Consider the following 288,358-nt stretch of genomic DNA (forward strand, 5'->3'; position numbering starts at 1 on the left):
GATTCAGCATATCGAAATAAGGGACAGGAAGGCAAATCACAAGATTTTTGTCACAAAGCAAAGTGGTTACATTTTTTTTACACTTTTTCCTTTCCTGCCCCTAATTTGCATATGCAAATAAGGATTTGTTCGGGATTTGGCCGAACAATTTACGAAGGATTCAGGAATACCCAAATAGTGGAAATGGGGCCTTCGACGGGTCTCCCTGATTGATATCAGGCCAAAAATTGGCCATATATCGATTGGGGAGGTTTGATTTTTCTGGCAATCGAGGCATGGATTCACAGTGAAATTCTACATTTTGTCATCTGCATATTTTTTTCACGAAACTTTGACAAAATAGTCGCCAAGACAAAAAAGTCAATGAGACAAAAAAGTCACCACAAGAAAAACGCCCATTGACTTTAATGCATTTGGAGTGAGAAAACATGTATCATGCATGTATTTCACAAATGTTTCTGAAAAAAACATAACGTTGAAAAATTTTCAAAGCGCGTTGAAGTCTATGGGCAAATTTTTACGTGCTCAAAAAAAGTAAAGTCAATGGGCATTTTTCTTGTGGGGCGATTTTTTTTCGTTTCCACAACTTTTTTTGTCTCTGCAACTTTTTTGTCCAAATATATTTGGGCGTTTTTTCTCATAGCAAATTTTTTGTTTCGGGCCAATTTTTTCTTGGCGACTTTTTAGTTGTGGCTAAATTTTTCATTTCAGATTTTTGACGCAGTTTCGTGAAAAGATTCACAGATGCTGAAATTCAGAATTCGCTTTCACAACCTGTGTAGACTTTTGAGAAAACTGACCCAGAATAAAACAAGTTCATACAGACATAAATAGAGGTATAAAAAATGCAGTTTATTGTCCTTGGCTGTTCCATTTCGAAGTGCAGCTCAACATTGTCATGGTCCATGTCTTTTGCTGCTTCCTTTTGTTCATCCTATCAGAATGGATTGTTCTATATCCTTGGAGCTTTTTTGGAACAAAGAATTGATTATAGCACTGGCTCCCAATCTAGACAAATACAATACACACAGCAGTTGAAGTAGTAAATACTCATAAGGACCTTGTATACAAATTGTGCTCCTTAGTGCTCATTAAGTAAGTACTTTGTTCAGGGCCTTTGCACCTCACGATGGATTAAAAATCCACGGTGAGACAGAAAGTGCAAAACAAATGGGAACATATCAGCTACAGGCACAAACTAGAGGAAGGGAAGTGGCTTGGGTGGGGGTTTCTTCTGTGTATGTGGCCTTTGTGCTCCATTCCGGCACAGACATTATGTAAAAAGGCAAAACAAAAATTGGTTAATGTCCGTATTTGTTCTATGCGCCCTACCCTAAACCTTGTAAATGATATCCACAGTATTTACAGGGCTGGGATCCATTATCTGGAAACCCATTATCCAGAAAGTTATGAATTATGGAATGGCCGTCTCTCATAGGCTCCATTTTAATCAAATAATTCTCATTTTTAAAATGGATTTCCTTCTTTTCTCTGTTATAATAAAACAGTAGCTTGTACATGATCCCAACTATGATATAATTGATCCATATTGGAAACAAAACCAGCCTCAATGTTTACATGACTTTCTAGTAGACTTAATGTGTGAAGATCCCAATTACGGAAAGATCCCTTATCCAGAAAACCCCAAGTCCAGAGTATTCTGGATAACAGGTCCCATATCTGTAGTAGTTAAATTTCCCAAGATACTCACTTGATTATAAAAGTGGTTATAAATGGGCGCAATAGAAGCTGCCAACTTGGTCCTTATTAGTCCATGTGTGGGTCTGAAAATCAAAAGTCTTCCTATTGGGCAGGTTTTATGTTCCTTTTGGGGAAGGGACTGCATCTGCATGTTAATGTGGTCCTGTCACTGATGGCCTGCATTGATGGCAATTATCATCCAATCATATACATGGTGAACTCATCAAATAAGTAGATCTTGACATGTATGGCCACCTGTACCCTAGAACTCTATCACATTTGTTTTTGTTTATACTGTACATACTTCATTCAATTGACAAACTACCCTGGACTTCTAGATACAATAAAGAAGTAAAAGGAACCTGACCATTTTTATCTTTTAAACTACTGGTTTATTGTAATGTAGTGTAAATTGTGGCAGTCAAGTCATTGTGTAAATCATGTGGCATTTCTACTTATTGACCGACGGAAAAGTGACAGTAATTTTCTGCCTATACAGTTCCCTTTCACTCAAGTTTCTTGTTTTCCATTAGCCGAACACTGAGAAAGCCGGTTCCTTTTATTATAAGCTTTCTTTCAAGTTTGCTTTGAGAGGTGCTTTGTTATTGTTGGTGAACAGACTTGGCCTAACACCTTTTAATACAAGACATTCTTTAAGAGAAAGCTTAAAAATAAAGATCTGTGAACAACAGAATAATGTTCCAAGTTCTTTGAAGAACGTTCCATTTCGTCTTTGATGGTTTCCCCTTTTGTTTAGTATTGACTGAGACTGAGCTGTCAAGTTTTTGATAAGATCATGATCTACAATCTATGCACTGTGTACTTCTATTTACTAGCTAACTTTTCATGGTACTAAGACTATTCCATCCATAAGAAATTCCCTAAAATAACCTTTTTACTTGGTACCAAATGTACAGTAGACAATCTTGAGATTAAGGAACATTATCTATCAGTTTATGAGATTTGAGATTAAACTGGACCTACTGAAAGTTTCGAGAGCTTGTCAGATACCAATACATTTTATACTTTCCTTAAAGGAGCCTTTTTCTATATAATAAATAACCAGTGTGATTGATCATGTGAAAAGCTCCCCCTTTCTGTTGTTCTAGAAAACAGCGATTAATGAGCTTGCCATGTACCCCAGGTTGGTGCCCAGCCCATGACTAGTGAGCTTGCCATGTAAGGGCTTATGTATCAGCAAGGCAATGGGGTCCAATAGGATTAAATCACTTAAACCAAATAAACCATTTTTGGTAAACCAGCTTGGTGCACAGCCCATGGGTACAGCTTCAATAAGAGTAGGGGGTGCCTAGGACAAATGACCTACATAGCAAAATGGTACTAATAGGGCTAATATCCCAGGAATCACATTATTGTGCTAACAATTGGGAACCAGGGTTTCGGGCTTTTCTTCTCCTTTATGTTCTTTGTCCAAAACAGTGAGATTGGAAGAACCCATGGCAGCAGAGAACATTCATAGGGAAGACACAAAAAAATACCCCCATAAAGATATATTAAGAAGTTTTAAATATCAGGTTCTGGGGTGACAGGGATATGCTTAGTCAATGTCCCTTTAAAGATCTAGTAAAACAGAAAACAAGAATGCCTTACTTTTCTATTTGCTGTTTATTAAAGGAAAACTAAACCCTAACTAAAGAAATAGGCAGCACAGAAACCAGTGCAATTAGCATAATAATTTAATAATCAGCAAACCTGTAGCATCAGCTTATATTACAGGGGAAGCTCATTTTCTGCTGGATAATTAGTGACGAGCCCTAAGCTTAGCTTCTCAACAGCCAATCAGAGCCCACTGAGCATGTGAGTGTCATAGACACTTTCCAAGATGGTGACCCCCTGTGACAAGTTTGAAGTCCTGGATCATTGCTGCTATTGACAAGCTCAAACTTTAGCCTCGTGCAATAAGTTCACTATATAAAATATGGCATTTTAACTATATTCATTTTTAGGGTTTAGTTCTCCTTAAAGCTGAATTCTGAATCCTCTCTAAAAAAAATTATATATATATTTTTATTTGAAATAACTTTGCTTCTTTTTCAAGGTCTTTCCAACCCAGACAACATGTTTTCTTAATATAATAGAGCAGATGGGCCTTTATTTAGGCTTGCATCGGTCATCTTTAAATACATACTAGACCAATCACAGGCACTTTCTTTTTGTGTACAGTTGGTAGCCTACTATTTCCTTTAGCTGACATTCAGCTTAGGTAAAAGCAAGTCTTTTTTTTTCCAGAGGACTATACAGTAGTAATTACCTAAAGATTCTTTGGAAAATGACATTGACAATGAGGAACACTTTGACCAGCCAATAATGATTGCTCTTTACCAACTGGTTCTGAATTGCTAAATTTTCTCTCACTCTATTTCTAATTTTAGATCACTATACCCCCATGTTTGCTGTGTCCAAAATGTATCTTGTTTGCTTATGCCAGCGATTTGCTGTGTGTGAAGGTTTTACTATTTACTGAACTTGAAAAATGTCTACTGAAGGCTAAAACTTTGTAATTTTGAGTTTGGGGAACATAATGTAACAAGGAATACAATGTTCTACCTTGTTTGCTCTATGTACTGGCCTATCCATACTAGTTTATTTATTATTTATATATGACTATATAAAGATTGTTCATTATTTACATATATCCATGACTCAGTGTATCTTACAATCTAGGGTGTCTGTAACATTCATAAACATACTAGAGTCAGTAGAAACCAGTAAACCAACCTGTATGTTTTTGAAATATACAGAGGAAACCTAGGCAGGTATTGCAGAAGAAAAAACTCAATCACTCCAGTGTTGCAAATAGTGATGTTGCAAACTCAACCTGCACACTCACCTCCAAAACCTTAACCTGCACCCTAACCTCCAAAACCTTAACCTGCACCCAACCCTTACCTTCAAAAAGTTGCTATTGTAGAACTCATACCAGTGTCTTCACGCACGGTATGCTACTTCTTTATGTGCCTTTTGGCTCCAAGACAGGGAATCTTCAGGAGCAGATGCAGAGTGGGCTTCCTCCCAATCTGACCTGTACCCAACCCTAACTCACAGTCTTTGCCCAAATTTCAACCCAAACCTGCCCAACAAGGTCACCATGGGTTTTCACATCAACCTGTGTATCACTAGTTGCAAGGCAGATGCCCAACTTATATTAAACATGCAGCAATGCTCAATCAAATGAAAAGCAGCGCTAAACAACACAAAACCCTCTAAAATCATGAAGAGACATCTACCAATGACTTTGACATTACTTTGACAGGGTTTAGCTGGAACATTTTCAGAATCTGATTTTTAGCGGCTGTGGAGAATAATAAATCTTGGAAAAATTTGAGGGTTTTTTCAACAAGAAAATTTTGAAGCATAATAAATAAATAGTGGGCATTGAGGGGCAGATTTATCAAGGGTTGAATTAGTAAAAACTCCCATAAATTCCCATGAACTCAAAATTCAAATAAAAAACGATCAATTGAATGTTAAAAAAATTCAAATTTTTCAAACTTGGTGAATGGGATCAACCAACATACTCAAATTGAATTTGATTCGAGTTTTTTCTTAGAAAAAAACAACTTCAAATTTAAATGATAAATTTCAAAAACTGAAACTGAAGGATTCATTATATCTCAGTTGGAATCAAGTACAAGGTAAAGTTTTATTATTTCAAAGAAAAGGGAAATCATTTTTAAAAAATTGGATAATTTGAATAAAATGGAGTCTATGGACTACGGAGCTTTCTGGATAACGGGTTTCCAGATAATGCATCCCATGCTTATAATTAATGGACAGAATGGCATTGTGTAGAAATACGAAGATTTGGGTGTCAAAAGCAGAGAAGTTTGCTGGTCTGGAACATATTTTTTCTCTTCACACTCTGTGGCCAAATAAATAGGCAACTGCAATTTGTTCTTTAATTCACTGTTTGATTTAATGCTCTAGTACAGTGATCCCCAACCAGTAGCTCATGAGTAACATGTTACTCTCCAACCCTTTGGATGTTGCTCTCGGTGGCCTCAAAGCAGATGATTATTTTTGAATTCCAAGCTTGGAGGCTATATTTGGTTTCATAAAAACCAGACTTACTGCCAAACAGAGCCTCAATGTAGGTTCACAATCGACATAGGGGCTACCAAATGGCCAATCACAGCCCTTATTTGGCACCCCGAGAACATTTTTCTTGCTTGTGTTGCTCCCCAACTCCTTTTACTTCTGAATGTTGCTCACGGGTTCAAAAGGTTGGGGATCCCTGTTCTAGTAGGTGTCTGGGACTTTATGTGCAGCAACTCTTCCTTACTCTTCTATGCAAGTGTAGTGAATAGCTAGATTGGAAAAGACCATGCAAGACATTTTAACTTGAGACACTGGTAAACAAGCCCATTCTACACCCTTAAATAAACAGAAAGTGAAATGGACATGTCAACTTTGAATCTGAATTCATTTCACTCCTTTCCTGGTTATATTTCAAATGCAGATTCGCTGGATGCTACAACTGACAGATGCTCTGATTCAAGCTCAGGACTGATATTATTTTTCTACCAGTAAATCTAGTGATTGTTTTAGAGCACAAAAGAATGCTTTGATGGAAATCCTCTACTGAAGATGATCTATTCACCCCTTTGAATATATTTTAACATAATATGCTGATATGAGTGCATTAAATAAAGCGTATCAAATGCTGGAACTGTAGTATTCCGAAGTACTTTGGAATAAACTGTAGCCACAATAAAGCCTGATGTGGCAGAGAAGTGTGATTGACCTTTCCAAGGGGAATTGAAAATATATTTCTCTTTGATTTAAAATGTCAATCAGTGTAAAGAGGCTCTTGTAAATAAATGAAGCTGGCTGTGTGCTGTATCCATCCTCTCACTTTAAGACAATCTGGATGAAATGCAATGTAATCTGTTTTAAAATTTGGTTAAATGCATTTCTGAAAGTCAGTTTCTTCAGTCAGTCTGTCTTTGAGTCTTTCCATATTTGATCATTCCATTGAAAATAAAGAGAGCAAGTAGAAACATCACTGCATGCAAATGTAACATACTTAGTAATTAGTATATTGTTGGGAATTGTGAGATAATTATAAATCTCTCTATAGGCAAATACCAATAACCTTGGTTTTGAGCTCAATCACTTTTTTTTGTTTTTTTAGATCCAGAGACCTTTACAATTTGCCCATGTGTTATTTTGTGTAGGGTAAGTCTTTTCTATAAAGGTGGACATACACAGACCCAGTGTAGATATCAGGACACCCAGTTGCCAGCTTATTGGCCCATGCATGGGGCCCTTTGACAGGCCTGTCTAACTGATATCTGGCCAAAAATCACCCAGAGGTACTGTCGGTTGGTTAAGTTTAAAAATCCCATTTTGGTGAGGACTGCATTGTCCCGTTGATGTTCTCCTCACTGTGATGGTCTTCATTTACCATTGTTGTGGTCTGACAGTTTGTGCCGAGGGTCAAGTAATCATATTAAACCAATATTGCCCAACATTCTGCTTATTTGGCATCACCAAACAAGCAGGCCATGAAGTATATGGCCATCTTTAGGCTTTCAGAACAAACCAGCACAGGTAAGAGTTCTGATGAACTCCGATCAAGAGTTCTTCCAAAGAGGCTGACAAAGAAATAATCAAGCATTATAATCTTGTTGTTTTAGTCAATAAAGTACTTTTTAGAAGAAAAAAACATATTTATTTCACTAGAATACAGTATAGGTAGAAACTAGATACAATTGGTTTGTAAAATCTCAGAAACTATATATATATACATCTATCATTGACAAATACTCTTGTTTTGTGTTTCTCCATAAGGGCACATGTTTTTGTATAAACGTTGTACAAATGGTGTAAACCTATATTCCCTTTTGATGACAAAAGAGCATCCAACTCTTGAAACATAACTACAAAAACTTATTGTACTTGGTCTTTTTCCTGCTTGAAATTCTCACTATTTATATATGAGCATGGGTCTATTATCAGAATGCTTGAAACCCTGGGGTTTCTGGATTGAGGGTTTTTCTGTAATTTGAAGGACCATGCCTCAAATCAGTGATCCCCAACCAGTAGCTCATGAGTAACATGTTGCTCACCAATCCCTTGGATGTTGCTCCCAGTGGCCTCAAAGCAGGAGCTTATTTTTGAATTCCAGGCTTGGAGGCAAGCTTTGGTTGCATAAAAACCAGCTGTACTGCCAAACAGAGTCTGACAGTCTGCATAGGGGCTACCAAATAGCCAATCACAGCACTTATTTGGCTATCCGAGAATGTTTTGGCATGCCTGTGTTGCTCCCCAACTCTTTTTATTTTTGAATGTGGCTCACAGGTAAAAAATGTTAGGAAACCCTGCTCTAAAGGATCCTGAATGATCTGGGTTGCCACTTACTCTACTAATGCATGTTGGGGGGTATTACCAATGGAATATAATATTTGTAAGCTCTTTCACTAGAGACTGCACATATGGATGTTTTTTTAGCTATGTCCCAAATTGCTGACCAGGTCTTTTCAGAAATGGTTAGATCTAGATCTTCCTCCCACTTTGTCATGTAAGGCTGGTGTATGTCTGTATTGTCTGATGTAAGGTGCATATATAATAGTGAGATCAAATATGTTGGGTATGAGTGGTTATGGCACATTGTTTCAAAATAGGAAAGGGCCTGGTTTGTTTGAGTTTTAAACAAGGTTTGTACATAATGTCTTATTTGTAAGTACCGGAAGAATTGTGTGTGTGGATTATTATGTTCTTCCCTGTATTGCTGGAAAGGGTTAAGAGTCTGATCAGATGCAAAGTAGAGTAAGGTTAACAGATTTGCTGCTATGCATGGTCTAAACTCTGTGGGCGTGTGTCCTGGTGGAAAACATTCTTGCAAAAGATGGTTCTGTATCTTAGGCCCCCCACTTCTAATTTTGTAAGCACAAAGTATTTCTTTAGAGTATTATATTTATGCTAATCTGCCTTATAGTAGAACTGCCACAAATTTATTGAGAGAGTTTAGGGGGTCCAGCCTTGCTATTAACATGACAAAATGTAATTACTTTTACTTTAAAAAAGAAGGATATTACTGCAGGAGGGTAATGTAGAAACATACAAATAAAGCTTATCTAAAAGCAATAACAACATTTTATTAGCAAACGTAGGAATTGTTTTCAGATGAAATCAATACAGAAATTGAGATTGCTTTTCAGAAACGCTAACATTTATCTAATTTTGTACAAATGGGAATGTTTTAGATTTTCTTAAAATTACTGAGAGAGATTACATTTTTTCCACCTCAGTTTCAGATATTTTTGCTGTGCCTTCACATGGAGCAATATTATAATGTTTCTTTCCATGCAGCTTACTACAAGCAGAGTCCTATAATGCAACCTGATTAAGTGTGTTGACATTGTTACTCTTAAGCCTGGCATTTCAGCAAAGAGAAATATCTTTGTGAATTGGCAGTGATTGGAACTACTGGAAAAAAAACAGTTATTGGAGACAAGAAAGAATAGAAAAAAAGGCTTTAAAACACTTGTGGCCTAAGTTCCATTGAATCTTGTCATAAAAGCTTTAGGAAAATCTATATCCTAAAGGAGTGTTGGATAAATTCCCCTTTCATTTTTAAAACTGAAAATAAGGTCAGTTTTCCTGAACGGCTCTTGGGGTTTGTGACCTGAGAGACAACTGTAACAAAAACATACCCTTGTGGTCTAGTGGGGGGAGGGCAGGGACGCCTGCCGCGAGCCGCTTCCTCTGCTGCTCCTATCTGGTAACTAAGGGTGCTCACGGCGCGCATTTCCTGTTTATATAGGCGCATGCACGCTAGTGTGATGACGCCGGCGTGCAATGGCGCGAAATTCAAATGTATTTAAAGAGGTATATTGTATTTTCACACTGGGAGACAGTGGGTTCTGGCACATTATACAGTGGGCGACAGTGGGTCCTGGCACATTATACACAGTGGGAGATAGTGGGTCCTGACACATTATACTCAGTGGGAGACAGTGGGTTCTGGCACATTATACAGTGGGAGACAGTGGGTCCTGGCACATTATACAGTGGGAGACAGTGGGTCCTGGCACATTATACAGTGGGAGACAGTGGGTCCTGGCACATTATACTCAGTGGGAGACAATGGGTCCTGGCACATTTTACACAGTGGGAGACAGTGGGTCCTGGCACATTATACTCAGTGGGAGACAGTGGGTCCTGGCACATTATACTCAGTGGGAGACAGTGGGTTCTGGCACATTATACAGTGGGAGACAGTGGGTCCGGGCACATTATACAGTGGGAGACAGTGGGTCCTGGCACATTATACAGTGGGAGACAGTGGGTCCTGGCACATTTTACACAGTGGGAGACAGTGGGTCCTGGCACATTATACACAGTGGGAGACAGTGGGTCCTGGCACATTATACACAGTGGGAGACAATTGGTCCTGCCACACTGCCACAATAGTGAATGTACTCTATCTGTGCACCACATGGATCAATACAGTTTATATATCTTTAAAAAATATATGGTAGTAGGAAAGTTTGCCAAGAAATGACAAATGGAAACAGCACTGGGAAGTGATGATGAGAAGCAATGTGAAGAAACATTAAACTATCTGTTCCAAATTGTAGAAAAATGAAATTGCTAACACAGAACAACAACTAATAGGAAATAGGAAACAATCCACAGAGATTCATGGCACAGTTCTGAGCACAGAACAGCTCAGGCAGCAGAATTACTGAGAAGTCAAGCAGAGTTTGCATCAAATAAGGATAGAATGGGTTGAAATTTCAAAAGGGTAAGTTACAGGGATTTCACCACTTAACAAACAATCAGAAGGTACATAAAGTAATAAAAATGACTGTCAGAAGCCACATTAATTATGAAGAAAGAGCACATCCAGATAAAGGCACCATGATAAGTTCATCTTGCTTAAGTGGCACACCGTGCATTTTAATTGGTGAAAAAGACATGGCTGTGTGTACCCGATGTGCTGTTTGAGTTCCATCTGTATAAGCAAGATACATCATAAGAAAACCCAGCAACGTGAACTGAAAACCAAGGGCTTAGGACAAATTGGTATCAGATAGCTGGGACAGGCAAATTTAACCAAAAGGTACTGAAGGAATAATAATTAAGAGGAATACTGGGGTTCAGCACTTCTACTGAGCTCTAATACATGGAAAATGGATTCTGTTATGGGAAAACATATGTTTTTTACAAAATGCATCAATTAGTAGTGCTCCTGATCCTGCAGTGAAATCCATTTTTTAATTTGAAATCTTTTTTTTTTTTGCTAGACATGTTGTCAGTTTCCCAGGTGCCCTCAGTCATATCAGTGATATCATTCCCCTCCCTTCCACCCCCTCACCCCAGGAGACCATAATCAGAACAATAGGAAGGTAACCAGATCAACTACCTGACACCTGCGTTGCTATTAGTGATGCACCGAATCCAGGATTTTTAAGCAGGATTCGGATTTGGCCGAAACCTTCTGCCCAGCCGAACCGAATCTGAATCCTAATTTGCATATGCAAATTAGGGAGGGAAATTGCATGAATGTTTGTTGCAAAACAAGGAAGTAAAAAATGTTTTCCCCTTCCCACCCCTAATTTGTCTATGCAAATTAGGATTCAGATTCGGTTCGGCATTCGGCCGAATCTTTCACAAAGGATTCAGGAGTTTGGCTGAATCCAAAATAGTGGATAGTTGCTATAAATGCTCCTATGTTCCACCTAGTGGTAGAGACGAGAACAGCACTCAATAGTAAAAATCCAAGTCCAGCTAATCCAAGTCATGACTCCTTCAGTTATATTGAACAGCGGAAGCAATAGCTTATCTCAAAGCAGTTCTACTGTGAAGAGTTGGCTCTTTTTGGAGGCAAATGTCCAGGCACAATGACCTGAGATGACTGTATATATATATATATATATATATATATATATATATATATATATATATATATATATATATATATATATATATATATATATATATATATATATATATATATATTTACACCTATAAAAATGTACATTTATTGGTTCAGGAATAACATTTTAAATAGTAGAATGAATTACTTGCAATGACACAGTGCAATTTAGTAATAAAATCTATACCATAAAAATCCTGACAGAATACTGTTACCTAAAGATAGGAATCCAAAGGTAAAGCAGAAATCATGGATTTCACTGTTCATAATAATTTGCTGTAAATGTTAAAGGAAGCTTTGCATTTATACTTGAATGGACCCTTTCAATTCGTGATGGGAGGTTTGTCATTTGTACAGATGCTACAGACAAAACATTTTGTTTTCAATTATATATTCAGAGCATGTTTCCAACTGCTCTTGCCTTCCTAACATATTTTTTTTTTCCTGTTTTAAATTCAGTGTGGATATATTATGAACTGCATGTGACATTTATCCCTGTATTGGAGAGATTCTAAAACTTGACACTTCTTAAGCCAAGGGTTTATCCATGCCCCAGTGCCTAACTGTTGTATTCTCATTGTTTGCCTAATACATTAGTGTTTCCTTGGATTCAGAAAACCCTCAGAAAAATGTGCAGTATTTTAAAGCATCTTATTATTTACATAAGGGGGAAACATAATACGGATAACCGTGTAACTGTGAAATTAGGATAAAGAATGTAGTAAGAGAATTTAATATTCTTGTATTCTTCTTTTAGACAATTTCTATTACAATAAGTGATATAGTGTAACTTCTGTAGGTCAGTTTAGTTTAGTCAGTTACAAAATGAAGGCCAATAGCTACTCTATGGGGCATATTTATCAAGGGTCGAATTTAGAGTTTATGGGAGATTTTCAAAAGTCCACCAAACGACTCCAATTTGATTGGTGCAGCAACTTGAAAAAGGTGCACAATTTCGTTGCAACTTTTTCTCGCACTGATTTTATTGAGAATAATTATTGGTAAAGTAAGGGCATTTGGGCTTGGGAGTTTTTTTTTTTTTTAAAAGGTCTGGTTTTAGTATATATGCCCCTGATATTCAAACCACTGCTCAGTTGCTAGTGTCACAGATCACAATTGCAACTCCAAACTGGACAGCGGCAGAACAAAAAGTCAAATACTTAAAAGTGCAAAGAAAAAAGACATAACATCCCATTTAAACTTATCCTAGACTATTATCTATAACAAACTATAAGATAATTTCATCATGAACATTAGTGATGGGCGAATTTATTCGCCAGGCGCGAATTTGCAGCGAATTTCTGCGTTTTGCTGCCGACAAATAAATTCATGAAATTGCTCCAAAAATTCAAAATATATTTCATGCCGAAGACAATTCCGACGCCGGCGACAATTCTAGGTGCCCATTGATTTTAATGGGCATCAGAATTGTCGCCACCGTCAAATATATCCCAGTGGGAAAGTCGCGAGTTTTTCGAATCGAAACAGGAGAAATTCGCCCATCACTAATGAACATCTCTATCCTACATAGTGATTGACATTATTACAAAAAACAAAGGCAGTGTAAAAAATTGTCTTTCAGAGGTCAATATTCTTTCCAAAGCCTATGGATGCATCTATACTGGTTGTTATAGCAAGGGAAGAATAGTTCTGCTATTGAGTTTACATTTGCAGCTAAATAATGCTACATGACTGAATAGTCTATGTCAATAATGATTATTTATGGAAGAATAATATTTTTTCCTTTGAGTGAGTAGAAGGATTACACTATACTATGGTGTGTCTTATGTCTGGAAATATGTGAAGTTGGCCATAGATGTTGAGATTTTTAAAAGATCAGATCCTCATCGTGAGACCATGATTTTCTCGGAACGATCGTACGAATTTACCATCAACTAAAAAGACCAATTTGCCAGGAAAACAAAGGGGAGCTGCCTGCTTGACCCTGGAAACATAGATACATTGCACTGGGACCGACAAAGATTTTTTGATCTGGCCAATCAATTTCCTGACAGATGTCAAAAATCGTAAGATGTTCGATCGTTCAAATCCCACTAACCGCACGATAATTTCGAAGGAATGGTCGGACTTCCCTAAAATCGGTCGTTCGGCAAGAAGAATCGTCACGTCTATGGGGAGCTTTAGGCAGGCTAATATATTTGTCTATAAGATTTTTGAGATCTATTGGATTTTTATCTTACCCAAAGGTAGACAGAAATATTCCGTAGCTAATATGTAGTAAAATATCTGTCTGTGATTGATAAGGTGATTTGGGTTAAAAATGTAAAGTACAAGTTAGGTAGCGTAGCTTTAGTGCTGGTTTATTGAGTAGAACATGAAAAAGCCTAATGACTTGAGACAAATGCAGCAGGGAGACTCTTACTTGAGAAAGAGGAGCAGTGATGTTCTTGAAGGGGAGTTTTCAGTTCAGTCCAACACTTTGTTATGGCTATCCTGAAGCTTTATAGTTTAAGGTTAATCAGAGTGAAATGTTCACTGTGGCACCCAAAAGGAAAAAAAAACTCCTGTAATGTTAAAGGTGCCGACATAAAACTGGTAATGAAAATAAATATATTTAATGGAGTTTACCTGATGCAGATGAACATGTTACTTTAGATTGTGTTTTTTAGAAGATGAACACAGATGAATCTGTCCCATTTCTCTTTACCGAAAAATTTGCGAAACTAGGTAAAGAGTTTGCGAAACGGCAAAAAATTGGCGTCAATAGGCGTCAAGATTTTTTTTACACGTGACAAATTTTTACCACACATGACAATTTTCTTTGGCCATTTTTCTCGTAGCAACTTTTTTGTTTCACTGACTTTTTTGTCAAAATGCACTAAAGTCAATGGGCTCTTTTTCATATGTTGACTTTTTTGTCTCGGCGTCAATTTTGCCTTGGTGACTTCTTGTCAAGGCTGATTTTTTCACAGTTTCTTGAAAACATTTGCATATGGCGAAATGCAGAATTTCACCGCAAATCCATGCCTGGCGAAAAAAATGTCACTAATGAACACCCACTAGATCAATTGGATGTTAGAGCTCAGTGATCTCCTAAGGGGCACCACAGTTCACCACAGGGTATTTCACAGTTCTCTCAGCACAATTATTGAAGGGTGAAAATACAGCCAACTAGTTAATAATCACCCATTGATAAATATGCCACTACAAGCCTTTTCAGATGGACTCTCTTGTCTTTTTTTAAAATCTTAAAATCTTTGAAAAATGTTGATGAATTTTCCCCATTGTGATCCAATGGTGTATATATATGTATATATATATATATATATATATATATACACACACCATTGGATCACAATGGGGAAAATGTATCAACATTTTCAAGATTTATTCAAGATTTATTTATTAAAAATAAAAATGTGGCATCTAAAAGCTGGTAAGTTCATTTAGTGGGAGTTGAATATTTGAGATTTCCCAATTGAATCCAAAATTCAATTAGAGTTTTAATGAATTGACCTCCCCACTTAAGAATGTTTTTGAATGTATAGTAAGGAATTCTATCACGGCAAATATTTTTTTTTTACAAATTACATAACTTATTAGCACTTACCTATTTGACACCTGCATTGAAATCCATTTTTTAAAAGAGAAACCATTTTTTATATATATAATCTTGTTGTGGGGCTACACATATTCTTAGTTTCCCAGGTGCCCTCAGCCATGTGACTTGTGCTCTGATAAATGTCAGTCACTCTTTACTGCTGCACTTCAAGTTGGAGTAATATTTCCAACTTTCCCCTTTCCCCTCTAGCAGCCTATCAACAAAACAATGGGCATGTACCAAGATAACAGCTTCCTGACAACTGCATTGTTAAAAATGCTCCCATTCCCCACCTAGTGGTAGAAATGAGAATAGCATTCAATAGTAAAAATCTAAGTCCAGCTCACCCAAGTCAAGACTTTTCCAGTTACATTGAGTAGGGGAAACAATAGCTTATCTGAAAGTTCCATTGTGAAGTGCTGCCTCTTTCTGAAAGCACAGGATTAGGTACATGGACCATGATGCAGTTAATAGATTTATTGGTTCAGGAATAAAAAAATTTGTAGAATTAATGATTTCCAATGTACACAGTGCAATTTAATGTATATCATAAAAATTATGCCAGCATCCCACTAACAATTTATTATCATAAACACGCCTATATATGTAGAATGTTTTCTCTGTGCAATGTTCCTTTAAAATGTTTTCTAAAAAATAACTTTTTCAATGTTGTTTTAGCCTTTTTATTTTCCTTCAGCTACTGAGAACTGTTTACAGAACAAATGTGCCTCCTTGCCCATCTATAAAACTGTATCCCATTGGTTATCTATATAAAAAAGATGAAACCATTCACTATGTCAAAGTATATTTCAAAACTTGGCGTCTTTATGGTCACACAGGACTTTGAATGGATTGAAAGTAACATGTTCCAGGTGCATGCAATAAAGAACGGAGAAACTAATTCAATATCTGTAAATACTGTATATTCTATCTACTGAGAGAAGACAGAGAGGGAGATGAATCGTGTACACCTGCAATTATTGCGTATGCGTATCTTGCAGATGTTAATCTGGATCTGAGCCTAAATCTGAGCTGAACATAGTTATTATAAATTATAAATATTTATAAAGGACAATTTGGTAATTCAACATTGAATTTTGACTTAAAACTGGTGTTCTCGTCTCCTGTTTTTTTTTATTTATGAAACAGTAACAGCAATATCATTTTTGTATTTTTCACTTAGTTTTCACTTAGTTCAAAATAAAATACTTTATAAGCCAAACAGTAATGCAAGTAAATTTGAATATGGGTTTGATCCTACCCTTTTAAATAAATCGTTGTAATGATGCAGAATTCTCTATATTGGTTCTCAATATGCCCTTTGAAAAATCTAATGTACATTATTATTTTTATTTACAAACAATGTGCTGGTCTAGATTTTCCCTACGGGTGACAGGCCCCCAAGTACTATTCCACTAGACATACTGGGGCTCATTTATCAACACTGGGCAAATTTGCCCATGGGCTGTTAACTAGTGCAACCTACAAGTGATTAGCTTTTTAAAGCCAGCTGCAAGAAGAACAATGAATGCAGCAATCTGATTGGTTGCTATAGGTAACATGGGCAAATTTGCCCAGTGTTGATAAATGAGCCCCACTGTATCATATGGGGAGTCCTTCAATGAAAAGAAGTGACTGAAAATTTGTATAACTCCCACCAGACTAAAAGAGATTGGCAGGAGATACACTGAAGCATGTCCAGGCCCGGATTTGTGGAAATGCGACAAAGACCAGGGCCTAGGGTTGCAGAATTTCTGTCACCCAGATCTCAATTGGTCAGGTTAAAAAAATCCAGTTAGATCACAGCCAAATCTGTGCGTTTATGCGGTCCAGCTATCCAACCGCCCATTACGGATGCATTATGATCCGATCGTTGGACAATAGGGCCCACAATTGGATCAGCCTGATATCGCCCACTTCAATGTGGGCATATCGGGGAGAGATTACCTTTGGTAAACACTTTCAAAGGTACTTGCATTGATACACTCTTCTAACCGTATGCCTTGTTTTAAAATTCTGCTCTCTAGTAGCGTTAAGTCTTAGTTTTCTTGAAAACGTTTCACCACTGGTCCAAGTGCCTTTTTTAGTTCTACTTAGTGGTTCCCTGGCATTTAAATCCTCAAGAGTAGTAAAGTCACAGACATCCATCCACAATGATTCCATTGAATGTATTCACTTGGTGCTGGCTGAAACTCCGACGAGGCCAACTTGAAGCAGAGAAAGGTCAAAAAGGAACCAAGGCAAAGTAAAAATGAAGGATTTCCCTGATATAGAGCAGTGGAACTGTTAGGATTTGCCATAGCTATCAAAAAATAAAAAAATAAAAAAATGGAAAACAATGATTTGATATATTCATAAACCTATAAACCTAGCCAACATTAGCATGCAGAAAGGTGGCTATAAGAGATTAAATTGGAAAAAAAGAATATTGGCCTCTCAAGACTCACCCCCTGCATGATCAGTTCAGTCCATTATAATACACCGGGTGCTCAGCCATCAGCGTTCCCACTGTATTCAACTGTGCAAAAGGATGGAAAGGCGGCACTCCGGCTAAAGGAAAAAGGGTGGTTTATCGAAACAGGTCACAAACCAACATCATCTGACGCGTTTCGGGAGCAACTCCCTTAATCATAGGCTTACAGATAGATTTGTGTCACTTCCTTAAACAGGCTATACAACAGGGACCTCTAGAGGAATTACAATAAATTACAGTGTATATAACAATACCAAGAAACACCTGTTTTTTTGTTTTTTTTTGATGTGTCTTGATGTTCAATTAACCATATGAATTCCTGTTTAAAAAGGATTTTTATTAATCTCTTAAAAACTTAAATACTGTTTAAAATAACCACAATGCATCCCAAATGGAGCAATTGTGGCATGGGATTGAGTCATGTGCCTGGTCTAAGGGGTGGTAAATTCTAGAGCTTTGTTATTAATTTATAAAACTTTTTTGTTTTTTTATTATTTATTTATTGTTTTTATTTTATCGTTCTATCTATGGTCTGACTTCAAAGCTATAAGTAAAAGTTGGGGATTGCGTAATTGAAAATGCTATTAATATTTGTAAATTCCCATAACCATGGTTATATTTGCCTTCTTATTAATTAATTTATCAAATAAATTAAATTAAATTAAATTAACCTTGCTTTTGTTGGTCAAAGTTAAAAATTATTGTTATGTATTAAGTTGGATTAAGTTAAATTAAGTCAAATTCCATGTTTACTATGGCTAGTTCCTACCTCTGGGGTCAAATTAACTACTTACAGTTTCATCAGTCAGAATAGATACATAAGATCATGTCTGGTATTCAGGCCTGTTGGTATTCTGGTATCTATTTCCAGAATCAAATATGCTTCCCTTAAATTTAAAGGGATACTGTCATGGGAAAAAAAAATTTTTTCAAAATGAATCAGTTAATAGTGCTGCTCCAGCAGAATTCTGCACTGAAATCCATTTCTCAAAAGAGCAAACAGATTTTTTTATATTCAATTTTGAAATCTGAAATGGGGTTAGACATATTGTCAATTTCCCAGCTGCCCCAAGTCGTGTAAAAACCCATGTCCCACTGAGACACATTCAGTTACATTGAGAAGGAAAAACAGCAGCCTGCCAGAAAGCATTTCTCTCCTAAAGTGCAGGCACAAGTCACATGACCAGGGGCAGCTGGGAAATTGACAAAATGTCTAGCCCCATATGAGATTTCAAAATTGAATATAAAAAAATCTGTTTGCTCTTTTGAGAAATGGATTTCAGTGCAGAATTCTGCTGGTGTAGCACTATTAACTGATGTGTTTTGAAAAAAACATGTTTTCCGATGACAGGATCCCTTTAAGGGGCGTAAGGTGTCCCCTCCTCTAAGGGGGATCTTCACCTGTTCTATGACCTTTACCCCTAGATCCTGTATCCCTCTGGAAGAGCATTTCGAAAAATTATTTACCAATGGGTGACCTGTTGTCTTTCTTTTCGATTGCCCTAATGTGCTCCCTTATTCTGTCTTTCAGACATTGGATGGAGTTACCCACATACTGTTTTGTACAACATTTGCATTCCAGTAAATAAACTATTATAAAAACAATTATAAAAACCTTTGCTTTGATACGTCCGACCTGGAACATTTGAAGTGAAGCCGCTACTCCTATCAACCACCTTACAGGTTTTACATGTTGTGTACCCACACCTAGAAGTGCCCTTCGAGGAAAGCCAATCACCCCTTTGTTTGGGTGTGGAAGAGGAGACTACACTAGGGGGCCAATTCACCAAGCTCGAGTGAAGGATTCGAAGTAAAAAAACTTTGAATTTCGAAGTGTTTTTTGGGCTACTTCGACCATCGAATGGGCTACTTCGACCTTCGACTACGACTTCGAATCAAAGGATTCTAAATAAAAATTGTTCGACTATCGACCATTCGATAGTCGAAGTACTGTCTCTTTAAGAAAAAACTTCGACCCCCTAGTTCGCCATTTAAAACCTACCGAACCCAATGTTAGCCTATGGGGAAGGTCCCCATAGGCTTGCCTAAGTTTTTTTGGTCGAAAGATAATCCTTCGATCGCTGGTTTAAAATCCTTCGAATCGTTCGTTTAGAAGGATTTAATTGTTCGATCGAAGGATTATTCCTTCAATCGTTCGATCAAACTATTTGCGCTAAAATCCTTCGACTTCGATATTCGAAGTCGAAGGATTTTAATTCCCAGATTCGACCCTTGGTGAATTTGCCCCTAGGTGCCAATATATTACCGCTTAGATCAGGCACATGACTCAATCGCATGCTACAATTGCACCTTTTGGAATGCATTGTGGTTATTTTAAAAAGTATTTAAGTTTTTGAGAGATTAATAAAAATCCTTTTTAATTGAACATCAAGACACATCAAAAAGAAAAAAACGTGTTTCTTGGTATTGTTATATACACTGTAATTTTTTGTAATTCCTCTAGAGGTCACTAGTGGTAGCCTATTTAAGGAAATGACACAAATGTATCTGTAAGCCTATGATTAAGGGAGCTGCTCCCGAAATGCGTCAGGTCATGTTGCTTTATGACCTGTTTCAATAAACCACCCTTTTTCCCTTACCGGAGTGCCGCCTTTCCATCCTTTTGCACAGTATAAGAGATTAAATGCTTGATTGGTACAAGGGATGTCTATAGGGCATTGTCATATCTACAAAATATCTATTTTGCAAGTTTTTTTTAACTGCTTTGGAAAAGCTAGAGCAGTTCATAGCATTACTGGAGATACAGGGTTTGAAATGTGCTGCAAGGTCATCTAGTGGACCATTGATGGTTGGCAGAGGTTTTTTTTTTATGTTGTAACCCATAGATATGCCACAGCTGGACCCTTCAAGGTATTGTTCCGTCACCAAATTTACATCTCTATTGCATTAAAGTTTAATGATTAAACTTCTGAGATTGGTCTGCCATGTTCCATGTCTGCACCAGACATTTCTCTACAGTAGGTGAGTGCAGTTGAGAGCACTCAGAAGTGTGCTTGAAGAACATCACCACAAAGAATTAATGGTTGTGGTAATGAATGATCCATCTGTATATTCTGTATTACGAAGAACGGAGCATTACAATGTTAGTCTTTTAAATCACTAAGACCAGGTAAAGACCAACAACTTTACAAGAGAGTGGAGCATTTTTCCAGCATTTATTATAAAAAAATAAACAGGATTGTGCTCATATTCTAGTGGCTTGTTTTTTTATGCAGATAGAAGGTTTTTTTTGCACTCTTGCTCTCAACAGGAGATCTGAAGGCTTTTCAGAAAATTAGTATGCAAAGAAAAATTGCATCACCCCCAGCTGTTTAGGAACATCACATGTAATTTCAGGTACAGTAGCTTGAATCCTGTCAAGGTTAATTTATTGTTCAATGACAGAATCTGTTACAAATTGCTTCTGAAGTAGAAATACGGTGCGTGCTTCAGTTACAGTTTTGCTTCTTGTCAATCAACGTCACAATAATCTTGTCTCATCCTCCAGGGTAATGGCGTGTTTATCCGAGCACAGCAACTGATCTACTGAACACCGCCACTGTTACTGGTGTGACTTAAAGTTCAGCATTGGTGGACAGTTGCTGATGTTTTGGTAAGGTTTGAGAAAAAGGAGGAGGAAAAGTTAACCCTTGAGGTTGCACCACCCCATCCAGGAGCCCAGACACCCACGGAACAAGGTTAAAACTTAACTTTTACTGCTAATTGATTAAAAAATATTGGTCCAGAAAAGCATTTAAGACCAAGTTAGACACAGGGAGGCAATGAACCCTGATCAGATAAAGCGAAATTCACCACCCCTGGGTCAAATGCAACGCTAATGTATAGAGTCTGCAGTGAGCCACTCCAGTTTGTGATGAGTAGCTACAATGGCGTGGTGTAATACACAATTACGGTGCTTGCATAAAGCAAAACCAAAACAAGGGTCTCACAAACTGTGAGCAATATGAGTGACCTCTCAGTTATCCCCTTGTTACATCCACCACCCAATAATTCATGGTCTTGAACAGGTCCGTCACCTATTCACCATCAAACATACCCCCCCCGTTGCTAGCGAGGAATTGCTGCGTATTGCACGTTTCGCCCGCAATACGCAGGCTTTGTCAAAGGCAAGCCCATGCCTTTGACAAAGCCTGCGTATTGCCGGCGAAACGCTCGTCAGGCGCATTTTAGTTTGGTTAGGCAGGGTGACTGAATCACCAATAATCTTTCAGGTCACCACTTTGCTCCACGAATGGGAGAGAATCTCTGTGGGTGAAGGGGTGGGCGATCTACAGAACCGCTGCCTGGGTAGCTTAAACTGACGCCGACAAAGCACAGCCATAGACTCTGTATTATTAATCAGTGGGTCAACTTTTGATGCCACCTAGACATAGCAATTCCTCGCTAGCAACGGGGGGGTATGTTTGATGGTGAATAGGTGACGGACCTGTTCAAGACCATGAATTATTGGGTGGTGGATGTAACAAGGGGATAACTGAGAGGTCACTCATATTGCTCACAGTTTGTGAGACCCTTGTTTTGGTTTTGCTTTATGCAAGCCCCGTAATTGTGTATTTTACTTTGACTACAAAAAACGTAGAAAAATGCATTAGAAGGTGGCCATAGGCTAACATAGCACTTCGGCAGGTTTAACTATTGAAGTTTTTTTTAAAGAGACAGTACTTTGATTATCGAATATTCTAATATTTGAACTATTTTACTTCAAATCGAATTCGAAGTATATTCAAAGTCGTAGTATCCTATTTGATGGTCGAAGTATCCAAAAAATGACTTCGAATTTTGAATTTTTTTACTTCGAAAATTCCCTCGAATTCACTTTGACCCTTGATAAATCTGCCCCTTATTTGTGATTGAATCAACCAATATTCTGCATGAACTGTGCAATTGACATCAGGCTACAATTAGAATCACTCTCAATGCAATCTTCTTCAGCCCAGTTCTATTAAGCTGTGGTTTTAGTGGAAAAACCTATTTCCATTCACAATTAGCTAAATGTCTAGTTGTATACTGCAAATAAAATGTCTCAAAACCAACATGTAGAAAACAGAGATTTATAATAAGCAAAAAAAGAAAAAAACAATCTATTACAACATGTTCAATACATCCACTCTTACAAAGCAGTTGTTCAAACATCCAATGCCATCTGGTTATTGCTAAAACATATTTACAAATCTATTATAATTTCAACTTTTCCAGGACTAGTTTACAAACATTCATAAATTAGTGGAAAATGACATGCTTTAGAAATGTAGTGCATCTTCATGCTTTCTGAATTCCGAGGAAGTTGAAGACGACTGTAAATTAGAAACTTTTGGAAATTTTATTTTACAGAGTTTTTTCACTGGTAATGTTCATATTTCCCTCACTAATATTGTGCTCTTCTCTTGACGTTTCTTCTGGATGAAGCCAAGGTGGTCCGTGCAATTGCTGGTGATAAAGTTGAAAAATATATTTTTCAGTCAATATGTAGAATGACTTGTCATTTTATGCACACACAATTCATTCCACAGTTGATTTCCGAAACAAAATTTTCAAAAAAAAATTATATGTAGCTTCTAGATTCTCACTCTAAGGAGTAAGGCCCTTTTTACTTCCTATAATTCCCAGTATTTAATTTATATATTTAATATGTGAATTCTGCTCTTGAACAGCACGGCAGACTATGTTGGCAGACTATATTTCCCTTCCCCCCTCATTTCCCTCATTATGTAAATTAGGGTAAATTAGGGTTTGGATTTGGCTCAGAATTAGGCAAAATCTTTCACAAAGAATTCAGGATTCAACCGAATCCTAAAATAGTGGATAAGGTACATCCATTTTAACCACAGATTCCATAAATCTTACTAATATAAGTGGAAAAAAAACTTGTAAGTGTTAACTTACAGCCAAACTTTCCTAATATTTGGAATATTTACCATTTGTCCTAATCAGTACTTGCCATTCCTTGGCTTGATTGCTTGCCATGGACCTTAAATGAATTTGGCATAGCATTGATGCATATTAATCATTGTCTGTTGGAAAATGAATCTACTTCCACACAAAGCTAGAGATAGATGGAGCCTTGAAAGAGCAGTTCCTTTCTTTGGTTAATGTGTTGATCCTGCTCAAGTCACTAAATCCAGAACAGACAAAACATTCCTACGATTAAACATATACACCACATTGTTTAACTGTTTGTTTATGCATTTAAGGGGGTTATTTATCAAAATCTGAATTTATCTGAATTTATCTGTTTTTTTAAAATAAAAAAGTCTGACGAAACTAGAATACATGATTTGACCTTATTTATTATTTTAAATCATGATATAATCGGATCTGGGGAAAAATCGATACAATCGAGCAAAAACTGAAATTGAATGATTTTTTTCCGAATTGCTCGATTTTTTAAGGGTTTTTTCCAAAAAGCTCGAATTTTTCAGATTTTTGCCGAAATAGTTGGATTTTCAAGTAAATTCCAGCACAGACCACAGAAACTTCCAAATAGGATAGGAACCTCTCCCATTCACTTATATACAACCTCAGCAGGTCTGAGATACAGTAGCAGATTTTCAGATTCAAATTTTTTGCAGATTCGGGTACAATAAATATCAAAAAAATTCTTGTTTTTTTCACAAAAAAATAGGATTTTCTAGTAAAAAAACAATTTTTTTTTAGAGTTTTTAGCATTATGACTTTAATAAATAATCCCCTTAATATCATCCAGTCAATAGCATTAACTTTTTTAATCTGTAACCAGACCTGCTTTTTCTGGGGGTTTTTTTGCATTTAAATTGCAATATTTACAAATTTCAAGGTTGAGATATAATCTGTAATAGAGTTTCCACCTGTGTGGTTGAACAACGAGATGGGGGGGGTCTGGGGCAGACCTGGTGTCAGGAATTGGTTATGATGGGACAGTCATCTAGACCTGTCTAGGTTTCAGATTTCTAAGAGATTTTCTGCAACGTTAAATACTGATTTATCTGTTGACTTAAAGATCATGGACACTCATTGTACCTGAATTCCTGGTTCTAATTCCACACTCTTGTTTGTTAGCGTTGAGTTATGATGTAATCTGCATATCTGTCCAGCCTACAAAGAAGGAATATCTTGTAAATTGTCATAAAACACATGAAGTTTAAAATGACAAAAAAATAATATTACAAATAATAGTATTAGTTTGACCTTATTATTGTAAAACAGAGTACCCCTAATAACACCCATAGGGGCCCATTTACTAAGGGTCAAAGTGAATTTTCAAATTCAAAAACTTTGAATTTCTAAGTAATTTTTGGGTACTTCGACCAGCGAATAGGCCAAAATTCGATTTGAATTGAATGAACTTCACAAATTCAACCATTCGAAAATCGAAGTACTGTCTCTTTAAAAAACTTTGACTTCGACACTTCGCCACCTTAAACCTGCCAAATTGTTGTTTAGCCTATGGGGGACCTCCTACAACCTCTCTGAGTCTTTGGCTAAGTTTTTAGAAGTTGAAGGGGTTTTTTGTACTATCCTTTGAATCGCTCGTTTTGAAGGATTAAATTGTTCGATCAAACGATTTTTGCTTTGCTCGAAAACGGCCGTTTCCAATCGAAAAAAAACAGACTATCTAGGTATCAAATTCGATGGTCGAATTTCAAAGTTTTTTAACGTGCCCCCTATTGTCCTTCAGGTAAAGTCCCCCATCCACTGACGGGTAATCATTAACATAGTCTGGAAACCATTGTTATCAATTCAAAGGTTGAAAAAATGACTACACTTATTTCTTTGTTTGAATGAACTTTATTACTTGAGTTCTCCTATCTTCCTTCTGCAAAAGGCAATATTTTAATATTCTAATGGCAAGTAAAAGACAATACAGGAAGAAACTGCAGGTTACCATAATATATTAGGTAAATATGGGCTCTATTTGCTGTTGTTTATTGTATAACATTTAATACTTCTTGCTACATTGTAAAAGAGCAATTATAAATCAGATATGAATGCTCCAAGCTCCTCTGTGTGTATTTGCATAAAAACTATCACTAAAATATAGATATGTGGATGAAGAATCTTAAGTTGCTTTTATTGTATGTAGAAACATGTAGCAACTGAATTTTATAGTAGGTATGCACCAAATCCGAACCCCGAATCCTTCATGAAAGATGAGTTCTCTTTCCACATGCACTCCTTAAATCTTTCTAGCATAAGTTATAAACTGTACAATATATATTTTGTATATAGTATAAAAAAAAGAAAAATATACTCCCCTAGAAAAGGACAACGTGGACTATGTTGCAATATTCCTTCATTACAATTATTATCTAGGAATTAAAACCAACACAAGGAACTTGGAATACAAGGTTGTTTATAGGTAAGGTATTATTTTGACCTTTCTGCTGTGCAAATAGATTGTCAAAATATGACAAAGGATAGAAAGGAGTTCCAATAGGTGATGGGCAAATTTATTCGCCAGACGCGAATTTGCGGCGAATTCCCCTAATTCACGAAACCGCCATGAAAATTCGCCAACGTCCATTTTTTTGGACACTGGCACAATTTCGCCAAAATTTGAATTTCTTGGGAAATTAGCAAATTTTTCTGCGAAGCAAAACGCCCCAAATTCGCCCATCACTAGTTCCAATGTATGGTATCCCAAAACCTAGAGTAAACCCCAAGATCCCGGTCATGGCTTACACTTCTGCCTATAGCAGCCACCTTTGGCTTTGGAAGGAGTCCTCTGCTACTCGGACTTAACACGAACATCAAATAAAGACATTAGAGTTGCTTTGCCTACAATAATGATTGTTATATTATTACAGAGAATAAACAAATAATTATTCAAAATATGGATTATTTGAACAAAATTGATGTGAAATGGCCTTCTTGTAATTTGGAGCTTTCTGGAATACAGGTTTTCAAATAAGGAATCCAATGCCTGCCTATAGTGTCAGCAAGTTAAGCAATAATTATTAACTGAGTCTTACAATAATTTAAAGAAGAACTAAAGCTTAACAAAGAAATAGAAATTCTAAACATTATTTTTAGGGGTTCTGTACCAGCCCATGGCAACCACAGTTCTTCAGATATAAAAATATGTGCCTTCACATCTGCTCCTAGTAGCTCCCATATTCATTTCTGTTGATCCTCTGGGCTGTGATCACTCCTTCAAAAAAAAGATGATGAGCTCTTGTGATCACTTTAAAGGCCTGGATAATAAGGGGCAGATTTAACAAGGGTCGAATTTCAAATTTGAAAAACTTTGAAATTGTAATTAAAAAAGACCAACCCAAATTTATTAAACAAAAATCGAAGTTTTTTTTGCAGATGAATAGTCTGTATTCGTTTAAATTCATCCAAATGTGAATAGTACGAATCAAAGCAATAGCGCATTCGAATCATACGAATCAAAGTTTCCCCCCCCCAAAAAACCTTAGATTTGCCTAAGTCCACCAACTGACTCCAAATGAGTCAAGAGGTCCCCCATAGGCTAAAACACCAATACGGCAGATTTCAGATGGCAAATGGTCAAAGACAAATTTTTAAAGAGACAGTACATGATACATTTCAATATTTGAATTTTTGAATTTTTTTCAAATCCAAATCGAATTTGGACTATTCCCCAGGCAAAGTACACAAAAATTAGCTTGAAATTTGAATATTTTAAATTCAAATTTTCTGTTCGACCTTTGATAAATCTGCCCCTTAACTGTTATATAGATTCTGAACCTTTAGGCTGGTGCATTTAGTTCAGTATATAACATCTCTAGCACTATTTATGTTTAGGGTTTAGTTGTCCCTTTACAAACAAGGGTCGCAGAGTCAAAGGGCCTTGCTAACTGCTGCCTTGCTTGACACATAAAGGCCCTGTGTAAACAGATCCACAGTCTATTTCCACACACATAGAATGGGCAGATTTACTAAGCTCGAGTGAATTTTCGAAGTTAAAAAAGTTCGAATTTCGAAGTAAATTTTTGGGTACTTCGACCATCGAATAGGCTATATTCGACCATTCAACTTCGATTTGAATGATTCAATGTAAAAATCGTTAATCGTTCGATCGAATGATTTCTATTCGATCGTTCAATTGAACGATTTCTATTAGATCGTTCTAATGCTAAATTCGTCAAAAAATCCTTCGACTTTGATATTCGAAGTCGAAGGATTTCAATTCGAGGGTCGAATTTCGAAGTTTTTTTAACTTCGAAATTCGACCCTTAGTAAATCTGCCCCTTAATTTAATTAAAATAAAATTAATGAATTAATTAATGAAATTAATGAATATCTGCAAGACCCGTTTCCATTTCCCAATCTTATGTATAGTATATTTCCTTTTTAAATAATCAAATTCAAATGCCTGTGGATACGCTATTAATTTGTATTTATAACTAGCTATTGATATTGATAACTGACTTTTCTAGCTTTTCAGCTTCCAGCTAATTAACTCAAGAAACCTTAGCCACTTTATGAACTCAAGGACAGCCACTGGTATATTTTATATTTATTTATTTTAGCTCAGGGCATATAGGGTACTAAAACGAATAAAAAAAAGTCAATAAATTGCTGGATTTTATGACCATAGAAGTCAATGCAAAAACAAAACACTGAAGGAGAGAGATCATCAACATAAAACTGTCAAGTCTCTTGTTTATCAATGTTGCATATCCTGCCTTTGTGGTTTATAAAAAATTGTCTTTCATTATTGTTATCATCATTATATTATTGTCATTGTGAATTTTATTTAAAAAGGATGCCCACCTCCTGAACAAATTCTGCAAATGACTATAAGAGGTTATTTATTAAAGTCAGAATGCTAAAAACTCAAAAAATTTGAGTTTTTTTATTATAAAATCCTAATTTTTAGTGGGGGGAAAAACTAGAAATTTTCAAGATTTATTATATCATGAAGATGGAAAAAGTCAGAATCCCCAAATCCACAATCTCAGACTTGCCGAGGTTGTATATACTGTAAGTCAGTGGGAGAGGTCCCTATCCTATTTGGAATTTTCTGTGGTCTGAGCTGGAATCTGGCTATTTTGGTCTTTTGGGGTATAAATTTGAAAAATTTGCACTTTTCAGGAAAAAGCCCCAAAAAATTGAGTGATTTGGGGAAAAAAATCAAAATTATTGTAAAATCAGATTTTTGACCAATTTTATTTCGTTTTCCCCTGATCTGATTTAAATTGTGCTTTAAAAATGATAAATAAGGTCAAATAGTGGATTATAGCTTGGTAAGACTTTTTTATTATAAACAAACAGATAAATCCAGATTTTGATAAATAACCCCTCAGTTGTGCCTATTATTTTACATGTTTTTCCAAGGAGTCAATTTCTTTATGTTAAGACCCTCTTGCTCCCTCTCCCCGGAGCTGTTTTTCAGATGTTGACAGATTCCTCTAAACATTGTCAGCACTGTAACAACAATATAATCAAATTAATTAGTATTTCAGAGAAATATAACTATGTGATCAGTTTGTATTTTGTATTTTTCTTTTGTTACTATGACAGGTACTGTAGAGTAATTGTGGAATGAGATGCATATGTGGCTAAGAAAGGTTTATATGGTGTATTCTGCTGCTCAAGCATTTATGCTTGATGAAATTCTAAAAATGTAAAACAGGTTGAAAATGAAAATAACTTGACTTGGAGGAATTGTTCCCTAATGCACAGAAGAGATGCAGATGTAGATGTAGAAAATCTACATTGGTGCATTCCATGCTGTAGAAACCAGAATTCTACAAAGCTTTATATAATTTTCATTTTAATTTTTAATCATTTAAAATTATAGATAAAATTATCTAAAATTTGAATTTTAGATATGTGTAGTATATATACCACACCTATAGCCAGAATTAAGGTAAATGGTATACTTTCTAGTGATGGGCGAATTTATTCGGCAGGTGCGAATTTCCGGCGAACTTGCACTTTTCGCCGCGGGTGAATAAATTTGTGGATTTGCAGTGAGAATTCGTTGACGAAAATTCGCCTGTTTAGAAAAAAATTTGACACCAGCTTCGGTTGCGACGCCAGCGTCAAAGTTTTTTCGCCGCTGGCGATGGTTCCGGAGTTGGCACAAATTTTGACTCTGGCGCTGATTAATGGACACCCATTGACTCTAATGGGTGCTGGCGTCACCTTTGCGGCCTCGACCATTTTGACGCAGATGAATTGTCGCCGGAGTAAAAATCACTGTTTCGCAAATTTTTCACTAGTTTCGCTAATTTGCAGGAAATTCACAAAATTTGTGGCGAAGCGAAACGGGACAAATTCGCCCATCACTAATACTTTCACTTAAACTTTCCATTGGGACAGATCAGGGGTATCCCCTCTCCTCATTGCTGTATATTCTTACAATGGAATATCTTCTCACAGTAAGACCTCTTAGGGGTATAAGTATCAAAGAGTGAAGAGATCACCACAGTCCTCTAGAGTGAAATTTCACCACTTTCCATTCATCTCTATGGGATTTTTAAACGCATATTTATCAATTGGTGAAAGTGAAAGTTCATCCTTAAAATAAGCCTTTCAAAATCCCATAGAAATAAATGGAGAGTGGCCGAATTTCTCTATTCTCCATCTCCAAGCCTACAGTCATCCATCTCCATTTCCAAGTCTACAGTAAACCTAGTTTCAACCCAGCTCTTTAAAAGCTTTTCATATATTGCCTCCTTTAGTTTTTCACTTACTGTACGTATTTTTTTGGACAAAACATTTTTTCTTTTACAGAAATATCTTCAAGTCAACAGTGAATCCAATTTTTTTTTTTACATTTCTGTATACAACTTTCCAGTATTTTTTTTCTTAGTTTTGTTTTATTCCATGCCTAAACAATTTTACATTGTAACTTGCTTACTGTAGAGTTACAGTCTATTCCATGTATGTTAAATGAATGATTTGCAATTGCTGATCAAAAGGCCAGGACTAGATATAGATTTGTGCTGTTGGACCAGTTCAATTTGAAGAACCTCTCTTACCAGCTCAAAAACAGGAAAAGCATTGGGTTCACAGCGAGATAATTTTTGCTATTTTAAAGAACAATAATTTTATGTACAATGTCAAGAGCTGAACAAGCAGCTGGAAAAAGTACAAGATGTTGGGAGAATGTTTTACAGAAGCAATAAAGTAACTCTGGACTTCTCAGAGCTTTGAAATTCTGGATATCTCCGCCATCGCTGACAGTCCAAATGAAGCTGCTATATAAAGTTACTGTTTTACTTTGCTTCATCTTTCTATTTCCCCTTCTACTATTCCATATATCTTCTACCTTGAAATATGCCTGAAAGCACCAACAAAATTTAGAGATCTGTCACTTTGTTACTTGAAGCATATTTTTACATTTTGTACAAACACAAATTCATTTCACAATATTAAGTAACGAAAATGGGCACTTTCAACCCTCATTCCACTATTCCAGGATTCGGCCGTTTTCAGCCGGATTTGGATTCGGCCAAATCCTTCTGCAAGGCCGAACGAATCCAAATCCTAATTTGCATATGCAAATTAGGGATGGGGTGGGAAATTGTGTGACTATTTGTGACAAAACAAGGAGTTTAAAAAACTCCCATGAATTCAAATTTCAACCCTTGATAAATCTGCCCCATAAAGTAACTAGTAGTAAAGCTATGAGTAAATGAGAGGCAAAATAATCCTTGACAGCATTTTCTAACAAACTAGCATAAGTTGATAATATTTATTAATAATTAATATCTCACCATGTTTTTATCTATGTGACTGAAGCACAATTGATACAGCTACAGGGATTAGCTAGTGTTGATGATGGGAAAGCCTAGGAAATTATGTAATTAACCAAGTACAAAAGTACATATTTCTTGACTAGTATAATATAGTACAGGTATGGGAACTATTATTCAAAATACTCGGGACCTGGGTCTTTCCAGATAATGGGTTTTTCCGTAATTTGGATCTTCATAGCTTAAGTCTACTAGAAAGTCATATAAACATTAAATATACCCAATAGGCTCTGTTTCATATAAGGATTAATTATATCTTAGTTGGGATCAAGTACAAGTTACTGTTTTACAATTCAAAATCCAAAAATTTGGATTATTTGGTTGAAATGGAGTCAGCCTTTCCGTAATTCTGAACTTTCTGGATAACGGATTTCCAGATCCTATACCTGTAACAAAAGTATATGAGCTTTAAACTGGTGCATTCGGTTAGTGATGTGGGGCCATCCTGAAATCCGCACAACCCATGGGTTTATTCACTGTTCACTAGGGTTTGGGCCAGCTTCCACAAAAGATTGCTGGGTCGCGGGCAACCTTTCACTGCCGCCTTTCGCCTCAGGCAACCTCTATCTATAGGTGTGTGCCTGTCTTTACCCTGCCCCCTTTTGTGATGTCTCAGATAGGTGGGTCGGACAGGATCTCTAAATAGAGATTCCAGGCCAGGTCCATTGGGGTTTAGATTGGGAAGGTTGGGGTTAGGGTCAAGTGAAGTTTTGTCAATATGCCCATCACTATATTAGGTTGCATTACTATTGTACCATTGCAGTGGCAAAATAACTTGACACTGGGCCACCCTGCAAAAAAGTATTCCTATGGGCCCTCTAGAGATCCTTCGCAGCAGGGGAAGGATCTCTACCATTATAGAGTAAGTAGACCCTGCTCTCCTGCCATGGGCTTCCTCACAACCATGGGCTCTGCTTCCTATCATTGCTGTATAATTTCTATCATTTTTTTTACAATACATATAAATACACTTTGGGTGTCACCAACCTGACAAGAGTAGAAAAAAAAACAGAAGAACTGTTATTAACACCTTGTAAAAGTGAAATTATTTGCAGCTATGTCATGAGATAAGAAAATCTCGTTTGAGATTTAGAATCACATGTGGATAATGAAACGAGCGCCATTCCATAGCTGTAATTTCATTTGCAGTGGCAGCTCGGCATTTACATTAATGCAATCTTGAGAGAAGTGGTCAATATTAAATCTCTTTATGTCGGCTGCCAGTATATACATCATGCATCTTTGCCACTGTACATTTAAATAGAAAGCCATCAGAGCACAATCGGAGCAGGCAGCCCTAATCACAGTTAAACTTAAGTAAAAGAAAATATATCCTAAAGCAGATAAAAGGAATTATATTTCTAGATTTGCAGCATGAAGTGCGTCGTTCACATTAACCTTTTTTTATATATAAATTAATTTTGTTCAAAATCACATGCTCCAAATTCACCACATCTGAAAAAAGTTAGATGGTGCAAATTTATAAACAATCTTTATGGATTAGTCGATTCTCGTTTTTCTGATATAGCTCCAAATATAACTATAATTCCCTTAAAGGGGCTGTTCACCTTCCAAAGACTTTTTTTTTCAGTTCCGTTGTTTACAGAAATAAAGAATCTTTTCAATTACATTCCATGTTTTATTTTGGACCATTTTTCCAAAATTTTATTTTAAAATTGAATGTTTTGGGTGTTGAGTCTGGAAGCTCAGTTATCCAGGTGCAGATTCTGGACTGCTCTGAATATTCAAATTAGAACTTTTTCAAGGGTCGAGGTGTGATAAATCTCACATTCAAATTCAAATTTGAGTTGGTGCTTTTAAATTCGAAATTGTGAGTTTTGACAAAAAAAATTCTAAAATTCGAATTTGAATTCAAATTTGAATTTACCATTCAAACTGTAGTAAATCTGCCCCTAGGTGTACAGTTTGTGACAAAATTTGCCCAAGAACTCTGGGTAACTCCAGCTGTTATTTCTGGCTTTGTGGGGAATTTACTGTATGTTCAGGTGTGGAATGAATTAGTCCATCACCTTTGCTTTGTTAATCCCCAACCAGTAGCCCACGAGCAATATGTCATTGCCAACCCCTTGGGTGTTGTTCCCAGTCAATGTTCCCTCTTGAGGCCAGCACAAAAAAATTGTGTTGTGTACAAAATTTTTTGTGTGAAAACACAAAACTTTGTATTAATTTTGACCTGAGAACAAAATTTAAAAAAAATGCACACACAAGTTTAAAATGTGAGCACAGAAGAATTTTTTGAGCACATAGCTCAGAAAGAATTAGAGGGAACATTGCTCCAAGTGACCTCAAAGCAGGTGCTTATTATTCAATTCCAGGCTTGGAGGAATGTTTTGGTTGCACAAAAACTAGGTCTACTGCCGAGCAGAGTCTGTAGGTTGCCAGTCCACATATGGGCAATCAAATGGCCAATCACAGCACTTATTTGGCACCACTCCGGGTTCTGAGTGCAACACGAGAATCACACTCTGCTCCACAATATTAAGGCAAATCTCATATTGAATTTTATTGGTGGATATGAATTTGATAATGCTAAAAACCCAGTATAAATCTGGCCATACACGAAGAGGTCTGCTCATCTGGCGACATTGCCAAATGAGTAGTGATGGGCGAATTTGAGCCGCTTCTCTTCGCCGTAAAATTCGCGAATTTCGAGCGAAATTCGCGAAACGGTGAAAAAATTATGAAACTGCGCCGGCATCAGTTTTTGACGCCGATGCCCATTTTTGCCGCCGGCGGCCGTTTTTTTTGGACGTGAGCAAATTTTTGCGGGCTAATTTATTCGATGGCGGCGAATCGAGCAAATTCGTCACGAATTTGCGCCTGGCGAATAACTTCGCTCATCAACTACAAATGAGTGGATCTTTCCCCGATATGTCCACCAATGGCAGGGCTATATCGGGGTAAGCAGAACATTTGGCCCTAGGGCCGAACGATCGGATTACAATGAGGAGCAATGGGCTCCGATGGGTTGGAAACCGGTAAAATGAAACCTTCCCAATCGATATCGTGGCCAGCTATCGATTGGTAAGACCCATCGGAAGCCAGATGCCAAATAAGATGGCAAATTAGTCTAAATTACTTTTTCAGCCCGTGTATGGCGCTCTTTAGACAATATGAAAGAGGCAATTATGACACAAGTGCTAGAGAACTAAGGGCTGCAAACACATAACCGCATCTTCTTGCAGCTAATAAAGTACCAAGGCAATATGTTGTTATCGACTTTGTTTTCGTATTTTTAATAATGTCAGTTTACGGAGCTGAACCTGGGATTACTTTACGGTCTACTGGAATTATAAAAAGAGATGAGGGGAGCCATCAATCATTTCAACACAATCTTCATATTTATCTCTGGCATTTTACAGTTCTGTACAAACCATAAAAGAGACAGAAAATTGAAGTATTGTGTAATCTTGCGCCTGTGAGAAGGTCACACAGATTTTCCTCTTATTTATGATGTTCCCCTGATGGATTTAAGAAAAGGTCAAGCAATCTGGACTTGCTTTGAAAACATGGGCTATTATTAAAGGCATCTAGTGTCATCACATCTTACATCCTTGTACCTGGGATTAATATTATTTAGGAGCTCTTTGACCATTCTGAACACAACTTATTTGACCTAAGTTCATTTGTCTTCCTCTTTTTCAATTCTAAAAGGATGAAGCACCAGATATGCTATTTAGCAAGGATGACAGTTTTGCAGATCTACAGCACTAATGCGGTATTGCCAGTACATGCCGATATCATTTATCTGGAAACCCATTATCCAGAAAGCTCTGAATTACAGAAAGGCAGTCTCCCATAGACTCCATTTGAATTAAATAATTATTAATTTATTATTAAAACTGTTTTTTTTTCTTTGTAACAAAGATACTGTACCTTTCATTTCATGAAACTAAGATGTAATTAATCCTTATTATAGACAAATCAGTCCTATTGGGTTTATTTAATTTTAAATTGGCCTAAGATATGGAGATCCAAATTACGGAAAGATTCCTGATATATTTACCATTAGTGATGGGCGAATTTGCGCCATTTCGCTTTGCCGAAAAATTCGCGAATTTTGCGAAACGGCAAAAAATTCACGAAACGGTGCCGGCGTCTCGTTTTTGACGCCGGCGCCCATTTTTGATGCGAATTTTCATGGGCGTTTCGCGTATTTATTCGCTGGCGGTGAATCGCGCAAATTCGCAGCGAATTCGCGCCTGGTGAATAAATTCGTCCATCACTATTTACCATATTTTCTGGCAAAAAAAATCAGAATTGCACAATGACGTCTTTGGAAACTACAACTTGGGAAAGCTTGGGGTACAATGGCAGTCTATTATCTCCTTTAATAAAAAATCCACCTGTACTTTGAAAAAGCACAATACATTCTAGCTAGTGATGAGCAACTTTTATTGGCAGGCATGGATTCACGGCAAATTTCTGCATTTCGGCATCTGAAACAGTACTTCGACTATCGAATGGTCGAATAGTCGAACGATTTTTAGTTCGAATCGTTCGATTTGAAGTTGAAGAGTCGAATTAGCCATATTCAAACATTCGAAATTCGAAGTATTTTTTCTTCTATTCCTTCACTCGAGCTAAGTAAATGGGCCCCAAAGAGTTGCCAATACGAAAAACAGCGCATTGATTTTAATGTATTTGGACTAAATTTTCTCTGCAACAAAGAAGTCGCCCAGACGAAACTGTTGCTGAGACAAAAAGTCACCATGACAAAATTGTTGCTAAGACAAAAAGTCGCCATAAGAAAAAATGCCCATTGAGTTCTAGACAAAACAAAACAGATATTTGAAGTCGAGGGATTTCAATTCGACCCTTAGTAAATCTGGCCCATCTCATGAATTCACAGTGATTCACAGTGAAATTCCACACTTCATCATCTGAAAGTTTTTATTGCAAAACTGTGACAAAAATAAAATTTCCCTGCAACAAAAAATTCGCCAGACAAAATTGTCGCCAAGACAAAAAAAGTCGTAAAAGGAAAAAAACGGCCATTACCTTTTTGCATTTCAACAAAAAGCAACCAAGACAAAAAAGTCGCAGAGACAAAAGAGTCGGCACAAGCAATTGGACTGATAAAAAAAAACACTAATTATACATGCAAAAATTGTTGCATGTATAAAAAAATTCACACCTATTGACTTCAATGAATTTCGGAACAGATTAGCTCATCACTAGTGCTCTATCATTGAAGTTTACCATATAAAAAAGGATGATTCTAAACATACATTCTAGAGAAGGAATAATCCAAGAGAAGATATAGTTGATGCGCCATTCAGCTCACTAAACATAAGTGAGTCAGATTTAGATTACATATCAATCAACATGCAGGACATTCCCTGTTGTTGTGGTACTGGGGTACTTACATTGTGTGAGTTGCAGTTCTTGTCGTGTTTGTAATCTTTCCTTGACAGTTCGCTGGAATTTGAGCTTGTATTAAATGAAACACTTCTTGGGATCTGTATGAGAGGTAAGCAGAAAAAAAATCCTCAGTGCTGCATATACTTCCATAAGCAAAGTCAGAGTAGGCAAAAATATTAAATACAAAGGAGTTTGCTTATGCATTTTCCTGTGATTCTATAGTTTTGCTACAAAACTCCATCCTCCAGCAGCCGGAACAAAGAGTCAGTAGAATAACAACAAGAGAGAAAATTATCCAAAAATTACATTTTTTGTCATATACCGTATATACTCAAGTGTAAGCCGTCCCGAGTATAAGCCGAGGTACCTAATTTTACCTACGAAAACTGGGAAAACTTATTGACTCTAGTATAAGCCTAGACACAACTACAGCCCTGTCTCCCAGCAGCGCACATTCTGCCAAAGCGACCCCCCCAGCGATCAACCGGACTTCTTTGCAAAGTTGATGGTGACAGAGAATTGCCAAACGGATTACTGTGTGCATTGTCCCACTGTCCCACTATTCTTTAATATAACCAACAGAGGGCGCTGTGTGATATTGCAGTCACTGTTAATCTTTCATATAACCAACAGAGGGCACTGTGTGACATTGCAGTCACTGTTATTCTTTCATATAACCAACAGATGGCACTGTGTGATATTGCAATCACTGTTATTCTTTCATATAACCAACAGAGGGTGCACTGTTATTCTTTCATATAACCAACAGAGGGTGCTGTGTGATATTGCAGTCACTGTTAATCTTTCATATAACCAACAGAGGGCACTGTGTGATATTGCAGTCACTGTTATTCTTTCATATAACCAACAGAGGGCGCACTGTTATTCTTTCATATAACCAACAGAGGGTGCTGTGTGATATTGCAGTCACTGTTATTCTTTCATATAACCAACAGATGGCGCACTGTTATTCTTTCATATAACCAACAGAGGGCGCTGTGTGATATTGCAGTCTCTCCCCAAGTGAACTGTTGGTATAGGAATGATTAAAAGTGACTGCAATCTCAGCTACTGCCCGCTGACCCGAGTATAAGCCGAAGTAGACTTTTTCAGCACATTTTGGATGCTGAAAAACTCGGCTTATACTCGAGTATATACGGTTTATGAAATTATGACAAAAGATTTGGGGGCATATTTATCAAGAGTCGAATTTCGAAGTAATAAATACTTCGAAATTCGACCACCTAATTAAAACACTTCTACGAACATACAAAGTAAAATCGTTCGATCGAATTATTAAATTCGAAGTAAAATTGTTCGATTGAATGATTAAATTGTTAGATTCGAACGATTTTAGCGTACGATCGACCGATTTTATTGTAAGATCGAATGATTTTACTTCGATGAGCAAAGACTTAGAAAAATGCTCTAGAAGGTCCCCATAGGCTAACATAGCACTTCAGCAGGTTTAAGTTGGCGAACTATTGAAGTCAATGTTTTTTTTAAAGAGATGGTACTTCGATTATCGAATATTCGAATATTCAAACTATTTCACTTTGAATCGAATTCGAAGTAAATTCGAAGTCGTAGTATCCTATTCGATGGTCGAAGTATCCAAAAAATTACTTCGAATTTCGATTTTTTTTTTACTTCGAAAATTCCCTCAAATTCACTTCTACCCTTGATAAATCTGCCACTTTGTGTCATTAGTGTTATTGTTCTTTTCATTGTTATAATTATCCCTTTTTATACCTTATTTATTTATCTCAAATGCATTACACAGAGCTTTTTCAGAGATTCATTACCATTCACTTCATTACCATTCATTCTAATTCAAAAAGACCAACCGAAATTAATTCAAAGGTTTTTTTTTTTGGTCAAATAGGTCACTTTTTCTATCAAATAGGTCCATATTCGGCCACATAATTCATCATTCGGAAGTAAGCTCAGTTATTCCTGGCTTGGGCAAAATACCCAGAAGACATCATTCCTTCTAAGATCCAATTTAATATATAAGCAATATCTGTGCTTAAAAATGATCTAACTGAGCTTAAAGGGATATTGTCATGGGAAAACATGTTTTTTCTCAAAATGCATCAGAAATAGTGCTACTCCAGCAGACTTATGCACTGAAATCTGTTTTTTTAAAAGAGCGGATGGATTTTTTTATATTTCGTTTTGAAATCTGACAAGTGGCTAGACATATTGTCAGTTTCCCAGGTGCCCCTAGTCATGTGACTTGTGCTTGGATAAACTTCAGTCATTTTTTACTACTGAACTGCAAATTGGAGTGATATCACCCTCCCCCCTCCATTTACCCCCCCAGCGGCCTAACAACAGAACAATGGGAAGGTAACCAAATATCAGCTCCCTAACACAAGATAACAGCTGCCTGGTAGATCTAAGAACAGCACTCAATAGTAAAATCCAGGTCCCACTGAGACACATTCAGTTACATTGAGTAGGAGAAACAACAGCTTGCCAGAAAGCAGTTCCATCCTAAAGTGCTGGCTCTTTCTGAAAGCACATGCCCAGGCAAAATGACCTGAGATGCACCTACACACCAATATTACAGGAATTAAATTTTATATGGTACAGTGTCATTTAGGAATAAAAACGACATCATAAAAAGGCTCACAACAAAATGTGTTACACCCATGTACAACCACAGCCTTTATCAAGGTGGGTTTAGTTTCCATTTAAAATTGTCTTATAGACAAGGAATTTATTGTTTTCATCGTCCATAATTGGAAAATCAGCAGTAAAAACAGCATAGTTACCTATTGTCTATATTAAGACCCTGCCAATAGATTTAAGGCTGAATCTAGGGAATAAAGTAGGTTTGGATAAATGGATTAACATGTCGTGTTTCCAGTAATGCCGATTTGTACTACCGCAGCAATTAAATGGTAAGATGTTTTGCCAAATCTAACACAAAACAGTGTCTGAGTGTTACTATGTCTACTCTACTGCTTGGGAAACACTGAGGCTCCCTGCTGTGCTAAGTGATTCATTAAATCACTGCAACACTGTTATGTCTCTATTAAGAAGTAATATAAAATCATGTTCATGGAAAACACACTGCCCATGGGAATGGAAAATATAGATAAACATACAATCAAGCTGCTAATTCCTAATAACACTACAGGGCCCATTTACTTAGCTCGAGTGAAGGATTAGAAGAAAAAATACTTCGAATTTCGAATGGTCGAATATGGCTACTTCGACCTTCAACTACGACTACGACTTTGAATCGAATGATTCAAACTAAAAATCGTTCGACTATTTGACCATTCGATAGTCGAAGTACTGTCTCTTTAAAAAATACTTCGACCCCCTAGTACCTACCGAGGCCAATGATAGCCTATGGGGAAGGTCCCCATAGGCTTCCTAACAATTTTCTGATCAAAGGAAAATCCTTCGATCGATGGATTAAATTCCTTCGAATTGTTCGATTCGAAGGATTTAATCGTTCGATCAAACGATTATTCCTTCGATCGTTCGATCAAAGGAATAGCGCTAAATCCTTTGACTTCGATATTCGAAGTCGAAGGATTTCAATTCGGCAGTCGAATATCGAGGGTTAATTAGGTCCATAAGAAAGGATCTCAGCTTGGATGTGTGCCTGAGCCTTGTGAGGTCTATTGGTTTTATTTACAGTGCTTTCCCACTGTCAGATTTATGGGCAGATTTACTGGGGTTCGATGGTAAATTCTAGTGATAGGCGAATTTCTCCCGCTTAGCTTCGCTATTGATGCAGGCGACAATTCTGACACCTTTTAAGTCAATGAGCGCCTTTAATTGTCAACGGCGTCAGAATTGTTGCCTGCGTCAAAAAAATTATCGCAAATGTATTCGCCGGTGGCGAAACGCCCATCAAATTCGCAATGCGTGTTTTGCTCCAGACACCGGCTATGTGTTACTTCCACCTATGATGTCACATCATATCACGGGATTTACTGAACGCACTCTCATTCTCATTCTGTGACTGCCAGTGAAATCCGTGAATGCCAGAGACCCACCTGCCGAGTTCACGTTTCACAAATTACGCAAGAGTTGTGGACTTAGTTTTTAAAGGCTTTAGATTACAGCTTCCTTATTATTATATTGGATCACCGCTACCAAAACTTGGTGCATCTTGGAAGTAATAAATAGCCGGCGTCTGTGCCTTGATTAAGCTGAAGTGAAACGCGTGTCGGCAAATAGGTTATTCTATCCACGCTATTGAGATTTATTAATGGTTTGATGGGTGAATAAATTTGCCTGGCGCAAATTCAGCAAATTTCTGCGTTTTTTGGCAGTGAATACCTTTGCGAGACTCCAGAGAAAATTCGCTGATGAATTTCAAATAATTTAGGACTCGTGTCCGAAAAGTCGTTTGCGTCAAAATCTGCACTCGTCAACACTATTCAGACGCCCTTTGACTTTAACGCCGGCATCAAAAGTGACGTCAAAATTTACACGGGTGTGAATTTTCAAGATTCACACATTTTTCTAAAATGTTTTCTAAAATTTTCGCGAATTTTTCAGCGAAGCAAAACTGGAGAAATTCATCCATTATTACATTTGAGCAGTAGGTATAATTAATTTCATCGGAACAATTAATTTATTAGCATGTTAATTTAATATCTTGAAGTTTTCTATACACTATAATTGAGAGAGGGAGAACAACAGTTAATTAATTATATCGATCATCTCCTTTTAACAGTACTAAGTTGCTTTAATTGTACTACCTTCTCCTATGAATTTATAATTCCAAGCACTGCACTTTATCAAAGGGATACATCACAATTTTCAATAATTAATTTAATTAATCTGTGTATAAGCACCAAGCACTTTTTTCATTTTCATCGAATTTATTATCGGGTGCCATTCAGTATAATGTTCTAAAAAATTCATTCTAAGTGCAATGGGTGACCATGGAGTGTGAAATATGAAGAAGTAGAGTACTAATTCATTTACGCAATTGAGTACGATGATCTTTTTTAAATCATTTATTAATTATTCCAATACAAACAAGTTTTATACATCAGTTCATTGGTTTTGGTTAAAAAGTTGGGATAGCACAGGGTTTCTACATTCTTCTGTTTCTTTACAAAAAGGTCCCATATCTGTACCCTAGATTGGATCAAGTACAAGGTAATATTTATTACAGGAAAAAACAGGAAAAAACAGGAAAAAACAGGAAAAAACAGGAAAAAACAGGAAAAAACAGGAAAAAATGATCCCATGCCCGTGCTGGTATCTGTGTGTATGTTCCCATGTGAGTATGTGCTTGTGTTGACTCTGGCATCAAAAGTTGGGTTTCAACCATCACTATTTATGCATTTTCACACCAGTTTTGAGAATTTATTTGCCGGCAGCAAAATGCAAAGATTTGCCGCGAAATCGCACTTGCCGAATTTATTCGCCCATCACTAATCCTAGCACATTTTACTTTTATCTAATTTATTCTAGCATCCAAAGCACTTTCTGGTGGTTATATCTTAATTTCATTTACAATGAGTAATTGTAACGGTGAATTTAATTAAAATGAAAGCACATTTGCTGCCTTGATTACTGGTATGCATAAAATACAATACATTAAGATAACTAGAAAATAATCATTTTTAATGCCAAGATATGTATGATTTTTGGAACCCTGAATTTTGCATGATCCCAGGATAGTCTTGCCTTAGCCCTTCGGATCATGCTAGAAAAAAACAAAAAACCATGATATAGCAGCATGTGGTATGCGAGAGTGTGTCACCAAGTGTCAGTTATCGTAGGAAAGCCAGTAATGTATTCATGCTCTGGGAAGGAAACAAGGCTGAAGTTCTACACATGCCATTCATTTAGACAGTCTCTTGGCTGTTGCAGAGAGCATGGCAACTGTTTCCTTTCAACCTTGTTACGTTGTTAGAACAAAGTGTAGAACGGATTTGGGGAAAGAACTGTTCATATAGTGCTGTCGCCTGCTTGTTAGAACTGACAGTAGCACCGATGGCAATCACAGTAAATGAAGTCCCATGTACGATGCTTGGCAGATGACTACGCAATGCTGATCCTTTGAATTCAAACACTAGAGGTAATATATACTTCATCAACTAGGAAAATAAGAGTAAAACATGTTTAACCCTTCCAGTGCCTGACTAAGTACCAGGCGACAGGTGCCACGTGTCCCACGTATGGGTCTGTATAGTGTGCATGTGGGATTTAAGGTCAGATCTCTGCCTGGGAGCTTCTGACGGGTACATTTTCTCCAGCAAATACAGAATTATCCATAAAAGATTACATAGAATACAAGTCGTTCGGTGCTTTAAAAGGTCTTTCAATCTCCAACCAGGCTTGGATCATTGATTTGGGAACATGACTGCAATCCCACCAGAGATTCCCATTCTTGCCAGTCGGAAAGCATTTTGGGGAGATTATTCTGCCGCAGCAGCGAAGATTTAAAGGAGACCTGTCGCCCTAAGAAATAATTTCAAATTCGTTTCTATCATGTTAGTTGAGCAAAATAATCTTTACTTACACTGTATTTATTATTTCAATTTTGTTTCCTTCTGTCTTGGAATTATACAATCACAGCAAGCAGGCAGCAGCCATTTTGTGGACACGGTTATTAAGGGAAATTGTGTATCACCCCAAAATCTTGTGTATGCACCAGAATGGGGGACCTAATGTCCATGTGCAGTGCCGTACAAAATTATAGAGGAAGGAAGGGGGAATGTGAGGAGAGCAGTGACATGTAGGAAGTGCTGAATGGAAAGTGAAAGTAATTGACTGCCCCTCCTCTATGCCACAGGCATAGAGGAGGGGCAGGTAATATTTGATTGACAGTTTCGATGTTTAAACACCTTTATAACAGGTATGGATGTTTTAATGAAAAAAAAATTTGGGGTTTCATATTTAATTTGCAAAGGACTTTCATTATGCAGCTTTTTATGCGTAGCTGACAGGTCCACTTTAACACTTGGCAACTAATCTAGTCTTTAAGACTTTTTTGTCTCTGCGACTTTTTTTATCATGGCAACTTTTTTTTCCATATACATTAGTTAATGGGTGTTTTTTCTTATGGTGACTTTTTTGTCGCATTGGCATTTTCTTGGTGACTTTTTTTGCCGCAGTGTTGCGGAAAAAATTAGCAGCTGGCTAAATGCAGACATTTGCCTCAAATCCATGCCTGGCGAAAAAAATCGCTCATCTCTCTTCTTGGTAATGATACAGCTGTGTTTTCTGCATCTGTAACATTGTTGAGCATAGGGGGACCCTGACCAAAGGCTGGACCTCCAAGCATGGCTTTAAGGATTGGGATCTGGTTTGGTCAAACATTTAAAAAGGTCTCAATAGTAGTTTCACCGTCCTAAAAATCCACTTTAGCCATAATTATCCTAATATGCCAGTGAGATTACAGCAGACAATTGATAATGAGCATATTAATCTAAGACATGACAGAAGGATCACTGCAGAAATGGATAATATGCACATAACCCCAGACATGCCAGTAAGATCACTGCAGAAAATAATCAAGCACATTGATAATACACATGCCAAGCATATGCCCAAGAAAAATATCACAAACTTATTTTCTCTTTTAGTATTCTAATGTTGCTTGCCTCTCTCTGCCTCCTCTGCTTGAAATTCCAGCTGAAAAATGAATGACAACAGTGCATTATACAATGGAGTGATGATCCATCTATCAAAAATGTCATCTTCTCCCAAAGGAGAGAAACAGTTATGGTTGGGCACATTAAGGCAGTCAGATGGCTATCGGGCAGCATTGGTAGGGGCTATTGAGATGTTGCTGGTCCCCCCACAATCCCATACTTGCATATGAACCTAGCCATTACATTTAAAATGATTTGGAACTTTCTGGATACCATTATGTGGGTCTTGTCTTTTTAGGTTATTTTATTGTATAGGTTTTGTAATTTTGACTCTCAAAGCACATAGTATGAGGAACGAATAGAAACCATTACCCAGTGATTTTTAATTTCAGATTTCCTGCCTGCCGAGATCTTGACAACACATCACAATTATCTTGCGAAAAGTTCTCTACATTTTGCTTTGTGGGATAATTTCACTGAAGAATTTATCAGCACAAAATCCATTGAACCTGTGAGTATTTTAGATATTTTGCAATTTTTGGGGCAGAAATGTGTCCCATATTTTTCACAAAGGCACTGCTATTTCCTCAACAGCTCTAAAACATCTTTGACACTATCGACTTTTCTGTCCTTTTTTTGCAATCTATTTTCTGTGGTCCCTTGCTTTATTGCCTGATTTAAGCTTTTAAACTTCCTCTATACTGCGTTGTGCCAATGATGCTGTAAGAGATTCTTAAGTCTATTTTAGTCTGGAATATGTAATAAAAGGTGCAACATTTGCAACAATTTGCTGAATACGGTAGTCTAGTATAGCAATCAGCAGTTAGCATTAATTGGTCAATTTATTGGTATCCATTATATTGCTGCTCCTCTCCCTAACTTGCATGTTTTCCATTTTTACGTGCAAACACAAAAACCTCATCCTAATAATTACATTAATTAATTAGACCAGATATATCAACTGGCTCTATTTTATTTATATTTGGGTACAGTTACTGCTGTAACATTTGTAGTCATGTTCTGATGGATTCAAGACATCAACTCACCAACACAGTGCAGGAAGTGTAAGTACAGAACATATTCACAGTGCTGGATTTTCAGTTCAACTAACAAAGTGAAGGAAAGTATCAGCACAGCTACTCAGTGCAGGAGGTATTAGTACACCTACTCAGTGCTGGAAAGTATAAGTACACCTGCACAGTGCTGGAAAGTATCGGTACACCTACACAGTGCTGGAAAGTATTTGTACACCTACTCAGTGCTAGAAAATATCGGTACACTACTACACAGTGCTGGAAAGTATCGGTACACCTACTCAGTGCTGGAAAGTATATGTACACCTACACAGTGCTGGAAAGTATCGGTACACCTACACAATACTGGAAAGTATCGGTACACCTACACAGTGCTGGAAAGTATATGTACACCTACATAGTGCTGGAAAGTATCGGTACACCTACTGAGTGCTGGAAAGTATCGGTACACCTACACAGTGCTGGAAAGTATTAGTATACCTACACAGTGCTGGAAAGTATTAGTACACCTACACAGTGCTGGAAAGTATTAGTACACCTACACAGTGCTGGAAAGTATTAGTACACCTACACAGTGCTGGAAAGTATTAGTACACCTACACAGTGCTGGAAAGTATTAGTACACCTACACAGTGCTAGAAAGTATTAGTACACCTACACAGTACTGGAAAGTATTAGTACACCTACACAGTGCTGGAAAGTATTGGTACACCTACACAGTACTGAAAAGTATTGGTACACCTACACAGTGCTTGAAAGTATCTGTACACCTAGACAGTGCTGGAAAGTATCGGTACACCTACTGAGTGCTGGAAAGTATCGGTACACCTACACAGTGCTGGAAAGTATTAGTATACCTACACAGTGCTGGAAAGTATTAGTACAGCTACACAGTGCTGGAAAGTATCGGTACTCCTACACAGTGCTGGAAAGTATTAGTACACCTACACAGTGATGGAAAGTATTAGTACACCTACACAGTGATGGAAAGTATTAGTACAGCTACACAGTGCTGGAAAGTATCGGTACTCCTACACAGTGCTGGAAAGTATTAGTACACCTACACAGTGATGGAAAGTATTAGTACACCTACACAGTGCTGGAAAGTATTAGTACACCTACACAGTGATGGAAAGTATTAGTACAGCTACACAGTGCTGGAAAGTATCGGTACTCCTACACAGTGCTGGAAAGTATTAGTACACTTAAACAGTGCAAGAAAGTATCAACACGCCTACGTCGTGCTGGAAAGTATTAGTACACCTACACAGTGCAGAAAAGTAACAGTACATCCACACAGTGCAGGGAAATATAAAGTAAGCAGGAAAGTATCAGTTCAACAAACATAGTGCAGAGAAGGAAACTTTCAGTTTACATCATCTTATTTCTCATCTTCCAAAGACGTGTTACTCTGCACAGTTTCACTGAAGGGAATCCAAGGTTTATTGATGGGATCTATATATAAAATATCAAGCAGTCTTCTGGAAATGTATTCAATAGAACTAAAAATAGGCACAAATGAAGAAATGTGGGGGTTTGGTAGGTGAGAAAACCATTCTACACACATGGGATAAAATTCACTGTCCAGCTTTATTCGAATGATTAAAACAACAAACAGGCATCTATTACAGATGTACTCCTACCCTATGACATGTTAAGTCACCTGACGCGTTTCATGCCTCCTTCTGGCACTTCATCAGAGTGCCAGAAGGAGGCATGAAATGCATCAGGTGACTTAACATGTCATAGGGTAGGAGTACATCTGTAATAGATGCCTGTTTGTTGTTTTAATCATTCGAATAAAGCTGGACAGTGAATTTTATCCCATGTGTGTAGAATGGTTTTCTCACCTACCAAACCCCCCACATGTGATGTCCACTGGACTGGAGACCAGTATGAGGGAACCAATACACCACTGGGACTGGACACAATGGAAAAGCGGCCACAGTATGGGCATGTGAGAAATGACTTTGAATCCAATTTTAGACATATGTCATTCTCATCACTGGGTAAGATGATAAGAACGAAGACAAAAAAAAACATGTGGTAAGAGCCAGGAAAAGAATTTTTGTTACAAATATTTATTTTGTGTTTCGTTCCGGCAGTAAAGTTGATTAGATACCGGCACACAGAGGCCATGTATTTGCCTGTTGATTTATCACATTACTGAGAATACAATGCTCTAACCCATTTTGTTTTCTAACACTGACAGTTTAAATGAGTTTAGTTTCACAGAATCTATTCCCTGTATATTTTATAACTTTTCCGCCAAGTAAAAGGAAATTAGGTAATTCTGGAAATGAAATAGAATTGCGAGAGGAATGTGAGAAAGCCGAAATTCTCTGAGACACATTTAAAATTGGTAAAAAAAAAAACAAAAAACTGGACGAGATCCCAGTGGTAAACAGGGAAAAGATTTACTGTATGAGAAAAAGACTCGTATTTCACACATGTAACAAGTGCTAAAATCTTTGTTACCAGGAATAACAGATCATTGCAAGGAATACTTTTCTGTTCTCCTGGACCGAGAATGATGTATAGACCAAAGTATTTTAAAGGGCCAGATTAAATTTATATAAGGGATGAGTGATGGGCCAATTTGTCCCGTTTCGCCTCTCTGCGAAACGGACGAAAGATTAATGAAACGTTACATTTGGCGTCCATGCCGTTGGGGTAGAAAAACGTTGAAGTTCACGGGCGAATTTTCATGACAATTTCTCAAATTTATTCACCAGTGTCGAAACGCGTAAATTTGCCGCAAATTCACGCTTCCAGTCTGACAAATAGATTTGCCCATCACTATTAGGGATGCACCGAATCCACCGAGAATGATGTATAGACCAAAGTATCTTAAAGGGCCAGATTCAATTTTTATTAGGGATGCACCAAATCCACTTTTTTGGCCTAATTCCCGAATCCTTCATGAAAGATTCGGCCGACAACTAAACTATGCAAATTAGGGCCAGGGAAGGAAAAAGTGGTCATTTTTTTTTTACTTGGGCGTGAGAATGACATGTGTGACTTTAGAATAAAGCACTGCACCTATTGATGCGGGTGCTGGGGGAACCCTGGACCTACCACCACCCCAGGACCAGGTTCTTCTGTGCCAATAAGCACAACTGCCCCATTTGGAATGGGAGGCAGGAAGGACTGAGCCATAGCAAGCGCAACATTATGGAAGTGAAAAGAGCAGCCTTTGACACGAGTAGTGATGGGCGAATAAATTCACCTGGCGCAAATTTTACCGCAAATTTCTAGAATTTTCGCGAAACTCACCAGCGAAAATTGGATGGCATCAAAAGTTTTTCGACACTCGTTGAAAAAGTCGATTGCGTCAAAACTGTCGCATGTCAACACTATTCGGGCACCCATTGACTTAAAAAGCCATAGTCAAAATTGACGCGAGGCTACGTGGGCTTAAAAATTTACGCGGGCGTTAATTTTCGAGTTTCTCTAATTTTTCGCCCATCACTAGATACGAGTACTATTGCTGGCTTTACTTGGGATTTTGCACAACTGTGGTAGCTCAGGTATTATTATTATATTATTATAAGAAGCCCGGGGATAGAATTCCCTGTCGGTCGAGGGGCTTGATTTGACATCATTGGTTGTGTAGTCAGCTACAAAAAGTGTAGCAGCACAATTAATAATTATATAGGTACAGAAAGTGACTTATCTGCCCAAATCATACAAGATTAGCACTATATTTCAGTCCTAATTGGTTATCAAGTCTAATAGTGTAGTCCCCCAGCTTAAAGGGGAAGTAAAGTCTAAAATAGAAAAAGGCTAGAAATGCTGTATTTTTTATACTAAACATAAACATAACCTTACAGCACTAGAAGCCTAAAAAACATGATTTATGCTTTCAAAGTTGGCCACAGAGGGTAACCATCTTGTAACTTTGTTATACATCTTTGCAAGACTAAGACTGTGCACATGCTCAGTGTGGTCTGGGCTGCTTAGGGATCGTCATAAACAAAGCTGCTTGTGTTCTGCATGGCTGGGAAGTAAGGCGGGGGCTCCCCCTGCTGTCCATAAGTATGATTGTTTCCCTGCAGAGCAGTTAGGGACCGTCTGACAATTCCTATCCACAGCAGTAAAAGTGAAGGGAGAATTTCACTGCATACAGTCAGGTTTCTTATAAAAACGGCACACATTTTTTAATTAAAGTATATTGGAGATAGGTTTCTTTTTCATTAAAGAAAATAAAAATGGGATTTTATTTTTTTGTCTTTACATGCCCTTTAATGGCATTACTGAACTGATCCTTTAGCCAGGGGTGATCCTGGCCCCTTTCCTGCCTGAGATGGTTGATGCTGTCTACACCCCTATCCCCCTCCAGTAACAAAAAAAAGTGCGCCCAGAAGGGGAGATGGGTGTGGGCAGCAGCACGTCCTCTCAGGGTGGCAAAGGGTCCAGGATGGCCAGGGAGGTCCGGTAGGTCCATTTTTGTCAAATCACCTCATTGGCCCAGTGTGAGTCCATAGAGACAAAAGACATAATACATGAATACATGTACATTTATACATACATTAATCAGCCCTGTGTTGTTAATTTTATCTGGAACCAAAACATAATACAAATTGACACAATTGCTATATATTTATATTGATTAATGTAAGTACAGGTACAGTACCTGTTATCCAGAATGCTCGGGATCTGGGGTTTTCCAGATAAAGGATTTTTCTGTAATCTGGCTCTCTATACACTGTCTACTAGAAAATCATATAAACATGAAATAAACCCAATAGGCTGGTTTTGCCTCCAATAAGGATTAATTATATCTTAGTTGGGATCAAGTACAAGATATTGTTTTATTATTACACAGAAAAAGGTAATAATTTTTGATCATTTGAATTATTTGATGAAAATGGAATCTATGGGAGATGGCGGTTTTCTGGATAACGAATTCCATACCTGTTATCACAAAAATGAAGACTGATCTTGTCTCATTTTAGGCTAATCAGGTAGACAACCCCCTTGTAACTAATCAGAACTGTATAGAAAAAGTTTTTCATCAATAATTAGTTAACTAAACAGCCTACATTGATTGCTTTTAGATTGAAAATAAGTCTTTTTAATTTGGTGATGCTAATTAACTAATTTTAGCACAACGTGGTGATCTATTTGATGACTTACCTCTCCAAAATCAATTTGCAAAAATTTATTTATAATAACATAGTGACTCATTTAGCATGAGTTATCTGATTAGACCAAGGAAATCACTGAACAATAGTCAGATTATAAAAACATACCCAGATCAAACTGACTCACTATCATTTAGGAATGAGACATTTATATAAATTGAAAAGACCAAGCAAAGTAAAGGGTACCAATAAGCAGGCTCTTTAAAAAAGGTGTTACATAAAAACCATGTCATGACTATTTGCTGTTGCAAGCTCAAAGTTAAAGGGATACTGTCATGGGAAAAAAAAAAATTTTCAAAATGAATCAGTTAATAGTGCTGCTCCAGCAGAATTCTGCACTGAAATCCATTTCTCAAAAGAGCAAACAGAATTTTTTATATTCAATTTTGAAATCTGACATGGGGCTAGACATTTTGTCAATTTCCCAGCTGCCCCAAGTCATGTGACTTGTGCTCTGATAAACTTCAATCACTCTTTACTGCTGTACTGCAAGTTGGAGTGATATCACCCCCCTCCCTTTCCCCCCCCCCAGCAGCCAAACAAAAGAACAATGGAAAGGTGACCAGATAACAGCTCCCTTACACAAGATAACAGCTGCCTGGTAGATCTAAGAACAACACTCAATAGTAAAAACCCATGTCCCACTGAGACACATTCAGTTACATTGAGAAGGAAGAACAGCAGCCTGCCAGAAAGCATTTCTCTCCTAAAGTGCAGGCACAAGTCACATGACCAGGGGCAGCTGGGTAATTGACAAAATGTCTAGCCCCATGTCAGATTTCAAAATTGAATATAAAAAAATCTGTTTGCTCTTTTGAGAAATGGATTTCAGTGCAGAATTCTGCTGGAGCAGCACTATTAACTGATTCATTTTGAAAAAAAATTTTTTCCCATGACAGTATCCCTTTAAAAGACAATTAATTCAAGTCTTAGGGGGTTATTTACTAAACTCCGAATGCAAAAATCACGAAAAACTTTTGATTTTTTTTATAAAATCAGACTTTTAAAAAATCATGAATTTTTCGAAATGTATTAAACCCAGAGGATGGAAAAGTACAAATCCGAAAATCCGGCATCTCAGACCTGTCAAAGTTGCATATAAGTCAATGGGAGAAGTCCCAATAATTTTTTAATGTGCGTTGGGTTTTGTGCAGTACCCCAGTTTTCGGGTGAAAATTCTGAAAAAATAATGAAAATCGGATGAAAAATCCAAAAAAATTGTGAAAAACATTTTTTTCCCGTAAAGCAAATTTTCGGGAAAATGTAATAATAAATAAGTGTAAAAAACCCTGAGAGGATTTGATCGGAGTTTTTAACAGAAAATATTGAGATAAATTCAGACTTTGATACATTACCCCCTTAGAGAAGTTCTTATATCTGAATTAGATCTAAATAACTAGTGTGATTTTCTAGGTTGTGGATCACCATAGAGTTTATTTTTATCTTCTGTGCATTACAATGATTTGTCTTTATTTATTCATACCTGCTCTGCTCTGATAAATGACTCAATTAAATGTGTTGTCTTGCTAAACTAATGAAAACACAATAGTTATAACGTTGCTAGAAATTAGCCATGGAGTGCAGTCAGGGTCTGCTGAATAAATCCAAAAACTGACTCTTACTGATTTTACACTTCATTTAATTTGCAGGAAAAGAAAACCTCCATGTTGCATACAGAAATTGCTCTGGAGCCTGTATTCAGATGATACCATATTAACAACAATGATAGCAGAGTTTCTGGAGTCTCAAAATGTGCTAGAAATCACTGATCTTGCCCCAATTATTAATTCCCTGCATAAAATCTGCTCTAGGGAAACTGATCCATCTGCAGTCAAGAAATAAACTGAACAAGTAGCATTTCAGGTAGTAAAAATAAAACAATTTTTAGAGGATTGGCTTATAATAATAAGCAAATGCTTTCTCCGGGCATGGATTCACAGCAAAATTCAGAATTTCACCATCTGTAAAATATTTCGCTAAAATGTGGCAAAAATTTGTTGCAACAAAAATGTTGCCAAGATAAGAAAGATTGAAGCCGAGACAAAAACGTAATTATAAGAAGATCCACCCATTGACTTTCATGCATTAGGGGGCATATTTATCAAGGTTCGAATTTCAAATTTCAAAAACTTTGAATTCAAAAAGACCAACCGAAATGAAGTTGAAGTTTTTTTTGGCGGAATAGGTCCATTCATTCTGAATTAAAAAAAAATACTAATAGTAATGTGTGACTGACCTTGTCTTGTAAACTTATTGAGAGTTGGAGGCACACTGCATATGCATTTTCAGGGCAAAAAAATTCACTCATCACTAGTAAACTTTGATGGATTTAGATGAGAAGAACATTATCACTTTAGTAAATATATCCACAAATGCCAATAAAAACAGAAGGTAGGATGTTCCTGACCTTTCTCGTTTACAACCTACAGGAGATTTTTTGGGGGCATCTAGTGTAACAAATAGTGCACAAGAACACCCGGGCTTCTAAAACTATGCTTCTGTCTGGTGCATGAATCCCTATGGAGATGGAACTTTCACCATACTATGTAAAAAAAATATGGGTACCCAACGGAAATGCAAACAGGGGATGTGACCCTTTTTTATTAGGTCACTGAAGGATCAACAACATTTCAAGGTGTTCCCCTTTTCATGACGCCCCTGAAACATTGTTGATCCTTCAGTGATCTAATAAATACAAGGGGCATCTCCCATGTTTACTTTGCCTAGGAGTGCCAATTAGTGATGGGCGAATTTGCGCGATTCGCTGCCAGCCAATAAATTCGCGAAAAAAACGGACGCCGGCGCCAAAAACGGGCCCGGCATCAAAAACGGGCGACAAAAATGAGACGTCGGCGCCGTTTCGTGAATTTTTTCGCCGTTTCGCGAATTTCGCACGAAATTTGCACATTTTTCGCCGAAACGGCGCAAATTCGCCCATCACTAGTGCCAATACCCACTTTGCATTGGTGGGTTTAGAACCATCATTTCTCCCTTAACTCATAATAAGGTTACAGATATATGAAACCATGGCCATCCCATGCACCCTTCTGTAGTTACACCCAAATCTGACTCTGATTTGCCTTCTGATTGAGCCCACCCAATGCATTGTGGATAACCCAGTTTGGGAACCCCTGATCTATGGTAAGTGAAGAATAATTTGAACCTTTTAATCACTTGAAGCAGGCACTCCAGCAGAAATACAAAACCAGATTCCTTTAATTCATTTTGACGTAACCAGCAAACATTTCTCCTTTTTAAGATGTAAAATATCTTGAGATGTAGCACATTCAGTTCTGAGAGTAACTAAGGGAAAACATTATTATTCAGCAAAGTCTCAATTGTGTTCCAAAAAATAATAAATTGAGACTCTGATATACAGCATCTTAGAGAGGTCTATGCACTCAATTACATGTGTCAGCACTGGCCTCACTTTAAAACAGCATATTTTTTGAGGGGAAAAAAATTGAACATGGAAATGTTACACATCGTGTAAATGTGTGTTTTTTTTTTTTTTAAGCTGCATCAGTAATACTTTGAAGCTGATGTATTTGTGGGTAAAACAAGATTTCTATCCCTGGCAGATTTGCTGCTGCATATCAAAAGGGAAAGATTTAATGAGCATTTTTCTGCAGAGAGTTTTATCATTATGTAAAAAAATACATGTACATAAATAAATAAATAGCCTTTAGAACAAAATGTGTTTTTCTGAACCCAAAGGAAAAAAAAAAACAAAAAAAAAAAAAACAATCATCGTATAAGATTCATGCAAGGTACTTAATAAAACACAAAGTCATTCACGCCATAAAAATAATATCAAAATATTTATGTAGTGTGATATTTCCTGTTTGCAGCTTATAATGGATTCAAAAGCCTCTTCCTTCTAATATGGAGATGTGGAGGTTATGAATGTGCCATGCTAGTTGGTTGTAAAACTATAAATTAAGGAAACATAAGGGAGATGTTTTTCCTAAACTTCACCCAAGGCCGGATCTACACAGCGGTTGCAGTGTCGGACTGGGACACCAGGGGCTCACCCAAAAACCTTTGACCAGGGGCTCACCAATTAATCTTAGACCAGGGGGCCACTCTTAGTAGTATTGTTCTTCCTCTCCTCCCTCAACCTCTATTCTCCTAGTCTCTTTTCTTTACATACTATAATCTATTATTCCATCTATTTAGCCTCTTTGTTCTCATAGAATTTGGGAATAGCCATGAAATATGCCAAATGTCTAGCAGCATGAGGGCCCACTGACACCTTGGCCCACTGGGACTTTTCCTGGTATCCCTGTGGGCCAGTCCGACACTGAGCGGTTGCCCCGAAGCCCACTGACATTCACTGCTTCTGTCCCCTCCACTTTTATTTCATCATCTAGACCGAAGCAATGGGATTAGTGCACAGGCCTTAGGCCCGGGCCTTGGTGGCCTTTCACAATTCTAGGCCTGCCTTCACCAGTTCTTAAAAGTTCATTGGATTACTAAGAAGAGTATAATGTATAAGGGTGTCAATGACATAGGCTAGAGTCCTGTGCGGAAACAAAGCCCTGGACCGGACCCGAACCTACAACCAGCAGCCCGCGGCTCAAACCTGCAAACCACATATTTACCCACTACCGATAGATCTAAGAACAGCACTCAATAGTAAAATCCAGGTCCCACTGAGACACATTCAGTTACATTGAGTAGGAGAAACAACAGCCTGCCAGAAAGCAGTTCCATCCTAAAGTGCTGGCTCTTTCTGAAATCACATGACCAGGCAAAATGACCTGAGATGCACCTACACACCAATATTACAACTAAATACACTTGCTGGTTCAGGAATTAAATTTCATATTGTAGAGTGATTTGCAGTGTAAACATAAAAAAATCATAAAAATCATGACAGAATCCCTTTAAGGTCCAGCATCTGCATCATGACTTTGGAATCTCAACTGTGTGCTGAGACATCATCATCTAGGTACTACTTGCTACTCCTGACACATTATTGACTCATTATATGTACTTTATGAAATGTTGCACCAACCCTGCCTATTGCTACAATGCTTCCCAGTAGATGGAGGAAATGAATTTACTCTGTGTCCATAAATTAATACATTTGATGAATAAGCACTTTGTATGCACACAAGAATGAAATAGGATGAAATGATAAGATGGAATGCAGAAAGAATGATGAAATGATTCGATATCATTCAACTGGAATGAATCCAAAGGAAAATGAAAATGTGTTTTTCCCTGGGTCCCTGTATATGTCAGTAAAAGTATGTATTACAGGGATTATAAATCATTGATGAGAATGCTTCTTACTAGTACCCAGGCATGGATTTGTAGGAAGACCACAAATGCCCGGGCCTAGGGCAGCACAGTTTTGGGGTCTGCATGCCGCTCGACAGAACCACAGTATTTGGAACACCCACCCGGGCCAGTCTACAGGCAGCTCAGTTCTCCCTTTGTTGTGCACAGAGCAGTTGGGAACAGGTTTATGGAGAAACAGATGGAGTGATGTCTGAGAGGCAAAAAATGTTGGGTATGCATGGCCACGAGCCAGAGCAGGGGGGGTGCCTTTCTTTATTGACCAATGGGTGCAACATTTTAAAATCCAGCCATTTTAAAATCTGATTATTGTCTAAATGTGGCTTCATGATATGACACTGTAATATAAACATCAGAAGGGTGGACCTTCTGTTGTTTTTGTCGTCATGATAGAAAAATTGTGTTCAAAGCTTTCAGGTCCAGGTGAAGAACAAAGAGCATAGAGCCAAATTTACCCAAATATTTGCATCTTAATTGGGAAGTTGCCTCTAGAAAAACTCTAGAAAACTATATTTTACAATAGTTTGTTTTAAATGGACCCCCTGCCAGCACTAGGATACTCCCACCGGGAGGGAGAAAGTGACCATGTCAGTCAGAGTGCATTTGAAAATGTGCTTCTGATGTTTGCTCATTATGCGCATGCATGTTCCCCAACATCGGCGCTCATTGTAGGTGACCTAGCACTGGCAATTTTTTAAGGAAAAAAATTACTGTTACCCCCCAACCGGAGGGCGGGCTCTATTAGCCTACATCTTTGGTTTTGTCCAACAAGTGCCCTTTTAATGTTGCTAGATTGGGGGAAGATATTGAAGGACAAGGAGATACCAATAGAATTAGTAGTGTCTGATTAATAGACACAATAGTAAAAATATTACATTGGCTACCATTTTTTTGCTGAAATTAGTTAAATGTAGAAGACTAAATCTAACCATGGCTTTTTCCATTAACATAGGTAAAAACATTTCCTAGCCATTTCTATGAGGCTTATTCACTGATCCACACTTTTAGCTTGAGGGCTATTTGTACCTTCAGCAATGGCACTGGGGTCACATTGGAAGCCTGCTCATCATTGATGAAGTATAACCATGCATCTTTAATTGGATATATGAAGAAGGAGAAGCAGAGAGCCCTTCCCAATATGGAAAATATTAATAAAAACTCATTAAGGTTGTTTTCAAAGGAAAAACAAAAAAACAATATCAATTTAGGCAATAGCACTGGAAGGAACATTTTTTAAAAATGTGTTATTGGGCTTCCTTGTCCTTTAAGAACCTTTCAGCAAACAAAATGTTCATACATTTGCACTATGTATTTTAAAGTACTATAGTTTAATAGCTATGCCTGCATTGAGTTTTTATTGCAAAAGACGTACAAGGGGTTATTTATTAAATTCCGATTTTCTCTGGTCAGAAAAAACTAATTTTTTTGTGTAGAAAAAAAACTAAAATTTTTCAAGATTAATTAAACTCAGATGTTGCTAAAAGTCTGAACCAAAAAGTACTCCAACTCAGACCTGTCAAGTTCATGTAGAAGTCAATGGCAGATGTCCAGTTGATATTCTGATCTGCACTGGGTTTTGTTCAATAATGCGAAGATTTTGTGCATTTGCTTGTCAAATCCAAAAAGGTATGAGATTTCAGACATCAAATCAGAAAAAGTAGCAGTTTTCGGTGACAAATCCAATTAATTTGTACAATTCAGATTTTTTTTTCACAGTTTTATCCCCTACAAAAAAAGAATTTCGGAAAATGTTATGGATAAATTGGGGGGGGGTGCGGATTTGGTCAGATTAGTTTTCAGAAAATAGTGAGAACTTTTTGGATTTTGATAAATAACCCGCACATTGTAAGGTAAGCAAATTTGAAAGGATTTTCATATCACCTTAAGTTTTGCAAAGACATGGGCACTTCTAAATACATAGTTATTAATGTTACAAAGTATTCTTGGAGAACCCAGCAACATGCTTTAGCTGTCATTTTTTTCTTTACAGCTCTCAGCAGCACTAAAAAAACAGAAACAATTTTATAGCAGCATTACATGCCTCAGTACTGACTCTGTGCAAAGTGAGGCAAAGACTAATCTGGCCACCAATGCTACAATGCATAAGGGATAAAATTACTCGAAACAATGCTATAAAGTAAAAAGGTAAATCCACATATTATTCAATTTGTATCACTTGTACGTCATATTTTTGCTTTTTTGGAGGTTTTTTTGCACAAAAAGAACAAAAAATTACTATATATATCTCTAATTAACAAAATAATAAGAAAAAAGCTCATTCATTGAAACTGTGTTGAACAAGGGAAAAGGTTACCGTATATACTCGAGTATAAGCCGAGTTTTTCAGCATCCAAAATGTGCTGAAAAAGTCTACCTCCGCTTATACTCGAGTCAGTGGGCAGTAGTTGAGATTGCAGTCACTTTTAATCATTCCTATACCAACAGTTTGCTTGGGGAGAGACTGCAATATCACACAGCGCCCTCTGTTGGTTATATGAAAGAATAACAGTGACTGCAATATCACACAGTGCATCTGTTGGTTATATGAAAGAATAACAGTGACTGCAATATCACACAGCGCCCTCTGTTGGTTATATGAAAGAATAACAGTGCACCCTCTGTTGGTTATATGAAGGACTAACAGTGACGGCAATATCACACAGCGCCCTCTGTTGGTTATATGAAAGAATAACAGTGACTGCAATATCACACAGCGCCCTCTGTTGGTTATATGAAAGATTAACAGTGATGGCAATATCACACAGCACCCTCTGCACATGGTAGTGGGACAATGCACACAGTAATCCGTTTGGCAATTCTCTGTCACCCTCAACTTTGCAAAGAAGTCCGGTTGATCGCTGGGGGGGGCACTTTGGCAGAATGTGCGCTGCTGGGAGACAGGGCTGTAGTTGTGTCTAGGCTTATACTCGAGTCAATACGTTTTCCCAGTTTTCGTAGGTAAAATTAGGTACCTCGGCTAATACTCGGGTCGGCTTATACTCGAGTATATATGGTACCTCTTTAAATACTCCCTCTTATGAGGCTGTATGCTCAAACACAAACCAACGACACACATACATGTTAGTTTACAATGAACAGAAATCGGCTTGTTCTATACTCTGACAATTCTTCCTGTTATATAAGAACCTACATTTTCCCCTGCCCGGTGATGGTTTAGGTCAATTGATAAGATTCTTTGATAGACCACTTATTAAGGCTACATTTCTACTGGTTCATTATCTTTCTGAAAATATAGTTCTCCTTTAAGGAAGCAGATATTCAAAAATTAAATTTTGCCATATACACAAATGTATCGCTCAAAGGGTAAACTTTGGATGTACCTCTGGTTTTGTTTCTAATGGCACTTTTGAAGTATTTGTTGCTGATGTTGCTGGCCTCTCCCTTAGCTTTGAAGGGAACATGCGTGTGGGAGGAGCTTGATTGCGCAGGACAGAAGACAGGCAGAGTGAAACTGTCTCTTTTAATGCCTTCAGCTGTGACTCCTTTGAAAACAAAAAGTAAGAGATAAGTCAGTAGGAACTCACTGAACGTACTGTGTATACTTATGAAAAACAATGAAGAATACTAATAATTTGCTATTTTTCACTACTAGATACTCTTCCTTTTACCTACTAGTGACACTATGGGGGTTATTTATCAAAATCCAATTTTTTCTGATGTTTTAAATTAAAAAAAGTCTGACCAAACTAGAATCCATGATTTACCCTTATCTATCATTAAAAAAAAACACAAAAAAATAGGATTGGGAAAAACTGTGACTGTCGCACTTTTTGGACTGTCGCGTGAAAAAATACTCATTTTCGGATTTTACGACCGAAAAGTCCAGTTTTTTTGTGAAGTTGCCAGAAAAGCCCAAAATGTTCAGATTATAGTACGAAATCAAGCAGAGACCATAATATCTTCAAATTGTAAATAGAACCTTTTGCCATTGACTGATGGAGTATTTTTTAATTCAGACTTTTGCAGCCTCGGGATATAGTAAATCTCAAAAAATGTACGTTTTTTTCCACTAAAAATATGGATATTCTAGAATTTTTTTTTTGAGTTTTAAGCATTTGGACTTCAATAAATAACCCCCTATGTTCCATATGACACTCACTAGTAACTAGTAAATACTGCACCTCCACGTGGGTGTTTGACTACTCAGTTTTCTCAAATCACCCTAAAATCACACTTGGGGGCAGATTTTTCAAGGGTCGAATTTCGAGTTTATGGGAGTTTCTAAAAACTCCCATCAACTCCCATAAACTCGAAATTCGGAAAAAAAACAACCAATCAAAATGTATTAAAAAAATCTAATTTCTAAGAAACGGGTGAATGGGATCGAGCTGCAAATTCGAATCAATTCAAATCTAATCCAAATCGAATTCGATCTAATTCTAATTTTTCACGACTCCAAATTGATTGTAAGAGGACGCCCATAGGCTACAAAACCAAGTCTCCAGGTTTTAGATGGTGAATAATTGATTTTGAATTCTTAAAGAGACAGAACATGATACATTTCAGAATTCAAATTTTTAATTTTTTTACTGCAAATCTGGACTATTCCCTAGTCGAATTATACTAAACTAAACTCGAAATTCGAATTTAAAAATTAAAATTTTCAATTCGACCCTTGATAAATCTGCCTCTGAGTTTTCTCAAATCATAAGATAAGAGCCTTTTCTCAATAACAAGGAAAACAGCATGACTTCTGTAAAAATGTTTTGCTCTTATTTAAATTTCCAAGTTCAGAGAATAAACTTTTGGCTGAATTTCACGCGTTGGTTTATATATTAGCCAGGAAAGCTGCTGATCAGTGAGTTTTATGATTGTAATGTAAGGTTTCATGACAAGCAGATTCAGAGTAAGGTAAGTGGTTCTTCATGTGTAATCTTAAATGATTTTACAATGGCATATTGCAGATTGAAGTTACTATATCTCTGCTTATTTATTTTGCAGGATCCGGTGCAGGGTAGTGATGGGACTGGTGTTATTTTTTTTTTTAAGAAGTAAGTTGTTCTACGTGAAAAGCACATTCTTCTCATTTGAATGCCAAACAATAAGAATCATTGGAAGGAAATCAAGCGTCACTCCAATATCTTGAGCTTCAGCCAATACGATATTCCACTAAAATTCAGAAATGAAACTTGGATTCCCTCCCAGGATTCCATATTTGTTCATATGCAACGACTACCTTGATTCTGAATATGATGATCAGAAACTTGGTTTCTGTCCCAGAATTCTTGCAATCGTATTAACACAGTAACCATTAATAAATCACTGAGACCTTAGGCAACATTCAGTCAGTTTGGTGTTAACTATTTATTGATCAGTGAGGGGAGTGTTGAATTTAAGAATGTGAGGTCACAATTTGTTATACTAAAGCTAAAAACGAAGGCTAGGGACAAACAGAAGTGCTGATGTAAGCACAAAGTCAGAGACCACCACTTTGTAACAGTATGAGACCTTTAGAACAGATTAGGCAATAATAATTAAAATAAACAAAGTTTGGCTGATTGTGTAAATGGAAGATGCAAAAATTACAGCTTTAGAATTATTTTCCTCTATGACGAAAACTGAGCAGAAATGTTTCTATTTCTAAATACAGCCTTTGGGGCTTTGTACAGAAAGAGTTTGCAATATTAATGAATCAAATATTCTGTACTTAAAAAAATCTCTGCACACAAGTTACTTCTGACTCTGCTGCTGACACTGTATTTACTTCACCCTACCATCAGCCCAATTAATTCCATCCAGGATGTGGCACTTGCAACAGGATCTTGACAAATTGGCAATCTGGGCAGCTAAGTGGCAAATGAGATTCAATGTTGATAAATGTAAAGTCCTGCACCTGGGATGTAACAATATCCACTTATACCCTTAATGGGACTGCACTAGGCAAATCCATAATGGAGACGGAGCTTGGAGTCCTTGTAGATAATAAACTTGTCTGTAGCAAGTAATGCCAGTCAGCAGCATCAAGGGCAAATAAGGTCTTGAGTTGTATTAAATGGGGCAGAGAGCCACGGGAGGAGGGGGTCCCACTGTATAGAGCACTGGTAAGGCCCCATCTAGAATATGCCATACAGTTTTGGTCTCACTCAAACAGGACATTATTGTATTAGAGAGGGTACAGAGAAGGGCAACTAAGCTGGTAAAGGGAAAATCTTAGCTATGAGGAAAGACTGGCCAAATTGGGGATGTTCACTCTGGAGAAGAGGCGCTTAAGGGGAGATATGATAACTATGTATAAATATATAAGGGAATCATATAATAATCTCTCTAATGCTTTATTTACCAGTAGGTCTCTCCAGCTGACACAAGGTCACCCATTCTGACTAGAAGAAAGGGGTGTTACAGGGAGAGCTGGGAAGTGAATCAGGGGTACAGGCTGATACATTAGATAGGTATAAGAAGGGGTTGGATGGTGTTTAGCAAGTGAGGGAATACAGGGATATGGGAGATAGCTCATAGTACAAGTTGATCCAGGGACTGGTCCCATTGCCATTTTGGAGTCAGGAAGGAATTTTTTTTTACCTCTGAGGCAAATTGGAGAGGCTTCAAATGTTTTTTTTTTTGCCTTCCTCTGGATCAACTGGCAGTTAGGCAGATTTAAAAAGTTAAAAGGTTGAACTTGATGGACGTGTGTCTTTTTTCAACCTAACTATGTTACTATGTTACCCTATTAATGAAAAACCTGGGTGCTAACATTTCTTTGCCACCGTACACCTTTTCCTTCTTTGTCTGGTGCAGTGGTTTGTTGAAAAATGTGCATAAGTGGGCAGCTTTTCCTTAATTTAATCTTTTTTAGTTATTCCCCATAATGGTCTAATCTGGGGACAGAAATTAAATAATATGTGAATACAATTTGGTTTGATAACCAGAGTGTAGTTTGCATCATAAACAGGCACATGGGGTTGTCTGAACCTTTCTTAACTACATTAAGGTAAATGAGATGCAAAGCTTGTCAATCCATATTGGTTTAGAATTAGACATTAGTGATTGGCGAATAAATTCGCCAGGAGTGAATTTGTGACGAATTTCTGACACAATTTTGGACACGTGTTGGAAAAGTCGCTTGGGTCAAAACCGTCGCTTGCCAGCATTATTCAGATGCCAATTGACTTTAACGCCAGCGTTAAAATCTACACGAGCGTCAGAACTGAGGCAGGCATCAAAACTGACGCAGGCGTCAAAATTTCCGTTTCACAAATTTCGCTAGAAATGTGAAAATGTTGCGGCCAAGCGGGACATCCCTATTAGACATGAATTTCACATCATTCAGATTCTCAATCCAGCATAAGGTGCAAAGTGCAGCATTTCCCAGGAAGCAAGTGCTTGTTAAATGAGTTCAGCTGTCAGGTAAGTTTGACTGTTTTGTAAGGAGCAATTGTTTGCAAAAAATAGAACTCATTCTTATTGCAAATATATATTTTTTGCTTACTTTAATTACATTCCCCCTATACTGTATTTTTTTTCCTTTTTTTTGACAGTATCATTTCATTCTTACCTTATCAAGGGAAGCTTTTTCCATATCTTCTTTTGCTACGGTTAATTTTTGCTCCAGATCAGTGAGTTGTTGCGCCTGTACAAGAAAATGATAAGAAAATCTTAGACATTCACTGTGGAATTAAATTTCAGAAATAATGACGTTCCAGTCACTGGCATTGTATGACAGACTGCTTTGCTGATTATATGTGGCACTTTATTACAGTAAGAAACCACTGTTAGGGGCAGATTTATCAAGGGGAGAATTAAAAATTGAAATTTTTAAATTAGAATTTTGAGTTTATTTTAGTGTAATTCGATTTGAGTTTAAAAAAAAATTGTACTGTCCCTTCAAGAATTCGAATTCAACTATTCGCCATCTAAAACCGGCTGAATTGGTGTTTTAGCCTATGGGGGACCTCCTACAATTAAAATGGTGTCATTTGAGGGACTTTTGAAAAAAAAATGTAATTTTTTTTGTTGTTGAAAAAAATTAAAATTTTGGGTCGATCCTATTCACCCGAATTTAAAAAATTCAAATTTTTAAATAAATTTAGATTGGTCGGATTTTTTGGGGGGGAATTTCGAGTTTATGGAAGTTTTTATAAATTCCCATAAACTCTAAATTCGACCCTTGATAAATATGCCCCTAAATGTCGATGTAATTTATACCTACTGTATTTAATTTAATTAATTTATACCTATTTAGTTTCATTAATTTAAACCTATACAAACGATTTGTACACTCATAATAGACAAAATAAATGTAGTTAAAAACTACAAATGGGTGTTTGGGGAATACACCTGCCTTGTGTATGATACAATATTTATGCCATAATCTTGCATTGTATGTATGGAAGCAGTATATGTGTGAGATCCCTTGCTAGTGGGTACCATAACAATATGTGCTACAGATTCTCACTGTTATAACTTACTTCACATATAATGGCAGCCACTATATATTCTACAGCTGTATATAATCACCATAAATTCTCCTTGTTATGTCTTTCCCTTCACATCTAAATTAAAATCATTTAATTTTTCATGAGTCCCTAGAATTCGAAGCTGCAGTGTTTGCATTTGAATTAAATTCTTTAAATCAGTTCAAAAATGCATGCCAAAAAATATCAGTATAAAAGCATACATTTTATTCTGCCTTTTTTCTTGAACAACATCCTTATCATGGTTTCACTTTTTCCCCTTGGGTTTCAACTCTTCCCTTTTGACATCTCTAGGTCTTTTTCCATCTCTCTCAGTCTATCAGTCCCTCTTCCCACTATTCCAGGGACAGACAGAGGCAACTTTCTCTCTCAAATACTTATTTGCAACCTTAACCCAAGACTATACTATAATATTAGAATCAGGAAGTTTCAAGAGTCCTGAATAAAACCAATACATGTGAAGAAGGAAATTTGAAGGACCAAAAACAACATGTATTTTCTTAGAGAACTAAAGCTTAACTTACTGATATTAGGGACAGACATACAATATTCTATATATATCTATCTATATATACAGTACTATAAGGGAGTTATTAAACTCCCAATTTATCTGGTCCAGCTATTTGGGGCAAAACTCAATTTTTTTTTGTTTCTGTGCTGGAATTAGCTCGAAAATTCGACTATGTCAGGCTTTTCGGCCAAAAATTCCAATACATTCTGGCTTTTTGGGAAAAAGGCAGAAAAAAATTTGCGATTCAGGAAAAAAACAAAAAAATTGCATGATTCGGGTTTTTGCTTGATTTTATCGAGTTCATCCCTTTGTTTGTTTCAAATTTTTCCATCTGATTTTCACTAATTTTTTGGAATTTTTACCCAAAAACTTCGGGTTATTGCACAAAACCCAGAGGGTGTGGCCACAAAATGGTAAATCTTTTTGTCCCTCTTTCTACTTCCAAAATGTTGGGAGGTATGTATACAGTATGGGTTGACACCACATGTTTGTGCAACAGATTATTTTTTCTAATTTCCTTGATGAAGATGAAAAACTAACCATGTGAATATTAACGTATGTATTTACTCTAGAGTTGAAATTAAAATGATATTTATTCCCCGTATATAGAATTTAATATTAACTTTGCATGACCTTGCTCAGGAACCATAATGGCACTATGCTGGAGGAGGCACTATGAATATTTCCTAGAAAGTTTATTTAATAACTTTCAATTTCTGCATATTTGGTTTTGTTTATTTCTTAAAACAAATTTCTACTCTTCTATTTTTTATTATGGAGCACAGTAGGCATTTTACTTCTGCAGAATATTAACAGCATTGCCTTATTTTTTCTTTTTTAAACCAGAACTCTCACTCATTAATAATTAATTTAATTACCCTCAGGGGGTTAGGTGTTCAACTCATTATGCTTAAACTATGCCAAGGGATTTGGAGCTCCATTTTTAGAACAGCACTGAAACATCTACATCTTATTACCTCCAAGATATAGGAAATCGTCAGAATGATTAATACCCTGCCATTATAGTTCACTTGAAAATTACATTTTTAAATCACTCTTTAAGAAACCTTTGCATGCCCCCAGACCATTTTTTCGATACCGAAAGAGTGCCCCTTATTTATTTAAAGCTAGTTCATAAATTTAAACGGTTATGCATCTATATACCCAAAGACTATCTATAGAAGTATAGAGACTATTACAGTTGGAAATTATTTCATTTTATAATGACAAATCGCCACATTAGTCAGATCAAGGAACCAATGAGCCTATAATATGCTATGGGAATGTTAATGTGGCAGTTAAAGTTTCTCATATTCATGACTTCTGAGTGTCATGGAATGACCAATCAAGATGTTACGAAAGAAGTGCTGCAAAAATAAAATGTCTACATTGAAAACAAAACTGTATTAAAGTGTTAAATAAGAGTTGGGTTGAATGTTGTACATTTCTTCAGGTTTTTTCCATTAAAATGGGAATATATTGTATCATGTAATTTATGTAATTTATAGGGATGGTTCACCTTTAAATTCATTTGAATATGTTATGGAACGTCCTATTCCTGGCAACTTCATTATTTCTGTTTCTGGATTATTTGCCTTCCTCTTCTACACGTTTCCAGATTATAACTAGGGAAAAATTACCACAGAAGCTAAAAAAACATTTTGCCCTGTGAGCTTACATGTTATCATTACTATTCTTACTTTTTATTCCTTATCTGTCTATTAAGGCCATGCATTATTCATAATCCAGTCTCTCATTTTAACCATCACCTGGTTGCTAGGTTAAACATTATCCTAGCAACAAGATAAAATGAAAAACAGTTACAAATATTATTATCTATGTCACACAAAAAGTCAATTAAAGGGTGAACCTTTAAAGCACTAGAAGCAAAACTCCACTATAGAGGTCAGATGACCTCATGTAATTTCCAAAATGTAAAAGTTAAACGTGAACTGTGAATTCCATGCATGTTGCCTTATCTTGATACTGCCAATATATCTGTGTCAGTAATGGGCGAATAAATTCGCCTGTCGCAAATTCACGGCGATTTCCAGAGTTTTGCGAAAACCACCGCGCGTCAACACTATTTAGATGCCCCATTTCCCGCAAACAAAATTTTCGGGAAAGTGTATTAATAAATAAGCCAAAAAAACCTGTGCAGATTTGGTCTGAGTTTTTTTCAGAAAATATTGAGATAAATTCGGACTTTGATAAATAACCCCCTAAGGGCCTCATTACGGGGCCCATTCACTAAGTTCGAGTGAAGGAATAGAAGAAAAAATACTTCAAATTTCGAAGTGTTTTTTTGGCTACTTCGACCATTGAATGGGCTACTTCGACCTTCGACTACGACTTTGAATCGAACGATTCAAACTAAAAATCGTTCGACTATTCGACCATTCGATAGTCGAAGTACTGTCTCTTTAAGAAAAAGAGAAGGTCCCCATAGGCTTGGCTATCTTTTTTTGGTCGAAGGATAATCCTTCGATCGATGGATTAAAATCCTTCGAATCGTTCGATTTGAAGGATTTAATCGTTCGATCGAACGATTATTCCTTCGATCGCTTGATCGAACGAATTGCGCAAAATCCTTCGACTTCGATATCCGAAGTCGAAGGATTTTAATTTGCCAGTTGAATATCGAGGGTTAATTAACCCTCGATATTCGACCATTAATACATCTGCCCCTTAGTAATTAGATTGAGTTTTATGCTATTTGTGCTTTATTTTGTTGTCCAATGGGAAAAATCGTCACCAAGTTAATAAATTAACCGCTAAGGGATTATTCTATTGAAGGGTGAACAGGCAGAGTTGAACTGCTGTACAACACAAAAAAATGTAAATTGCATTCTATGTTTAGATTTTCTAAACTATTCCTTAAATATTAGTTTGTAGGATACTCTGACATGGGTACACATATATAGGTCACCAATTTAAAAATGTAAGGAAATCCTAAGTAACGTTTCTCATTCTGCAACATCAGCACATTCAGAGACTGAGACTGAATTCAAATTACTCGGCTATTCAGTAACATATCTGTCTGTATATTTTAAACGTGTGACTCTTGTATAACCAGCCCAGAGGGACACTGTACATTATAAACACATCATGAATATACTGCAGATATTATTTTTTTTACCATGATGCCATCAAGCTGTATCTATTAATAAGACTGCATTGTATGAATTCACAGTACCATTTGCTTCAATGTCAGATAACTGAAGTATTATTTAATATAAAATTTATTTATTTATTAGAAGTAAATTAATTCCATTTAGCAGAAGAAAGTATATGGATTAAAAACTGTGTAGATTGCTTTCTAGGATGGGTACATTAAGAAATAACTCCCATGTTTCAATGGTGTTACATTCTGCACCCAATATCCAGAACCCAAGCTAAGCTCCCTGGTCTCGGCTCTCACTTCTGCCTTTAACCGCCGCCTTTCACCTCGGGAGAAGCCCTCGGCTAATCGGATGCCGCCAGGTCTTAACAGAGAGAGGAGCAAAGCTAACGGTTCTGGACGAGCAAAGGGGCACGATCGTCTCACCAGGATACTGGAAGGAAGAACCACCACCAGGAACAGGCAGGCCGGGCCAGCACAAGCAGATAGAATGATCAGACAGACCGGAATCAGGATAGAGAGCATAAAATAGTCGGTGGACAGGCAAAGGTTGGATTGAGGAGGTCAGAATAGTCACAGACAGGCAGGATCAGGATTGGAGAGATCAGAGTAGTAAATCAGGCAGGCAAGGGTCAAAAACACAATAGATCAGTCAGAATACAAGTATAAAGCACCCAGGAACAAGGCAAATTGAACCTAACAACGGGCAAGGTCCTGTAATCTAAATGGCCTTTATATACATTTGAATTTCACACCAGATGCGCGCTGGCGTGATGACGAAAGCGCGACTTCGCCTTTAAATGATGAACGTGCACGAGGCGCACACCTTAGAGGAAGCCGGCACAGGAGAAGGAAGCAGCGCAGCGGAGTCCACGATGAAAACGCGGGGGTGGACCCCACTGCCCACTAGGCCACAAGGGTAAGGCTTCCTTACAAATGGAAATGTAATGGAGACAAATATCTTTAAAAAAGTGTAAGTATTTCTGGTATGTTTGGGTGGTGGGAGGTCCGGGTGCTGCGCCTGAACCATAGAGAACACTTTACTTTGTCATTCCACTTTGGAAACACACTCCAGGAACTCCTCAGACACGGTGTAAGATCCAAAAAAAAAACTTTATTTCACATCAATTAACACCTTACGCATTTCGTGACACAAAACATGTAAGGTGTTACTTGATGTGAAATAAAGTTTTCTTCTTGATCTTACACTGTGTTTGACGAGTTCCTGGAGTGCGTTTCCAAAGTCGAATTGCAAAGTAAACTGTTTTATTATAACAGGTTTCCATATATATATATATATATATTTTTTTTTTATTATTGTTATTATTTTTTTTTAATGATATGAGGATACATGATTATTACCTAAATCTTACTACATAAATTGCAGATGGTTTTGTCTGAATACACAGATGTTAAAGCTTTTTTGAATTTTCTTATTAAAATGACAATTATGATATCTTACTTTTAGTCCGGGATTTAGTCCTGTGAAGTTAATATTTTATGCATAATATAGTAGATGGGTCATCATCTAAATTAGGGTATGCCATAATCCTTAAAGCCACTTGAGGCACTTGTGGAAAATTATAAATTGGATTTTTCAGTTCATTAAAGCTGTAATAACATTTTTATAGCTTAGGGCTGCTTTACGAAACATACGCAACAAATTGCTCATGGCATGAGTTAATCCTCATAACAATCACACCCCAGCTCTATTTTTGATTTGTGGATGTATTTATTTTTAATGTTTTCGCCGTGAAGCCGTGATCTGATGAGGCTAGAAGCAATTCAAACTTATGAAAGAACGAGTTTTCTTTTGAAACAGGTTGTTTTAGTATTACCATTTGTTTGTTTTGGGAAATTGGTTTAAGCTTATTTTGACAAATGAGGCCATACATTTCATTTATTGTGAAACGGCACCTAGTCGAAGTTAATGTTTAGATAAACAAGAAATTGGCTATATTGCCACCATTTTAACATATGAATTTTTTAGTTGATTATCTCTACATTTAACTAGAGGTGTATGAAGAGTATTCAAGAGAGAAAGACAATAGAGATCATCAGGCCACAACATGTTGAGCCAACCCAAGCCCAATGTTTAAATGAAGTTTGTTCCATCTAAAGGTGGCCATACACGGGCCGATAAACGGGCTTCACCGGGCTTCACCGATCGAGATCTGGCCGAAAGTCGGCCAGATCTCGATCGGATGGGACAAAAAATCCCGTCCGCATCTATTCGTTGAAGCGGTCCCGCGATCTGACCGCCCGTTAGGCATCGTTAGGATCCGATCATTCTGCCCTACGGCCCACGATCGGATCAGCCCGATATTGCCCACCTCAAGGTGGGCATATCGGAGGGAGATCCGCTCGTTTGGCGACATTGCCAAACGAGCAGATCTCTCAGTGTATGGGCACCTTAAGTTACTAAGCCCCTCAACAAAACCTTTTTATAGCCTCAATTGAATCCAGTGTTGTACTGGGATGTCAGGGGTCCACCAGAAAACCTTCGACTATAGGCCCATTCTGCAAACTATTTATCTTCTTGCTCTACCCACACAACCTCTTTATTCATCAAGTCTCTTTTCTATATCTTCTATAATGTATTATTTTATCTTATGTCCCTTATCCAAAAACCGGTTATCCAGAAAGCTCAGAAATACAGAAAGGTCATCTCTTATAGACTCCATTTTATCCAAATAATCCACATTTTTAAAAAAGATTTCCTTTTTTTCTGTGATAATACAACAGTACTTTGTACTTGGTCCCAACTAGTGATGGGTGAATTTCCGTCGTCTTGCTTTGCCGAAAAATGTGTGAATTTTGCGCAAAATTCGCAAAACGGCGAAAAATTTGCAACACGCCACCGGCGTCTCGTTTTTGAAAAAAAATTTTGCCGGCGGCAAAAAAAATGGATGCCGGCGCCAAAAACAGGCGCCGGCGTAAAAAAAAAATGGGCGCCGGCGTTTTGTGAATTTATTCGCTGGCGGGGAATCGCGCAAATTCGCCGCGAATTTGGGCCTGCCGAATAAATTCGCCTATCACTAGTCCCAACTAAGATATAATTAATCCTTATTGGGGATTGGATATACATTCAAAAATTTTTACTGACGCACACTGGATTTAGTATCAAAAATATATTCTTATGTTTATTGGTCAACGTTTTGACTTAACACAAGGACATCTTCTTCTAAATCCAAAGTGCATCACTAAAACAATTTTTTGTATGTATATTTGAACTGGTTTGGGAAATATGGTGGAGATTTCCAATCTGACTGGCACTTGGTCAACTAAGTACAAGGAGGCCTGCTGGGTATTTTTCTTCCGTATAGGGATCAAAACCAGCCTATTGGATTTATTTAAAGTTTACATCATTTCCTAGTAGACTGGAGGTATGAAGATCTGAATCATGGAAAAATCCATTATCCGGAAAACCCCAGGTCCTGAGCATTCTGGATAAAGTGTCCCATACCTGTACTGCTCTTTAATCACATTACATATTGCACAAATTTACTGGGAGAAGTAATATAGTTTTAAGGAAACATGTTTATATATAATTTCGTTGTTGACAGAATAGAAGAGAGTGAAATAAAGTGAAAAGCATAAGACTTTTCCTAAGGATGTCCGTAGGCAGTTTCTTTGTAATGATAAATAATGTCTACAGAATAAAGGAAAGCGCATATTGTGTAATATTCTCTTACAATAATCTTAAACCGCTTTAATACTAAATAAACTACATTTCAGGTCAGTGAAAAGAGGATTATTACCCTTCTTTTATAAAGATGAATTAGATCAAATGTGGGACCTCACTCTGACAGACTGATTCCGGGTGAAACCTACTTGTGTGTTTTTTATTTGGCCTTCAGCAAGTTATTTACAATACTAGTTAATAAGATGTGCAGAAAATGGCACTTAAATACAATATATTGTGTATTTTATATTGGCACAAAACATACATTTAGATATGTAGCTCCCTCCCAACTGGCATAAAAATACACACCTCCTTAAGGGAGAACTAAACACTAAACATTAATATGGCTAAAAATGGCATATTTTCTATAGTGAACTTATTGCACGAGGCTAAAGTTTGACCTTGTCAATAGCAGCAATGATCCAGGACTTCAAACTTGTCACAGGGGGTCACCATCTTGGAAAGTGTCTGTGACACTCACATGCTCAGTGGGCTCTGATTGGCTGTTGAGAAGCTAAGCTTAGGGCTCGTCACTAATTATCCAGCAGAAAAGAAGGTTTGTGTTATGAACAGAGTCCCAAACCCAGAACTTTAAATATTAGAACTTCACACCGACCACAATGAGTTGGTAATTAAATGACGTTCAAAAGGCTATCTGCACTACAATTTGGCTTAATTTACTAAAAAATTGTACGTGTGGGAAAAATCTCGACAAAACTTTGAATTGAATATTGCCACTTTTTTAAATAGTGGCCCAAAAACCTTGATTTCTACAAGTTTTCAAATGAAAATCGTACATGACTTTGATAGTTTATAGCTGGAGTATTTTTGGATTCGGATATTAAGCAGCTTTATAGCATAATAAATCAATAATTAAGTTTCTTTTTGTTCCTTAAAAATCCTTTTCCCGATAATGGATATTTCCGTAATTTGGATCTTCATATTTTAAGTGGGTTATTTATTAAAGTCTGAATGCCAAAAGCTCGGCATTCAGAGTTTTTTTGCTATAAAATAATAATTTTTCGGAATTTATTAAACCCTGAGGGTGGAAAAAGTCAGAGTAAAAAGTACTCCAACTCAGACCTGCTGAGTTTATGTAGAAGTCAATGGGAGAAGGATATCCTGATCTGTACTAGGTTTTGTGCAATAATCTGCAGATTTCATGGTCTGCGGACAAAGATCCGAAAAAATCTGAGTTTTCTGGCGGAAAATCCGTATGATTCGTTTTTAGGGATGTCGCGGACTGTTCGCCGGCGAACTTGTTCGCGCGAACATCGGCTGTTCGCGTCCGCCGCAAGTTCGCGAACGTCGCGCAACGTTCGCCAATAGACGTTCGCGTCAAAATCGTTCGACCATTCGATCGCTAAAATCGAACGATTTTCGTTCGATTCGAACGAAAATCGTTCGATCGAACGATTAAAATCCTTCGATCGTTCGAATCGAACGATTTTCGGATGTTCAAAGTTCGCGAACTGTTCGCGAACTGTTCGCAATTTTTGCCGGTGTTCGCGAACGGCGTTCGCGAACACATTATCGGCGGTTCGCTACATCCCTATTCGTTTTTATGAGTTTTTTCGCGCACCGAGAATTTTCGGAAAAATTTATTGATTAATAAGGGGGAAAAACCCATGCGGATTTGATCAGAGTAATTTTCAGAAAATACTCAGATATTTTCGGATTTTGATATATAACCCCCTTAGTCTACTAGATAATCATTTAAACATTAAATAAACCCAATAGGCTGGTTTCAATAAGGATTCATTATATCTTAGTTGGGATCAATGTATATTTTATTATTACAGAGAAAAAGAACATCTTTTTTAAAAATTTGGATTATTTGGATTAAATAGAGTCTATGGGAGACGGCCTTTCTGTAATTCGGAGCTTTCTGGAGAAAGAATTTGAGAAACGCAGATTTTGACACTCACCCATTAAAGTCAATGGGCGTCCGTTGGGTGTGTCATATATCCACTCCCGCCAGATTTAAAGTACCAATTAAGATATAAAACTGACTCACCTTAGATACTAAATCCGTCTTCCCAAATCGGAGTTCCTTCAGCTGAGCTTGGATCCTTTTAGACTAAAAGAAAAGACAAGAGATCAATAATCTTTTTCTTAAACACCTATCATAGATAAAACATAGGCTTTCATTGAAGTGTAGCTAGATATGGGCGAATCTGTCACCTTTCGATTCGCTTAAAAAATTTGCAAAACGTCTTGAAGTCAATGGGCGTCAAAATAATTTTGACGCGAGCGATACTTTTATATGCGTGACTATTTTGTCCAAATGCATTAAAGTCAATGGGCGTCCAAATAATTTTGAGGCACAACAATTTTTATGCTTGAGAATTTAATATTGTAAAGTTAAAGGAGAAATAAACCAACCCATAATAAAAAACCCTACCCACTACCCTACATAGTCCCCCTCCCTGCTTCCCCAACAACTGCTGTATTTTTCTGTTGCAACTCCCAGCACCTGGTCATAAATTGTCCCTGAACTGCAGCATTTATTCCCTTGCAACTCCCTGCACCTGATCATATTTAAAACTATGCACCTACAGCTGCTGTTCTTGAATATCATCACTAATGTACACTGTCTGTACAACTTTTATAATGTAGTAGAGGCAGAGAGTTACACAGTGTAGAACAATTAGTGATGGGCGAATACATTTGCCTGTCACGAATTTGTGGCGAATTTCAGTGTTTCGTTGCCGGTGAATAAATTCACGAATCTCCCATGAAAATTTTTTGGACCTGCATCTGAAAGGTCGCTAGCATCACAATCTGCGCGCGTCAACCCTATTAGGACGCCCATTGACTTTAACCCAAGCGTTAGATTGGACGCTGGCATCAATTTCCATTTTTCACGATTTTTCGTGAAAATGTCAGAATTTCAAGATTTTTTGGTGAAATTTTACTATTTCATGATTTTTCCACAAAATTTTCGCCGTTTTGCGAATTTTGCCAGAAATTCACACATTTTTCAGTGAAGCGAAATGGGATAAATTCGCCCATCACTAATAACAATGCATATAGACTATAGATTATGTCCAGTTGGGCAGGTACATTTGTGAATAATGCCTATTTGCTGTGGAACATAGGAGCATACTGTTGTACTTTAAATAAAAGAAAATACTACTATTACATTCCTATTACAGTTTGTATTAACCTTCCCTTCACATCTATTGTTTTATGTCAAACATAAGGGGCAGATTTACTAAGCCTCGGGTGAATATTCGAATTTCAAAAAGTTTGAATTTCGAAGTAAATTTTTGGATAATTCGACCATCGAATAGGCTACTTCGACCATCGAATTGGACTTCGACTTCGATTCGAACGATTCGAATAAAAAATTGTTCGACTTTTCGACCATTAGATTTAACGGTTCTATCGAACGATTTTTATTCGATCGATCAAATGCTTATTTTAGCGCTAAATCCTTTGAATTCGAAGGATTTCAATTAGATGGTCGAATTTGAGGGTTTTAACGCCTCGAAATTCGACCTTTGATAAATACCCCCCTTAAAGTATATTGTCATACAGTAAGTGAATGATCAGGCAGCAGCATAAGACACAGGAGAGAAGGTGGAAGGGGAGGGGTTTGGTTGCTACAGCTACAGAGTTCAGCCTGTCAGTCAGTTCTGTGACCACTTCCTGTGAGAGCGAAACTCCCACTCTTCATTTCAGCCTAGCTTCTGGCCTGTAAAGATCTCTCTGCAGCTCTAATATAATGACAGTTTTAGGAGGTAAACTGCTTTCAAAACGTTCCTTTTTTCTGCATCATTGTGATGGTCGAATAAATTCGGCAGGCGCAAATTTGCAGCGATTTTTCCGCATTTTGCCAAGGGGCGGAAAATCCAGCGAGCCGAAAAAAAATTGGGGGCGTGAGTCAGAGTTTTAAAAATTTTTTACGCGGGTCACAAAAATTCTTCGGACGTCCATTGACTTGCATTTGAACAAAATAGGCGCAAATTTTTCAGCAAAGCAAACTGGGACAAATTCGCCCATCACTAATTATTACATGTTTTGAGGAAGGATGAGTAATAAATCTGAATATGAAGGTTATATAAAATGTCTCCTTTAACTAAAGAAGTAGCTAGAAATGTTCATTATGTTTTGAGATTCTGCACCAGCCCAAGGCAACCACAGCCCTTTAGCAGTAAAGATCTGTGTCTCCAAAGATGCCCCAGTAGCTCCCCGTCTTCTTTTCTGCTGATTCACTGCACATGCTCTGTGCTGCTGTCCCTTACTGAGCTTAGGGAGCCACTCACAATATACAGTACACATAGAATAGAAATGTCACAATATAAGGCTGATTAGTAATTAATACACATAATTACTACATGGCAGCACAGAAACCAGTGCAATTAGCATCAGAATTGAATAATCAGCAAACCTGTAGCATCAGCTTATATTACAGCCAGGGAAGCTCATTTTCTGCTGGATAATTAGTGACGAGCCCTAAGCTTAGCTTCTCAACAGCCAATCAGAGCCCACTGAGCATGTGAGTGTCACAGACACTTTCCAAGATGGTGACCCCCTGTGACAAGTTTGAAGTCTTGGATCATTGCTGCTATAGACAAGCTGAAACTTTAGCCTCGTGCAATAAGTTCATTATATTAAATATGCCATTTTCAGCCATATTCATTTGTAGGACTTAGTTCTCCTTTAATAATAAGAAAAATGAGAAATAATATGCAGGATTCTGTGTTAGTACACTCATATATCACAATCTTTGCACTGTTGCACTGTGAGGGCAATGTGATATATAATGAGAGGCATATTCTCACTGTATTCTCATATGTATATGATCCTGACACATGATTGGATAGCATCTCTGTCTGATGTTTCAGTCTTAGGGACCTTTCCCATAGTGAAGAATGTTACTGAAATACTCAAAGTCGTCAAAAACAATCCGCCAAATTGACATATCTGCTTTGATAAATGTGTCAATTTGTTAAAAACTGTCTTGACTGTCGTGAAAGACAGAAATGTTTTGATTAATGGGGAAAATTTCCAGCCGCTAGGAATACAGAACACGTCAGATATTGAATAAATCAGCCTCACAGTTCCGTTAACTTCAGCAGTCTATACAATGCACAAAAAAGGCTTAACTTTTTCGCATTAAACAGGAATAGTGATTGGCGAATTTATTCGCCAGGCGCAAATTGGCAGCGAATTCACCACCGGCGAATAAATTTGCTAAAATTCGCCGACGTCAAAAAAATGGACGCTGGTGTAAAAAAAATGGCAGTTTCGCAAATTTTTCGCCGTTTTGCGAATTTTGCGGGAAATTCGCAAATTTTTCAGTGAAGCGAAACACCCCAAATTTGCCCATCATTAAATAGGAACTTAAAACACAACATTAGACTGATCTGATTGAATGGACTTCATTATGTATAGACAGTAAATCTGTACAATGCATCACCCTATAATCCTGTATATTACATTCCCAAGCAGAAAGGACACATTTGAGTATAAAAAGCAATGGCTGTGAAACGTAGTATCAGGCTGATGTGACACAAGGGACGGATTAACAGCGGAGAACCTTTTTACAGCCACAGCCAAGTGTGCATATAAGTATAACTGGTGCCTTCCTGCTTTAGTGAACTTACAGTTCTGGGAACATTAAAGGGATACTGTCATGGGAAAAAAAAAATTTTTTCAAAATGAATCAGTTAATAGTGCTGCTCCAGCAGAATTCTTTATATTCAACAGATTTTTTTATATTCAATTTTGAAATCTGACACGGGGCTAGACATATTGTCAATTTCCCAACTGCACCTGGTCATGTGACTTGTGCTCTGATAAACTTCAATCACTCTTTACTGCTGTACTGCAAGTTGGAGTGATATCACCCCCTCCCTTTCCCCCCCAGCAGCCAAACAAAAGAACAATGGGAAGGTAACCAGATAGCAGCTCCCTAACACAAGATAACAGCTGCCTGGTAGATCTAAGAACAACACTCAATAGTAAAATCCAGGTCCCACTGAGACACATTCAGTTACATTAAAGGGATACTGTCATGGGAAAAAAATTTTTTTTCAAAATGAATCAGTTAATAGTGCTGCTCCAGCAGAATTCTGCACTGAAATCTATTCCTCAAAAGAGCAAACAGATTTTTTTATATATAATTTTGAAATCTCACATGGGGCTAGACATTTTGTCAATTTCCCAGCTGCCCCTGGTCATGTGACTTGTGGCTTCACTTTAGGAGAGAAATGCTTTTTGGCAGGTTGCTGTTTTTCCTTCTCAATGTAACTGAATGTGTCTCAGTGGGACATGGGTTTTTAGTATTGAGTGTTGTTCTTAGATCTACCAGGCTGCTGTTATCTTGTGTTAGGGAGCTGTTATCTGGTTACCTTCCCATTGTTCTTTTGTTTGGCTGCTGGGGGGGAAAAAGGGAGGGGGTGATATCACATGACAGTATCCCTTTAAGAAGGAAAAACAGCAGCCTGCCAGAAAGAATTTCTCTCCTAAAGTGCAGGCATAAGTCACATGACATGGGGCAGCTGAAACATTTTCTATGGTAAGACAGAAAAACACCACTCACCTCCTCTGCGCGAAGACCACAAAGCTTGTTCCCTGATAACAGTTTGTTTTTCAAGCTTTTATTCTAAGAAGATTGGAAATAAATTGTTTCAATTACCAAGCACTCAAAACTTGTGACATTTTAGGAATATCTTGTGAATTTATTATGCAGATGAACACACAAGTAACAGCACATCAAAGTGTGCACATTAGCGACATTTTCTTGAACATAACAGAGCAGCAACGGGCTTGAATACAATTAAATATATTCCTGCGCATTTGGTTGTTACATAAATGTCAATAAATGTGAAGACCTTTGAGAGTTCAAAAAAGCAATAATGCTGCAAATAGTGAATGTATGTGTGGGCTGTGTCAAAGGTCTGCATTTGTTTGCTAAGTTTCATGTCTTAAAGGATTAGTAAACCTTTAAAATAAGTGAATGTAAAATTGATGAGGGTGCTTTTTTTTCGAAATTTGAAAATTCGAATTTACCATTCAAGCCTTCGTAAATCTGTGGTTAATAAGGTTTGTTTCAGAAAGAGTTATATCTCCAAGAGGAAAAGGAAGTAAGATGGTCATTCGGGCAGTGAGTAGTTAGGCAAAGCAACCAGTTTCTAAGGGAGAGTGAAGGCTAAGACTCCAAGCACATAAGAAAAGTCAGAGACTACACATTCAGAGGGTGTCAGACCCTGTTGGGATTCAAGCCAGGGGCCTTTTGGTTTCTGGCCCAGAACCTTAACCATTGGGCCAGATGAGCAGCCTACAGGTTTGTTCACTATATGTTACCTGGCCTTTGCAGGCCTAACCCAGCAGCAGCCTCATTAGTTGCAATCAGCCAATCAGGCCTGACGCTACCCTATTTAAGGTCAGCCCTCTTCACACTTCTTAACTGAGCATTGGCTACCTGTACTAGCACTGTGACATGCTCCTAGCTAAGGGTTCCTGCTCTAGCCTCCTTTCCTTTCTTTATCTTGCCTTGTTACCTTGCCTTGCCTTATTCTGTTCCTGTCTTGTGCTTGCCTCTCCTGCTTTCCATTCCTCACCTGCTTTCCAGTGCTCTCCTGCTATCCAGTCCTTTCCTTCTGCTCTAGTCCTCCTGCTCTAGTCCTGCAACTCTATTCCCAGTCTGATCTGATTCTACGACCGATCTGTCTCATCCAGTCTGTTCCTGTTCTACACCTTCTCCATCCCGCTTCTACCCTGTCTGCTCCTGTCCTGACTCCTCATCCTATCCAGTCTGGATATAGCAAGAAACTGAAGCATAAGAATAAAATTGTTCTGATTGTTCTTTAAAATAAAATGTACAATAGGAAACAAATAAGTGCTTTTGCAGTTTAATTGGGCACACTGTGCTTTTTATATTGGGTCCCGCCTTCCCGTCTGTGCTGTCTGGTACAACAAACGGTGAGCGTTCTTTATACAGGAAAATGAACATGACTAGAGAGAATATCTGCATCCATCGTCTGTCTCTTTGACTCTATGGAGTTAGGGCCGATTCGGCTTTCTGAAGTCGCCCGAAGTTTCCTCGTGAGCAGTGATGGACGAATTTATTCGGTAGGCACAAATTCTGGGTGAATTTTCGAGTGTCGCCTTCGGCGATTAAATGCTTGAAATTGCTGTGAAAATTTCAACTTCATGTATCAAATATTTTTGGATGCACGCGACAATTCCGATGCCGACGACAATTAAATGCACGCCCATTGACTTTAATGCAATTGGACAAAATAGGCACACATCAAATCGTCGCCGGCAAAATTTTTCAGGTCAAATTCACCCATCATTACTCGTAAGGCATCTTTGGCCGACTTCGGAAAACGAAGCGTTCTGAGTGCCATCCCGCCGGCGATTTACATTCTAGCTGGTGATAAGGCAGTACGGGAATATTAGTCCCGAAGAAGGAGCGATTTGTTGCTGGGCGACTAATCTCCCGAAGTAGCAGCATGTGTCTCTGCCCTTAAGGGTGAGGAAGTACCAAGAAATGAACCAAAGATTAACCAAGACAAAAAATGTTTTTTTCATCATTTGTATCCACATTTTAACAACACAAACTTTATTTGTTGGGCTGACGTACAGTGACCTTTTAATGCTTCATATTCTGCTCATTTGCCAATTCCTCCTTTATCTTTTTTAAATCCGCACGACAGATCATTAGGAAAATGTATTTTACAAGGTGCAGCATTTTAAAAAGCAATTAGGGCAATTGAAATCGCTTGTAAAATGAAAGACTTTTCTGCAAACGTAAAATTTAAACTGTGCCAATATAATTAGCATGCATATAATTATAGGTTCAACGAGATGCCATTATACTCATTAGTTGTGTGTCAGATTCAGAGTACAGCGACTGTCTAATAGATTGGAAGATTTTTATTGTTAATGTTTGTCGTATTTTATAAATACAACACATTCATTTTGTAGTAACAACAAACAAATCCTCCAATCCTGGAATCTGTCTTGGTGTGAAAATGCCTTCCCAGTTAGTACAGGTAGAATACGGGTCACATTGGACTTTCTTACCCAGATTGCTAAGGGAGGAAGGGAGAGGGTGTTGTGCAACTTACAACACAAACAAAAGGGTTTATTGTCAAAGACACAGGCAGGCTCTGTGGCACCACTGGGAAGACACTTGTAAGGTAAATGTTGTCCAGGACTTTAATGTCCTCAAGGAAGCAGAGGAGCAACTGTAGGAGCACCTTTTAAGGCTACCAGCTAGTGGTCTGGATATGGATATGGTCTGTAACTGACTAAACCTTATTCAAAGGGTCTCTATTCCTCGACTTTCACAAGAAGTGTGTGTCCTACTAATCAGACATGCTTGTTGACTGCAGGCTTCCCGTGATCCGACCGCCAGTACTCCTGCATTATGATCCAATCATTGGGCTCTAGGGCCCATGATCGAATCAGTCTGATATCGCCCACCTCAAAGTGGGCATATCAGGAGGAGACTCACTCATTTGGCAACATCACCAAACAAACGGATCTCTCTGTGTATGGCCACCTTTCAACGCCGGGCCAAGCCGACCGGACGCCCTAGGTGACCCGGCAGGCCACCACGCTCCCCCTCGACTTACTGTACGCGCATGCCCTGGAGGGGAGAGGGCATTAAAAGGTGCACGCATGTGCAAAAGTGGAGAGAGTGTCGGAAGGTGTGCGTGCATGCGCAGCAGGGGAGGAATGGAGAGAGCGTCGGAAGGTGTGTGTGCATGCACAATGATGGAGTGGAGAGAGCGTCGGAAGGTGCGCGCGCAAGCGCAGAAGGGGACGGCAGAGATCGTCAGAGGGAGGGGAGGGATCGCTGGAGAGGAGCGGAAGTAGAGAACATGGACTAGGGGTAGGCAGAGGGCAGGTACCCCCCTTTTGTTGCACCCTAGGCAGGTGCTTCTTCTGCCTACCCCGAGTTCCTGCCCTGCCACCTAGGCATGGTATCCAATGTTACAAAAAATGCCAAGCATATTCCATGGAGATACATATATACATGTATGATATATTGGTACCAGATATGATAGGTGACCATAATACAGTATATAAATAAATAATATATATAATATGCCACATAGGAGGAATATTTTTGGCCCTTAAGTATTAATTTAAACTATATATGAATCAATTACTGAAAGTAACAGTTACTCTTTTTTCATGACAGTAGGCATGGACCCTGTTAAAATCGCATGTAATCCAGGTAGAATTAGAATTATAGTATGATTTATGAGCTGAAAACAATCAAACCTTTATTATACTAATCAAGTGCAGGATATTGGAAATTGGAACTGGCTACCCTAAATCTAAATACAGTTGCAAGCTCCTTTGTATTACTTGTTTTATGTAAATTGAACATAGTTTCTACTAATTAGAGACACCAGGCAAAAACAATGCATTATTATTGTTCATTAGTATAACTTCCATTTCTCAAATCCAAATACCAATAACTCAAAAAGTTCAAATTTTATACAATAAAATCTGATTTTTTAGTGAAAAAAAAACTTGAGATTTATTCAACCCCTTGGATGAAAAAAGTCAGAATCTGAAAATACTCCATCGTCAACCTGTTAAGGGCCTGTAGATGTCAATGGCAGAGGTTCTATTTTAATATTGTGGTCTGTGCTGGGTTTTGTACAATAATCCAAAAATTTTGGGCTTTTCTGATGATTTCACAAAAAATTCTGACTTTTCGGTGTCAAAACTGAAATATTTAGATTTTTTGCATGACAATCCCAAAGGGTTGCGGTTTTCATGTGAAAATCCAAAAAAGTCACGGTTTTTCCAATTGTTTTCGTGTTTTTTAATGATAAATAAGGGTATATCTTGGATTCTAGTTTGGTTGGACTTTTTTTCTTTATAATATCAGAAACATTCAGATTTTGATAAATAACCCCCTAAATGTTGCTACAATAAAAATTCCAAAGCAGGAGACCAGCTCTAGGACCTATACCCAACCTATGGGGGACCTCCTAGAACCTATTTGGAGTCATTTGAAAAATCAAAGATTTTTTGGGCAAATACTTTGATTCAAATTTGATCAAATGCGATAAAACTTTGATTGAAACAATTCAAATACAGCCTATTCACTCACAGAAAACATTTTTGATTTTTTTTAAATAAATTTCAGTTAGTCTTTTTTTATTCAAATTCGGAAGTTATGTGAGTTAAAAAAAACTTCCATTACTTCGAAATTCGACCCTTAATAGATCTGCCCATTAAAGTATGTCACAGTAAAAAAAAATAGCTAAACAAAACAAAGCAATAGGAAATGGATTCATGCTGCAGTTGTTTAATAGAAGTGGGTATTATGTTTATGTTTTACATTTAGATTTTTAAATGAATAATTATTTTTTTAACAAGAAATCTGTCAGATTTATTTTTTTTAAAAATAAATCTTTAGCAAGAATGATGTTAAAGTGGAAAGAGCCATTCTTTTTGACGATAAGGCTTCCAGCACTGATGAATAGTATACATCAATCCTGAAAGGTTCGTTCAACGTCTACAAATTCCATAGCTTGGCTTTTCCCAATATCTCAAAGGCTGACAGAATTTATTTGTAACAGGAACAGACTTAAGATTGTGTGAAAGGACAATGTTCACAGTTTAATCCAATTTCTTTTCTTCTGCAGGAAAATTAAATTGCTATTTAATCTAGTTTAAGGAGGCAGCCATGCTTAGAGGGAAACTTGATGCGTGTAAATTAAGGCAATTACTGTGTTTAAAAAGTTCCTTAACTTTGAAGACCAAATATACACAATTGTGTGTACTTGTTGTTTTAAAGTGTATTGCAACAATTTACCCTGTAAATAATATTGTTTACTAATTTAGTAGTAGACATAGTAATTATATGAAATTTCATTCTACTGAAGGGCGAAGTGGCAGTCGCTAGCGAAAATTCGGCATAAATCCCATCCGCTGGGACATCATCAGTTTACTAACAGGCGTAGAGGACAATTTGTTAGCGAGAGACTGTTGGTGGAGCAGTTTCGCTCCCTATTAGTGATGGGCGAATTTGGGGCGTTTTGCCTTCGCTGAAAAATTCGTGAATTTCCCGTGAAATTCGCAAAACGGCATAAAATTTGCGAAACAGCATCGTTTTTGCCACCGGCATCTCGTTTTTGAGCGCCAGTGTCCGTTTTTGACACCGGCATCCGTTTTTACTTTTTGGCCGGGGGTAGGTGGGGGAGTTTGCACATTTAAACATTTAAATGCAATGAAAGTTTTTATCTTTGATTCGTTTTTTTTTTTTTTTTTACACTATAGAATAAAAAAAAACTGATACTGTATATTTTAGGAGGAGCTATTAGTGATGGGCGAATTTCTCCTCGTTCTTCGCGAAACGGCCAAAGATTTTAGAAAAATCATGAAATCGGAAAGTTCGCCAAAAAATCATGAAATTGGAGAATTTTCATGAAAAAAAATCATGAAATTAGAGAGTTTTCATGAAAAAATATTGCAATTCGAAAGTTTTAACGAAAAAAAATATTTTCACTACCTGAATGACTTTGAGCTTGTATGTGACAAGGAAAGAGCTACAAGTAGGCCCAAAGCAAAAAAATATCATGAAAAACGGAAATTGACGCCAGCGAATTTTCGCTGGTGATTCGCAAATTTATTTGCTCGCAGCAAAACGTGGAAATTCACCGCAATTTCATGCCAGTCGAATTTATTTGTCCATCACTAGTAGCTATTGAAATAGCATGTAAAATATTTCATACAGATGGCCTGACATATTTGCTAACACATTTTTTACAGAGAATCATTTGCTACTGAAAAATATTTACCACCCTCTAAAAAAAATTCAATTAGACATTGCCGTAATACCAGCAAAGAAAGGCATTTCAGAGCACAGTTAAATCTAAACAACTGAAACACAATCATGCATTTTGACATTTTTTTCAATAACAACCAGAGATGTTTATGATAAATAATAATTTATATTCATTAAATCTTAGTTTGGATCAAATACAAGGTACTGTTTTATTATAATATTAGAGAAAGATGAAATCATTTAAAAAAAGTTGAAAATTGGATTATTATGATTCTATTAGTCTTTCCATAATTCAGAACTCTCTGGATAACAGGTTTCTGAATAACGGATTCCATACTTGTACAGGTATGGGACCTGTTATCCAGAATGCTCAGGACCTGGGGTTTTCTGGATAACAGATCTTTCCGTAAGTTGGGTCTTCATGTCTTAAGTCTACTAGGAATTCATTTAAACATTAAATAAACCCAATAGGCTGGTTTTGCTTCCAATAAGAATTAATTATATCTTCGTTGGGATCAAGTACAAACTACTGTTTTATTATAACAGAGAAAATCATTTTTAAAGATTTGGATTATTTGGATAAAATGGAGTCTATGGGAGACAGCCATTCCGTAATCCGTTTCCGGATAAGGGATCCTATACCTGTACTACTTTTTGGCGCTTGAGGATTCCTGTGCCTCTACTGTATGGGAGAGCAGGTAAATTTGGCATGCCTAAATGGTATTGAGTAGGGATAGGCGAATTTGACCCGTTTCATTCGCCACCGGCGAAATGTAGCCGACGCCCATTAAAGTATTGATGCACGCCGCCATACAAGTCTATGGGCATCATTTTTGCGGCAAAACCAGGGTGAAAAAATTCGCCCATCCCTAATATTGATTCATTCTACAGACATACCTCTTGTGTGCTCTGCAGTGGTTTACAATCATTTGTATCTGTAACTTTTCACCTGTTTGAACCCAGTACTTTAGGGAAAAAAACATTTAAAATTTATCAAATTTGGGTTATTACATGAAACCCAGCGCAGATCAGGATATCTTCGGGACATCTGCCATTAACTTCTACATGAACATGGCAGGTCTGAGTTGGAGTATTTTTTTATTCGGACTTTTAACACCCTCGGGGTTTAATAAATCATGAAAAAATTGTGGTTTTCCCCTTTAAAAAAATCCCGAAAAAATGGTGGCTTTCCGACCAGACCAGAAAAAAATCAGACCTTGAAAACCCCCATAGTCTATCTTTCCTGCACAAAGACCAAGACCCTGATTGATCCTCAGAATGCATGCCCTCCTTTCAGCTTGTGTTTCCATGAAAATCGTACAGAGAAAAGTTTGCGAATGTGCATTAGATCTGTGGCTGCCATGTCAGAGCCAAGGCGTGAAAATGGCACCCATGTCAGAGCGGTCTAGAGTGAACTTAAGAGATGCAAATGAGGGCAAGGATAATGCAATATTGTGTAAAAGTGGATTTTTGCCCACTACAAGTTGTTGTTGTTGTCAGGGTCAGGGTCAGACTGGAAGGAAAATTCATTAACTTGTCCCTGATCTTGTCTAGTTCACTGCCTGCCCTGATCCTGCCTATCCCTTGACTATTCTTCTGGATTTCAATTTTGTACTGCGTTTTGGTGTTTGACCTGGCTTGTGACCTTGACTTTGCTTTGTCTTTTGATTCCGCACTGCATTGCCTGATGGTAATCACTCGGCCTGTATCTTGACCATGCTCCTATTCTCCGTACCTCCTGTTAACATCCAGGTTCCCTAGTCTGCCCAGAACTTACCCCCTGGTCCTCTCACACTAAGTCCTGGCAGCTAGAGATGGGCGAATTCTTTCGCCTTGTTTCACTGCGGAAATGGCGGCCATAGACTTGTATGGTGGAGCGTCAAAAAAAATATTTTGCCGCCCATAGACTTTAATGGACGTCGGCAACATTTCGCCGGCGTTGAATTTTTGGCGAAACTAAACGAGTCAAATTCGCCCAAGCCTACTGGTGGCATCCGAGTAGCTGAGGGCTCCTCCCAAAGCCAAAGGCGGCTGTTATAGGCAAAAAAATTAGCTGTGTCCAGGTCCTTAGGGTTTGTTCTGGGTTTGCGATACCAAGCGTAACAAGGGCATGGGTTAGATTTATATACATTATTGGATGTTAACTTCTTTGAAGATGTTTTATGCACATACACTTAGGGGCAGATATATCAAGGGTCGAAGTGAATTTGAGGAAATTTTCGAAGTAAAAAAATTCAAAATTCGAAGTAATTTTTTGGATACTTTGACCATCGAATAGGATACTAAGACCTCGAATTTACTTCGAATTCGATTCAAAGTAAAAATAGTTTGAATATTCGAATATTCGATAATCAAAGTACTGTCTCTTTAAATAAACTTCAACTTCAATACTTCACCAAATTAAACCTGCCGAAGTGCTATGTTAGCCTAAGGGGACCTTCTACAGCATTTGTCTAAGTTTTTGAAGTCAAAGTAAAAATCGTTCGATTGTACGATTCGAAGGATTTAATCGTTCGATCGTTCGATTTTACTTAGATCGTTCGATGGCCAAATTCTGTGAAAAATCTTTCGACTTCGATATTTGAAGTTGAAGTATTTTAATTCGATGGTCAAATTTCGAAGTATTTTTTACTTCGAAATTCGGCCCTTGATAAATCCACCCCTAAGGGGCACATTTACTAAGGGTCAAATTTCGAAGTGCTAAAACTTTGAATTTCTACCATTGAATTGAAAATATTCGATAGTCAAAGTTTTTTTTTGTTTGAATTTAGCTGTTTTCGATCGATTTTCAAAAAAAAAACTTTGACTTCTAAAAACGTAGCCAAATATTGGCTATAGGTTCTAGGAGGTCCCCATAGGCTTACATAGCAATTCGGCAGGTTCTTTTAAAGAGACAGTACTTCGATTTTCGAATGGTCGAATATTCAAAGTTTTTTCAATTCAAATCAAATTTTGGCCTATTCGATGGTCGAAGTAGCCAGAAATTACTTCGAAATTCGACGTTTTTGATTTCAATAATTCACTTTGAATTCATTTTGACCCTTAGTAAATGTGCCCCATACTGTATAAAGATGTTTTCTCACAAAAACACACCAAACACCAACATATCTACATATTTTTCTTGCTATTTTGCAAATAGCAGATAAAAACACAATTTGTACTCAACACATATCATGCATATCAGTTTCTGAATGCATGGTTCTGACATTCAATATAATTCAGTATTATGCAAAATACTGATGATATGTGAGCTGCTTTTACGGTGTGTTCTTTTATACAAATACAGCCAAATTGTTGCCATGGTGCTTATATTGCGCTAACACCATTTTAATAGAAATCCCATTTTCTCGCTTGACTATTCAATTACTTTTCTTTGTGGTTGGTAGAATGTCTGAATAGCTGAGATATCAGCAAAGAGCCCTGCAAAAAATATACTGAACTTATACTTTGAAGGCCATTGACCCAGAAAAATTCCATTGCTTATATAAAAGGGCCACTTGAGACTCACTAGAGGGGGACATACAGACAATAGCACTTGAATATTATCTAATGATATATTTTAATACTCCCTCATTGATAGGGAGCTATTTTTAAATGGAAAAAAATTGATGTTTGTGACCCTGCATAGTGGATTTGATAGTACGATATGAAACCTGCTATCCAGAATGCTCGGGACCTGACACATTCTGAAAAATGTATATTCCTGTAGTTTGGATCTTCATACCTTTAGGAGGTTATTTATCAAAGTCCAAATTTCTATATTTCTAATATCTCAATATTTTCTGCTATAAAATCAAAATTTGCTCGGGTTTTTTACGCTTATTTCTTATTACATTTTTCCCAAAAATCATCCGATTTATACTATTATTTCGGATTTTTTTACCAAAAAACTCAGATTTCTGCATGAAAACTTCGGGGTTTTGCATGAAAACATTGGGACTTCTCCCATTGGCTTATATGCAACCTCGACAGCTTTGAGATGCCAGATTTTCTGATTCAGACTAGTGATGGGCAAATTTGCACGGTTTCGCTTCGCCGGAAAATTAGCAAAATGGTGAAAAATTAGCGAAACTGTGTCGGTGTCTTGTTTTTGATGCCGGCGTCAGTTTTCACACCCATTTTGCAAATTTATTTACCGGCAGCGAATCGCGCAAATTCGCCGCAAATTCACACCTACCGAATAAATTCGCCCATCACTAATTCAGACTTTTCCATCCTCTGAGTTTAATAAATTCTGAAAAGTTCCTGATTTTTTAAAAGTCTGATTTTTTTAAAAAAAATCGAATTTTTTCGTGATTTTTCCATTCGGAATTTAGTAAATAACCCCCTAAGTCTACTGGAAAATCATGTAAACAATAAATTAATCCAATATGTTGGTTCTGCTTCCAATAAGGATTAATTATATCTTAGTTGGGATCAGGTACAAAGTATTGTTTTATTATTAAGAGGAAAAGAAAATAATTTTTACAATTTTGGACTGTTTGTCTAAAATTAAGTAGGGGAGATGGCCTGTGAGTAATTCAGAGACTTCAGGATAACGGGTTTCCAAATATCGGATCCTATGCCTGTACATTATTATTGAATGATAGAGAGAATCAGTCCAGCGGGGAGTGGGGAAAACAAAATTTCATGCTGTCAACAGACATAAATTAATTAGCACAGTATATTGAGAAAACACTTTACGTCTTTAGCTCATCTCTGCAGGTAAAAGTTTGTTTGTTTTGGCTTTCTTTAAATTCCTTCTGCAGTTTTAAAGAAGAAAATATCAATAATCCCGGGCATGATAAAAGCATCTAGTATGCATAACAGAGATGTATCCTTTCTCCACTGTAACAAGTCATGTACACTAATATTAAGCTACACTGTGGATGAGCTTCTAAATACAAATATATTATACCTTCCTCTATAAATCAGACAATGTTGCCTGCCAAACTGATCTTTTTAAAGCAAACACTTGATATTACCAGTCTGAAACACTGTGCCGGAAAATTTGCAGTTGCAAACAGCTATGTTTTAAAGAGTAAAACTATCTAGTGTATTGCAAATGTTCGCTGTAAGGTACAGGGACGTTGTGATGGTTCCAATGTCCTGTACAAAATAATGTACAGTTGTGTTCAGAATAATGGCAGTGTGTTTAGAAAAGTAACTAAAGCTCAAAATCCGTATAATAGCTTTTATTTCATACACACAAATGCATTGGGAACACTGCCCATTCTATTCCAAATCAAAAGATGAAAATGGATCAAATTTGTGTTATTCCTTTACAGTAAGGGAAGACAAGGGAATATTAGGCTGTTCAAAAAATAGCAATGTCTTTACACTTGTGCAAGATTTTGCTTTCCTTTGAATGGATGAACTAATATTGAGTTGTATAAGCAGTGTTTCTGAGAACTGCTGCACATCTTTGTTGCATGGAGTCCACCTATCAGGTGAAGGCTCCGAAAGGGATTTGCGGACCAAGGAAGAAGCGCAGTACAGAACAGTTCGAGGTATCCAAAAGGGGTTAGGCAAAGAGTAAACAAAGTCCAGGCAAAAGGGTCAATCCAGGCAGAGAAGGTTTAATATGAAGAAACAGGCCGAAGTCAATACACAGGAATCCAATAGAATACAGTAGAACACACCCAGGAATACACAAAGTGAAACCTATATTTGGGCAAAGTCTGCAGCGTCCTCGCGTCTACATAGGCCTCTTTTGGCACCAAAATCGACGTGATGATGTCATGACATTGGCGTTGTGACACTGGCGTTCCTTCTGATGCTGCTGTCCATTCTGACACTGGCATCAAGATGATGTGATGTTGGCGACGGATCAGACCGCATGGAATCCCTGGGCGCCACAATCTTGGATAAGCCGGCAATGGAGGACGTCGGACCAGAATGGCGGTGATGGTGAGTATTCCTTACAACACCAACTTCTGGCACCTGTTACATTCCACAATTCTTCTGTATTTCTTGGTTTTGCCTCAGAAACTCAAGTGACACACGGTTTTCTATAGGATTAAGATCCGGGGATTGGACTGGCCACTCTATAATGTAAATTTTGTAGGTCTGGAAACAAGATGTTGCTCATTTACTGGTGTGTTTGGGGCCATTGTCTTGTTGAAACCCCCCCATTTCAAGGATATTTCCTATGGCATAAGGCAAAAAGACCTCTTCAAGTATTTTGATGTATTGAAACTGATCCATGATCCCTGCGATAAATAGGAGCAACACCATAGTATGAGCAATATCCCCATATTATGATGCTTATGCCACCATGCTTCACTGACTTACAGTGTAGTATTGCTAGAATTCAGTGTTTGGGGGTTGTCTGACAAACTGTCTGCTGCTCCTAGACCCAAAATGAACAATCTTGCCTTCACCAGTCCACAAACTGTTGAGTTATTTTTCTTAAGCCAGTCAATGTTTTCTTTGGCAAATTTGTGCATTCCATAAAATCACACCAGGGTACTTTATCTACAGCTGGCAGCCTGGTTTAAAATTAGGATTGGTTAGTTTATATGTGCCGGGCAACATATAATTAAGAAGGTAGAAAGAGAATGTTTAGGAAATGATCAAGTAAGGTGGCACACAGTTCTGGATTATAGAGCCCTTGGCCAATGTGATTTAAATGAAAAAGTGAGCACAACATTATTGATTTGTCTCAATGGGAATAGCTCAGCATATTGGTACTTAGTTTCTTGGCATTACTTGCACCAAGACTTCCCTCCGTAAATTGTGCCAGTGAAAGATTAAAGTTGTTTTCATGCCATCTAGGGAAACTTTGGAAATGGAAAAACTTTGAAATTGAAAATAAATGTACTAACAAAACAAAACACTATACGGGACAGATTTATCAAGGGTCGAAGTAAATTTGAGGAAATTTTCGAAGTAAAAAAAATTTGAAATTCAAAGTAATTTTTTGTATACTTCGACCATCGAATAGGATACTATGACTTTGAATTTACTTCAAATTTGATTCGAAGTAAAATAGTTTGAATATTCGAATATTCGATAATCGGAGTACTGTCTCTTTAAAAAAACTTCGACTTCAATACTAAATACAAATTAAACCTGCCAAAGTGCTATGTTAGCCTAGGGGGACCTTCTACAGCATTTTTCAAAGTTTTTTGAAGTCAAAGTAAAATCGTTCGATCGTACGATTATATTGTTTGAATCGTTCGATTAAACAGATTTAATCGTTCGATCGAACTATTTAACTTTGATTGTTCGCTGGCCAAATTCAATGAAAAAAGTTCGAATTCGATATTTAAATTCAAAGTATTTTAATTCGATGGTCGAATTTCGAAGTATTTTTTACTTTAAAATTCGACCCTTGATAAATCTCCCCCCACGTGTATATGAAAGTAATATAGTTTGTAAGGTTTGCAGCTTCTCCATGAAACCAAAATGCCCAAGGTTATATCTCCTAGTAATGTATAACAGCAGTGCAACCAAGGTTTCATTGTGTGAAAATGATTGTCAATTCAGCCGGTGAAACCATGCTTTGCCCACATAAAGAATGTATTTTTTTATTTCACCCAAGAGAGAAACCTTTCATCGACTGCGTTTTGCCTGTGAGACTCAAGAAAATGCTTTCTGTGCCCCACCACAATGACAAATAACCTTAACTGCCACACGTTAGAAGAAATGCCTTGGTTTATGTTGAATTTCGGAGGCACGTTTTACATCTGTCAGTAACCTGAGTCCAGCTGAAGTTGCGTCTCGCTGCCCGAGGGACTACTCAATCAAAGAGCTGTACAAATGTTATGTTCCTTATTTGTATACACCCTGAAACATATAGATGTAATCCTTTTAGTGCTGGGTATAGAACTGCTTTAATCATTCCATATTCTCAGGGTTCCGAAAATAAATCCCAGGACTACAAATTAAGCTGGATAAGACTTTTAGCAGAACTCAAGTAGCAGACACTATGCAAAATAATATTTCCAAACCACATTTACTTTGCACATAAAAATAAGATTTTGTAGAATTTGTTATCATAGTATATTATAGTATTCTGGCTGGGAAGGAATGAGTGAGAAGAAATACCGTACCTATCTGCAAATGTGTACCTAGATGACTGACTCCAAACTATTCATTGCTGTGTAAGTGTTATATTGTGGTTGTAAAAGAAGAAAGAAAATGAAATTCTAAGCGACATATGTACAGGTATCAGACCTGTTATCCAGGGCCTGGGTTTTTGTAGATAATGGATCGCTCCGTAATTTGGATCTTTATACCTTAAGTCTACTAGGAAAGCATATAGACATTAAGGGAAGATTTATCAAGGGTCGAAAAAAAATAGAAATTCGAAGTAATTTTTTGGATACTTCGACCATCGAATAGGATACTAAGACTTCAAATTTACTTTGACTTTGATTCGAAGTAAAAATCGTTCGACTATTCGACCATTCCATAATCGAAGTACTGTCTCTTTAAAAAAGCTTTGACATCAATACTTTGCCAACTTAAACCTGCCGAATTGCTGTTTAGCCTATGGGGGACCTCCTGTGTGTTTTGCTAAGTTTTTTTAAGTCTAAGGATTTTTTGGGGAAAACGCACGATAAAATTGTTCGAATCGTTCGATTCGAAGTACGATCAGAGTACCATCGTATGATCGTACTACGATCTGAATACGATGTATAAAATCCTCCGACTTCGAATTCGAATGTCAGAGGATTCTATTCGATTTTTCTACTTCGAAATTCGAAACCTTGATAAATCTGCCCCCAAATAAACCCAATGGGTTTTGCTTCCAATAATGATTAATTATGTCTTAGTTGGGATCGAGTACAATCGACTGTTTTGTTATTACAGAGAAAAAGGAAATTTTTACATTTTTAAAAATGTGGATTATTTGGATAAAATGTGTCTATGGGAGACGGCCATTCTGTAATTTGGAATTTTCTGGATAATGGGTTTCCAGATAAAGGATGCCATACTTGTATTTACAAATGAAACATTTTCAATTATTTTATTATTACATATAAATATAATTTTAATTGAAAGTATTATGACTTGCCTTTGTCTGTACCATTGATAATTTATCCTACGTATTTTCCATAATACCTTGTACACTTCTGTGATTCTTTTTTTTGCAAGTATGTTAATCATGACAAGTTTTGGGGTAACTTGGGTCTTGGATGGAAGGAAGTTGACCACTAATACACATTTTTATTGGTACAAATTAGTGATGAGCAAAACTGCCCAGTTTAGCTTTGCCAGAAAATTTGCAAAATGGTGGAAGAATTCACAAAATGCAGTGGAGTCAATTCACCTCAAGTGCATTGAAGTCAATGAGCATTTTTTTTTCTCTGTGGTTTCTCTCACGTCATATATATTGGAGTCAATGGGTGTTTTTTTTTTCCTGAAGAAACAAATGCATTGTAAAATTCTAGCACAAATTTGCAAAAATTTTCATTGCACAAACTTCACTTCAAGAAAACGTGTCATTTTTTTCACCTGACACATTTTCTTGAAGTGAAGTTTGTGCAATGAAAATTTTTGCAAATTTGTGCTAGAATTTTACAATGCATTTGTTTCTTCATCCCCAGAACAAATAATCAGGACTAGGGATCATTAATTTTTTTTTTGCCTGAAACTGTTTTGCGGTGAAACTTAATTTTCGAGAGTGGTGAAACTCTTTACAAATTGCTGGTAGAATTTCGTTATGCATTTTGCAATGTTTTTTTTCCCCCATTGACTTCAACGCATTTGGTGCAAGAAAACCCCACTGACCAATACTTTTGTTGCAAAAAAAAAAATTACAGAAAAAAATACCATTGACTCAAGAAAAAAGTAAATGCCCCTTGAATTGAATGCATTTAGAATGCGACCCAATTCAAGAAAAAATGCCTACAGGCTTGAATACCTTTGGCATGAGGGAAAAACTAGGGATGGACTAAATGCAGGAATCGGTATTTGGCCATTTTTACCAGGATTCAGATTGAGATGAATCCTCATGCTTGGCTGAACCGAATTCCAATCCTTAAAATTACATGACTTTTCATCATAAAATTAAGAATCTTTCACAATGTGGGGGTTTGTCTGAATCCCCAAATAGTAAACACCCATTGACTCCAATGCAGCGAGAAAACACTCAAATGTATTTGGTGCAAGAAAATACGCTGAAAAAAGTGCTAATTAATTGCAATGCATTTGGCATTTTGTGCATTCGTCCATGGTTTTTGCAATTTTTTTTGGTAAAGGTCAGTTTTGCACATCACTAATCCAGACAAGCGGTGCAGAGTATAGCACAAGGTAGGAAAATACAGCTTTTGGCTGTTTTTTAGAATTCAGTTTTTCACTCATTATGAACTTTTTTTTTTGTGCTTCTGGATGGACATTCCCTCTACACTTATTTCTTGACTTGGCTTTCCTTTGCATGTTCTATAATGAATAATGTTCACATCAAGTGGAGAAAAACTTTCGGTAGTTCAGCTTTCCTTGGATTACAATATTTAGGTTTAATGTGCCTGCAATGAAACTTAAAAATAACTTTTCAGTTTTGAATTGTAGAGAAAGCAGTATACCAGAAACTGTCTAGTGGGAATTCATTTAGTTTGCTGTTCATTTCCCCCTGAAATTTGCTCATTCCAGGGATGCAAGATATGAAAACTATCAATGTGTAGAAAAGTTAATGGTGATATACTGTATTTATAATTATATACAAAGATTGTGCTGATTTATGGGAAGAGGGCAACTTTCAGGGGCAGATTTACTAAGGTTTGAATGGTAAATGAAAATTTTCAAATTTTATTTTTGGTCAAAACTCACAAATTTGAATTTAAAACCACCAACTCAAATTTGAATTTGAATGTGAGATGTATCACGCCTCGACCCTTGAAACAGTTTATAATTTGACTATATTCCACCTAAAACCTGCCGAGTTCATGTAGAAGTCAATGGCAGAAGTCCCTTGAACTATTTGAAGATGTTAACAGCAGTGATGAGCCAAGTTTTTGCCAAGTTGCGCTCCAAAACTGGAGCCCCATAGACTCAAATGGGAGAAAAAAATGTTGCACGTCAAAAAAAGTTTTGACTTGCAATAGTCAAGTTTATTTTTTTCGTAGGAAGACTCGATTCAAATTCAATTTGAATTCAATCAAGTTTTTGGATCGGGACGATTCGATTTAGACATTCTAATTTTTTCATAAATAGCATACCATTTGAATTGTGAATAAAATTTATTAGAGTTTAAAAAAATTCACATCACTCGAAATTCGACCTTCGATAAATAACCCCTCTTAGTGTCTGGTCACTGTGTGTAAATCCAGAATATATATTAAAATAATGAGATGGAGCTTGTGCCTATACACAAAAAGAAATCAGATGAAAAGCTGTTTAGCTCAGATTATACTAAAGTTCCCACTTAAAGTATTAAAGTTATTTATGTATAAATAGAATGCGCTTCATGTTTCACGGCGGGAGAAAATGACTGCAACAGAAAACATTTTTTGGAAGATGTAATCAATTTTCCATTTCGTATTCTGTTAAGATTGTCTAAGAGCCACCTGAAGTGCAGTCAATTTCCATTTTTTGCTGTAGTGCTTGGCAATTTTATCCAATCTTGCTCATTGCACCAACTGTGTGGCTGCAATGTACCAAAGTTAGAAATACCACCTGCAAAGCAATGGGCGTGCTATTGAGATAAGTGATAAAAGTTTAGCTCCGTTAATTGATATCTAGGGGCAGATTTATCAAGAGTCGAATTTCAAGGGTTAAAAAACCTTCGAATTCGACCCTCGAAGTAAAATCCTTCTAATTCGATTAGCAAATTCAAAGGATTTACCACAAATACTTCGATCAATTGATCAAAGTAAAAATCGATCGATTGAAGTAAAAATCGTTCGATCAAAGTAAAAATCAATCGATCAAAGTAAAAATCATTCGATTGAACGATAAAATCATTCGATCGAATGATTCAAACGATTTTAAGCGATCGATCGAAGGTTTTTTATTCGACCACAAAAAACTTAGAAAAGTGCTGGGGAAGTCGAAGTCGTAGTCGAAGGTCGAAGTAGCCAATTTCGATGGTCGAAGTAGCCAAAAAAAACATTTGAAATTCAACGTTTTTTTTCTTCTATTCCTTCGAGCTAAGTAAATGTGCCCCTAAGTTATGACATATCACTCACTTTATGGGACCAATTAACAATTTTAATACATATTTGGAAAGAAAATGTTCTTTTTGTCAGCTTGCACTGAAAAGTGAAATGAGTGAAGCCATAAGCCTCATTTACTACTGCAGTGTGCAAACGCATTTTCAGATGCAAAGAGACAGGTATTTTTCCCCACAATGCAGCATTTTCCCCAGAATTGCATTATTGCAGTAAGCTACATCTGCTGCAATTATGCATATTGGGAGTTATTTATTTTCTGAGTTTTTAATTTAAAAAAGTCTGACCAAACTAGAATCCACATTTTGACCTTATTTATTAATAAAAAAGTTTGATTAACTTGATAAAATCGAGCAAAAACCTGATTGTATGATTTTTTCTGTGTTTTTTCTCGAATCTTTCGATTTTGGGCTTTTTCCCAAAAAGCCAGAATTTTTCTGATTTTTGCCCGAACAGCCTGAAAAGGTTGGATTTTCGGCTAATTACAGCACAGACCACAGAAATTTCAAAACAGGATAGGGATCTCTGCCATTGACTTATACACGACCTCGGCAGGACTGAGATGGCGGATTTTTGGATTCAGGCTTTTTGCTGCATCGGGTCTTAAGAAATCTCATAAAATATGAGTTTAACAGATCCTTAAAGATCGAGTTTTTATGCATTGACTGCGGGGAAATGTATACAACTGCATTTTTTCCAATCTGATCTTTTTAGGTGTCATTTATCAAAGTCCGAATTTATCTCAATATTTTCTGCCACAAACTCCGATCAAATCTGCTTGGGTTTTTTACCCTTATTTATTATTACACTTTATCAGATTTTCAAAATTTTTCGGATTTCTCATCCGATTTTCACGATTTACAAATTTTTTTTTGTAATTTTCACCCAAAAATGAAAACTTTGGGGTATTGCACAAAACCCAGCGCACATCAAAAAATCATTGGGACTTCTCCCATTGACTTATATGCAACCTCGACACGTCTGAAATGCCAGATTTTCATTACTAGTTTCGCTAGGCAGAATTGAACATTAGTGAAAAATCGCTAATAAATGCTTGTGCTGACGAAATAATGCTAGAGAAACTTCGCCAGCATTCAGCTATTGAGACACAATTTTGCATTTAAGTGAATTAGCATAGTGGTAACGAATTTAGGCCTAGCGAAGTGCCACGAAGTGTAGCGGAGCAGTTGCAGATGAAAATCTGGCCTTTAATGAATTTTCCCCATTTGTGCATGAATGGGATACAGACTTTAGAGTGTAAGCTCCACTGTAGCAGGAACTGGTGTAAATGGTGTATAATCTCTAATAATATAAGAATAAGTTGGCGCCACACAGGTATGGGACATGTTATGCAGAATGCTTGGAGTCTGGGGTTTTCCGGAAAATTAGTCTTTCTGTAATTTGGATCTCCATACCTTTATTCTACTAAAAAATAATTTAAAAATTAATTAAACCAAATAGGATTGTTTTACCTCTAACAAGGATTAATTATAATTTAGCTGAGACCAAATACATCAGGAGTGCCTATACTTTACTAACGCAAGGTCTACTTTTTAGGGGGTTATTTTTTATTAAAGTCCGATTTTTTTTCTGGCCAGACTTTTAAAGAGAAAAAACACATTTTTTCTAACTCAAACCTGCAGAGTTAATGTATAATTCGATGGCAGATGTCCTATTGACATTTTGAAGATATCCTGATTTATGCTTGTTTCGTTCAATAATCCAAAAAACAAAATGGGAAAGTCAATAAAAAAGTCCAGAAATGCAACACACAAGTTTTCCATATAGTACATGTGGATAATGGCAGTTTTTTTTTCTTTACAGAAGTTTAAGAGGGTTATTTATCAAAATCGGAAAATATCTCATTATTTTCTGAAATCGACTCCGACCAAATCCGCATGGGTTGTTTCGATATATTTATCAATACATTTTGCTGAGATTTTCCATAAAAGGTAAAATCGTGAGAAATTCAAATCGTACACGTTTTTGGATTTTTGCCCGAAAACCATAAAATCTTCACCCAACTCAGATCAGGATATCATCGGAACTTCTTCCATTGATTTATATACAATCTCGGCAGGTCTGAAATGCCAGATTTTCAGATTCTGACTTTTTCCATCCTTGGGGAATAATATATCCTGAAAAATCAAGGGGTTTTTTTTTTCACTAAAAATTTTATAATTAAAAATTCTGTCTTTAATTTAATTGGCTATTGCCAATTTCACACAGTGTCCCATTATTTTACTCTGTATATAGTATAATTATTGACATATTGCTTTCATTTAATAATAAAATTAGTACAATATTGTTCCATAAATTTAGTATTGCATAGATTTCGAGAGTATCACATATGGGAAGTGAATATATCACCATATGGTACAATAGCTTTTTGCAAATGTCTTTCTCATCCTCCCACTCTATTTCACAGTCTCATTATTTAATACAAAAGAGTAACTGGCAACTTTTTAAATTACTTTGACTAAAGAAAACAACCAACATTTTATAGTTGAGCTTTTTGTGTATCATGTTCCAAAGTAATAAAAACAGACTGCCTATAATGTCAATCACCATGGGGAAAAACAAGTCAATTATTCAAATTGTGCCGGAAACATAGTACTCTTGTACAAAGAAAATCCACAAAATAAGTTTCCACATCAATTGCTTCTTCCTGGTTTATCTTAAATTATTAAATGAAGGCATATTATTTGAAAGGAAAATTTCACCGGCTGAGTAGAAATAAGATATCTAAAGCACACAGTGTGGAACTTGCTTAGAAAATCAATTTCAGAACAGCAGAAGCAACATAGGATGGTTACTAACAAGATGGCGTAAGGCCAGCAAACATATCATCCATATCAGGCAATCATCTGGTACTGATTGCTAGATCCTATTCATCCTCTCAAGCAGTACATGTAAGTAGTGATGTCCCGAATCTGTCCCGAAAAGCAAATTTTGACACTGGCGTTAAATTCAATGGGTATTCGAATAATGTTGACGCGCAATGGTTTTAACGAGATAGACTTTTGTGACACACGTCCAAAATTTGCTGTGAATTTGCTCCTGGTGAATTTATTCTCCCATCAATACATGTAAGTAAACCAAATAAAGAATGAATATATAGTATAATAATTTTTAATAAGCTAACACATGTAAAGTAATTTACCCACATACCACTCAGTAGAACAGAGGGGGGCAATAGCAATAAAAAGGTGTATGGGGTCTGAGCAACCCCTTGATGGGCTCCTGGGTAGAGATGAGCACATTTTATTCCTGAAAATTTTTATTCTCGTAAGTGGCGAGAATTATCACTAATTGCACTAAAATGAAAAAAGAGATAGCCGGAGAGCACTTGATTCTTTAGTTAAAAAGTCATCTCTTTATTTGCCGACATTTACTGCACAACATGTTTCGGCTACAAAGGCCTTTATCAGGTGCACTAAAATGTTGCAATTATTTATACTCCAATGTAATCTGAACAAGAAAAAAACTCAGAGAAACTGTATGAATGACTAGCAGAGTGATATTTATAGGTACTGAGAAGGGCGCTGATAAACTCTGTTATCTGCCTGAATATCTTTGCATTTTGTAAGTGCAATATTGAATTTCTTTTTTTGGTGTCATTTTTATTTCTAAAGTACACTATTTACACTACAAATAATTCACTCTACCATGTAAAATGTAATTCCTAACCCAACCAACCCAAGTGTATGTTTTTAGTTGTAATATTGGTGTGTAGGCGCATCACAGGTCATTTTGCCTGGTCATGTGGTTTCAGAAAGAGCCAGCACTTTAGGATGGAAATGTTTTCAGGCAGGCTGTTGTTTCTCCTACTCAATGTAACTGAAGGTGTCCCAGTGATACATGGATTTTTACTATTGAATTCTATTCTCATATGTACATGACAGGAGGCACATGGGAAACTGACAATATGTCTAGCCCCATGTCAGATTTCAAAATGAAATATTAAAAAATCTGTTTGCTCTTTTGAAAAATGGATTTCAGCACAGAAGTCTGCTGGAGCAGCACTATTAGCTGATGAATATTGGGAAAAAAAACATGTTTTTCCAGGAATGAAATGCGCTGTTCTAAAAGTTGCTAAAATTTTTAAATTTTCATTCCAAAAGTTGCTTGGGATAAAGTTATAACCTACACACACACACACACTCACACACACACATATATAGGATGACGGTCCCTTGAGGTACCGAAATGCGTAGATATCTGTATGATTCAGTAAAGGACTTCTAACAACCTTTATGCCGTGAGTGCTTCCTTTTATTTCTGGACTTTATATTGAGTTTGGTTAGCACCCGGCGAAATTACTGAGAGGTGAGTGCCGGCAACCAATGGTTCTATATATATATGTGTGTGTGTGAATCTGTAATTTTGAAACGTTCACCTGTGTACCAAGAGACATTAGTTTCAACACAGTGTTTATTAAATTGTCCCAACCCAATGCAGAATATCTCATTGGATTCAATGGGATTTATTGTTAAAATTAACTGCAAGCCATTCACTAATCTCTACCACTATGTATTAAAATAAAATTAGCTTAATACCCCAGATAAATTCTGCCTGAAGAGCCTATAGTGTTATATTTCAAACATGTAGAAAAACATCGGTTTTATAGAACACTGAAATATTGTTACATTTGTAAACATTTTTTTTATTCTGTTTGTTGTGGACCATTATAATATTTTAATGGTGTATTGTGAGTTATTACTCAGTATATAAATGATCCATCCATTTATACTCTAATTATTGTTTATCGAAAACACTTTGAGTGATTCTATTCTTTCTATTTAAATCCAAATATCAATTTTCGTTTTAATAACCTTTTATCCAAGACAGAATTAGCGTTAATTTATTTTAATTATTGTTGCCATTTATAACAGATGTTGTAAAGTGTTAGAAAATGGATTTTTTTCTTTCAGTTGAAAATGTCATATTTTGTAACATTGTTTTCCTTTCCCATTAAAACGCTCAATTATGTGAAAATGCATGCAACGTTAAGAGCTACATCTAGTTTGGAAAAATTTCCATCTTCAAATTTCATATTAAAAATGACAAAATGACAGGGATGTAGCTAAAGGCCAATGGTTCAACATTTGGTAGAATTTTTTATGGTGAAACATGTAATTATTTGAAGAGATTGGGCTCCCTTAGGCTGCAGAAATTTGTTGCTTGCTTGTTTGGCTGATTTAACAATGCATATTGCTTGATAAAAAATAGATATTTCCAGGTTTATTCATAAATATATTCATAATTTTCCATAATTTTAATATATTCATAAGAAAAATTTGTCCTCAATCCTCCATCCGTGATGCAATTCAAACAACATTTCAGTTGAGTGCAAGGAATAGAAATAGTTTATTATTTGTAAATAGTGTTACTTTAGTTCCAGTCACTAGATGACACTGCTAGGTGTGCGATCTCTTTGAGGAGGCTCTATTGCACGTTCTTCCCTGTGGCATTTAGATGGAATTTCTCTAGAACAAGTGTGCCAAAAGTGATAAATGTGAATGTGATAAATCTGCCCCTATGTCTGAATGAAAAGCATGAAACAGGAGGGTGACTGTTTGTTGACTTGAGATCTACTGATCACCAGCTAAAGGTCTACTGGTAGATCCCAATCTACCTTTTGGATACCCTTGCTCTAAAAAGACTATATAAGGGGGAAAGCAGTGTGCTTCTTTCTGTTTGGCTGATGTAAGAAGAATGTGAGTTAGTGAATGATGTCATGACAGTCACCTCAGTGTGATACTCAAAGTGAGTTAACAGTTAGGCTAGATAGAGACAGGTCAGAAATGTGGAGCTTACTCTAGGTGGTGAGTAGAGTTGCCACCTTTTTCCATCCCACAGTCCAGACAGGGCCTGTGGGATGTAAAATTGGACTGGGAGCTGGATTGGTGACATTACAGGGTGTATTCAGTGATGTAGCAGGCCAATGCAATGATATCGCAGGGTGGAGCTATCAAGGAGAATCATGCCCAGTTTTCTTAATTTGAAAAAGCCAGATAGGCAGTTTTCACTTGGTCAGCCCTTCCAAAAACCATGATGTCAAAACCGAATAGGTGGCAACCCTAGATGCAAGAAAGAGTGGTAGCCCAGCTAATGGAGCAACGGAGGCTCCATTGAAGAGTAAGGAAGCCAATGCCCCAGCCATCAAGTGAAAAGTGAATCTTGGACTTGAGAGGCCCTAGGACTTTGCATTCATGCTGACCCTGTGCCTGAAGTCTGTGCACTGCAAAGCCCTTGACCTGATGAAGAGGAACACAAGGGTAGGCAACAGGCGGCCCAGCTACCTGAAATCTTTTTTCTGCTTTGTTGATATCTGCATGGGGATTTGTGTGACAGTAATTATTGAAGAAGCTATTTTTTCTGGATAACGGATCTTTCCATAATTTGGATCTTTGCACCTTAAGTCTACTATAAAATCATGTAAACATTAAACCCAAATAGGCTGGTTTTGCTTCCAATAAGGATTAATTATATCTTAGTTTGGATCAAATACAAGCTACTGTTTTATTATTACAAATGGAAATCATTTTTACAAATTTGGATTATTTGATTATAATTATTTCTAATAATTTGATTATATAATAATAATAATATGTAATTCTGTGCATTCTGGGTAACAGGTTTACAGATAACGGATCCCATACCTGTCATTCATCTTTAACTATACTTGGACTAAAATTGAATTAGTAAAATAATCTTCCTAGCTGGCATACTTATACTCCATGTTCAAACTTCACAAGACAGTGCTTTAAATAATAGGAAGTAACTGCAGTATAAGGGGCCGATTCACTAACTTCGAGTGAAGGATTCGAAGGTAAAAAACTTCGAATTTCAAGGTTTTTTTGGGCTACTTCGACCATCGAATGGGCTACTTCAACCTTCGACTACGACTTTGAATTGAAGGATTCGAAGTAAAAATCGTTCGACTATTCGACCATTCGATAGTCGAAGTACTGTCTCTTTAAAAAAAACTTCGACCCCCTAGTTCGCCATCTAAAAGCTACCGAAGTCAGTGTTAGCCTATGGGGAAGGTCCTCAAAGGCTTGGCTAACTTTTTTTTATCGAAGGATATTCCTTTGTTCGTTGGATTAAAATCCTTCGAATCGTTCGATTCGAAGGATTTTATCGTTCGATCGAAGGAATTATCCTTCGATCGTTCGATCGAACTATCTGCGCTAAATCCTTCGACTTCGATATTCGAAGTCGAAGGATTTTAATTCCTAGTCGAATATCGAGGGTTAATTAACCCTCGATATTCGACCCTTAGTGAATCGGCCCCTAAATATTAAAGCTTATTAAGGTTTAATCTTTGTACTTTCAGTCATATTTTCTGTCTGAGAGAAATAAACAGCAAAGGCAGACATAGCGGCTAAAAATTCCCTTATAAAACTACATTTGGCATTTATGAATTCAGGGTTTCTATTGATTTACAGATCTGGCTGCAAAATGTAAATCATGCCAAAAACAAAACCTCTTTGATGTTTTTGTCTTCACTCTGATGTTATATTAGATACGAGTGACCTAAATGTCATTGGGCGGCGAATGGAGAATGATAAATGTATTTTCCCCAAACCAGAGGCAGGCATAAGCACAAAAGACTCTGGATGTAGAAAAGGAAGGTGAATGATTCATTAAATTGCAACAGAAGTCTTAATACAAAACCAAGTACATAGGCAGATAGGGGAATGATCAATGGATTTGGTGTCTCAAATTTTCATTAAATTACTGTATAATGTAATGCAAATTGCAGGTTTTGTTCACGGCTGACAAAAACATAATCTACAAAAGTAAAAATTACAGCTTTCCTGGAGCTAAGCAGTTATGTGCTTTTGTATATCTCTGGATGTGTTTGCCAGTATGACTAAATATGTTTTCACTGCATTATCTTTTCAAAACTGTTAAGGTTTTCTACTTCATCCATAATTTGGTACATTTCATGTCAGTGCTTTCCTTCTCTTTTGTAGCTTCATTTTTTAATGTTCTCTTAAAATAAAATCTCTCGCCCAAAATGGACAAAGAGCTTTAGTGGGATACCATGGGGTCCATTTATGATTGTCTGAGCTTTTGTGCTTAGACTTTCATAAAGGAAACTCAGCGCGAGTTTGCGAATCACTTGGGGTTTGTGTTGAAAAAAAGCTTATAGCGAACAACAAATTCGACAGCTTTAAGTGAAAAAAAGAAAAAAAGGTTTATTAACAAAGAAAAATGTTGGCACCTTAATGCTGCCAAAGTTTTTCTTCAATACAAAAGCCTGTTTGGGAAAACTTGTTGCCAGGTTGTTGTCAGTTTTTTTTTGGCACAAACCCGTGTGATTAGTAAACTCACGTGGGGTTTGCTTTATCACGCTGAGCACGAAAACTCAGGCAATCATAAATGGGCCCTAATAGTCATTATTAAAGGGATACTGTCATTGGAAAACATGTTTTTTAAAAACACATCAGTTAATAGTGCTGCTCCGGCTGCTCCTGAACTAAAATCCAATTTTCAAAAGAGCAAACAGATTTTTTTATATTCAATTTTGAAATCTGACATGGGGCTAGACATATTGTCAATATCCCAGCTGCCCCAAGTCATGTGACTTATGCTCTGATAAACTTCAGTCACTCTTTACTGCTGTACTGCAAGTTAAAGTGATATCAACCCCCTTCCTTTCCCCCCAGCAGCCTAACAACAGAACAATTGGAAGGTAACCAGATAGCAGCTCCCTAACACAAGATAACAGCTGCCTGGTAGATATAAGAACAGCAGTAAATAGAAAAAGCCAGGTCCCTCTGAGACACATTCAGTTACATTGAGTAGGAGAAACAACAGCCTGCCAGAAAGCAGTTCCATCCTAAAGTGCTGGCTCTTTCTGAAAGCACATGACTAGGCAAAATGATCTGAGATGCACCTACACACCAATATTGCAACTTGAAAAAATACACTTGCTGGAATTACATTTTATATTGTAGAGTGAAGTATATGCAGTGTAAACAGTGTGATTTAGAAATAAAAAAATACATCATAAAAATCATGACAAAATCCCTTTAAGTCTTCTTTTACAATTGTGTAGGAAACCCAAAGGGTTAAATTACTCCTCTGTGATTTATAATATCCTTATCATTTATAATAGGGGTACTTTATTCACCATATATATTGTGAATAATAGTTCTGGAGCCTCATTCAAAGGAGATTATTCAACCCACCTTTCTACCCAGTACAGTTGTTTCATGGGATTAGTTACCCATAAAACCACTATTATGCAGGAGGCCGTCTCCCATGGACTCCATTTTATTAATTATTCAAATTTTGTACAATTATTAACCTTTTCTTTTACAGCTTTTAAAGGTTTTAGAGGTATTTTATTGGTTTTAGAAGTTTTTAAAACCATGATTAAACTTAATTTCTCTAAAACCCAAAATGTCATAAAATGTATCACTATTCAAACTAAAAAAGCGAAAACACCAACTTTTTACACTTATCGCAGAATAACTATGACTTTTTCATATTGTCACCTAAAAGCCAGCATCAAAAACACCTGAAAACCTCAAAAACCATGAATCAAAGAAAGATCTTCCAGTTGTAAAAGGGGCACCTACCATTGACTTCAACATGATTTTGAAAGGTTTTAGCTGAAGTATTTTCAGATTTCACAGTTTCGTCACATAACAAATCCTGGGATGTTATCTGAAAGCCCGCTATCCTGAAAGCTCTGAATTGCAGAAAAGCCGTCTCCCATTTTGTCCAAATAATCTAAATTTAAAAAAATATATATTTTCTTTTTCTCTGTATGCTGATAAATTTTGTGCTGAACAAACTAAAGTGTTGAAGAGTCCAAGATTGCAAAGCATGTGCATCTAACTTGGTTAGGCTTTTAACCAGTGAAAGCAGATTCCCTAAGCATTGTGTACCTGCTCCTTGGGTCTCTGCTGATGCTCAGGGGCTTATCGTGTATAATTACATATAAATGGTTAGGAAGCTGTTGGCAGTCCTTTGTCTGATTAGAAAGGACACCAGCTGCTTCTTGTATTGAAAACAGATTCTATTTTAAAACTCTTAAATATTAACAGGATGTGTGTGTTAGTCTCTGCCAACTCCAGCTTTATAGCCTAAGTCAATATTCTTAGATTCTAGAATAGTTTCAGTTTATTGATTTTATTGTTTCACAGTTAACCCCTTCATGAGTATTAGCTGATATGGGGATGACATCATCTTCCATTGGTACAGAGCACCCATTCTACATGCCCTAAGAGCTCTATTGTCTATTCTGCCTGCTCCTTCCATATGATACATACTATAGAACAGTGATCCCCAACCAGTAGCTCATGAGTAACATGTTGCTCTCCAACCCCTTGAATGTTGCTCCCAGTGGCCTCAAAGCAGATGCTTGTTTTTGAATTTTTTTTGAGGCAAGTTTTGGTTGCATAAAAAACAGATGTACTGCCAATCAGAGCCTAAATGTAGGTTGACAATCCACATAGGGGCTACCAAATGGCCATCACAGCACTTATTTGGCACCCCAAGAACATTTTTCATGGTTGTGTTGCTCCCCAACTCCTTATACTTCTGAATGTTGCTCATGGGTTCAAAAGGTTGGGGATCCCTGCTATAGAACTGTAATTGAAACTATTTATTAACAATGTCAACAGGTTATAGTGCAACATTCTGGTGGTGGCGTTGGGTCATTCTTCATGGTTACATACATCTTAAATTAGGCACTTTCTAGTTGTTTATGAGAATCATTATTTTGCTAGTGGATAGTAGCCTTGGGGAATGCATAGATGACATCTGAAAAATAGCCCTTGCAGTATTAACTTTATTAATCTTGTTTCAACAAAAGAAATGGCTAATGGTAGAGATAAAACTGCTTGTTTACCAATTACCATAACATATACATGATTTGGGTCATTGTGGTTTAAAATAAAGGCTCACCCTTGAAGCCAGACTGGGTTATGGGTAATACAAATCCATAGAGTTCACTAAGCTCCACATACAAATAAAGAAAGCATTAACATGGAAATAGTTACTGGAAGTTATAAGATTAGGATGATGTTTACATCTTTACTTCATCTTGTAGGAGCCTTGTGCTCATCTCAGTTTTAATAGGATAAAAAAACATCACCAGTGTTGTTGTGCATAGCAACCAATGTTTTGTATATTAACATTCAAAATAACTTGGTAATAAAACATTTTTAATAGTGTGCCTCTAGTGAAAACATATATATTCATTTTAAAAATACTATTTAAGAATTCTGATTTACATATTTTAAAAATTCAAATAAAAAGCACTTTGTCAACTAAAAACTATTTTTTGAACTTTCTTTTCTATAGGATGAAACTTGTTGTGTGAATGTGATTTGTAGGATTTGGATTTGGTTGGGACAGGTGCCAAATCCTGAACAGAAACCTGGATTCATTGCATGTCTAATATTTTTATTAAAGATTTAAACATTTGAAAAATGTTTTGCAATAAACAGTGCATACCAATGCTGGTAAACAATAAATCATGTACGAATAGAGCTCTATTTTTGTACTTCATTAAACCACTATTTGGCATAACTCTTGGAAATGAATAGAACAACTTAAATTGGAAAATAATTTCTGGCTTGAAAATTGAAATTTTATTTCCATACTTTATAAATTTTTCAGATCTGGGAAATTGCATCAATCATTCCCAAAGCAGCTCAACTCAACCTATCTATTGAAGTCGACAAAAAATATAATTACACATGCAACACAAAAACAAAAACCTAATTCTAGATGCAAGATGAGAATGCTGATTATCTGCACTGTGTCTGGCATCATGCTGTTATCTTATGTACAGAAATTTGGCTTTATTATATTACACTGAAATCAGACATGAGTATAAAGGACAAACTTCCGTGCTGGAAATTGTGTTTTCAGCTAAATTTGCAGGAGCAAAGAACACAAGGTCAGATCAACACAGATCAGGTATGATTCTCATATGAGTCCATTGGCTGTGGAGGGTTGCAGGGGTGTTAGTTTATTGTGAAATATTGTTTGATGCCATACACAAGGGGCAGATTAACCAAGGGTCGAAGTGAATTCGAGGGAATTTTCTAAGTAAAAAAATTCGAAATCCGAAGTAATTTTTGGGATACTTCGACCATCGAATAGGATACTACGACTTCGAATTTACTTCGACTCGATTCAAAGCAAAAATCGTTCGAATATTCGACCATTCGATAATCAAAGTGCTGTCTCTTTTAAAAAAACTTTGACTTCAATACTTTGCCAAATTAAACCTGCCGAAGTGCTATGTTAGCCTATGGGGACCTTCTACAACATTTTTCTAAGTCTTTACACATCGAATAAAAATCCTTCGATCGATCGCTGATATCGTTCGAAATCGAAGTTTTTTAATTCGATGGTTGAATTTCGAAGTTTTTTGTACTTCGGAATTCAACCCTTGATAAATCTGCCCCTGGATAATATTTTCCATTATTCTGGGATTTGTAGTCCAATGACAAACATGTAAAGTGTAGTTGAGAAGTGCAGCTGTGTTTAGATCACTTTTAAAATCACTTGAGTGTAATGTGAAATTTATGCAAAATTGTTTTTTTCCTTTCAAAAGAGAGTAACAATTCTTCCCTCGTGGTATTCATTTGTCCTTAACTGAGTAATGGACTAACTCTTACAGAAACAACCCAATCCTGTCTTTTTATATTCAGATTATTCTCCTTTTGGGTATTATACATGATTTTTTTGGTTCACTTTTTATACATAATAAAAATAATTTTTGAGCTGGCGATATTATATTGAATTAGTGAAAATAAGGCCTGTTGTAAAGATTCAATAAAATAAAAAGGCAGATTTATTCATTTTCTCATAAATTACAGCAAAAAATCCTGCTCTGTATTTTTTTCCCCTAAGATCGAGTTTTTTCAATTTTATGATTGATTTTGATTTTGACAATATATTTGGCAATATTTGAGAAACCTGGCATGAGAAACAAGTTTATTTTTGTCATTGCAGACAAATGCCCTCATTTATTAAAGTATTGCAAACAGAAGGGGCAGGAGGTTGGTGGCATGCAGGCTTCATAGATTCTGTGCCACTGAACTATGCAAGATAAGGGGTGCTGAGTGCTACAGGTTGCATGGTATCCTGCACTTTTTGTCTCTAAAAATTCTAGTTTTTCAGGCAATTACTAGTGGAAAAAAATCCAAAAAATCTCTGAAAGTCTGAATTAATTAAAAATAGTCCAATAGGATCAAGTGTCAACCTTGCCAATGTTTTTTTAAATATATTTCATGTAAAGTATCCTTATATATCAGTAATTTTATTCATGTTTCCATGCCACTTATTTTAGACAATGAAACTATGGGTTCCATTGATGACATTTTTACTTGCCATGAAAAAATAAAAAAAAAGCTTTTCTGCAGGACCTATCCTGAGTATTATAACTGACAGTCTATGAAAAAATTTAGATATGCCATTTATATAAGAATATGATGCCTGAAGAAAAGCAATCAAAAATGTCTCCATATCAGTCCACAGAAATGACTTTTGAAGTAGAACATTATATTACCTTGTGGACTAATTTGTGAAACAGGAAGCTGATAAGTCATATCATCTATAAAACTTAATGCCATAACTGATATAATATCCATGAAATATTAAATTGTAGCCTAGTGACTATGATGTCGTATTAATATATCTATTTAATATAGATAGTTACTAAAAGGCGTTCAAAATAAAAACATTCTTTGAACTTAAATGCAGCGAAATACAAATGTTACCTCATTTTGGAGATCTCGGATCATTTTACTCTTCCTCTCCATTTCCGTTTTTAAGAAATTAATCTGCAGCATAAACAAAAACCCTTTGTAAAAAATATACATGGCAGGCTTATTAGGTTTGACTGCAACATAAATTCATCAGCTATAAGGTAAAATATTCATATATTCATATAAACAGTATATATATGCACAAAACCAGCCCCCAAATTCTGATAATTTTATCTCTCGTTTATTTTTAACCCTTTGTAGGTCTTTAAAAGGAAAACCACTATAGCTATAATCATGAACCAAACTATCGTGAATACCAAACAAATCTTATATTTTAATTAGATATGTAATATCATTAGTGATGGGTGAATCTAAAAAATTTTCTTAATGAACAAACAAGTGCAAAATAAAAAAAAATTCTAATATAGTTAAAAATGCAAAAAAAACTTAAATAATGATAATTGCAAAATTAATTTTTTTAAATTTTTATAGCATTGTATTCCAACAAGAAATCTGTGCATTCTCACACTATTTAAACTTGGGACCAGCTACAGAAGTGACTGATAATTGTTACCCTGACTATGGAATCCATTGGCCAGAAACCCCTTTGTAACATTTGTAATCTGCAGTTCATTTGCAGTTCGGCTGTGCTTTACTATGTCTGTACATTTATGAGCGTATCTATTACTGTGAAAGTGCTGCAAACTTGGTATAGGAGTATTTCTTCTAACTTGTGATTTTATGCCATGGATTGCAACCCAGAAATTATTAATAAAAAACTCAATAGTTTACAGTTTACATTAGTATTTTACACCACCTGTCATTAGTGATGGGCGAAATTGAGACAAAGTTCCGTGTTTTGCTGCCGGTGAATACATTTCGACAATTTAGTCAATTAGACGCCGGTGATAATTTACCGCATGCCCATTGACTTTAATGCAATTTGATAAAATAGGCGCACGCCCAATTGGCACAGCCGTCAGAATTGACACTCAAGAATTGACGCCGGCATCAAAACTCGCGTTTTGTGAATTTTTCACAGTTTTGCAAATTTCACTGGAAATTTGCTAAATTTTTAGGTGAAGTGAAACAGGAAAAATTAGCCCATCACTATCTGTCATATAAAACCTTCAAGTTTGGCCAGGAAATTCCTGCATAGGAAGCAGTGCACAAAATTGCATTTAAGTGAACATTGGAATTTTGCACTGGGTTTCATGTATAGTATGCCTAAAATCAGTACAGGTTTGGAACCTGTTATCCAGAATGCTTGGGACATGGGGTTTTCAGGATAATGGATCTTTCCTTAATTTGGATCTTCATACCTTAAGTCTACTAAAAAGTCATGTAAACATTAAATAACCCAATAGGCTGGTTCTGCTTCCAATAAGGAATATTTATATCTTAGTTTGGATAAGGTACAAGCTACTGTTTTATTATTACAGAGAAAAAGGAAATAATTTTAAAAAATTTGATTATTTGATTATAATGGAGTCTATGGGAGATTTCCGGATAACGGATCCCATACCTGTACACAGCTAGTATATAAACATGATTTGTGTGATTCAGAAATGAACTAAATTAAAATTAAGGCAATAAAACCATTGACCTTTTCCATGTCTACCTTACCCGAGGTATAATCACTTTATCAATAACCTTTCAAAGTTATCTGTAACGTCAGGTAAGTTTCCAACATATAATTTCTAAAACAAAGGACCTTATTTATCAAAATTTGAATAAAAATGTCTGACTATTGATGGGCGAATTTATTTGGCAGTCGCGAATTCGCTGCGAATTCTCGCGGCAAATAAATTTGAGAAACCGCCGTGAAAATTCGCTGACGTCAAAAAAAATAGGCGTCGCCGGTGCATTTTCGCTGGCGAATGTGCGCCAGCATCCAAAAAATGGACGCCGGAGTCAAAAACAAGACTCCGGTGCCGTTTGGTGAAATTTTCACCGTTTCGAGAATTTCGCTGGAAATTTGCAAATTATTTCAGATTGGACTTTTTCCAACCTCAGGGTATAAAAAAATCTTGAAAAATGTGAGTTCTTTTGTATTTAGACTTTAATAAATAACCCCTTTAAAGTCAAAAATGTCATTAGCAAGTTGGAAAAAACAAGCTTTTGGATCCAGACACTGGTTTCATTGCCCTCTCAAAGTAAGGAAAGATTTTTCACCATCTGAAGCAAATTGGAGAGGTTTCATATGTGTTTTTTTTCACTTTCTTCTGGATCATTTAGCAGTCAAGCAGGTTTCATTTGGACAAAGAGTAGACATAAAACACTTTAGCTGCTATACAACTAATACCAATGTTTTTTTGCTGTACGACAAGTCAATTGTTTTATGAGATTAGTGCCATGTAATGTTGCTGGATATAATGAGATATAACAGAAGAATTCTTATAACCTGCACCTTCACATCTTTTTATTATTTCTCTGCTCCATCCGCTAATTCACACAGCCAGATTATTACTGTGAAAAAACCTTTTGTAAACATTTTCAAACATTTTCAAAGCTCCACAAACTCACTTTAACGGAACACAAAGATCACATACAGGACATTGAAAAATGTGAGGAAAGAGTAATTGGAAGGTCATGTGACGCAAGCACTCACGGTGGCCTGCTGTTTCTCCGCTCTTTCCGTTGCCTCATTAAGTTGTTTTGTAAATGCTTCCTGGAGAGATTTCATCTCGTTCCTAGTTTTTTAAAAAGGGAAGAGGATATATTTAGTGATAGCATTTTGAATTGCTGGTGAGCAAACGCGCCTACAGTAAATGTCACAGATCTTAAAGGTCTTTTAAAGGCTAATTTATAGTTATACTGACATGTTTTAAAGAGAGCAGTAAAAATGATTTGAAGGAGAATCTACATAAGTTTAAAAACTCATTTAGAATTTAATTTATTTCTCTCATTGTACCGTTTTGGGGCAATTGCCACGATTCCACCAAAGTGATACCGAATTAAAAATTAATGTTAATCTGAAATGTTTATTAACTTGTTCAAGGACTTTGTCTCTTATGGCACCTGTATAACTCCTCACCGTCATCACTCTAACTTAAAGGAAAAATAACACCACAAAATGAAAATGCTTTAAAGGAATGACAATATAATGTACTGTCTGTTACCCTGCGCTGGTAAAAATTGTGTGAAACACTACTATAGTTTATATAAACAAGCTGTTGTGTAGCCATGGGGGCAGCCATTCAAGCATAGGATACACGGTAGATAACAGATAAGTACTACTATAGTTTATATAAACAAGCTGCTGTGTAGCCATGGGGGCAGCCATTCAAGCACAGGATACACAGTAGATAACAGATAAGTACTGCTATAGTTTATATAAACAAGCTGCTGTGTAGCCATGGGGGCAGCCATTCAAGCACAATATACACAGTAGATAACAGATAAGTACTACTATAGTTTATATAAACAAGCTGCTGTGTAGCCATGGGGGCAGCCATTCAAGCACAGGATACACAGTATAAAAGATACGTTCCGAAGAATCCCATTGTATAATACAGAGCTTATCTGTTATCAGTTGTGTATCCTATGCCTTTTTTACTTTTTGGAGATGGCTACAAAGCAGCTTGTTTATAACAGCTACAGTAGAGGTTCTGAAGAAAATACACCAGTTGTACCAGAGCAGAGTAACAGTACATTATATTTTCTTTACTTTAATATACTTTAAGTTTTGGGTATGACTATGAAGATTTTCATTCATCCAGGTCATAGTATATCTAGTATAGGTCAATCTAAAAACAACTGGACTTGCTGAGTAATCAATGAAGACGTTTCACTACTCATCCGAGCAGCTTCTTCAGTTCAACTGAATCAACACCTCTGTGAATTTCTTCAGATGTCACCTCTTTGAAGAGTTACAATGTGCCATTGTAAATGGATTAGTGGAAGAGTTTATATGCCGAGAATTTCCCACACCAGTCAGTTGAACTGAAGAAGCTGCTCGGATGAGTAGTGAAACGTCTTCATTGATTACTCAGCAAGTCCAGTTGTTTTTAGATTGACCTATACTAGATATTTAAGTTTTGGGCGTAACTGTTCCTTTCACGTTCTATTATGCTACTACCATGGATATACTTCCCTTACTAACACTCATTGATGAAGTTCTGTGCTTCACATAACACTTAATCTCTCATTGATGCCTTACTTAAAAACCTGCTACATAACTCCTTGTTCTAAATAGTCTTATTTACCATGTCACAAACCCTGCTTGCACTTATTTGAGTCCTTCCATAACTCTGGAAACACATGTGTGACTCTTTTTGAAGGGTATTATAGCTATAGTCATCATTGGAGTCACTTGACCCTGCCTGCATCACATGGTAAGATAGCACCTCAATATTACACTTGGTAGATGTACTATATGCTCTCCTACTGGGAAACCCTACCTAGGCAACTAAACTAAAGGCACTGTAGTTCCTAACTATGTACTAACAACCTGGTTTTTGCAACAACCCTACTGTACATACAGTATGTTGTAGGACTCTAAATATAGTAGACATAAAAGCCTTTCACAATATGGGTGCACTGTAATTTACTTCCCTTACAAATAGTGATGGGCAAATTTGTCCCGTTTTGCCTCGCTGAGAAATTCAGGAATTTCTCCCGGAATTTGCGAAATGGCGAAAAATTCACGGAACACTAATTTTAACGCCTGCATCAGTTTTGATGCCTTCATCAGCTCTGACACTTGCATCACTTTTGACTCCGACGTCAATGGTCGTCCGAATAATATTGGCGCACAACGGTTTTGAGGCAATCGACTTTCCAACGCACGTCCACATTTTTTTGACAGCAGTTTCGTGAATTTATTTGCCGGTGGCGAAAGCAGAAATTTGTCACAAATTTGCGCCTGCCGAATTTAATCGCCCATCACAAACTTTGAAAATGTTAAAGGGATCCTGTCATCGGAAAACATGGTTTTTTCAAAACGCATCAGTTAATAGTGCTACTCCAGCAGAATTCTGCACTGAAATCCATTTCTCAAAAGAGCAAACAGATTTTTTTTATATTCAATTTTGAAATCTGACATGGGGCTAGACATTTTGTCAATTTCCCAGCTGCCCCTGGTCATGTGACTTGCGCCTGCACTTTAGGGGAGAAATGCTTTATGGCAGGCTGCTGTTTTTCCCTCTCAATGTAACTGAACGTGTCTCAGTGGGACCTGGATTTTACTATTGAGTGTTGTTCTTATATCTACCAGGCAGCGGTTATCTTGTGTTAGGGAGCTGCTATCTGGTTACCTTCCCATTGTTCTTTTGTTTGGCTGCTTGGGGGGGGGGGAGTTGGTGATTTCACTCCAACTTGCAGTACAGCAGTAAAGAGTGATTGAAGTTTATCAGAGCACAAGTCACATGACTTGGGGCATCTGGGAAATTGACAATATGTCTAGCCCCATGTCAGATTTCAAAATTGAATATAAAAAAATCTGTTTGCTGTTTTGAGAAATGGATTTCAGTGCAGAATTCTGCTGGAGCAGCACTATTAACTGATTCATTTTGAAAAATAATTTTTTTCCCATGACAGTATCCCTTTAAACTACCAATTTGCAGAGTTGTGGTAGGGGAAGGTGGGGAAGCAACCCCTTGATTAATTTGATTTGAATTCGGAATTTTGTAATAGGAAACTGCAACCATGCCATCATTATAATCCCACAGAGCTATAAAACAATGCAATAAATATAAATATGTTTATTATGAAATTTGAAAAGATTTGGGATGTATTTTGGTTGTTGTCATCGTGGCACTTAAAGGACAGTTATAGTACATGTTCACACATCTGTGATCTTTTAGAAAAGGGAAAAGTCTATTCATAATGTTAGGAATAGAAATATACAAGACACTTGCAATTCCTTTTGTTGAAAACGTTAGGTCCAGGAAATCTGAAATTCTCATCAAATCTATACCAACTTTTTAAATGATTATTTCACAGCTGAACATTTATAAATATCTCTTTCATTGTTGTTTTACAAGAAAATGTTCTACTAGCAGAATAGACCTTAATACCCGTAATTCTTGTTAGACATAGAAAATACAGTTTGCACCCACATTTAGGTCATATCTGTATTGTTAGGCTTCTTCTATAATCTGGATGTTCTTGGATGCTACTTTTATTGCAGATAAGCTTCAAGCAGCCCTCATCAAATGATGCATTTTGTCTGATAATGTACATTCATAAAGAACTTTATATATAAGTACATCTTTAACAACTTTTATAATAAAAAATAGATGCATTTCACAGAGTGCTATAAAAACTGTTCCATTAGTTATAAATTATACACACAGTGATTATATCAAACATCTCCAAGCTCATATTAAATCAAGTATAAGAAAAGAGTCAGCGGAAAAAAAGGAACTATAATAAACAATTTTTTTGAGGTTTAGTTAAAATCTTATTGAAAATCCATTTTTCCTAGGCCTTACAATTACTTACTTATAATTAATATAAATGTAATATACCATATATACTCGAGTAGAAGCCTAGTTTTTCAGCCCCCAAAATATGCTGAAAAACTCTACCTCGGCTTATACTCGGGTCAAGCGCAAAAACGGTCGCCGGCGCCTAAGAATAGTCACCGGCATCCAAGAATAGTCGCCGGTGTCCAAGAATAGTCTCCAAGAATGTTCGCCGGCATTCAAGAATGGTCGCCGGCATCCAAAAACGAGACGCCGGCACCTCCAATGGGAGCAGAAACCCTCAATTTTTTGATTGAAACTTACCAGAAGCTGCTGCATTTCTCACCCTAGGCTTATACTCGAGTCAATAAGCTTTCCCAGTTTTTGGAGGTAAAATTAGGTACCTCGGCTTATACTCGGGACGGCTTATACTAGAGTATATACGGTAATTACATTTATACAATGTTTTCAATCTTGAACATCAGTATATTTCTTTATTACCCCACCACCACCACCACTACCTTTTGCTAGCTTTATAATGGTTGGCTGATTGGAGGAGCTCTGATGCTGGCAAACACCGAAAATATTCTGGGGGTCATTAATCAACTTGGTAAATGAGTGCCCGTGGGCAGTAACCCATGACAACCAATAAAATTGTTGCATTTGTTTTTCTACTGGCTAGTCTTGATAAATGATCTGTATTTGTGTGAGATGCCAGAGAGAGGAATCTAAACCCTTTTATTTGAGTGTAGTTGTAGGACTTTACCTTTGTTTTTCTTCTAATTCCAGTAGTTTCTGTACGTCACTTTTGGCAGAAGCCTCATTCTTTTTCAAATACTTGAAAAAAAGAAAAAAACAATATTCAATTTAATTATTGGATATGTTTGTTATAAAAACTTCTGGGCTAACATTCAGTTTACAGGGGAGTCAAGTGGAAATTTCACAATTAAAGGAAAAGTAACACCAAAAATAAAAATGTTTTAAAGTAATTAAAATGTAAGGATACTTAGCAGATAACAAATAAGCTCTGTAACATAATACAATGGAATAAGTATTAGTGTAGTAGTTAGTGATGGGCGAATAAATTCGGTAGACACAAATTTGCGTCAGATTTCCACGTTTCTCTGCAAGCGTATTAATTAGCGAAACTGCAGCAACAATTCGCTGGTGAAAAATCCGCCATGTCAAAAAAAAATTGCAGCACGTATAAATATTTTCGCACATCAAAATTATTCGGATGCCCATTGACTTTAATGCGTTTCGTGAATTTTGCAGTAAATAAGTGAATTTTGCAGTAAATTAGTGAATTTTGCAGTAAATTTGCGAATTTGTCGGCGAAGCGATGCCACAGATTCACCTATCACTAATAGTAGTGCTTCTGAAGCAAACACACCAGTTTTACTAGTGCAGGGCAACAGTACATTATATTTCGATTACTTTAATTTTTTGTTGTTACTATTCCTTTAATATCTGTACAAACACAATTATATGTGAGGAGTTTTGTGGTTTTGGTCCATTTCAAGGGCCCATAAGCTTTCAGCTTGGTCAAGAATTTAAGGGGGTTATTTATAAAAATCTGAAAAGTTCTCACAATTTTCTGAAAACTACTTCAACTAAAATCCCCACAGACTCCCCCCTCTCCTATTTATCAGTACATGTTTCTGAAATTTTCATGTTCAGGGAAGGGGAATTTTTGCCTTGTTTCGCCGCAGAAATGACGCCCATAGACTTGTATGGTGTTTTGCGTAAAAAAAAAAAAGATGTGCATCAAAAATAATTCGCCGCACAACAATTTTTTTTTTGATGCCCATAGACTTTAATGGGAGTTGACAACATTTTGCTGGCGGCAAATTTTTGGCGAAATGAAATGGGTCAAATTCACCCATCCCTATTCATGTGCAGTAAAAAAAAAGGGACATCTGCCATTGACTTCTACATTAACTTGGCAGGTCTGAGTTGGAGTACTTTTTTTATTCTGACTAGGGATGACCCATTTAGTTTCACCAAAAATTTGCCGCCGGCACCCATTAAAGTCTATTAAAGTCTTGGTCCCGTGCTGGGCCGTGTCTTGAGAAAGGCCCAGCATGGGACCGAAATGTTGACAATAAATTTTCTTTTCTAAACTGCATTATGAAGCCCTGGAGTGCGTCAAATTTGGGAAACTACTATAAATATACCTTGAAATGTGCTTTTTTGGTTGGCTGTTTTACCTTGACCATCTTTGCTTTTGTACTAGCCTGGTGCAGAAAATAATGACCCATCCAATGCTCTGATAAAGAAAATCTAACCTGGAGGTTTCCTTTGATCCCTTCTAGTTCTCGTGATGTTTTTGACAGTTGTCGAAGAATGCTACTTCTTTCCATGAAAACTTCTTTTAGCTGCTTTTCCAAATCGTCTTTACCCTGTCTACGAAAAAATGAAATGTTCCAAATTAAAATAAATATGATAGGAGATCATTAGCTTACAGTAGCTTACAGTCTCCTAGCTTTATTGTTAAATAAGTAACTCTCACAGACTTGCTTTTTTTCTCAGCAAGAATAAGACAGCACTTTCTTTTTGATGAGATATAAGCTTGTATAAATATTAGAGATGCAACAAATCCACTATTTTGGGATTCGACAAACCCCCGAATCCTTTGTTTAGCTGAATACAGAACCAAATCCAGACCCTAATTTCTATATGCAAAAAGGGGGCAGAAAGATAAAAGTGGGAAAGTGAACCGCATGTGAAGCACAAGGATAAAACATTTTTCTACTTCTTTGTTTATGTGATGAAATGTCACATGATTTTAAGGATTGATTTGGCTAGGCACGACTATTCTACTGAATATAAATCCTGCTGAAAAAGGCAGAATCCTGGCTAAATACCAAACTGAATCCTGGATTTGGGGCATCCTTAATACATTTTCACTGCAACACAATCATATCATGTTTTTAGTTATTTTAATCATACATTGTTCACTGAGTAAAGTTTTATCCTATGTATGGGAACAAAGCAATGCTCTGCCTCATCAAAACCAGGCTAAAAAGTGTTTAATAAGGACCAGCCCGGAACTCAAACTCTTGTAAGTGTTGTTTTGGACACTCGGTGCACTTACCATGTGAGCCACTGGAGGCTCTTGGGGCTGATCCTGACCTCTTCATTAATGTTCCTGTATATCTGCCTTTTCCCAGTTTGTCTCCTCCCTGTTCTCCACCCCACCTCGTTTCCCTCATGTGTTTTCTATTCCCAATCACCTGCCCTTTATAAATGTCGAATGTTTTTTTGTTTGTTTCTAGATAACCTTCAGTCCTTGTTCCTGAAATCCTAGTTCCAGTGTTCTTGTTCATGTGATTTTGTTCCAGCATTCCTTGCCCTCCTGTTTTCCTGGTAATGACTTTGTCTTGACCTTGTATTTGATTTTGCCTGTTCCTGTTTTCTTCTGTTACCATTAAACCTGCAATATCACTATGTCCTCTACAATTGTTTATGTCTATCCCCCTGGGCTTCCACCATACCCACTTTCAAGTGTGAGACTAACTCCAGTTACAGCGGCTTCCCGCTGTGAACGTTACACAGTGATCAGATATTGGTTGGACAGGTTTGGGAAACCTGTCAGATAAGAAAAGCATCAGCTCAATGATACAATCCTCACTCAATACTTCTTCATAGACCCCAATTATGATCTGGTTGTTGACCTAGGGGCCAAATAATCACATCACCCACATGTACAGTAGCTCAGCATGAAGGTTACCAAATCAACTAAAGATCCTCTCCTTTGGCAACCTCAACAAATTACCAAATCTTCTGGTGTTAAACCAAGTTAAGAATCTTCACAAAAATATAAAGGAATTTACAGTCCAGTCTCACTTCATTTATATTTACTTGAACAAATATATCAGTCCACATCACAATGCAATTCACCCATGGAATATAATCCAAAAAGATTTAGATCTTTATAGATAATGCCATACAATTTGTAACAATATGTAACAGACTACAGAACATGCAATCCATACAGATTAAGGGCAGTGGTTGAAAATAACAGCTCAACTGTTTATCAGTGCCTGAAATCTGGAGACTGAATCTTAGATATTGCTATCGACAGAGGGTTTGGCCTCAATTAGTTGTCAATCAATGATAGCTGAATAAGACCATTTGTTTTTGAGATGGCGACTTTTGTATTTCTTTCAATCAACACCTGAACCACTGTGCTTGCAGTCTACACACTGAAAACGAGCTTTTATAAAAGAGAAACATGCATTGGAAGCATGAAAAATATTGCAAGAAACTGAGATACTATAACTCAGATAAATAGCTTTTTTTTAAGGGCTCAATGATACAATCCTCATTCAATACTTCTTCATAGACCCCAATTATGATCTGGTTGTTGACCTAGGGGCCAAATAATCCCATCACCCATATGTACAGTAGCTCAGCATGAAGGTTACCAAATCAGCTAAAGATCCTCTCTTTTGGCAACCTCAATAAATGACAAGATCTTCTGGTGTATAACCAACTTAAGGACCTTCACAAAAATATAAAGGAACTTACAGTCCAGTCTCACTTCATTTATATTTACTTGAACACAGCTATCAGTCCACATCATGATGCAATTCACCCATGGAATATAATCCACAATGATTTAGATCTTTACAGATAATGCCACACAATTTGTAACAATACGTAACAGACTACAGAGCATGCAATCCATACAGATTAAGGACAATGGTTGAAAACAGCAGTTCAACTGTTTATCACAGCCTGGAATCTGGAAACTGAATCTTACATATTGCTATCGACAGAGGGTTTGACCTCAATTAGTTGTCAATCAATGATAGCTAAATAAGACCATTTGCTTTTGAGATGGCGACTTTTGTATTTCTCTCAATCAACACCTGAACCACGGTGCTTGCAGTCTACACACACTGAAATCAAGCTTTTATATGAGAGAATCATGCATTGGAAGCATGAAAAAGCTTGTAAGAAACCGGGATACTATAACTTAGATAAATAGTTTTTTTAAAGGGCCAAAAAATACTATATAAAGAAGTCATTTAAAGCTTAGTTGTATTCCTAGATCTTCAAGAGCATCAGAAGAAAGATGTTCTTTGACACAGTCAAAAGATTTTAAGTGAAGCATTGACCCACACCAATGTGTTATGAAACATTTCTAGATCTTAAGGTTGGAAAATACTAATTTGCATATGTAAATTAGGTGTCAGAATCTGTTCAGGGATTCAGCTAAATCCCAAAATAGTGGGCTCTGTACACCCATAGGTGAAAGACATGTAAGAAGTTTCTAGGCCTCACATCACAACTTCTCAAAGGAAGCTGATATGTTTTACACATTCAGACGTCCATCATTTGCTGGCACTGCTCTTTCTTTTATAACAACCCAGATGGAAATTGATAATTTGACAGATCAGTTCATTCTGTATTTTTTGCTCATCACTTTCACTTGGGTTGGTTTCATGAACACAAAGTATTAATATGCAGTCTTACATTCCCTCCACAACTTACACTGTAAAAAACTAATCACTAACAATAACTTTGAGGTGGGTGGTTTTAGAACAGAAGGAAACAAATGGAATGGTAAAGACACAACCTTTTTCAGTTTCCTCCAAATCCTAATTTGGACAAATTTTTTGACCAAAAAAATGTCCTTGCACACCAATAGCATCACACTGACACTCAGAAAAGAATCACAGGGACTAGGTCATCAAAATGATTTATTTTATTTTCACCACAAAACCATTTACAGATACTATTTGGACCTGTTATCCAGAGTAGTGATGGGCGAATTTATTCGCCAGGTGCGAATTCGCGGAACGCCCGTGAAAATTCACGTCAAAAATTCCCGGCGTCCCAAAAAAATTTTCAGAAAAAATGGTCGCCGTTTCACGAATTTTGCGCGAAATTCTCAAAATTTTCGGCGAAGCGAAACGACGCAAATTCGCCCATCACTAATCCAGAGTGCTGGGTACCTGGGGTTTTCCGGATAGCAGATCTTTTTGTAATTTGAATCTTGTTGCCCAACTCTTTTTACATATGAATGTGGCGCATGGGCTTTGTTACACCGAAGATGGGAACAAGAGATTTCCTTTACATAATTCCTAGCCAAAGCTTTCAAAAACCATTACAAAATGTTGCCTAGCTATCATTGCAATACCGCGGACCAATCTGTGCTCAAAAGTTGAAAATCAAATATGTGCAACACAGCAGGTAAGATAAGCTTCTGAACAGATGAAATGAAAGGTGGGAAGTTAATTACTTACTGTGCTGCCAATTATCCTAACCAATCGGGATAATAAAATAAATATTAGTACAAACTACATAAACTAGATGATAGCACTTGGAAATAACGTTCCAAATAAATATTTATCAATAAAAAATTGCACAGCACTTTACTACTCAAGTGGAATTGATTGTGTTTTAATGTCAATAAAGTGCAAGTTTTATTGATAAAGATTTATTTGGAACTTTATTTCAGAGTGCTATATCTAGTTTATTCTAGTTCTAGTTTATGGAGCTCCCATTGCCCCTCTCATAACTATAACATTCTTCTAGAGCTAGGATACACAGGGAGGAAACAAGTCCCCTATTCATAAACTTATTTAAATACATTTCAAAGTGGGTAGCGATTTAATTTCTCCTATAATTAGGGATGGGCGAATTTATTCGCCAGGCGCGAATTCGCGGCGAATTTGCGCGATTCGCCGCCAGCGAATAAATTAGCGAAATGCCCGCGAAAATTCGCGGAAAAAATTCGCCGGCGTCAAAAACGGGCGCCGGCGTCAAAAACGGGCGCCGGCGTCAAAAACGAGACGCTGGCGCCGTTTCGCGGATTTTTCGCCGTTTCGCGAATTTCGCGAATTTTTCGGCGAAGCGAAACGGCGCAAATTCGCCCATCACTACCTATAATTACATCATGGTAAAAATTACTATTTTATTGATACCTGGATATGTTTGGTTAAATTTTTTTGTAAATTCTAGAGCTATATGAAGATTTAGGGGCCGATTTACTAAATTCGAGTGAAGGATTCGAAGTAAAAAAACTTCAAATTTCGAAGTATTTTTTGGGCTACTTTGACCATCGAATGGGCTACTTCGACCACGACTTCGAATCAAAGGATTCGAACTAAAAATTGTTCGACTAGTCGAAGTACTGTCTCTTTAAAAAAAACTTCGACCCCCTACTTCGGCAGCTAAAAGCTACCGAACTCAATGTTCCCCATAGGCTTGCCTAACTTTTTTTGATCAAAGGATATTCCTTCGATCTTTGGATTAAAATCCTTCGAATCGTTCGATTCAAAGGATTTAATCGTTCGATCGAAGGAATATTCCTTCGATCGTACGATCGCACTATTTGCGCTAAATCCTTCAACTTCGATATTCGAAGTTGAAGGATTTAAATTCGTAGTCGAATATCGAGGGTTAATTAACCCTCGATATTCGACCCTTAATGAATCAGCCCCTTAATTTGTGTTGTGCAAGTTGTTTTGGCTATGTTATTGGTATGCCCTACATCCCCTCCCCAAAATCAATATTAGAAAATGATTATCCACTGCTCTTTTAAATTCGCAAAATGCATTTTTATTTTCTGCCTAATTTTGAAAGGCAATAATATGGTTGTGTGGGGCATGATGGAAGACTAGGGCTAGTCAACCAGAGTCAGTTACAAGATGAAGACTACAGACTGCTAGTGGCATTTCATAGGAAGAGGAAAATAATGTCAATAATTATTAAAAAATAAAAAATTAACACAAGAATGCGTTACTCAAAGGGGCCCATTCACTAAGTTCGAGTGAAGGAATAGAGGAAAAATAGTTTGAATTTCGAATGGTTTTTTTTGGCTACTTCGACCATCAAATTGGCTACTTCGACCATCGACTACGAAATTCGACTTTGAATCGAACGATTCGAACTAAAAAATGCTCGACTATTCGACCATTCGATACTGTACTGTCTCTTTAAAAATTTCTTCGACCCCCTAGTTCGCCACCTAAAACCTACCGAGGCCGATGTTAGCCTATGGGGAAGGTCCCCGTAGGCTTGCTAACAATTTTATGATCGAAGGATAATCGTTCGATTCGAAGGATTTAATCGTTCGATCGAACAATTATTCCTTCGATTGTTCGATCGAACGAATTGCGCAAAATCCTTCAACTTCGATATTCGAAGTCGAAGGATTTTAATTCAGCAGTCGAATATCGAGGGTTAATTAACCCTCGATATTCGACCCTTGATACATCTGCCCCTTAATGCATTTCAAATATTGTTGCACTATGAATCCCAGTATACACAGGCAATATCAAAAAGGAATATTATTTTTAGTGCCATAGAACATAACAAACCAGTAACTATACTGCTTGCAACGTTTCTACTGAAAATCCTAAATGTATGAATAAAAAAGATTTAAAAAATTCTCCGACAGTTGAAAGATACAAAATCTCACTTTGTAATAGCTTCTGCCATGGCATGCATTTATATTAATGAAGGTGAAAAGAAATCGTGTTTGGTCTTTCGCCAATTTGTGGAGGTCCTTTGGAACATAGCAGCATGGGTCATTTGACTTCTGTGTTGAATCTATTGATCTGAGTCCTGTATAAATTCAGATTTCATTTCATATCACAACATGGATATTGGTTTTGAATTGTTTTATTCATGTCACAGCTGCTACCATTGCAGAAATGTCCAACTCAATTAGACTTCTAAACCTCTTCAACATCTAATTTTGACAGGATAGCTTGAAACGAAAGTCTCCATTCCCCTGACACATCAATCTTTCTTGGAATTGGAATGATATTTATTTTTTAAATGATACACTGGGTCTTTAGCTTCAGCAAACAGTTCACGACACTGATTTATATATCCTAAAGGATAATTTGTAGACATGTCAAGTCATATTATAGATTCATACATACAGTATGTGAAACTATAATACAGTATATTGAAATACTAACGGTATATTAATCATAAACGATGCAAAGCTATACCCAGAGCTGACAGTCTAATTTTGGTGCCTTGAGTAGTGATGGGCGAATTTATTCACCAGACGCGAATTTGTGGCGAATTTGTGAGATTCGCCGCCAGAGAAAAATTCACGAAACGCCCGCGAAAATTCGCCAGAAAAATTCGCCGGCGTCAAAAAAATTTTAGCCGGCGTCGGAAAAAAACGAGATGGCGCCGTTTCCCAAATTTTTCGCAATTTAGCGAATTTCGTTCGAAATTCGTGAATTTTCCTCGAAATTCATGAATTTTCCCATGAAGCGAAATGACGCAAATTCGCCCATCACTAGCCTTGAGTACTGGAAGATAATTTGGCTAGACTGAGATTGCAATAAACCCCTAGGGGAACTGAATTTACATACGACTGAGGTTGAGTATCATGTTTTTAGGAGACTTTACAGCAGTATTTTAATACCAAGTTATAATAAAAGCTTTTTAATCTGGCAAGAAGTAAAACTAAAATGCTCAGACTTCATCAGGACTCCTTATTTACACTTGCTATCCTTAAAAAATGAATCTAATAAACATTTTATACTTTAGCATTAGTATGCAAGAGACATAGCACATTCAATACATAATTCAGTAATACTGTATTTCCCAGTACAGAGATAAAGAGAATATTGATATGCATGAAGAAATTGGTCAGGTAGCTTTATAGGCAAAAAAATAATAATAAAATGAATTCTGATTATCTTATTGACGAAGCTGACACCAACGATCAAACCTTTTTCAAATAATCCATACATAATGTATATTTGTTTTGATTTATAAATGTGTATTATATTTATATTATATTAATAATTTCACATAATTTCTCGAAAGGAAGAAAACAGAATTATAAAAAACGTGTAAAAAATAAATTACATGAGTTAAGATTAATAGTAAAGAAATCAGTGTTGGTGAAAGCAAGTTGCATCCAGGGTCGGACTGGAGTAATGAGACCCACTGGGACTGCCACATGAAGGCTCCTCCTGGCTGTCAACCAAGGGCCCCCTCTCGGCACTCTCTGTGCAAACGCCAGACACAACATTGATAGTTTTTTTAAGGGGGCGCCCAATCTGGGGGAACATAGCTGGGCCATCGGGGGCCCATGAAGGCCGGTGCCCACTGGGTTTTTTCCCGGTGTCCCACCGGCCCAGTCCAACACTGGTTGCATCATAGCATAAAACAAGAACAGCTAATAAAATCTGAAAGTATTATTAGAAATAAAAAAGGGAGGTAGTGATGGGCGAATTTGAGATGAATTTGCGCGATTCGCCACTAGCGAAAAAGCCCGCGAAAATTGGCTGGCAAAAATTCGCCGGCGTCAAAAAAAAAAAAAAAATATCGGAAAAACACGGACGTGGCATCAAAAACGGGGCCGTGTCGCTAATTTTTTGCCGTTTCGCGAATTTCACGGAAAATTCACAAATTTTTCGGCAAAGCGAAACGGCGCATATTCGCCCATCACTAAAGGGAGGCAATACAATCAATTTACATTTTGTTTTAACATATCTACAATGCAATATCACATCATTTTTAAAGTGTATTAAAAATGGCACAACTTGCTTGTGGTTGAAATGATTTTTTATTTTTCTACTGGGCAAAATTCTGCCTTTTTATGTTTTACGTCAAAAAAAAAAAAAAAAAAATTTCTCCGGCGCCGGAAAAAAACGGACGTGGCATCAAAAACGGGGCCGTGTCGCTAATTTTTTGCCGTGTCGCTAATTTTTTGCCGTTTCCCGAATTTCCCGGAAAATTCATTAATTTTTCGGCAAAGCGAAACAGCGCAAATTCGCCCATCACTAAAGGGAGGCAATACAATCAATTTACATTTTGTTTTAACATATCTACAATGCAATATCACATCATTTTTAAAGTGAATTAATGGCACAACTTGCTTGTGGTTGAAATGATTTTTTATTTTTCTACTGGGCAAAATTCTGCCTTTTTATGTTTTATTGCATATTTATGGCATATTTTGTTATATACTTTGTTTCCCAGATTTGGATGAGTCACTACTTTTGCATTCACCACTCGATACTAATATACACATGGTGCAACCTATTCACAGTACAAACTTCTTTATTTGTGAAATATCAAAAGCAGCACGACTAATGGTTATTAAATAGGTTTTCATTTTTATTTCTTTCATTTATAGTATGTGACTGTGAATGCAGTTCGTTTCCAATCAGTTGACCTGTGTCATGTATAGAACATAAGTGGCATTTGTATTCAGCTTGAAAACACCATATTTACTCAGAGGTGCTTAGCATTTTAATTCTACAATGTTTTTAAAGTACTAAAACAACAATACACACACGCAAATACACACACACTTAAAAATGTTGGGACAGAAAATCAGAACTCATGCAAATGAGGCTTTATAAACAAGCTAATTTGAAATTAGAAGCACACATTTGGTCAAATTACTCGGTATACAGAATAACGGTAAATCACATGCTCACCAGCAATATGCTGGGGCAGATTTACATACAGTATGGTCGAATATCGAGGGTTACTTAACCCTCGATATTCGACTGCCGAATGTAAATCCTTCGGCGTCGAAGGATTAATCACAAATAGTTCGATCGAACGCAGCAGCCTGCCAGAAAGCATTTCTCTCCAAAATTGCAGGCACAAGTCACATGACCAGGGGCAGCTGGGAAATTGACAAAATGTCTAGCCCCATGTCAGATTTCAAAATTGAATATAAAAAAATCTGTTTGCTCTTTTGAGAAATGGATTTCAGTACAGAATTCTACTGGAGCAGCACTATTAACTGATTCATTTTAGAAAAAATGTTTTTCCAATGACAGTATCCCTTTAAGTATTCATTTGGGGGTATAGTTTTCCTTTAATATTTTTCTTTTGGTCTACTGTTTTGTTTTTTATCTCTTTTTTCACACACATTATTCCTATACCCATCAATATTTATAGTAATGCGGCAATAAATAGCCTCTTTTCTCTGCTAAAGGCTAATAAATCATTGGGTAGTGCCTTTGCTATCTGAATTAAAGGTAAACTATTACATTTTCATTTATATTCACCCTCATCTTATTCTGCACAGATCTATTCTGAAATTTTAACGGATGAGAGTTAACTGTCATTTAACTACATTGTTGTGTTACTATAACCTAGAGATATACAGCTTTTCAATTTTTTCTTTTCTGTTTTGTTTTTCGGGTTCTGTTCCTGCACACATTATTCCTTTATCTATCACTATTATTCTATCATGGAAATTAGGAGTCTCCATTATTCCTCCTTCCTCTGCTAAAGGCTATTACATGATTGTGAAGAGTTTTCTCTATTTCAGTTCATGGATGATGGGTCAGTAAACAATTGCATTTTCTTTTCAATTCGCCCACATGATATTATATATAAATATATTCTGAAACTTTAAGGAGAAAAATGCAGCATTCATTGTCAACTTATCCAAAAAAGAAAGTCCTGCTGCTTATAATTATATTTATTAACACATTTTTAGTGCACCGAACTGACTGCTTTTCACAGAAGGAATACAAAGCTTTTGGAATCCCACAGGGTTCTTCTTCAAGAGTTTGAAAGTGTCATGTATTTTACAAAGTCTTCTGATGGCAATTTATGCTGAGAACACATTCCAAGATCCAATTATTATAATTGCATGTTGAAGACAATGAAAGCTCAATGGGAAATGCCGCTAGGGGACAAATTGTTTAACTTCACTGCACTGGAATGTCTTCTAACTGGTCATGTTTTATGTTTTTTATGACTAATCATTTTTCCACTGAAATTACTCTTCCTGAAGAGAGTTTATTGACTTGACTTTGACGTCAGGGATATGGCTGAAGGGAACCAGCTGTTCAAAGTATAACAATAACCATGAAAAGACTGGCAATAAAAAAAGGCAAAGACATGTTTATTTATATCTATCTAACAATATATTGCATTACTCACCTATAATTATACACTCTGGCAACATAGATTTCTGTATATCTTAGTAACACTGATATATAATACCCTGCAATTGTATGTGTATAATCTCAATATACCAATGGGATAATTCTTTGGTTTGAGCTTTATGACTAGTGATGGGCGAATAAATTCTCCAGTTGTAAATTCGCGGAGAATTTCTGCGTTTTGCCGCCGGCGAATACATTTGAGAAACTGGTACGAAAATTAGTCGACGTCAAAACATTTTGTACACGTGTCAAAACCATTGCACGTCAACATTGACTTTAACGCTGGTAGCAAAAATTATGCGAGGGGCAGAATTGACACCCTTTTTTCGCCGTTTCACGAATTTCACTTGAAATTATTGAATTTTTTGACAAATTCGCCCATCACTTTTTATGACTTCACCAAATACACCACAGACTGGAGGCTACCTTTAAAAAAAATGCTTCAAGAACAAAAAAAAACATTTTCTTCGGCATAGTTATAAAATTAACTGATTTTTACAAAACTCAACTCTTTAATGTCTCCCCAGTCTACACTCACTCGCTAAAACCGTTACATTTTGTTGTTTGTTTTTTTTTTAAAGACAGATTTGGGCAGTAACTGAGCTATGGGCCCCCAGTGTAATAATTACTGCAATATCTGTGTATTTCTATAAGAAATAAGACATCTGGTGCCACTCATTTTTATAAGGAGATTCCATATGGACACATTCTTTCTGCTCATTAATTAGCGAGGTTTCTGGGCTTATAATGAGAACTTACATTTGAGTTACCTTTATGTCTACAGGTTTAATATGTAGCTTTTGTTTTAATATTCAATATCGTTAAATATTATCATATCAGCCATCCATGCATCCATACAAGTATCAAGTTAGGTGGATATACAGGTGTGCATTCTCTTAAAAGGACCTCACCAGTAATTTTGCTCATGTTCAGTTTATTAAGGTTTGAAGACTTGTCATTACAGACAGTTCAGTAAGATGGAATAATTACTTTACTGCCCTGGTTGCAATATATTGACCAAAATGATTGCAAATATTATTGATATGCTTCTTTGCACACTGGTTAAATGTTGATAGGCCACCTATTTATACCATTAAAGGAGAAGGAACGGTTAAAACTAAGTAAGCTTTATTGGAAAGGTCTATATAAATACACCAGTAAATCAGCAAAGCAATTCTGCTCTAAGTCCTCTTTCAAGAGAAACACAGCATTTTTTTCCTTCTATTGTGTACTCCTGGGCTTCTGTATGAGACTTTCTTCTTTCAGCTTAGACCTCCAGGGCTAGGGCTTGAGCATGCTCAGTTTTCACTTCTCTCCCCCTACCTTCTCCCCTGCTGTAATCTGAGCCCAGAACTATGAGTGAGCAGGGAGAGACTCAGGCAGGAAATTAAGTCACACCAAGCTAATATGGCAGCTGCTTTCCTAAACAAAAAGAGAGCTTCTAGAGCTGTTTACTCAGGCATTATAAAGCATTCTACAGAATAAATCTGGCATTCTAGCTTGCAATGTTGTAGCTAAACTATTGCCAAAAAAAACTGCCTTGGTAGCTTTCCATCTTCTTTAAGTTGCTGGACTCGGTAAAATGATCTGGTATTCTGACTCCCCAATGTTAGGCTTATTTTACTATATATATATATATATATATATATACAGGTATTTTGTTTGTTTTGTAAGCTCCACTGTGTGGGATGCAATGCATGCTGTTTTACAATTTAAACTTACACAAAAAAATCTATAAGTAAGGCCACTGTGGGTAGGTACAGGGTCAGACTGGCCAAGACCCACTCATCGATCGGCTGCCTCCCCAGGGGCCCCGGAAGTTTGGAACTCAGTGGGCCTCCAAAAGTCAAACCTTTTTTACACCATGAGCCACATTCGAATGTAAAAATAGTTGGGGAGCAACACAAGCATGAAAAAAAGTTACTATGGGGTCCAAATAAGGGCTGTGATTGACTCTTGGTAGCCCCTATGTGGACTGGTAGCCTACAGGAGACTCTGTTTGGCAGTGCACCTGAGTTTATGCAACTAAACTTTCCTCCAAGCCTGGAATTCAAAAATAAGCACCTGCTTTGAGGCCACTGGGAGCAACACCCATGGGGTTGTTGAGCAACATGTTGCTCATGAGCCTCTGTTTGTGGATCACTGCTCTTAATGTATGAGCCAAAAAGAAAAGTGTCTTTGCTCCAGTAAAAAACTGATACTTTGTTTAGAGAAGAAAGAAAAGAAAGAATGAAGAATCATAGGCTAAACTACTGGTCTAGAACATTATCAGTTTAGCCTGAAAATCCCTTGATACTGAGGAAACTCATTGTCACAGAAACCTGTCCTTATGCTTTCATTCTTAATTGGAGTTATTGACAGTTATGAATCATAAGATCGTTGTGGGTTGAACTTTTGTATATTGTGTAAACCTTTCAAAGTCTGCTGTGATTGTTTAAAGTTTTTTTTTGTTTTACCATTTTGCCTCTGATTTATAGCTTCCTGCCCTGTTTGATCTATGTAAATAATACATTGAAATCATCTATGTATCGGATAAATACTTCACTGTTTGTTTAAAAATGCTTTGAGAATTACCAAATCTACTGTATATTGCGTCCAAGGATCGTACTGCCGCAATAGCCTGTTTCTTTGAAATAAAAGCAATATTTTTTGGCAATGTGAAAATAAAATTTGCCTCTGGCTTGTTCAATAAAGTACATTTTTGTTTCATTTGGTTTCCTGACAATTCTTTATATAAAAATGCAACGCAGGTATTGTAAAATTCACTTGCTATATTGAGAAATGAATATTTACCCTTCATGCATGAGCACCCAGGTTGTGATTATACTCAGGGTGTGCGGCTCATACCCACCATTTTATACCATTCTTATCTTATTACACATATTCATATACACAATGTACTTTATATTTAGATAGATATTTTTCTAAAATAAAAGTCTACATAGTGCAAGACATAAATAGTGATGGGCGAATTTGGGGTATTTAGCTTTGCCGAAAAATTAGCTGATTTCCCGCGAAATTCGAAAAACGGCAACAAATTTGAGAAATGGTGCCGGCGTCTCGTTTTTTGATGCTGGCTTCGTTTTTTTTGGACGCCGGCGCACATTCACCAGCAAAAATGCGCCGGTATCCATTTTTTTTACGCGAATTTTCGCTGTGGTTTCGCGGATTTATTTGCTGGCGAAAAAATTCACCGATCACTAGACATAAATAATAACTCTTAACGATAAAGCCCTTAAATACGTCGGCAATGTGCTGGATGGTATGTGGACATGAGGGCTCTCTCTCACATATCCTGTGGTACTGTGCAAAACTATCAGGATTCTGAAAAGATATTATGGCTATGATCACTAAGATCTTTCCCATTGAAGCTACTAATGCCCTTCTAGGCTTACCCCAATGTAGATATCCCTCACCCAGAGCAGAAACTCCTAAACTTTATCTATACGGCAGCCAGACGGTCAATCACCTCTAATTGGAAAGCACCCAACGCTCCAACAATAGGTGAGACTATTACTTGTATCCGAGACATGAAACTAATGGAAGAGATGACAGCTAAACATAAAGGGTCCATACCTCAACATGAGAAAATATGGTCAAAATGGGACTACTTTATATCTCAGAACATTCTACCTGGACAGGGTAAACAATGCCAGTTGAGATGACAACCTCCCCCTGTTACCTCTTTGATAATCCCATTTCTGCTTATATCATGTGATATGAATAATGCTAATATTACCTTTAGAAGCTTTTATTTACAGAACTGCAACCATGATTTTATGAACTTGTTCTTCTAGAAATGTTGGGATGCTTGACAATATAAATGTCAAAACCAAATAAGACTTTAAGATACAAAAAAAAACCCCACAATAATGCTCTTTACTTACCCTATTACTAATAATTTTTCAAGGTAGAACATGGTCACCAAAAGTGTTTCTCTGCATCATACTGAATGTAGATACACGATGTGAAATGTTCCATTAAATAATATCCAGAGTTGTTTCAGTAATGTCCGGTAGGATGATAAAACACACACAATGTTTTTCCCTAGAAATATGGCCATTTTTCTTTTCGAACAAACTCAGAAATGAAAACATACGATAAATAGTGAACTGATTTTACAATCAATAGTACTTCAAGGTCAATACAAAGATTTGGTCCAATAAAGGCAATCCCATTTCTCTGAATCATCAGTGGAAGTTGCCGTATTGGCAGTAATTATTAATCTTGTTTGTGTTTATAGTCCTATCAAATCCCTCCGTGCTGTATAGAGTAAGGGAATACAAAATGTTCAAGTCTTACAAATAATAACAGCTTTGTTACACTAACAATGTATTAAAGAAACAATGGGGAGGGCACTCTGCTTGCAAGAGCTTACAATCAAAAAAACAGGGAACATGACTCTTTGAGGCTTATTTATTAAAGGTCAACGTTTAGAGGTTTTGGAAACCACAGTTAGGGGGTTATGTATTAAGCTCTGAATTTTTCTGGTTGGACTTTTAAAGGGGAAAATACCATTTTTTTTTCAATAAGCTCCATAAATCTACTGCATATTTATGGTGTAGATTGGCTTTGATTTCTGATACTTCTATTTTTCTTCTACTCTTCTTACTACTTACTCTTCTACTACTCTTCTATGACTACTAATTAGTAGACTTCAAATTCTTTCTCACTTCATGGGAGGAGTTGGAGACATTTAGTATGTTTGTCTCACAGAGCAGGATCAATAAACACTTATCTTCAAGGTTAATATCTTACCCTGTGGTCTGGAACAGTATTTGATAGAGTGACACTGGTGGGTAAGATTAAAAAAGAACCAAACCCCAAACCTCTTCACCCCCTCCATTGTACTCTCCAATGGTACTCTCCAATGCCACCCCTCCAAGCTCTATGCCTGCAACATATATTCCTTTTAAATGGATCATGGATCTTAAGGGGACATGTGCACTTGAATCTATGTCCTAAATAAGCTTCTACTGCACATGAGCCTGTAAGATCAATATCGGCAACTGACAGAAGAGGATCAGAAGACAGAAGATGGGCCCTTTTAACTCTTCTGCAGGTCAAGCCTTTTTAATGGAATAGATGCAGGGAGGAAGCTTGGACGGGGCAGTGGCAGTAGAGAGGGACTAGGATTTTTTCTCCTCTAAAACTCAATGGAAGACAGAACAAATAAGCTATTTGTCTATTTTGGATGGATGCGCTCTATAAGTCACAACCAGGCATTTTTGCCTGTTTTTTTTTTATCTTTTACTTAGCCTAAGGTTATAATAAAGAGATTATAATATCATAAAAGACATTCTGAGTATTTGTTAAGACGACTTCCGGAAAACGTCCCTCCCCCATTATAGCACTACAAAGGGACATGCCATGACTTTCTTTGTTTCTTCAACTTGGTGACATATAAATACTAGTGCATTATGTATATGTAGATAATATAATCATACCATTATGAAATACATCTCACAAAGTAGGTTAAACATAAATACTGGTTTTGAGTTCACAGATAAATAATTGCATTTCTATTGTAAGCAGATTCTGTGTCTCCATCCCTTTGAGTAAAATTAACATGACATATAGCTCATGTATTTCATCTTAACAAGATGTTGCTCCCTGGCCTTTATTCTCCATAAATAGAATACCGGAAAATTAATAGGAATATCAAATAAACCGTATGTAATTAGCATTATATGAGAGTTATGCAATAAATGGCACTGTTTGCTCAGGAGCGGTGACCCATAGCAACCAATCAGCACTTATTCTACCTATTTCCCTTTCTATAATTGGTTTATAGTATGTTTAACACATGAAGATATCGGTACATAAATCCCACCTTACATTTATTTAACATTATTCTTCTACAGGTTTTTGGAATTAATATCTATGGACACTACTAGATCCTCCTGGAAGCACAGTTTAAAATGTATTAAGGATGAGATTTGGGGTGGAAACTTATTTTCTGACCAAGGTATTTTTGGGACCATTGTATAATGGACATACAGCAGTATTTTCCATATATCAACCTTGTCATCAACCAAGGGGAGCCTAGACCAAAGTAGCACCTAAATGTAGGGGAGATTGAAACACACTTCAGGTATGGGACCGGTTATCCAGAATGCTAGGGAACAGGGGTTTTCTGGATAACAAATCTTTCCATAATTAGGATCTACATACTTTAAGTCTACTAGAAAATCCTGTAAACATTAAGCTGGTTTTGCCTCCTATAAGGATTAATTATATCTTAGTTGGGATCAAGTACAAGTTACTTTCATATTATTACAGAGAAAAAGGTAATAATTTTCAAAAATCTGGATTATTTGAATAAAATGGCGTCTATAGGAGAAAGTCCTTCTGTAATTTGGAGCTTTCTGGATAACAGGTTTCCGGATAATGGCATACCTATACTATAATGCTTAACCAAACAGTTTGATGCTCATAATTATTATTTAAAGAAAAAATATTGTTTCAACAGAGATTAGGTGTTCTCAATCACAAATTTCCATCTGCCTCTTAATAATCTGGCTGCTTTATTATTGGAAACCCGCATGCAATTTCATGGGAAGTAGAAAAGAATATGAGCAAGATGTGCATTTCCTATTCGGCTATTGATAAACGTCATCTATAATCACTGCAGAACAGACCTTGAGGCCATAATCATTACAGAATAGACCTTTTGGGAGCTTGTGCCAAAGGTTTCCATATGATAAAAAATGCCTGGAGCTGTTTTGTGGAAATAGGAGAGATAAGCATAATCTTAAAGGACCTTAATCTTCAACATTTTATTAACCAAGAGGAAAAAATAAGCCGTGTGACCCTCATTCATACAGTATACTGAATATTTTTCTGTATAGATTTTTTTCTTAGCTAATGCTAAAACACTCAAGACACTAGAGTTCTTTAACCTAGAATATCCCTTTTAAATCCTAGCAGATATTTATTTGCATTTTTCCAGATTGAAAGGAGAATTATAAAAATATATAGTATAAACAGCTCATATGTAAAAACCCTGCTTCCTTCTAAAGGGCAACGTTTACTTAAATATATATTCCAGTTTGGTAAGATTCTTTAATATGCCACTGAATACGATATAAACTATCTTTCCAGGATCAACCAGGATTCTAACTCTGGGGTCTGTATTCCTGGGACTGTGCACTTTCCAGTTGAGCCATTGGAGACTCTTGTGGTTGCTCCAGACCAATCCTCCTATTTATGTATTCATTGTATTTTATGTCTGCTCCCTTGTCTCAAGCCACTTCATTACTCACATGTGTCCATCATTCCGTAATCAGGACCCTTTATAATCCTGTCCCTGACCTTTGTTCCTTGCTTTGTCATTTTGCTTCTTAGCCCTGATCTTGCCGTGCTGATTTTTGCTCCAACATTCCTGTTCCTGGATTCCTGTTCCTGAGAACCTCCCTTGTTCCCTGATTCCCAGCCTTGTTCCTGTCCCCTCCTAGCCTTTCTTATTGAATTACCCGGTAGTGACCTCTGGCCTGTTCTCGGACTGTTTGCCCGCTGCCTGACCCGACCTTGGCCTAATCACTGGACTCTGTTTATGTCTGCCAATTCCTTCTGGCACTGGCTTGTATATTTCTTTATATTTTCATTAAAAACCTGTTTAATTAATTTGAATCCTGTATTACTTCATCATGACTCTAAAACTCTGTTCCGTTAGTTAAAGGTTTACCCGGATTCTCCACCATACAGGCTCCCATCTGATTGTTTAAATTCAGTGTCCAATAGTTACATATCTGTTGCTTTAGTATTCATTTTGGGTGCATAGTTTACCTTTAAAGGAGAAGGAAAGGTTTGGTGCACTTGATGGTGCCAAATGTTAAGCACCCCCAAGTAATTGTAATGACTTACCTGAAACCCTGGGCCGGTGCTCCTATCAGCAGAGAACTGCACTGGCCTGTGGTTATACCAGTGAGCACCACGGAGTGATCTGCTTCTTCTTTCTTCAAATTTCCCGGGGGAAAAGTCATGCACAGCTGAACGAAATAACCGACTATTTAGCTAATGTTCGGTTTTTCATTCTACTGCGCATGCGCAACCACACGAAGGACGAGGATTGCTCCGTGGTGCTCATTGGTATAACCCTGGCCCGGTGCAGTTTTTTGCTAATAGGAGCACCAGCCCGGGGTTTCAGGTAATTCAATACAGTTCCTAAGTTCCTATTTGTTGCCCTTATTAGGCAAATACAACAAATTTATACTTTCCCTGATAATGCCATTTACAGTTTAACAGTTTACTCCATCTATGATACCCCCTGTCCTGTTACAGAATTTGTTCTCAAAAAATGTTACTCCCCCTTCCTTTCAGTTAAGATGGAAGGAATAACTGGCTTGTGGAAAAGGGAGGGGAGGAGCCTCTAGTCCTGCTGCCGTTCATCACCCCCTTCCACTTCCCTTCATTTGTGCAAATTTTCAGCATGGGCTGCAGAGTAGCGGATTGGTCCACAAGAAATCTTAAAAACGATTGTATCTCCTGTGAATCCCCAGTGCTTCTGAACGAACGCAGTGGTGCGGCACCTAATACAATCCAATTACCCAAATTAATGCAACTGTGCATATGCTTTGTCGCAAATCAGACAAATATTTTCTAGCATCTGTCTAGCGTCATTTCTGGTGTTTGTGTGTGAGTGACCTTGGCACAATATTTTTCCACCTCAACTGAACTGCTGCGATCGATGCAGGGCAATGAGGGAATCCTGGAGTTAATGCTTGATCTTGAGGTGTCAGTAGCTCCAGGCTTCACCTGCCTCAATAGTGCAGCGATGATCAATTCAGAAGGACGAAGCAGCACCAAGCCTTCTATATGGAAGTGCAAGGATCACATTTTAACATGAATAAAAGTGGCTTTACACACAGCTGACTGATTGTGGGAACTGCACTTGCATTTGCGGATGCGAAACTGCCCTGGGAATTAGGTGATCCAGACTGGGATGCTAACCAACCCCAGCTTTATAATAAAAACAGTATAAAGGATATTTTAAAACTGTTTATAAACCTTAAGTTAAATACTGTATGTTAACTAAACAATAAACACCTGTTTCAGAATGTTTCCCGTACCAAATGGATAAGCAACCTGCCATACCAGTTATTTTTTACAGCCTAATATGGGGGGCTAGATAGGCATTCAGCTCAAAAAAACATCATTATCATCATCTTCTGGGACCCTGTGCCTGAGGAGATATAGGGGATGTATCCCAACCCCTGTCAAGCATTATTACCTCCAAGATGTGACAATGGGATAAAAGGTTGGGTGATACCTTCTGCAAACTGTTGCAGCTCCTTTATGCATCCCATCTCCACCTTATCTCCACTACTCCTTCTTCCTTACTCTTGCCTACAGGACCCATGAGTCATTCTTGTCCTATCTGCAGTCCTTCCTATAAAATCAACCTAAAAATTCTCTAAAACGCCCTATCTTAACACAGTCAAACCTGCTCCATTCATATAGGTTCATCAATCACCAGTGATGGGTGAATAGATTAGGCAGGCGAAAATTTGCGGCAAATTTCTGCATTTCTGTTGAATAAATTTGCGGGACTGCCGCTAAATTCGCTAAATTTGCCGTCATCAAAAATTTTTGGATGTGAGCCAGAAAAGTCACCCACGTCAAGACCATTGGACGGCAACATTATTCGGACGCCCATTGAGTTTAACACCAGCATCAAAATTAATGTGAGCATCAGAATTGCGTTTTGCCAATTTTTCCGCCGTTTTCTGGTAAATTTTTTGGCAAAATGAAAAGGGACAAATTCGCCCCTTTACTATCAATCACCTACATAAAATTTTCTTCTGTCTGATCTAAACTAAAGCCAGAATTTAGTATAACCTGTCTTATATGACACCTGGGGCCAAGTAAACTTCTCTTTCTAAACCAACATACAGAACATAGCTGGACTTTACGTTTTGGAAATGGAGACAGATAAAAAGAATATTTCAACTTTTCTCCATTTGTTTAAACTGCTGTGTGCATAACCTTTTTCATAAATTCCCAATTTGATGCAAAGCACCCAAAGGTTTCACTAAAGCGTAGCTCACATTCAAAAATTGTTATTGACATAAAAAGAAAATAGATTCTTCTTCCCTGCGGGCTCAAAACAGAGGCATGCAGAAATATTTGCACGGGAAAAAAAGAAAATTCTTTCATGATTTGGGGGAAAAAAATTGAAAGGAACGTCGTAAGTTTATCAAACAGAAACCGGTAGAGAACATGGTGTGCTTATTAATGCCAGAGGAAAATATATTTTTATGCTTTCAGTAGTGGATAGCAACTTGTTAAAGTCACCCCTGCAGTGTTCTAACACTTTCCTTGTAAAGCGAGTCAGGCCACTCAGTGGTGTTTCCATAGCGCGATGTAAAGTATTGGTTAAGTCAACATCTGTGTTAAAGTTTATGTTCTAGCAGATTCTGTTTGTGTTCACTGTTTTTCTACCTATGCTCTTTTTGTTTGTCGTTATTCTTTTTTTGTCAGAAACACACATTGTTGTTTTTTTTTTTTTTTCCCTTTTCTTTCTCTCAACACTGAAAGAATTTCTTAAGACATTTGGACCCCCGTGGCTTCTTTTGAAGCTCTTGAGGCAATGCGTTCTGTAGAGAAATAAAACAACTGCACTACGGTAAGTTTATTCAATACAGATCAAGCAAAGTGTTGCTTTTTTTTTATTTTGCAGTGGCCTTCTTTAGTCATTGTCCCAGGGGTGGCCTTTTTCTCTTTTTCTCTGAACCTTTACAAGATTTTGTGTAGGAGTAGCATTTTCAAACATTTCTTTACATAAATATAGTTCTTAGAGAGGTATGATGGTTGGGTAGATTGTGTAGGAACGTTAATTAGTCAGTATCCATGGTAAAGTGTAGAGGATAATGGACCCTCTACTTTAAGTTATAAGAAAAATAAAAAGGACATTTTGGGTTGATTTATCAAAAACCTAATTTTTTCAGATTTTTTTTAAATAAAAAAAGTTCGTTCAAACTAGAATGCATGAAAAAATCTAATTGGGAAAAAACTTAACATTTGCATTGTTGTGCAAAAACCCAGAATTTTTCAATTCAAAAACTGAATTTTTATGTAAGAACCAGCATAAACACCCGAAAATATCACACATTTTGTGAGGGTTAAAACATCTTCAGATGGTTAAGCAGACATCTGCCATTGACTTTTACATTAATTCGGTAGGTTTTAGATGGAGTATTTTCAGATTCAGATTTGGAACAGATTTGGAACAAAAAAAATCTCGTCTTTTTTTTTTTACTGCAACTTTTTTCGGGTTTTTGTCATTAAAATGGACACCATGAAAAAATCACGTGTTAATAAATAACCCTCTTTAAATCATATTGGAGTACTTCATCACAATGATCAGAGAACTACAAACTGACTTGTTTAACTAACTAGTGCTTTCATTTGCCATTTGCAGTAGATTAGACATCAGTGTGCAAAAAAATACAGGTCAAGGTAGAAGTGGGACTTTCAGGAACAAAGACGTACAAGGGAAGAATGTGATAGTGGTAAGATGTTATTACCTGAAAAGTTGGTAGAGATCATTTAAATGATATATATTCATTTCTAAATTACAATTACATATTTATTACATATTTAATATTCAAATTTGAGTTTTTATGAAATAAAATAGATAAAAATTGAGCTTCAATTCCACCTCAGTATTTTTGAAATTTTTCCTCATTCTATTTATGGTAAAGCTTGATCACATTAATTTGAGGAGCAAAAAACTTGATAGCAATAAAAATTGCATTTTTCAACTTTTTACAAAGTTGACTATGGAATAGGATCCATTATCTGGCAACCGATAATTAAGCAAAGGCCACCTCTCATAGGCCATTAGACTGAAGACCAGGGAATAGTAACTATATAACAGCAAAATGAGACCCAGATTCAATTCAGTGAGAAAAAGTTATCTTACGGTTTATGAAATGAAAACTCATGGACAAAATTAAATTTGAAAAAACAACAACTTTTCTCCTAATTCAGTTTCAGTTTTTCCAATAGACTTCAATAGCGTTTCCATGTGAGGAACTATGAGCTACGTTTTTCTGAACTGAATTGCATCTCAAATTGAATGTTGTCCATGAGTTTTCATGTGATAAACCTTTTCCTCACTGAATTGAATCTTTATATTAATGCTGGGCAAAATGTGGCCCATCCAGTGGCGTAACTAGATATTACTGGGCCATACAGCAAATTATTTTTCAGGCCCCCAAAATGTCTAGAGGTTGACCTGTTTTACCAAAAATTCATTGAAATGGTATATGAATTAGAGCCTCGTGGGACCCCTATACCTCCTGGGCCCCCCTGCAGCCACAGGGTCTGCTTCCTCTGTAGTTAGGCACCTAAGCCCATAATTTGTTTAAGTGCAGGCTAAGTTTGTAACAAGGTATGGAAAATAGTTCAAAAACTGCTGGAAAATTATAGGTTGAGTAGTCATCCAGGTTATTCTCCTTTATATACTGTATATTAAGGGGCCCCACAAAGTCAACATATACAACTAAATAGAGAAGACAGCAACCCAGATCATTGACATCACCCCTAAAATACTATTGTTTTTTATCTATGCTAAATGTATGTTATTAAGGTCATACTGTATGTGAGCTCTAGCCAAGTCTTTCTTTTATTCTCTTCTTGAAGTAATTTCACTGTAGATTGAGCAATATCTTCCTAGATAACTCCATACCTCCATATCAAATATTGCCTTCTCTTTGGTTATGACCTCTCAGCTGTGGTCAGTGATCCGTATCTTCATCCTACATCTAAAAAAAGACAATGTGGGTCAAACAAAAATTATATAATTTTATAGGAACTAGGACATAAATCTAGTAGGACCAAGCTTAAGAGCAGCCCTGGCATCCACTTTTGGTAAATAGCTTCTTAAAATGTTTAAGTCATGTTTAACTTAAATGAGTAACACATTTGTATGACTGAATAAAGCCTGAATTTCATTTTATTATAATGGACTTCTGTCTGTATCAATTATTCTAAAACAGATATTTAAGTACTTATGGGTCATTGGTTCTGCAATTTTATTCAATCTTTGTGAGCTTATTGGAGCATGATGGTGAATAGTGATGGGCGAATAAATTCGCCAGCCACAAATTCACAGTGAATTTCCTTGTTTCGGCGTGAAAAAAATTAGACACCCATTGACTTTAACACCAGCATCAAAACTGACGCGAGTGTCAGAATTGAAGTTGGCGTCAAAATTTGAGTTTCAGGAAATTTTTAGCTGTTTTGCGAATTTCGGCAAAGCGAAGCGGGACAAATTCGCCTATCACTAATGGTCAATAATGTGGCTGGTGAGTGCTGTTTAAACTTTAGTCTGTCCAGACTAAACAAGTCCATATAAGCTTTTTTATTACATTGTAGTGAGTACAAAGTAAAAAAAGTTGTTATATTTTTTTTTAAAAAAAATGTTGTGTATGTTTTATCTAAAGCTAGAGTGGTGTGTACTCTGATAAAGTATATAAAATGTAAAGTCCTGTATTATTTAAGGTGCTGTCTTAATAAAGGAAACATTATGTTCCTGCTTTAGGAGAGCTTACAAGTCCGATACTCAGTATGGTCAATTCTATCAGGAGCCAGTTAACCTGCCTCTGTGTTTTTGGCATGTAGAAAAAACATGATACTCACTCAAGCATGGGGGGAGCATGAAAATGATTGCAAATATTTGCATGGGAAAGACAAAAGTCTATCTTGACTAAGATATTGGGATAAAAGTAAATTAGCAGACACGTTTGGCTGATATAGAGTATATGTGTTATATCAGCCAAGTACCATTTTAAAACACATTAAAGGGATACTGTTTTTTTCAAAACTCATCAGTTAATAGTGCTGCTCCAGCAGACGTCTGCACTGAAATCCAATTCTCAAAGGAGCAAACAGATTTTTTATATTCAATTTTGAAATCTGACATGGGGCTAGACATCTTGTCAGTTTCCCAGCTGCCCCCAGGTATGTGACTTGTGCCTGCACTTTAGGATGGAACTACAGTACTTTCTGGCAGGCCATTATTTTTCCTACTTAATGTAACTGAATCAGTCTCAGTGGGACCTGGATTTTACTATTGAGTGCTGTTCTTAAATCTACCAGGGAGCTGTTATCTTGTGTTAGGGAGCTGCTCTCTGGTTACCTTCCCATTGTTCTGTTGTTAGGCTGCTGGGGGAGGGGAAGGGAGGAAGTGATATCAGTCCAACTTGCAGTACAGCAGTAAAGAGTGACTGAAGTTTATCAGAGTAAAAGTCACATGACTGGGGGCAGCTGGGAAATTGACAATATGTCTAGCCCCATGTCAGATTTTAAAACTGAATATAAAAAAAAATCAGTTTGCTCTTTTGAAAAATGGATTTCAGTACAGAATTCTGCTGGAGCAGCACTTTTAACTGATGTGTTTTGAAAGTATTCCTTTTAATATTTGCTTAGGGGAATCTGCTGCACTTGGCCCTTCATTTACCTCATCTCCTTAATTTTTATTTGTGCTCCCTGGCCCTTTGGCAAAATAGTGTGACTTTACCCATATTGTACAGTTGGAAGCTATTTCCATCCCTAAGTCTGGCTATGAACTACTGCTGTTCATATTGCTTTTTATGAAGAACATTCGCTCCTTGACTACAAAGTTCTTCTGATGATCAACAAGATGGCTAGAAAAAAGTAGTCAAACCGTGTACTGGTCAAAACCCTGTTGGGCCCCATATCCCAAATGGAACCACAATACTGATAATTCTTGATATCTTGATATTTATTTGGTTCTATTAGAGATAACTACATAAGCAAATTCAGAGCAATTCATTTTGTACTGCAATGCTCCCATACTGTTTTATTGGGGGGATAATATGAAGTTTGTCAAGTTAATGTAATGACCTTAAACCCTTTTACATGTACTGGCTCATCAAAACAACAACAAAACAAAAAACAACAAATGCTCCCACAGGTGCCCACTGAGAATGACAAATACAACATACATTCCTTGCCATTAGTCAAGGGCCAACCAGCTTGACCCTGTAGTATGTGGTTGAGTTAGCTGTATTATTATGTACAGCAGTAAAGAGTGATTGAAGTTCAGAGCAGAAGTCACATGACTGGGGGCATCTGGGAAACTGACAATATGTCTTGCCCAATGTCAGATTTCAAAATTAAATATAAAAAAATCAGTTTGCTATTTTGAGAAACGGATTTCAGTGCAGAATTCTGCTGGAACATCACTATTAAAGGGATACTGTCACAGGAAAAAACATTTTTTTCAAAATGCATCAGTTAATAGTGCGGCACCAGCAGAATTCTGCACTGAAATCCATTTCTCAAAAGAGCAAACAGATTTTTTTATATTCAATTTTGAAATCTGACATGGGGCTAGACATATTGTCAATTTCCCAGCTGGCCCAAGTCATGTGATTTGTGCTCTGATAAACTTCAATCACTCTTTACTGCTGTACTGCAAGTTGGAGTGATATCACCCCCCTCCCTTTTTCCCCCAGCAGCCAAACAACAGAACAATGGGAAGGTAACCAGATAGCAACTCCCTAACACAAGATAACAGCTGCCTGGTAGATCTAAGAACAACACTCAATAGTAAAAACCCATGTCCCACTGAGACACATTCAGTTACATTGAGAAGGAAAAACAGCAGCCTGCCAGAAAGCATTTCTCTCCTAAAGTACAGGCACAAGTCACATGACCAGGGGCAGCTGGGAAATTGACAAAATGTCTAGCCCCATATCAGATTTCAAAATTGAATATAAAAAAATCTGTTTGCTCTTTTGAGAAATGGATTTCAGTGCAAAATTCTGCTGGAGCAGCACTATTAACTGATGCGTTTTGAAAAAAACATGTTTTCCGATGACAGGATCCCTTTAACTGATGCATTTTGAAAAAAAAATTCCATGACAATATCCCTTTAAAGTCAATGAACATTTTTTTGTCTCGCAACTATTTTGTTTTGGTGACTTTTATGTCACTTTCTCTTTAAAAACGTTCCATGTAAAATGGTGCCTTGTAGAAGAATTCTTTAGTATTGTTTTCCATATTTCTGCAGATTATAAACGAATATGTAGGTACATTCTTCACTTGGTAATTCATGGAGGCCAAAAGCATCTGCCATTAATCTGAGTGACGTGTATGGGATTGAATTTCCATGTTCAAATGAATTTGTTGTGGATTTGGGAATATGTGACCTTTGGATCTTCATTCTGTCAGATCACATTATTTTCATCTGCAGATATTTTCTATGTTTCTGGCACTTTTCACACATTTATGACTTGTGGCATTTCACATCTCGATCTTGTCACCTTGAAGTTAAAATGATGAAGCGCTGCAATTATATTTCTACATTCATTCTACGGTTCCTCACTCCATAATGGCACTTTGAGGCTTGCAATATACTATATAAACAACTTTCTCTCAAAACAGGTTTCAGTCAAATAGGGCTCAAGCTATAAAAAATGAATATGCCCTTAAATTTTATACTTTAATATTCTCATGAAGAATTCAGCTTACTGTAGTGCGTGTTCTCTGCAATATATTTTGAAATCTACCTTTAATTTTTAATTTAAATGGGTCGTTTCCCTTCACATTGGAATTTATTTTCTACAGTTTGTTTAAAACCCCCCAAAGCCGCATGTTCTCAGTTGATGCTTTGGTAACCAACTCTTTAGAAAAGCTTGGGGAGCATAATCAAAAGGTGCAGAGGTGCTGGGGTTAGTGACTTACAGTATCTCCATCTAATGTTAAAGGTGGCCATACACGTAGAGATCTGCTCGATTGGCGATTTTGCCAAACAATCGGATCTCTTCCCGATATGCCCACATTGAGGTGGTCGATACCTGGCTGATCCAATCATGGTCCCTATGGTCCAACAATCGGATCATAATGTAGGCAAAACGGATGGTTGGATCTCAGGACCACATCAACGTACAGATGCGGCTGCGATCCAACAGAATTTTTAATCCTGCCCGATCTCATGCACGGGCCGATAAACTGCCGACTTGGTCTGTCGGCAGCTTTTATCAGCCCGTATATGGCCAGTTTAAGGCACCAGCTCATCAGTGTCTCCTATCAAAGGATGATAAACCAGCACCTGAAAACTGAAAATCAAAGGTAGAATCTATCAGCAAAGTAAGACGAGAACCTTATGTAAACAAGGTCCTAAACCTGTTTGGTAAATCTGTTGATGGTATTTTGGGGTCATTATTTCTAATGGTGCTCCATTCAGATTTCTTTCTATTGAGGGTGCATCTCAAAAGTCTCAGACAAGTTTATGTCCTTCAAGGGTTTCATGGGGACCTGTCATCTAGACATAAAATCTGTTTAATAAAAAATAATTTTCAAAGAAAACGTGAAACACAACTTCTTTTTTTAATTAAAACAGCCATGCCTGTTATAAAGGTATTTGAAAATCTCAGTTGTCAATCATATATTGCCTGCCTTTATGCTTCGCGCAGGGCAGGCAATTACTTTCACTTTCAACTCAACTTCCTAGATGTTACTGCGTTGCATCTCACTGCCAGTTTCATAGAAAACATCATTATTTTTGGCGGGTGAAAGACAATAAAATACACTTATTTCACTCAGCTTTTGCTGGTTTCCCAACTCAGTCACCTTTAATGACCTCGGTTAGTAAACTCTTCCTGCTGAATAAATTGAGAAACTCCTGACGAATAGCATAACCCTTTAAGCCAGTTCTGCAAACAATCCAATAAAATGGAATAAAAAGAAGAAACTCCTTTGTCATCTCTCTGAAAAAAAAAAAAAAAATGCTCCAGAATTAAAGTGCTTTTGAATGTGCCCTTTTCAGTTACTTTTTTTTCCTGGGATTTAGTGCTCATAAAAAAGACTAGATCAATAGCACTGGAATTTCAAATCCATTTATCTAGAGCAGCTAAAGCATAGGGAAGTATCCTTAATCCTGTCGGGAAACAGCCTAAATCAACGGTTCCGTCCCTATTTATCTATGCTTGTTTGCTGGTTTTCTTCACTATGTGTAATCCTGCAAAACCCAAAGATTTGCTGATAGTGTCAAAATCTCCAGCTATACAAAATGTGAAAGATACTGATGATAAAGCTCAGAGTTTCCCTAAATCTTAACAAAACCTTATAGCAGGGTATGTAGGGGCAGATTTACTAAGCTCGAGTGAATGGTTCGAATGTCAAAAAGTTTGAATTTCGAAGTAAATTTTTGGGTACTTCGACCATCAAATAGGCTTTATTCGACCATTCGACTTTGATTCGAATGATTCAAAGTAAAAATAGTTTGACTATTCGATAATCGAAGTACTGTCTCTTTAAAAAAAACTTTGACTTCATACTTCGCCAAATTAAAGCTACCGAAGTGCAATGTTAGCCTATGGGGACCTTCCACAGCATTTTTCTAAGTTTTTTTTTTGGTTGAATAGAAATCCTTCGATTGATCGCTAAAAATCGATGTTGTTTCATTATTTTTTATTTATAGAGCTCAAACATGCAATTTTTTAGAGTTTGTTGTTGTGCCTAAAAAACACCTGAGCATTAGTTCTGGAGAGAAAGAATGTGTTTAAAGTTTAAAAAATCCTGCAGATACTATATGGCTTCATGGCTAAATTCACCCTGCCGATGACAGTCTAGGGATGGGCGAATTTTTGCCTTATTTTGCCGAAAAAATGACACCCATAGACTTGTATGGCATTGTGCGTCAAAATAAAAAGCCGTGCATCAAAAAAATTTCGCCGCAAAATCAAAATTTTTTTGACGCCCATACACTTTAATGGGCATCAGCGACATTTCGCTGGTGACAAATTTTTGTCGAAACTAAACAGGTCAAATTCGCCCATCCCTACAGACTGTGATTATAACAGCTACCCTTTTTTTTGCATTGTTGCAGGATTTAGAGTCATTAACATGATGAAGTAGCAGCATATTATTAGAAAGCTAAACCAGCCAGAGGAAGTTACTCCACAAAGGTTTTAGATATGTAAAGTAAGGCTAATGGAGCACCACCGTAGAATGTTGCAAGGTAACTGGGATCGCTCTCGTTGTTGTTGACAGAAACAATATGAATATCATGTTCTTGGACTCCTAGACGCAGTTTTTGCATGCATTAACAACATCCATTGAAGGTGCATGTGTCCAAAGATATTTCCTGCACATCCATATTGTTGTTTCCATTCTATTCTGGATCTACTATTTCTTAGGCGCATGTGTCTGCAAATGCATTTGTGGTCCCCACAATTTCCCAACAGTCACTTGCATGTAACATCACTGTCATTAACAGTACTTGCGTCAAAATGTGCTCCATTCAGTTTTTCTCAACCATGCACAGTTCTTCCTACCTTCTGTTCCAAAGTGAGCACTTCTGCGTCTTTTGTCATAGGGAAACCCTAGAGCACCAAGCATATCTGTTCCCAGTTTCCATGGTGGTAATTAATGCCCTGGGGATGGTCCTCGCCCAGCAAGCAAACTTCTTCTTGTCTGCGGCCAAAAGTGATGCAGGCAAAAATGGCAGCCAGCCCACCCCATTGCTCTGTACATGAGTGAGCCAGTATGGGGTAACTATAAACTGGGATGATGATGCAGTTGGGGAATGGTCAAGGTGGACTGTACTCTGGACTTAACCCATAAAAATGTTTGGTAGATGATTAGTTCTCTGTCCTTGTTAACACACCTTTTACTATTAAAACACAGAACTTGGTTACCCCATTAGCTCTTTAAAATAATGAAATATTTTAGCATTCAGAGTTTTTGTGTTCATGCCAAAGCAGTTCTAGTAATATCTTTCCAAACCAAAAAGAAAATGAATATAAGAAAACACAAAAAAAGCATATTAAAGTGTATTACATCCTAAATAACTTCATTGCCATAGCATCTGTGGCCCCGCTCGGGGAAGCAGGTGCTCCAGCTTTGAACTCCAACAAAACACTCAATCCAAGTAGCTTGTTTTGCACTCTGCACAACCTTCCCGAGCTGCTTAATTGAATTGAATAAAAACTACACCATCAACAGCAGAAGCATGCTGTCAGCCTGCTAAACAGATTGTATCCTCTGATTCGATAATCAACATAGAATCCCATAAAATGAATTCACTGACCAAAAAGCGATTGACTGCAACTCCTCAGGGTTCTGCCCCGCCTGCAGCTAATAAAGGAATTGGTAACACGAGCGAGAAGCAAATGACTGCAATAAACTCTGCTAAATAGTGTTCATTTACATCCAAACATTTGTGGGCCTTTTTCCTTCTTGCGCTATAGATACAGCTGTATGAATACATTGGCAAACCTTTAACCAGTATAACATGTCAATGGTAATTTCCCTTCTGTTTTGAAAAAGAAAGAACCATATTTATATATCAAGTATTTCCTTTCCCTTAAAAAGTAGTATTTCCATAAAGCATAGTGGGGCTCATTTTTCAACACTGGACAATTTTGCCCATGGGCAGTTACCTATAGCAACCAATCAGTGAGTAGCTTTTTAAAGACATCTGCAAGTAGAACAATGAATGCAGCAATTTGATTGGTTGCCATGGGTTATTGCCCATGGGCAAATTTGCCCAGTTTTGATAAATGCCCCCCAGTGTGTGGATGGATCATTCACTGTTTGCATATACCCTTTCAGCTGCTTCTTCAAATGAAGTCTACAGCCCAGATCACTTAAGACAGTCCATCTAAGCTGATGTTGAAGTGTGCACTCTACTTGTGTGTACTTTTTTTTTTAAGGGATTTATTTTGATTTACAACATCAGATCAAAAGCCAAAAATGGCGCAGTATAGCTGTGCCATTGCAGTCCTATTGGAACATCAGTAGGACTCTCACTCAATTCTACTTAACAGACCCATGTATCTCTTATATCCAATTAGTCAAGGTCACTTGTGGTCATCTCTACTTAATTGAGACAACTACTTCTTGTCTTGCGGTAGCCTTGGCTATTTACATTATACAACCCTCTCTAAAGACCCTGCACTGCATCTGACTGATCAATCCTTGGGCCACCCTTGCAGTTCTCTATTCACTTGGGTCAACAGTCTAAATTTTTGGAAGTAAAGGAAGAATATCAAATATGAGCTGTGGCTTCCTCATCTACCATGAATTATACATGTATGGGCTTTGTTATCAAAAATTTAATGTGCGAGGTTTTAGAGTATATTTCTACTTTGAATATACTCACAATTAAAAAGTAAGTTTTTTTACTTATGAAAAAGTACAAATAAAAACACCTTGACTGAATACAAATGTGAAGAAAACTTGAAAAAAGCGCTCAGAAAAACCTAGAAAAATTCAAATTCAAAATCTCTAATTAAAAAAATAGCTTTAATTTTGCCCATTGACTTCTACATGCACTCACAAGCTTTTACATGCCAAAGTTTTACATTTGAGTCAAGTTTTTTGTCAAGTTTTTTTGAACTTTTTGAAAATATAATGTGAATTGGGAGTTATTGTGTAAAAAAAATCTAATTGTGGCAAGAACTCAAGTTTGAACATTGATAAACCAGCCCTTACATGTTCAAACCTCTGTAACTGACAAACCAAAAAATATCTATAATCAGTGATGAGCAAACAGCCCTGTTTTACTTCTTTAAAAATTTACGAAACCACAGATCATCACACCTTTAGTCTACTTGAAAATCATTTAAACGTTAAATAATCCCAACAGGCAGGTTTTGCTTCCAATAAGGGAGTAAACATATCTTAGTTTGGAACTAGGTACTGTTTTATTATTACTCCAGAGAAAAAGGAAATCATTGTTAAAAATTTGGATTATTTGGATAAAATGGAGTCTATGAGAGACAGTCTTCTAATAATTCTGAGCTTTCTGGATAATGGGTTTCCAGATAACGGATCTCCTACCTGTACAACTACTCTGGCCCAACTTTGCTGCACCCAATCCTTTATCCACCCAATACTTTACCTGCTTTCTGGTAAGCCTGTTCCCTTTCTGAGTCCTTAGATCCCACCTGTCCAACTTAAAGAAAGACAACCTGGAGGAATGTAGAGTGTGTATCACCACTGAGAGATCTATAGATACGACACACCTTTTTAAACAATGTATAACCATTTCAGCATTTCAGTAAATAAATCAAGATTATTATGTTTATTATAAATCAAGACTCAAGATAATTTTCAATTAAATCAGGCATGATGTACAGTATGTTTAGCCTATGGGGGACCTCTTAGAGCCTATCTGAGGCTTTTGGGCAAGTTTTGAGAAGTCAAAGTTTTTTTTAAAAAAATCATTCGAGTCGAAGTATTACTTAGATCGTACTTCGATCGAATACGGCCGTTTTCGCTGGAAAAAATACTTCGGCTATCAAAGTACTCAAATTCGAAGGTCAAATTGCAAAGTTTTTTTTACTTCTAAATTCGATCCTTGATAATTACGCCCACAGTGTATTATATATAATAAGTGTTACTTATTTTAATAGCAAGATTAATATTATGTTTCTCTCTTCTCCCACTTCTCTCTTTTCCTCCCATTCCATATCTGTTCAACTTCATCCATCAGCATCTTCCTTCCATACAGTATATTAGTGATGTGTGGGTCAGGTTTTACCCGACTTGCACCTAACCCTAACCCGCCCTCCCTACACCCGCGCCCAGCCCCTCAGATGATGTCACAAAAAGGGGTGGGTGATAAAAAAACGAAGCCGGCAGTTGAAAATTGGCAGACTGGCAGTGCAACTGGAGGTGAGAGGTCGGCCTGAATCTGTGCGATCCATGGATCCACACATTACTACAGTATATCCCTAATGCATTTAATGTTTAAATAGGGAAAGATAAGTTAAAGAATTCATGGAAAAAAATAAGAATGAGTGATAAATTTAACAGAATGAAATGGACTCTATTATTAAGGATACAGGGCATTTGAGGGTCTGCCTAACAAAAAGAAGCTGGAATTACCTATTTACAAGATAAAACATAAGAGGTAAATAAGGAATGCAAACTATTACTTTGTGGGCTGAGACAGAGAAGACAATGGCAACAACAACAAAAAAAGAAAGTCTGTCTTGCCCATGTCAGAGTTTGATTAAAACCATGCTAATTGAAATATTTCTGAATTCTTCTTTTAAAAAACGATGGTCTACTTCTCGTTGTCAAGGTAGTTCTGGTTCTTAAAAAATGAATCATGTCAGCCAGCAGGCAAGGCAATGTAAGTGAAGAATAATATCTTTTCAGTGTAAGAGTGGAAAGCTTGAGTGAGTGAAAGAATATGTGAAGTCAGAACAAAAGATATGAGAGTTTTCTTCCAGAGGAAACTATCGCCTATGATTGATAACCTGCAATGTTCTTTTCCAAGCTACAGTACATATTTATCTTAAGGACAACTCTGGATGCTGAAACTCACCTAAAATAGTTTCATAAGCTTCATGTTGCTTATCTTAAAAGAAGTCTTATGTAGATTGCCAAAAATGGGACACATCCCCAATCCATAGGTGTAGCAGTAATGTACACAGTTTGCTGCCCAAAGTAATATATTAAAGATACATTGTTGAACTCACAAATAATGTCTAACACAAATCATGACATTTGTTTTATCATAATCTATTTAAATGAAGAGCCATGTTGAGCCATCCAAACCACATGTCTCTATCTGTAGGTCTTTCCGGTTTCTTATTTATTTAATGAACTTGTTTTAGAGCATTGGTTCCATTTTGTTTGTTTACTTGCTTTTTCGTCCTTCATTTCACCTTTCTCAGTTATTTTTCCTTTGTTGATATTGTTTAAAGGAGCCACAGAAGAAAGTAAACTAGAAAATTAACCATGGATTAAAAGAAAAAGTAAAACAAAAGAACTTCAAAGATCGACAAAGTTCAGCACAACCTGTAAGAGCCTCTGAGGTGCTCTTTTATATTTCATTATATACTGCATGAAATATACTGAATGAAAGGAATCAGCCAACCAGCTACCCCTGAGGCATTTTCCTCAGTAGTGCTCAGGTTTATCAACTCATCAGTAGAATATCCTTTGAGATATTAGCTATGAAAACATTGTGGTTTGGACCACAGATGCTTCAAAGTTTTCAAAAGTTTCCTCAAGATGGATCAGTTAAAAGAACCCCTACAGAAATTTAGTAATTTAGTAAATTAGAAACTGTCCGGATTAGAGTAATTAAAATGGAGCACAATCTAAGTAAAACATACCAGGAAAGACTTAAAGTCCATACATGTAAGGCCATATATGGCTGACCTTTACAGTACTCTTTACAGCATATAGACAGATGCTGCATTTGTTGGCATACATGTGCAGGTCCACTTTTCTATTCCTCTGTTATTTTTGACCACAGCAGGAGGTGATATAGTCCCTCTACACTTATTTTCAACTGTCTAATGGAAAACTTCCATCAGAACAGACAATCCATGTTCTATCTGAATGGCAGAGGGGAGGGAGGGGAGAGAGCCGGCAGAGGGGAGGGAGGGCAAGGTAGGGGGGAGAGAGTGGCAGAGAAGAGGGAGGGGAGAATGACAGAGGGTAGGGGAGAGTGGCAGAGGGGAGCAAGCATGGACTAGGGGTAAGAAAAAGATCTTTAACAGGTACCTGCCCAGCGCATCCCCTCCCCTGTCATTGCGCCCTAGGCAGTAGTTTGGCCCTGCCCCAAGTTGCCATTTAAACCCAGCAGTATGGTGGAAACTGCCTGACCAAAACAGTGTATGTTTGACCAGTTTTAGAGAATGAAAGAGAGATAGAAAATATATTATGAATATTTAAAGTAATTTGGGGGAAAATGGTGACAAAGGGTATTTATTGTAATAAACTGATGAATGCTGTTCTGTAAATCATTCTGATGCCATATAAAAAAAGTCCAATAAAACCTTAGTTATAGAGGATGAAAAAGGAAATGTCCATTTAGCAAAACCCTTCACTCTCGTCATTCCTATTTAGTCAATCGGTTATTGTTTTAAAAGAAGGCGAGGGACATTTCTGAGTAACAGTATCTTGCAAACCTCGTAAATCTAATTCTGCTGCTTCATTTATATCATCATTTTTAATTCTGTGGAACAAAAACCCTTTCACATTTTTATGGAGCCAGTGTCTAGCCAAGAGCAATTTTTCTTCATAAAATTAAAAACTGTGTGATCCAACATATGCTGAGCAAGTCTAATGAGAAGAGGCATTGAAGCTCAAACAATGGAAGAGACATTTCTAGACAAGTGATGTTGGGAAGCTGCTATTAACCGTCAACAATTTATCAAAGGTGTAATAAAGTTCTACACCACCATGATACTGGAGAATTCACACACTATAATAATTAGTATAAGAGTACTTACATTGGCCATATTTCTTCATTGGACATTTTTGTGTTTTAATATAGTTAAAGGAGGGTTATTCCTAAGACACAATTTTACAGAAACTGTTATAAAATTACAGGGCAGGGATACCCCACTCGCCATTTCCTCTAGTTTGATCCTGCATCGTGTCTGCCTCTTCCGGGTTGTGTGAATCTCAGGTATATTCCCTTTCATCGCGCATTGGCACGAAGTTTAAATATTTAAAGGGCTCCTTGCCCTATGTGCAAGGGTGCATTCTAAACCTGTTTCTTGTTCTGATATATGGTGTTTGATCCTAGCCTGTCCCTTGCCTTGCATCTTTGCTGCCTGAACTGACCCCTGCATGTCTTGACTAATCCTGATTCTTTGCTGCACTATTCTCTGACCTTGGATTGTGACCCCGACTTTGCTTCTGCTTTCTGCATTGTACTGCATTTGCCGTTTGGTCAACCCTACCTGTTATTGACTTTGCTGACTGCTCTCCTACTCCCTCTCTTACACATTTGGTTCCTGTTCTCGCCCCCAGAACTCTCTCCCTGGTTCTCCCACAATAAGACCTAGCGGGATCCAAGTAGCGGAAGGCTCCACCCAAAGCCAAAGGTGGCTGATATAGGCAGAAGAGTGGGCCGAGAATGGAACCTTGATGTTAGTTAGGGTTTGGGATACAATACGTTAAAGAAACCATCCCTTGAGGACTTGTAAATTTAAATGGTAGTGGCTGAAGTCTATGACTATGAATTTCTATTTATTTTTCTGTTCATGTTCAGTAAATATTTAGTCATGGTTGTCATAGAGAAGGGCCTCCCAATGACCTACTGTTTGCTTTAATGATTATATTTCAAATTTTGTCTATAGACTCAAACATACAGTGCCCTTCTCTGGCTACATTCCTATTCTTGTGTGGCTTTATTAAGAAATAACATTTGAACTAAGCAGCTGTGAAAATAAATGATGATTGCTATGCTTTGTTTCATTGTGACATCTCAAGAAATTAATCAGAATATTTATGAATTAGCTCATAAATCAAGTCAGTTCCTTAAGATAAAGAACCAACAATAGGACTGGGCTCAGAGTGAAGTATAAATCTTTTTCACATCTGTTGACACCTTGATGGGACTGGGATGACACTGAACTTGATCCAAATGAAATGTATACATGTGAGACACACCCCAATAGTTTTTAAAGTCCTGCTTATTCAGACAGAGAAAAATGTATTGGCTCTTTGTGAGTCATTCCATAAATGCTTTAAAATAAGACAGAAACACATTACAGTATAAGATTGATCTCATGGCCTTAGAGCATGGATCACCAAACCTTTTGAACCCGTGAGCAACATTCAGAAGTAAAAGGAGTTGAGGAGCAACACATGCATAAAAAATGATCTTGGGGTGCCAAATAAGGGCTGTGATTGGCCATTTGGTAGCCCCTATGTGGATTGTCAACCTACATTGAGGCTCTGTTTGGCAGTACATCTGTTTTTTATGCAACCAAAACTCTTATCCAAGCCTGAAATTCAAAAATAATCACTTGCTTTGAGAAGCTCCACTGGGAGCAACAGCCAAGGGTTTGAAGAGCAACATGTTGCTCATGAGCTACTGGTTGGGGACCACTGCCTTAGAGTAACAGGGGGTACTGCCATCCTAGTCAAAATACTATATAAGGATAGTAACAAAGTGATTTAGGCAAACATAATCTTGAAATGATACAGTATCTAATGGAATGGTGAACAAGTTGTACAGGCAATGTTCGAGGAGTCCAACTGAATGCACATAGGTGATGCCAGCTATACCCTATAAAGCTTTGCTGGAATTTAAATCAGGGACAACCACAGAAGAGATAGGAGCTGGAATCGCTGCATTGTGTGTATGCACCAGAAGGTGTCTTTAGGACAATGCAGCTGCAGTTGTGAATTTACTCCCATCCTATATTTTCCCTTTCCCTTATTCTTTCCTCATAAATAATTCTAACCTAGTCAATGAGGTTCCTTCAACACTATAATTTAAAATAGCTCAGAAAGCTCAGGGGAAGGAGATTCTATCAACATCAGAGCCAATATCATGGTTCCCTACTCTCTTTACCTACACAGCTTTCCTTTCTTCTTACCAAGAGCTTATTAAACAGTGGAGCTATTATTATATTAATGGTTGATAGCAGCGCAAGGGGGACCAGACAAAATAGCAATGACATTTGAATATATTGTTATTGTCCTTTCTGAAAGCCCTGAAACTTTGAACTGGGCCTGTTATTTGTATTTCTAACACTTATCAGGGTGTTCCATAAAAGTAGGTTTGGAACCAAAAGCATCTAAGCACCTCTGCCATGGGGAAGGGAATAATTGTAAGTAGTAGATGGGATTGGTGGTCAATGGACTTGTGCGGGAATAGATGGTCCATTTTTGCTTCATCTCCCTAGAGTTCTCTTGTCTTTATCAACCAAACTGAAACTTTAAACAATGTACTGAATTTTTTCTCCATGGGATTGGGTATGAGGTATAATATGGTCTTTAAAAAAGCAGGAAATGATTAGCCTTGGCATTTCACAGAAGACATGAAATTGGATGGCCTCTGTGCATCAGATGTTACAAGCTTTATTATATTGTGTTCACACTTCTCAGAGCCCTGCAGGAACCTTTATATTTCCCAAGAGACTATGCTCATTACACTTGCTGATAGTAACTCACTTGGTGGTTTCAATCAAAGAAAGTAAAATGTTTGCTGTAATGATCAGACCAACCACCATCTGCTTTGTGCGCAATTATGTTATACAAAGATTACATGCTCTGGAAATATCATCAGCCAGCTTACACCTTACTTATGTCCTGTGGTGTAGATAAAGGCCTCAACCGTGCTTTTTACTCGGCTGTTATGTAGCAATTTTGTTTATGAGAAGAAAATGGTACTTTGTTGGCAAATAAAATCAGTATTATCCTGTGCTATGTAACAGCAAAACAGTTCTTAAGTGTAAAGATTATAACATCAGAGGCTTGAAAAATAATGCACAGCCATTCAGTGATTCAGAAATGACCTTGCAGTGAATGAACAAACAAGCATAGAGTGATTCTGCGAAGATATTCCTTCCACATGAAGTTCTATTTCTAGGGATACTTGTTACAATATCTTGTGTGTGTATATATATATATATATATATATATATATATATATATATATATATATATATATATATATATATATATATATATATATATATATTTAAGATAAAAAAACAATCCACGTAGAACTTAAGTTGAACTACAACACATTCTGTGGGAATATCACCACTTCCTTGGCTGAGACTTGTATACTGTTCAGTATATACACCAGATTTGCATCCCTATCTTGCCATGGGTTGAGCTTGTTTGCTATAGCTGTGCAACTTCACAGGAACAACAGATATTTATTAGACATTGATAATGTGCACCACTAGGCTAGTGCCACATCTAGTGGAATTTTGCCTGTGGCTAAACCACAAGATGTTGCATTTCGCCCAAAAATCCGCTACATCTGCCTGCACCCGAGCTGAGGCACATAGACACGTGATGTCATCATGCCATCCAAATAAATATATGCCGAGGTCATGGGTTCAATGCCCGATTATAGGTCATGCTCATTAGTGTTCCTGTGTACTCCTTAATTTGTGTACTATTGATTCCTGGACTTTTGACCCCTTGTTTTGACTCTGACTATGATCCTTTGCTGCCTGCCTTATGAACTTGTGCTCTACGCTTACTCTGGCTACCATGAACTGGACTTTAACCTGAGTGTTTCCTCCTTGATCCAGACTTCTCCGAAATCGGAGACACAAGACCCTTAACACCCACTAATCTGTACCTGCCTCCCAACATGCCCAAGACACGCTACCTTCTTACCTGGGACCATGGAACTAGAAATTACATTTTCACAAACCAGATGGGCGTCACTCTGGAGACTGCTCAGATGCATAAAGGTAAAAAAAAAAAAAAAGCCATATCCTGAGAGGAGGATGGAAGATATCAGTCTCGCACCCTAGCCATGTACCCAGGTGGGGTACCAGCGGACTGCCCACAGACTGTCCGCATGGTTATGGAATTAGGGGCTTAGTGCTGGAACCTGACTGATTTGCAGGTATTGAGCAGTTACCCATGGGTACCTGACCCGGTACAGGATTCTGCCTAAAGCATTGTCATACTCAATGCTTTATTGGCACATGGAAGCCAGAGAATACAGACATACAAGAGCCTTAATATTTGCTCCATTGTGACATAAACTCACACAATGATCCAGTGGCTCAGAAGGTTATCTCAAATAGTTGGAAAAGTTTAAAGATTAGATGAACTTCATTAGAACAACTATTTACATCAGCCTTAATAAATATTTGGGGTACCTATACCAATGGCCCTAATGGAGGGGGGCAACTAGCATACAAGCTAAAATGCACCACTTACCAGTAGCAACCAATCAATAATTAGTTCTGATCAGCTTACTAGAACTTTAAAAAAGATAGCTGATAGGTTGCTAAATACAATATACAGCATAACCACACGGGTGCAGTTTAGCAACTATCTGAGCAAATCAACCTTGGAGCAGAGAAGAACACAAATGGCCCCTACTAGCTCATATTCATTTGAAAAAGAAATATGTGACAGTGTATATAAGTTTTATAGTACTGATATTGGGGCTATTCAGTCCAAAAAATGCTCAGTACAACAGTAGGATACTTTAGGAAAATAGTGGAGAACATATTTGCTGTTGAAACTATTATACAAACAGGGTCCCTATAACTGAATGTTGGCTTGGAGCCAGTAAAGCACACTGACTTTGCTTTCTGAGCTTCTTTTTCCCTATTAATTCAATGTGTATCGTATTGCCTAGCAGATACATTCAGGGATTCTAATGCCATATTTTTATATTTGCTGGAATTAAATTTTAGATTTTAGATTTTAGAGAGAGGCTTGAAGAATTATGAAGCAATGAAGAAACAAATTGAGGTAATACCAAGCAGAAGCCATATGGTTTGCAAAAATAATCTTTATTATAGCTAAGAAAGAGCACTTGTGCATTTGCATATTGAAGAGTTTGATTGGATTCAAGTTATCTGTAGATTCAGCACTAGGGACAAGAATTTTCATTTCTCTCTTCTCTCTCACTTTCTCTGGATTTTATGATGAGGTTTAAGGAAGGAAATACAAATATACCCTACACTCCAGGCAATGCAAGACAATGACGACTTAAACAAGTGTGGAATATAATTTTATTCTTCCTTTTACCCATATGAGTAAGTCTAGAACTAATGATTTAAAGCTTAAAGCCACCCTATTGGCCATGCACACACAAACAACCATTTAGTTGCTTAAAAACACAAATATTCTTTTGATAAAAATGCCTGACAAGCAAATCCAATTTGCTAAATGGTGTTGCATTACTTGTTATAGACTACTGTCATCTGCCTTCCATAGCACTATTGCTATTCATGTATGTAGTGACCCTATAGACCAACTTAGCTTATAGCAAGGTTCCATTGTTATAGAACAGAATGGACATCATTATAAATCTTACTGTAATAGTCATCAGTTGGTTGTCTAATGTTTTCAGTTCAAGCGTCCCTTGGAGGTCCAAACCTCCCTTGGAGACCCTACATTACAGATATGGGAATGAGGCCTATCTAGAATTAATCTTTTCTTGTTCTCCAGGATACTTCAGAAAGCCCAGCTCGAAGGTCATTTAGGGTAATATTTATGCTAAGTACAATGAATCTCACCCTAACTGACTTCAAGGGGGGCTTTCAGAAGTATCTTGGAGAACAAAGACTAATACTTCACAAATGTCACCCTAAGAGGCTTTTTGACTTGGACCCCACACCTAGGCTTGAATTGGGAAACACTGTGATAGTGGACCCCGTGTAAATATCAATCGTTATAATAAATTATTGGTACACAGCCATATTAGTAAAAAATCTTAGCAGTTACCATGTGGGGTCTGGTTGCACATGCCACAGACCTACAGCTCAAGGTGGAGGTATCATACTAGAGAAAAAGAATGGCAGGCACTCACAGATCCAACAGGACAGTCCTTACATGTGAAGCCTTATGCGTTTTCTGCCCTTGGGCTCCTAATCATATGCACTATGGTATAATAGTGGACCCTGACCTACAACTTGCTGATCAATTAAGTACAACTATTTAATTTACCACATATTGGCAAGAATACTGTATCTACCCTACTCTAGCATGAAATAACATAATACATTCTAAATTATACTGTTAAACTCTAATCATGCAACATGTACAGTTTTGGTTAATTGCTTTCACAAAACATATTGCTTAAAAATAAAGTTTGTATCTATTATTATTATTTAGTATAAATTTCATATCGATAACGAGTATCAATTTCATATCTATAACGAGTGTGAGGTGAATAGGAAGATGCTTCTGCAATTTTTGTAGAATAGGAAAGGAGAGATCGGTTTGGCTCTCTCCTTCCTATTCTACAAAAGTTACAGTTGCATTGGACATCTAGACTGGACATGAAAGGAAACTCCTTGTTGGAAAGTACTAGTTGTATATGGGAAAGATGTTTCTGTGTTAGATGTATTGCACGTGACAACCTTGATCAATTCCCCTAAAACCCACAATCACAATGTTTTATCTAGAATGACTCAGGAATCTTTCATTAAGCATTCACAGCAACTGTATATGTATTCACAGAGAAGACCTCGCTAATAAATCACAAGAAACTATTTAAGGAATGAAAGAGAAATACATCAATTAATGGAAACATTAGAATGATCTTGAAATGGAACAGGGGACATTGGTGAGAAACAGAATCCATTAGCTGGAGGTATTTTAGACATACATTTTCAAAAGTCTTTAAAAACCAAATGAAATCCAAATAACCTCTGAGTTAAAATGTTCTGATGTTTTGTAGAGCTTCTACAATACACATTTCTTTATGGTTTTATAAATAGAGACCATTTTATTTCTAAAAATGTTTTAATGTGCCACTAACTCAGAAACAATAATCCTAGCTTGTTTCATTTTCTTTTAACACATTTGATAGGCCAGTCCAACACTGGCTAGATGACCTTAGGCAGGAGATGTCTTCTAGCCAGTGTTGGACTGGCCTGTCATGGTACCAGGATGTTTCCTGGATGGCCCTAGTCTGAGTGTGCCCCTTCCAATTTCTGGAGCACACAGCATTAACTGTGTTTTTATTTATTCCGAGCCTCGAGAAGCATAGAAGAGAGTTCGTTTGGAAGTCTGTGAGGGGTCAGGGAAAAGAGAGAAACCAAATGTATTGCTTTAGATAAGCAGGAGGAGGACATCTTTGCATCAGTTATAGCAAACAATCAGTTGGTAGCTTTTACTGGTCTAAAATAGCTGTGAGTTACAATATTGTGACAGTCCTGTTTTAGGTGTGATATACTGTATAGTGATTGGCAAATAAATTCGCCTGCCACGAATTTGCGGTAAATTTCCGTGAATTTCCGTGAATTCGTCTGAGTCAATTTCTGATTTTCAAGATTTTTTTGTAAAAATGTTAGAATTTCAGGATTTTTTGTGAAACCGTTCGAATTTCAAGATTTTTTTCATGAAAACAATCAAATTTCACAATTTTTTGTGAAAATGTTTGAATGTCACTATTTTTCAGTGAAATGTCCGTTTTCACGAAATTCGCCCATCACTAGTAATGTATATATATTCTGCAGTGCTGAGTCTAGCAGGCCAGGTGCCCTAGGCAACTGAGTCTAGGCTCCTTCACCTCCCCTCTTGGAAACTAGCATGTGGACACTTGCACTGTGCTGGCACATGCATGTGAACACGCAAGATACTGGCGAGCTGGGGGACCACAATATTTGATGAGTGGGCCAAGGGCTTGGAGTAGGGATAGGGTGTGGAGGAGACGAGCGCTTCGAGTTGGTGAAACCTGCCTAGCGCCCCCTTCCCACTTTTGCACCCTAGGTATATGACCCTTCTGCCTTTCCTAGTTTTGGCCCTACTATTTTGAAATAATATAATGGCATCTATATGTTAATGGCAAACTTAAGAAGTTGTACCAATGTCACTGTGTCAGGAAATTTCCATTTTTCCATCTATTTCCAAGCAATTATGCCTGACATGATGTTAGGCTACACCTCTGTCTGGCATCTTGTAAAATAATCTACTCAATTCAGTGGGACTATGGAAGGTGATAAGGGTTAAAAATAATGGTTTATTATGTCAGGCTGAAACTGCATGCAGACTATAATGCTATCTTAGAAACTAAGCAGATCAAATCAATAAGACCATGGTTAGAGATGTTATTCCTTACACTGTATTAAAAAATTATATTAAGGGAATATCCACCCGAAAACGTTTTTTGCCCAATGAAATGCAATGCAAATTCAAAGCTATCTTTAAATGCAATTTATATTTGAAAACTTTTGTTTGTTTATGACTTTCTCTTCTGTGCACTTACTCCTGGTGCTGACTGTTGACACCACGTAGCAGATTGTCGTTTTCTTCCATTATTTAACATCAATCTTTAGGTCTAGTTTCTCTTTTAACTTTCAACAAACTAAATAGAATAAATATATGTAAAAGACTATTCTCTGTGCATAGTGCCACAAATTAAATTTAGAATGTACAGTATGTTTAGTGATTATTAGTTGGCTGCAGCTGGCTTATATCCTGAATATTTCAGTAACATATGCTTCAAAATTTGAAAAATGTGCAACACTCACATAGATTGTCATTTATCATAACTGGGATACTTATATCATTGTTGGACCTTCCTCATTGCAATGTGCTTGGTTTATCAACTGTTTGCATGAAACAACAATAAATATAGCACAGGCCTATATTTGAGGGTATAATAATTGTTATTATCTGTAATTTATATTACACTTATAGCCCTTTACAGAGACTGTTCATCATTAGCCTCAGTTCTTGCCCCAGTGGAGGTTACAGTCTAATTTATTTTCCTATTTTCTGTCTAGCAAGAGGAATATTTGCCTCTTCAACCTGAAATACCTTCAACTTAATAAAAGTATTTTCTAGAGAGTTAGACATGTAAGCAATAAATCAGAAAATCCATAATGCATAACAAGTGGTGAGATAATTGTCCTGACTGTAGGGGGTTATTTATCAAAATCCAAATTTTTCAGATTTTTTAAATTAAAGTCCGACCAAACTAAAATCCACGATTTGACCTTATTTGTTAAAAATAAAACCCCCACAACTTAATTGGTTTGGGAAAACCCCCAAAAAGTCCTAATAAAAATCGGATTGTATGATTTTCTATGATGAAGAGAGCATAATTGTGCTCTCTGCCTAGAAGAGTGAAATTCCGATTTAAAAATCTGAATTTTGCCTCTTGCAGTTGCCAGGAGCGACTTTTTGCAGCCCATGTAACTTGTGGGCTGCTGCAAGTTTTTCAACTCATCTCATGGCAGCAGCGATCCCAAACACTGTTGATAGCAATAAGTACTGTAGCTTTTATGGACCTATAATTTTTTTTTACGAATCATATTGTTTCTATAAAAGTGTGTGCTTTTTTAAAAAAAAATCTCTAAAACTATAAAACTTTTAGAGTTATTAAGTGTACAAACAGTGAAAAAAAAATCTAATGAAAGTAAAAGTAGTAGAAGTCCTATAGAAGTCAACGGGAGATGCGTTGACCCTTTTTTTTTTTACCCATTTATACTTTTAGAGGTTTTCAGATTTTTTTTGCTAGCAATTATCCGAATAACAATTCTTTAGAGGTTTTCGTATTCTTTAGCACATCATTCAGCGTTTTTTTTCCATCCATGCTTTTTAAAATCAGATCTTTTAAGAACTTTCATGGCATTCGAGATTTTAGAGAAATAATGCTTTCAAAAAGCTTTAACTATATTTTTTTCCTTCTTGGCTCTGTACCTCATTTTTCAGTATTATGAACTGTATATTACTGCGGGTCACCTCTGCCATATAACATACTCATATTGTTGTTTCTTCAAATGTTCTTCATATACCATCCAAAAGCTGGGATGGTTATTATAACAAAGCATAAAATAACATAGAAATTGTTTAAGAAAAATGCTGTTTTTTGCAGAGGTTGAAAATTTTCATAATTTGTAGGCATCACACAAGAATATTTCTTTCCCTCAATCCTAGCCCTCCTTTAAGTGTAGAATGTCACTTCCAATGGATCCATCAAGCTGACAGCCCATGGAAAGGAAAATAAACTTCAGTAAGAAACATAAAACAAAATATGAAATTTCTGCTATTTACCTTTTCCAACCTCTGTTCCTGCTGAGTTTGAGAGGCTTCGGCACCAGGAAGGAGTAATAAATACAAGAGCAATTTGCACCAGGCAAATTTATTCGCCCTTCACTACTTACTGCTTTTGTGCCCCTAAATGACCTATATTATTTGGAAAAACTTTATGTCATCACTAAACCCAATATTCTGAGGACATTTTATTGAAATAGAATATATTTCTGGCAAAATAAACGGCCAGATTTCCAGGACTGATACATTTATGAAGCTTAGGAAGTGTCTGTTGCGTTGTCCTAAAATACCCAATTTGGGGCACTGTTTTTTAGTACAGAGACAAAGGAAATAATTTTTAAAAATGTGGATTTTATATATTATAATGGATTCTTTTCAGAGCTTTCTGGATAACAGGTTTCTGGATAATGGATCTCATAATAACTGTATTTACCCATACTCAAAAAAGAATTAAAGAAGAAAGTTGATTGAGTGCATGAAAGAAGAGAGTAGGCAGTGCAGGCAGAACTACTATACGTCATTTATATCAAGGTATATAGTATCTTTATATTTAATAGCAAACATAGCAAGGTATCAACAGTGTAGGAACTGCAGGCATCCCATGGGACAACTAATTATAATGCAGGGCAATTTGTAGTTGTATCTGTGCTACATTTTAAACAACACAATGCTCTCAACTGTTTCTCTGCTAAAAAAAATCACTGCTATGAATATAAATGAGTGTCTGCATTAATTTACGTATCTGTTGTATGCTTCTTTTTACAGGAAAAGTTTTAAATTGTTCTGCTTGACTGAAAAAGCTTCATTGGACAGTAACTCACTTGCATTTGCCAAAAATCTCTTTTAAAAGAAAAGAAATAAAAGAATGTGAGAAGGCAAGAAAGGCGGAGGAAAATATATCACCTAGACAGACAAATGATAGGAAGGTATTATAAGTAATAAAGATTAAGATAAAGATACAATTTGATTGTAAGGTCTTTAGGCCCTAGGAGAAGGAGAAGAAGGAGAAGAAGAAGAAGAAGAAGTAGAAGAAGAAGAAGAAGAGGAAGAGGAAGAAGAGGAAGAAAAGGAAGAGGAAGAGGAAGAGGAAGAAGAAGAAGAAGAAGAAGAAGAAGAAGAAGAAGAAGAAGAAGAAGAAGAAGAAGAAGAAGAAGAAGAAGAAGAAGAAGAAATACATCTGCAATATAATAGGCAAGACCAGACATTGCTGGGCATCTGAGCACAGCACAGGGGATTAGCAAACTGGCTTGCATAGAGACTTGTCCAAAGTTTTTTTATGAAGCCTATACATACATTGATCACATCCATAAGAGGGCAAATATAGCAAATGTACTTGGGTACTACTGCAATACAAACAACAAACAGGATATACCTTTACTGGTTAATGTCAATCAGAAGAATGAAGTCACAGGATAACTCCACACCATGCTTCTTCAAATGAAATGGGAAAAACAGTAACCTTGAGGTGTCCTAGTACAAGCACCTTTGTTGGCAGGTTTTGCCCATAGGTATGTGTTTTCCACCAGTAATCACTTTTCACTGTATATGGAATGAGTTACAAGTAGAAAAGTTTGTTGAGATGTTAGGTTAAATAACTTGATGCCTTGAAGGTTTAGAGTCTCTGTCAAAATATTTTTGTGTAACACATCCTTGAGACTCGCTTCCTTGAGTTGTAGGAAGCGATGAGGGAGAAGGAAAGTGAAAGAGAGACCCTTCACCACTTGTCAGTGTCAACCCATTGATAGGTACTTATCTGTTTTATCTTGTATATCAAACCAGTGTATGGGAATTACATTAAGGGTTATTTACTGAACTCTGAATGCAAAAATCACGAAAAATTCTATAAAAAAAATCACAAATTTTTCAGAATTTATTAAACCCTGAGGATGGAAAAGTCTGAATCTGAAAATCCGGGATCTCAGACCTGTTGAGGTTGCATATAAGTAGGGATGGGCGAATTTGACCCATTTCGTCAAAAATTCGCCACCAGTGAAATGTCGCCGATGGCCATTAAAGTCTATGTCATTTTTTTAGACGCGCAACGCCATGCTAGTCTATGGGTGTCATTTCTGCAGTGAAACAAGGCAAAAAGGGATTGGTCAAGCACACGTAAGCTTCCTCTTCTGAGACAGGCCACTGTGGGAATTCCCCAGTATGATACCGTATATTAAGGATTCATCTAATTGGATAACATTTTGAGGAACGTACAAATGTGGAGCTAAACTAGGTATGGCATGTAGCTTCATAAAGATATCAAAGACATTTAAATATACAGTTACTGGGAAAGAATATAATTGTAAATCATATGTGAATTGTTGGATGGAAAATGTGATTTACTTAGCTATCAGTGTCTGTGGACGTCAGTATGTGGGAGGAACATCCAAATTAATGATAAAATATTGGAACATATGGCTTGTATAGGGAGAAAGGTGCTTCCTCTTGCAGATTATATTTTGAGTGAACATAATGGTAATGAGAGATGTATATCCTAGGTATATTAAGGTATAGAACATGTCATTAGGAAAGAGACGTTTTTTGATTAAAGAGAGGTTTGGTGGATGTTCACTATAGAAACAGAGCAACCAGAAGGTCTTAATAAAAATTTGGAAATAAAATATTATATAGATAGAGGTACATAGTTGGGAGAAGGTCAGGGGCAAGCCTAGTGCTGCCCTTACTTAAAACATCCACATAAAAGGATTACAAGAGGCAGCTTTTTGCCACCCCTTGGAACTGGCTTCTAGTTGCCACCTGCGACATGGTTCTCACCTTGCTTCATGGTAGGAGAAGGTGTGTAATTTAAGTTTTTCTTTTTGGTATATGGAAAAACTGTAAATGAGTGAATGAGTAAATGGGGAAAAGCTAAAAATGGTACACCTTTTTTCTATTTAAGAAGACAAAACTGTGATACACCATGGTATACAAGTTGGAAAATGTTGCTTTTAAAGGCATTTTAAATAGGTATAATATCAGAGATTTAATTAGCGTGTCTAACTTTACCGTTGGATCTGCTTCCTCTATAGTTACGCCAGTGGTTATATATATATCGGAGGAAGTGACAGTTGTATTACTAATTTTGCACAATGCCATTGCTGACTAGGGATGTAGCGAACTGTTCGCCGGCGAACTAGTTCGCGCGAACTTCGACTGTTCGCGTCCGCCGCAAGTTCGCGAACGTCGCGCGACGTTCGCCAATAGGCGTTCGCGTCAAAATCGGTCGCCCATTCGACCATTCGATCGCTAAAATCGAACGATTTTCGTTCGATTCGAACGAAAATCGTTCGATCGAACGATTAAAATCCTTCGATCGTTCGAATCGAACGATTTTCGGATGATCGAAGTTCGCGAACAGTTCGCGAACAGTTCGCAAATTATGCCGGTGTTCGCGAACGGCGTTCGCGAACACATCGGCGGCGGTTCGCTACATCCCTATTGCTGACAACTTTTTAAAGATGTAAAATAAAGGAAGATTATGTTTTAATACAATTTGGAGGAGTGTGATGTTAATCCTGAGTCTTGAGACACGGATAATGATTGGAAGCTGTTGCCAAGTGGAAGTGACCACATTGGTGTTCAGGAGATAGTGGTGAGATCCACAATCGCTCATTAGAGTACTTTTGTGATTTCCCTTTGACTAAAGGCCAGTTCGTGATAAAAGTCTTATTGATCCAGAACTTGTTACTTTCCTGATAGAGGCTTAGATGCTTCTGTGAAAATCGTTTTACACCCCAGAATATGAAACAAACATCTGAATCAAAACAGAGCTCACTCTGAAAGGTCAATGTTTCTCCATAATAAAAGCTGATTGATTTTTTTTATGCTCTTTATATTTTAATTACAGACATGGTCTTTGCTTTGATATCCATTTATTTTAACAAACATGCTTATTTGTTGTCTAGTCTAGTGCTAAGGAATAATTTTCTGTCCCAATAAAATATATAATTAAAACTCTACATGGACAAAAACAGTGTTTAAAATGTTGTTGATTATTGAGAAGTTCACAAAAGGCTTTAATTACCCTCCAAACATCTGTGTTTCCCTTCCTCCGCTGCAATGATCCATCGTGTTTTTCTGCTATAGCTGTCATAAATAAGTGGTCTGTTACTTTATTACCCAAAAATGTTTAGCATTAAAGGCAGTGGGACAGTTGTTAAATCGGAATACATACTGTGGTGGTACACAAAATCTGCTTTAGCTGATTTAATTAATAAAATGTAATGTTAATTTCTAATTAAACATCAGCATCCATGCTGTGTGGAATCACACAAAACAAATCTTCCAAAAAAAGTAAGAGAGAAAATTAGCTGAGCAATAAAATCAATTTGCATATTTAGAATATTTGCCAGGAAACTAATGAATTATTCGGTTCTTATTGTCAATATTAACATATTCACATTTTAATCTTCACTCTTCATTTGATTCCCCCACCCTAACCCCTTACAGCTTCAACGGCAATGGATTTAAGGTGATGAATTCAGAATTATTTTATTTTTTAAATAATGAGAAAAATCGAGTTTTAAAGTGAATTGCTTTGTTTGGGAGGATTGCCACAAGGATGGACACATCAATGGAATATAAAAAAAGTGATTTCTAGCTATAAGTTGTCTACGTTGTACTATGGGAACACTATTGGGGGTTATTTATTTTATTATTATTATATATTCCGATTTTACAGTCAGATTTTGTACTTTAAAATCTGAATATTTAGTGGAAAAAAATACATTTTTTGGTGATGTATTATACCCCGAGTCTGCAAAAGTCTGAATCCGAAAATACTCCATCTCCAAGCTGTCGGGGTCCTGTAGAAGTCACTGGCAAAGTTCCCATTTTAAATTTGAAGATATCCTGGTCTGCGTTTCTGAGTCTGAGTTTCGGCCAAAAATCAAAAAAAATGCTGGGGTTTCGAGAGATTTCAAGATAAATTTGAGCATTTCGGGCATAAAACTTGAGAAATGTGAGGGATTTTTTTCTTAAAAACACAAATTTTAGAGTTTTTTTCAAACCGATTTTATCGAGTTTTTTTCCAATGATAAATAAGGTCAAATCATGGATTCTAGTTTGGTCAGACTTTTTTTACGTACAAAATCAATCCTTCCTCCTATGTCAGATAAACACAATATAAACACAAGCTGCTGCCTAAACTGACTCCAATCCATTTTGTGATGAATAAGGCCATAAGATCCATAAACCTTTCCTTGGGCTGCACCCCCTTGCCATTCTCAACAATGGTTACTAGGGATGATTATATTTCTTCACCAGATACAGTTTTTAGGCAAAATTTTTGTGGGTGGTGAAAATGTTGGCAAATCTGCCCTAGAATTTAGCAAAATGGGAATATTAGAGTTTGGCCCTTTTTTGCATCAGGAATAAAGACAAACATTGATGCCAATGCATTTGAAGCAAAAGAAGCACAAGATAAAAGCAGAGAAAAAAACAATATAAAACACCCGATGCATTTGGCAAAATGTTGGCAAAAATGTCTCCATTTCTCAAATTTTTCTATGTTTTTTGCAGATTTTTATGGTAAAGCAAAGCAGGCTTTTTCCCCTTATAAGTACTGGCTACCCATCATATATATCATTTATGTAATTATTATCTTATTAACTAACAAAACACTCAACCACTACAGTTATCAATAGCAACGAATCGTCAATTACTTTTGATCAGATTTCTACAAATTACAACAAGGTAGAACATCATCATGTGCTACACCTAGCCTTAGCCCACCATCCTGAATATGATCTTGAACCAGTATACTATGGAAGGTCTTCATGGGGGCTACTAATATATCTAAACCTCTGTTAACCTGCCCCTGGGGTAATTATACTACACTACTAAATTTACAACTTATAATAAAGTCTAGCACAAAGACAATAGCTGATGATGGTTCCCATCTTGATTTTACTGAGGTTCAGAAATAAATCTTTCCTCTGTCAATGATGTTTGCTAGCACCGATTCTGTCTGACACATTTCGCAAACGAACAATGGCTGTCTAAGGTAAGCATGTCTCATATCAAATTGTTCCTGCTTTGGGAAGAATGCCTATTTTCATCAAAAGCACTGAAGAAAAAGTTTTGCAACAAAGAGAAAAACAGTAATCAAAAATATTTTTCTCCTGTAGGACATAAAGTCACATTTCTTGTATCGTACGAGTGATCCTGGAAATAAAATCTTTATTATATTTTCTACTTCCAAAATGACATTCACAGATTGTGCAGAAGGACAATTATTCGGAAAACCACCTCTATTAAACACCACTCATGTCCTACAAGTGCAAATTATGAACTGTCAGGATAGTCAGATATTCTCATTTAAAATCACCAGAGTGGAACAGATCTTAAGCTTGCTCGCACTTGTAGTTCAGCAGGTTTTAATGCTCTGTTTTATGTAACCTTTGGCTTGCTGTCTAAATACAGCATTCTCTTTTGGAGACGGACGGACTTTCTTAACATTGCGCCTGCAGCTGTAGTGTAGAGAATCTTGTCTCAAAGGTTAGAATTCAACTGAAAAAACACATGGGGAAGGAATTCATGTAGTTTAAAGGTTACGAGCCATTTTCAGAATGAGTAATTCATCTAGTTTAACCTACAGAAGATGATATCAAATATTCTTTATTATCTTGTTGCAGTGAAGGCATAAAATGGCAATAACTAACTGTGGATCATATTTATTACCTTGGTGTATTGCTAACAAATGAAAAAAAATTGACTTTTATTATTTTTTTCACAATTCTTTTTAGGTTTCTAATATGTCTGCGTTCCAATCACACACACACATAGTAAAGTGTTAGTAAAATTGAAGCTTTTGAAGTTTTTGAGACTTTGGCAGACTCATTCAAAATGATGGGTAGTATGTGATTTGGCAGCATTCAAGTTACTTTCTGATGTTTTTTTTTTTAAATAAACATTTGATTTGGTTTGGTTTTGGTTTGTTGAGTTCTCAAGTTTTTTTTAATTTTTCTTTTTTAAATTTTTTCCCCATGAATCCCACTTCCATGCAGTCTGATTAGGCAAGTGCCTATTTTGCCTACCCATATTCCCAGGAGGCAAACATAATTTTCTTGGGATCTCCCCAAGCATGAGCTGCAGCTTAGCATGGAAGGGTCTTATATTGGGCATCACAGGCTTAGACAAATGTTGTGTTGTGTACTGTAGGATGGAAGCTTTTAATTTGTTGGGAAAAATCATCCTTTTAATAGTGATGGGCGAATTTGCGTTGTTTCGCTTCGCCGGAAAATTTGTGAATTTCCCGCAAAATTCGCGAAACGGCGCAAAACTTGCGAACCGGCACTGGCGTCTCATTTTTTTGACGCCGGCACCCGGTTTTGATGCCGGCACCTGTTTTTTTTTTTACGCCGGCGCCCGTTTTTGAATTTTTTCGGGTGAATTTCCGCGGGCGTTTCGCAAATTTATTCGCTGCCCGCGAATCGCGCAAATTCCCCGCTAATTCGCGCCTGGCGAATAAATTCCCCCATCACTACCTTTTAATAATGCCCTGGTCTGGAGTCCTCAGAATTTAATTTCATTTACATGTTTTACAAATCTTGTTATAAAAGTTCGGATATTTCGTAGCTTGATATCCAGATTCCTAAAATGAACTAGGTGCGTCAATTATCATTAAAATAAAAATATTATTAAACTAGAATCAAATGCTATCTCTCTAAATCCTTTTGAGCAGGATGAGTCATGCTTTCACGAGATCTGTCATTAAAGTTGACTTATATTTAAGCTTGATAACATCCCTTTCCGTCTTGTGATGAGTAGAGAATTCAATATTTTCTTAGCAGGAAAAACATCTGAAATATCACTTTCAAGAGAAAAAAAAACAGTGATTCAATTACTTTGTACTTTCATAAATCCTAATTTGCATCCCTGCAGAAATCCATAATATAGAATCATTCCTTTGTTCTCATTTTCTAATCTGTACTTACTGTAAGTGAGAAAAATATATGGTTATATTTTATATATATTAAACACTGGGGAATCCATATGAATTTTTATCCCATTTTAGCAACAGTGTTTTTGAGTGCTAGGAAACTCAGGCCTGGTGGGTAGTTGTGGTATTTCAGCATGTGAGCAGCAAGGGCCTGGCCTAGGAGCATGACGATTTTTAAATCCAGCCCTGAGGAAACTGTTAAGAAATTTACAATTCAACATCCAAATATGTTTAACTGCTTTGAGCAACTATAAAGATTTCTCATTTATGATGTTAATTATCAGTACTTACATCAAGGAGGTAACTTACAACACCCCTGGACATTAATGCAAGAACACCCCTTACTATTTCAGACCATCCTACTTATACAGTAACAATGTTAGAGATACAAAAACATTGTCACTACAGTTTGAGGAGTTTCTAGAACAGGGAATTGGTTTACTTATACAGCACCTTCTTATTTCCCTGTTTTTAGTTCCCCAAAATAGAATAGTCCAAAGGTTGTGGAACACTTTATTGACAAAAGGGACAGTGGTCTCCCAACAGGGCCGGGCCAAGCCAGCCAGATGCCCTAGGCTGGTTCAAGTTTGTCTGATAAATCTACAGTTATCTAGTTCTAACCTGGCCTGTCTGACTATGTCCAGGACTGTTCTTACTGCAGTATTTGGCTCCTTTGCCTGTCCCTACTGGGGTCACTGGATTCTTGTATGGCAAGTCCTTGTGGCACCTGAGTAGCTAATGGCCAAGCCCAAAGCTAAAGGTTACAGGCAGATGAGCACCTTCAGACAGGAATCCATTTATTCACCTGGGGTTTGGGTTTGTCATACATGGCAGAAGTTAAAGCCTAACCAAGAGTTTCCCTGCAGAATTAATGAAACCAAATGAGGCCAAGGCAGACTTCATCCTCCCAACAGTGACAGATATTTACAGAGTTAAGTTCTCAATCAAATCTCTGCACCCAGCTATATATAGGACCGCATTATGAAACTCTAACCACGTATAAATTATGTATATTTAACATCTTTACCTGTCATTTCTGTGCCTGTAGATATTGTTGTTGGCTCATTCAAATTCAGATTCATGAATTCAGTGTCATTATTTCAATGATATATCTCGTCTTGGCAAAAATTCCAAACAATAAGAATTAGCCAATATTTGCATATGTTTCTCCTTAATTTTATGAATTGTTCTGTTGAACTAACAACTCATTTACTTCTGGGGAAAAAAGTCTTAAACTAAATCACTAATTAGCAATTAAACTGGATAACTGACTTAGAGAGAATACTGTGCATGTGTTTCCTACTGTAATGAAAAAAGGGTAAATTGTTCTAGCACACGGCTGTCCAGCTGAAGATCTTTTATTACCTTGGGTCGGCCTGAGAGCTTCACTCTTTGCCTAAAATAACATTTTATGGTTCTGGCCCCATAACTGATCATAAATACTGTATATAAAGTGAATTGCAGTATGAACAGGGGCTGATTTGTGCTTCTCTGGTGGATTCAGTGGTTTTTATTTCTAAATGACACTTTAAATTGCAAATAAATCACTCTACCATGTAAAATTTCATTCTTAACCCAACAAGTGCATTTTTTTAGTTGTAATATCGGTGTGTAGGCAGCCATTTCAGGTAATTTTGCCTGGTCATGTGCTTTCAGAAAGAACCAGCATTTCAGGATGGAACTGCTTTCAGGCAGGCTGTTGTTTCTCCTACTCAATGTAACTTAATGTGTCTCAGTGGGACCTGGACTTTACTATTGAGTGCTTTTCTTATATCTACCAGGGAGCTGTTATCTAGTTACCTTCCCATTGTTCTGTTGTTAGGGGGGGGGACAGGGAGGGGGGGTGATATCACTTCAACTTGCAAAAAGAGTAAAGAGTGACTGAAGTTTATAAGAGCACAAGCCACATGACCAGGGGCACCTGGGATACTGACAATATGTCTTGCCCCATGTCATATTTCAAAATTAAATATAAAAAAATCTGTTTGCTCTTTTGAGAAATGGATTTCAGTGCAGACAATTGCTGGAGCAGCACTATTAACTGATGCATTTTGACAAAAACATTTTTTCCTATGACAGTATCCCTTGAATATTAATACAAACATTGTAGCGTAAACAGTTTCATTGTGTATCTTCAAACGGAAGTTTTAGTTAATATTTTCTATGGCTCATTGTGGTGTTACTGCAATCCATAAATTCCAGAATATAATGACATCCCAAGGAATCATTCAAGATCTTTGTCTTGGTATCACTCAACTTCACAAGATAAAAAAAACAGTATGTCATTCAAAGGGAGTTAGGGTGACTATATTTACCCAGGGTGGTCAAACAGCTTGGGCAATATCAACAGCACTGTCCTACAATTTGGGCATGTTTGTCACTGTGTAGAATAATATCCCAGTTTGCAAATTCAAACTGCTAGCAATTCCTACTTCTATTCAGATCTGCTTGCTCAGACCATATTCCCAAACAGATCAGTGCAGTTTTACAATCCATATTCATCCCTCCATAATGTATTCAGAGTTATCAGATCTTCTTTACATGTGTGGTTTTTGATAATAAAACCATTGTTACTGATAATAATTTGAGAATAGTGCAAGTGTTCAGATACTAGTAATGAACAGGCTAGCTGAAACTGCAGCAAGTTTACCCGTGGGATGCGAAGGTTTAAACAAATATAATTATGAGGTCATAAGTGGACAACAGGGTGAAATCTGTCCAAAGACCCACCACACCCAACCCTCTATATCAGTGTGCCTGATTACTTCTCCTTCTGACTGCCATCACTTAATTATATATTTATGCCAAGTCTGCCCCAAACCTATCAGAAATATCAAAGAGGACAGGGTGGGCCATGTATAAATAATGAATGAGTGCGGGTCATGTTGATTTTGGAATGGGAGAGTATGGGTTATGGTTTAGGGCAGGTTGTCTTATAGTGATGTGAGGTTTGACAAAAATCCATTGTGAAAAAACATTTCAACTATTTTTCATGTTGGGATAGAGTAGTGGGGACAATATTGCACCACCAAATTCAGGGCTGGCCTTATCTATTTTCAGAATATTGATGAGCTGGAAAAATGCATTATGACATTATGAACAATCTCACATTTCCACACAGCCAAGAAATAACAAATGGCTAACCCAGTTCTATAGTAGGTTAAGGCCATCACAAGCTTAGAGTTTAACATTTTAATGGTCCTATTCCTTGAAAGGTATTAAATCATAAAATGAAACAGCAATCTTTTTCTTAACATTTAAAGACCATGAAACCCATAACACCTATAGCGCTCATACACAGGCTACAATGCCCTTCCCTCACCCCAAACTCCAGGAATGGCTAAGCCTACTTGTATAGTTGACCTACGTCAGGCTACACATGCTCCAACTGTAATTAGATGCTATTTTTGTAATTATTATTATGATTCCATTCTACAGATACTGTTAATTATGCACAATATGAAATCAATAAAACATAAACAATAGATAATAATGACACTATATTTGTCCAATGGCTTATGTTTATCATCCACAGTGAGTAGATCAGAAGTGAATGGGAGCAATGTTACCTTTGCTGATGCCTCATCTTGGGAAGTTATATAGATGATGTGAAAACTCCTAAGTAAGAAATATCTTCACTATGTTTACACTCAACCTTATAATTATTTAATAATTATCAAGTCAGATACACATGCACTAATAATCTCAGTCGCTGTGGGTGTTTTGTCCACGAAATATGAAGAGGGTAAGAAAACTATCTTCTAATTTCCCTTGCTAAATTAGACCTTCCATAAATAGGATGGCAGAATTTTCTACAAAAAATATTAAAAAAAAAAAAAGCTTAGAATAAAAATGAAGAATGGAGACAGAGGCAGCTCTCAGCACAGAGAAGGCTTGAGGAAATAAATTGTGAAATATGCTGTTCAATCAAAATATGCTCCCCTATATCTTGTTATAGCCTTCGGGAGCTTTTTAAAGTAAAAGAGAAAGGCATTGGTCTATGTTCTTTGCAAAAAGGTCTGCTGCACAACTTCAGTAAAAGAGTCATGAACTGAATTAACTACAAACCTAAAATAAAAGTCTAATAAAATCCAAGCAAATAAAAGACACCCTTGAGTTCTAAACAAGTACAAATGTGGTTTTAGCCAAGGCAGCTTTAAAAACAAACGTCCATCTTCTCAACTAATCATTACAAATGATTTGTTCTGAACACACATTAGCACAGCAAGGGGCCAACAACCAGCAGGTAATACGTTGGTGTTTGTCTTGTCAAACTGAAATGAAGCTACACATGCAGCTCAGTTCCTATTGTATATAAAGTTATACCATGTTTAAAAAAAAATGGATGAATGTAATAAAAGGTGCAACGTTTGTCCATGTCTAGTAAACAATGAGATACTTGTTTTTAAACAGGTCACCAGTAATTGTTGCCTGCTGATTGGTTGCTTTGGGTAACTAGATAGTACTAGTACTGTAACTTGAGCCCAGACTTGGCAGGAGAGCAACGCCATCTATTTTAAAGATATCCCAGCATCCCTGTAAAGGCCCTCTCTATCCCTACCTGAACCTCATAGTTGCCTTCTCTGATAGGTCCCTGGACCACCTGTAACAGCACTGACTTTGCAGAGGGGTTAGCGGCTGCTATAATATCTCAATTATGCCTCCTCAATGGCGATTCCCATGCAATGTCATGTGCACTGGTAGCCGGACTGCCGTCTATAGATCGTGCTCCAGGTAGGCAATCACAGTCAATAAACCATGTCTTAAATGGGGCAAAGTAGGTGGACCTCCAACCCCACTGCACAACTCTGCAGATTCAATAAATGTAGGTGGAGCCCAGGGACCTTTTACAGTAGACAACTACAGGGTTTTGCTTTCAAAACATGTTGCAGCATGTTCCTGATTAGTTATTGTATGTTATTTGAAATAAAGCAGGCATTGCACTTCTTTTACAATATTATTGTCAGCACCTTACCCTTCTGTATCTGTCTGACTGTACTATATATTTCTTATTTGCAATTGCCACTCTTAGTGGGTTCCACTATGCACAATATCAAGGCCAGTCATCCTCTATCTCCATGGGAAGCTCTAATCACTAAACATCGTTTGCCATGTCTCTTCTTTTTATTGGAACATCAAAAATATTACTTATGTAGATAAGCTCTTTTAGTATTTTGTACTACCCCTGTCTGCAGCCCAGTAGACTGCTCTACTATGTCTCTGCTGTAGCCGACAGTTTCAGTCTGGATCAAAGCTTGTATAGAAGATCTGAGAAATGTGTTGTTGTTCAAGCTTTGATGAAAATGAAAAAGGGACCCTATGTACTGTGTGCTTTCCTTGTTTCTTTTGTGTTTAAAGGACCCTTGTATGGTATGTGCTGTCTGTTTCTTTTCTGTTGTCTGTACCTTTCCCTTAAAGTCCACAAACTGTGTTTTTTACACAAATGATAATCACCAAGATTCAGTTATGTAAATGTAGTTTTACTTGATTTCAGGTATTTCAGTTTTAGAATATATTTATTCACCTCTAATTTCTTAGCACCTAGAGAAATATAACACAAACCTTTTTAATAAATTCACTTATGCTTGGGTATGTGTTTTTCTGAGACAGACCTCTACACATCAGCTTAAAGCAGTAACAGAGGATTCTTTACTTCCATACTTACTACTGCTTCCCATGTAATTAGCAAAGAGATCTGTATAAACAACAACCACACTTTGTCCATTATGGAGGGGTAATCTGACTAGCTAAATCTGAATGACCAAGAAACGGTAAAATAGTAAAACTAATTTCTCTGTTTAACATGTTTAGCTCAAGAAGTAAAGGTCATTTTTTTCTTATTAAAACTATAGGCAAAAAGAATGTTCAGCAAAACTCTATTCATTTTGAACAATGGGGTATTCTGCCTCAACAATGGAATGATCCTTGCCTGACTCTGGTAATAACATAGGAAATAGTAAAATGCTGCATAAAGTATACCAGAAAAGAACGGTGATGCCTTCTCCTCTTCCACCACAGAGGGGCCCATTCACCAAGCTCGAGTGAAGGATTCGAAGTAAAAAAACTTCGAATTTCGAAGTGTTTTTTGGGCTTCTTCGACCATCGAATGGGCTACTTCGACCTTCGACTACGACTTTGAATCGAAGGATTCGAACTAAAAATCATTTGACTATTCGACTATTCGATAGTCTCTTTAAGAAAAAACTTCGACCCCCTAGTTCGCCTCCTAAAAGCTACCGAACCCAATGTTAGCCTATGGGGAAGGTACACTCCACAGTGTGTACTTTACAATCTTATAGCAATCCTCTGGGATTGGGAGTAAGCACTGGATTTGTGCCCTAACGTAAAGGTAAATAAATGTGGAATTTGGGCAGAAAGCATAATCTCTGACCTAGACATTCCTTGAAAATCAGCATAAGGCCAGTTGGGGTGAGATTTGGGGACGAATATTTATTAATTTCCCTAGATATCATTGGAATTAAATCAGGAAGACATAAAAGACAACCATTAAATATTTTTCAAAATGTTTAAGGGTTGTATAAAGCTGCCCTATCAATTTTGATCAATTCAGTAGGCCTGTGTCGATCAACTCAAGACTGAGACTGCAGATCTTCAAAAGGACCGCTAGTATAAGAAACCATAGGTTCCAAAGAATAATATAATCAATTTTTATATTTTTTAAAGTCATTTTCTTTTTACTTCAGTTTATAACTCAATTGAATCCATATATCGATGTTCAGATTTAGGTGCAGACCCGCCTTCTTAATTGATCAATATAAATTTAACTTAACATAGGTAGTATGAGTTATTGTCAAAATGTATATTGTATCCTGCATAAGGGTAGTTGCCAGAAGCAACCAAACGGGTTTTCTTAATTTCTTAGTAGGAGCATATCTGCCTTGCTGTATATAAATTCTGTCCGCCCGAAATTTGCTCTGTTGTGTCAGCCATATAGAAAACATGTATTATAAGGGCCTGCAGACTGTGACCCCTGTCACATCCAAGAAAGGCTAACTGTGTATTTTTAAGTGTAGCAGCTGCAGTTCTATTAGGTGACCAATAGTGATGAGATTTTTTTTTTCTCTAGGCATGGATTCATGGCAAAATTTAGCATTTTTCCATCTGTAATTGTTTGAGAAAATACGGCAAAAATCCACTGTGAAAAATGTAGCCACAATATAAAAAAGTCGCCAAGACAAAATTGTCGCAGACACAAAAAAGTCACACAAAAAAAAACATTGACTTTAATGCATTTGGACAAAAAAAAATTGCTCAGGCAAAAAAGTCACCACAAGAAAAACACTCATTGCATTTGGAGTGAGAAAAAATTGTGCACATAAAAATTAGTTTACATAAAAAATTTTTTTGACAGCCATTGACTTCAATTCATGAATTTTTTGACTTTCTAGTCATGACGCCAAAGTCAACTTATGATGTATTCCTGCTGTTGCTAATTGTGTTCATAGGAAACAATGTTTCTAGGATCTGATCCCAATACAAACAAGGTTGAAATGCAATCAATTTTACTCATTACCACTTTACCAATCCATATATTCTACTTGGGGCTTTCCACACAGCTGATTCTATGGAGCAACATTTAACTTCAACTTCCACAATTTAACTTCAAGTTAAGACATTGAAATAATGATATGGGTTAAGCAAGTTTCTGAGAAGTGCCTAATTCTTCTTTTTGGCTTGATATGAGCAACTTAATTTTACACAATAGTGCCCTATTAAACAGTTGAACAAATCCTTAGGTTAATTCCACATTGAGCCTAAAAGTGCAACTCTACCTTGTTATACAATTTACACATACAGAACTACTTTCAAATTAATAAGCCTCCCTTAATTTCTTCTGGCAGCTTATTTCACAGTCTAGTAACCCAGACAAAGCACCGGCTTTTCCGCAGCTTTTCTCAACCTAAAATTGTGTCAAAAGTAATTGACAGGAAAACATTAAAAGACAAGGCAACCCCCTAAAGGATAGAGTGTCAAAAGATAAGATTTCTTGTCTATAAGCTGAGCAACCACTAAACATTTCCAAGTAAAAAATATATGTATTATATGTGTACTATGAATAGATATTTGCCTATATAAATGTTTTATTGACATGCTATTAGGTATGGTTAAATGCTGTTTGAAGTTTTCACTCTGTCTTTAATTTAGATTCGTGTTGGAATGGGGGAGAAACTCATACAATGTGTTCATGATCTGAAAACAAAACCACACCGTGTTCTAAAAATGAGCAGCATAAACAGTTTGAAGATGAACGGCAAGTCTGTTACCATAACAAATGCCTGGACAAGAATAATCATAAGCATTTTCACAGATCATTGACTTCAGTCACTGGTACAGTGCAAAATGATTCCACTTTTGCCTTGAGTCTATTAATATTAGATCTGTGAACACAGATTTCTTGAACACATAAACTTAAAGCTTGAAGACTTGCACACATTTAAACAAACATTTATTGAATATGCATTTCATTTGCAACGTGAAAAAAGAAAACATGATGCCATGGGAGAGAAACCCCAATATTTCAGGAATAAGTTATTTTGTCTTGGTATGTCAGCATTCTGTCCATTCTGGATTATTCTGGCCTTGGTTTTTACTAATGAGCAGTACCCTTCCCACCTTTCTGTGTTTGACCCATGATGATCAGCCAATCGCTGGTTGCCACATCATAGTCCCGCCCATGTAATGTAGCACACCCCGCCTACAACGCCACTGAACTGTGGCATTATGGCAACCCTACCTTCATTTGATATGATTATCGTAGAGATCCCTCCCATTGCATTAAATATTATTAAATATATGGACGTTGTTTGAAATGAGAAAAGTAATGTTCTTTAATGTTCTGTTTGTATCTACAAACAGATACAAAGAGACAGGCTACCTCTGTCAACATGGGTCAAAAATGGCTTCAGATCAGAGGTGCCTTTTTCCCCAGTTCATCGGCTTGGCAACGTCAAGGGAGAAAAAGAAGAGGCAGAAATGCACAGAAAAACATTAAAAGCAAATTTGCTTTACATTTCTAAGTGAACACTGGAGAAGGATCTAAGAGTACTTGTGATTAGGGATGTAGCGAACTGTTCGCCCGCGAACTAGTTCGCGCGAACTTCGACCGTTCGCGTCCGCCGAATGTTCGCGAACGTTTGGGAACGTTCGCAGTTTGAGTTCGCGTTCGATCGTTCGACCATTCGACCATTCGAATACCTTCGACCGCTAAAAATCGAACGATTTCCATTCGTTCGAACGATTGTAAGCATTCGATCCAATGAAAAGCATTCGATCGAATGGCTTTGATCGTTCGATTCGAATGAAAATCCTTCGATCGAACGATTAAAATCCTTCGATCGTTCGATCGAATGATTTTAGCGGGTGTTCGAAGTTCGCGAACTGTTCGCGAACGTTCGCATTTTTTGCCGGTTTTCGCGAACGGCGTTCGCGAACACCAAATCGGCAGTTCGCTACATCCCTACTTGTGATTGAAACCAATGTCAAAATGGCATATAACATAAAACAAGTGCCACTGGGGAAGCCCTCATCACTCGGCCTCCTTTGCAAAACGTTTCATTATATTGATTTATAGATCAGTCTGCTTGGTGTTTTAGATTCAGGAAGGATTCTTTCTTTCCAGATCATGGAACACGTTTTGCGAGCAAAGGTTAACAAGACTCCCAAGAATTTCTTTTTCATACTTTTACAGTTAGTAAGGTGGAACTATCCAAAAATTGTTTATATAAACTTCATCATGCCAAAATACACATTTTTCTAAATACAATCACAAATGTTGATTTTTAAAACCAACTTACTCTTTGTTATTTTCCTCTCAACATCTGCCTCTCTTCGTGCTCTAGTCTAGAGCCTGATTTTGATTGATAGTTCCTATATATCTTTGGAGTGAGCTTCCTCTCACAGTATAACAGGTGTGACATCACTTCCGGTCCCAGCAGTGAGTGGACTTATAGGTGGAACACACGGGAGAGGGAGACGCTGGCAGAACCCATCTCTTTGTATTGCAAAACCTTTTTAAAAATAAAGGCAAATCACACTATGGTGGCTGTACCTGCTTTTTAAGGTCTTTACAGAAAAAGGAATACACTGGAGTTGATATTGATATGCTGTTTTGAAATCAGCATTCTTGTAAATTGCCAATCCCACCAGAAATTAAAATAAAGTAAAATAATTAATTTTACCTTTTGAAGCAAGCACTACAAACATCTTTTTTGACTTAATTATAATTTTATTTTGGAGATAGCACATTGTAGAAATCACTATAGCACTTTAGAAAACACAAGAATATGCACTGAATATTAACAATATTGCACTAGGTTCTGTTATTTGTTTATTTCCATAGCCTGTGGCGCTGATCTATAATTGTATCTTGATCCAATGGAGGAACCGTGAAAAAGGAAAAAGGAAAAGGTTTACCTTTCCTTTAATCTTGCAAATTTTGTTTATTTTTGAAATTTTAACTCTGTTATCCCTTTTACAGCAGACGTCCAACATAATTTCAATAATTAAAGATATTGCCGAACATACTTTTTGCTTATTGCACAGGTGATCTCCTGTATAATGGTGTCCTGCTAACAAAGCAGTGATAACAAAGGGTGAAGGAATGTAGTAGAATGTTAATCGAATTATCTACCTTGCAAAGGCCAAACAAGGAGTGGCTTCAGTTTCCCTGCTTGCCTGTTTAACCCCAAGAAATAGCAGAAACCATTGTTTTTTTTGCTATTAAGAATAGACAATAAAATATGTTGCATTTGACACAAGAAAAAGCATAGTGAAAAATGTCCATTGAGTCCTATGAAGTTGGTGAAATTTATCACTTTAACAATTTTTTTTTGATTTTGCAAATTTTTAGCCAAAGCAAAACAGGTCAGTTTTGCTCATCTCTTATGAACACCAAGGGGTTATCTTTTGAGCCTCTAAGGGGCAGATTTATCAAGGGTCGAATTTCGAAGTGTAAAATGGTTCGAAATTCGACCATCGAATTGAAATACTTCGACTTCGAATATCAAAGTCTAAGTATTTTTCACCAAATTTGGCCATGGAACGATCGAAGTAAAATAGTACAATCAAATCGTTCGAACGATTTTAGCGTACGGTCGAAAAATTTTACTTCGATGTGTAAAGACTTAGGGGCCAATTCACTAAGGGTCGAATATCGAGGGTTAATTAACCCTCGATATTCGACTAGGAATAGAAATCCTTCGACTTCGAATATCGAAGTCGAAGGACTTAGCGCAGATAGTTCGATCGAACGATTGAAGGATTATTCCTTCGATCGAATGATTAAATCCTTTGAATCGAACGATTCGAAGGATTTAAATCCAACGATCAAAGGAATATCCTTCGATCAAAAAAAGTTAGCCAAGCCTATGGGGACCTTCCCCATAGGCTAACATTGACTTCGGTAGCTTTTAGATGGCGAACTAGGGGGTCGAAGTTTTTTTTAAACAGACAGTACTTCGACTATCGAATGGTCGAATAGTCGAACGATTTTTACTACGAATCCTTCGATTCGAAGTCGTAGTCGTAGTCGAAGGTCGAAGTAGCCCATTCGATGGTCGAAGTAGCCCAAAAAAAACTTCGAAATTCTTCGAATCCTTCACTCGAAGTCACTTTGACCCTTGATAAATCTGCCCCTTAGTGTTCTTGCATTTTTGCCTGAGGCCATAGCAAATGACTGCTTTTATGTAATACTTACATTTAAATGAAGCAAAAAGTGAATTCCCTATAATTGTTCAAATAAATGAATAAATGCATGCATACATAAAGTACATAAAGTAGCTAATTATTTTGGCATTTTTCTCTCTGATTCTTATTGGAAAGGATCATTTTTTGATTTGATATGTAGCCCCCATTATTTTTTTTAACTGTTCTTTATAGTCTCATTATTTTTTCAGGGTATTTCTCCTTTAAGGCAGAATGAATGAAGGTAAGCTTTACTTTACATGCAGGGCATAGTCTCACTTTAATCTAGATTTCACATTAGCTATCAAAAGTCGTTCTACCCTGCATGACTCCTTATTCACAGAAGGGATAAAAATGAAGTAGCATATAGTAATAAAAGTATCATTGTTCTATAGTTTAAAGAGCTTTTGATGCCTTTTCCCTACTGATAACCATGCACTTGGTTTAATGAGAGGAAGACAATTTTGTTCTAGATGAAAGGGAAATTGGTGCTTTTAGCCCCCGCAGTTCTATATGGTGGTTTTTGAATAAACATATCAGAACGAGAGCATCAGAAAGAATAATATCAACAAGGCTACATCTTCCTCTGAGTTTTGGGATGCATACGGTTTGCTGAAAGTGGTTAACCTTACGATTGCTCCCACTTTAAAGAGCAGCTATAAATGATGAATAATGCGCCCCCTGCTGTTAAATACTTGGAAGTCTTATGGGGGAATGTAATACAATTTGCACAAATAAGAGGCAAAACAATTTGCCCAAATAAGAAAATAAAAAAAAATTGGCATTTTGCGATGTAATACTGTTCCTTAAACTGTTATTGCAATGCAAATTGTAATTGCACATTGGGAATATAAATGGTGCATTGGTCACTTTTAAGAAGTGCTTGAAGGTGTCACATGGGGTTATGTAATTAAAGGCACTTGATTTTCTAAATGAACTGGAGTCAGTGAAAAGGCAAAATTTCAGCTAAACCGTTTTTACCTCCACAATAACATATATATCGCCCTACCTTTTTATAGAAGCTCCCTCCTACAACTGTTCATGGGAAAATAAAGGATTAGTGATGGGCGAATTTATTCACCAGGAGCGAATTCGCGTCAAATTCCAGCGATTCACCGCCGGAAAATAGATTCGCAAAACTGTCGTGAAAATTCGCCGGCAAAAATTTGCCGCCGTCCCAAAAAAATGGACGCCGGCGTCTGTTTTTTTGGACGGTGCATTTTCACCAGTGAATGTGCGCTGGCGTCCAGAAAACGGACGGCGGCGTCAAAAACTAGACGCCGGTGGCGCTTCGTGAACTTTACGCCGTTATGCGAATTTCACTGCAGATTCGAACCGAACCGAAACGGGACAAACTCACCGATCACTATAAAGGATTCCATATTACCAGTTCCTTCCTCTGATTCATGAATATTTTCATTGGCAAAACCATGAATTTTGCTGTACATAAATGTCCACTCATTCTTATAAGAGCTGAACTACCCTATAAACTTCATTTCAAGGCCCAACCTGAATTTAGTAATTTAGTTATTTGAATTTAAATATATTGTATTTAAGTTTCATAGTAACTTTAAAAACCATTAGGCATTTTGAAGTAATATATATGGAACTGTTTATATTATCTGATGCACCTTTAAAAATCATTTTTGGATTTAAGATTATGTCCACTAATAATACATAACGAATAAAAGTGTAAGTAACTTTCTAATATACATTAATAGTGTCCTACAGAGGTGCCTGGAGCCCATCAGAGAAGCTCACCCACAGGGACCCACCAAGCACAAGCGCAACATGCAAGTAATCTCAAACTGAAATGAACAATAAACATATTAACCTCAGACATAACAGTAAGAAATAGATAGTGAGCATATTAACCCCAGATATGCCAGTCAAATGCAGAAAAAAACATAGCTTAAAGGCATAACCTAACCGACAAGCAAAAGATTTCACAGCACCCTCATTTCTTATTGCTCTTCCACCTGGAAAACAATTAAACATGACCATATGCTCCACAGTGGAACACACACGGCCATCTTTAACCTTTTATATCTTTCTCAAAAGAGAGAGAGATTTTTATACTGGCAGAACACATAAGGCCCAGCAGGGTGACAGATATAAGCAAAAAGGCCAGAATGGAGGAAGATGTAATGTATATGGTTGGAGGGGCCCAGAAGGTGAAGTCTGAGCAGTGAGCAGGATTAGGGCCTTAGGGATTTTTCCCAGTATACCGGTGGGCCAATCTAACCCTGTACATTAAGGGGCCGATTCACTAACTTCAAGTGAAGGATTCGAAGTTAAAAAACTTCGAATTTCGAATTTTCTTTTGGGCTACTTCGACCATCGAATGGGCTACTTCGACCTTCAACTACGACTTCGACTTCGAATCAAATGATTCGAACTAAAAATCGTTCGACTATTCGACCATTCGATAGTCGAAGTACTGTCTCTTTAAAAAAAACTTCGACCCCCTAGTTCGCCATCTAAAAGCTACCGAAGTCAATGTTAGCCTATGGGGAAGGTCCCCATAGGCTTGGCTAACTTTTTTTGATCGAAGGATATTCCTTCGATCGTTGGATTTAAATCCTTCGAATCGTTCGATTCGAAGGATTTAATCGTTCGATCGAAGGAATTATCCTTCGATCGTTCGATCGAACTATCTGCGCTAAATCCTTCCATTTCGATATTCGAAGTCGAAGGATTTTAATTCCTAGTCGAATATCGAGGGTTAATTAACCCTCGATATTCGACCCTTAGTGAATCGGCCCCCTAATTGTATATTTTAATTGATTTTAAGGTTTTCGGAAATAAATCACTGTATCAGAAAACAGATCAAGCCAAGCCTCCAAGTTCAATAATGCCTTGCACCCTTGTGTTAGTCTCTTCTTTCTCAGGTTTGTCAATCACAGCGCATGCAAGGCATCATGGGAAATTGAGTTTTGACTGTAGGAAAACTTACTAGAGATACAATTGTTCATTGGTATAGAAGAGGAAGAAACTGCATTCAATAATAAATACATTTCCAAATGACTTCAACATATATTAATTCATATTGGATGTGAGCTAAAATTATACTTTTGTTTTCATTCTTTCCCTTTAATATATAATTATTACCCTGAGTATCCTTATGTGCAAAGATAAAGTGATTCTAAAAGACAAAGTTGAAATCTCTACTGGAACTAGTTTTTAAGTACATTGTTACTTTCTATGGTTTTATTATGCTTAATATATCCAAAATTCTATTATAATTTTAAAAAAGGTATTGCATTATCTCATATGTAAGTGGCCTCCTTTTGATATAGGTTAATATATGCAAATATAACGTTGTTTAATGTGAACCCATATTCCAGCAGCCAGATTATATAATCCTCCGCTGTTCAGATGAGATCTGTTATTGTGCTCGCACTGCTGGTCATAAAAAAAATGAAGTTCACAGAGGCTTTAAATTTATTATTTAAATAATATTAAAAAGGCAATATTTTTTAAAAGATCAATTTTGCCAAATTAAATGTCTTGCATCGCAACTGAACCAAGGAAAGAATTTATAATGGCTCTGTGAAAGATTGTGCTATAAGTGTTTGCAGAAACGGAGAAATCTGCAGTAAAAACCATTAAAATGGGTAAGACTGAAATAAACCTTGCTATATAGTTTACAGCCTTTTCTGAAGTATATTGTTCTAGCCACTATTGTGAATACTAAAGAAGGTGACAAAATAATTATGGGGTAAAATGATGTATCTGGTCACAGAAATTTCAGCTCAATGACAGTAGGGTCACCTTGGCCTCATTTACCCCACCCAGTTATCAGAAGTTGTGGAGGATCCAGGCCACTTAAGGATGAGCCTCCAGCTAAGATGTTCAGGTTATTAACAAAACAGTGTCCTCATCACAATATCATACTATTCATACACTGCTATGATTACAATTGAGAGGTCACTTATAACTGAAAATTGGTGGAATCCAAAACTACCCATGACAGCTGATAAGGGCCAACTGATTTTAGTGAGCCTTATGTGCATGTATTTCCCACCCAAATGATTCCATTTCTGTTTTCAAGAAAACTCAGAAAAGTCCTGTTGCTTAATCAGGTTACTTACAGTAGGTCTGAATGTTGGCTTCAGAAAGCTGCTCCAAAGTTTGCGCAACTACTTCAGACACCAACTCTATACAACTACACGTATCCATCAAAATGTAAAGATTTGTCTCAATAAATAAACTCTGAAATTCGTCAATGAAAAAGTTTCTTAGCAAATGTTCTCTATCGTTACTTTCTTCCTAGTGAAACTTAATTAACATACTTACATTTACATCAAATTAAATTTGCAGTTACATACAGGTCATATATTAGCGGTGAATTCCCGTGATTCGCCGCCGGCGAATAAATTAGCGAAACCACTTTGAAAATTCGGCAGCATCCAAAAAATGGACAGCAGCGTTTTGAGAATTTTTTGCCGTTTTGCAAATTTCTCTGGAAATTTGCAAATTTTTCTGCGAAGTGAAACGCCCCAAATTTGCCCATCACTAGTCATATTATTAGTGATGGTGAAATTGCTGGAAGTGGCCACTTATTATTAAAAATGTTCAAGGAAGCAAAAGAGATCCTCTATTGTCCTAAAAATAAGCCCACCCTAAAGCAAATGTTCAAATGGTTAAAAAAGTATAAATAACATGTTTAACAGTTACAACTTTTAAACATAATCCCACATTAAAACATGAAAAAACAGCAGTTTTTTCTTCTTTTTTTTTACAAATTTTTTTAATACAGGATATGATGTCACTAACATAGTAATATTGAGGATGTCGCTTCATCTTAACAATTAACCAGGTAGAACCAGGTGAAGTATACTTTGGCAAAATGGGTAATGTATTGAATAGTTTACACTTACACAAATTTGGGGACTAGCGAACATTCGCCTCAGCGAAAATTCACCTGGCAAAACTGCGCAAAAGCTCTCTAGGGCTAAGCGTTTTTGTTGGAAAATTGTCTCCTTCATCTTATAGTAAATTCGCAAATTCATAGAGAATTGTGATTTGGAAAAATGTTAACCAAAAAAAAACACTATTCACCCTTTAGAAAATGACCAGATACTATATATTATGACCTCAATGAATGAAATTTGGGGGTTTGGCATGGATACAAACTGAGATGGAGTAAGGCCTTTCATAACAACACTTCCACTATTATGCCTTTCCTCGTGTCAAGTTGATGACAATTTGTCCCTGGGGACAACAGTGTTATATGTAAATCTAACTGTGTCATATTTCAGTCAACAATTTAATCAATAAATACGTAAAGTCCAGAATAGTCACCACAGGTTGCACAACTTGACCACAACTAGATCAGCAGAGAAGAAGACATTCAGACTCCACCATCTAATTATGAATTAGAAAGCTTTAAATCTACACTAGTAGGTTTCTAAAAGAAAGTTAGTGAAATTTAAGTTTAGCATAATATCTAGTCAAACATACCATTAAAAGTCTGGAAATCCAAATGAAAGGCATAACTATACAGGAGCCATTGATTGCAACCAGTTTCCAAATGATGATGTACTTAGTTTTACAGTCTTCACTAAAACCAAATTGCAAACTTAATACATTAAGGAAACATGAGTTTACTAAGCCCATCAGTGGAACAGCATATCACCACTTGTCTACTAGAAATGGTCTACTTCCAAGTCATGTAGGCAGACCTTATGATTTGTTGGGCAGAATACTTTCATCATACAGTTTAAAGTTTATGTCATTGATCCTCTTCATTACAATGGCATTACTTCATACAATACAAAAATAGCACTTAAAATGAGGTGGGGGGGGGGAAAGGTTCAGAAGAGGTCAACATTGTTGATAAAGGAACCAGGTTGAGGAACAAGAAGATCAAGTAATGGAGGAATTGGGCAACAGCATCCTGTGGACTGGAGCCCTCTAGTAATTAAGAGATGAACTTGCAGACTACCAAGCTTACATTCCTTTGTATTGAGTATGTTCTTCTCCATAATTTCTGAAAAAAATATTTTTGGCATCAACAGTCCTATTCAGTATACAAAAAGGTTTCATTCCATGTGAGTAGAGAGCAATAAATGATGTATAGCCCCTTTTAAATATCACTTGCAAAATTAGTGTTGTTGGTCCACAGACAAGCCCTTTCTATAATAATCTTCATCTTATGTCACAGTTTAACAGCTCAGGGAAAGGAGGGTTTTGTTTATACAGATGCCCATTTATACCAAATCCCCTGTGTATGAGGAAAGGGAGGAGGTTTATGAAAAAATATTTTCCATTTGTGATTTATGGATTTTTTTAAAAATAAAGTAATAGGCAGAGTTCATTCTCAACACTGGTGATATTTATTATGATATTTTGCTTGTACTGAGCAAAGATGTATATAGGTATGCACTGACAATTGTAGGAGCTATTTTATATAGTTCCTTTGGCAACCAGAGAATAAATAAATGTCTTTAGCTATACAGTACAGAGTCAAACAGAACATTACTGTATACCTATAGAGATATTAACCCCTGTAATGATTTGGGATTACTGGTAGTTATGGGTGAATTTGACCTGTTTCGCTCCCCCAAAAATTCATGAAACTGAGAAAACTTTGCCAAATGCATCAAAGTCTATGGACGACAATTATTTTTTTTTGGCACACAATTTTTTTTCACCCGTTCTAGTCTATTGGAGTCTTTTTTTTGCCGAGTCCTGGTGGACAAATTTTTGCTCATCATTATTTACTGATCCTCTAACCTAGACACCATGGGGCACATTTACTTCGGGTCGAATATCGAGGGTTAATTAACTCTCGATATTCGACTGTCAAAGTTAAATCCTTCGACTTCAAATATCGAAGTCGAAGGATTTAGCGCAATGCGGTCGATTGAACAATTAAATCCTTCGAATCGAACGATTCGAAGGATTATAATCCATCGATCGAACGAAATTCCTTTGATCAAAAAAAGCTTACAAAGCCTATGGGGACCTTCCCCATAGGCTAACATTGATGTTCGGTAGGTTTTAGGTGGCGAAGTAGGGGGTCGAAGTTTTTTTTAAAGAGACAGTACTTCCACTATCGAATGGTCGAATAGTCGAATGATTTTTAGTTTGAATCGTTCGATTCGAAGTCGTAGTCAAAGGTCGAAGTAGCCAATTCGATGGTCGAAGTAGCCCAAAAAAAAATTCGAAATTCGAATGTATATGTATATATTTCCAGTAATTTCCCATGTATATATTTCCAGTAATTCTGATTATTACGCGACTGTGATATATCATCTGTAGCTTATAAGAGCCAAAAGGACAATTTATGAGTACTGTGAGTTAAAAACAAACACTAAAAACAGAGAGAGATCATTAGATGCTTGTAGTCCCCCTACCCACCCTCAGGAACTTGAAGCCTTAAAGGACTTCATCACACAACTTCAATTTTATGTGTATATTGCAATTTTATGATGTGTTATGGTTCCTGCAGTTGTACTTCAGGCTGGTACAATGTGGAAACAATCCACAGGGAACCAGGAACTGTCTGGCGGCAAGGAGCTCTGAATCCCTGAAGGATCTGATTAAGAGTTTTGAACATCAGACGTTAAATGAATTGCCTTAGTGCATTCATGGTTCATTTCATAGAACAGTTTCGACATCCAGTACATGGTATAAACGCTGTGGGTATGTAAGTCCAAAATTGAATCCATAACTCTTTGTCACGCTAAAACAAACATACCTTGTTGGGTAGATTCACCAGTGTGTAATAATAGTACAATACACATGTCTAAATGTGCAGGTAAATATGAGCTCTGCTGTTCTTGGTATTATTCTCAGTGTGGATAATACACTGCAGGGTTTGATTTAAAACCATTTTATAGCAGCTTGGCAATATGTATGCCTTTGGGGCTTTGCGAAAAGGAGATAAAAGCCATCTTTCTGGCCTACAGTTAGGGGCCGATTCACTAAGGGTCGAATATCGAGGGTTAATTAACCCTTGATATTCAACTAGGAAGTAAAATCCTTCGACTTCGAATATCGAAGTCGAAGGATTTAGTGCAGATAGTTCGATCGAACGATCGAAGGATAATTCCTTCGATCGAACGATTAAATCCTTCGAATCGAACGATTCGAAGGATTTAAATCCAACGATCGAAGGAATATCCTTCGATCAAAAAAAGTTAGCCTTCCCCATAGGCTAACATTGACTTCGGTAGCTTTTAGATGGCGAACTAGGGGGTCGAAGTTTTTTTAAAGAGACAGTACTTCAACTATCGAATGGTCAAATAGTCGAACGATTTTTAGTTTGAATCCTTCGATTCGAAGTCCTAGTCGTAGTCGAAGGTCGAAGTAGCCCATTTGATGGTCAAAGTAGCCCAAAAAAAACTTCGAAATTCAAAGTTTTTTAACTTCAAATCCTTCACTCGAAGTTAGTGAATCGGCCCCTTAAAAGAGGATCTTATTGGAACGAATGGCTTATACTTAGGTACTTTTACTGCATTATTTCTACATGGACCTCAATCTAAACAGTAGATGGCTCACATTGGGTACCTAATTCAATTCCAGAATTTTCCATAAACAACAATGGAGTTTCCACTTGTTAAACCATCGGATGAGAGAACTGGCCATGTATTTAGAATATGTGGCTGGTTCACTGCACCCAAACATGCACTACAGAGGCAATGCTTTCTTCCAACTTGCTACAATGGGTAGGACACAAGTGTATGCATGGATGTATAAAGTCCTGGTTGATGTAACCCATGCCCTTGATGGATGTTTCCCAACTGGTCCAGGGATGTTATGACCAATTCATATCTATAATTAATATAGTTGGAGTGAGCATATGGCTCTTAAACTTTGTTCTCCACCTGTTCTACTTGTAGAATGTTTCTGGAGCACCTTGAATGCCTTATCACTGAGATACTTACATAGAAATAGTACTATAATATAATAGTACTTCTCAGAGGTATAAGACAGTCAGGGTTGAAAGACTTGATGTAGCTTTCCAAGGTGATACTCTGCCTAAAGTGAAGACACACCCAGTTGGACAGTGCATCAGACCAGTGTTACAGTCCCTGAAAGGTTTCCACTAGAGGGCATTTGGACCACCAGCAAATATCCAACAAGGTAAATCCAAAGTCCCATCTTCTACGAGGTACCAGTACCTGCTTGTATATGAATGACACTGAAACTACAGTACCTCCTATTTAACACTGTACTAAGTATGATTATGTTTGTTCAATAAGAACTTTAATGAAATATAAAGAGCCACTGGTGTCCAAAATGTCTTATTTTCTGTGGCTTTGTTCAACAAAACATTATCCCTTTCACCCAAGTCAATGTGAGGTCCAAGCTGAGAAAGGGATTATAATGGTGCTCTACTAAGAAGTATCAAAAACACTGGTCTGGGTAGGCCCTAATGCTGTTATTAATGGCATGAACCAGAAGTTACACCATTCCAACAAAAAAATATGGAGAAAATTGTGGTGAAGGAAACTCAACAAGTGCACTCAATAATAATAGTATTAGTATAAATACATGTTATTATTATTAATAATAATAATAATAATAATAATAATAATAATAATAATAATAATAATAATAATAATAATAATAATAAAAAAAGTGTTAAATTGTGGCTAAAAAAACCATGATGATTTGAATCCAAAATTGTACTCTACACAATACACTTCATTCATAAATGAAGTCCTCAGCATAAAGGGCAATCTGCAATACAGTTTCATTGCCTTGTGGCTGATAGGTGACCTTGTAGTTCCTGCTTTCCTGTACAGAGATGTAAACTAACAATTGCTAAATTAGTTCTGGCCACAATATTCCATCATCTATCAGTGCAAAGTCATCTTTAGATCTGTCAGTCTTACTCCACACACATGGAACTTGGAGATGTATTCTGTTAAGTGACTTTGGAAAATGAGTACGTTAGTCTTACATCAACTCCTTTTATTGTATGTTTCCTTTTATTTTACATCCTCACAGACCTCTTCATCAATGAAAAGGGAAAGGGACTAGAGAATGAATAATAAACATTATCTACAGCATAAGTCAATATGATTTCAGTACCAATTTCCCAAAGCTTTGTGATTCGTTAGTAATGAATAGGCAGCGCTCGCTTGTAGAAGGTGAAAGAGAATCATTACAAACTCATACGTCAGAATTTGAATTATGCACATTGTAAACTTTGCTTTCAAATGCAAATTATGCATTCCGCAATAATTCTGACCCCTGGGTTGAAAGAATGCTATAAGAGTCTGTGCATTAAACCAATGTGCTCCAATTATAAAACTGGAAATTACCACCTGTGAAAAGAACAGGGAAAATGCTGAGAAACATGAGCAAATATATAGAAAGAGCATAATGTGAGTTCCCAGTTTAGTTTAACTCTTAACAAGTGAGCAGTTTTTTATATTTGTGTTTTTTGGACCTAATACATTTGAAAATTGGAGTTTTAAAAAAACTCAAAATTCAATTCCCTATTTGTGCGTCTAAAAAACTTGAATAGTGGTTAAAACTTGAATCGGAATGTTAAAGAATGAGTTCAGTGCAGTTGAAGGATTTGCAGTGTAATAATCAGCTTTTAATCATTGGTTAGAACAAGAACATTTAGTAAAAAAAAAAACAGAACTTGTATAGGGTTCATTTACCATTTCCAACCCTTGAAAATGGAAAAAAAATACAGAATTTTCCCTTCAACAAGAGCCAATAGTATAAACTGGCTCAGTAAAAAATAAGGGCACTTGGTTCAACAAATCACTGACGAGTTTGATAAATTTTAATTGCACTTTTCAGCAAATCTCATGTGAAGCACAGAACTGCACTGACCCGAACTCTGCTGACTCTGCTTTCAGCCGAAAGTTATGATGACAGTTTGCACCTCTTTTGTCTATGAATATGTGATTAAAAGAACGTATCTTATTCAGCATTGTGTGATCTCTTGAAGACTCTGCTCTTGTATTTTTGTAGGCAATTGAGCAAGGACATTTAAAGGGGGAAAAGTGTTGTACAATATATGTTAAAGGATAAGTAAACCTTAAAAATAAGTGAATGTAAAATTGATGAGGCTGACATTCTAAGCACTTTTACAATGTACATTAATTCTTTTTTTTTAATTCCAACATGTTAAAGGTTAATATACTGTTAACATGAATTAATTTTGTCACAATTGCCACCAGCTGGTTACAGAGATTGGCTATTCGATAGCCCCTATTTGAACTTACAGCTGTTACGTACGGCTCCCTAAATTCAGAACAAGTGCTAAGCTCCCGGTCACAGCTCAATCTTCCATCTGTAGCAGCTGCCTTTGGCCTCGGGAGGAGCCCTCAGTTACTCAGATACCACCAGGTCTTAACTTGAGAGGAGCAAAGCAAGGGTTCTGAATGAGCAACGGGACACGTTCGTTACCAAGGATAGGACAGAAGGCAACAACATCTTTAAAGGGATACTGTCATGATTCATTTTCAAAATGAATCAGTTAATAGTGCTGCTCCAGCAGAATTCAGCACTGAAATCCATTTCTCAAAAGAGCAAACTGATTTTTTAATATTCAATTTTGAAATCTGACATGGGGCTAGACATTTTGTCAATTTCCCAGCTGCCCCTGGTCATGTGACTTGTGCCTGCACTTTAGGAGAGAAATGCTTTCTGACAGGCTGCTGTTTTTCCTTCTCAATGTAACTGAATGTGTCTCAGTGGGACGTGGGTTTTTACTATTGAGTGCTGTTCTTAGATCTACCAGGCAGCTGTTATCTTGTGTTAGGGAGCTGTTATCTGGTTACCTTCCCATTGTTCTTTTGTTTGGCTGCTGGGGGGAAAAAGGGAGGGGTTTGATATCACTCCAACTTGCAGTACAGCAGTAAAGAGTGATTGAAGTTTAATAGACCACAAGTCACATGACATTATCCCTTTAAGGAGTAAATAAAGCGTGGTCAGAGGCGATACAGGCAGAGTTCAGAATAGTCAGGCAGGCAAAAAGTCAGGATTTGGCAGAGTATAGCAGAGTCAGACAGGCAGGGATCAAAAAACAGAGAATTCACAGATGAAATCACACCCATGAACTAATCAAATTAGACCTAACAACGGGCAATGATTTTGTGCCTGAAGCACCTTTAAATATTCAAATTTCGGTGCCAAAGACATGCTGACATCATATTCACGGCACTTAAATCATGGAAGTGCATGACTCACAGAGTCTCCAACGGCCACTAGACCACCAGGGTGAGTCTTTACAGCAGCCTACAGGACGCTCTGTTTGGCAGTAACCATGTTTTTTCATGCAACTAAAGCTTGCTTTCAAGCAAGGAATTTAAAATAAGCTCCAGCTTTGAGGCCACCGTGAGCAACATAAAATGGTTTGGTGAGCAATAAGTTTCTCACCAAAAATGGACCAAATCTTAATTCCTGTAGCACCCCAGATAGAATCTTATTAAAGCTACTGTATCTCTGTACAGGATCCTTCAAATAGTTCTCTGTGTATCACCACAAAGACCAATTACAATGCCCAGGTCCCTAAATACACAGTATTTCTCACCACACCCTCCTCCCATGTCTAGTTTAAAAGTCCCTCCAGCCATTGAGCTATCTTTCCCCTGAAACAAATGATAATTCATGTACTGTAATACAATCTTCCAGCAGCATAGGAATGGCTAATGAAAAATTCCCTCAGGTGCAAAAGATTTATTTTAAAATTGATTTGGAAAAAAGTAATGAACCAATACTGAGGTTCACACACTATTTCTTTTCCACTACCACATATTTTATTTTCTAAATCATGACAAATGTGTTTACGGTAAATACAAGCATTCAGAAAAGTTATTTTGCCATCATGTTATAGATTAACAAGAAGTTAATCATGCTTGTTTGTGCCTGTCAGCAATTTGTTTGCTGTCTCTCACTAAACACATTTTAAAATCAAATGGTGTTGAGATAGGCATCGAGGCATAGGAAGCCTTTCTACATGAAAAATAAACCTTGGTCAAGGATATGTGACTTGCTTATCTTGAAATATAGAAACACACCTACCTACTGTAGAGGTAATTAGCTCAATGTCTTGTTTTATTCCTTTCTCCTCCAAAAGAGTAAGCAAACATGAAAAACAGGTCTTCTTGACCCATAAACATGATAAAGCATATTTTGAAGGCAAGAGAACTTCAGAGGTCAGGGATATTATGTTCCAGTAATTTTATTTAGCAAATAGCACATGATATCAGTATCACTTTAAGACATAAGTTCCTTATAGTTAGCACCACCAACTGGCAGGATTTATCTAGAGAGGTAGGTCTCCAAACTTTTATTCCTTGAGCCACATGCAAATGTAAAACAGATTTGGGTTGCTACACAAGCATGACAAAAGTTCGTGGAGGTGCCAAATAAGGGCTGTGATTGGCTGTTTGGTAGCCCCTATCTGAACTGGCAGATAGTGATGGGCGAAAAATTTACGCTTCGCCGAAAAATTAGCGAAATTCGCGAAACGGCGAAAAATTCGCAAATGGCGTTTTTTTCGACGTCGGCGAAAACTTTTTTGGATGCCGGCGAATTTTTTTGGATGAATTTTCGTGGCCATTTTGCAAATTTATTCGCTGGCGGCGAATCGCGCAAATTCACTGTGAATTCGCGCCTGGTGAATAAATTCGCCCATCACTACTGGCAGCATATAGGAGCCACTGTGTGGCATTATACCTTGTTCTATGCAACTAAAACTTGCCTCCAAATCAAGAATTCAAAAATAAGCCCCTGCTTTGAGACCAATAGGAGCAACATTGGTTAAGCAACATGTTGCTCACAAGTCACTGGTTGTGGATCACTGACCTTGAGTGGCGTTCAATCTTTTTACCCATGAGCAACATTACAATGTAAAAAGAGTTTGGGAGTAACACATGTATGAAAAATGTTCCTGGGTGTTGCAAAATAAGTGCTGTGATTGACTATTTGAAAGCCCCTAAATGGACCGTCAGCCTACGTAAGCCTCTCCTGGTTTCTCTGCTTCCAAAATTTGCTTCCAAGCCAAGAATTCAAAAAAAGGCACCTGCTTTGAGGCCACTGGGAGCAACATCCAAGGGGTTGGTGAGCAACATGTCGCTCACAAGCCACTGGTTGGGGATCTTTAAACTAGACAAATCTCTGTCCAACAAATAGTCCATTTGTGGTTAAGCTGCAGATAGGCTGGTATACTGCAGACTTTGATGTTATTGTTCTTCCAGCTTGCACAAATCCAATGGAGCTTATGGTTTCATAAAAGTCCAAAGAGATTGATGGGAGGAATGTTGGTCTCTGGGCCTCCCTTCCATAGTAGAATATGATTGTTTTTCATTATGATGTATTAAAGTTCCAATAATTGGTTAGACCAATGGTCAAACACATGTATGCCCCAAAAGAGGACCTGACAAATCCATTGAAGCACATTCTATGAGAGATCGTAGATAGTGATGATGAAGTTTGAATGTGAGGGGTCAAAAACTTTCACACAAATATTAAATTGGTTATTTTTCTTTACAGCTATTCAAAAATAACCCTTATAAATTAACTAAATGATAAACAACATGACAGATATTTATGTTGCATTCATAGTCACAAACATAAACAGTGTATTTGATATAAAATTACATAAAATTATGATAACTATAATTATTATGAATAATAGACTGGGGATTTATGCATTCATAATGCACTTTATGTTTACACCGATTTACTTTTTTTTGGCAAATAGCCATGCGAGTGGGTTCAGTGCAGCAATAAAAAAATACTGTACACAGTGTTGGGTTGTAAAAAACTGTAACATTAAAACCCCCCTGCTACCAGTGGCTAATCAACATTAAATAATATTCACACACACACACAACAGAATATACAACATTAACTGCTATTTTCTCCCAGCAAAGTGAATATTATTGTGTAATAATGTTGATTATATACCCAAGAATGCAATGTCTGTATTTTGGGGAGAGAGAGAGCTGTTACTATAATATGCTGACTGTAACACAGCTCTTGACTTGGGATAAGCAATTGGCCTAATACAGATTTGCAGAAAAATTCTTGTTTTCATGAGCGCTGAACATTTTTGTGAATAAGTAGGATGCTATTAAATCTAATACATTTGCACAAGAAAAAAACGTTGAGTGCAAGTAATTTGGTGCAAGTAAAAAACATGGCAAAAACAAGCCAATTAACTAATACCGTATATACTCGCGTATAAGCCGAGTTTTTCAGCACCCAAAAAGTGCTGAAAAAATTGACCTCGGCTTATACGCGGGTACCTCTTCTAGATGAAATACGGTAGGAAGGCTGCCTCACCGGTAAATTTCAGGAGGCGCCACCCCCGAGTCCTCAGCCCGAGTCCCTGGAAGCCCCACAGCTCGAGCAGCAGCCGGACGCCCCCCTCGTGTTTCCCCGCAATTTACACCCGATCCCCGGCCGCCTCTGCCTTGTGCTCCCGGCCGCCTCACCTCTCTCTGCTCCGAGCCATATCTGCGCAGCTCTCTCCACTTCCGCCGGGAGCGTCTGTGTCTCTCCGCGGGTCTTCCAGCTGCTGCCGCCGGGTCTCACCTTCCGGCCAATGGGGGAGGAGGAGCCGGAGAGTCGGGGAGAGCGACCTCAGCAGCCCCTGGCAATCTGTGTCCGACACAAACAACTACCGGTATTAGAAACTTTCTCAGCTCTGCATTAACATACCGGTATGTTATCAGCCTTGTCATTATTGTGTGGGGAGTGTGTGCATGGTATATAGTGTATGATGGTGTGGGTAGAGAGTTTGTGTGTGTATATAGTATGTGTGTGGGGAGTTTGTGTGCATAGTATGTGTGTGTGATTATTTTGTGGGAAGAGTGTGTGTGTAAAGTATATGTGTGTCTATGTGTGTATAATTGCTAGTGGAAAGTATATTTTGTCTCAGCTGAAAAATATCTGTAATATAAATCCACTGGGGGGGGGGCACATTTTCAGTGATTTCGTTTGCGCTGTAGTGATTGTAGCATAAAGGGTCTTAGTTGTGTCTAGGCTTATACGCGAGTCAATACGTTTTCCCAGTTTTTGTTGGTAAAATGAGGTACCTCGGCTTATACACGGGTCGGCTTATACACGAGTATAAGCACAGTTTCAGCAAAATCTAGCATTTTCCCATTTTGCTAATTTTCCCACGGCAAAGCAACACAAGACAGTTTCATCTTGACATAGAATGAATGGTATCCCTGACCCTTTACACTACTTGCATGCCCTTCATCTTGAAAGAAGTGAAATACTTCACAATGCTGTGCTTATTTCTTCAACAGAGTTTTTAGGGATGCATCGAATCCCGAATTCGTTTTTTGAGTCTTCCGAATCTGAGCTATTATTAGCAAGCTTCGGGTTCAGCCAAATACAAGAGCTCTGAACCAAGTCCTATCCCTATGTAATTGGAAAAAAAAGAAACACAATTGGGCAAATTCACTAACAATCGTAGTTTCGACAGGCGCAACTTCGCTGCGATTCGCCGCACTTCGTCGCACTTCGCCAGGCGTAGTTTCGCCAGCGCTCCGCAAATTCACTAAAATCCGAAGTTGCGCTCAGGGGTAGCGCAAGGTTGCGAAGTTGCGCTAGCGTTGATTCGCTATGTAAAGTGAAGTTATGCTAGCAAAGGCTAATTTGCATACGGCGCGAAATTCAAATGGAGGAATACGTATCAGCACTACAAATGCCTAGAAAACCTTCAAATCAGCAAATAAAAATTTTATTTTGCCCTACACATGTGCCCACTGTCTAGGTAAGTTGCAATGAGTCAGGAAATGTAGGGGGGAAGGAGGGGAGCCCCAAAAAATTTTTCGATCTTTTCAGCCTATCACCCATCATGTAGAAAACACGCCAGCGTTTTTTGGGACTTAGAAAAAATGTGACTTTTTTTGAAACAATCCCTATCTACTCTATTGCGCTTCGCCAGGTCTGAGGTGGCGAAGGAAGTCTAGCGTAAAAGGTAGCGTTCAGTACACTGCGCAAGTTAGTGAATTTGCGTAGTTACGTCGCTAGCGAAACTTCGCCTGGCGTAAGGGTGCGAAGTAACACTAGCGAAACTACGCCAGCGTTGGTTAGTGAATTTGCGCAGTAACGAAAATACCAAACGCTAGCGAATTAACGCTAGCGTTCGGCACTTCGGCGCTTAGTGAATTTGCCCCAATGAGCTTGGGGTACACATAGGGTTTTTTTTTTTTTCAACTAAGCTGTTACCTTTCTGGTGTTGCAGAAGGGTTCAGATTTGGTTTTCTATTTGACCAAATCCATAACCCTGAATTCAAGTGGTTCAGTCGAAGCACCTAGAAATGCTGGGTTCAGTGCATCCCTAAGAGTTTTGGATAATTTATTGAATATTATAATAAAATAACTGCAATATTTGGATACTTATTACTCTGCTGACATGCTTAAACACAGGCTCCTTGATTATTTCCATTTCTACAACAGGCATTAGGAGGCAAGGGACTTAAAAGGGTTTAGTAGATATTTCTGGACAATTGGTCTTCATTTTATTACTTTGTGGGTTTTTTTCAGTTATAATTAAGAAAAGTAACAATAACAATATCATTGTTGCCTCACTGAGCAATAGTTCTTTGGTTGCTGGGGTCGGTGACCCTCAGTTGAAAGCTGGTGCCATGGTGGAGTAAAGGTGGCCATTGATGTAACAATTAGGATCTTTTTTGGAAAAGATCAAGATCGTTCATTTCATTTCAATACACACGTGTAGAGCTAAATCATCAGATATACAGATAGAAACAATAGAATTCTACCTGTATCTGATGACTCAGCACTAACAATGGCCGATGTTTGGGAGCCTTCCATCCAGCCTGATCAAGGAGCCGACCAATATCCAAGTCTTCTGCAGATATTCGTCGGCTTTTTTCCCACCATACACGCACCGAATATTGTACGAAAATTCTTTGTACATTTTGTGTGCTGATTAACCAGCTGACTGCTGGGAGAAAGTAGGGACAAATTTGTATATGGGCAGTAACCCATCAAATGTTTCTGAGCATTTATAACCTTTTTGGTTCCGTTTTTCCCCCCTATCTTTCGTTTCCTAATCTCACAAATTCCCTAGTACTGGGCTGTGATCTTGTAATGGATTTATTCTAGTTTTCAGAACTTAACACAAGAATGGAGCCATCTGTTATGAAATATCAAACAGCTGTTATCTGATTATAGTTTGCTTCGCTGGCACCAAGTTATTAAACTTTCAATCCATAAATACTTCTTTCTAATTAATTGATGCTGGGTTACCTAGATTTATGTAGCAATTGTGCATGCTTGTATGTCCGTTGGAAAATGATTATACTGTCATTTTTTAAGTGTTTTAAATGTTTTTGGAATCGATTAAATAATGACACAACATAAAAATCCGTAAGCATTTCTCCTTCTCTGACTTTTTGTCAAAATTAGGGCTAAAGATTTGACAGCTGTTCAGTTTTGTGCCAAACATTCAAAATTTATGGACCTTATTCATTTTTTTTCCTAATAATATTAGGATTACAACAAATCAAGCAATTGGTTTGAGATTTAGATTTTTTAGAATTCTGTATTTGAAGAGGCTGTTTTATCAAAATCACTTGCACGGTATTTTTATGGGAAATATATATTATACAGTCATGCGGTAAAGAAAAACAAAAAAAGATGTTTTCATCTCATATACACATTTTCATTATCCTTTTAATTGACGTTTGACTTTCCAAAAATTGATTTTTAAGAGCTTTTTAATAATAATTTATAAATTCATGTAGAAGTCAATGGAACTTGTATTTGTATCTTAAAATTTCAAGCTATGTTTCAATTTGTATTGTAAGATTCTCATGTGTTAGAATAAAGTGTAGAATACGACTTCACTGTGTTCCAGTAGTTTTTACACATTTTGTACAAGCAAGTTTTTGAGTTTGGAGTTTTTTTCTTCAAAGATTTTCAAGTTTTCCAGTTTTTTTACAAAACCAAAAACATTAGGATTTTAAAAATCTGCTTCTAAGACTATAGGGCTCATTTACTGCACATCAGATAGACCAGTTGCTTTCATGCAAATGCTGCCACAGTCAGCTGTACATTCGCCGGACGCGAATTTGCGGGGAATTTCCACATTTCGTCCCAAGTGAATTAATTTGCAAAACTGCAGTGACAATTAGAAAAAATTCTCCACGTCAAAAAAACAAAAAATTGGTGACTGACTTCTATGCGTTTGGCAAATATTTCTTTTAACGGCACAGATTTGCCCATCACTACTCACGGCTACAATGAGTGCATTTAGTTACATTTATTGACACAGAGGAGTCCTGGAGCTACTGCCACCTGACCATGAGGCAATGCCAGGGTTCGCTCATTAGTGATGGGCGAATTTGTGCCGTATTCAATTCGCTGAAAAATTTGCAAATTTCGTCTAAAATTCGCAAAACGGCAATGGCGTCTCATTTTTGAAGCCGGCTCCATTTTTTTGGTCGAAAATGCGTCAGCGTACAAAAAACGGATGCTGGCGTCCATTTTTTTTGAAGCCGGCGAATTTTCGCCAGTGAATTTTTGTGCCCGTTTCGCAAATTTATTCACCGGCAGCGAATCATGCAAAAAAAAAACTGTGGGAAAAAAACATGGAGATTGGAGATGGAATACAGTATCTAGAACCCTTGCCATAGAGCAAACAATGACTGCTGATTTGTCAACTGAAAGGAAGCAGAGACCAATATATTGCAGACAAATTCATTTGAGCTTCCTCCTAAATAAAATATATTATATATATATATTAAATATTAAAATATCAATATTATACAGTGATGACTTGGATACAAAGTGATAAATATCTCTTGGCTTTTGCAGTGTAGTTCAGTCAGATTAGTTATTGCAGAAGTATGCATATGATTTAAATATCACAATATTGGAAGGAGATTTGTAAAAAATACATAATTTATTATGGCATTATATTCAGTAATCTTTACTAGTATTATTATTAGTATCGCGTAGCATAATTGGTTGCTGTATCAGCTCTATTCATTATAACTTTCTATACATTTATATAACAATGGCCTTTTCATTTAACTTCCTTTAGGAAGCTTTCATTTTAATGTAGTTACTTTATGATTTGCGGCTGCGCTTTTATGGCCCACCTTTAATATCATAATAAAATTCTCTCAATGAAAGTGCACTTCACATATATAAAAATGTATTCATAATTCAAAGAAAATTGTTCTGAAACCTTTCAAAATAACAGATTTTTTTTTATTCTATTATATAACAATGTAGTACCGAAAGTTGTAATAAAAACAGAAACGTTGTCTTGGAATTAATACCACATACATTTTTGCTGATGGCCACTGCCTTTAAAGGGATACTGTCATGGGAAAAAAAAAATTCAAAATGAATCAGTTAATAGTGCTGCTCCAGCAGAATTCTGCACTGAAATCCATTTCTCAAAAGAGCAAACAGATTTTTTTTATATTCAATTTTGAAATCTGACATGGGGCTAGACATATTGTCAATTTCCCAGCTGCCCCAAGTCATGTGACTTGTGCTCTGACAGTCACTCTTTACTGCTGTACTGCAAGTTAGAGTGATATCACCCCCCCTCCCTTTTCCCCCCAGCAGCCAAACAAAAGAACAATGGGAAGGTAACCAGATAGCAGCTCCCTAACACAAGATAACAGCTGCCTGGTAGATCTAAGAACAGCACTCAATAGTAAAAACCCAGGTCTCACTAAGACACATTCAGTTACATTGAGAAGGAAAAACAGCAGCCTGCCAGAAAGCATTTCTCTCCTAAAGTGCAGGCACAAGTCACATGACCAGGGGCAGCTGGGAAATTGACAATTTGTCTAGCCCCATGTCAGATTTCAAAATTGAATATAAAAAAATCTGTTTGCTCTTTTGAGAAATTCTGCTGGAGCAGCACTATTAACTGATTCATTTTGAAATTTTTTTTTTTTCCCATGACAGTATCCCTTTAAGGGGTTTGTTGCCCATAAATAAATAAGTCATTAAGTGAATTGTGTATTTAAGTAATGTAATACATTTTGCTTGGTTTGCATCATATCTACTAACTCATCTTTTTTTTGTTTTTTTTTGGCACTGGTGACTGGTAAATGCTACCTGTTTATTGGTGTCTAGGATTAATTAGTATTGGTGCAAAATGTGGAACTTTCTTACTATACTCCTCTTATTTGCAAGATAACGATGTTTTCTCAACAGAGAAAAATCTCCATTACAAATATGGAGAACATTTACCCCTTTATACAAGACACATGGCACATGCAGGAATCCTTTCCTATATCTGGGGTTTGAGGTAGACCGTAGACAAGAGTGATGTTTGACTGCTCATGATAGTCAATGCATTCCAATAAATTGACACAGGTATCAACTTTAATAAATGCAACAACTCATTAAAACTTTTCTGACAGTCAGGAAAGTGTTGCTAATTAACTAAAATATTGAACTGCTGTAGAGCATTCAGCATTCCCAAGTTTGGCATTTCATAAATGAGTCCTAGATATTTGCTTTGATGTCTGACCCACAACCCTTATATTATATTTTATATGATGCTTTTAGATTTCTCATACACTAACTAGCTGGTTTTCTTTTTTTTAATGTGTGTTCTTTCATTTTCTGCTTTGCTTTGTTTTTTTTATACCTTCTGATCCTCTATCTTTTCCTTTGCTTATGTTGTATTCTTTTCTATTGAAGTTTTCCCTTTTTAAGGTGCTTTGATCTTGAGTCACTTTCCCTTCTGGTCCCCATCCCCTTTCTTTCTTCTTCTTCTGTATGCATCCTACTATCCAGCCTCTTTAACTTCCTTATATTCTAATGTTTTTGTTTTTCTCATGAGTTCTCATAGGCCCAAGGGTAGTGATTGTAGTTCCTGCATAAGGAGGTGGGGTACATGCTCAGTCTTATTGGACTCCTCTCAAGGAGGGTTGGATGATGCTGGAAAGTCAGAGAAGTAAGAAGATTTGGCTTGAGTTAACAGAAACCTTAGTGAAGTCAGGGATATGATACTCCATGAATGAAATAGTGACAGAATAGCACCTGTTATAGGAGTGTTAGATAGGGCTAGCTAGTATGAGCAGCTTTTTGCTCAAACTGAAGAGTGTTTGAGTTGGGTAGCCTCAACTGAAGGGCTTTCTGTAGTTCCCGCAGGGGAAAGTCACCATTTGGCAAGTAAATAAGACTCGTAAATCTTCCTATAATTCCTTGGAACACCCTGAGTAGTGATGGGCGAATTTGCGCAGTTTTGCGTCGGCTAATTTTTTCTGGCGAATCTCGCAAATTCGTCGCGAATTCACGCCTGGTGAATAAATTCGCCTATCACTAACCCTGAGGAATTTGGTGTACTAGGTTCAGACACCTGTGGTGTGTGTAATACTCATTGGGATCTTGGTGTGTGAGTGTCCATCCTGGAGACCTTCCTCCATTATATCTGGGAGGGCCTACCTGAGGTGAGAATTCAAATGTAGCCATGCTCTACCCTTGAAGGGAACTAGAATAGGTACTCACAAGTATCAATAGCACTACAAACCTTTGGCTTTCACTTCCATATGGGTTTAAGAGGAGAAATGTGAAAAACTTAAATGGCAAATAGGGATGCTCCGAATCCAGGTTTCGGTTCGGGGATCGGCCAGGATTCTTCCTTTTTCAGCAGGATTCGGCCAAATCCTTGTGCCTGGCCGAACCAAAACCTAGTTTGCGTATGTAAATTAGGGGACGGGGTAGGGAGATCACACGACTTTTCGTCACAACAGAAGAATTTTTCCCACTTTTTCCTTTCCCGTCCCTAATTTGCATATGCAAATTAGGATTCAGATTCGGTTCAGTATTTGGCCAAATCTTTCACCAAGAATTCAGGGATTTGGCCGAATCCCAAATAGTGGATTTGGTGCATCCCTAATTAAAATGTTGGCATTTTAACATATTAATTAGATAAGCAGCATCAGTTTGGCATGGGGTAGATACACAAGCCTTTAACCAAACTGCTTTTTTACGCAAAGCACTTTTTTGGCACTAAAAAAAATATTTCAATTGTTACATATTTCACACTAGCTATCTTTCCTTATATGCAACGCTACATGTCTCCTGTTTTGATATGATGAGAGATTAGTAACGTGTGAACAATTCCCAGTATAAAATGCATGTGCAGTGGAGCAGGATAATTTGCCAATCAGTCATGGTGAATTGGCCTGCACTATCCCATACCACCCCCAAAGCTAATTTACCAGCCCTGAAAAATCTGTTCCGTCACTCTATCTGGTTATGCGGCATGTTGAGATGATCCCTTGATTTTTTCCCTGGATGGAATGTGTACTGTTTATTAGGACAAGATCTTGGATGCAGAAATAATCTGCAACTACATAAACATGACTTTGCTCAACAACTCACTTTGATAAACACGATAGAATTCAAACCTAGAGACATCAATCTATTCCAGCCTTTTTATTTCATATAATACTACCTAGTGATTGGCAGACGCACAACAGAAATTCAGCATTTGAAGGAGCCGATGGCATTTTCATTGGACCAACCTCGTTGTTTGTCCTTGATTAAATACAGTTTTCTGAACCCGTAGAGTATTTTGCTGAACCAGAAGCTCAGCATTTTATTTATGACAAACTGTTTTCTTGTCTTCCTACACGCACCATGAACTAAGACCCAGTTGTTTTTCTCAGGATTAATACAGCAATTGCTGGCGTGTGCTATATTACACATAAAGGAGCCTTCTCATGCAAAATAATATGTTAATAGGGTAATAGTGATGCCTAATGATGGGATTTGTATGCAAAGGGAGAGAGCATTATTTATTGTGATTTGTATTTGTTGTTGCCAGTCTAATGTTATTCCTTAACAATGTATAATATATAGTGGTAGGCAGAAGCCAACAAGCTTTAAACAGTGGAAAGGAGTTTTATAAACTGTCATATCTTGAAGGTTAGGAATGTAATGCTTGGCCAACTTGTTTTAATAATTGGCCAGATAGATCTGGATTTATTAAAGGGTTTGACAAAGGCAGCCACACCCCTTTCCCCCTAAAACGAGTGGTGTCCCAGATGAATCAATAGTCTCCTACATGTGTAGAATGTACTTTTCTGTAATATAGGAGACAAAAAAAGGCAAAAAAATGTCGAAGGTGCCATGTTTCTCATACTTTGCACCCTGTCTTGCCATTAGCACTGACAAGTGAAGGTCCTTCTTTTCAATAATGGAAGGATGGGCTGTTGGAGGCATGTAAGGCTACAGTCTACTCTGACCCATCCACTAACTTGTACATTATTCAGAGCTGTAAAGTGCAACTGCCAGTGGGTACACTGTGCTAAGGATCCCTGTACTTACTCCCTTTGGCAGTTGGTAAAGACTGGGCAACTTTGCACCTCCCAGCAATATAAGTATTAACTGAATAAAGCCTAAGAGGTACACTAGTACTAATTGTTTTAGCCCTAAAGGATTTGATTTGTGCCTCCTTGTGCCCAAAATCAGTTTTAGTATATCACTCTTCTAACATGGATAATTTAAGATTTTATTCCTATCATTTCTTAAGGTACATGAAGAATAATAATAAAAGGTATAATTATGCCACAATATACAGATAAAGCCATTGGGATTTTACATTTTGTTGCACTGTGTTATGTTTAGTCCTAAGTCTTGCCTCTAGATCAGGAATCCCCAACCCGTGAGCCACATTCAAATGTAAAAAGAGTTGGGGAGCAACACAAGCATGGAAAAGTCCCTTTGGGTGCCAAATATGGGCTATGATTAGCTATTTGGTAGCCCACTATATGGGCTAGCAGCCTACAAGAGTCTCTACTTGGCACTATACTTAGTCTTTATGCAATTCAATCTTGCTTTCAAGCTTAGAATTAAAAAAAACTCATGTTGCTCACGAGCTACTGGTTGGGGAATCACTGCTCTAGATGGTGCTTAGTACATTGCTTTTAATGAACTAACCTCAAGGGTATAAATTCTGGGGAATTCGCTACCACTTAAGCTGAACTGAAGAAGACACTTAGATGAGTGGCCAAACGTTTTCAAGAAAAACTATAAATGTCCAGTTACCTTTGACTTAATTCTACTAGATACTGTATATCATGACCTGGAAAAATGAGAATCTTCATAGATATACCTTTTAAACCTTTACTACATTCAAAATACAGTTTTCACCAGGAGTTTTTTTGATGTAAGTTGATACCAGTAGGAAAAGTCACCAGGTTGTCTCTGTTGAAGGTGCAGCACATACAGTATTTTGACATGAGTTCAATGAAGAGGGCTTTTGCTGAATAAACTATTAAACTTTAACTGTAAACTGTTAACAAATATGTTTGGTTTTTGTTGAATTAAACAGTTCACTTTACAACTTGCTGTCCAGCTTCATTATTCTGTAAGGTCATTATTTTAGGACGAGAACGTATTAAAACATATTACCAGTCCACAGATAAGCCCTATATGTATTGAGCTTCTCCCAATCTCAGTGGCTGAAATTTGGGGGAGAGAGGGGTTTGTTTATACAGAGCTCATTATCTCCATTGGAACCAATTATCCTGTCTATAGAGGCAGAGAAGGTTATGAAATTCAAGGAAAACTCAAAACAATTCAATTAATTTATATTTATAATAAAAAACAAATTTTAAGCACATGTTGAGCAAAGGTGTATATACAGTAGGTGTTCTCTGTACTGCTTATTGAAAGAATTTGCAGGCTTTGGTCACTAGGTATATTAGGCAACACATTCTGTATGGGAATGAATATCCGTATCACAAGCATGAGCCCACCTACTAATAAAGTCCAACTCCTTGCACTTCATTTAGCTTAAAATCAATTGATTCACAATCCATGTTTGATTGCTTGGAAAAATACTGGATCAAATGGTTGATGATGACATGGAAATTAATAAATTACAGGTATCCTTTGACCTACATGGCAAATAACCAGGTCAAAATTGAAGTGGGGAGGGGTGCAGCACAATAACCTCTTGTTGGACTCAATGCCTTTTGCTTGGAATGATCCTTTAATGGACTAAACATGGATCCACCAATATTTCATTATGAGTGACCGACTTCAGAAGACATTGTAACAACAAACTCACCCATGTCCCTCAAAGACAAGTCAATATTTGAAAGAAGAATAAATGCAATCCCTGTAATTAAATACCATTTAAAAAAAAATGGTATGGAGAAGGTTGTACTGAAAAATCAAATATTGACACTGAAAGTCCCAGCTCTATATGATAATCTGTTGTCAGGCTTCATATTGTTTAATGCAAGTGTAAAGGTGAGTGATTATCTTCCATACGAGATCTGGTTTCTAGAAAAACCCTCTTATACAGATTCACATTACAAGCAATGTGTTTTCTTCTCTATATTAATATAATTGTCGGTTATAGGTTTTTAAGCGGATGATTCATATTCAGCTTAGTGTTCAGTTCTACAGCCAAGATCACATTAGTTCATTGTACAATTACTGGAAAGTCTGCAACACAATGAATCAATGTTTTTTTCTCAAAAGATTTGTTTGTTAGCCTGTGAACACTCAAAACAAACATTTGCTCTATTAACAACATTATTCTCTAGATTTTTTTTTGTCTCTAACTATTGATGTGAATTTTTTGTAACAATTATTTTGCGCTGAAATGGGCGCCATTTATTTTGGACCCAAAGAGAATATCATAGACTCCCAGTATGATTCCTGGAGAACAACCCAAGTACTGGTACTTAATGAAGCTCTTTTGCAACAACGTCTACACAGATCCAATTCCAATAAGGATACAATAAATAAGAATAACAGCACAACATATAGGCAATCCTAGAGCCACCAAGGATCAAGGCTGTAAGTAAATCTGAAATCCAATAGGAAGGTACAGATCCATGCAGGTTGCAGAGACACATAATCCAAGGCCCAAGAAATGGTCAGGGCAGCAGGCAATTATGTGTTGTTAAAGGAGAACAAAACCCTAAAAATGAATGTGGCTAAAAATGGCATATTTTATATAGTGAACTTATTGCACGAGGCTAAAGTTTGAGCTTGTCAATAGCAGCAATGATCCAGGACTTCAAACTTGTCACAGGGGGTCACCATCTTGGAAAGTATCTGTGACACTCACATGCTCAGTGGGCTCTGATTGGCTGTTGAGAAGCTAAGCTTAGGGCTCGTCACTAATTATCCAGCAGAAAATGAGCTTCCCTGGCTGTAATATAAGCTGATGCTACAGGTTTGCTGATTATTCAATTCTGATGCTAATTGCACTGGTTTCTGTGCTGCCATGTAGTAATTATGTGTATTAATTACTAATCAGCCTTATATTGTGACATTTCTATTCTATGTGTACTGTATATTGTGAGTGGGTCCCTAAGCTCAGTAAGTGACAGCAGCACAGAGCATGTGCAGTGAATCAGCAGAAAAGAAGATGGGGAGCTACTGGGGCATCTTTGGAGACACAGATCTTTACTGCTAAAGGGCTCTGGTTGCCTTGGGCTGGTACAGAAGCACAAAACATAATGTACAACATTTCTAGCTACTTCTTTAGTTAAGCTTTAGTTTTCCTTTAAAGATCCAGTTATACTGTAGGTAAACCAGGATGGAAACTGATGACAGAAGTTCTGTGGAAATAGTTTTACTTAAAAGGGACTTTAAGAAGCAACACCAGATGACAGAAGAGATGTTATCCACTACCTAGAGCACAGAGATACCACCATGCAACAGATATGAGGGTAAATGGGTAATTTATGGGCCTTGTTTATAACCATGAAATGATTTATCACAAAACTGTTGATGCAATGAAAATTGCCATAAGGTGAGTCTGGCTATTGCTGTTTTCTAGTCTCAGAGGTCCTCTGCACTCAACCCATTATCAATATATTTAGGACATTTAGACGTGTGCCATAAGCTACAAAAAACCTTACCCTTTAAACGTTTAGTTTAAAGGGTAAGGCATTTTTAGTAGCTTATGGCACGTCTAAATGTCCTAAATATACAGTATTGATATTGAGCTTTAAGTGCCCGACAAGTGGAGCAAAAATTAAGCATCTGAACTACTTATTATCATTAATGCCTTTACAGGCAGCTTCCAGCAACAGCCCTCAAGAACAGGGCAGCAAAGACCTGAGTTAAGGCAGATAGACTTTGGCCAGTTCCTGACTTGAACCTGATTTCTACTTAATCCTTCTTTTTAACATGCCTTGGGCTTTACCTTCTTTGTCAATCCTGACCAGCAGCATTTGCATTGCCTGTTACTAGTGATGGGTGAATTTGTCCCGTTTTGCTGAAAAATCACGAATTTTCAGCAAAAATCACGAATTTCCAGCGAAATTCTCAAAACAGCGAAAAAATTTGTGAAATGTGAATTTTGATCTCCGTGTTAATTTCCAATGCCATCCAAAAATTCTCCAGCAGTGAAACGCGGAAATTCACCGCAAATTTGCACCTGCCAAATTTATTCGCCCATCACTACCTGTTACCTATGTGCCTGTCTTGTTTATCTTGTCTCTTTAGTCTTTGCTCAATGAAGAGTGAAGCCTCTGTTGTCAGTATCAGTCTTGCATGTCCCATCTGTTCCCTTTTGTCTGTTACACAAAAACATTATGTTTAGTATCATCTTAAGGCTCCATAATAATTACACTCCAACTCATACTATGTCCTAATCAGTGTTTTCTCACAGGAACCCCATTAATGTAGCGATATAAATTCATTGTAACCTACAGACCACCGGAGCAAGAAGGATACTGCAGTAGGAACAGATATTCACTGTTATAGACTTATTTTATACAACATAAGCATTTCCATAAATAAACAGAAAAAAAGTCATAGAAATAGCTCCTATTATATATCAAGTAAAGACAGCCAAGATGAGCTACAAGGGGTGTTGTTGCCCCTGCATTTGCTTTATCAATGTAGGGGAAACATCCATGCAGGAGACTAATGATAAATTAAATGATTTCACTCACCCTGGTTTTATTGATTCCATTAATCAGAAAAACTCTCTCCCTGTCCACTGTACAATGCACTGCGGAACAATATTTCCTTTGCAAAGTTCAGCATCTTGCTGAGTCAGGTGTGAAAAGCCAGCCAGGTTAGAAGCCTTAGCTTTTCAAGTGTATGCATACTTTTTATTTTTAGCATAATCTGCAATTTAGTTGCCAAGGGATATATTAATAAGACAACTTTTACATTTTATCTGCATATTTATAGACTGGCTTTGAAATGAGAAACCTGTAGCCTTGGACTTATTTTGGGGGCTTTCCAATTTTCTTTCCTGGCCGATCATGATTTTGTTGGCTACTTTATTATAAATTATGCTAATGCATTCTTTTGTTGCAAGTATCCTGTGTCTATTGATGCAGCCTGCTGTGGAAACCAGGCTTGGACTGGCATCATGTAGACTTGGCAAATGCCAAAAGGGCTGCTGGAAGGTGCCATAGGGAGCTTGATGGGCCTCTGTGCACTTGAAATTTCAGGGACTATTAGGATTCTTGGTGTGGACCTTATGGGAACCCTAGAATCACTACCAGGTTTGGGTGATGGATGAATTTGTCGCACTTCACTTCACTAAAAAATAAGCATTGAAGTCAATGGGTGTCAAAATAATTTTGACGCCCGTCAATTTCCACGCCCGTGACAGTTGTTATAAGCGCACCTATTTTGGCCAAATGCATTAAAGTCAATGGGCATCCAAATAAATTTGACGATGACAATGTTTATGCATGCGAATATTCTGACGTGCGCCTAGTTCGCAAATTCGCTATCAGCGAAACTCAGAAATTCGCGCCTGGTGAATTTATTCTCCCATCACTAGTGATGGTATCTCCAGGGTTCCCCAGCATTAATGGATTCTCTTGAGTGCAATTTATCAGAGAAGAAAAAACTTATGTACTGTATGTTCTCAAGTATGTTTAATAAATAACATCAATAAGCACAGCACTTGTGTCCACTTAAGCAAAACTACTTGTTTTGGTTGTCATTAACAAATGAAAACTCCCGTTTTATCTAAATAATGAACATTTTTGAGTGATTTCAAAACAGTACCTTGTACTTGGTTCAAACTAAGATATAATTAATCCTTATTAAACCAGTCTATAAGGTTTTTTTTTTACATGATTTTCAAGTAGACTTAAGGTATGAAGATCCAAATTTTTATTTAATATACTGTTTTAGCCAAAAATGCAATTATTTACTTTGGTATAAAATTAAATATGTATGTGCCCACCGGCATTCACTAGTTTGCACAAAAGAGTAATTCACAAATTAGGGGGCAGGTAGAACCCTACTTGCAGGCAGCTCTGTGTTCATGGGGCAGATGAAGGTCTTTTTGATTCTTTGGAGCAATAAGTCCTATTCTATAATGTGCAGGGCAGGGGGCAAATGTACAAAAAAATAGCAGTGTGCACAGATTTTGTAATTCTGTACCCTCTCTCTGTTCTGTCTGTTCTGAGACAGAACATACTGTTCTCTGTGACATCTTTTTTACACATTTTTACATTATATTAAAAATGTGCATTCCAATTTTCCAATGGCATATAATGAAATTCCCATTTCTGTAGTTGTGTCAATGGAAAAAATAACGCTAAGCCTTTTGATGGAGGTTCTGGGTACAGAAACTTGAGATTTCTGAATATAATAAATGTTCCTTTTTTCATCAACTGCAGTTCCCGAATGAGAAATATTATTCACATTGGAATTTAAAAAACACAATTACGAAATATAAAAAAAAAAAAATCTATTAATGGCACAGTGTATAAACATTTTGCTAATTGTGTTTTCCAATATGCAATTGCGGAATATGATCATATAACGGATTTGGAATTTTATATTATGTTTAACATTGTCGTGAGATTTCTTATCGGTTTCCAAACCCCTGAGCAAATGTTGGAACTGTTATATTTGTGGGTCTGTATAAAGGATCTCTATAGGACATTACCCTTGGGCTTATTATAATCATAAGTCAATGTGATTAAAATAAGGAATTGTGTCGAAGATCAAGGTTATTTTTATGAGCAGCAATACATAAGTAAGGAAAATTACTTACAATAAAATCTTTGCAATATAACCCAGTGATTATTCTTAATACCATAAATAACCTGTAAAAATATCAACTTATTGATGGCGCTTAGTGATGCCATAAGAGATAATCAGCACTTGGTGGTGTTATTTGAGTCTTGTGACTCATTCAAGATCATTTACTAATGTCAGGGCAAAAATGTATATGCTGTAACCCATAGCAACCCATCAGAGATTTGTGTATATTATGTACTGCGCTGTAGACTGGACAAAGTTAGGTCTTATTCATTATATACCATTCAGTCTAATGGAACATACACGATTTTTTTCCCCCTAATGACTGAACAGATGTGGTTCTACAGTAGACAGACATATTTAATTCTTCTTTCTTTGATAAAGAAGATCATTATTTTATTCTGCTTCATCTCTGTTGGGAATTCGTCTAGTGTTCATTTCATTTGAGCTTGTAAGAGCTTTTATGGTTTGTACTCTGGCATGATTGATCCTTGGTTTTATCCATTAGTAGGAATAAGATAGACAACTTTCCAGAGAATTATGGAAAGCAGGAGGACTTCAAGACCCAGGAGCCATTACTTCATGATAGGGATGCACCAAATACAGGATTCGGTTTGGGATTCAGGTATAGTGTTGGTCGAATTTGCGCCATTTCGCCGAAAAATTTGCAAAACGGCGCCGGCGTCCGTTTCTTCGAGAAAAATTTTTTTTGACGCCGGCGAATTTTTGCCTTGAATTTTCGCGGGGGTTTCGCAAATTTATTCGCTGGCGGCGAATCGTGCAAATTCACCGCGAATTCGCGCCTGGCAAATAAATTCGCCCATCACTATTCAGGTAGGATTTGCCCTTTTTATCTGGCTTCGGCTCAATCCAAGTGCCTGGCCAAACCAGATCCAAATCCTTAAAATCATGTGGCTTTTTTTCAAGCAAGTTTCTCTTTAACCCCTCTTAAGCCGAATTTGCATATGCAAATTAGGGGTTTGATTTGGTATTCAGTATTCAGGCAAATCTTTTACAAAGTATTCAGGCTTCGCCCAAATGGGGGATTTGGTGCCAATTACAACAGAACAAGGTCAGGGTTGGGTTGCACTGTGAGCCTAAAGGGAGGCTGGAAATTGTTCTTACAAATCAAAGATATTTATTCACCTTCTCTGTTTAAGCCCAACCGAATGAGCTTGTTAAAAAGGGGGGGGGTGGTGGTTATATTTTGCTTTTAAAAATAACTGCATAAAAAAATGTTGTGTGCCAACCTTAATAAAAATGGTGCATGCAAACCTCTCCAATTATGTATTTGCACAAAAATGCTACCTTCCAAATTTTTGCAGGATTATGAAACTGGAGCAGCTTACATTCAACAATTCAGATGCCTGATAAAAAACAAAGATATTGTGTGGCATCGGGGTGGTTTTACATCAAAAAATGCCTGCTTCATCTCTGTTGGAAATTTGCCTAGTGTTAATTTCATTTGTGCTTGAAAGGGCTTTTATGGTTTGTACTCTAGCATAATTGATCCTTGGTTGTATCCTTTAGTAGGAATAAGATGGGACATATTTCCAGAGAATCTGTGCACTACCTGCTTTGGGGTATCAGGAGGTGGTTTCACATCAAAAAATGCCCCATCTGACACTGATCATATAAATGACAAAGTGCGGCATTAATTCAAGACACAAATATAAGCATTAGAAATACAAATTTTAGCATCATTTTTAATTTACTGCATGAATCCCTGGCGCTATATTAATAAAGGGCAATGATTATGATAATGTATGCCCCTATCTGTGGGAATATTTTTGCGGCAGAACCTATACGTAGCATGTGATTAGCGATGGGCGGAAAAAATTGTCATTGTTGAATTTGGAGAGACTCGTTTCGCTGTGCAGCAAAAAAACAAACAAACCGGTGTGTGCATCAAAAAAACTACACACTCATCAAAAATGACTCGCAACAAAATTGAAGTGCATGGCAAACCAGTTTTTTCGCCGTTCCGCAAATTTCTCCATAAATTCGCAAATAATTTGGTGAAGCAAAACGCAGCAGATTCGCCCATTACTACATTTGACATACAGAGCCTTTTATCTTCACTCCGACAAGGACAGTGTAGTTGTATTTACATACACTGATAAAAGTATACAGCATTACACAATCACTAAGACACTACTTATGATCAGCCTGCATTGAAAAAAAGAGTCTGTGAATCTCTACCCTGATAAGGAACACGCTGTGCTTATAATGATAAGGGCATCACACTGATAATTAACATGCAAGAACTACTGTGCTTGATAATCCCCTGGAAAGAGAACTCTGGACTCTCTTTGGTACTGAATGAAATCAAAATCCACATGCATTATCATTTTAATTATCAGTCTTAGACCAGCATTGCAAAGAAGTACTTAGCTATGTAGCACTTGAACATAAATCATGTATTTTTGTTTAGCAACTTTAGGGAGTAGGTATAACTGAATGGAAGAACAGTTCTCAGGTTAACATCGGTAATGGATCTTACCAATTTCACAAAGAGCCTCTGTAATAAAACAGAAAATTGATGCAGTAACTCAAATGAATCATTATTTTATAAAGTACCTCCAGTGATGAGCGAATCTGCCCTGTTTTCATGGAAAATTTAGCAAAACTTTGCAAACTATATTGAAGTAAATGGGCATTTTTCACGGTTATTTATCTTTTTCACAGCATCCGTTTTGTCTCAGAAAACCCCCCAAAGCTGTTTCAATTCTGAATGCGAAAAACTCCATCTAAAACCTGTCAAATTCATGTAAACCATTTGAAGATGTTTTAACCCCAACAAAATGGGGTTTGACACTTTGCTTTGTGCAAAAACTTGATTTTTTGCGGTTTTTCGGGTGCCAAACTCGAAAAATTCAGTTTTTTCAGGTGACAATCTGAAAAAGTTGCGTTTTTTCCAGATCCGAAAAAGTATTGAAGTAAATGGGCATTTTTCACGGTTATTTATCTTTTTCACAGCATCCGTTTTGTCTCAGAAAACCCCCCAAAGCTGTTTCAATTCTGAATCCGATAATACTCCATCTAAAACCTGTTGAATTCATGTAAACCATTTGAAGATGTTTTAACCCCAACAAAATGGGGTTTGACACTTTGTTTTGTGCAAAAACTTGATTTTTTTGTGGGTTTTCAGGTGCCAAACTAGAAAGATCAAGTTTTTTCCAGATCCGATTTTTTCAAGTTTTTTTCTATTGATAATTAAGGGCAAATTGTAGATTCTGGTTTTCTTGGACCCCCTCAATGTCATTCATTCTTCTACACCTCACTACAGCTCATCTCTTGTGCCTCCATACAATTGCTCTGATTTTCTCGCAGCCATCGCCTGGTCACACCACCCACTTCCACCATTATTCCTATTTAAAGCCCTTCACTCTTGCTGCTTCTGACATTTAGAATGCCACCCTTGAAGTCCTTCAAAGAAAATATTAGCTTAGAGGCCCATTTGTCAACAGTCTCATTTTAGAGGTTTTAGAAACCACAAATAACCTCATAAAACCACAAATACTGTACCATGTAATTTATTAAAAGAACTGATTTCAAAAATCACAAAAGAACATCACCACTGCGCAATCAAAAAAATCAGAAAAACTTGAAATTTCTTGATAGAATAAGCTTTCATTTGAAAAAGACTGTTCAGATCCCCAAAGACCTCTAAAACAATCAACAAAAGACAGAAAAGAAGGGCAGCTTCTGTTAACTTCTACAAGACCCCAACAGCTTTTACTTGGTGTACTTTTGTATTCGTGGATTTTACACTTGACAAATGACCAAAAATATTAAGGAACGATGAGAAAAATGCACTAAAAAGCCTCAATCGGACAAACTTTTCCAGAATGTTCTTAAATCGGCCACTTAGTATCTTCAAAAATAAACTCAAACTTTTTAGATCACTCTGTATCTTGACTACACCTGCAGCACATTACATAGACCGCCAGCTTCTCCTTATGATAGTCAACAGCCCTTGTTAAATCGTATTAATGAACATATACTTTTTTTTACCATTAAAACATTAAGTTTCTTCTTCTATCCAGCTGTGTGAAACTTATCACCGTACGAACACAATATCTGTTAATGGCTGTAATTCAATTGCAAAGAAGCAAAGTGTGCTGTACAGAGGTCATTCAGGGAAAAAGTTCCAATCAATAGAATTCTGCTCCGGTCTCTGTCACTGAATAGACCTTCAGAAAGACTGTTGCTTTGCCAGCAAGCACAAACTATAAGTCAAGAAATAGAGAGCATTATAAATGTGAAAGAGAGTTTGACACAGTTAGACTGTTCCATTTGTGTTCTGTTTAAGGGGAAGAAGGTTGCATTGAAAGCCTTGCAGACAAAGTAAAGAGAAGCTTAATATGGAGTAAAGTCATTAAAATGCATTAAGCTGTTGTGTTGGTTCTATATTTCTTTTAAGGCATTGTGCTATTGATCTCTTGAGCAATTATCAATGCTGTAGTACAATTTTAGATACAGTAAGTAGTTTGCTTAGAGGGCATTGTCTTTCTAACCATCTGACCTGAGTTGTCTGCTCACTATGATCTATTAAAAACAACAAACATAACGGCCTGGTGGTAAAACAGATTAACGTTTAATCCCATATCTTTAAATACTATGCTGCATTTGTGCTTTTAGCTGTGTTTGTGTTTAGTTTGTGTTTCATTTTTGCCCTTTAAAAAAAAAAAAAAAAAGTTGATGCAAAGGTAATTTAAAAGGAAATAAGGAAAATAGTTAAAGTTTAAGGGCAGAGACACACACACAAAGATTTGGTGAGATTTAGTCACCCGGCGACAAATTGCCTCTTCTTCGGATGACTAATCTCCCCGAAAAGCCTTCCCGCCACCTAGAAATGAAATCGCTGGCGGGATGGTACTCGTTTTCTGAAGTCGCCCAAAGAATAAATTCGCAGGCGTCAAAGTTTTTTTGTATGCCGGCAACAATCCAGATGCCGGCGACAATTAAACGCACGCTCATTGACTTTAATGTGCGTCAAATTCAATTTTGACCCATGCAAATTGACACATTCTACTGTATGAAGGAACTTCTAAATTTCTGAATGTTTATAAAAAAAGGCAAAATAAACCACATATGTTGAGTGAGGGCAATCCTAGCTTGAGTCTTTTTAGAAATTTACCAAAATCACAAGATTTCATTAAGAAAATGAAGTAGGAAGAAGGAAAAGACAAGATAATACAAGGCAGAATCTAAGAGTAGGGATGTCGCGGACTGTTCGCCGGCGAACTTGTTCGCGCGAACATCGGCTGTTCGCGTCCGCCGCAAGTTCGCGAACGTCGCGCGACGTTCGCCAATAGGCGTTCGCGTCAAAATCGTTCGACCATTCGACCATTCGATCGCTAAAATCGAAGGATTTTCGTTCGAATCGAACGATCGAAGCCATTGGATTGAATGAAATCATTCGATCGAATGGCTTCGATCGTTCGATTCGAACGAAAATCGTTCGATCGAACGATTAAAATCCTTCGATCGTTCGAATCGAACGATTTTCGGATGTTCGAAGTTCGCGAACTGTTCGCGAACTGTCCGCATTTTTTGCCGGTGTTCGCGAACGGCGTTCGCGAACACATTATCGGCGGTTCGCTACATCCCTATCTAAGAGGGTAATTTACTAAAATTGGATTTCATCTCATTATTTACATAAAAAAATAACCAAACTCCCATACCCAATTTTACCTTATTTTCTCAATAAAATCAACTTGAAAAATTCGAGTTTTTGCTTAAAAAAATGTTTTTTTTACAGGGTTTATGGTCAAAATACTCAAATTTTTAGTGATATCATTCAAACCTTCGAATTTTTTGACAAAACTCCATTATATCTTCAAATATGAAATAGGATCTCTGCCATTGCCTCCTACAAGACCTGGACAGGTTGGAGATAGAGTTTTTTCAGAGTTGGACTTTTAGCAGCTTTGGGGTATAATAAATCTCAAAACAATTGTGTTTTATTCCTCTACAAAAATGTTGAGCTTTTTTTCATTTGGTCTTAAATAAACCCCTTAGTGTGCTCTCCTGTAGACATACTTTTAGAATAATTTATTAGCTTAATACAAAGAAAGGAGACTTAATTGACATTCAATCATTTGGATATTTGCTTTAGAAAAATTAGAAAATTCCAGGAAATGGAAGATTGTTTCTTTTCACCGGAAAATATTAGGGCTGTATTATTTCAGATAGGAAGCCTTTAGAGTATTCATTGACAGCACATCATTTTAAAAGTAAAATCAGTCTACTTTAGTGATCATGCAATCCAATTTTCTGATATCCAGGAAAGACAGGTAAATAAATATCAATTGACACATGAAATTAACAGTGGGATTTTCTGAACCCTCTGAGTTCTCACCATAAAATCATATCAGCCTACTGTATATTTCATATGCCAGTCCTTAACTTTGTTTCACAATTATCTCAAGAGGCCACAACAACACATGAGGCTCAACAGAAGAATATCACATCCATTGCAGAATTAATTTCTGTTATTTCTTTGAATCCTGTGATACATGCAGGGGCGATTCTTGCTATAATGCCGCCTGAGGCGGCCTTCTTTCGCCGCCCCCGCCCCTCCCCACGGCACTAACCGTTATAGCGCCGGAGAGGGCAGGGGCGGTCCGCGACGCTTAGTGCAGAGAGCGCTATAGCGCTCTCTGCACTAGAAGAGCCGAATTTCCGGTTTGAAAACCGGAAATTCGGCTCTTAGTTACCAGGAGTGGCATTTTTGCCGCCCCTGGCAACCAGGGGGGCGCTGCCGCCTGAGGCGAGTGTCTCAACTCGCCTCATTGGTGGAGCGCCCCTGGATACATGTTCTCAATACACTGAAACACCAGCAAGGATGAATGTACAGTATCAGATTTTTTTCCTACTGCATGACAAATCCAGACAGCTGAGACTTTGGAACATAAATGTATGTTCTTTTTAAGGTGGGAAATTTATCTTGTGAAAAATGTGACTTCTCAAGTTCACTGTCACACAAATAAATCAAGAAGAGCAACCAGACTTAATATATATATATATATATACACAATATCTTAGACAGTACAAGGTGTTAAAGAATACGAAGAAAGAGTAAGTGGTGTAAGAAAGAGAATGAGACATGCAGAATACACAGGTTAAGGAGAGCTGAAGAGAAATAAGATAAACTCATACTGCTCAAGGGCACTTCAAAAATCGTTCTTGTAGAAAGCACTATTGCACCCCTAGTAAATTCCCAAGTAAGACAAGGTATGTAAATACTCATGAATGTTAAATTATTTAACTTATATATTTTATTCTTGCTCATAAAAATCAATTTAGGACTGATAATAGATGATCTATTACATACAGACTCATGAGTATTTTAGATTTTGTCTCTTTCAGATGATCTAAGGGGCCAAATTTCAATTTTGTTTCCATGAATCTCGAAAAATGTGTGGTTATCTTGTATTTATTAAAAGCTCTAAAAATTCAAGATTAAAAAAAAATTATCGTTAGTAATTTTCTTAAAAATGTTAGAGGTATTCGTATTTTTTTCTGATCCTTCAGTGCTTTTTTTTCATGACATTAGTAATTTTAGAGAAAGTGAGTTTTTGTTGTGGTTTCAAAAACCTCAAATACCACTAAAATGAGAATTTTTTCCATTTCTCATGAAATATCAGTATTGTCAAAAGGAAGGACATTTCCTTGTACTCTTCAGTTTCTTGACTAATGACAAGGAACCTGCTTAAACCGTTTCAAAGTTCTCATGACATCATTGATACCTCATCTAATGATTCATTGACCAAAGTATTTGAAGATATACCACTGTGACCTAAAAAAGCCTTAATGGATTAGGGTAGGGTTGTGTAGCCTTTATGGTGTATAAAATGATCTACTACATTCTATGGAAAAGAAGTAAAGGTTTATATGCATATCAAATTAAAGGAATCCAACAGAACTAGGGCATAACAATTGACAGGAGATGTTGGCCCATGCATTTCCCAACCTGCTAAGGACCCCACATATGCACCATATCCAATCATCAGTTGGTTATTCTGAACCTTGAACTTTTGTGCCATCACACCAGAATGTAGCAAAAGACACACATGGGAAATTTTACTCGTTGATCAGAATTTACTATAACAGACCAACACAATGTATGATTGACTGTCCATCTTAAACGAGGCAAATGTTATGGTATTTCCAAATTCATTATAGCAAGAATGTTAGTGTAGTCTCATCTAAGATAAAGGCGATTTTCGATTTTTCTAGTTCTTCACAAAGTTCCCTTTTAGCTGAATTAAATTCTTACCACCACTTCTAACTTTAACATAGACAGCAGATATATGAATGAAAGTTGCAAAAAAACAAGATTTAAGCTTTTGCAATCCAGTCTTAAGCCTTTGACAGAAAACTTTCGGTGAATGGCTGATTGATGCATATTGCCCATAATAACTCTGAACCAAGGTTTGAACCAAGAACCTAAAGATGAATAAGTATTGCTCACACATTTTTAAGTACAGGCATGGGATCAGTTATCTGGAAACCTGTTATCGATAAAGCTCGGAATTACGGAATAGCCGTCTCCCAGTTTATCCAAATAATCAAAATTTTAAAAAATTATTCTTTTTCTCTTTATTAATAAAACAGTAGCTTGCACTTGAGCCACACAAAGATATAATGAATTCTTATTGGAAGCTAAACCAGCCTATTGGCTTTATTTAATGTTTATATGATTTTCTAGTAGACTTACGGTATGAAGATCCAAATTATAGAAAGATCCATTATCAGGACAACCCCAGGTCCTGAGCATTCTGGATAACAGGTCCCTACCTGTATATTATATGTGATGCACATGTGTAACGGTATCAGTAGCGCATTGGCGCCTCCTGGTTTCTGCTGTAATATGTATAATCATTTGAAACGAATTTTAGGCACATTTGAGCTTTATTAAAGTTGTATAATATACTTTTATTGTTATGGGATGGTTAACATATGGGACAACAGAAGCAAAACACATCATGTTCCTCAAAGGGATACTGCAATATAGGGAACAGAGGGTGGCATGGCATTTGGTGGATAATTGATTCTGTTCTCCAACCATTTTGCAATGCCTACTTGGTTTATCAGATATATTGGTAATCTCAACAGTGTTCCATGCATCCTTGTACCTTGGATAATTTCTAGAAACTCACTGATCAATAGGCAAAGGAATGCCAATATACACAGAGTCCCATCATTCTGGAGATCCTGAAGAACATTACACAGTTAGCCAAAATTCTTCAAACTCACTTCTTGAACTCAGTCCAAGAAATTCAAGTCCAGACAGCAGCTCTGATCTATAGGAGCAATAATGCAGGAATAACTAAAAGCTCCCCTTTCCAACTAGAGTCACACTCCAACCCCCAGCATTCCTAAGCAAGCCTTGCAGAAAATATCGGCATGCCACAGAATGAATCTTCCTGCAGTAACTGTTCCTAGAACCTAAGCTTATCAGTTCCTGGCCTATTTATTGCTAATATGTTGTCAGCAGAAAAAGAATGAATGCAAGTTACTCTTAATGGTGTATGCAAGGCATGTGCAGTATATGCATTTTACTGCATAAATAACATCTAAATATTTTACAATTTGTTACCATTAGAGCATGTGTACAATGTTGGGGTTCAAAGACATCCCCCCAAAGAGGCCTCTAACAACATAATTTTATCAGAACTGTTGGTATCCGAAAGGTCTTTTCTGGAGATGAAGAGCCTTCTACTGGAACCTCCATTTTCAAAAGTATAAAAAAAGTTGTAGACTGATCTTCACTTGAGACTGAACAGCTTGCAGGCTGCTTGGGAAGGCTGGGTATTGTAGTAAAATTTAAGAACCAATGCATCAGATCCCTGTTAAGGTGGCCATAGACGTAACAATTACGATCTTTCTTGGAAAAGATGTTTCCAAGAAAGATTGTTTGTTTCAATACACACGTGTAGAGCTGACTTATCAGATATACAGGTAGAAACAATAGAATTCTATCTGTATCTGACAATTCAGCACTAACAATGGCCGATGTTTGGGTGTCTTCAAATCCACCAATCAAAATTTTCCATACAGCCCAATTGGCGAGCAGACAGATATCCAAGTCTTCTGCCGATATTGGTTAGCTCTTTTCCCACCATACATGCACTGAATATCTTCCAAAAATTTGTTTCATACAATATTATCTGTACATCTATGGCCACCTTAAGACATCCATGCAAAAAACCCAACTCTATGACATCTACTTCAGTCAAAGTCATGCTCTTCTAGCTGTGCAAGTTTTCACCAAACACATAGAACCCACCATATGTGGATCATTTCTCTTCATGAACAATGAGAAAAAATATCAATATTAACATAAACAAAAAGTCAAATTGGAAGAGTAAAAAGTCAAGTGTCAAGTGGTTCTTTTTAAAACCCTGTTAATAATTTCCATTTCCAAATATGACAATTCTGATTGAACCCCATCCTTTTCATGTACTAATCAATAGACAGCTCCAACTCTGTTTTCATCTGATTTCCTCTGTACTCACATAATTCCTTAATTTAACTTAAAAGTCAGCAATTAATATTTAATATTTAATTAAATACATAACACATATAATATAAGGGGGCAAACTTTCAAAGCAGCATATATATATATATATACATACACACACAGACAACAAAGAATCAAGTTTCTTGTTTAATGAAATAAAAATGGTATTTCTAATGTTATGGTAATTAGACGCCACATTTAATTTAACTAGGCTACCGTGTTCCAATAATATACAGTAATCAATACTATATACAGTAATGGGTTTGCTTTATTAGACTTGCTGCTGCCAAAGAGAGACACTTCAACGTCACCTACTGTGATCGGCATTATTGAAAAGCTGGCAGCCAGGGGTTAAATCCATGCTCTTGATCTGGATTTGTTAAGAATGCTTTTTTTCTGAGATACCAAAGCAAAATATTCCATTTTACAGTGTATTCCTTTTCATTTGACTCTAATGAAAGAATAGCCTTTTTTTAATGGATGCGCCCAACTTTGCCTCTCTGATGGCTTCTTTCCCCCTCACTGCATTAAAGCACTGAAAATAAATGAGAATAGTAACGGATCTTCCTGGACTAAGACAAAGAAGAGACCTCTTTAAACTCACACACACACACAGCTGGGTATATATAAATGCTACACAGCTATGGAATAGAGTCCAAACTAAGGCAATCAGCCCAGCATATGTTCAAACATGAGATCCCTGCAACACAGCATCCTCTGCTCACCTGGTGCTGCTGAAAGCCAGCGCTGGGAAAAGGCACAGCAAGTACCCGGCACTGATGAATTTCATATTGCAGCGTCCCTGGATTGTGCTTGTGTATTTCCCTTGGTATTGCAAAAGCCCTTCCTCGAGGCAGGCTGCTCCTGTGCAGAGATGCAGATGTAGGGAATGCAGACAGACGGACGGACTGCCTAATGAAAGCAACTCTGAGCTGGGTCTGAGCTCCAAGAGTGATGTCACAGGCAATGGACCTGCTGCTGCTGCTGCTATAAGCCTCCTGCCTGATAGTCTGTGATTATTCAACACAGTAACTCTATTGATGTCCTCAGGGGGCTGTTATTACTAGCAGTTTAAGTAGCGGCCAGGGAGAAAGGGGAGTGTTTGGATGACACTTAACTCTTTGCTTGAAAAAAGATCTCATATTTTTCAAGTAATATGCTTATGAAGATGAATTGGAGAACAAACAGGAGCAGTGCTGGGTGTGTGAGTTAAGGAGGCTTGTGTGTGTGTGTGTGTGTGTCTCCATGTATCCAAACATATATACGTACAGTTTATAAACATACACATGTGCTCAGGGAGTGATAAAGTTAAATATTATCATGCCAAAAAGACAATGACAGAATGACTTGACTCAAATAATTAAAGGATAATAATAATTGCATAAAACAGCTCAGGTGTAAAACCCTGCTTCATGTAAAACCATTTTCATAATAATATACTTTTCTAGTAGTATGTGCCATTGGGTAATACTAAATAGAAAATTGCCATTTTAAAAAATAAGGGCCACACCCTGGGATTGTACGATTCACGGTGCACACAAACATACCATACTTGTTAGGTCACATGAGCCAATTAACAGACAAAGTTCTATATTTTGCTTCCACACTTCTTCCTGTTACAGTTAGAGCTGTATTATTTCTGGTCAGGTGATCTCTTCCTGTTACAGTAAGAGCTGCAGTATTTCTGGTCAGGTGATCTCTTCCTGTTACAGTTAGAGCTGCAGTATTTCTGGTCAGGTGATCTCTTCCTTTTACAGTTAGAGCTGCAGTATTTCTGGTCAGGTGATCTCTTCCTGTTACAGTTAGAGCTGCAGTATTTCTGGTCAGGTGATCTCTTCCTGTTACAGTTAGAGTTGCAGTATTTCTGGTCAGGTGATCTCTTCCTGTTACAGTTAGAGCTGCAGTATTTCTGGTCAGGTGATCTCTGAGGCAGCACACAGACCATCACAAAATGGTGGCTCAAGGCAAGAGATGTAAAAGGGCAATATTTACTTAAATATATTTTCCAGTTTGGTAAGGTTCTTTAATATGTCACCTAATATAATATATCGGTTGCTGAAGTATTCATTTTGGGGGTAAAGTTTTCCTTTAACATGCCTTCATTAATCAAATGCTGTAGACTAGTTATGGCCGAAAAATTTGTGATGCGGTCAATTCTGATTCTCGTGTCAATTTTGACGCCGGCGTTGAATTCAATGGGCGTCTGAATAATGTTGACGTGTGCCGGTTTTGACGTGAGTGACTTTTCCGATGCGCAGTTTCACAAAAAAGTTCTCGAAACGCCCGCAAAAATTCGCTGGTGAAAAAAAACGCCCATCACTAGTTATAGCTATTAGGTTATAATTCTTTACTGATCTTGTTAAATTTCAGCCAATACTTCTGTCTTCCAAGGGAGTTATGGGAAATGTAACCCAACAACCAGAGAAAAATGCGAGTAATGCAATTACTAATCTATATTTTTTTTCAAAGGATGGTAATGACAAAGTGTTGTCAAGTGCACATCCCTTGAATTCAGTTTAATTGGTTCAAAAATGTTTTTAATACATTTAAAAAGAATCTATATATTTATCATTATATATCTTGTAGACATTTACAGGAGAGGGAAGGTCGGATCATTGGAAGGGGCTAAATTGTTAGGTACCACCACCACCACCAGTGATGCACCACCATTCTGCTCCATTTTTCATGTGTCCGCTGTGCAATATGGGGCAATTTTGTAAAAAATACAGAACTTCTTTGTTCATTTCTAGACTGCACCCAGCTTCAGAAAGGACTGGGGATGTCTGGGACATGGACTACAATGGTGGTACAATGTTTACCAGTAAAGTACCCTGGGTGTGCTCTGGGGTCCTTAAAAAGTTGGCACCCTAGTGCTTCTACCTTTCCTTCTTAAACTTTACCCACCTCAAGAAGTAAAAGCTCCTACCACTTACTGCACACGTGACACATATGATGTCCTGACCACCAGCCCCATCAAGTGAAATCTCTTTGGTAAGCCCTAACCACTTACTACACTTGGTATTGACATAAAGGAGTGGAGGAAACAACACCCTTTCAGTCTGTATTCATGTACTGGCAGTGATGAAAATAAACTTGCTGGGGCCAGCTAGAAAGCTCACTCAGTACCAAAATTAAAGCAAACATATGTTTATGGTCAACCACAAAATACCTAAAGTGCACCTCTTTGCTATACTGCAACGGGTACTGCTTTGACAGAGGTAGAGTGCAGTTTGGTGTCATATGGCAGCAATCCACTGTATTTACAACTGCACCTACGTATAGGCATGACATGCACACACTGGGCAAAGTTTGCAACAAAATCCACTCTGTGTGTCTATTGACATGCAGATGATGTGCCTGTTGGGGTATCTGTCCAGATGGGTTTACGACAGCCAGCGTTTTTACACCAGTAGAGATAGAGAAAAGGCACCGTGTGATACTGGCCCTAGTGGGTAAAAATGAGTAGTGCATGGGGAAAGTCAATTTAATGTTAAGTCTATTGCAGCATCAGATGGAAAGTTCCATTAAACATCATGTTTATTGATGATAAATTCACCAGGTGCGAATGTGCAACAAATTTCCACGTTTCGTCTGCGAATAAATTGGCAAAGTTCACCGGCGAAAAATCTGCTTCGTCTGAAAAATTTTAGCATGCATCAGAATAGTCGCATGCATAAAAATTGTCGCGCATCAAAATTATTCGGACGCCCATTGACTTTAATGCATTTGGACAAAATAGGCATGCATACAAAAACTGGATGCGGGCGTCAAAATAATTTTGCCGCGTTTGGCAAATTTTTCACCGTTTCACGAATTTCTCAGATTTTTCAACCAAGTTGCCCATCACTAATCATCTTTGAATATGAAGCTGTACTATTTATCATACTCTACTAAAGTTCTGAACATACAAAATTAAGCATGTTGAGTTTGATGTACATTGGTAACATTTTACAATAGAGCCTTTATTCCATAGCAGCCACTTAGACTTTCTTTTTGCAGAAGTCCAGTGGTTAACAAATTGAGAGGCTGCTGCGACACCATTGAGTGAATGGTGATACCAATGTGAAGGCAAATTTGGGTAACAGACATTTTTAGGATGAGTAGTTTTTTCTATCTTGATTATTCATGGAACAAGGAGACCGCTATCAAAATGTTTTCAATTTATCCATACCTTGTTATAAACTAAGAAGGGTACAAGCCTAATTACAAATTAAAACAAAAATGAATTAACGATTGCTGTGCAATTAGGTCTTTTGGTGCCTATATTAGTATAAGTGTATCTTTGTCTTCCAAAACTAAAGCACATTATATAGCGTGTTTTATTGTCTATTTCACTTACAATTACCTTACGGCATGAAAGGCAAAACATTGTAAATGTTAGCATGAGCTATATGTGCAAACCAATGGTGGATCTCAACGCTATAATTTAATAAGCAGCAGCCTTGATAGAAGGTCCTATTGGACCTAAAACTGAGAATAATGAAATCCCTGTTTTGGGAACTTGTTCTAGGACTATGTAAAATGTAGCCTGCCTAGTGGACAATAGCGGTGTCTAAGGGTTCTAGAGGTGTAGCCCTGTAACACAGTTCACTGTTCCGACTGTTGACCTTCACTGATTTGCCCAGCTATAGTCAGCAATGGTCAAACACAAGTCACTACCGTGTAGCCATAAATATAGCCTTAAACGTTATCCAGAGATACAGCCATTTAGGTTTCAATGGCTTGAAATTCAAACTGCCATATTGCAGTACATTCTAAGGCTTTCCTTGTCCAAAAACCCTTTGCTTTACCCAAATGGACCATCCTACAGTATAATACTGTGCATGTACTTTTCTAAGCAGTGTACCTAAGAGATGGATTCTACCATCTAGCTTGTGGCTAGGGTTGGTTAGATTCAAATCATATTCTTATTCACATTCATTTCTATCTTGTGTTTAAGAAGAAGCTTTAGAACATTAAATACAAACCCTACTGCACAGAACAAATGTTACAACTAATCTCTTATTTCACTTTGGTCCTGATCAGATTTGGGGATCAAATTATTGCAAATTCACTTATTATATTTTTATTTATGGCTCCATCATTTTTAATTCTCTTCTTTAATTTTTTTTTGCTCTTTAAATTTTTTTTGTATTTCTACAACATAAATTTAAGTCAATTTGACATGAAAACATAATAATCGGCACTTGCAATTATATTTATTGTAAGATCTCCTATACATTTCTAAAATCTCCAGTAGGGGCTGCTCTTGTGCACATGAAACAGCTACAACCAGAAAACAAAGGATTTCAACATCAAGGAAATTTCATTTCAGGTACAAATGTATAATTCACATATATAAGGCACAGAGGAATCATCTTGATTAATAGAATCTATCCGGAATATGGTTGTCACCTTTCTACTAATGTTCACTCTTCCAATAAATGAGTGGAACCTTGGCATACAGAAGGAGAATGGGAAAATGTAAGGGTAAAAAGTTGCTCTCCACATGAAATATATCATTTTATGCTGAAAAGACATTTACTTGTTCATATGCTGAATGTAATTACAATGTCCAGCTCTAACTCACTTTTATCCCACATTCTAATTATTTTCCTCAGCTGCATTTGAATTATAAAGCTATGAGGGATTTTCTACATTGAGATTAACCTCATCAGTGGTCAAGTGTCCTTGGAATTTTAAGTAAGTGTTGGTTTATTCAAAATGTATGAGCCATGGAATCTCGTACATTATGAAAATCAAATAAAGGATATGTAAGTACAAGTGGTTATGTCCCGGAATGTGCTTTATACTCACGGAATAATGTTTCTTAAGATTAAATAGTCGGGAGTTGGACAATATTAAATACCGTTTCATAGTTTAGACATTGTGAATAATGTGCCCAAAGAGTTTGTGCCAACTAACTTATCTCTTAACCTGCTTCTCTGTGACATTTTTGACAGTGCTGTTTGGCAGTTTATTTGAAGTGCAGCGAAGCCAAAAGCCTATTAGAAATGTAATACTGCTAAAATCTGTTAAAGGTAACCATAACTTAAAAATACAAATGCCTTGTGCAAAGCTGAAGACAAGCTAGAGACTATTATTCAGTCTTTAAACACAGGAAGCTCAGTTCCCTAAAGCTGGCTGTAAGGCTACTCACCGTTGTGTGGAGGGGGTGTCTGGCCCTGCAGGCAAGTAGTTGGTTGCAGTCCCTGGCGAAAGCGCGCCTGTGCATGTGCCTTGATGCGCGTGCGCATTGTCGCGCGTGTGTTTTGGCGCGCGTGCGTACGTTCGTGCGTGCGTTGCGTCACCCTGCGTTTCTGCGCATGCGAGTTCACGCTAGGCCTATATCAACTCAGTTGACATACAAACAAATTGCCAGGTTATCTTAGTTAATTTCCAAGAGACCCCAGCATTATACATTTGATCTCCTGTTGTTGACCCGGCTATTCCTGACTCGCTTGAACTCTGCCCGCACCCAACCTCGGCCTGATATTGACTACGAACCTAATCTGCCTGCATCTGACCTCGGCCTGACTCCGTTTATGAATTTGAGCTGCCTGCCTCTGACCCGGACCTGTTTGACCTCGGCCTTCACGCCCCTTGTTACTTCGTCCGGACTCTCCGGCCTCTTTTCACAGCGCATTCTTCCTGTTTCACCTTCAGGTTAGTCTGTCGCTGGTGGAAGGTGCTTGTGAGCCCTCTTCTGCAAATTGATCTGCATAAAGCATTATAGTGGCTAGGTTATACTATAATGCTTTATGAAGATCAATTTGCAGAAGAGGGCTCACAAGCAGCGCGCGCGACAATGCGCTCACGCATCAAGGCACACGCTCGCGCACAGGCACGCTTTCGCCTGCGACTGCGACCAACTACTTGCCTGCACGGACGGACAGGGCTAGACACCCCGTCCACACAACGGTGAGTAGCCTTACAGCTGGCCATACATGGAGAGATTTGCTCGTCTGGCGACAACGCCAAACGAGCTGATTTTTCACCAATATGCCCAAAGGCAGGGCTATATCGCGGTAATCCGAACATTCGGGCCTAGGGCCGAACAAATGGAATACAATGAGGAGCAATGGGCTCCGATGGGTCGGTCATGGTCGGTCTTCGATCGGGAAGACCCGTCGGAAGCTGAAATACATGGGAAGATAAATTGGAGAATTGGTCTAAAGGACTGATATCGACAGCCTTATCTGTCCATGTATGGCCACCTTTAGTGACACTGGGGTTTTTTGTCCAGCACCAGAATCATCCATCCCCCTTAATGGTTGTTTGGTGGAGGGATTGAGTTCTGGTTGGTAGGTTTGTTTTTTTCACCTGGAGTTATTGCGTTAATCACAGCTGTTGGGTGGTGAATGTTGCCAGAGTGGCAATAAGTTGCTATGCTTGTGAACAATCATGCCTCAAAACATTCCACCATGATGAAATAAACACACAGGGGTACCTTTGGTTTTTTGTATTGGTGTTCATTTTATACAGGCTTTATTGGGAAGGATACCAATTCCAAAAATAACCGTTCACCAACCAGGGAATCGGAGAGGGCAGTGTATGTTGGTGGCATTGTGTAATGGGATTATATATACCCTACTTGATCTGCCTGTCTGTGGGTAGTTGAGCTTGGTGGTTAGCATGGCAAATGCCCTGCACACACTTGTGTAGATAGTGTAGATAAGCATTTATTTTGTGTTGGTTACTAGTATCATTGCATTACTGTATATATAATAAAGCAGTCACTCAGTTTGTTTTTTTAAGGGTTAGCCAAGTGGAAAAATGGAAGATGGTTGGATTCAGATAAGGGGACTGAATGCATTAATGCTGCCATGGTCATAGCTGGCTCATCACTGGAGCTATCTAGGTCAGATAAAGTCAATGCTGGTGTTCTATTCTTTATAAGAATAAGAATTTTATAAGAATTTTTCAGTACTGAGGCACAGTCTTATGTTTTTTCCCACTGCTACATGCAAGATTTGCATAAAAACTTGAGCACAATATCCACCCTTCTGTAAATCATGTGCTAAATGCATAGGCATTCGCTGAAAAATTTGTGAATGGGCAAAAATTTCACCAAGGGCAAATAGAGTCAGTGGGTACCTTTTATGGTGATTTTTTTCTTGTGTCAAATGGATTGGAGTTTATGGATGTTTTTTCTCCTTTTTTGTGTCAGATTTATTGGAGTCATTGGGCATTTGTCTATATGTTTTTCCTTTTTTCCCATGTGAAACAAAACATGCAAAAATGACAACAACTTGCACAAATTCCATTTGTGCATTAGCCATTTGGCAAAATAAATGTTTGTGTTCCTGGACAGACCTCCAAAATGTTGAACCTAATGAATAGGCAGTGCCTAATAAGTAGGGCTTCCTTACATGTGCTCAAGAATTTTGAATGATTCTGGATAATTCTTGAGTTGCAATACCAAAGAAGTGTTATTGGGTTTATTACCACTGATGAAAACTGACACTATAAGAAAAACTTACAGAATTGTAGAACATGCTATAAATTCAGAACATGATGCAGGAGGAAGGCAGCAACACTGAGCCCTAGTGAGGGGTGGGCTTGTCAGAAGCCCAGAGGTCATGCGGGTTTGGGTCACACAATGTTCTCAGGCCACAGATCTTCTTCTGCCCAACTTCCACCTCCATTTGCACTTTTTTATATACACGTATCAGTGTGCCCTGTCCCCTTTTGTGACATCACATCGGAGAAGGGCGGGTGCAGGTATATAAACAAGGGAGCACTCTAGGTTAGGGCCGGGCGCAGGTGCATCTACAGTCATATATTACCCCTACCATTACCTCTGAACCAGGTGGTAGATTTGGGGTTGTCACAGCTGATTAATAGGGCACACATATCACACCAAAGGATGGAAATGACACCAACTAGACTTGGAAAATGTTCAGATGCAGTTGTGCTCGATATACAGTATATCCCTCTAGCTACTTTAATCTTAGGATAAAATGCTGCACTGTGGGAAAAAAAATATTGCAATTGACGTCATTCAATTACAATTATTACTTAATTCATTAACACTGCACTGGTCCATTAATACGAATGAGCAGTTGACATTGTCTTGTAGGACTATTGTAAAAGTAAAAAAGTGCTTTTGTAGAAAGTAAATGGACCATGTATTCGATAGTTTCCATTTAAGATTTCAACTATACAGTATAAGCTTTCCGATAAATACAAGGAGAAAAAAATCCAATTATTTTCAGCTATGGTTCATTGCTCTTAGTCTTTAGTTGGAAATGAATACTTTACAATACAAATCTCTTCCAAATCCAACAAACGTCTTCCAAATTGACTGCAATTAATTAAATATAGCATTTTTTCATTAACTTGGAAAAGAATGAGATTGGGCATCTCAACTTGACGCCAGTTTTCAGAAAAATACATATTTTGGGGTTTTCTTTGCTTTTTTATTCATACATAATGCACTTATTCTGTAAATAATCCTGTTAAGGCAGTGGTTGTCAGACTTTTTTTTTTAGATTTAGACTGAAAATCCCTTGGTAGTCTAATGTTTGGTCAGGCCCCTTTAGATTATAACAAGGTTATAATTTTACAGTTACAAGAAAATGTAGGACAATCCACTTTTAACCCAACTTAATATGTAGTAATGGGCGAATTGATTCACCAGGTGCCGCCAGCGAATAAATTTGTGAAACGCCCGTGAAAATTCGCCAGCAAAAATGTAAAAAATTCGAAAAAAAATTTGCCGGCGTCAAAAAAACAGGCGACGGCGTCAAAAACAGGTGCCAGCATCAAAAACGAGACGCCGGCGCCGTTTCGTGAATTTTTCGGCGAACCGGAACGGTGCAAATTCGCCCATCACTATTAATATGCCTTTAAACATTTTGCCCAGATACAAATACCCATAACAACCAATCAGCAGGTACAATTTACTGGTCACCTGTTTAAAAGAAAACATCTTATTGGTTGCTATCGGTTACTGCTCCTGTGTAAACTTAGTGCCTTTTATTACATATGGCGGTTCGAGAATAAGGAGGTTGAGTGGGGAGAGGAGGAATTATAGTTTGGAAAGTGGGCCCACAGTCTAAGGTCCCTGGTGGACTCCTGGCATCCCAGTCCGACACCCTTCATCAGAGCACAATGAATGCAAATGCTTTTTACAATTACATTGATAAACTAAAGCCGGTACTTTCATTGGAAAATTACCCCTTTGCGTTTTCAAAAATTTACCAAACATTATGGGGGTTATTTATCAAGCTCCAAATATCCGAACCTGGAATAATTTGACGTTTGCAGAGCAAAAACAAACTACGAATTATTCGATATTTATTAAAGTCCGATGGTCTAAAAACTCTGAAACCCTGACATCTAAAAGCTCTTGAGGTCCTGTATAAGTCAATGGGGAAGGTCCCAGTATCAACACTGATGTCAGTACCGATATCCGATGATTTTGGGGATTCGGGGCAAAAAACTCATAGTTTTTGCGGAAAACTCTGAGCAATTCAGAGTTTTCGGGGAAGCTCAGAAGTTTTCGGAATTTTTCCCGATCCAATTTTTTCAGGCTTTTTTTCTTCATAAATAAGGTCCTTTCGGGAATTCAGAGTTGCTCAAAGTTGAATATTAGAAATACCGAGATCAATTCGGACCTTGATAACCCCCTATGTACTTTTTAAAATAAAAACATTGTTTTATGATAAGGGGGCTAATTCGTGAACATAGGTGCGTAATTGCACAAGTGCAGTTGCCGATAGCAACCAATCAAGCAATTTATTTAAATTATAACATATAATGAAAATAAAGACCTTAGCAAAGACACTTATATACTTTGAACAGCCCAAGTATTTCCCATGCGCATTTTGTCGTTGAGTTCTAAGCCCAGCAGTTGCACGACCCAAATATTGAACTGCAACCACAGTTAACTCAGCTGCTGACACAGGCACAGAGCTGTATCTATAAATTCTCTAAGACATTAAGGGACTTTCAAAAGGAAAAGGAAAAATATAAATAATACAGGGCATCTGGTTGATGGAAACCATAGGTGCTGAGGAGACTCTTTAGAGACAAACCTGTCAGTCACAATGTCGTTTTCTAACTTCGCTTTAAGGCTAATGCCATGAAGCAGAACAGACTACGACAGCCCTGTGGGGTTTTTTTTTTTTATTAAAAAAAAACTATAGAAGCAGCTGTTATTTTTGTCAAAAACTATGAACCAGCCCTCAAATCATTTCTGTCCAAATCAGACAGGTAGACAGCTAGCCTAAAAAAAACAAAAAACGTTATTTGCAACAAATGGGAAAAAAAGCTTTCTGAACATCTGTTTCAGAGCAGCAACGATATCTGAACTGACAATGTTCTGATGAATTCTTCTCGCCCATGAACAGAGCAAACGTGCAGTAACATTTGGCCGGGAGATGCCAGAATCATGAAGGTGACATTGTTTGTACTTCAGTGTGTGTCTCTTTTGCTGTGACCTCCTGCTCAGCCACCGCAGTAACAGATCTTCATCAACTGGCCTGACAAGAGCAGAATATGCTTTTCTAATTAGAGACTGAAACTGTAAAGGGAAATGGATTCTGGCTAGAATTACAGGTATGGGACCACTGCCAGAATTAGGGGGAGGCAGAGTAGGTGCCCATCTAGGGCGCAATCATGGAGGGGCGCTCTTTAAAGGGGAATTTGTTTTCTTTTCTTTTTTTAAACCCTGATTTGCTTGGCCTTTAATAGTTTTTCAATTTTATAATCCTCCTGTTCCAACCCCCTATTTCCCGTGATTCGTACTACGGGCAGAAGGACGCCCAACCTCCCTCCCTGGCACAGGTATATATTTGTAGGCAATATCTTGGCTGCTACAGATGATATAATGGATTTTCGGCAGCTGGCGGCACACTTACATATATGGAATAGGGATGGGTGAATTTTTCGCCTTGTTTCACCGCAGAAATGACGCCCATAAAAAAAAAAAAATTATGTGCTGCAAAAAAATTCACAGTGCATCAAATTTTTTTGGATGCCCATAGACTTAAATGGGTGTTGGCGACATTTCACAGGCGGCAAATTTTTAACGAAACGGGTCAAATTCGCCCAAGCCTAATATGGAGGCAATATTTTGGCTGATTCTGGCACAGGTACAGATTGGGGGCCATATGAGGGATTGGCTGCTGCTGGCTCAGGAACATGGGGCAATATGGTATCTGCTGGCACAGGTAAACAGATGTTTGGGGTAATATGATGTACTTTTGGCTCCTACTGGCACAGGTACAAAGTAGGGGCAATATGATGGATTTTTTAGGCTGCGGTTGGCACAGGTACAGGTTCGGGGTAATAATATGATGGATGTTTTGTCTTTTGCTGGCACAGGTACAGATTGGGGCCTTGGGGGCAATCTGAGGGATTAACTGCTGTTGGTACAGGTACAAATGGGGGCAATATGATAGGTCCTGGCACAGGTACAGGGGGCAATATGAATGGTAAGGTTGAAAATGGTAATGCAGGATTGGGACTTGAAGCCCTTGCCTAGGGTGCCAAAATACCATGGCCAGCCCTGTATGGGTCCTATTATCCAGAATGCTCTTGACCTGGGGCTTTCCATAATTTGTATCTTCACACATTAACTCTACTAGAAAATCATGTAAACATTAAATAAACCCAATAGGCTGGTTTTGCTTCCAATAACGAAGGATTCGAAGGATTTAACCATTCGATCGAACGATTCGGCAGTTGAATATCGAGGGTTAATTAACCCTCGATATTCGACCTTAAGTAAATTTGCCCCTAGAACTTAGTCACTGGGGAATGTTGTCATATTTAGTTCTGTAGAGTGTCAATAATGCTTTGGGTGCCTGTACTAAACCTGAATGTCACACATCCCCCAACCTGTTCACCTTGAAATTAATAACTGCATGTTAATCAAGTAGGCTTTATCAAGGATCTAAAGACTTTTTTTGAAAGGTTTTTGTAGTTTAAAAAAACTAAAAAAATCACTGTTTCCAAGAACCAGTGATTGTTTGAGCTTTATCTCTTTTTTTGTCCCCGGCTGTGATCCCTTTCAAGATCGGCCATCACTGAATCTACAAGAGGCAGTCAGTACGGAACGCATTTTAGTACATCCTCAGGGGAAATCGTTGTCTAATTCTAATTTCAAGATATGTTTTGTGTACTTCAACTAGGGAATAGGCCAAATTCAATTCGAATTTGAAAAAAATTCAAAAATTCGTAATATCAAAATGTATTATGTACTGTCTCTTTAAAAATTTGACTTCGACCATTCACCATTAAAAACCTGCCAAATTGCTGTTTTAGCCTATGGGGGACCTCCTAGAACCTACTCGGAGTCAATTGGTGGACTTTGAAAAAAAATCGAAGTTTTTTTAGGGAAATCTATTCGATCAAAAATGGACCTATTTGACCAAAAAAAACTCAACTTAATTTCGGTTGGTCTTTTTGAATTCGAATTTCGAGGTTTTTTCTATTCAAAATTCGACCCTTGATAAATATGCCCCTTAATAAACCCAATGGGCTGGTTTTGCTTACAATAAGGATTAAGTAGTTGGGATCAAGTACAAGGTACTGTTTAATTATTACAGTGAAAAAGGAAATATTTTTGTTAAAATGTGGATTATTTTGATAAAATTGAGTCTATGGGAGACGGCCTTTCCACAATTCTGGATGACGGGTATTCAGATAACGGATCTCATACCTGTATTGCAATGTTCAGTTCTTATAGTGATATAGAGAATATTATGTGAGCAACAATTTTTTCAACTTAATTGAAAATTCAGAGGGAGGCAAGACGGGGTATTTATGTGCCATTGTGCAACGGTGTTATTTGAGAAAATCCTTTTTAAAAATACAGCACTTGGCAGTTTTACGGCAATTTGAAGAAAATTTAGAAGCGGAATGTCGCTTCTCTCTATTTAATCTCTGCAGGCCAACAGACACTTCAGTTGTTGATTGAAAAAGGCTATAGGAAACCATAAGCCAAGTTATTATTGTTTGTTAACTCACTTTAGGACAGAAGGAGCCGGTGAAACTCGGGAAAGAACATGACGGCACAGGAACACACATTTCCTCCAGACTCGATTATGCACCATGATTTAAAGAATCCATTAGGATTGTTGTTAGAATGAATAGTTGCAATACAGACTTCTATCTGTCTAATATTCTTTTGCGCTGGTATATGTATTCTTTATCTTCCAGCTACGACACTAATGGGGGGAATTTAATAATAATAATAAGTCGCAAAGAGCAAATCAATTTGCACAAATAAGAATAAAAATTTGCATTTTGCAATGTAATAATCTTCCTTAAAGGAGAAGGAAAGGTCTTTTAACTTGGGGGTGCTAAAAGTACTTACCTGAAACCCCGGGCCAGTGCTCCTATCAGAAGAAAACTGCACCAGATTCTTCCAGCGAGCACCACGGAGTGATCATCTTCCGGCTTCTTCTATCTTCAAATTTCTCAGGGCAGACGCATGCGCAGTAGAATGAAATACCTGACTTCTTCGTTAAGAAGTCGGAAGACAATCACTCCATGCTGGAAGAATCCCAGGCCGGTGCAGTTTTCTCCTGATTGGAGCATTGGCGTAGGGTGGGAGGTAAGTACATGTAGGGCCTCCATTAGAAATCGGAAAATTTTCTGGGCCCTCTGGTCCCCACCCACCCCAGCCTGGCGCCCAAGCCCCACCCAGATCCTGCCCACACCACAGTTAAAGTCCATACATACATCAGCAGTGGTCAGGACCTATAAGTTAAATAAAAAACATTGGCGTCAGGGACCCAACAAAAGTTTCATTGGTGGCCAGGGTCAACCCTATAAGTTAAAAAAAAACAATGTTGGCCCCCCTTACAAGTTAAAAATGCCATTGGTGGTCAGAGGCACCATAAAAAAATTAAAAAAACATTGGTGCCAGGGATTTAATGAAAAAAAAAAAAATATCCATTTGGGTTCAATGGAACTTTAGGTTCTTCTTCCTTGTCCTCGGTCGATCGCAATCTTCGGCTATGTTTGGCTCCTTTCCGCTTTGGGTCTTTCCGTTGATTCTGGTCTTTTCGCCGCTTCAGGTCTTTCCGCCACCACCACTTTGGGTCTTTCCACCGCATCTTCCTCAGGGGCGTAACTATAGAGGAAGCAGACCCTGCGGCTGCAGGGGGGCCCAGGAGGTATAGGGGCCCCACGAGGCCCTAATTCATATACATTTTCAATATTGGAGAAACGAGTCAACCTCTAAACATTTTGGGGGCCTGAAAAATAATTTGCTGTGGGGCCCAGTAATATCTAGTTACGCCACTGATCTTCCTTCGTCGATTCGGATCTTAAGGGGGCCCGGCCCCCTTTTAAAGACTTTTGTGTCTCCTTTAAACTGTTATTGCATTGGGAATTTTCATTTTAAGAAGTGCTTGAAATTGTTTTAATCTTTTGAAGTCAACGTAACAACTTTTTCAGTAAGAAGTTTTATTACATTCCCTGCTCACTGGCGCAAATTATAAAATTCGCAAACCTCCTTCCACTGTCGTAAGAGTTCTCTAAACAGTTTCCAGGTTTGCAAAAGCTATATTACATTCGCACGAAGGAAATTTTATTCTCACAAAGGCATAACTTTTCACATTTCGTAAAAAAAAAAATTCCGTTACCGACTTTTATTACATTCCCCCTTATATGGTTAGTTAGGGGTTGAAATCGGAAAGGCTTATTTTGGTCCCCTCTGGCCCTAGCCTAAGGGGCAAAAGGGGGGATGCCTATGGATCCCCTGCCATCCCCTCATGAATAAAATGCTGCTGAATGAAGACAGTTTTGCATTCATGGGGCCATCAGCAGGTCTATGGGTAATAAACCCCTACTGACCCTAGTGTGTGTTGAATGTGATAATGATGCAAATGATGAAAAGTCTCAGTAAAGTACTGAGTTAACACCAACAATATTTCAAAATAAAATGTACATTATCCAATCATTACATATAATGAATGCAGGTCTACAACTGGGTGTGTGTGCATATAAAACCTGATGAAGAGGCATGCCCCAGAAACGTGGTGATTTTGCTATTGACACACTAAACACTAAGGTGTTATTCATAAAAAAAAATTGTTTTATGATATTTTTATTAAAAAACATTCCAACTAAACTAGAATCCACGATTTGACCTCATTTATTATTCAAAGAGCTAGATTTAATTGGTTTGGGTAAAACTCAAAAAAATCGAGCAACTGTGCATTTTTTTCCCGGATCATTCTATTTTTTGGGGCTTTTTCCCAAAAAGGTCGGATTTTCCGGCTAATTACATCGAAGACCACAGAAAGTCAAAATAGGATCGGGACCTCTGCCATTTATTTATACATTTCGGATTTGCTCCATTGGGCTTTGAGTTTTGCAGATTGGCGTTTAGTAAATAACCCCCTAAGTGTTATTTCCCTGGTTGCATCTGCCCTATGCCGATGCCTTGTTTTTGTTCAGCTGTGACCTGATTTATAGGATAGGATTTATTATGCGCAATGCTTGGGGCCTGAAGTATTTCAGATAAGGGATCTTAGGACCTCCACAATACCTGCTAAAAATCATTTAAACATAAAATAACCCCAGTAGAATTATTTTGCCACCAATATAGATTCATGCTGCTTAATAACTGTCAAGTTCAAGGTCCTGTTTTATTATTACAGAGAAAAAATTTTTTTTTTAAAAATGATTTGCTTAAAATGGACTTTACAGGAAATGGCCTTCCTGAGATTTGTAGATAATGGCTCCCGGAATAGGGATCTCATATGTACAGTATAAGTCATTTTGTTAGTGATGTAATGTTTCAACTTTTACCAACGCAGGACAACAGAACATTATATTTTAATTCATTTAAAATGCTTTTAATTTTGGGTGTTACTGTTCTTTTAAGAACAGGTTTGGACAACAACAACTTTTTCAGTCATTTTTTCTAATACCCCATTTGCCACATTCTCCTGTAGACTTAATGGCTGAGCACTATGGTGATTGAAATAATGAATCAGATCTGTGTATCTACAGAGAATACCTGCAACCGGCATTACCAGCAAATTGAATGACATGTCAGAGGGTGTTGAGCATCACTGATGTTTATAATACAAATAACAGGTATTGTCTCCAGGGGGAATGACGCTCAGTGTGTCTATAAAAGTAATTACTCACTTGACCTAGAAGCTTACACGTATCATTAGAAACACTGTACTTGAACTGCATGACAACGTGAGACACAACGTAACCAAGCAACATGCATGATAGAAAGATAGAACAAATAGAAATTCTACACATATAGTAAAATACCGTTATAACGAGGAAATGGAATTTTCATGGCGTCAACAAAATGTAACGGGGAGATAATGTGACTTCACCCAGCAACAGTATTTAAAATCAACCACAAGAACGATATAAGGAAATGCATATGACATTCGTTCAATCTTTAGATGCAATAAAGGACAGGCTTGTTCAGTAGAAGAGCAATTTGATTATGGAGAGTAGTGAATTTTGGGCGTTCTGCTGAAAAATTTGCGAATTTCCCGTGAAATTCGCGAAACAGCAAAAAATTCACGAATTTCCAGCGAAATGTCGAAAAATTAGCGAAACGGCGCCAGCATCTTGTTTTTGATGCCAGCGTCCATTTTTTTGGCGAATTTGCTGCGGCGTCCATTTCTTTTTGATGAATTTTAGCAGTGGTTTTGCAAATTTATTCGCCGGCAGCGAATCTTGGGAATTTGCTGCGAATTTGCGCCTGGCGAATAAATTTGCCCATCACTAATGGAGAGGCATCCTCATTTTTATACAAAAGCAGAAGGAACTCTGGGAAGAAAGCCTAGAATTGTTCCTAACATTTCCAACTAAATGGAATGTCCTAGTAAGTGAGCTTCACACAAACACTATATCCTAATTGTTAGTGATGAGCAAATTTTCTAGCCAGGCATGGATTCGCTGCGAAATTCTGCATTTTTGTGCAAATTTGTAAACTGCGGCAAAAATTGTCGCAGAGTCAAAGAAGTTACCATAAGAAAAACACCCATTGACTTTAATGCTTCTGTACAAAAAAGACGCAGAGGCCAAAAAATTGCCAAGACAAAAAGTCGCTGAGACAAAAAAGTCACCACAAGAAAAACGCCCATTGACCTTAATGCATTTGGAGTGAAAAAGCCTTTAATGCATTTGGATTTCAAGAATTTTTCCCCTATTTATCATTTCATTTTCCCGGCGAAATTCTTGTGTGGGGAAAAGTCTGAATAAGATCGTTCAAAAATCCAAATTCGCAACTTTTTCAGATTTGACATCTGAATACCGCGACTTCGGATTTTTCGGATTTGATGCCTGAATACCGGGACTTTTTCAGAAACTCAGCTCAAATTAGTATATCTTTGGGACATCTGCCATTGACTTCTACATGAACTCAACAGGTCTGAGTTAGAGTACTTTTTTATTCTGACTTTTAACACCATCAGGATTTCATAAATTTAAGAAAAATTCAAGGTGTTTTTTTCTACAAAATAATGGTGGTATTCCTCTTTAAAAGTCCAACCAGAAAAAATCGAACTTTGATAAATACCCCCTTAAAGTGAACTCTTGAATTGATAGCTAAAATAGCTTCAATTTTGCCAGGGTCCACTTCTGTTGACTTGAACATCGCAGCTTTTAGATACAACATTTTTACATTTGTGTTTTTTGCACTTAATAAATCTTGACATTTTTAAACATTCTTTTTAATTTGTTGATAAATAAGTCCTGGTAGGAAGTCTTCTCCTTGAACAGAGAATTGAAGGCTGGCAATGGAACATAATATAACAATCCAGCAAACAGATGTCATTTTTAATAGGCTGTGATAATAATATCATGAAATCATATTGCACCAAAGCAACAGAAAGAAAATCTGTAATTCAATGCCAAACATCATCAGTGATTAATGGGTTCATTCAGAGGAGTCTTCTCTGTGCTGAGTCTTAATTCATGTATTATTTAGTTTTAATGGCTTTTGTTTTGGTATATATGGAGCTGTCCTTCAGCATGGAGAGGAAAGGTTCAAATACAGCCATAGCTCACTCATCCCTTGCTGCTAATAAACCTGAACCTAATTACACAAAATTAAAAATGGAAGGCAGTTTCCATGGTGCTGGCAATGATAACTAGGCCCCATGCTGCTCATTTTTGTTGTGAGAAGATGTCCCCTTATTATCTTTGTGGTATAGGGCTGATACTGGGATTAAAAAGGACATTTCTCCTCTTCTTCATGTGAATTTACACGTAGGACCTTATTTGTAAAGTTTGCAAATTTTAAATTGGTTAAAGGGGTGGTTCACTTTTAAGTTAACTTTTTCAGGTATGGGACCTGTTATCCAAAATGCTCGGGACCTGGGGTTTTTTGGATAATGGATTGTTCCGTGATTTGGATCTTTATATCTTAAGTCTAAATTCGCAAATTTTTCGGCGAAGCGAAAAGGCACAAATTCGACCATCATTAATGCTCAATGGAAAAACCAGGGAGAATAAATCTAAAACCTGATCCCCTATCCAACTGCAGTCCCTTCACTATAGGCAGAAAAAGAGCCTAGGGGAGAGCTACTCCCTACTACAATCCTTGGAGCACAAGCTGTTCATTCCATCTCTATCTTACTCTACTAGAGAGTGCTATGAAAAGTATTAACCTGTCTCTGGCTAAGCCTCATTCATGGGGTGCCTGCTCCCCAACTTATCACTAGAGGTATTGGTCCCTCTAGAGCAGAACAGCTTTACTGGGCCTTGGTGTACCCAAGCTCCCTCGAACACATCCAACTGGATCATCAACCAGAAGCCAAAGAGAAAGATCCACCTCTAACCAGGCACTATGATAAAGTGTGGCAGGACGTGGTCATAAGGACAAATATTTAAATTAGATAACTAGATACATGGGCATCTGGAGATAGGTGTAGCCATAGGGACATATTAAAGTCCCTATATGAAAATACAGACTGGCATAATTGCAGATTGTTAATGGCATGTATGGAATTCACTTGAATAGTCAATAAAAATTGATTTTTGCCCCCCCCCACAATGAAGTTTACCCAAGGTTTCTCCTACTTCCAAGACACCAAGGGCACATTCAGCTTATCTGCTCTCGAGAAACACAATTATTTATTTTTTTCTCTCCATAAAAGCCTTCATTTAGAAAACTGTGGACAGGTCATTATTTCTAAGCCACTTTTATCAGCGCCATTCTCAAGAACCTTAATGAAGTGGAATATTATCTTCAAAGGGCATTGCTGTCTGTACTTTCAAGCTGCTAAGTAGTGTGAACTTTTCCTAACCTGCTCTTCGTGCAAAGGGGAACTCTCAGTGTTTTTCATTCCCAGTAAAAGCCTTTAAGGTAAAAGGAATAATAAAGGTCTACCAATTATACATTGGTAAATGGTTTCCTGTAAATTGTACTTTAAAAGCATATAAGCTTTTTTTATGGTATACTAACTCATGTAGGGGTCTTTTATAATGAGTTAAGGTGCATTTCAACTCCATTTTTTTTGGTACAAGGAAAACATTATGTTGCACATTGTGTAGAGTACCCAACACAACTTGTGTGATTTTAGTTAGAGATCAATGTGGACTAGAATGAGCATAACTCAACTTCTGTCTAGTCTGAGAGGTTACTATAAATAGAGGAGCAACTACATAGACACCAGCAAACCTGGGTCTCAAAAATTTGCGACTCAACTGATAGGTCATTAACAAGACAGTGGTAACATTGGCACAAATGATTCATGCCTTCTAACACAGTAGGGACTTTCTGCTCCATTTGCATTGTGCCAAATTGCCTTTTGAATTCAAGGGGTGGTTCACCTTTAAGTTAACTTTTAGGGGTAAATTTACTAAGCAGCGAAAATTCACAATCAGTGATCGCAACACTTCACAGGGCAAAAATTCGCTCAGACAACGCTAATTTACTAAAATGCGAAGTTGCATCCAGGGCGCTGAACGCTGGCAAATTTTCGCTATCGTTACTTCGGCAATCAAAGAGAAGAACGAGCGTTCAATTCTGCCTATCGCGATTTCATTAAAGGTCTTCGCTCAGGCTAATTTGCATGCGGCGGGAAACGATAAAGTTGAATGGAGTATATGTTGCAGCAAATAGATTACATTACACAAGTCCAGGGAACCTTAATAAAATAAAATAGAGTTGTTATATTGCCCTACACATGAGCCCACTGTATAGTTTATGTTCCATATGTTAGAAAATGTATGGGGGAACCATGTTACCCAAAAAAAAATTTAAGGAGTTTTGCAGCCTATCACTCTGAAAAAAGGAAAAGGGACTTTTTTGGGACTTTTTCCACTAAAAAATATGATGTAAGTAAAAGAAGATTGAGGAAGATCTATGAACTTCAATGCACTTCTCCTGGTCTGAGGTGGCGAAGGCAAGTCTGGCGAATGAGGTAACGTTCAGTAAAATCTGTATCTTAGTGAATTTGCGAAGTAACGTCCAATTGCCAGAGTAAAAATTCGCCTGCCGATAGAGTGCGAATGACCACTAGCGTCTGTCTCTTTCGCTAGCGAAATTATGCCTGCGCCCCTTTAGAAAATCTGCAAAGTGCCTGAAAGCGGTAAGTCTGGCAAATCTGCGCCATCATTAGTCACTACGCCCTTTAGTAAATCTGCCCCTTAGTATGTTAAAGAATGGCTAATTCTCAGCAATTTTTCAATTTGTCTTCATTTAGATATTGTTTTTAGATTATTTGCCTTCTTCTTCTTTTCAGCTTTCAAATTGGGGTCACTAACCCCATCTAAAAACAAATGTTCTATATGACTATAAATGTATTGTTATCTTTCTATCCAGCCCCTCTCCTATTTATATTTCAGTCTCTTATTCAAATCAATGCACGGTTGCTTGGATACTTTGGACCCTAGCAACCAGATTGCTAAAAACTGCAAACTGAAGAGCTGCTGAATGAAAAGCGAAATAACTCAAAACCACAAATTATAAAAAATGAAAACCAATTGCAAATTGTCTTAGAATATCACTTTCTACATGATTCTCAAAGTTAATGTAAAGGTGAACAAACCCTATCAGTCAAATGGTTGAAATCATGGCTAGCGATGAGCGAATCTGTCACGTTTTGCAAAATTCACAAAACGCATTGAAGTCAATGGGCATCCAAATTTTTTTCTGTGCGACAAATTTTTACGAGTGGGACAATTTTTTGTCTCAGCAACTTTTTTGTCTTGGCGACTTTTTATCTCAGCAACTTTTTTGTCCAAAGTCAATGGGCGTTTTTTCTTATGGCGACTTTTTTGCCTCAGCGGCAATTTTGTCTTGGAGACTTTGGGGCAAATTCACTAAGAATCGTAGTTGCGACAGCGTCCAATTCACCGCGCTTCACCGCACTGGTCCAGGCGTATTTTTGCCAGCGCTACGCAAATTCACTTAAATCCGAAGTTGCGCTCAGGGGAAGCGTAAGGTTGCGAAGTTGCGCTAGCGTCAATTCGCCAAGCAAAGCAAAGTTACGCTAGCGATGATTAATTTGCATACGGTGCCAAATTGAAGTTACAATGGAGGTATATGTAGCAGCACTACACAAGCCTGGGAAACCTTCAAAACAGCAAATAACATTTTTATTTTACCCTACACATGTGCCCACTGTATAGTTAAGTTACCATGAGTTAGGAAATGTAGGGGGGAAGGAGGGTAGCCCCAAAAAAATGTTCAATCTTTCTCAGCCTATCACCCATAAAAAAAGAAAAAACGCCAATTTTTTTACTTTTTTTGAAGCAATCCCTATCTACTCTATTGCACTTCGCCTGGTCTGAGGTGGCGAAGGAAGTCTGACGTAAAAGGTAGCGTTCAGAAAAATGCGTGCGTCAGTGAATTTGCGTAGTTACATCCGTTGCTTAAAATCGCCAGGCGTAAGGGTGTGAAGTAACACTAGCGAATTTATGCCAACGTCCGTAAGTGAATCTGCGAATTAATAAAAATGCGCTACGCTGGCGAATAAACGCTAGCGTTAGGCGCTTCGTCCTTTAGTGAATTTGCCCCTTTGTCACTTTGACCTTTTTCGTGGCAGATTTTTGCTGCAGTTTCGCAAATGCAGAAATTTGCTGAGAATCCATGCCTGGCGAAAAAAAATTTTATCACTAATTATAGCATCGACATGGCTATAAAGGAATGCAGGCCATACATTGTCACTAGTTTGTACTGTGTGTACCTGCTTGAATGAACTCTGTGTTTGTTTTCCAACAAGACTGGATTCTTTTATTGACCCGTCATATACATATTGTGCTATTTTATCCCTTGCTGTGCTTTTTTCATTGTTATAGCTGATGAATGAGAATACAGATTTACTTGACCGAATGAGAAAACAGAAAATGATTGTACCGCTGAGTGTTTTATTTGAATATCCCATCAGGGAGTCCCCCAACTACTGTGATAGGATGAAACTGAGACTTTTTAAAGAAAACATTTTTTTAATGTCTTTGCTGCGCAAAACAATGCACTCTGGGCAAATAGATAAGCAACCATGCATATGATGATAGAGATGGAACAGAATAAGGCAAGTTGCAGCTCTCACCGGCCCCTGACAAATTTATGCTGGGGTTGTAGTTTGTTGAAAATTTGCAAATTAACTCACTTACTTCTCAACCACATGTACCCTTCACTTGCAAGAAGAGTTTAATTAGTCCACATGATAGTCCTCATTTTAATGTTGCCATATAATAAGAATATACAATTAACATGTAAAATAGGACATCAAATATTGTCCCATGAGAAATGATTCTCATATCAAAGCTTTTCGGTATAAATAGATGGTTCCTGTGGTTAATTCTGGGGACTTTGCAAATTATTGTTATATGTGAAAGAATAATGGCCCATTGCTACTGAGATTCGCCAGACACGAATTTGCAGCGAATTTGCGCATTTCACGTCAATCAAATTAATTCACAAAACTGTGGCAACAAATCCTACTGGGATACTGGGACTTTTTCCAGTGGGCTCTGACCTTAGTTGGCCCGTTGCCCTTTCCGGAGCAGAGAGTACTAACACTTTTTTACATTTTCTCAGCAGTGAGAAAAATAGAAAATAGTTACTTTAGGAGTCTGCAGTGGGGTCAGAGGTCAAATTTTTTGTCACAACTAAGCGGGGGGGGAAGGCTGTTTATTATACAGGGCGTGGGAGTTTGCACATTGTAAATTGTAGAGAAAGAGCCAAGAGTGTCAGAAGAAACCATTTTAAGGCTCCGCTGGGGGTCCTTTGAGTTTCTGGCTCGATACCACCAGGCCAGGTGAGCAACCTGCAGGTTTGCTCACTGTCTATTAAATGGCCTTTTCAGCCCTAGCCCAGAAGCAGCCTGATTGGTGGTTTGGAGTCAGCCAATCAGGGCTGACTCTGCCCTATTTAAGGCCAGCCCTCCTCGCATTGGTTCCCATACTAGCACTGTGGCATCACCCCAAGTTAAGGGTTCCTGCTCTAGCCTCCTTCCTATTCTGGCTTTTCTTGTCTAAACCCTTTACTGCCTTGACCTGCCTTGTTCTGAATCTTGTCTTGTTCACCTTGCCTTGATCTGCCTTGCCTCCCCCTTCCATTTCTGCTCCAGTCCTGCTTTATACCTTGCCTAGCCTGCTCCTACTCTGGTTCCAGTCCTGCTTTAACCTTGCCTTGACCTTGACCTGTCCTGCTTTCCTTGCTATTCTGCATCTTGCTCTGCTCCTCACTCCAATTCTGACCTTGCCTTGACTTTACCTTGCATATACAGCAGACCCTGCCATTATGCCATATCCAATGTGTAAGGTTCCTGGCTAGCACTGATCTCTAAATAAGCCTTCCTCCAAATGATTCGATGTTTCTACATTATTAGAAAGTTAGAAATCTTATTTCACCATGAGAAACGTAGCAAAAAACTCTCAGTGCATTTTCATGGCCCTGTTACATGCCTTATTTCTAATACTGCTTAGTAGACATGGGCTGCAGTGTTCAGCTCATTAATACTGTATGAGGATTTGTTTTAAATTAGCCTGGCCTCCCTCTGTGCTGAGAGTATTGACATAAGTACAAATCTGACAACTCGGCATGATACCTGCTAGTTCTGTTCTAATGCTTATTTTATTATACTGGTTTGTGCAAAAGACCTAGTTGTATACTGCAAAAATCATCTATTATTTCCTTAGACTAAAGGAGTCTTCCCCCCCCCCCTACTTGCTGCGAGAGGACTGTAAACGCTGCTAATACGTTTGGAGCTGAATTCAGTTGCCAACTGCCAGAAATCTCACATCAAACAAACTTTGAGGCATGGGGCGACTTAAAAACTTTGCTGGATGCCATTGGTAAGATGAATATGTCTTGCTGATTAACTGAGATATTTGATGAGAAGATGGAGCGCTAATCCCTGTTATTACACCCTTGTTGCTCAGGGGTCGACCATAATTGGTTTCTACGGTAGAAAAAAACACAATAACCAGTAATCAGGATTTAACGATGTTTAGCTGAAATTGGTTCATCTTCTGAAACATTTACAGAGTTATAAAGTATTTCTAGTTTTGGTTTTGCTACGATTCTGCTCTAATGACCGATTTGGGTTTGTCCAGATCGCTCGCTGAATTCCTTAGAATCAAACGATTCGAAGGATTTAATCATTTGATCGAATGATTTTACTTCGACTGCAGCATAGCCAACTTCGATGAAAAAAAGTTCGACTTCGATATTCGAAGTCGAGGTATTTCAATTCGATGGTCGAATTTCGAAGTATCTTTAACTTCGAAATTCGACCCTTGATAAATCTGCCCCTTAATATGTTAAAGGATATCTAATTCCTGGCAACTTTGCAATTGGTCTTCATTATTTTATAGTTTTAAGTTATTTGTCTTTGTCTTCTGACTCTTCCCAGCCGAGCCGGGCCCCTCTCCTAGTTTATGATGATAGTCAAGTAAAAAACTAAAATACTCGCTCTATATCCATTACTTAAAGGGGACCCGTCACCCAACAATATTATGCAAAATCCTATTTTATCACATATATCACATTTTTATCACACCTTCAGTCTGGGAATTCATAATTATAACAAGCAGGCAGAAGTCATTTTGTGGACACTGTTATTAAGACAAGTCTTGTATCATCTCAGAATCTTGTTTGTGCACCAGAATGGGGGAGCTGATGTCCATCCCCATGTCCTGGCTACACAATTAAATGGTTAAAAGAAGGGGGAATGTGGGGAGAGCAGTGACATCTAGGAAGTGCTGAATGGAAAGTGAAAGTAATTGCCTGCCTTGTCTCTATGTGTAAGGCGAAGAGGTGGGGCAAGCAATATATGATTGACAGCAGAGACTTTTTAATCAAGTTTAAAAACAATTATGAACCAGATTTCAACAGCAATATTCAGGGAACATTTTTGGTTATGAAGACTTCCAATAGATAGTTTTTCATAGGGGAGCTAATAGCTATATACTTATAACTGGCGAATGATCTTTGTGTAGACCATGCCACCCCAAACCTTCATTATTCTCTGCCTATGCCAATGTACTGGACCTAATCTAAAGATATGCATTACCAATGGTTGACAAGGGTTTCCAGATTTCTGGAATCACCATTGTTTTTGTGCATACAGACAATATCTTTAATAACATAAGTACCTTTTGTCCTAGATTTGCTTTCCAAAAGCTTCTAGACCATTGCATTAGTTGATATAGGAACAGAGTTGGAAGTAGTAGTACAGGTATGTGCTCCATTATCTGGAAACTTGATATCCAGAAACCCGTTATCCAGAAACTCCAAATTACAGAATAGCTGTCTCCCATAAACTCCATTTTAGCAAAATAATCCAAATTTTTAAAAACAATTTCCTTTTATTCTGTAATAATAAAAAGTACCTTGTATGTGATTCAAATTAAGGGTGTTATTTACCAAACTCAAGGTGGAAAAATCTCGAAAAATTTGAGATTTTTTTAATAAAATCGGACTTGTAAAAAAAAAAACAAATTTTTCAGAATTTATTAAACCCAGAGGATGGAACAGTCAGAATCTGAAAATCCGGTATCTCAGACCTGTCGAGGTTGTATATAAGTCAATGGGAGAAATTCCAATGATTTTTTGATGTGTGCTGGGTTTTTGGCAATACCCCAAAGTTTTCGGGTGAAAAATTAGAAAAAATAATGAAAATCAGATGAAAGATCCGGAAAAATCGCGAAAATCAGATTTTTCATGATTTTTTCCCCGTAAACAAAATTTCTGGGAACGTTTGTTAATAGATAAGCCCACAAAACCTGTGCGGATTTGGTCAGAGTTTTTTTCAGAGAGTATTGAGATAAATTTGGACTTTGATAAATAACCCCCTAAGATATAATGAATAAATAAATGTGCGGCAAATTTCCACATTTCACGGGCGGCATATAAATTTACGAAATCGCAGCAAAAATTCGCTGGTGTCAAAATATTTTGATGCCGGTGACAATTCTGACTCCAGTGAGAATTATTAAGTGCTCATTGACTTTAATGTGCGTCAAAATTGTCGCTAATGTCGGAATTGTTGGTGACGTCAAATTTTTTTTTTTTTTTGACGTTTTGTGAATTTCACGGGAAATTCACAAATTTTTCGACGAAGTGAAACAGGAGAGATTCGCCCATCACTGATAATTAATCCTTATTGGAGAAAAACCCATCCTATTGGCTTTATTTAATGTTTACATGATTTTCTAGTAGACAAGTTATGAAGCCCCAAATTACAGAAAGATCCATTATCCAGAAAATCCCAGGTCCCGAGCATTCTGGATAGTAGATCCAATACCTGTAGTTAAACATCCTCAGTAACCACATACAGTAGATTGCTTATTCCTGCAACAGTATCCTATGGCATAGAAGAATACTTGTTGATTGATCAGTGTTTCTTTTTGACTGCCTCTACATGTGAGATGGTTGCGAGTTAAAACAACAATGATCAAAATGCATTTCTTTTAAAATGTGATAAACATCATTTTTTTACTAATACTGTATTAGCTAAAAAAGGTAAGTGTAGATAACTATGATTTGTTGTCCCTTGACCATTCCTGGATTTCTGCCCACGCAAGTTGAGTTCACAGACAGCTCTCATTTTTAATGATACATTTTTCATCATTATAAGCTTTGCTTGTCTCATGAATGATGCCTGGAGCATTATTTCTCAAAGCCAAAGCAATATGATTAAGCCTCATTAGTGCTCTAGACATTCAGTAGATACATATTCTGGCAGGGATCTATGTTGGATTATATAAAAGATCAAACGGTGCCATTTATTTTGAGTCAGAATGATGTATTTTCTGCTTGAAAGAGCTAACAAGTTGTGCCTGGTGTCTTTAGGGCTTGTTTGGGGACATGAACTGTTAAATGTATCCAGTGTCAAAAATATCCAGTCTAGAGTAGGATCTAAATTGGCGGTAATGTAGAACTATTCTTGCACCAGCTTTTACCATTCTTATAATCATGCATATTCACTGATTTATAGTGATAGGCAAATCTGTCCTGTTTCGCTTCGCTGAGAAATTTGCGAAACAGTGAAAAATTTGCGAAACACATTGAAGTCAATGGGCGTCAAAATTATTTTGATGTGCAACAATTTTGACATGAGCAACAATGTTAATACGTACGACTTTTTTGTCCAAACGCATTAAAGTCCACGAGTGTCTGAATAATTTTGACATGTGGCAATTTTGACGAGCGCCAATTTTCGTGGCAGTTTTGCAAAAATATTTGTTGTTGGCGGAATCCGGAAATTTGCCGCAAATCCATGCCTAGCAAATATATTCGCCCGTCACTAGTGATTTACTAAAAGCTAAAATCAGTTACACTGAGGCCTAAAATACAGTCATTGTGGACCCTTTGTATTTTTCTATAAGGTAATTAAGTAGTGATGGGCGAATTTGCGCCATTTCGATTCGGCGAAAAATTCGCGAATTTCCCGCGAAATTTGCGCCCGTTTTTGCCACCGGCGTCCGTTTTTGCCACCGGCGTCCGTTTTTGCCACCGGCGTCCGTTTTTCCGACGTCGGCGAAAATTTTTTATGACGCCAGTGAATTTATTTATTTATTCGCTGGCGGCGAATTGCTACAATTAAGGTTACATTTTACATTTATTACCAAAGTCTGGAAGTTCAGATGGTGCTTATGTGCCGTTTCAGCATACAGTTAGCCCAGTGTTGTAACTACCGGGGGATGCAACTGCATATGGGCCCTACCCCCCCTTGCGTGCTTGTGAATCCGTTGTGATCTCCACTTCCGGAGGGGGGTGGGGGGCCTGGCTTCATAGCCTGCAGCCGAGCCCGAGCAGAGTAGTTCCGTTACTGACCGCCCCTCATAGACATAGACAAACAAATGAAAATACCCATCCTACACCAGAAATGGAAAATCCATAGTTTAATAAGCACCCAGGAAAGTAATGGTTTTAAATGTAGAATTTGACAGATTTTGTTCTATATTTCTACGAAAGTATGGAACGTCAGAGAAAAAATAGAAAAAGAGATAGAAGAATATTTAAACAAAAAATTTGAATTCAACTTTCAGAACAAGCCAAGAACCAGAAACGCCACTGAAATATCTATTTGAAAACTGAACAAAAGAAATCTCTTTCCAAAGATTACCTTTAACTTGAAATTAAAGGTCCTTGAAACAAGCCGAACGTGTAGAGTAATTTGACATTTCTCAGAATCACGTTCATCCTTACATTTCCTACTGTGAATTTCTGATAGAACATTTGGTCCATTGCCGTGCTCATGCGACCATTCGAAAGGTTTTCATGCTTCAGTTTTATAACATTAACATTCTTATAGTTCGCATTTCCTCTTCATTACTTCTGAAGTCTGGTGTCACCTAAGGACATTTTTACTCTATAGTCTATCAATCATAGCTAGCTCCGACTACTCAGGTATCTCTCTTCAGTGCCGTGGTTAATCAAGCCTACTACCATTCTTCCAGGGCATCCGGTTTCTGTCTTACTCACAGTCATTAGGAATCAAAAGACCTGTGACATCAAAAATTCAAGCCTAATAAATACAAGCACAAGTATGCCTTTCAACAGGACTTGAGCTAATAGGAAGTGAACACTGCATTTCAAAGTATCTAAAAGCCAGATTTCAATGAATTAAAATTTACAGATAATTATAACAGCTTAAGGATTTTGTTTCAGATTTCTGATTAAACCTTAATAGGAATTAAGACAATAAAATAATTCTTCCTTCTAGCAAGTTCTTTAAAATTATGTTTGATAAAAAAAAATCCTTTGTATAGCATGAATAGATATTTGACCATTATAATTGCAGATGACGATACCCCCAAAGGTTTAATTATAATTTAAAAGTGTGCTTTGTAAGAAAGCTAATCTCTCTGTATCCCACTGATTTTTTTTTTTTTAAATATAAAATGCTCTGAAATAGTTCAAATACTTTTTTTTTTTTTTTTTTTTTTTTTATTTCATTGTAGATATTAAGCAAATGTGCCAGTTGAAGCTTTATTCAATATATTTATGGATAGCTGTCGTAACTATGTAGAAGTGCATGTGCAAATTATGGACGGGGAGGGAAATTGCGTGACTTTTTGTCCCAAACAAGGAAGTAAAAAATGTTTCCCTTTCCCACCCCTAGTTTGCCTATGCAATTAGGATTCGGATTCGGTTCGGTAATCGGGCGAATTTTTTGCATTGAAGTCAATAGGCGTCCGAATAATTTTGACGCACAATAATTTTTATGCCAAATCTGACGTGGTGGATCTTTTGTCTGTGAATTTTTGCCGCAGTTTTGCAAATATATTTGGCGATGGTGAGACGCGGAAATTCGCCACAAATTTGCGCCTAGAGAATTTATTCGCCCATCACTATAGTATAGTGTACAGTATAGTATAAAAATGCTAATTTTAAATAAATAGCTCTTTTTTTAATCAATGGATAGTAAACTTTTTGGCATTAATGCCCAAACCCATTCTCTGATGGGGAACCAAATGGGTCTTGATGATGATTATAATGGCTCTGCATGATTCTCTTTTCAATACAGTATAACCTACACACTGTATAGATATCAAAATCATTCCACAGGATAGACCATTCCGAGTTGTCACTTCATAAAAGTACCTACTGCTTCTCCTCCCCGTGAAGTTTTTTAGATTTTTGTCTTACAGACTAAGATGCACCAAGGGTTAAATAAGAGGTAGGTTATAGGTTGTTTCTGATCATTATTTTCATGTTTACTCATGGTTATTGGAGCCAAGATGGAATATCCTCACCTGCATCCACAATTGAACAGGCCTGTCGATGTAGAGGAGTGGCAGAAGGGCTGTAATGGCTGGTACTTCCAAGGTATCAGACAATTAAAGACCTACATGGTCTGGGACGTGCTAGACATTTTTATCTAGCCCTATTTTTTTCGTGACCTTAAAATGTTTTTAGATGGTTGAGCTCACAAGATTCCAAGTGAAGTTCTATTATTATTGAGCTATGTTCCATGTGGAGTAGTGAAAATCAGGTGTATAATTAATTCTAAGCCAATACTTGCTGAGAGCTGATATCAAGTCTATGTCTCTAGAGAGGTTTAAAATAAATGCTGCATTAGAGTCTGGGAGGCAAAGATGAAGCATGATTGGGACTTAATACATTATGTAAAATAAAGCAAATAACAAATCATTTAAACGTAACCAAAATTCAGAAATATATGCAAATCTTGCATCTGTTCCTTGTCAAAATAGCTTTGTGCATCGCTTCTGAAAGCTTTTCCCAAAATCAGATTTAATGGAACCATTGCACATAAAGTGTATTAGTTAATCATGTTCTTACTACATATACAATTTGTTAGAGTTAATATGCCACATCAGTTTTATTTACAAACTATTTTTCTATTATGACATCCAAGATATGTCATCAGTAGGTTTTAATATCTCAGGCAACCTCAGGCTCCTTATCTGACTGAATGCAAACACTTTGGGTAAAGACATTTTAATTGCTCTTTAGAGCACAATTTACTATTGATTATTCTTATTCTTGTTTCTTCATCACAGCAATTTTCTTTAGAACTTACTCTGGCATGAAACGTAGTGAAGATGAATCTATTATCCATAGTGTTAAATGATTACGGTTATTATTATTCTCTATGATGGTAAATAATGATGTTGACAAGCATTACAGGAACGTAACTGCACTAAACAGCCAGGATTTGCGTTAAATCACTCTTATACTCGTAAGGAGTCGGCAGTAGTGATGTGCGAATAAATTCACCTGGCACGAATTTGCAGCAAACTTTTTTGTGAAAATTCTTGAATTTCATGATTTTTTTGTGAAAATCTTTGAATTTCACGATTTTTCAGTGAAACCGTTCGAATTTCACGATTTTTTCATGAAAACTTTCGAAATTCACGATTTTTTCGTGAACTTTCTGATTTCACGATTTTTCCCAAATTTTTCGCCGTTTCGAGAATTTTGTGGGAAATCCGTGAATATATCTGCGAAACAGGAGAAATTCTTCCATCACTAGTAGGCAGTCATAAAAAGGAACTGCTTATGTTGTACTTAATGGGGCATAATCCTTGTCTACTCCTTTTCCGTCCCCCCTCAAAAGCTTTCTACCCCAGAGCAATGTTTTGTATACATTGCCATATTTGATATCCCAAACCCAGAAAAAACACCAAGGTTCAGGTCATGGCTCACTCTTCTGCTTATTACAGCCGCCTTTAATGTCAGGAGGAACCTGACTCGAACCCTACTCGATTGCCGCCAGGTCTTAAAGTGAGAGAACAAAGCTTAGGGTTATGGGCAGGCAAGGAAAAATGTGTGATAGGAAAACATTCTTAAAGGAAAACCATATTTATTTTAAAAACTCTTTATAAAATTTATACATTTATAAATTTGATTCACAAATAGATTTATTTGGGGAAATGTTTTCCAGGGTTCAAGGATTCTAAAGCATTCTAAACTAAGGGTCTAACTACTTAAATTTCAAATTAAGTTTTGACCATGAGGTGAGGAAATTGCAGCAAAAAAAAAACCCCAACAAAAAGTTTTTTGGGGTTTTTTTACTTGAATTTATCTTAAGGCAACAATAAGTAATTTTTATAGTACACTGCAAACTCTGCTCTAAAATAGGATTCTAAGCTTTTTTTGTAAATTGTAGCATTTACCCCAAATACTTCGATCGAACGATTGAAGGAAAAATCATTCGATCGAATGATTAAATCCTTCGAATCAAATGATTCGAAGGATTTTAATCCATCGATCAAAGGATTTTCCTTCGATCAATAAAAGCTTAGAAAACCTATGGGGATGGTCCCCATAGGCTAACATTGATGCTAGGTAGGTTTAAAGTGCCGAAGTAGGTAGTAGAAAGGTTTTTTTAAAGAGACAGTACTTCGACTATCGAATGGTCGAATAGTTGAATGATTTTTAGTTCGAATCGTTCGATTTGAAGTCAAAGTCGTAGTCGAAGTACCCTATTCAATGGTCGAAGTACCCAAAAAAAAAAACTTCGAAATTCAAAGTTTTTTTTACTTCAAATCCTTCACTCGAGCTACGTAAATGTGCCCCTTGTTGTTATTTAATTTTTCTTTCTTCAAAAATCAAAAAAAGAATTATAATATAAAAAAAAACAGAAAGGGAGAGAAAAGCCTGGTGTAAGATCAAAATGTATCTTTTTTTTTTTTTTGCGAAACCTGTTGCAAAGTTTTACCCAGAACGATTCATCAAACTTTTGCAGAGGAAGCCAGGAATATTTTGAATAAGAACACCATCGGAATCATTTCACTACCCCTTTAATAGCTAAATTATCTAATTATCTTGCCTTCTCTAGAGTTAGTAAAATCTTTGCAGGAGCAGCCGGGAGGTCAGTTGGAGTCATATTTGAGAGGAATGAATGTTTGCTGTCTGTGATACCACCACCATTCTATCAGCTGATATATTGGATATGGAGCCACAATACTGTTATCAAGTTATCTCCTGTTACTTGTACTTTACTGATTATTTAAGTCAAAATACATGCAAGTTGCACAACATATACAAATATTTGTTATCCAGCCAAATACATTAAAGTCCAAGTCAATATGTCTTACTCTGTTATGTCATAGTTAGTGATGGGCGAATTTATTCGCCAGGCGCGAATTCGCGGCGAATTTGCGCGATTCGCGGCAGGCGAATAAATTTGCGAAACGCCCGCGAAAATTCGCCGAAAAAATTCGCCGGCGTCAAAAAAAAATTTTTTCGGAAAAACGGGCGCCGGCGTCGAAAAACGGGCGTCGGCGGCAAAAAACGGGGGCCGGCGTCAAAAACGAGACGCCGGCGCCGTTTCGCGAATTTTTTGCCGTTTCGCGAATTTCGCGCGAAATTCGCTAATTTTTCGGCGAAGCGAAACGGCGCAAATTCGCCCATCACTAGTCATAGTTTATTCTTGACTTAATCATATCTCTGATAATTAATTTGCTTTTTATCTGCAATTTTCAGTTCTTATAATCAGTCTTTGCAATGATGGAAAATCTTTCAGATTTTGCTAATTAAGATAGTCCCACAGGCACCAAGTCAAACCAAGTATTAATTAATGAAGCAGCGCCTTCTGTAAGATTCCAACTCCCCACGCTGTACCTGATGAAGCCAACGTAGCAATTTATGCAGGAAAATAAATGCTTCTAAAAACTTTTATGTGTGAGTAGTGGCACCAGTGTTGGAGAAGTTCCGCATCTTTGTTGCAAACTATAATAAAGTTTTATTATACTGTATTTGTTACAATATGGTAACTGAGCAGTGGGGGAGTTGTTTTTTTCCTCTAAACTTTATTGAGCTTTTTGCATGTAATGGTAGATACTGAAATTCATAGCCATCCAAGCCACTCTTAATGGCTATTAATAGAATTTGCTATCCCAACCTCACTGTCCTCAACATGAACAATTTCCCATGCTGCTTCTGATGGTTCAGTTCCACTACTCTCTTTCTCTAATCTTTTATAAGAGAGAAAACATCCTCTGGAATCTGTATTTAATGTCTATCAATGTACTTGTAAAGAGTAATCATCTCCCCTTGCAAGCACCTGTTCCTAATACCAGTCTAGTTTCACATCTCTGTATTCTCTTCAGCTTAATAATACTCTTCTTGAGAACTGGAGCTAAAAACTGCAGTGCATACTTAAATGGATACTGTCATGGGAAAAAATTTTTTTCAAAATGAATCAGTTAATAGTGCTGCTCCAGCAGAATTCTGCATTGAAATCCATTTCTCAAAAGAGCAAACAGATTTTTTTATATTCAATTTTGAAATCTGACATGGGGCTAGACATATTGTCAATTTCCCAGCTGCCCCAAGTGATGTGACTTGTGCTCTGATAAACTTCAATCACTCTTTACTGCTGTACTACAAGTTGGAGTGATATCACCCCCCTTCCTTTCCCCCCCCCCGCAGCCTAACAACAGAACAATGGGAAGGTAACCAGATAGCAGCTCCCTAACACAAGATTACAGCTGCCTGATAGATCTAAGAACAACACTCAATAGTAAAATCCAGGTCCCACTGAGACACATTCAGTTACATTGAGAAGGAAAAACAGCAGCCTGCTAGAAAGCATTTCTCTTCTAAAGTGCAGGCACAAGTCACATGATGACCAGGGGCAGCTGGGAAATTGACAAAATGTCTAGCCCCATGTAAGATTTCAAAATTGAATATAAAAAAATCTGTTTGCTCTTTTGAGAAATGGATTTCAGTGCAGAATTCTGCTGGATCAGCACTATTACCTGATTCATTTTGAAAAAAATGTTTTCCCATGACAGAATCCCTTTAATGTAATGTAATGTAATGCCTTACCAGGGAGCTATAAATAGTCAAAATTATGTCTTCATCCCTTGAAGTTGTCATGAGAAAGAAAGAGGGCTGGTCTGGTGTTCTTCTGGTTTGGAGAGATATGAGTAAAGTTATCTGACGTTAGATAAAGTTATCTGTGTTCCGTAACTAAAACAGACCAGCACTTTCTCATGACAACTTCCTTGACTATGTCATGGTCAGAAACTGACCAGCAGATGGCACTATATCTCTGAATATCTTGGAATTGAAAAAGGGGTAAGTCAACAGGTGAAGGATGGGAAACAGTTCACCAAAGATGAACATCCTCTTTAAGTGAGCAGTTCTTCATTTGAATATTGTCTTTATCTTATCTGGCATAAATGGTGGAAAAAAAATCTTTTTTGTGCTAAACCAGCAAAATATTCAGTGCTCGCACAGAACTAATGCAGTCATCTTCTGAGTATTCTGATCAAACAATGGAAAAAAATTACTGTGGGAGCCTAACAATCAATAGCAAGGCGGTGATGATGAGAGTGAAGGCTTTGACTTCAGTACAAAGGAATATAAATTCTAATGCAATGTTGAAGAGAAGGATGCATTATCAATAATATCAGCTAAACCTTGAGGGGAAATTCATCTCCATCTCCAGCTGCCGAATTGAAAATGTTTCAAAAATTCTTTCTTTTTCACTCTTTAGAACTGTGAAGGCTGACATTTGAAGGAGCTGTCCGCTTGCTGTCAGTGATGTGCCTGACAAAGCAAGAGCTCTAGCAGGAGAAATAATCTTGATGGCACCGTCTACCAATCTCAACCTGCTTTTTGCTGAAAGATCAAACACAAAACGTTTCATTAGTGAGACGCCATCAGTGCCTAATGTGATGTTCGCTATTAGTAGAGATATTAACACAATCTAACAGCAACCAATAATTCAGAGCAAACAATGAAGTGTTCAGTTAGACACACAGCACAAAGCATCATGTTTTTTACAATGCAACGTTATCAAGCCTTACCTATTCATTTACACATATCTCTATTCATTTTAGATCTTTGCTGAGCCTTCAGCTCAATGTGTTCCATCTAATGAAATGCACAGCTTTGCTCCCCAGTTTTGCTATTTGGTATTCAAATTTTTCCTGTTAGACAGATGATTAGTGATGGGCGAATTTGTTAGCGAAACGGCGCCGGCGTCTCGTTTTTGATGCCGGCGGAAAATTTTTTTGACGCAAATTTTCGTGGATGTTTCATGAATTTATTCGCTGGCGGCGAATCGTGCAAATTCGCCACGAATTCGCGCCTGGTGAATAAATTCGCCCATCACTACAGATGATGCCCAAATTCAAATTCAACAGTTCACAGCAATATGTCTTTATGAATTTTAACATTATTTCACCTTTAACAGGTTCCACCCCTCCCCTATATAAATGGACATACAGTATATACCATCCATATGTTATATGGCTCATTAGCAATTGATTTAGTGAACACTTCGTGGCTGCACAAATCACTATAGCTTGCTTCATGCAAAGAAAATATTTCCTACTGTAATTAGCTATAAAATTGTTGTATTGAGTTCTATTAAATTTTTGGTGTTTTTCAATTGGGGTTTTTTTTTTTGTAAATTGAAGGGTCTTTTTTCATTCTTACAAAAGAAAAATAAACAGTATGTCACATTTTACAGAACACAGTGTTAAAGTCAATGGGCGTGCGAATAGTGTTGACACGCGCTGATTGTGACGCACGTGACTTTTTGGAAGCGCATCCAAAATTTTTTTGATGCAGGCGAATTTTCATAGGAGTTTTGCGAAATTCGCTATGAATTCGTGCCAGGTGAATTTATTTGCCCATCACTAATTATCTGGTTTGGATGGGAGGGACTGAGAACTTCCCTGCACTGACTTCCACACACTGGGGCTCATTTATAAACTTAGCGCAGGGAAGATTGGTTCCCACAATGAATATATTTGCCCTGCGCATGTTTACATTTATAAAGCTGAATTCGCAATGCCAATGTCTACAAGAGCTTTTTAAATATCTCAAAAATCGCAAATGGCATTTCAATTACGCCACAGCTTTGGTGGCGGAGAAAATATTCGCAAAACAGTTACGCTTATTGCAAACTGAGTTTACTGTCAATGCTATTTTTGCACACAGCAACCTTGCGCAGTGGATGCACTCACGCAAACACCTCATTTGCGAAAATGTATTCACAATGCAAATTCGCGAAAACCAGAAAGATGGGCAGAGCAGTGCAATATATTAGCGTTCAGGAAAAAGCATGTGCAGTACAACCATTTGGGAATAAATATGCGAATAAATTCCAAAATAGCCCAACACGCACGAAACGCGTTAGGTCTTATGTCCTAATAAATTTTTCTACTTTTTACATTTGTTTCTTTATTTTTGGAGATCCTCACATCCTTTTGCATACAGTGTTTTTGGTCTTTGCACCTTGGGACTGAGGTGAACTTGAGTGTATTCTCCTTTATTATTTCTATTATATTTTTTTAATACTTATTTGTTGAGTGGTACCATCGATATTTGCTGTCATGTGGCAGTAGCACAAACCTAAGTATTTTCAATAAATATGCGATGTGCAAACTTTATAAATGACCCCCTGTGTAAAGTGAGCTTACACCTGCGCCAGGGATTTAAGCACTTTCCAAGAGATCACATGACTTGTAGCCCACCAATAAACTGTACTAATTTGCCCGCAACATTGCGCAATACTGCACCAAATCTCCACTGGTAAAAACCCTGCAATAATTACTGAACAACTGTAAATATTGCACCATTAACTATTTGTCAGCTGGCAACTATCCCATGTACACCTATGAGCGAATGTTATGGCCCAGGTGCCATTAAGCCTGTGCATAAAAACAAAAGGGATTTTTAAGAAACCAACATCGGTGACAGTACCCCTTTAAATCTTTTACATAGGTACATTCTTTCAAAGCTTATGTTGTCTCCCAGACTCACATGCAAAATGCAAAAAGTGACTGTTTTATCTTTTCCTCTCCTTCATTTATCTCTGGAAAGTTCATTTATTGATGTATCCCATTCAAATCAGTCACTTGAGTGGGCAGGAAAATTTGCTTTCACAAAGCACGATTAAGGTCTTTGTTTAGATTGTCAAGCTTTTCAGTGAAACCTACAACTCTTTCTGTCACATCAAAGGAATAAATCAATTCCCAAGGTTCACATCTACAGCTCTTTAAGTGACAAGAAAGATCTATAGTCGCTTCAATAACAGAACAGAAGATTTTCACCAATGAAAAACGACCCAGAACTAGTCTGGTGTGATACCAAGTGGGAAAGGTGGTAAATTTAATGCACAGTGAGACTTTTGCACAATCCAGATTGGGGTTAAAAGGAAAACAGTACAAGTACGATCACTTTTCTAGCGTAGACACTTGGGGGCAAATTCACTAAGCGCCAAAGCGCCTAACGCTAGCGTCAATTTGCTAGCGTTGGTCATTTTTGTTACTTCGCAAATTCACTAATGAACGCTGGCGTAAATTCGCTATTGTTACTTCGCACCCTTACGCCTGGCGAATTTGTGCAATGGACGTAACTATGCAAATTCACTAACGCGCGCATTGTACTGAACGCTACCTTTTACGCTAGACTTCCTTCGCCACCTCAGACCAGGTGAAGCGCAATAGAGTAGATAGGGATTGCTTCAAAAAAAGTTCAAATTTTTTCTAAGTCCCAAAAAACGCTGGCGTTTTTTCTATATTATGGGTGATAGGCTGAAAAAGATCGAAAAAATTTTTGGGGCTCCCCTCCTTCCCCCATACATTTCCTAACTCATGGCAACTTAACTATACAGTGGGCACATGTGTAGGGCAAAATACAATTTTTATTTGATGTTTTGAAGGTTTCCCAGGCATTTGTAGTGATTGTACGTATTCCTCCATTGAAATTTGAATTTGGCGCCGTATGCAAATTAACCATCGCTAGCGTAACTTCGCTTCACTTAGCGAATCAACGCTAACGCAACTTCGCAACCTTACGCTACCCCTGAACGCAACTTCGGATTTTAGTGAATTTGCGGAGCGCTGGCGAAACTACGCCTGGCGAAGTGTGGCGAAGTGCTGCTAAGTTACGCCTGGCGCAACTACGAATCTTAGTGAATTTGCCCCTTGGAGCAGTCTATGTTTGTTTTTCTCTGCATGTGAAATTGTTAAAGTTCCTTTAAGCTTCTTGGATTCATGTCTTTTCTTGTAATACTCATTTTATTATTATTCATATAAGAAAGCACAAATATAATATTATGGTCTATGAAACCAAGTCACTTTTTTAGATGATGTGACAAATACTTAAAAAAAAATTTTGAGAGTGCCATCACCTGGGTCCAATAAGCAGTAGGATATAACTTTGTGTTAATATTGAAAATTCTTAGCGGGCTTTCTAAAAGACCAGTGTAATGACTCAACTGGATCAGAATTGGGAGGTGCAATGTAAAATATTTAGATAGAAAATACAGAAGTCACATTAGAAGTAATGGCACCTGGATGCCTTCACCATTGCAGCCACTCATTAAAGATACTTGCACCCTAAGATGCTCCTTGCACTTCCCATTAGCTGCACTTCATTCTCTAATAAATTGCACAAAAGTGACCCTCTAGCACCAAGTTCAAGCTGGCATTAATTCCAGGGATCCCTCTAAAGTAATGATCCCCAACAAGTGGCTCAGGAGCAACATGTTGCTAACCAGCTCCTTGGATGTTGCTCACAGTGGCCTTGAAGCAGGTGCTTATATTTGAATTCCAGATGTGGAGGCAAGTTTTGGTTGCATAAAAACCAAGTGTACTGCCAAACAGAGTCTCCGGTAGGCTGCCAGTCCACATAGGGGCTACCAAAATCGCTGCCCTTAATTGGCATCCCCAGGGACTTTTTGTATGCATGCTTAGATCCCACAACTCTTTTTTACATTTGAATGTGGCTCACAGGTAAAAAAAAAAAAAAGACCCCTGCTCTAAAGGATCAATAGGTGCAGCATTTAGTGCATAGTGAATCATGCGCTAAAGTCATTATTATGCCAAGCTCTGGAAAAGACGAAATCTAAATTTTGGATGCAATTGTATCCTATTAGTCAAGGCATCCACCCAAAACTTAGGCAACCCCAACCTGTTCTTGGTCAAAATGCCACTGGAATTGAAAAAAAAGGCCTACTGAAGTGTTGGTAAAAACATGGCAAATAGCATCCAAAGTTGCATATGGTGCATATATATTTACACTTGCTTATGTCAAACATTATGGAAGTTAAGGAATTTTTGAAAAAAAATTCAAGCCAACCCCCTTCATTTTGTAGATGAACACACATTGCAGCTAAAGGCACACAGGGTGGAGAACAACAACTGTTAGAATTGCTCCCTGTTGAACTTCCTGTTGAGTAAGAAGTGGCAGGTAGACATCAGGATATAAGACAAATGCTCAAGCATCAGAAGTAGCTCTTTAAATGTAATAGTGTTAGAAGATGTGATAGGGGTGTTTTGACCACTAACATTTTCTGCTAAGATCAAGCATGTCCTGAGCTGGTGATTTGCTTAAATATCTGCTTATTTGGTGAGGTCTCCAAACAAGTGAATCTTTGCACCCATGTTTTGGCCAACTAAGGCTGATCTGATTGATGGTCTGTGAGTAGGGATGGGCGAATTTTTTCACCTTGTTCCGCCATGGAAATGAGGCCCATAGACTTGTATGGCGGTGTGCGTCAAAAAAAAAAGAAGCGCGTCAAAAAAAAATTCGCTGCACAACAAAATTTTTTTGACGCCCATAGACTTTAATGGGCGTCGGCGACAATTCGCCGGCGGCGAATTTTTGGCGAAACGGCTCAGATTCGCCCATCCCTATCTGTGAGCACCAGCAATTAGATCATACTGTGAGCCTACAGAAACCCATAGGATTAGGTCCATGTCAGTGATGTGATGCTGTCCTTGATTAATGGCACTTCCAAACCTGCTTGATAGATGTGTGGTCAATTTTAGGCCAAGTTTCAACCAAACAGCCATTTGTGAGGGCCCTAACATAAGCCTATAAGATGCTAGTTTAGTTTTAAGGGACCAGGTGGGCAGATTACACCAGCTTGGATATGGCAAATTTTAGACATAGGTGCCAAGGAAAATTATCAGACATCTCAGAAACATTAATGGAAGATTGAGTTTATTAGTGTAGATAGAATTTTAAGCACTCTTTGTAAAGGAGTTTAGTATGAGTGATCACAACTTTTTCTTTCCAAGATGAATGCTTTTGTAGGCCAGTTATAAATCTGAAAAAAAGACCTCTTGATTTAAAAATTCTTAGCAGCAAAAAGCTCACAATGAGTGGGTCCAATAGAAAAGAAGTCCTATTTTAAGTTCGCTAACAGCAGGTAATGATGAAAGTGTAAAAGAATCCTAAAGGCAACTGATCGGAGATGTGAAACCAACAATGAGGAGAAAAAAACTGAAAAGGTGCTGATCTAAGGTAGCAAGAAGGGAATGTAAACTGACATATGGGCTATGGCTGGTATATTATTTGTTTTTTTGGATACAGTGCCAAGACATTCGTTTTGGCTCAGCTCTTGTTCAGCTCTCTCATTGCAGTTTTTTTTCTAGTGTTAAGCGGTAATTTGTTAAACTTCCAAAAGGAATTTTTGCAGTCAAACAGGTGACCTTGGGACTTGGGTCAAAAAAGCAACCCCCTAAAGACAGAGCAAGGCATTGCCAATTGAATTTAAACTGAAAAGATTAGAAAGAATTGTTAGCAGATATTTTAACTGTAGCAAGGAACAAAGCCAAAATAAACTGATTTCACTTACTGTTTTAGGAGGAAATCAATCTCAATGAGTAATAGACAGGTCGGCGTTGAACAGTCAAAGGATATTATTTTGCTTGTTGCCCTTTAGCTTTTGTTGTAACATTTCCCTTATGACAGCAACTCAGTGTACTAATAGGCTGCAGTGTCCTGATACCCACCAGTGGTATTTAATGTTGCAGCTCTAAAAAAATAATATTCTTTTGGGAAATTCGCAAGCAAAGTCCAAGCGATGAAAACACTGTGAAATACTGTATCAAGAGTGAGATCATTATATCTTGTTTTATTTCCCTTTTATTTTATTTTTGCATGCGAGAGATCATCCACCCTAAGAGCTGTTTATATGAAACATTTGTAAATAACATATTGTTATCTAATAGGCAATGCTGCATTTTATCCTATTTAGAAAATATTGAATGAACTGAAAAGGCTTTTTACTGCTTTTCAAAGCAGTCTGCGTTCACATATTTTCTTCTACCTGTTGCATAACATTTTAGCAGAAATATTTACAATTTGAGTATTTTTTGTAGCCAGAATTTATTCACTATTCAAAAAATGACACAAGTCAAAAGCAGCGTAAAGCCATGGCTAGTGATGGGCCTTTCGTTAGGACTGCGGCAAAAATTTGCTGCAACAAAAAAAACTTGTTGCACCTCAAAATTATTCTGATGCCCATCTTGCAGATTTTTGGCCGTTTCACAATTTTTTTCACCATTTTGCAAATTTTTCTGTGAAATGGGACAAATTCACCCATTACTAGATATGGCACCAGATTTTCTATACTACCTGTCAAATTCATACAGAGCTCATGTGACAATGTAGAAATATTTCCCCCGGCTCTGTTTTTTTTTTTTTTTTTTGACTTCGACCATTTGCCATCTAAAACCTGCCGAATTGCTGTTTTAGCCTATAGGGGACCTCCTAGAATCTATTTAGAGTCTATTATTTTGGGTTTGGATCGAATTCGATTGAATGCGTTATTCCTTCGATTCATACGATTCGAATTCGGCCGAATACGGACCTATTTGATCGAAAACGGACCTATTTGACCAAAAAAAAATTTGGCTAGCGAAAAATCCACCGCTGCAAAAAAAAGAGGCTCGTCAAAATTTGTGTGCGCATAAAAATTGTCACACATCAGAATTATTCGGATGCACGTTGACTTTAATGCATTTGAACCAAATACTCACATGTATAAAAATTGATGCTCACGTCAAAGTTGAGGCGCGTCAAAATTATTTTGATGCCCATTGACTTCAATGCCTTTCACAATTTTTGCCGTTTTGCAAATTTCGCTGTAAATTCGTGAATTTTTCAGCAAAGTGAAACTGCACAGATTTGCCCATCACTATCTATGGGCATCTTTTTTGCAATGAAACCTTCCAAAAAAATTCCCTCATCAAACCTCACAAATTTAAAGTATTCTAGTTTTTTCCATGACTTTATTCAATCAAGTTTTTATATTGGATTTCTTAATTAATAAGCAAACATTAAAGTTTTTTTTGTGAGTTTAGGAAAGTACGAAAAACGAATTAGAAATTTGATGAATAGGCCTCTGACAATCAGAATCTACCTTTAAAAAGCATGTAGATGTAGAACAGTCATTGGCTGAGGCAGTACAATCATACTCAACTAATATAATTTCTTATTTTAAGTTATAAAGGTCTCCTATATAGGCATTTTGCCTCCAATGAGATTGAGAATATTTTGTTGTAAAAGAAAAGGCTGAATGTTATAATCCACTTTCCTTTGTAACAAACTTAAAAATGACTGTGCTACTGTGCTAAAGTTACACTGTACAAATCCACATTACGCTTATTAGATTTGTTGCAGATCCAAATCTAATGAAATAAAGTGGTTTTGTTAGAAAGTTATTAAAATATTTTGCATCCAAGTTATAAAAAGGGCCAGCGCCACTAATTGCCAGGCATTTGCATTAAAAGCTGAGCCTAAAATTTTCAATTTCCTCTCTATGATTTTTTCAGTCACTAGGAGGAATGCCTAATCACAAATGGAAGCAATTCAAGCCAATTTCTCTAATAGAGCCCCCATTTAGGTAACCCCAGAGATGCTGCTTACAGTCCCATCACAGTTTTGGCACTGTATTTACATGGTAGGGTTATCTTAAAATTAAATTTTAATATGGTTTAGACATTTGCACTTAAAGAATATTTTAATGATTTACACTTTTTGATTCACAGTTGCCTAGCTTGGAGTTTACATGCAGCAAGTCCGAATCAATGATGAAAATAGAGGACCCGGACTTAAAGCTAGACATAAAAATTAAGTATTAAAATGGCAGTCTCAAAATCAATATGTACAGGGTTGCCGGGATCACTGGCGCTAACACTCTGTAGCTAATGTTGACTATTCAACAAATGGCTTGGGAGAAGACAGATTCAGTCATTATATTATAGTGCAGTAATTTTCTTCAACACATTTTCTTCACACTGCAAATTAAAGAGATGTTAATCATTTACTCCTATCACTCTTACTCCACCAACAGTTGTTCAAAAAGGAGGTGATTAAACTGTTCTTTAACTGGGGAAATAAACAAACGTTTTCCCTGTTCTGCTTGTGACATCACCAAGACAGGTTACAGGCAGGGAAACAGATTGGTTGAAAGCCCCACTGGTCATCTGGAAAAAGGAGGAGGGCCCAGGAAGTTTGGAGTTTGGAGCCAAATGCACAGGGTGGACTGGTACAGGTTTTAAAAGTGCCCCTGCTGCAGCAACCAGCCAAAACAAAACAAAAAGTGTGTATCCAGAAGTTCAGGCAGGCTGCTGTTGCATGCTGTGCAGATCTGAATAAGAGGTCTTCAGGCCAAGAAGGACAGAGAGAACCCATCCTGTTCCCTGCCAAGCTCCTAGAGACCCAGGAGTTAAAAGGTGGCACTGTTCAGATTGACCCTGCTGCAGAACTGCCCGTAATCTCCAGCGTGACTGTCTCTGAGAGCATCCTGGTGAATGAGCCACCCAAGGGAGTACATTGATATGGCTACAAGTGTGGGGCCCCTGTGTGAGAACAGGTCTTGTTTGTGCACCTGCCACATGGGAGTGGCTACTAAGTTCCAAAGTGAGAGGTACTCTGGGAAAGGTAGCGCTACTTGGGGAATAAGAGCTCTTGCGAAGGGAGATTGCATTTGTACTGAACTGTGTGGTTATAAACCTCTTTCGGTGTGGTTAGTTTTTTATAATAAAAGCAGACAAACAGTCAGAGTGATACTTAATAGTGAGTTAGGTAGGTCCCTACGTGTCCCCAGTGCTGGAATGCATTGTTTATTAGATGCCCAATTCCTTTTTCCTTAGTTTTGCATAAAGTTATACTTGGTTACTACAAACTGTGTTCTCTATTTTCCTGGGGGAATTCCCCTGTGGTGTAACTCGGTGGAGGCACTGTGCTGCAAATTTCATTATCCCAGTATTTTTCATGCAAAAAGGCTCAAGTTGCCTGATACCATAGCAACTGCACCAAAGTAAGTACCAACAAAGGGTTACAGCACTTACAAACATTTAATTTCATACAGTCTCTATTTAGTGTCTATGTATTTTTTCTTGCTTATGGGTTTTTGTCATTGACAATGCCGTACATTCTGCAGCATGCAGCTCCTTGGGTGCACCAAGATGACGACACAAGTCTGATGTGTTTGTCATTGCAACTCCCTCAGGGGCTTTGATGTCAAAGATGAAAGTGTCAGGCTTGTAATGCCATCCTAGTGCCTCAATGAACAGCACACTTCAGAGTATAGGACACTGGCTACAAAAAAAAACCCCACAAGCAGTAGAAATGACACAGACAACAAGGAGAGATTTTATTACAGCAAATATGTCATTATAATTGGACCATCAATTAGAAAGTGTCTGCACTATGATAAAATTGCCTGTTTGTCTTCTGAGCAATTTGAGTGTTGACAATGCTTTTCAAACTTTAAGAATTTTGGAGTTACACAGAGGAGAGCAGGATCTTGGAGCCGGCAAGGAAAGAACTACAGGAACCATAGAAGAACCCATGTTTTTGTTATATGCCTCTATGATTAAGTGTAATTATCACAAGATTAGTCCTCAATAGCGATCAGTGAAACTGCTAGTTTCCATTAAACCCTTGGCAAAGTTGGTGGAAAAATTTGTGAAATTGTATTAAGTATTTTTTCTTGCACCAAATGCATTGGAGCCAATGAGGGTTTTTTTCATGCACCAGTTACAAATCAATGGGCTTTTTTTCACAGTGTATTTTTCTTGCACCTAATGGACTGCAGCCAGCATGTGTTTTTTTCTTTTGACAAATGTATTGAAATCAAAACACATTTTTTCTTGCATTTCTTGGCTAAAATACACAAAAGTTAATTGGCGTCAATGGCCTTTTTCCTTGCACCAAATGCTTTGAAGTCAAAAGTAATTTTTTCTTGCATTTCTTCCCTGTGCTAAAAAACACAATTGTTTTCCTGCCAACATAAAACGGAAAGCAAAATTCTAGAACACATTCGAGAACATTTTTACCATTTGTGAAACCACAAATTTCTACATAATCTGTATTGGACTCATCTTTAATGTTAAATAGACTAGAAAACCAAGCTCTCAGCAATGCAAAAGTTCAGTGCCTATTTAACCAGACTATAAATGTAAATTAACTCAATAAGTGCATTCGAATTGTTTATCACAATCTAAATTAATTATGTATAAAGTATCGCTACAGAGATTGTTGGAAAACCAATTAATCAAAAGTAGTTGTTAAAGAGATCCTTTCATCGTAAAATATGTTTTTTTCAAAACGCATCAGTTAATAGTGCTGCTCCAGAATTCTGCACTGAAATCCATTTCTCAAAAAAACAGATTTTTTTATATTCAATTTTGAAATCTGAAATGGGGCTGGACATTTTGTCAATTTCCCAGCTGCCCCTGGTCACGTGACTTGTGCCTGCACTTCAGGAGAGAAATGCTTTCTGGCAGGCTGCTGTTTTTCCTTCTCAATGTAACTGAATGTGTCTCAGTGGGACCTGGGTTTTACTATTGAGTGCTGTTCTTAGATCTACCAGGCAGCTGTTATCTTGTGTTAGGGAGCTGCTATCTGGTTACCTTCCCATTGTTCTTTTGTTTGGCTTCTGGGGGGGGGGGAAAGGAGGGGATGATATCACTCCAACTTGCAGTACAGCAGTAAAGAGTGATTTAAGTTTATCAGAGCACAAGTCACATGACTTGGGGCAGCTGGGAAATTGACAATATGTCTAGCCCCATGTCAGATTTCAAAACTGAATATAAAAAAATCTGTTTGCTCTTTTGAGAAATGGATTTCAGTGCAGGATTAACTGATTCATTTTGAAATTTTTTTTTCCCCATGACAGTATCTCTTTAATATATACAAGTTTAAAAAAGTACTAAAGTGCTTGATAATCATTACCGGGGTAATTAAAACCACATAGCTATGGACTAGAAATAGAAGAAGAAATATATGAATTGCTCCTGTAAAATGAAACATATGTGATTCTCTCAGCACAATAAGAGCCTCACTGATCTGTGCATACAAGGAATATTTTAGCAACAAACCCATTAATTAAAGTGCTTATTGAGAATAAAACATAGTATAATTCTCTCAGCACAGTCTTAAAGTAATTATACAAGTTAATTTCCCTGCTTCCCAAGATTCTTAGCTAGGGGTTTGATATTTATAAATCTTATATAAGTACATGTTGACCATGATTTGGAACTTGCCCTACAAAACTTGCATATGGAATTGAAAAATTTGCTCCAAGCTTTCTTTTTCTAAATAGATTTAAATACTATCCAAATAGTTAACTTTTCTTTTTTTTCCCTTTACTCTTCCCATAGGTGTGAAACCAGACATGCAAGGACACTAATAGCATCTAGGTTACATTTCCTGATCCCCCGATCACCATCTTTGCCAGAGGTGATTCCTGCTCAGCATTGAATTAATTCTTAGCCCTCTGTAGTCTGCTTCAATAATTAGGCCAATATGCCATTGGCAACACATACAAATGAAGAAGCACACTTAAAACAGAATATTTTACAAATCCATGAATTTAATAAAATCTTAAAAAGTAACACATACTAATATACGAGTGTGTGGGAGATATGGTCTTCTTTGCTTTTGTGATCCGTATTTTAGGAAGAAGTCTTTTAGTAATAGTCTTTTAGGTATGGGATCTGTTAGTTGGAAACCCATTATCCAAAAAGCTCTAAATTACTGTATGCGGACAGCTATCTCTCATGGACTCCATGTTAAACAAATATTTACATTTCTTTATACTCTGTAATAAGACAGTAGCTTGTACTTGAGCCCAACTAAGATAATTAATCCTTATTGGAGGCAAAACCAGCCTATTGGGTTTATTTCGGGGTATATTTATTATGCTGTGTAAAACAAAATTCGGTGAAAAAAAACAGTGTAAATAGCTGTGTTAAATTAATGGCAAATTTATCAAGGTTTGTGCAATTTTATGGCATGCAAATGGCAGATTTGCCATCGTTATTTTACATTGCTTCCAGTGGAAGTCACTCTAAGAAAAAATGTGTAAAAATATTGTGGTGGTGTGGTATATTATCCCACTGTTTTTAACACAGCATAATAAATATGCCCCTTAATGTTTAAATCATTTTTTAGTAGAATTAAAGTATGCTGATACAAATTACAAAAAGATCCCTTATTCAGAATACCCCAGGATTCTGGATAACAAGTTCCATAACTGAATACAGGGGTGCTCCACCAAAGAGGTAAGTTGAAAAACGCAAAAAGTTGCTCCTGGAACTTTTAAGAGCCAAATTTTCATTGTTTAAACTGGAAATTCGTCTTTACTAGTGCAAGATAGCACAGTTGCGCTCTTCACACTAGTGCCGGACAGGTAAACGGGCAAGGGGTATCGGCACTGCAGGAGCCTCCTAAGGAGGCTCCTGCCTCAGAAATGCACTGCCTCTGCCTGTATACTTATCTATATACTTTTTTTATATTCTCTAATATGAGAGTACAGGAAGAAAAGTACAGACAATTTGGTAAAAAAAAATATGGCAATCTCCAAAAAAATTTAGTTTTTCGGATTTTGAATTACTAGCAAAAAAATTTCAAAACCCTCTTAAAGACTGAATGGTTAAAAAAAAGGTCCAATAGGCTCACTGGAGCTCCCATTGACTTCTATGGGACCTTGACTGATTTTACTTGGCACAGTTTTGTATTAGAGCTTTTAATGCTTTTTACAAATCTCAAATTTTTTGAGTTTTAGAGAAATAAAAAAACAGGCATTTTTAGAGAAAAAAAAACTATTCGTGGAACAAAAGGAAACTCAAATGTTATAGAATATACAGCATAAAAGGATATTAAAAGTTGCCTCAGAGCTCTGTGACCTCTGCAATCACTTGGCCTGCAGTCTTTTACCTCAATTTGATTATGGGATTCTTGATGACTTTTAGGCATACTTAGTTACAGGTATATGTATATTCTATATCCCACACAGCAACACAACATACTACATTTTTGACAATACCAAGGGCCCCAAGCAGCTGTGCCTGAGGTATCCCGTGGCATCCCAACAGATGAGACTTTTTCTAAATTCTCCACTTAACGCCTAATGAACCACTTAACCTAGTTGAAATTACCACTGGGAAATTAAATTGAAGAGTGTGTTAAATTGAAAACCTTACCTATCAGAAGATCTCAGCAAGTGAATTTCACACAGCTGTGATAAATATAATTAGACAACAAAGTGAAAACATACAAATGATTACATAGTACACAGGTAAATCAACATGGCCAGATATTAATTCAATTATGGTTATGCAGAAGAGGACTATAATAATAATTTTTCAACTGAATAAGGAATAAAGACAAAAATAATTAATAGGAATATATTCCCTTTATGAATGATTTATTATGTAGGAAATGTGGTTACATCATTTTAAAGAGTTCATACCCATCATCATTTCTGGTTTTGGTTATCGAAATCCAACTTTTCAAATGCTGAAATCAAACATCCTGACACTAAAAAGCAAGATATATTCATGTTGCTAAGCAACTGTAATTGATGCTGATGTGTTTAATAATTTGGTGTTATTAATATCTAATGTGTTCAGTGCTTGGTAATAAAATAAATCCAGAAGCATTTGGAAATATTTGACATAATGCTCTAGCCATTAATTAGCTTGCAATGTATTCATTTTCTGTGTAAAATTTCTACGTAAAATTTAATGTGGATGTCCATGTTGAAAAGGCAGTGAACCCTTGAAAATTCTGCATAAAATATCAGTCAACCATTACCTTTTTACATAATTCACATAACGAATATGCCTTCTGAATGTTCCCATTGACTTTAAAGGTTGGAGTAAAAGAATATTTGCTGGTGGTATTTTTTATGTAAAAAAAATGTATACAGTATAATTTATAAACCACTATGGGTGAAAAATTTAACATGGTTTACAGGGAGGCAGATTATCAAACTTAGTGATGAGCAAAATTTAATTGCCAGGTTTCACCCCAAAAAAGACACCCATAGACTTCAATGGGTAAAAAAATTGTTGCCCATAGACAACAATGCATTTGGCGAAATGGGTCAGATTCCCCCATCACTAATCAAAATTAGATTTTTTTTTAATTGATGCTTTTTTCCATATTTTTTAAATTCACATTAACCAAAATAGCTTGTAAAAATATGAAAAGCAAGTTCAAAAACCTGATTTATAAATTGCCTTGAACTTTGAAATAGGGATGCACCAAATCCACTATTTTGGGATTCAGCCAAATCCCGAATCCTTTATGAAATATTTGTACAAATACCAAATCCAAACCCTAATTTGTGTATGCATTTTAGGACAAGGAAGGGTTAAAGAAAATCCCATGCTCAGTGCGCGAATACAAATATTCTTACTTCCTTGTTTGTGTGATGAAAAGTCCCATGAATTTTAAGATTCAGTCAAATCGGTATTAGGCCAGAATTAGTCAAGCCCTAATCCTCGCCAAATGCTGACTTGCTACAAAGTCTACAATTTAAAACATTTAAAGGCTTACCTTATACAAAATAAATAAAACCATAAGACAAGTCAAATGTTTAATTAAAATTATCAGAGTTAAAAGGTATTTCTTCTATTATTTAAACAAGGATACAGAATTTTGACAGGAAGTTCAGAAACAAACTTAAACATTAAATAAATGAAAAACTAATAAAAATAAATAAACAATGTTTGTAAAAGATTTATTAAACATCCACTATGATATGGTGGATTTAATAAAAATAAAATAATAATTACAGTTCTCCTATGAGTCTCCTTAGCTGTCCTGTGTTAAATAAGAAAAAAAATCATAATATTAACATTAATATGAAGATTTGCCTTGTCATCTCTTCTTTTGATTATGCTGAAATAGTTACAGTAATTAATTATGACATGCTTGTACTTAATAAAATAAGGTTATGTGGAAGTGGGTACAGAATCCATTCTAATTACACGTCTTCAATCGTGACTAGCTTGAAAATCCTTGATTATAACATATTTACTGTATCCATCGAGCTTCCCCCATTCCAAGGGTCTTGGATTTGAAGATCACCTGTTATTTTCAAATTGTATTTTTAAGGTCACTTTTTTTGAGGGGTGGTTCACAAGAGTTTTAGCCCAGCTCATATGTTTTAGCCATGGTGAATCCCACAGTTTCCAATGGCAAAGCATTTTAAGGCACTTTGCTACCTCTCTCATAGGCAACAAAGAATTGTGTACCAACACTATGTACATAACCTGTTTGTCTTCATGGTTGTCTCATGAAGACATGGTTGCCATGCTTGTAATCTCATAAGTGGCAAATTCAAATACGATTTACTTAAGGCCTCAATGAGCTGTCACCCAGTGTCCAAAGAGAAAGGGAGGGGATTAGGTAGGTCAGGGACATGCAAGCCTAGGGCCCTAGCATCAGTTAAGCTGTCATTTTAAATTTAAATGAAATGATCAGTACCAGATAATTTACCCCATTAATGCCCTTCATTAACCTACGTATAACACTTAAATATAATATAAAAATCCATTTAGCACAAAACAATTTTGTTTGAAAGTAGCTCATTAGGTACATTATTCCAAGAAGTTATGCAGTGCATTCAAATGAAAGTTAAAAACTGAAATTAAAATTATTCCCAAAATCTCAGATTGACAAATAGCTAAAATGTTGCTAATACAATTCCAAATGACATCTGCGTGAATGTGCCAGCTTTTTAAGATGCTGAAAATGCCATTACTCGAATTTGAATTAGCGATTTTTGCCACACAAAAAATTGAATTGCAGTAAAAAGCCAAATTCAAATGTTGAGAAATCTGTCCCTAGTGTCTATGGAGGCTATACTTTTTCAGTTCAGTTGTTTTCAGATTGTTTATCAGAAATAAAGAATTTTTTCGATTATTTTCTCATTTCTGTGACCCATTTCAGAGGCCTATTTATCAACAGTGTGATTTCAGTAGTTTTAGAGGATTTTGAAACCACAACTAAAAATAATATCAAAGTTTTTTGAAATTCATAGTTTCAAAAAGTTTAAATTTTTCAGATTTAAAAAAATTAAGCTCTAAAACTTAAATACAAAAATTCAACATCAGAATATTGCAAATTCATGTAGAAATCAATGGCAATTGTATTACAGTATTACAATTACAGTATGTCCTTTGAACTGACTTCAATAACTGTAGGGGTTCAACCCCCCCCCATGAATTAAACCCTAGAGTTGATGTTCATTGTAATGCACATCCTAGGTCTGGGTCTGCTTTTCCCTGTTACATCTCGGCATCACAGCACATGTGCAACATGAATTCACTGCAGTCTTTAATAGCATGTCAATTTCCACTAGTCCCCTTTAAATAGACTCCAGACTAGACTGTCAAAACTTTTCTAAATTATCGCTCTTGCCCAGCCTGGATGTAACTAAGCCGCTTTTTAAACTTTCCAATTGCCTATTTTCATATTTTGCTCTGTTATTTGGCTGACACTTGCCTGTATTTCTGCTTGATACTTTATACCTATTGGTATACATTCATGACAGATAGTTCTTCACCAGACAAACTCTTTATTTTTGCTGTAATTTTAAATAAATTTTATTTAATTTTGAGTCTAATCACTTTATGCAAGCAACAGAAGACTATAACCTTTCATATCAAGGCTATTATTATAAAAGAAGGGTAAGAATTTATTAGTTCCGACTCCAGTCTATAAACACTTTAAATAAGTGAAATAAAATATAGCAACACATGTTCATTTATCTTATCTGGTTTCGAATGCACAGGAGCTGCAGGATATACATTTTTAAAAGTCTTTAAGTTATTTCTATGATTTATGTATTTGTTAAGGTATTTAAGACAATAGAGTTTTTTTATGATAGAGAATCTAACAACAAACAAAAGCTTTAGCAAATGGTAACTGTCATTAGAATGAAAGTGTATAGCTGAGCAACAAGATGACATTTCACGGAAGAAAATATTTCAAACAATGTAAAAATTTAGGCTAATGGCACCCATGTTTGATTTGACAACAGCTTTAATCAGGCCGCAAACAATGGCACTATCCACCTGCTACCAGAAAAAAAACTCTGATTGCCAGAATGCATGATACCGATAGAATAGAGTCTGTGTTCCCTAGCACTCTGAAATGTAAGGAGTTAATTTATGCAAAAATCATAAATTTGAGTTTGAGCTTCCAAACTATAATTGTCAAGATTTTAACCATTTAAATAATTCAAAAACTGAAATATAAAAATTTGGCACCTAAAAGTTCATGTAGAAGTTAGTAGGAGTTTTACTGGCAAAATTCAAGCTATTTTCCAGTTTGAGTTTTGAGGACTGATTGGAAAATTTGAAAATAAGTAAAATGTAATATCATGGTGTTTTCATTTTAACAAAAACTTGTTTGTGAAATTCAAGTTTTTAATAAATAAGCACACATTTGTCATTTTCAAGATTTGGAGCTTTCTCAAATAAGAAAAAAAATACCTGAAAACAAAAATTAAATTTGATAAATTGACTTTTAGATGTAAGACAGTAGGAAGTAGAAGGTACTGCACCCAACAGAAAAGTTATTTAAGGCACCCCCAAACATACGGAATAAGACATTTTTTATGAGTTGCATATCAGTCAATTCCCCTTTTAGCCCCATATACCCAGTGTGCTTCCTCTATAGTTATGCCAATGATATCAGTATTTAGATAAGTCCTAAGGTGTCCTAAAGTGATTCCTTTTAATAACTTTCATATAGGCCCCCGAATCATTAGAAAAAGAGTATGATGTGTAAAAGTTTATTTAAGTAAGCCAGAATTGCTTTTTAATTAATCATTTGCAGTGCTGAGTTTGGTGCTAATAGGCTTCATCAATTTTTTTTGGCTGATACAAATTCATGTTATCGCAACTGCCCGAAATTACCGCAAAATCCACTCAAGCACTTTGTTTTGCCAGGAAAATTTTTATTTATTATGACAAACAATAATAACCAAATAATTATTCTCCTGTCCCTTTATTTATGTTAATGGAGAATAATCAGTACATAATATCTATGACTATGAGGAATTCTCTAAATCATAGCTTTTCAGTAGTAAATGGGATTTTAATAACAGAATTTAAGAGCTCATAAATTTTTATTCTTTTCTTGTTTTTTTTAAATAGCAAGGTCTCCATATTCATATCCAGCTCTGGATATTTGCAAAAAGCCAGGCATTTTTTAACTACTAAAGATATAGTTTAACATGATAGCTTTCTTTAAAGACGTTTTCTAGGTAATCACACTTTATTGCAATGACCTGTCCACCAGCTGAACAAGAAAATGAAAAACAGGCAATTCCTTCTCATAGTGCAATGATTGCAATGGACACTAGACAGAAACTGTAATAGTGTTAGCTAGGAAAATGGGTAGGGAAAATGCTATTCTCTATGAATAAAATTGAATAAAATAAGGTAAATATGGTAGTTTGTTTTTTTAAATAATTGCTGAAATGCATGATAGTGGATAAGGTTATAAAGAAAAAATATCACCACTAGTAATGGGCGAATAATTCTGCGTTTCGCCAACTTTTGTCAATTTTGGATTTTCACGATTTTTCCGTGAAAGCGTTCAAATTGCTCGCTTTATTAGTGAACACGTTCGAATTGCACGAATTTTTCGTGAAAACTTTCGAATTTCATGATTTTTTTTGTGAAAACATTAGAATTTCACGATTTTTTCGTGAACTTTCCAATTTCACAATTTTTCGTGAATTTTTCCCTGTTTCGCGAATTTTGTGGGAGAAATTTGCCCATCACTAATCACCGCAATGTTTGTTCTTTATAGCAGTTACATAGTTACATACTGTAGTTAGATCATGTTGAAAAAAGACCAAAGTCCATCAAGTTCAACCCCTCCAAATGAAACCCAGCATCCATAAATATACACAATCACACTGACCCCTCCGAACACTCACATAAACTATATATACTCATATAACTATAGAATTTAGTTATGCTTGTCCAAGAAATCATCCAAGTCCCTCTTATAGTCATTAACTGAATCAGCATCACAACATCACCCGGCAGTGCATTCCCCAACCTCACTGTCCTCACTCTGAAGAACCACCTACTTTGCTTCAAATGAGAGTTCTTTTCTTCTAGTCTGAAGGGGCAGGGCCTCTGGTACTGTGATCAGAAACCTCAAAAAAAAAACAGAAGTTCTGGAAATAACTTGAGGTCTTTTGTTACAGAGGTCAGGTTTCTGTTAATGTTTAACGATAACGAGGATCACTCCATGGTGCTCAGGTGTGGTTTTCTGCTGATAGGAGCACCAGCCCGGAGGGTCAGGTAAGTAAAAGTAATCACTTGAGGGCGCCGAATTTTTGGCACCCCAAGTGTAAAATTGTATTCCTTCTCCTTTCAACATGTAGAAGTCAATAGCAGATGTCCTATTTGCAATCTGAAAATATTATGGTCAGCCCTGGGTTCCTACAGTAATCACAAAAAAATTGTGCTTTTCAAGTGTCAAATCCAAAAAATTCAGATGTGTGGGTTTCATGAGACAATCAACAAAAGTTGCAGTTTTTCCCCGATTTGTGATTTTTTTAATGATAAATAAGGGTTCTAGTTTGGTCTGGTTTTTTTATTTAAAACATCAGAAAAATTTAGATTCTGATAAATAACACCACCTATCTATCAGTGAAATATACATGATATGGTATCCTCAATACTTACACATTGCAACTCTTCTTTTAATTATCCAGTGCCAGGCCAGATGGTGTTCCTTCTATTGATTTGCCTTTTTCCCTTCAAGGTCCTATGACTCAGCTGTGCCCTTCAGTCTCAGAATCTGTTCTCTCGCCACTTTTTTTTTAAGGCTTTGAATTTAGATGAATGTAGAAGTCTTGCCCAATCCTTTCCCCAGAAAATAAGTCTAGCTGAACGTATTTCAATAATCTTATCCTTATTAACCTTTCTTTAGAATATGGTAAAGATTTCAAAGTGGTATAGTTGAGAGGTGAAAAAGTATAAGCCCAATAATTAAAGCTTTTTAGTCTGATAATTGCTCTTTTACTAGCACATATTTCTCTACCTTTCAAGCTCTGCCACCTTTTCAATGGATGTTAAGAAACTTTAATATGGCTCCCCTCCCATCTCTTTCATTAGATACATCACAAGTAATTGAAATGTCGGATGCTAACATCTGATCAAGACCTAATATACTGTACATGGCACTGGAAGTGCAGAAATACATACAAGAGAATAAATAAAGTACAGTACTGCAATTTATTATAGCTTTTTAACAAACTAGATGACAAGTAATTAACCTGTATATTCACAGCTGTTTTCATATAGCAATAAGACATACAGTATGTCATCCACAGGGTAGTATGTCATGGGATTACTAGATAGAATATAGAAAGACTTAGGAAACTTAAGACTGTTTTGTTAGTTCACTAGTAAATATAATGGGCAATGGTACACACAGCCCATTAAAAAAATCAATATCTGAAGTCTTAGTAATATTGTTAAATTTTTCACAGTTGTTATACCTCTAGCAACACGTTGGTATCATCAAAAGGGGAAATGGAGCTTACAAGAGGTCCCCCATGGTAAAATCTGCCCCTCTCTATTCACTTAAGGACTAAATACACCCCTATCAATCCTTTAAAGTAGAATGGTGAAGAGAAGATGGTCAACTCCAGAGAGGTGGACTTGGGATGTAGAGGGTGACTAGACACTAAGGGGCCGATTCACTAAGGTTTAATTAACCCTCGATATTCGACTGGGAATTAAAATCCTTCGACTTCGAATATCGAAGTCGAAGGATTTAGCGCAGATAGTACGATCGAACGATCGAAGGATTATTCCTTCGATCGAACTATTAAATCCTTCGAATCTTTCGATTCGAAGGACTTTAATCCAATGATCGAAGGAATATCCTTCGATCAAAAAAACTTAGGAAAGCCTATGGGGACCTTCCCCATAGGCTAACATTGAGTTCGGTAGGTTTTAGATGGCGAACTAGGGGGTCGAAGTTTTTTTTAAAGAGACAGTACTTCGATTATCGAATGGTCGAATAGTCGAACGATTTATAGTTCTAATCCTTCGATTCGAAGTCGAAGTCATAGTCGAAGGTCGAAGTAGCCCATTCGATGATCGTAGTAGCCCAAAAAACACTTCGAAATTTGAAGTTTTTTTACTTCGAATCCTTCACTCGAAGTTAGTGAATCGGCCCCGAAATGTAAACTTCTGTTATCTATAGTTAAACACACACACACACATATATAATAACAGTTATGCTTGATATGCCCCAACGGAAAGTGAGGATTATTTAAGATAGAGAAATACTGTAGGTTTCTACTACAGTATTTCTTATATTGGAGCACTTAGCATAAAGTGAAGCAAAATGATTTTGTAGGGTAAATTAAATGGTGTGCATGTTAGTGCCGTTATACTAAGATGACATTTCAAACCATACTGTATAATCTTAATTATACTGTGCTCTTTGGGGTCAACCAGTCAAGTCTAATCAGGTTATTACAGACCCATGACATGTTTACAATATGTCAGAGCGTTTCTAAATCAAGAGCCATTCTCAATGTTTTCAAATTCAATGTTTTCAACTTCTCAATGGTTCCACAGACCATCACAGCATGGCACCATACTTTGTCTTGACCAAAGTATGACCATTAGAGATAGTGAGAGTTTTACCTTCTTATTGCAGTTTCCCTAGAAACATTTGAATTCTGAAAGGTTGAGATTTCAGAAAATTAAAATAAAATCCGGGCTGTGTGACCAATCAGATCAGTGGACACTGTATTACTTAGAAAAATGCCTGAGTGAGACTTAAATAGCTGCAATTTGGCTGACAGTGTGGAAATGAAAATGGCATCAGTAATATTGTTGAGAAAATAAACCTTGTACTTTAAAGCTTTCTATTTCTTCATTTAGATTCACTTCATTTTGAATTCACCAGCAGCACTTATTAAAAGTGGATGAATGTGTACATTAAACTGTGCAATTGTATCCCTTTACATTACATCTCAATATTAGATATACTGCTGTAAACTAGTTTCATTTGGCTTGTTAAACCTTTTCATCTTAATCACTTCTTTCCACTATTTTAAGGCTGATTGTTCATGCTACAGTTTGATGTTAGATTTCCTCCCAAACAGAGTTACATTACACCTTTTCTCATTTCATTAAAAAATATTCATTAACATCCAAATATGTACCATTATAAAGCACTAATAGACAATGGTTTTGTTGATCCCTTTAACTCATTCCTAGTGATGGGCGAATTTGGGGCGTTTCGGTTCGCCAAAAATTTGCAAATTCCCGGTGAAATTCGTGAAACGGCAAGAAATTCACGAAACGGCGTGATGCCGGCATCCATTTTTTTTGACGCTGGCGAATTTTCGCTGTGGTTTTGTGAATGTATTCGCCGGCGATGAATCGCGGGAATTCGCAGCAAATTTGCGCCTGGTGAATAAATTCGCCCATCACTACTCATTCCCCCTGTTTTAGGTCTTTTGCTACTGTGTTTGAAAAGCTCAGATAAAAACATAGCTATATCTGCCATAAAGTTTGACAGAACTGCTGATTTGAAAGTGAAACATAGGGAACATTAGCATCAACATTAGCTCACACATCATTACGTTCTTCATGTGACTTCTGTTTGTTGATGATAGTGTAGTAATTGATGCATGGATATCGGCAGAACTGAGAACTATCCTGGTTCATATTGACCTATATGTGTCATACAAGGTTTACTGAGGGCTTTTGGCAAATTTTTGCTCAGTTTCTCAACTTGTCTCATACTGCAATGTATTAGGGATGGCAACAAGTTGGACATGTTTCTCTTTTAGTGTAAATGCACATGTTTCACTACAGAATTTAGCCCCTCACGCCAATTTGTATGTAGAAGATAAGCATGGTGGGCAGAATCAGGGCTACATATGACCTGGGTTTTTCAGCACTGTATTGTACCCTCAAAATCACTTACTGCCACCTCTTTAGGGCCTGCAAGTGTCATCACATTTAACATGCACATAGGATCCTCCAATCACAAACTTATATGGTTTTTTTGTATAATAAAGACCACTTGGCTTCCTTTCTTTGCTTCACTGTACTTCAATAGAAGGATTCAATACCTTTCTGCAGAACTCTAAGGGAGAAGGGCAGGGCAGTGTTTCTGGATAAGCCAAGTGTATGCAAGATGCAGAGAGCAGAAAAGCCCCTGCTGTATATACCGTATATACTCGAGTATAAGTCGTCCCGAGTATAAGCCGAGGTACCTAATTTTACCTCCAAAAACTGGGAAAGCTTATTGACTAGAGTATAAGCCTAGGGTGAGAAATGCAGCAGCTTCTGGTAAGTTTTAATCAAAAAATTGAGGGTTTCTGCTCCCATTGGAGGTGCCGGCATCTCGTTTTTGGATGCCGGCGACCATTCTTGGACGCCGGAGAATATTCTTGGAGACTATTCTTGGATGCTGGTGACTATTCTTGGATGCCAGCAACTATTCTTAGATGCCGGCGACCGTTTTTGCGCTTGACCCGAGTATAAGCCGAGGTAGAGTTTTTCAGCATATTTTGGGGGCTGAAAAACTCGGCTGATACTCGCGTATATACGGTACTTTGAAGCACCCCTTAGTGCTCCCACACTTTTGGCATAGGCACAGTTAAAAGAGAGCTAATGTCTTATGTCTTAAAAAAAAAATCTGCCGTTAAAAATGAAAAAGCAACAACTACTGTACTATTGGAAAGTGCTTTGCCATTTTCCAAGTAATTATGCATCAATAATGAGTTTCTTATTATCTTACTTCCAATTACACAATGAAGTGATTTTTTTTTTCCAGTGAAAAGAGTCGAGGAGGCATGATAATCAAAGACGCCGTTCTTTCCTTAGGTACATTATTAATAAAAGCAACTCCCTTGGAGTAATGTAGTATTTGCACAGGAACATGAATAAAGGACACGACTGCCTTCTTAAGAGATGACTTAGAATTTTACAGAATCCCAGTTTGTAGTGGTGGCATATGAACTTTTGAAGTCTGTCCTTTAGAAAAAAAAGTTTTTTATAGTCTTCAAAAAGCAGACGTAATGTGAATCTGTATGCAATGAGCCTGACCTTGTTTGAAGACATGTAACAGTAATTTAGATTACTTTTTGATTTCATTTGATTTCAATCTTTCTGTTAGAGTATTCAGTCTGTTGAAAAGTAACTTTGTTGATTTGTAATATGTTCTTTGAAAACTTTAAATAAAGTACATGTTCCTGCCAGCAGGAAAAATGTCAAAATCAGCCATTCAGTAATACAGTAGCTCCAAGAATATCTTGGACAGCAAAAGTTTGCTCCCAATTTTAACCTTAACTGGTCTTCAAGGTGGGCTTCTAGGTGTATCAAGAAGAACACATAGGCATTCTCCCTAAATTTCACCCTAACACGCCTTCAAGTTTGCCTTTCATGTGTGTCTAGGAAAGCACATAGACATTATCCCCAAATCTCATCCTAACTGGCCTTCAAGCTGGTCTTTCAGCTGTATCCAGTTTTCGGAAACTGGAAAACAAGCCTAACCTTGTTTGAAGACATGATGTAACAGTAATTTAGATTACGTTTTGATTTCACTTGATTTCAATCTTTCTGTTAGAGTATTCAGTCTGCAAAGTTGAAAGTAACCTTGTTGATTTAAAATATGTTCTTTGAAAACTTTAAAAAAAAGTACATCTTCCTGCCAGCAGGAAAAATGTCAATAGCAGCCATTCAGTAATAGTACCAAGAATATCTAGGTTGGCAATTTTCACCATTACTGGCCTTCAAGGTGGGCTTCTATGGATAGTGCTGGGAGCTGTAGTTCTTCAGAGGAAGATATCGGTGTGCTCGTGCTATAGACAGTGCTGGGAGCTATGTCATGGATGCTAATACAAGCTGCATATGTTATGGAATGGATTCATCGCTGTGGATTCATCGCTCTAGGTGAGCCTGCCTGTCTGAGTGAATCACCAGGGTGAGTGATGCCAGGGGAGGGTAGAAGAAGAGAGGATCCAGCTATATTCCATTTGTGATATGGGCTTTGTTTATGCCTGCCACTAAGGAGCCAGTACCTAACAGGAGGGAAAGGTATTTTGGGCTGCTATTTCTACTTGGGACCTATTGTGCTCTTTGGGGAAAAGGGACTGAGACTCTTTGTCTGCCAAAGGAGTTGCGGGACTTTGCTTGGCATGGAGGGCCAGGAAATGGACTGCCATAGTTTCCCATGGGAGTGGGTTATATTTGATGTGATGTAAATGTGTTTTACTTCCCCTTTAAATTACACTTTCCGTATATAAAGTTATGGTTTTTATATAAT

General features: G+C 37.2%; 1 protein-coding gene across 2 annotated transcripts; it reads right to left on the reverse strand.

Moving 5' to 3' along the window:
- Positions 1-22,699: 22,699 nt before the first annotated feature.
- On the reverse strand, positions 22,700-227,168 carry LOC108715188 (leucine zipper protein 2-like). 2 transcript variants are annotated; one of them, XM_041560860.1, is made up of 13 exons: positions 226,839-227,149; positions 142,227-142,302; positions 118,910-119,027; positions 117,388-117,458; positions 112,823-112,904; positions 110,224-110,286; positions 78,138-78,200; positions 73,602-73,664; positions 63,349-63,423; positions 59,177-59,338; positions 36,767-36,859; positions 24,661-24,735; positions 22,700-23,091 (listed from the first exon to the last, which is right to left on the reverse strand). In XM_041560860.1, exons 3-13 carry the CDS (start codon positions 118,982-118,984, stop codon positions 22,990-22,992), a joined length of 924 nt encoding a protein of 307 aa, XP_041416794.1. In that variant the 5' UTR covers positions 118,985-119,027; positions 142,227-142,302; positions 226,839-227,149; the 3' UTR covers positions 22,700-22,989. The 2 variants fall into 2 exon arrangements, with proteins under 2 accessions (XP_041416794.1, XP_018115586.1); XM_018260097.2 differs by lacking the exon at positions 142,227-142,302 and having other exon boundaries at positions 226,839-227,168.
- Positions 227,169-288,358: the final 61,190 nt, after the last annotated feature.

Source organism: Xenopus laevis, chromosome 4S (genome assembly GCF_017654675.1).
Source record: "Xenopus laevis strain J_2021 chromosome 4S, Xenopus_laevis_v10.1, whole genome shotgun sequence".
In the NCBI taxonomy this organism is placed as follows: domain Eukaryota; kingdom Metazoa; phylum Chordata; class Amphibia; order Anura; family Pipidae; genus Xenopus; species Xenopus laevis.

Excerpts from the sequence above, each read along its gene's own strand:
- LOC108715188 (XM_018260097.2), bottom strand. The coding sequence starts at position 226,903 with ATGAAATTCATCAGTGCCGGGTACTTGCTGTGCCTTTTCCCAGCGCTG. Across the intron at positions 110,287-112,822 it reads CGGAGAAACAGCAGGCCACC|ATTAATTTCTTAAAAACGGA; the intron begins GTGAGTGCTTGC and ends TTTATGCTGCAG. Across the intron at positions 63,424-73,601 it reads AGACGGATTTAGTATCTAAG|GCGCAACAACTCACTGATCT; the intron begins GTGAGTCAGTTT and ends TTTCTTGTACAG.